We start from the raw sequence: 251,048 nt of genomic DNA on the forward strand, positions 1-251,048 counted from the left end.
TTATAGCTATGGGATAGTTGAGATAATTGACGATTGATTCCCTCTATACTACGCATCTTCAATACCCATTTTGGGTGAGTATTTTCATTATTGTCATTGAATATGATTTATAAGTGTTCGATTTATGTATGTTAATAATATTATTTATTTCCTCATAGGAAGCGGTGAATTGTATTTATTTGATGATCTACCTAGATCATCAATTGAATACAATCCTATTAGATATTGGTAATTATTATGTTTCTAATTCTGTTGTAAATTTGTCGTCAGGTTTCTGTATCGGGCTGAGAATTTCCATTGTAAAAGGGCCGGCGACTTCTTCCAACCATGGATGGAATCGTACGTCATTGAACGCTGATGAGGAGAGAACAAGACTAACTCCCTTTTGGATCTGTCGCCGCGACGCCTGAACATTCCTGGAGGACGACTAATCATCTTCACCCTTCATCCATCTCCGCCAGGGACTCCGGACATCGCGACGACAACTACAAGATGAGTACTTGATCTTTCCCCACCAGAATTCAATGTGTCCCTTAGATTTTGGTCTCTTAAAGACGTAAAAAATGATTAAATTTGGTCTCTTAAAGACAAAGATAATCTTTAATTGAAGAAAGTATTTATTGTAAAGTGTTGTTTGAATTTAAATATTTAATATAGAGGCAATCAATCGTCAAATGATTTTTATTTCGAATTCCTCACCACTAGAATAGTGCTAGAAATTTCACTAACCCCTCCACCATCGGGGTCTAGCATGATTTCCAAACCTAATTATAGTTGTCTGAGAATTTAGGTTCTCAAAAGACACTATATCTTCATAGTGAATGATTTAATAGAATCAACAGTTGCCAACAGTTTGCAATTAGATAATCAAATTTTCTCGAATTTCGAGCTTATTTTCAATTTTAGGTGAAAATGTTATTGAACATTAATTGTAGAGATTCTCATGCTCAATCTTTTCCACTCAAAAATTTTTGTTCAAATTGTAGGGTATCTGAAGCCTGATAATTGGGAATCTAAAATCAAACTTTGCATAGATGGGGCGGAGCTCCTGAAATTTTTACAGATATGGGACTTGTTGCAGTTGATGGAGCTTATCTACGACTATTTTGGGTATAAATTTGATCAGAATCGTTGAAGCCGTTTCCAAAAAAACCGCAAAAACCCTGTTTTTGACAACATTTTTGATATTTTAGCCGCCATCTTGAATTGCATTTGATAGAAATTGTTAGTGTCGGATCCTTATATTGTGAGGACTTTAAGTTCCGAATTTCAAGTCATTCCGTTAATTGGGAGATGAGATATCGTGTACACAGACACATATACACTCATAAGCTGCGTACAGATACACGCGCCTCCAACCCGCTCCGCGCAAGCTCCTCTATCGCTCCGCAGTCGCTCCGCCCCCGCTCTGCAGTCGCACCGACGTTACGGGAGATGTTAGCTCTTCTCGCGTTTCACTCTTGCTCCCCGGTCGATCATCAATCGCTCTGCTCGAGTGACGTTCGGTTGCGGAACGCAGACCCTGTTTTTGACAACATTTTCGCCGTTTTAGCCGCCATCTTGAATGGCATTTGATCGAAATTGTTCTTGTCTGATCCTTTTATTGTAAGGACCTTAGGTTCCAAATTCCAAGTCATTCCGTTGATTGGGAAATGAGATATCGTGTAGGCCTACACAGACGCACATACACTCATACACTCACTCACACACACACACAGACCAATACCCAAAAACCACTTTTTTGGACTCAGGGGACCTTGAAACGTATAGAAATTTAGAAATTGAGGTACCTTAGGGCAAGGAAAGTAAAAATCAGACTATAGAATTATTCATCATAAATCAGCTGTCGAGTTGATTATAAATCGCATGCCATGACGCATGCAATTCAATAATTATCTCAGTGTAACTTGGTAAAAAATCAGCAGCTGTGTAGAATATAAATTGCATGTTTCATTGAATACAATAGTTTTTATGCACTATTGAATAGGATGCAAAGAACTTATAACAGCTTGTCTGGGCGCCTAGATGTCTTCTGGTTTACTCGCGCTAAATTCCCGAAAGCGTTATTTGATAATTACATCTTGTGTAAGCATGATCTAATCAAACAAATAGTTAGTGTATCAGTGTGGATGTGCTTATGGTTTGGGACGTCGTTGTAACTGCGCGAGGTCTACTTTTCACAGAACTTCTAGTCAATTTATGATTCAACGATTACGCAACAATAGAAGCCCAACAGAGCTTTCTCCAAGTGAAGTCGTGGCGTAATTGGTAACACGTGCGATTCTTGAATGAAAGGTTGCGGGTTCAACACCAATCAAACTCTTTTTTCTGCTGAGAATTTTCATCTTTGATGAAGAAGAAGATCATCCACGTGATTTTGACAAAATAATGAATAATTTTTGAATTCTTTGATATTTCCTGGACATAAAACGATATTGCATTTAGCAGCAAAAAATTTTCCCTGGTGCAAAGCACGGTTGACCTTAGTATATTATAAAAAAACACTTCATGGTATTGATTATTTAGAAAAAAGGTGAAATTTTATTAAAACCTGTTCGACGGTGCACAATCTTAAAGGATTAATTCTGTTACTGTATACAGAATCTGTATATTTAGATAAAATTTATACATATATATTAATTGTTGTCTATTCTGTATCTGTATATTCAGTTGTTCAAATTGGTTAACTTGCAGGGGAAAAAGATGGCTGACAGATCACTGCTCGTTAGAGTTAAAAATATGGATAAATTGCAGACAGAATGTGAGACAAAAAACAAAGCGAACAAATCGCTTGAAAAGATAGAGCTGGAATGTTTCTTGGTAGCCATGCCGAGAACATGGTCATAACCAAGTAAAGCGAGGACTGATGCCGCTGCGTGCAAAATATGAATGAAAAACTTTCGTTAAGAGCATGAACAATTGCGTGCCAGCCATAAATTCATTAAGTGTATGATGCACGACTTGCTACGAAATTATGTTCGCGAAAATATAATATCTCTCTCGTTCTTTGCACCGAGAATGTCTGCAAGTATGTTATCCACGCACAAACTGAATAATCACAACATGTAAATTCTTCAGTGCCCCATAAATTCCAATTAGAATTCAATTTATTTCAATTTTATTGCTCGGACATTCCACTGTTTATAAAGCTTTCACAATGAGTTTCGTTGTTTTGGCCCAAAAATATTTCTCTTGTCGAGCTACATTTGTTCACGAAATAATCAAATAATATTCCCGGCTAATGGTCTTGATATTCAAGGTAAATTTTTGAGAAGCAATCTATTGTGGAATTTTCCTATATTACCTGAAATTCTAATTAAAGCTACATCACACCCTCATATTCTTTAAACAACATGCAGTGTGGATTCTCCTCTAGGAAAGGTTTATTATTATTTTGTCATCGAAGTGATAGGAATAGTTAATTGAATGCGATTTTTATAGCAAGAGCACTATATCACAATAAACAATTAATAAACATCAATGCGAAATAAACATTATATGGTAAAATTCGTTCTTACATGCTTACGTGCTGAGTTATACAATAAATTGCATGCCGATTTGAAGTCCAAGTCAATGAGCGTCAGCTTATTCAAAAAGTTTATACAGCTTTCTTGCTGCAAAGGCTTACTGTAAACGATTTCTGTAATCCCAAGTACATATTGGCACTTACAAGATGTATAAACACAGGTATAGGCACATTGTTTCAATTATCTCGGTTTAATTTTGTTCTCTAATTATTTTATATTTCATTGATGTGAGGTTTCTTTTAATAACTTATTCTAAATTATATTTTCTGACGACGTTCAACTGTTTATTGTATTGTACTGTATGATATACTGTGTTGAATAGATGGATATCTTATCTATTCATACTTCTACTTTTGAACTCTGTGAATGTATTGAATATATAATAGAAATCATGAAAAAATATATACTTGGAATAGGATACATGAATAACAATAATGCATAGATTGTTTACAAAAATATTTTATTATAAAATGAATCAAAACAGAAATATGTTTTGATTTCAATGTATGACAAAATAATGAAACGAGTAACAAGTGATATTATAGCACATTAGTTTGTTATTCATAAATTACTAATAATAATAGATTCATCGATACATTGTTCAAATTTATATAATTGAATTTATTCCATGCCAGACAGCTCATGCTAGATGAGAAACAATATCGGATAATAGCTCATTTAACAGCATACAAGATCATCAGCTTCCACGAGCAGTCAGATAATACTTCAAGCCAGCAATGATTTCGTGGCATTTCCCTTCTATTGTCACATCCATTGCTCAATGCCATCTATTTTTCATTTTTTGTGGGCGATTTTTCGAAAGTGTCAACAATAGAAAATTGATGAAAAAAGAATTATATCTGATTTGGATGAAGATATTTGGGCTCAAAGATATTTTACTGTCGGTTTTCTGTGTATTTTGAAAATATTCTCACTGTACCAGACCATATAACTGATTCATAAGTGGGAATCCTAATCCAGCTTGATCGTTGAGAAAAATTATTAAATACTTGGAATTATTTGATTATGATATTTTAAAAGCCCTGGTGAATATCGGATGCTTCTCCATAAAAATTATCTGAATATGTGACAATCGATTTCAACCTAGTAAAAAAGGTGGAACATAGTTTTAACTTCATTAATTTTAAAGTTGGATGGATTAATTCAAGTATAGTATATCATTATTCTTTGTGAAACGAACTATAATTTGGCACATTGATTGACAATACCAATGGAAAATTGAATCGAGGAAATAAAATGTCTAATTTCGTACACTTGGAGAGTAATAGAGAACTGTTATTTGTAATAGTCAATCTGATATAATTATTTCGCATTCTATGAACAATACAGCTCATTGAACACCTATTACTTTATTTTATATATTTTTTTAAAATAATTGAAGAATCTTAATTAGAAGTGAACTGAATATCAATGTCATGAAGCTCAAAAATCATGATCATCCCTGAATCATAATGGAATTGATGCGTTGTTAAATGTTAAACAATGTATCCCACAAAACAAGCCTTTGTGGGAATGTTTTCACTGTTAAAAAACAAGCTTTACATTCAGAGAGAAAAATTCTGTTTGAATGGGGAATCAATGCTGCTTGCTTCGTGATGTATTCCCATGCTGTTAAGCGAAATCTGAAATCCGTTTTAAAAAGTCTGTTCGTGACATTCAACATTGAAGCAACATTGATACAGACAAAATGATTCAGTAATTTTTAGCAAACTCTACCTGTCACAATGGAAATAGGCCTACAACTAACTTTTCGTGTAACCAACAACATCCGATTCCTAGAACATTCATAATTTTTACGTCTCATTCGAATGACAAGTTGTCTATATGAAAATACATTATAAAGAGAAAGCTAAGGCCCCAAAGATGTACACAGTCAATAGGAGAGAAGAATTACAAAGGTATATTTTACATGACACAAAAAGCTACATAACCAGAAGCGCATTTTTCATAAATCACTGAAAGCTAATGTCGAGATAGCAGGATAAGTAGAAAGCTACAATATTTATATCAACTACCTAACTAGTGTTAACAGTCTAAACTTACAAAAATATTGACAAGGTTTCAATGGGAATTATATTTTTATTAAATAATTAACAACATTCTTACACACAGTTTCTTCATCGTTAAAAACAAAATACAAAGCTTCAATATTTTTAGAAACTGAAAATTAATATAAAACTAAAACGGAGTTCAACACGATTTTTTCTAGTCTGACAGGATACTCCTTGAATAAAGTGACATTCGATGTTTAAAATGTTCCATTAAACATACCTGATGAGAAAATAATTTGAAATGAGTCTTCAAGAAAGTTGTTAGGCCATTAAATATTCATTCATCTATGATGTAAATCATGAACATGGTTATGAGAAATGACTTGTGACTGAAATTTCAAGAGGAATGAATATGCAGAAGAGTGAAATATGTTAAGAAGAGTCGACACATGATAACATCATGATCTATTACAAACTGCAATGTCGGTACACTATTTTGATTTTTCAATTTCATTACCTACGACATGCAGTAATCGTTTTTTGAATGAATAACGAAAGGTTTGTTAAAAACTGGAGTGATTTCGATTTCCATAGAACCCATCTTCAACATAATATAAAAATCGTTCCTAAGATTGAAACAAATGACTACATGACGTCATTGATGTAGTGATAAATCGTAAATGTCATTATTGATGACATTCAATTTCACATTAAAAATTGAAAGAGGGCCTATTTCATGAAGAAAAATGGAAATTCGTTAACTGAAGGAGGAGGAAATATCAGAACGACACATTTCATAATGTGGTCAAATTCATAACCTAAGCTTCACGAGATGAAGCATTGGTTAAGCTGTGTGTTGAGTTGTAATTTAGGTTGTTGCAAATTGAGACTCGACGAGACGCGATTCAGCTAGATAATTGAACACCATATATCATCATAATATGATGATATATGGTGTTCAATTATCTAGCTGATAATATTATTATAATGTTTACATCTAGCTTCATCTCAATGTGAACATTATAATATCAACTCGTGTATCAGGCTAGCGTCGCGTCTCAATATGCGGCTAGCCTTACAGCAAAATACATAATACTAGTCTCGAAAAGAAGATCAAAAAGCGATTCCGGGAATTCAAGCAATGATATCAGTGACAAAAAAGTGTTCAAATTAATTCAAATAATATTCATAACATGAATACCGTCAACATGCAATTTTATATGAATAAATGAATGGGATTCTGTGATGCGGCTGGAGAGAGACTCACTTTGAAATGGGAAGCAATGATTATATTCATAAGAAGTGCTGACAGATCCAAGTGAATCTCACTATGGAAGGAGAGGAGAGAAGAAGGAGAAGTTGGATGAGCAAGACGTGTCGCAGCGAAAAAATGTAAAATCCAAATCAATTCGGTGATAAAATTTCATTAAAAAATAAAATTCTATTAGAATTCTTTAATAGGTGACTGATGATTGGGCCATTCAAAAATGAAAGAATGATCCGGTTAGTTTTCATGAACGTGTGTTGAATAATAAGGGATGGGAAGATTTTGGTTTCTATTCAATCAGTTTATGTCTACGAACTTGAATCCATCACAAGAATACATACTAGATAGTAATGAATAGCATTCAGTCCTTGACAATTCTATCTTCCCCATTTTCAAAGGAAAATTTGTATCCAAAAAAAGAGTTAGACAGTTTGAGTGAATAGGTATGAGTGAAACTAAGCGTCTCCTAATTATGACAACAAATAACATTTTAAGTTATTGAATTAATAATTAAACTTTCATAGAAATAAATTTCCACGATATTTTAGAATATCTAATAGTTGGAATCACAGTGGGAACACTGTAAACTATAAATCAATTATTATAACATAGTTTTAAACATTCATCATCTTACAAATTCAAATATAAAAATCATGCACTCTCTTTTCAAAATTAACTTAGATTGTTCTTATGCTAAATTGGATTCATATGGTTACGTATCAATATCTTACATCATATAAGTAAGTTTTAGATTGGACACAAAATAAGAGGTAAATTTCCAATATTATCTTGAAATAGAGTGATAATATTGATATTGTTCGATATTTTCTGAAAACGTATTTATTTTAAAATCACATTGTTCGTTTTCTTTGTTCTATCTCGAGATATTATTGTGAATTTTCAAAATAATAACTGAATATGGCAAGAGTATGTCACAGCATAATTTATAGATCATTGATATTTATTGGAAGAAATTCAATTCATCATGTTTCAAATAGTTAACTGTATCAGAAACATTATTATGAATGTAACAAAATGGTGGTAATATAATTTAATTACTGGAGCGTCAGCTCTTCTCTTACCCGAAGTGATCAATCCATTTAATCCCTTACGTGCATCAATTTGTAAGGAGCACATAATTTTCTAGAATATGAACTAAGAAATATGATAATTGTAACACAATAATAGGATTCTTGTCATGGAGCGTATTTAGAATAATAATAATTGATCCAGATAATCCTAAATAATTTGGAGTGTGAACTTTTAGGATTCACGAACCAAAAATTGAACCAAAGTCGAATCTCTAACAAATATAGTGATTATTTGTTCCATGAGAGAGACTGAAAGATAAAAATAATAAACTTGTATATTACAGGATAGAGATGTGGTCGCATTGGTAAAAGTATTTACAAAGGGATGCGGGCGGGCGGTTGGAGATGTCAGGTGATGGAGGTGACTATCATCGGCGTGAGAGTGTGAGGGCGGGGGCGAGAGGTCATTCGTCCCAGAGACAGAGTTGTCGCTGACGCACGTAGTAGGAGAAGTGACTGCACTTGCGACACGTCCTGATGCCACACCGGTAGCTCGCTGACGTGTCTCCCGCCTTCTGACTCTTGCAGTATTTCAGGCTGCACGGGTACCAACCTGGCAACAAACACAGTACAATCAACTCTAATTATCAGAAACGAATTGCCACGATTAGGAAGTGTTAAGGTGTGTGAAGACTTGAGCGCATTTCGACATTCATCATGATGTTATACTTATTATTAATTTGGAGTAAAAACTTCAAGAATTCACAAATTTGATATCAACTAGAACGTAAAATTGAACCAAAGTCGAATTTCTGTATCTTACTGTTCTGTATAAAGTGCATCCGTATCTTACTGTTTCTCTTTCAAATACAAATATAATAAGCATAGCTACAGCTGATGAGAAGCGAAATGCGCGTGTTTGTGGCGCATAAGTCTGTACGCACCTTTAACTCACACAGTCTGCGTAATTGCGGGCTGTTGTTTGAACAGTTCAACTGTATCTCTGATTTTTATACGTTTTGCCAATTTTTTCCCGTGATACATTTTTTATTTCAGCCTATACATTCAGATAGAAATGGAACACATGTACACTGGCACTTGAAAGGAGCAGGAAGTTTATACAGATTTAGCCTGATAGAGCTAACTCATACTTTACTAATTGAAATCTAAACGTATGGGTGATAGGTTTTCAAGTTCGTTGCCATTACAGTTGAAGTGAGTGAAACTACCATTTCGGAAGAAGAGCTAGAAAACTGGTTGATTGATGAATGTTGCCTTATATTGGTGAACTAACATCAATAATTGAATGGAGTTGAGATTGACGAATATTACACTCGAGAGGGGAGGGGAGGAAAGAGAACCAATAGTTCCATTCGCGGAGTTCCCTGGGAAGGAGTGCTAAAAAGTCTCTAAAAAATGTAGGAATCTGTCTGCAATAAAAGAGACATAAAAGGAGTGAGACATATATTTGTTTTCTCAACAGATAGAGTGTTGTGATGCAAAGTGGAGGCAAAGTTAGTAGACACTCTCTCTACTAACGTTGAAGTGGAGGGGTATCCGTAATATGTTCAGCAACATAAGCTTTAACATCCATGTACATGCTCAGAAACTATATTTTCTTTTATTTAAAGAATAAGTGTAGCATTGCACACTTAGTGCCGTTGGCACAGATTCTCCGTTTAAACTGGATTGGATCCATATTCTATCTATTCAATTATTTTTGTAACAAACGACACTGTTGTAGATGTTCATTGGTGGTAAATACTAAGGCAATCCCTGTATTAATAAGTCTCGTTTGTTAGAATGTGGTCAATTTTGAGTCAATTCAGCTTTTACTGTGCAAACGGCAATCACCCATTTTTCTCTGAATCTCCATATTATAACTGTGGCATCTGGCATGAAACTGACCTATGCACATTTCGAGATGGCAGGTGCAGTCAGACCATAGACTGGGAGTCTCGCGGCACCTGGTGGGAGCCCCATCCACGGAGTTGCCCCTCGTGGCCAGCGATGACCCCGCGGGTGGTGACGTCACTGGGTACTCTCTCACAGCCGCCAGCAGCGCTGACAATGATGGTCCTCCTGAAATGAGAGAAAACACAACACATTGATTTTCTTGCTGAATGAGACTGAATAGAAAGTCCACAACAGATTTTAAGTGCAACTATGCAAGCAAGTCATGATAGAAAATTATGATCAAATTAGGCATGAACTTACACATTAAAAAAAAACTGGATGAAGAATATCACGTCGTGAATATCCGGCAAACATTATACATATTTATTCTCTGTTTTGAATACGTTAATTTTTTCATTTGTTTGAATAGAAATGTAGTGTTATTAAGCAATGGATCATACATTGTCATTTGTGATAAAGAATAATCAATCAAATAGAATAATAATCAATCAAATGCCTAATCAATCAATAGAGAATCAATGTTAACATGAATCCAAGTTGCTAAGAAACAATATTTCTAATATTTCATTGGGATTAGGATTGATTATGACTACTCTATTGGAATGGATGAAGCTTTTGTATTCGAACAGCTACTTGTCTGGTACCCACTGGACGTTGCGATGAAGCAGAGGAAGGCCCTCCTACAGATGGGACGAAGTGCTTAAGAGAGTATGCAGTGGAACGACATGTCAGAGAGGAGCAGGATAGAAGGAGCAATGGAAAAGAATGGAAGACGTATACAAAGTATGTCTGTACAAGCACTAAAATCCAAACGCACACATAAACTTTATCCTTCTATGATAAAGGATAATATACCAAGCATCTACTGTTTTCACATTTTATTGTATGGATTCTTACTTCAACATTTTGTGGAAATGTTTTAAAGGATGAATAAACGGGTTATTTATTTATTATTCGTATAGCGTCAGACATTACACGATCTTCATCTTCTCTAATGTTCAACAACAAATGTTTTATTAATTTGAATATGGAATAACATAGATTGAATAATAAGTATGAATGAGTTTGAGTACCTATTGTATTGATTCCTTCTACGCAATGTTTCACTCTTTTTAACGTTACAGAATGATCTGACAAACGACAATCACAGGATCAGAGTAATTTCCATGTCATTCTATTTCGAGCACTAAACGAACATTATTTCAACTCGGAACATTTCAAGGGTGATTGTCTGGCACGAGAAGCTGTCACACTTGCAACGTATACGTTGGAACCAACGTGGACACATGAAGCAATTTTTCCAGCTGAGAAATTTGATTTGCAGTTGTATTCGAGTCCAACAGGACTGGTGCCTGTTTGCTCGTGATGCGTTATCTTGGCTACGGCCAAAGATTAATTGCCGGGCTTTTCAAAATACAGGCTCAATAACAGCAGCGTGTGAGGTCTGAAGAAAGCTTGCAGCGCCACGGATGACAGGTGAAAGGGGTCACTGGCGCTGTATTGCATCATGTCACGTGTCACGCTGTCACGTGTCATGCTGTCACATGCTGGCTGCTGGCCCCAACACACAACGAAAAACGGCAAATAGTGGTAGGAGAGAGGAAAAAGGAGCAAGGTAGCCTACACACTATCACAGTATCGAGACGAATGTGAGCAAAAGGAGTTGGAGATGTAGAGATAGAAGATTTCACGGAGAAAAGGGCAGCGGTACAGGATGACCAGAAGTAAGAGGAGAATGATAAAGAGATTGATTGATTGATTGATTGAGTACTTTATTTATGTAGATTACAATATATACTGGCTTATACACTTATATACAATAGCTTACAATACAGCAAAATTATAGATGAATTTACATAATATAGACTAAGAAAATAATTATTGAACTGTATATGATATGAAAAAGTAATTTGTAATATAATAACTATAGATAATTATATTGTTATGCATCTACATAAATTGGCGGAGCTATGGACATATCAATGTCCATTCTTCGGAAAGAATATTAAAAATATCCTCCCCACTAACTCTCTACCAAAGAGAGAAAGAGGAGATATCAGGAGAAAAAGAAGAATAATAAAGAGAGAGAGAGAGGAGATAGCCTGAGGGAGAGAATCATTATTAAGATCATTATAAAGGGAGGTTTGAAGGGAAGAATAACAAGAAGAAAAAGAGAATGGAGACAAAAAAGATGATGCTGAGAAGTAGGAAAGAAAAGAAGAGCTGGAAAAGGAGGAGAATGTGGAATAAATAATGCAGTGGTAGAAGGAGAAAAAGGAGGAGGAGGAGAAGGAGTATTGGGAATACTGGAACGTGAGTGGAGGAGTAGAAAAAAGAGGAGGTAGGGAAGGAAGGAAGAAAAAGGTGCGTCGGGAGGAAGAAAAGATGGGGAATAAAGTATATAGATAGGCTGAACAAAGAAGATTATTATGAGAGAGCAATGGACGAAAAGAGATTCCAATTGATTTGGTGATGAGATAAAAAGACTGAATTTTATGTGTATGTAGAAGAGAATTGTGATGGTTGAGAGAGAAGGATTAAACCTGAGAGGATATTGGAATAAGGGGATACGGCGTTACATTATGTAGCAGAGTTACATGACAGAAATTTTGCAATAACAGTCTAAACTTCCTGACAGTTTCAGACAATGCTTTTATTACCGTGCTATATATATATATATATATATATATATATATATATAATATATATATATATAATATATATATATATAATTCAAAGATTGCTTCTTATTGAAAGACTGTATGAGACAATGATAGGATTTTGGAAAGGTTGTTATGTCATATAAAGGTGGAACTATTATTGGATTCAAGATTTATTGTTTCATAATTTAATATTTTTCATCATTATTGAAAAAGAATAACAGAAAATGTATTCATTATTTTTCAAAATTTTCACAACTGATACATGTTTATGATAAACTTTGATAGAAATTCTGTGAATACGAAAATTACGAATGGCTGCTTCTCTAATACTTTCATCCTTAGATATTAGAGCAAAAGTATCAGAAAACTGATATTGATACTAAAATCTTCTTGAAACGAAGAATATAACATAAGGATAATACTAGATATTGTAAGTATTCTATAAGTAACTGATCAACTCTTGATGCTTCTCTAAAGCTGCGTACACATATACGCGCTTCCAACCCGCACCGAGCAAGCTCCGCCCTCGTTCCTCCATCGAACCACAGTCGCTCCGCCCACGCACCCATCATGAACGTTACGGAAGATGTTAGATCTTCTCGCGTTCTCCGGTCGAACCACTCTTGCTCCCCGGTCGATCCAACCCGCACCGAGCAGGCTCCGCCCTCGTTCCTCCATCGAACCACAGTCGCTCCGCCCACGCACCCATCATGAACGTTACGGAAGATGTTAGATCTTCTCGCGTTCTCCGGTCGAACCACTCTTGCTCCCCGGTCGATCATCAATCGATCTGCTGGAGTGACGTTCGGTTGCGGAGCAGAGCGAAAGTCTGTACGCACCTTTATACTCTCATCCTTAGGTATTAGAGCAAAAGTATCAGAAAACTGATATTGACACTGAAATCTTCTTGAAACGAAGAATATAACATGGAAAATACTAGATATTGTAAGTATTCTATAAGTAACTAACTTATCAACCCTTGATATTACTAGTAGTATTGCATGATTCACATGATAAACTTCAAGCTTTTGCAGCTACGATGCACAATTCGAAAAAGAGAAAGAGTTTCTGCTTGGATACGTTTAGAACGGCTAACTAGTTTACAAGAGGCGAAGTAAGATTCATGGAAGCAGTACATACTGATAGGAAATGACAAGACACGTATTCAGAATGCCCTTAACGAATGACGGGGTAAACATAATACAAATCCACTATGAACAGTGTTGCCGCTATCTTAGGGTGCATTTTGCTTGTAGTCGTTGCACTGCTAGTCTACACCATTTTGAACTTCCCTCTTTCCTAACCTACATCCCGATCCTTACCCTCTTCTTTTCCTTGCTTTTCCTCTTCTCCCATCCTCCTCTTCTTCATCATTTCAGCTCCCACTTCCCAGTCGAGCGAAATGGCAAAACTACGAAGCAAGAACATCATCAATGCCACTGGTAATGGCTGAGTATTGCTCCTTCAATACAGGTTCTCATCTCATTTCCCTAACATATCTCTCTTCCCTTCACGTGCACTCACCATTATCCTCAACCTAAATCGTCTACGGCTTCGCTCCTTCTTCCTACACCATAATCCTTTCATATGCATCCTTATCTTTCCTCACTCTTGCTGTTCTCCTTATCTATATTCGTACACTAACCATCGCTACGAAACAAATTTTGCTGAATAAGCAATACAAGGCATATCTAAAAAATCTGAATGTGTAGATCAGATTTTTGAATGTGTCAGTGAATGTTTCAATCATAAATCATTCCATCCAGAGCTGAATTTGTTTAGTTTGTGGCGCTGAAGCCCCTGCGATCCTGGAGAAAACACCCTTGAACCCCTCTTGTATGGGTGATAAAAGAGTTGATTCTCTTATGACATGGTATTTAAATTTAACTGAATGATGTTTCAATTTAACGTGATACTGAATGCTCATTCAGACTAAAAATTCACATTGATTGAAAAAATATGGATGAGGAATCTATTTGACATCAAACGTCTTATTTAGATATTTGATTTTATATCAAGAGAACATGATCTATTTACTCTCTGTAGGAGAGATATTTATGTAATGAGGAGCATCCACAAGCTAGCTATCCTTGGCACACAATACTGTTTGTTCTCTAACAAAGAAGATTCTATAGTTACAAGAACTGAATAATTTTTGCCAATCAATTATCAAATTGAATAGATTGTATAGGAACTGCACATATTCGTGGATAAAGTTCCAAAAAATAACAACTCTTCAGCTCTCAAGAAAAGAACGTATTCCACGGATTAGACTATTTTTCATAAATTACAACATTTTTCAAACTTGGTCATGTCATAATATCCAATAAGTTACAAAACATAAGCAACAAACAATGAATTAATTCATTGATAGTATCGTGACACCAACTGGAATTACTTTATTATACATTGAAGAGAGAGGTACAAACACATTCGAGAACACGGTTGTCTATTACAGTTAGCACATCTTTAATTGGATAAATTTGAATAACGGTCGTCTAGTCATATAACGTCGTTACAGACACAACCGCATAGCACATTGCACCGAATACAAACTAGTAGGTTACACATAGCTTACTAGAGTTTGTGAGGGGGAGGAATTCAGCAGCAATTTTCAAGTAACGTCGTTAGCCAGGCAAGTAACGTATTATGAGTAGCAGCTGAATTATTGTAGTTGGACGCGTGTTTGTCTCACGTACGCGACAGCACACGCAAGCGCTAATACTGATGTATCTGGCTCGAGGGAATACGGGACAACAGCAGTACTCCAGCTAGCACATAGCACACCAGGGCCGGCCGGCCGGCCAGGTTACTGTTGATAAATAAGCTAGGAGCAATGGATAGGCAACCCGCGATGCCGAGAATAGCGCGGCTAGCCATACCGGTTACTGACCGCCTCCCGGGATGTTCACTTCTCTGTCCTCCTGCGGGACTGTCGATTACAGTGCACTGCCACCACCACTTCCTCTTCTATTCACACATCCTCTACCTCTCCGCTCTTCCTCTCACTCCTCCTTCTTCACCATCATCCTCCTCCACCACCTCCCCCTCTTCTTTTTTCTCCCCATCCTTTTTGCTTCCATCCTACTCTGAAACACGTCCCTATAAAGCCTGACGTACCTCCAACACTGGCATCGTTTTATGGACGGCACGCCATAAAATCTCACTCCTCAACCCTCCCTCCATCATGCTTTCGACACGTGACGTCGAACCCAAAAAGTGTAGCAGTTTCTGATAATGCGATTCATCGCAATTGAAATATTGTGTCATGAACTCTACATGGATCAGATCTACAGTGAGATTCACGTTACAAAGTCAGAGTAAATGATAGAAGCAGATTGTTGCCACTCATTTGTTTCCAAACCAATTCTAATCAGGAGTCTTTTGACTTCGAAAGAATATAAAATTATAATGATTCTAGGAACTTTTCAATTGATTAGTTATATATTCATATATTTGTGCATTGTTGCATTCTGTCTATTTATATTGAAACTTCTTTCTGAAATAATTTGATGTGGTAGCATGAATTCAGTATAGTTGGGTTTATCTATAGAAAGAATTGGCTTATACACGTACAATATAGGAATTTCACGAATGACGCATCATCATGCCTGAACTACTGGTCTGCTTAACTTGAAATTTCGTAAATAGATTCTCAATTCAACAAGAATGGTTATAGGCCTATTTCAAATTCTTCAACATTTCAGTAGGTCAAGTTCTCAGTTTGTCAATTTTTTAATTAGAACCTTGCGGAGCACGGGTTACCTGCTAGTATTGAATACTTTAGATATGAAACTCTTGAAATATTTTCTTTGCAATGTCTCAATAAAAATGATTGAATACGGTAGAAGGACGTTGAATCTCGATTGAGAATGATGACCATTCTCCGCCTGGAATTGAGCAAAAGATTAAAGCAAATGAGATAAACTATAAACATAAACTATTCTTGCGGTTCTATTATTATACTAGCTAATGGTCCTATTGAATGCTCTCAACACCTACTGTTGATATTGTCAAGCATGGTATTAAATGAGGAAAATTTTATGAACGCTACTAGAGCACAATACAGGGTATAGCATATGTGAGCGAGCGGGGATTGAATCCAGAATCACCAAATTACTGGCACCACTAACGCAATACACCAGACACGTTCATACACAAGCATTGACTTTGGAATACTGTATGATTAAAAACTGAATCGGCAAAATATTAAACTCAACCATAATTGTACCAACCCATACCTAACATACATACTTTCGAAAGGAATATAAAATGGAATCACACTTACTTGAAAAGAGTATAGCACTCGATATTTCTAAGTCAGTGATGAACGGCTTTTAACAATGAAACATAGCTATAAAGTTATGTAGAATCTATCAGGTGAGAGAACCGGGCAAAATTTCTAGAGGGAGACAAGATGACGTCATTGGTTAATGGTTGTGACAGGTGGGTGGCATGCCGTCTCAGGCAGGCCATTGTCGCCATACAAACGTCAAGAAAACATCTCAACTCCCTCATTTCCACTTCTTTCTATGCTGCACTTTTGTGAGAAAGCATTTCTCCACCCACAACTAAAATGACAGATAGGAATTTGAGGGTGAGTCGTGGGCGGGTCCTTTACACTGGATTAGAATACGCTGTTCTCTGTTAATTATCGTCTCTTTGTGCACAGATCCCTCCTCATTCTCTTCTCCTCTCCTTCACCTTCTCTTCACTACCTTCTTCATCCTCTTCTCATTCTTCTAAACCTCCTACCAGAGTTGCTAATGGGTGTTCACGCCAAGCCGCTCTAATTGAAAGTCCACGTCTATTGTTGACGTCAGCTTCGTGCTCTGGAATTCGACCTTCAAAAGTTTGACGTGCTCATCTCAGTCGCCCACAAAGCGATTAATGCTGCTGCGAAATAGGGTTTAAGACATGCCTATCATGATCAACACCACTATTGATTGGAGAATATCAAAAGAGTTCAACACAGCCCACTAAGATTGTATACAGAAAAAAGTGCATCTTGCAGGAATGAGTACCTCCTTGGACTTGCTCAATCAATTTATGATATATTCAGATTTCACATCCCATTATTTGTGGAATGGAAGATAACGATAATATACTTTCGCACTCACAATAGATTTACAAAAAATCTCTTCAAACAAACCTTTTTGATAAACATGTGATGTTATTGTTATCATTAGAGGAGACGAGAAGGGGAAAGATCATTTGGATTTAAACCAAGAGCAGCTTGGAAGTTTGCACTTCATCAATCAGTGCAAACATTGATAGAAGGTGATGAACTGGAAAGTGAACGGTTGATGAGAAGTTAATTTCTGATTGACAAATATTTGTTTCAGTTCAAACTGTGATTCAAAGTCGTGCATAGAAACAGGAGAGATAGCAGAGAAGCTCTCATCTGAGATATAGGAGGAAAATGGAGGGAAGTATGTGTACGCACGCATTCCTTACAGTCGGAAAGAGAGGTCAACATTATGAACCAAGAACAAACTGCTCGCACTCAATTCTCAAGGGGGAAATGAGGCAGGAAAAAGGGTCCGACCAGTCAGACAATTTTCTTGTTGGAGGAAATTCGACAGTGGACTGAACAAACGTCTGTCCAGCCATTATTCCGAATACGATAAGATGAAATGCATGTTCACTAGCTCCAACAGAGGGATATATTCAACATTTGTCAGTTATAATATCTTTACTTAAGCCACACTCTTTTCAGTGATTCAATAATGAGGGAAAATCACAAACAAGGTTACTAGATATCACTTAATAAACTCAATTCCATGTTTTATAACATATTTTCGATTAAATAAAACTTGACAAAGCTTGTATGAGAAGCTTCGACGAGGGAAGGAGGCTGAGAGAGTTGAGGGCGATAGATAATTGAAATTAAAACAGAATATTTATCCCGCTTTTAATATTCACGTATAACATTACAAAAGCTTCCGGTTATAGCATGTGAGGAATAATAACTGTGGACAGCTTTTCATTCCTCATTGGATTGAATTTTTTGTAAAAAATTAATTGAGAATAAAAATGTATTGAAAACTGCGTGGGCAGCACGTGTTTTTAAGGATGAAAAGACAAAAGAGGTTTTTTACTTGTCACGTTATTGAAAATTAATAACGTTTTCCCTGATCAAGTTTCACGGGTTTTGACGGTGGAAAGTCACTAGCCTATTCATATTGTAACGCAGATAATATCCTATGAAAGCTTTATGAATTTTCAAAATACACAGAGCCATGAATGAAAGATAGCTGGAATTGCTATAGCTATGGCTTATGCTATGTTTTCTCTATGATGTAACTCAATTAATTAAGGTATGCATGTTCAGCTTTATGCAAATTCATCGTCTAATGATGAACCTTGTCACTATTGTAACATCATAAAGTTATTTTAATAACCATAAAGAACATAATTATTTTCATAAGAAAAATGTCAATGCTAATCAGTTGAGATGATACATTTTCTGCAAGAGATTACATCGTTTGAACAATATGGTAGATTTAATAAAATTAGTAGAATTGATGGTGATGTTGTGAAATCTCTCCATAATAAGAAAACAAATAACCTCATTTGTTTTCTCATTATGGTAGATTTAGTTTTAAAATCCGTAGAATTGTAGAATAACGAGAGTTATGGAGAGATTTTGAATGACATTACAATTCAAATTCAGTTCTATTGAATTACATATCATTTTGATGAAATATAGATTGAGATTTGATATCAATAAAATTATTTCATTAAATCGTTTTTGAGAGATTGAAATATGAAATCTGGAATGTGAATATGAAAACTGTCTAACCTTCTGAATATACTTGATAATATCTTTCTCCAATTCTTCAATCCAATCTCACATAGCCTCAATTAGTATATTGAGTTCGCAACTCTTGAATGTTATGTCGATTCTGTATCAGTGAACACAGAGTCCCGACAATAAATTATTAGGCTTTGAAGGAAACCGTAATTCAATCAAATCTATTCAATGAGCATTATTGTTTGCATACAGCGACAGCAGCACACAGCCTAATTCCAGTTAGAGTGAGGTTTGTTTGATACAAAACCATATCAAATCATATCATGAGTGAAAATTCAACTCTATCGAACAAAGGCGGAAGTAGGTGTGTTGCCTATATTGTTCTAGTTCCGGTTGGGAAGTGCCATAGGCGCCAATATTATTGTTTGTAGTATGCATCACGCGTTGGAACTAAAGCGACTCTGCAGTTGGAAACCTCAACAACGACAAAGTAGAGTACAATAGTGTGAGGTGCGGTGTTGCCAAGTCGTTGCTCCATTTGCGGTTGCTTGAGACAGAGGCGTGAGATGGGGCGCCTGCCTTCTGGGATAGATTGCAAGATCAACTAGGCGGGTAACTTGTATAACTAATCGTGTCTTGGCTTAGTCGATTGCCTCACTTTCGCCACACACCATACAGCCTCTCACTATAGCCCACTGCTATTGAATTATGCAAATTTGCAGCCAACTCGACATCAATAGCTTATGGCGTTCTCTCACAATCGCTATCTCCTTCACCTCACTATAACCCAATATAACCACAATATATTCCGTTTATATCAGTTAGCCCATATAATTCACATCATACCATTAACAACAGCCTGAATTTTGCTGCAAGCCGTATTCAATCCGTATGAGATAACAAGGGAACACCCTTCTTGCTCATAGTAATGGATCGTCATTCATGCACACCTGAAAACTTTCCGTGTTTACTTATAATTTATTATTTAAGGCTTATGAGAACGCTAAGCCAGATTTTCCTTGGCTAAAGCAGTATTCCGTTGAATAATAATGATTGATGGTAATTGAGATAGTTTTCTCATCGTGATTGAGTGGAAACAGAGAAAAAAGACGAGGTCAGAGAATGAGTGGAAAAGTTAAAACAAACTCCATTATATCGGCTGGGTGCTCGTTCTCACATTCCATTTCATCTCTTTTATTCATTCATCATCACAAATCATCACAAATGGAGGCGTTTGTGCGGCATTGTCATTCATCCCCTCATTACCACCTGGGCTTCAAATACTCGTGAAGAGTTGTCTTTGAAAAATAAATAAATGGATAGAACTATTTGAATGAATCGCCTTTTGAATTTCTGAATCTGAATTCAATCCAAGCGCTTTGTTCCTCATTGAATGGTGAATTTACATAATGAAATGTATAGTTAATGAAATTTTACTAAAAATCTGATTTTGCTGTAAAGTTACTAATGAAGAGCATATTGGAGAATATGTTTTTGAGTATGCAACTATTCATTGAATGATTATTCAGATTTGCTTACTATGTTACATTGGACGTCTAGTTGCTAATGAGATCACACCTCTCAAAGGTAAACCGATAGGAAGTTTTGGAAGATATCGTTATTATTCTTTATTTAATTATACAATAATTACATCATTAAAATGATAGGAAGAGAACATTACTAGTTTATGAAGGGCTTCTTCATAATAATAACACTATCATAAACATGGAATAAAATGCTCTAGAATGAGATAAATATGCTTCGGTTTATATAAACTTTTCAATTTATCTGTCTCGAGTGAATGATGTTACTTAATTGATTCTTTCTGATATTTGAGGAATAAGTGCAGCTACTGTTCAAATGTGTTTGGACAGGAGTAAAAAGTGCGGAATTACCTGTCTCTGGAGAGATTTTGAGATGCCAACATGATTGCCGTGATCCCAAGTCACCAGTTTGTTGCGTCGAGGAGGCATAACTTTGCACACAGCATTCGCACTTTGAAAGATTGTATGAAACGTGACACTTGTATAGGAGCATGGCTGCCGGCTATGAACGTGTTCCATTGCAAAGTCTCCCCAAAGGAATAATTTGGCAGCGAGCAGCGGATTGTCTCTCTCTGCTTCGGAATTCGTCATTCATTTCTCTTCTATTTGCCACTTTTTTCAGTAGCGCAGTGACGGGCGAGCGCCAACTTCGACTCTGAGGCAGACAGCTCCAATCCCTCTGCTGTGTCAAACTGTCACATTCTCCATTTTGCAGCATCCTTCATTCCATTTGTTTCAGTTAAGGACTGATCCCTCAATTTGAATACTGACTTACATTTCTTTTTTCTCCTTCCTCCATTCCACGTCAAACAAAAGAAGATTTCAGGAGAAATTCCAAGTTCTCTCTTTATAAACCGTGAGCTCTTTCAGGGAACCTCAGTCGATCTTGACTAAGTTTTCTACCAACCTACACTTCATTTTTCCTTCTACAAGTGACAATTGAGGCTGAGTTGAATACATGAATAATGATAGCAGCCTACTAGTCTGGAGTCTTTAGATTCCTATAGTCAATAGTGTATCGCCTCCCAAGAACGTTCAAGAGGAAATAATACTATACTCCTAATGCAAGTCGAGTCTTCAGTGGGAAAAATACTTTTCTAAATTCAAATTCAGCAACCAGCGAGGAACGAAGTATTCCCACGATGATTGAGCTCCGACGCTGCTGCTAAATCAACTAACTTGAAAAGATTCCATCCAAGCATGGATGTATGAAACAGAGTCTGTATCAATTATTCTATTCTTTCCATACACGAAACGTTAAGAATAGATTATTCTATTTATCCCTTTCAAGTAGAATATTTCATAAAAAGATATTGTAAGGAAACTAACATCCCGTTCCACTATCTATCAATTAAGAGTTCAGCGTCGAAAACTCTAGTTTCCGAGGATATGGTGGAAGATCTCAAATGGGAATAATGTAGCATTGGAGTATAGGTATAGGTAGTATTGATAGGATGATTAAAAACGGAAACGGAATATGTATAAACCCGTTGTTATCTACCAAATGTATGCTTGAGGTTCAAGGCTAGGCGCACACCAGTTAGTCAAGACAAGACAAGACATGATCAGACACGTTCAGTCACAATACTTCACAGTGTTGCTTATGACGCAACTCACACTGATTAGTCATTGCAATTAGACATGTCTTCATAAGCAACTATGTGAAGTATTGTGACTAAACGTGACTATAGTGATGTCCACGTTATAATGACAGTATTTGATCAACTATGGTTTTGCTATCCTTGTCTATCATCCGGTGGTACCATCCATTTCTAGGTCCACAACGATGACAATTATGTTTTTGACACTGTAGAAATATAATTGATTAATGCAGAGAATCGGCATCACTATTCTTCTATCTTTATCCACTGCCACTATAACGTGGACCACACTATAGTCTTATCTTGACTAACTGGTGTACTCCCAGCCTTAGACTGGAATACTATCATTTTCTTATCAAATGTAACATGTAATTGAATCAGAGAATCTTGAATAAGTTTGAGTTACATTTCATTCTGAAAAATGCAATGATTTGCCAGTGCTTTCGTAAATTATGTTATTTTTGGAACTACACCGAGATTGGCTAGTTGTTTTCACAGCAACCTTTTTGAATGATATTCCAAGAATTATTTCCATGAAATATTAAAAATTTCGCCAAACTTACAAGTGTTTCTGTAAGTAAGTTTTCTCTATTGATTTGCACTTGAATGCGTTCGCTGACAGAAAATGGTTGTTTACCCAACAGAGAAAGCATTCTCGTAGTCTCGAGTCTAGAGCTAATTGCGTTAGGGGCCAAGTCGCGAAGTTTGACACGATTCGAAGTGCTTAGTAAATAGTTGACTATCGTCACGGGAGAGCCTAGTCGAGTAGTATCGAGCCGTCCCTTCTCAAAACAACTATCATTATTTTGGATCCTTCCTCTCAACAGTGACGTCACGACTCGAGGGACTCCTTGAAGCTTTCTGAATACACACGGGCTCAGCAGTTGCTTCCATCCGATTCAACGCAAACTTACACCAACACTCTACATGGGCGTCAGCACTCAATGACTGTTGTTTCTGCTGTGAAACATTGGGTACCAAACTGGAAGCAAGGCTTGCAAGCAGTAGGACAGGCGTATCAACTCTACTGAAGGCGTCAAACACCATTGTTCAATAACAGTAGTCTGCCTCTAGCTTCCCCACACTATTTCAAGGCTTATGTCAAAGCAGAGCATTAGTGTGCCGTTGTTAACTGTCAATCCAAGTTCGCATAATGTTATCCAAACATCGATACGTTATGTCAAACGCAAGATTTCAATTCCAATTGTAAACCATACATGAGTTTTGAAAATTCAGTTTGTTGACAGTGGTATTTTTCAAATTTAAATTATGATCATATAAGAATAGTCAATTTTCTTTACATTCATATCTCTCTTTTTGAACAGTTTTCAAATCATTCCTCAATGACTGTTAATGTTGATTGTTAATTCCAAATAATTGAATGCATGCATTTTATTTCATATGATCTTTTATTATGGACTTTCTATCTTTAAAACTAAAAAAAAAAACAAGCTGTGAATGAAATATTGAAAGATTTTTGTGTTTGGAAGCCCTATTAATATTAAAGTTCGAATGGCCGGCTCGGCTTGACGGGATGGTAGAAATCCGAAAAGTCGATTTCTCCATTAATCTGACACACAAATCGGGCTGAATCTCATTGATGGCGTTGCTAATCTAGACGTTTTGAGCATCGATGGTCGAATTCTAATTGGCATAGACCTGTGACTTAGCATAGCCCCACAAGAGAAAGTTCAGCCGGTCAAATACGATTTTACTGGTGAGATGTCTTCGCCTCTGCACCAAATAAACATGACTGGAAATCGACATTCCAGAATGCCAATAATGCGCTGAAGATAAAAGAGGTCACAATGGTGTATAGGATCGAATTTAAATTAAGTGATAGTTTAACTTCATGCCTTTATCCAGCTGGAAGTATCGTTCAGTGCAGGACGAGTGCAGACTTCAAGAGAAGGAAGACGAGAACTCACACAAAGGTACGGTGGATATTGAAATGGGTCTACACAAGACAAAAACAAATGAAAATAGACCATCCAGAAATTTGAAAAAGGAAATAGTTTGGCTTTCAAAGATAACTGTTTGAACTTCATTTTTAGATTGAGAGCAATATCAAATGAGAATGAATACACTCGTACACGAATCTCAGAATATGACAACGATCTAGAACATATCCATTGATAGATGAATATATAGATAACAACGACAGTAAATTATTTTAAAATCAAAGTTTTAATTCAAGGTAAATTAATTATGTTTTTTTTAAATATCACCGATGTGTGGAGAAAATTGGATTTATACTGAATGAGGGTGATAGCAATATTACTCTTTGATTATGTTGGCAATGGAAAAATTAGAAAGTGAGTTCCCCGATTAAGTTGTAAGCAAACCACTCTGGCTGCCTTGTAGTCCTATGCATTAAAGCCTCATCCATCAGCTGGAAAACTTGTAAACTTGCATCCCGTTTCTAGCGCCATGTTCTTTTGTCGACAACAATAAGAAGCGCCGGACAGAAACATCCTGTGGATGATGTATCGCGCGATAACTCCATTACACCACTTCCCTTCCCTGTGCTTCTTCCGGCAACGCGGCGCGGCGCGTCGAGGCGCGCACTTCCTGTCAAACGAGACATTCGCCTCCAAACTACTCACAAATAATATTAAGGATTGCAAAATCTTGTTCAAGGAAGTGTAAATCGACAATTCCAGACAGGGGCTTGAAACATCTATTGCACATCTTACTTTTTACATATATTGTATATTAATTATTTTACCAATCTTTTAGATATTGCTCTGTGAATCAGTTATAATTATTTACTAAGATTCAATGAACAACGAATGGAATGGAACATGTTTTATTGGGAGGGAGAATTGAGATTCTATTAAGATTCCATTGAGACTTCAATGAGAATTGTAACTTTCCTCCAAACAATGTTTTCTAAGAAATGCACGAATCAAACAAATAAAGACCTTATGCCACCATAAGCTTCCATATTTATTTTTTACTGAAGAAACAAGATATTGTTTGGATATTTGAAAATACAGAATAAGAGAAGACAACGAAGATGATCACAGAAAGTGAGACAAACCCAGTGTAGTGGTGAATTGTTGCAAGTCGAAGGACAATCGCTTGAGTGATGAAGGGGGATGGGGGAGGGGTTGTCAGTATTTTAGAGGATCACCGAGAAACCCATTTATTTGTGGGCTGGGCGCACTCAACCAGCAAACAACAAGGTGCTCTGACAACAGCGAAACGCTGTTCAGAGCTTAGCTTCAGTTTGTCACAAGAATAAGACGGGGATCACGAGGAAATAACTGCTGTTACATGAGCTACAATACTGATCATTTCGCTGAACTCACAGCACCAGCCTTGAAAGAGCATTTCTGTAAAATGATTCTTGAAAAGCTTGAAACAGTTTACAGAGAGATTACAATATTGATTCATAAGCGAATGATTATTGAGGATGAGTTGTAGAGAGGACTTGAAAGTCCTAACTCCGCCTAATAAATAATTTTCACATTCCATTCAATTTTCATCATCGATTACTAACTATCGATAACTATCAATTATTACTGATACTGATACTGGGTGTGGACTGAGTTTGGATGTGGGAAGAGTGATCATGATACGAAATTCATATAGCACCTACAAGTTTCATCTCTGACCCCTGCAGTATGATGTCATTTGGCCTCGACTAAAATCAAGATCCACATCCCTGAAACAGAGTGGATTCAAAAGTGTAACTTTTATGAAACACCTACATTCTATTTAGCTGAAGTGTGAAGTTGAGGAAAAAAGTATTCACCAATACCAAGAAGAAGTTGATATTTGGTAATACCCTGAGTTCAAATTCAAATTATACTTTCGAATTTGAGATGGAATGACCGACGAAGCTGCTTATAATGGAAAAGTGTTACAAGCCTAATTCATTATTCCACAAAATCCAAGCTGATATGAAATCTTAATTTTGACTAAGCTTGAGTTAATACTGGAGTCTATGCTGGAGCTGAGCTTGAATTAAATAAGAGCTGCAAAGATTAAGCTTGCTTCAATTCAATGTCCGTGCTAGGTTTGCAGGTTGGTTTCAATTTTCAATTTCAATTAAGCGCGAGGTAGAGAAGGCACTGTGTTTGGAGAATTTAATATCACACCGAAATGGAAGCACTTCGTTTTCGAGGCTTGTCACGAATAGAAGAAACCGGAACGAGATGACGCTCAATGATGATAATCTCTGAACTGAAAAGAGTGAGAAAGAAAACGCCAACTCGGATGGCATTGGAGAGAGACGACGCTAGCAGACAACTTGTTAAATATTCAGACGCTCTTACCTCGAACAGCAACGTCCCGCCGCCAGTGCCACGCTCTATTCCGACGCCAAGTCAAAAGTGGAGGTGACGTCAAATTTAACATGGAGCACAGTCAAATCAAGCTAGCAACTCGTCTTGCGGCCGCTAATGTGGTGAACTTCTAAATGCATCACAACCACTGTAATAGTCTGATGGAGTCGAGATGGAGATGGTATGAGGTTATTCAGCTAAAATTTTCCTCTTCTATCACGAATAAAATAATATGTCCTCGAAAATGAGGATTTTCTATTTTCAATCATGCTCATCAGAATTGTGCAATAATAATGCTATCATCAACCAAGCTAGAGAATTTGATCTACGCACTAGAATAAAACTAGTTTGAAAGAGTTTCCAAGTTTATTACAATAAGTAATTTTTATCAAAAATATTATTAACCATCTTCCAACTTCCAAAACAATATTGAAATAATGAAAAATTGCAATTTTGGTGGACACACACCAAATGCGGCGCGGCGTCTGTTTATTTCCTATTGATTTAAATCTTGTCATTATATAAATGTGGAATAATGAATTAACATTTCTTGATGAAAATTCTCATGGATGGAGGCACTCACAACAAACAAAAGGAAAAATTATAGTGTAATTCAGTTTGTCTGTTTAGTTTGTCTCAGATGCTGAAATCTAACTAAACAGTGCGGAAAAGTTTGTTTCAAAGTAGGCGTCGTCCTAATTGAAATCTTTTGTAAAGCTGAATTTCTTCTTCTGAACTCATTTAGGACCTTTGCTCCTTCTCAGAAACAAGAGTAGCTGAGCGGCGTCGCCCTAGTTGAGGTCTTGACCCCTTTTCAACGACCCTCGAACCAGATAAATGGTCGGGATGGGTGAGGAAGCCGCGTATACTTTCTTGGGCCATGTCACCACCATTTTGATCTTAAAGTTTAGTGCTCTTTGTTCGCACTCTTGTCGTGCTCTAATCTCTCCTAACTTCCAGCCAACCCTCTCGTCCAACTATCCAACTCTAAACTTTCAACTCTTCCAACTCCTGAATAAACTAGCCATGCCTGCTTGCTATCTGTACTGTACAGGTGACCAAGACTCATTGCAAAAACCCTGTGAATCATCTCTTGTGACGTTGAGACTATTCAAATTTATCATTTGCACTGTCATCTTTCAAAAAAATATTCAAAACTGTGGTTATGTTTTTATTGACAAAATTAATTCACAAACAAGAATGAATATTAAACCTGTTGAAAGCTAAGAAGAAAACTATTTATCCAAATAATGTTTAGATAGACCTTTCATCAACTTTCTGTGTCAGGATAACTCAAAAGTTATAATTTTCAAAACTCAAGAAAACTGATTAACATTGATTCAAACAAAGATGCAACGATTTATTGAAGTTCTGGATGAACTGATTATTACGATGGGTAGGATAATAGATACAAATGATATTAAAAATTTACAGAGGGTAGTTTTGTTGCATCTTCATCCAACTTCACCCAACCGACAGCAGATACTTGGTTAAATATTGATACATTTAATCATTGAGTACTTGCAAAAATGAGTAAGTATCGATAGACAGCGAGAAAGGATCTATAACATCACAAAAAATGAAGATGATTTGAAAACTATTGAGAGTGTAAAATGCTTTTATGAAGATTGATCTGATCAATTTTCGAATTATGTTTGAACTTATGTATTAATTACGAGGTAGAAAATGATAATTGATAGATGTCTGACCTGGTTGAGCTGCCCATAAGTCGAGATCTTTGCGCCGGGTGTAGGTGGCATCCCTGGCCTCCGAGCAGAGACTGACCACGTGACGGGAGATGACAGCCGACCGGGCCACGTCAACGAACAAGTCCATCTGGTAGTTCTCCCTGCCTCGATCCTCTTCTGCCGTTCGCACTGTGCCCGGATTTTTCTGCAGAAAAAAAACATGAATCAAAACAATGAAAAAACTAGTATAAAAAACAATGATAAGCACTGTTTGCTTTGTTTACATTATTTGCCTTCACTCAATCAAATATTGAAAGAAACAGATTATGCACATCGTGTGTTGCATTCTTCTGGAGCCTTTGAAAAGCGTGGGAGAATGTAAAAGATTTATTCTTTGATGAGTTGGAACCTAATCTACCAATCTGCTTATTGATCTATCTACACATGGAACAATCAAATCCAAACAGAAAATCCACATCATCATCATCATTCATTTTTACTTATTTTACATTTTTGTTGGAATTAATGATTTAAAAGAATACAAATGAAAACCGCAAAAAGGATCGCTAAGCATTGTTTTAGCGTGAACCTTTTGTGAACTAACCCAATATTACTGCTCAAGTGGCTATTACGAGTTTTTCCAAGGACTTCCATTATATATCTTCTCATAGGATAGTTTTCTTGCTAATTTTGATAGTATATTGTTAAACGAGAATAAGTGTAGAAATCAGTTAATTGATTGTGGAAGAGCTATAATGAGACAGTGTTGTCCATTTACAAAAGTATGTTTTTCACAGAATTCTTCAAAAAATGCATTATGGTGAGGTACCACCACAGATGCCAGTGTGGGAAGAATGGCAAATGACCAACGGAGTTGACCCAACGACACACGTTTCTTTCGAAACCAGTGATTAAGGCGACCAATTTAATATGCATGGCACATGCTATTTTTAAATGCCTCTTGTCCACGAATTGCTTCCATAGTTGAGGAAATTTAATTATAATTTGAATTCTGCTGGAGTCTGGTCTGGTATTTCAGTTGGGAGGAGTTGGGAGGAGCACCTGTTGCCTGCTGTTGTCGCATACAAAACAGATGACACCGACAACATAACACCGGATACTCATTAACAGGCTTACTTAAATTAGTTAATTTGTACAGCAGATATGAAGCACAATGAGTAATAACTGCTTATTAGATGATACGAACTAATTTAGTGGTTGATATTCTGATTAATAAACGAATGAATGAACACATAACATACTAGTATAAATTGGCGTACAGTGTGATAAGACAAATCTGATCTGGAATATACAAAGCTGTGTACGCTATTAGTCTATGAATTGGCTATGTGTCTAGTATGTGATGTCATATTGATATACAAACCTCAACATCTTCAACGTATTCAAGACGCAACTTCTACTTGTTTCAGCAGTTAATTAAATTTGCTTAAAGATTGGAGTGAAATTTTTTCCCAACATTTGTGTATCCATGCAACTAACCATTTGTGTAACCATTCAACCACCATCAATTTGTCTCCATTCTAGTGTATCTTCTTCTTGATCCATACACAAAGCAAATAACATCAATATCGTACAAGTCCAACAATGCAGGGATTAACATGCTAAGCGATAACATGAGCTGAAAAAAGTGACCTAATAAACTTTCTTATTTGATTGAGCAAGGATTTTGTCTTTTGTCTCATACCGTTCACTTGAAAACGGTGATCTATCAGACAACGTTGTACTCAATTGCCATAAACCTCTAATTATGGTGAGCAACCCACGCTAATGCGTCCACAGCTCAGTTGTGCTCTTGTTATCGTATTTTCTCAGTCGTATGGTAATTGAAGCAATCAGCAAGCTTTTCTGGAGAAGCTTTTCTTTGCCTGAAGTTTACGTCCCACTTTCGTAAAAAGGACTAGTTAGAAAGGCCTATTTGTATATCTGGATAAATTACAGCGATAAAACTTCGTTAATCTCAGAGGAAATGTTATTCAAATTTCCAAGTTGCCTGAAACTTGATGCTACTAGCTTTCAGTGACTTCGGATTAGTTGATGGTCAAAGTAAATATTTCAGTTTTTGCTCGGAGTTCAACAGAGTCAGAAGAAAAGGATGCTCAAAAGATTGATAAGGAGAGAGTTAATGAGCTCAATGCTTGCTGAAAAAATCTTCAAGCGATAGAGTAAGACAGTCAGATTGCAACTTAACAAGGCAGAATTCTTCATGAACTGATCATGAATTTTGTACGAGGTGTCAATTAATTATTTACAGTATTACTTTCCTTATAAAGCTGCAAATGATCCAATTCACTTACTCATTTATCATATCTTTGATTGAACTTTAATTGAATTAGAGCTCATTTACTTCATCAAAGGAAATCCTGCTCTATTCAGCGAATAATGTAGTACGTTTCTCATGAATTAATGAATGATTAATTCAATGATTCAATTAATTTACAGAAGCACTTTTATATCAAAAACGATATAAGATAAGGAGAAGTCAAATTATTTTAAAGACAGAATGGAAAATCGCAAATTGAAGTAAAGCATGAAGAGCGGCTAGTTGAAAGTTTTTGGGAATAAAGATAACTGTATCTAACTAAAAATCAAACAGAAGTTGGCTATAAAAGCAAGAAGAGGGGCTGTAATGAATACTAATGTAATCAATTATCAGTATCATAACAGTGGGATACGAGTATTATTTGAGTTTAATAACTCAACAGGATAAAAATTGCTATATTCTATCATTTATTAATCTCAATCGACAGCGAACTAAATGTTCAATTTCCCTCCAGATTTTTTTAGTTATTGTAGAAAGCTGATTAGTTCAGAATTTTATTATTCCTACCCTTTCATTCATTTATTCATTCATCAATGGCATTCACACATCATAATCAAATAATAATTGAAAATAAAAAAAAAAACAGGCTTTCGTGGAACTCATTTTGTTGTTAGGGGGTTGGGTTTTGAATGATATTCTAAATGATGTATTCATTGGAATGTCAGCATATAAATAAGTGATGAAACATCGGAATTGAACTGTGGGCGGATGCGACCACTCAGAGACCTTTCAACCACTAGAATTGAAGGTGGGAATTGCAATCACTTGTACAATGGCTCATCAATCTCACCGCAGCGAGATGATCCGCAAAATCACTCAACCAACGATTCTCATTTAAATGCAACAGAAAACCGGGAATTCGCTCCGGTATGCCGTTAAAAATAAGAGACAAGGTAGGCTACTGTCACCATTGCCCCACTGCCATTAGGGCAGCAAAAAAAGCAGAACAGGACAGTCGTCCGTGGCTGTGGTTTGGCAACTAAACCAAATCGAAGCGCTACGTGGACGGAATCGCTTCCACAGTAATTTGGCTGAAATCGGAAAATGGCAACTGGACCGACCACACCACAGCCATTCCAAAACGTGTCGCAACATCCTGTTGAATTTTTTCTCAGACCCCTCGTAAACGAGTGCACTCACACCTGCACACACTTGTTAACACTTCCATGAAATTTCCATGACTCTTGAGGAATGTTTTATTGTGTAAAATTCCATCTTTCTAGGTTAGAATTGATTCAATCCTTATCCCACTTCATCAAAATCCCATAAAAATTTCAATAATATAAACGTGCTAAGCGTTTTACACAGAATACACTTTAAATCCATCAGAGGGGAGTCTGGAAAAATTGGAAAGTATCGTGAAATTATCAAAAATACTTCAAATATTCGTAATGCTATTATGATTATACTATTGATCATTGTGTTTCGAGAGTTTTCAAACCAAAGGAGCTGTAAGTTTGAAAGTGAGTGATAACATAATAATAGTTTCAGCAATCTTGAAATCATGAGGTGAGAGAAGATCAAAGAAAACCTCTAGAGAAATTGAGTACCATTTTATGTTCACTAGGCAGTTAAATAGATCGTAACGATGTTTACTCATGCGCCTATTTTTAAAACGGTTGTCAACCAAATAAATTTGGATTTGGAAAAGTTGTCAAATTTGAAGCAGCAATAAATCAATTAGTTGAGCTGAAAGTGCTGCATTGCTCCGATGGAGTTGAGAGCTGTGAATGAGAGTGCCAGCATAGGCTACTACAGACTACAGCATCTAATCCAAAGCAACAGAAACAGACATGCATGCCTGAGTTGGAGCGAGGTGGTGGAGCCATGGCCAATCTCAGTAATGTGTGTACATTGGACAGATGATCGGGGGTGTGAGGGAGTGGGAGAACAGCTTCCACCACTCAATTAGTGTTTCGATCGTCGATGCGATGCGATGCGATCGCTCCAAATCCAATTCGGCTCCTAATCCCTGTAAACAGCTGTAGGAAGCCACGTCGCCTCGCTGCCAGTGACAGCAGTGAATAGAAGCAAGTCTCCAGTGGTCGAGAGAGGGAGCAGTCACTATCCTACTTCATCATCACAGGTCCAACAGCAACCAAATTCAAGTTTTGCTGACGCCGTTCTTACTTAGTAGCCGATTTGGGATCAAGTCGAAAGGCTCTGATTGCACCAAATACCTCTGTCACTCACACTCCCTGTTTCTTTAAAACTAATACAAATGCGTTCTAATACAAATTAGTTTTCTTTAAAACTAATACTAGTCAATGATTGGGTAAAATTGACTAGCATCCATCGTTGTGAGAGAAATTTCAAAGAAATTCAGGAGAATCAAGAACACACAAAGACGCGTGATAGCATGTAAATAGTCATTACTTGTATTCTACAATTTCTAGAGATCTGAACATAGAACAATAGTTAGATAATAAATAGGAAAATGACCAGGCTAGCTCAGGTCTGCTGATGCAGGAGTACTTCGAATCGACTTGATAAATTTTAGGTTCTCTGACATGACTCAAGCTGTTTCAACTGATTGGAAATCATTTCCCGGTGGTCTTGAACACACTTAAATCTGAAGTACACTTATCTCTCTTTATTATTTCTCTCATGACACACGCTCAAGCATGAGGCTCATGTAGACATCATCCTAAGGAAAAACCTTTGATGGTTTATATATTTATACATTGATAGATACAATATCATTTTCAACTATGAATGTGAAACGGTTCGAAACTTACGTTTTTAAAAAATGTTATACGTTTTTCTATTTTAAACTCAAAATTCACAATTCTAGCTTCAAAAAAGGAGTTATCTTTATTATGATTGGTATTCAAAATAAGTTCAAAACTTTTCTAAGCACGAAACTCAGCACCAAATCACTATGAAGTGAAGTTTGCTTTTTCGATTGAATTAACGGTAACAATGATGGATACAACGGACAATGACCATGTTCTAATCAACGAAATCATTGAAACGTGAATTTGTATTCTTTTAATATTTCTTGCATAAACCAATTTTTGAAAATATCTACTAGATGAAAAAGCTGATAAATGTCTGTTCAGGAGCAAAGTTTATTGTTTTGCTGAAAATGAATTAGCTGATATTCCTGTATAGGAACACCGGAAACAGTGTTTTGTGATTCAACAACTATTGTATGAAAACTGTTCATCAACCGCAAATTATTAACAGCGAGAGGATGAAAACGAAGCCTTTCATTCACTTTGCCGTACTGTGTTTTGTGCCTATAGCTGCTGTTGTCGAGAACCTATCAAAAGACAAACGAGATCCAAATGAAGGGCTGATGAAAAGGGCTCGATCGTGCATCCGTCCTACAATGAGTAGATACAAACTGCCTCACAAAACCCACCTCATTCGCTCTCACTCATTCACACTCCTCTTTCTCACTCTTGTTGCGACTTTCGGCCTGATTTTCCACTCGATCACGCTTGACTCTTCCGCTTGAAGGTCTCAAATCAGTCGCACTTCCAAACATTCTCCTCGTCGAAACTCAATTCGATTCAGTAAACTGCATACATTTCACAGCCTACTCTCCTAATTCAAGTGCTCTTTCACATGAAGCGCTTTGTTTCCATGGAATAGTCGCTCTTCCTCTCAAAGAGTTAGATTGCACAATGTCTATGAGATATTTTACACAATATAATTTTAGTTTTAAATCTATTATTCTGGTTCGATTCATTGTTTCATTGAACATTATATTTTTCTAAACAAATTCCCAATTCAATTGAAGTAGGCTATGTGTTGGAAACTTCGAATTTCCTCAATAACCATGGTAGAATTAGAATTTCATGAATCAATATCAATCTTGGATAAACTCTTGGTTATTATAAAAGAATCAGTTCCAAAATGTATTACATTAAAGTAATATTTATTGGTGTGATCAAATAATAATTTTTTCATGGATCATTAATTCATGAAATGTTCACATTGTTGGACCGATTCTGATAGATTTACAAAGTTGTAAGAATAAGACGTTGATGTTGTCAATACCACATGTCCTCCCATACAGATTAAAATAAAATTATTCACAAACTTCATTAGCAAACATGAACCTTGAGTGATCAAACTGTGATTAAGCTATGGAGCCTGGGCATTTCAATTCATGCTCATTCTTTCATTGCGCTATCAATTAAGAAAATCGTCAACTGTTATACATGTTCATGCTCATCCTGGAATAACAGTGTAGTGGTTGTAATCAGGTTTTTCCACTTGAAAACATTCCCAATCATATGTTGAGATTGTAACCGGATTTGTAATTTCGGATATCAAAGGCCTGAGTTGCAGTGGAGTGCATTGGACAGTGCATTGGTCAGAGTGAATGGTCTGCATCAGGTGAGTGTTGAGCAAACATTGCTGCTACGTGTATTGAATCGGCAACAATGCTTGCAACGCTCACACTACACATGTACTGCACACACCCTTACACGGTTCTGTGTTTACTGACAAACACCAAGGCCTCGCAGTGACCATATTCAGTGGTACAAGTGAAATTGTTCTGTGTTGATCTAACAAAGAAGACTACCCTGTTAGCAGTGAACTGTAAATTTATTGGTGAACATTGAAACTCGAGAGGCCTTGCTTGCTCAAATCAGGACCGTAAATATCTTTGATTGGTACGTTGATTTTGATAAAAAACATATCAGTTCCTCCCACTGTCATCCTACGACGTATTTAAAAGTTTTCAAACAAATTTGTTATGTGCCTCTATTTAAGGCATGGAGTTTACATCACACACCGCCAAGTTTGGGAACTGCTGCGACATGAGGTATAATAAGTGAATGGATACAATACAATACTTAAATTATTATTTCTACCTCGAATTTCATTCATTGTACTCAAGCATGTCTTATTTCAAGCTGGTTTACACGTTTGAATTTCACAATAATTATATCGAGTGATTTGTGCAAATTTTGATCGAGTGATTGATTGCTAATTAAGTACGTGAGGAGGCAAAACTCATTCATCAATTTATAAGTACAACGTATGTGTAGTTCACTTCTATCGCTTTTCTCAATCAAAGTACTCTACTTTCAGTGTCCTAAGTATTGTTACAAATGGGATATGCCGGATGTGCCGAGCACTATTTTTAATTCAGGCCTTTTCCCAAGTTATAATGGTGAATTTAATACGCAATAAACTAGAGCCATTTTTGTAAGTGAGTTAGCGAAATAAATTATTTTCTCTCTCTATTATGAACGGCCATGACTTCGAGTTTCCCAGGATAGATATTTAAAAATTGTGGCTCCGAGTCGTCGAGGAATGTAGATAATGGAATTATCTCTAAAACTTAGCCTTCCTGTCGCGACATAGAGTGCGATAAGTTGGAAAGCAGCAAATATTACAATTATAAGAAACTAATGATTTTGCAGTTACTATTTGGTCCTAAGGCTCTAGAAGCCACGCGACGATCAATCGAATTGATTCCATTCACCCAATAGGAGACCTGTTTCTAAATACAGTAGTGGGGCGATTCCCCAGCCGAGAGACCAGATTACGTTTCGGAGGACACTTTGCTAGGAGCACCACGAGAGTGAATATGTAGTCGATTTGTTTCGCCCTTTTTGGGCAAGTTTATAATATTAGACTATTAATTAATGTAGGAGATAATTATATTTTTTTCTTTTTCTAAAGAAGTACAGAAAGTAGAGAAGAAAGTTTTCAGTTATGTTACATTTGAGTTATTGTTTCTGAAGATATATTATTGTAGAGTTTTGCTGAAAGTCAGGAAGATAGTCTTTAAATTGGAATGAAATTTTTAAGATTATGTTCATATTGAGTTTAAGACTTGCTAAAGTTTTATATTCTCCGACTGTGTTTTTTCATGGCGTTAAGGCTTTCAACTGAACGCTAATTTATTTAATTATAACAGAACTTTTGAATTATTTGTGAAGAAAGATCCATTAATTCTGATACAAAGAATCAGTAGTTTAAAGATAAAAATCTATATAAAATGAGGATTCGAATAGAATGAGAGAATTTAATTAACTGTAATCAATAGATAACTCCTTTTTTAGCTTTTGATGGATTGTAGGAAGTAGAAATTAATGCTGTAATACATTTATTTACAGCGGTTCATGTGTGACCCCAGACCAACTTCATGTACCACAACTTTAGGTTCCGCAACTTTACGTAACACTGCTTCAAGACACTCGTTCAGATGACAGGTCTAGGGACGTAAGATGACGTCGCCATCAAGCCAAATTCAACCGGTAAAGGTTCACCGCCAAAAACAAGGTACCGTAACCTCGACGATAAAGCAACGTACAGACCAATGAAAGTGCAGTGTAGTGGAAGAAAAGGTTCATTCAAGAATGTCAATCAAAAGTGGGGATTCCAAATTATTTTATGAAATGGGTTATATGGGTTACTATCGACGAAATTTGGGTTCAACGGGCTTTTCTTTCTTGAGTAATTTCATGTTGAAATTAATTTGTTATTTTATGACTGATATTGTTTGGTTTTGTGACATATTGCTATCTAAACGAGGGATAGTAATGCGCCCCCAAATCAGATGAAGAATGACAACAAAGTAACATGAAATTGTTGTTTCCTTTTTCTGATTTTAGTTGCCAATGTTTATTGAAGTTGTTTGCGCATAGTAATGCGCCCCCAAATCAGATGAAGAATGACAACAAAGTAACATGAAATTTTTGTTTCCTTTGTCTGATTTTAGTTGCCAATGTTTATTGAAGTTGTTTGTATTTTTCAATTTTTTCAAATTGTAGTGTTATTCTATAGTAGAAACCTATTAAATCAGGCATGGCAAGATTAATTGAAGTTTTCTTGACTCTAGCTCGTTCACCTGAATGAATTAAGTATAGACTCAGGTATTTTCTAGATGTGTCGGCCTATTTCCAAATTCTAAATTTTATTCCAAATTATCTTTTTATTATCTTTTAAAAGGTGAGGCACACGGACAACATTAACAAATTTCGAAAAGTACAATATTTGAGATAGGCTTGAGATTGAATTCACAACTATTTCTTATAACGTTTTCATTGTGTATCTTATTAATGAAATTAATAATTCAGTTCCACAACGATCCTTATCAGGGAGCTCAATTGTAGAACATTTGGTTCTACAGACTAAATATGTATTATAAAATCTATAAATATAGATTTAATATACATATAATAGATTTCTATATTTTAGTAGTCAGAAAACCAAAAGCGCGTGTTGTATCTTTTTATTTAAATGATGTAGCAGAATGTTCGTCAACTGAAAAAAGCAATCAAAGCTGAGCTGAGGCGGCTAATGTGCCTCGAGGGAGCTGCTCGTCCGATGTGAATGCAAAGTGATTGAAGTCGGAGGGAAGACGACATCGTTGGAAAAAAGAACTTGGTGCAGTAAATCCGCCTCTTTCGATTTGTGGCAAAACCTGGGCAAACTCGTTTTTCAGATTGATTACACGCAACATGCAAACAGCACTCAGCTAGATTTGTTACAGACCGCATCTCCTAGGTAACCAACTACTGACCCTCCTTATTTATTTTTCAAGACTAGTCTGTGAAACCTTTTTTCGTTACAGCATGACTTTTTTAATGGTCATATGCTATCCATATCGTTGATCACTTATTCCAGCTACATTTACTTACACAGAATGGGTGAAAAGTACTATAAATACTAAATATAAAAAGTACTTTTCACCCATCCTGTATATTCAGTTTTAAGTTTATCAAATTTAATTGTTAGTACAAGTAAGATGAAGGATTACGTTTGATAAGTGAAAAACAAATTACATTTGATTTATTTTAATTACTTATGCAGTTGGAAATGTATTTAGAAGGTCGTTCTCTATTGTTCTCAGCAATCCATGGAAGGAATTCCTTAAGAATTTAATAATGATGTATTCTTAATGACAAATTCATGAAGCTCATTTCACAACTTCAAGATTAATTTTATGTTCAGCCTACGAAATTAGGAGACTATAACTCATTGGAAAAATGACTATAATATTATTATAACATACGAAAGTGCAGTGGACTATCTATAATTAATCATCATAAACTTGAAATCAATGATGGAGATGAGGTTGTAGTCCATAGAGCAAGCCAGAATGTATCCACTCTACTATAAACGTTGACGGAAAACCAATAAACATTCAGCAAGCATTTCTTATGAGTTCTCACCAGATATTTTTTTCCCGCAGTCAAAGAATCCTTTCAATGGGGTGACAATTATTCTAGTTCTGAAGGTTTGGCATTGCGCTGACATATATGCCTTTATGCTTTGTGACAGGTTATACGTGATTACTTCTGAAATCATGAATATTCTCGTACAGGCTGGCAACGTGTTAAGCGATGAATTATCGCGTGTCCGTAGAATCCAAATTGATTTAAGAGACTTTTACTTTTTCCCACCAGTCATATTTTTCATGATTCTCTCTACCATGCTGAGAGCTTGAGTTATGGATAGCGTTGGGAAAAGAGCAGAGAGGTTTGAATGAGAGAGAAGAGGAGACTTTAGGACTAGTCTACACCGTTTCAGGTTGTTTATTCAATTCGAAAGTTTCTGCGTGGGTTTTCTTAAGTGGATCGAATTGAATTTTTGCTTACTAGTGTAATAGTATTTTGTGAATCGATTGATCTAGTTACTTTGTTGTTTTTTCTATTATCAAACACGGTAAATCGTAAAACGTTATGTCTCCATCACCAGCAGTTACACGAGCAAACACAGGGCTGAAATCCGAAAACGATAAGGCCACCTCTGTTGCGCAGTCGCCGGCAGCAAAGCAGCCTAAACAGAAAAAGATTCTACAACAACAACAACAGAGAGGGAATGCTGCCCGGCCTCATAGCTCTCCGTCTTGCTCAACAGCTGACTGCTCTGCTGTCTCCTTAGCAACCGAACAACAACTTGCGGCGGCTCTCGAAAAACTGTTGACGAGCGACGCCTTCGTTGATCGACTAGCTGCACGCCTCTCGGAGACTGTCAGCGCTCGAGTCTTGGAGGATCTTGGGGGCCGTCTGCAGGTGGCTGAGAACAGGCTGGTCGATCTTAATGGCGAGATGGACGCCCTTCGCGCCGAGCTTGCTCAACTCAAGGAGAGCTCAGACATGCGACTGGACGGTTTGGCTCAATATTCCCGGCGAAATAATATCCGCATCACTGGTGTTCCTGAGGCGAGTGACGAGGATGTGACAGCGACCACGGTGCAACTACTCAGCGACAAGCTGGGCGTTCCGATCCAGCCGGCTGACATCGACAGATGCCACCGCGTCGGTCGCCTCGCTCAACCGCGTGACAACCAAGAGCCGAGACCTCGGCAGATTCTCGTCAAGTTTATCAGTTATCAAAAGCGAAGTTCTATAATATCGAATAGGCGTCAGTTGAGTGGTACCGGTTTCTCAGTGCAAGAAGATCTCACGCGTAAGCGTCACTTGTTTTTCCGGGAAATGTGTGGAAGAGTGGGTTTCAAGAACGTCTGGAGTCGTGATGGGCGTGTTTTTTGGAGAGACAACAACAGAGTCTTCTCTGAGTTCTCTAATGGCCCTAATAATAATGCGAATTCGGATCAGCTCGGTGATAGTCATATGTAAAGTACCGTACGTAGTTTCATTGCCTACCAAGCACTGATAATTATTACTTGGTGAGTTTATCATTGAAATGATTTTTCTTCTTCTTATTATTATTTATTTATTTTTTCTCACTATTGTTTATTTTCCTTTCGATATTTATTTATTTCCATGAAGCTAATTTTCGACGAGTAATTAATAGAAGCCATATATTTTCCATACTTATGAACTTGATTTCACTGTTCTTTAATCTAACTCTGACAGTACTTTTGAATATGATTATTGCAATGTTAATTTTTATTTTTTCCGCTTCTCTGTGAACATGTATCCTTGTAATCTCAATATTCATTGAATTATGATCTCAATTAGAAGAATGATTGTAGTTTGATCATTATGATGATTATTATGATTGGTCATTATAGAATTTTTTTTTCATGATTACTTGGTGAGTTCATCATGGAAATGATTTATTCTTAATATTTTATTGAGATTAATATTTTATACGATTATTTTATTTTATAAGAATATTTTTTTATTGGATTACTTGATTGATTTCACGCATTCTGTAATATTTAATAAATTTGCTCTGTTTAAGATTACTTAAGCCCACTGTTGTTCAGTAGTTATCTCACATCAAAGGGGGCTCAATTACGACGTCGCCTACGATTAAATTGAGATTATCGTTTAAATTTTTAATTTACCTTCCCAACTATTTGAAATAAATATTGATCTTTACTTGATTGATTTCACGCATTCTGTAATTTTTAATAAATTTGCTCTGTTTAAGATTACTTAGGACCATTGTCAGGGTACACTGTGATTTCATATATCTTCCTATAATAATATATTAATACATTACTAGTACATTACATTTCATACTAATGGATGTGAGCGTATCTGAGTTAGCACGACTGCTAGATGGTCACTCGTCTTCTCTCAGGTTCTGTCATATCAATGCTGAATCTTTACCTGGTCATTTCGATGATTTCAGCGAGACATTTTCCACTATTTTGAATTTTGATATAATAGGTGTTAGTGAATCCTGGCTTAAACCATCACTGGATTCCTGTTCTTTCAGCATTCCGGAGTATTGCGTTTTTCGTAATGATAGAGTCGGGAGGGACAGAGGTGGGGTTGCCGTGTATGTTCGCTCCTCTTTGTCACCCAAACATGTGTTATCTTCTCCTCAACCCTACTCCAACTCTCCGGAGTTTATCTTCATAGAGATCACAGCTTGTGAAGACAAAATTCTTGTAGGGATTGTATACCGGCCACCCAAAGCAGGTCGACTGTCACTCCTTGAGCACTCTCTGTTGCAGATAATGCATAGCTATCAACATATTGTCTTACTTGGTGATTTCAACTCTAATCTATTGAGAGATAGCTTCGAAAGGAGGCAACTCGTGACACTCTTTGATTCTATCAACTTCCACATTGTAAATAATGTTGACCCGACTTACCACTTACCCAATTCACATACTTTACTAGATCTAGCGGTGGTGAGTGATAAAGATTATGTTTCTTCTTTTGGACAGATACCTATGCCTTGCTTCTCCATGCATGATATGATTTATTTAGTCTACAACTTGAAATGTGATGAGTTGTCTGCAGTGAGCTATTTATATAGAGACTTCAAACATTTCAATGATGATAGATGTCTTGAGGATGCTATCAACATGCCATGGCACACTATAGGTTTCATTGATGACATCAATGATAAGGTTGCAGTATTCAATAATATGATTCACAGCATTTTTGATAGGCATGCCCCTGTGCGTACTGCGCATCCTAAGCGGAAACCAGTGCCCTGGATGAATGAAGAGATACTGATTGCCAGACGTGAGCGTGATAAAGCCAGAAGAGTATTTAAAAGGACCAGCAGCCAGATAGACTTTGAGGTCTTTAAAACTTGGAGAAATCGTGTGAAATCTATGAGTCGCAATGCAAAACTTCGCTTCTATCACAGGCAGTTTAATCAAAATAATTCAACATCTACTCTGTGGGATAATGTCAGAAGACTAGGAGCGCATAAAGCCAGATCTAATACTAGAATCAATATACCTCTTAATGAACTGAACGATTTCTTCACTCTCAGTTCAAATCAGCCAGATGCATCCAACGCACCACTGGCTTCAGACCATCTTATCATGCAGTTCAATCATAACTTGCCGGCAGAGAAATTCTATTTCTCACATGTTACTCCATCTATGGTGTCAAAGATAATATGTTCTTGCTCAAAAAACTCTAAAGGAATTGACAATATCCCAAGCTTATTTTATAAAAAATTGTTACCAGTTATTTTACCTTCTATCACTCACATATTCAATGTCTCTCTTCAGACAGGAAAATTTCCTGATCTCTGGAAATGCTCCATGGTGAAACCCATTCCTAAATCGACTAATCCAATCGCTCCTGCAGACTGCAGGCCCATCCATATTCTGTGTTCCATATCTAAGGCACTGGAGAGAATTGTGCATGCTCAGGTAAGTCAATATCTTTCAAGTTTTGACTTCTTTTCGAATTTCCAGTCTGGCTTCCGCCCAAATCATAGCACATGTACTGCTCTCTTGCGCATAACAGATGACATACGTGCAGCTATGGATAAAAGATTACTCACGTTACTTATTCAGTTCGACTTGAGCAAGGCATTTGATAATGTTTCTCATGCCTTGCTAATTCATAAGCTGAAGTATCATTGCCACTTCTCCGATTCTGCAGTAGCATGGTTCTCCTCATATTTGTCCAACAGATTTCAGGCAGTATTTGGTAGCTGTGGTGATTCCTCTAATTGGAGACCAGTTTTGAGAGGTGTTCCTCAGGGCTCTGTGTTGGGACCCCTTCTCTTCTCTGTTTTCATCAATAATGTTTCCTCTGTTTTCTCAAACTGTTCTTATCACCTATTTGCTGATGATCTTATGATCTACGCTCACTGTTCAAAAGAAAGAATTTCAGAAGCAGTTCAGTCCATGAACCAGAATATTGAGTCACTCCTGCAGTGGACTGATGCCCATCAGCTGATCCTCAATGCACAAAAGACGAAAAGCATCATTCTTGGCTTCCCAACTCTTCTGAGCAGATTTGATCAGGAAAGACTCCCGGCTATCACTGTTGCAGGAAATGTTGTTCCCTACCTGAAGAGTGTGCGAACTCTTGGACTGTATCTAGACCAGAGTCTTAGCTGGAAGGAGCAGACCACTCATGTATGTAACAGAGTGTTTGCAGGCATGCACCAGCTCAAACGTCTGAAACATTTCCTGCCTCAAAGCACACGTATCCTATTGGTCAGATCATTAATAATACCCTTTCTTGATTATTGCTCAACCGTATACGTTGACCTGACAGATGAATTGAATGGTAGGATGCAGAGATCCCTCAATTATGCAATAAGATACATCTACGATGCCAGGCGGGATGAGCATATAACGCCTTACTTTATGCAACTGGAATGGCTGAAACTCAAGAATCGAAGGAAATATTTCCTCCTGATTCTGGTATATAAAATAATTGTGAAAAATGAAGGACCATGCTATCTGCGTAACTCATTCACTTTGTTATCATCCGTTCATACTGCTCGTCAAACCAGGTCACATCAGTTCACTCTTCAAATTCCTCATCACCGTACATCCATATTCAATTCGTCTTTCATCACAACAGCAAGCAGAGAGTGGAACGCCCTTCCAACTCACATTGTGTTTTCCACGTCTCTCTCCCTGTTTAAGAAAAGATTGCACGCTCATTTGCTTATGATTGATGAGTGACTAGTCCTTTAACGATTATCTGTTTTACATTGATCCATACCATATGAATATTAAAAATTTGTCTTCTACATCCATTTATAAATAGTTTATATTATTTAACACACTTCATTATAACATGTATTACTTTGATTATTTTTGGTTTGATAGTATAGCCTATAATTATATAGATACATTTTTTTTTCTCCACTGTTTAATAACAGTTCAATTTTTTTTCAAGGAAATATCAATGCAAGTTTTCTTCTTCTTCTTCTTCTTCTTCTTCTTCTTCTTCTTCTTCTTCTTCTTCTTCTTCTTCTTCTTCTTCTTCTTCTTCTTCTTCTTCTTCTTCTTCTTCTTCTTCTTCTTCTTCTTCTTCTTCTTCTTCTTCTTCTTCTTCTTCTTCTTCTTCTTCTTCTTCTTCTTCTTCTTCTTCTTCTTCTTCTTCTTCTTCTTCTTCTTCTTCTTCTTCTTCTTCTTCTTCTTCTTCTTCTTCTTCTTCTTCTTCTTCTTCTTCTTCTTCTTCTTCTTCTTCTTCTTCTTCTTCTTCTTCTTCTTCTTCTTCTTCTTCTTCTTCTTCTTCTTCTTCTTCTTCTTCTTCTTCTTCTTCTTCTTCTTCTTCTTCTTCTTCTTCTTCTTCTTCTTCTTCTTCTTCTTCTTCTTCTTCTTCTTCTTCTTCTTCTTCTTCTTCTTCTTCTTCTTCTTCTTCTTCTTCTTCTTCTTCTTCTTCTTCTTCTTCTTCTTCTTCTTCTTCTTCTTCTTCTTCTTCTTCTTCTTCTTCTTCTTCTTCTTCTTCTTCTTCTTCTTCTTCTTCTTCTTCTTCTTCTTCTTCTTCTTCTTCTTCTTCTTCTTCTTCTTCTTCTTCTTCTTCTTCTTCTTCTTCTTCTTCTTCTTCTTCTTCTTCTTCTTCTTCTTCTTCTTCTTCTTCTTCTTCTTCTTCTTCTTCTTCTTCTTCTTCTTCTTCTTCTTCTTCTTCTTCTTCTTCTTCTTCTTCTTCTTCTTCTTCTTCTTCTTCTTCTTCTTCTTCTTCTTCTTCTTCTTCTTCTTCTTCTTCTTCTTCTTCTTCTTCTTCTTCTTCTTCTTCTTCTTCTTCTCCTCCGTTTATTCTTCTACTTATTTCTTGGAATTTTTCGTTATCGACGATCCTCGCTTCAAACTGAGGTTTAGCTCATTAAAGTTCAGTAACACTGTCTCGATAATCTCATGTTCCATTACTAAACTATCTATAAATATAGTAACAGTCTAGTGGACATTGGAAAGAATGAGTTGGAAAACTTTATACATTTAAATCTACAGACCAGTATTAAATTTACATTGTTGTTGAAAATATTGAGTAGCTTCTCTTTATTTTTTGAGTTCAAAGTAACTGAAATTGACTGCGATAGCAGCTACAGTACTACAATAAGCGTTTTTATAGAAAACCAGTGATTTCAATAATATGATCAAATCATCAATATCTGTTAGATAACATTTGAAACCTCACAAATCAGCAAACAAAACTTTAAATTGATAGAATTAATTCAAAGTATTGGAAAAAGTATAGTTTTCAACTTAAATCCATAAATAATGTCATGAGTCAACAACAAATTATTGGGAGAAGTGCAAGTTACAAATAACACTTCCAACCAATTTTGAAGGGATAATTCGTGATTACAGATTTCTATAGATGAACTTGGCGCAAAATGAAAAAGAGAATCACTGTTTCAAACGAGCAAATCAGCCTTGGGTAAACCATGCTGTGATTGAGTGGAGCGCACATTTAGGAGCCATAATTCAACAGCCAATCAGGATACAGAGTTGTGCTGGGTATGACAAGTGGAATGCGGTACTACTGACCCTCAAAGCATTGACTGCACACAGGGTGACATGAAACACCGTCACAGCAAATGCAAAACGCGTGGGTCTATTAGCATCTATAGCATCAATCTCTGTTATATCTACAGCGCCAATATCTATCATATCTATAGAACTAATATACTGCCATCTACTTCCATCACAAGTTGCCTGAAGTTGACAGGCCATTCCACCGTTGCCCCAGGCAAAAGCAATCCGTATCATAATAATATACTCTAGTTCCATTACAAATATCCGAGTTTACAGGCCATTTCCAATACAGAATTCAACCCCATTTCCCCAGCTATTAATTTTCGCTCAGAAAAGTACTGAGCATTCTATACTGATAGGTACATTATTCTAGAATATCGAGTAATATATTACAAGAGATACCTTGAAATACGGGAAGTTACTGACCATGAGAAAACTTTATTCAATAAACTTCTGTAATAATGTATCAGAATTGAAGAAAGTTTAGAGGAGATTGCAAAGAAGATTATGGAAATACAGTTATTTTGAATATTAAGCCATGGAAAACATGCAAATCCCACAAAAACTGCCTATTGAGACTGTTCAGAATGATATTAATGTTTTATTGAAGGAGAATGTGATTGTGGTTGAAACTTGAAAATTAAATTCAGATTGCATGCAGAAATCACTACAATGTTTGACCTTTTACCGTAGCGGTAGATTACTATTATAGGTGTATATAATATGACCATCCTAGATAATATACTATGAAGTACAAACAATAGATAGATAACTAAGTAGTTCACCACGAATAGTAAGCTCGCATATGCACAATTTATATCAAGTAACGTTTACTTCTACTCCTGGCGGACACTCTAAACAATCTTCTGGTTGAAAACTTCGCCAGATGCAGCAATAATTTACAGTTAAATATAAAGCCTCTCAATTCATATCGATTTATTATCAGAATGCAGATAAAGTTTCTCTCTAAATCTGGTCCCACACTAATTCCGGAAGATGAATGGTTTGACTGGGAGGAAATCGGGGAATAAGAGAGCAACTTTATAACGGTGAGGTCTTCTGATAACAGAGCTGCCTGAAATGTAGTGATTTGACCTGCTACTACGTACACCTTTCTTCCTTGAGGTCAAACCTTTCTGAATGTTCTAGGGAAGGGCATGAAGAATGCGATTGGAATTGAGAGAGAAACCCAAGTGACCAAACGAATGAGTGGGTATTAAATACATTGGGAACACATTTAGTTATCAAGACAGCCTTTTAAACTTTGAAAAATGAGTTAATGATAATAGAATAAGATAACATAGTGATATTGAATGGCTTAGACAGCTCCATCTTTGAAAAGATTTGTGATGTGCTATTTTATGTAACTTGAGTTTACTCGAGTAACTTATGGAGATACTCCTAAGTATGACATTTCATTCAAAATCCACTTGGGGATATTTTTGGGGAAATTTCAACATTTAATGGCCCAATTTGGATTGTGATCCATAAATGCCATGCAAGAGATAATATATGAATGTGATGAAGGTGATATTGTTAGTATATAATAAAGTAGGTCAATGTGTGTGTTACCTTCCGCTATATATTTTACAGAGGCAATATAACGCCAAATGGAAAGATGGGAATGGAGATGGCGAGTTAAGTACAGTATTGTCACTGGTACTTTAAAATAACAAGCCTTCTCACAAGATTTTCTCAAACAGTTTTACGAGCTGCTGTTTAATATCGACACAGTGCTTCCTGGAGAAGGACAAGTCTAACGGACAGCTGACATATTTTATTCATTTCTAGATGACCCGTGATCCTTTTTCTACGACCGTTCCAGCTATAAACACACGTCCATTTTCCCAGGGGCTCTATCATTCCAGAGTAACAGCTGTTTTGACAACAGGTCGCGTCTTTACTGAGCACAGCTCTCCTGTAGTCACTAGGGAAGAAACGTACTCGATAAAAATTGTTCCACTTATTCCATAAAAATTTGTTGCCATTACTCTCGCAGTAGAGGTGCATAGATAGTGTAGAACATGAACCAGAAGCACTACATGAATAATAACAGGCTACATGATCTAGATATCAATATGATGTGGTCTACTAAAAGGGACTATGAGATAATACAGCCTACGGGATTCATTCTCTCAATTGGTTTGACAAATAAATGTTTTCAAGATTATTTTTATAAATTGGAATTCAACTATTCAATCATTCGATTAACAATTGTTGATTACTATCATTTGTGATACATACACGTGATAATTAATTAATTTGTTTACATAATCATGTAATCAAATCAATAATTAGTAGAGAGTCAACAGGATAAAGTCAGAACTCCTTCAAGAATTGAGAGAATTTGAAACGGACTAGTTTTACTCCTATGAAATTACAATTTTCATAGTTACGAGTAGTTATTACAAGTGAAATGTGAGATAAAAATGATTTTTCAGCATATGAGAAAAAAGTTTGAATCGAGAATAAATTACCAAACAGAAACACAAAAATTCATATTAAAGAAATAGAAACTTGGCAATTTACTTAACGGCGTGGTTCAACTACAAAATCCAAAAGTAGATCATTCACATTCTCAAAAAAATAACTAAATGACCAATAATCAGACCCAACCAATTTGAGAGAGTGCTCCTCCTTGAGAGTTTTCAACCCCAAATACATTGGGTGGAGCACTTGCCAACGAATGCAAGAATTTGTCTTACCTTGAAGATAAGCACCGTTCCGTCGGTTCCTCTAGTGGAAAGATGTCCGTTTTAGATAAGTTTTGTTGATAGAAAACACATTTCTGGCATGTCGGATCCCATCTGAAGCGTTAAGTGCACTCTCACCACTACATCCAAACATACAAACCAATGGCACATGAAAGCTAGTTTCACAGCAAAAACACAAATAACTAGCTTCAGAAGGGCATGACCAGATCTTTCCACATGAAGGGCACTGACATTAGTATGAGGTTTCTGTGTGATAAAGAGAAGTTAAAGTTGGGAGAATTAAATAATGTAGGGACAATGCATCAAAGACAGAGCTAGAACTCACATAATAGTTTTGTATGATTGCCCTTTGTGATTATGTGAGCTCGCGCCAGAGTTGATGAAACTCGCTGAAGCGGCAGAACAGTGAGAGAGAGAAAGAGAGCAACGCGGTTGGCCCGGCGGCCATTCATCCTATTTGCGCCAGGAAACAAAGCTCGAGAAAAGGATGAGACAGGAAGTGTCGTCGCCCGACCTGTCGCTCACAGGAGTACTGCTGCGGCTCTTGGTGGCTTGTTGGTGCTACGCATTTGCCTCAGCCTCCTCTGCATCTGGATCCTGATATGGTCGGCATGGGTCGCGCTGTGCTAATAGTGGAACGGAGAGAAAACTACTTCAACGCCGTTTCTCTTTCAACTGCGGTTATCATATTATTCAATTCTAGCTTCCTTATCTTTCTCCTCCTCCTACTCATTCTATCCTCACACATCCTATACTCATTCTCCAACACGAATATACACCGATTCCGCCAAGCAGTCAAATGGGAGTGATACATGGCTCCTGTACACACGTACACTGTTTACGTCGTGATGTCATCACTGCTAGTCACATTATTTGTCCCGATCTTTCTCTGTCGAAGTAATATTGGTATATTATACTTTCCGATAACCATCTGCTTTATAACGACCATTCCTTCCTATTCGACTCTAGAAGAATTCGGATCCGAATCTAGACATATGTTCTAGAGATCTTCATTGTTTAGGGGGGGGGGGGGGGAATTTGTAGATAGCATGCGGCAGTGATACTGGAGGATACTGGAATGAATTTGAATTTTTCTCCTCCAGTAGGGGAGCGAAATGTCGACTGCTAGTGAGAGCAAAATGATTCCACTGACGTCAACTTTGCTACGTTCAATATGTGAGTGGCCAAACACATTCTGGCCGCTGGGCGGAATCGGTAGATTTCTCATTAACACTACCACTACTCCTCTTCTTCCCAAGCACCCTTCACTTCTTCTTTTCTTCTTCTTCTTCTTCTTCTTCTTCTTCTTCTTCTTCTTTTCTTCTTCTTCTTCTCTTCTTCTTCTTCTTCTTCTCTTCTTCTTCTTCTTCTTCTTCTCTTCTTCTTCTTCTTCTTCTTCTTCTTCTTCTTCTTCTTCTTCTCTTCTTCTTCTTCTTCTTCTTCTTCTTCTTCTTCTTCTTTTCATTTTCACAACCTTTTGCTCATCCTACGCCTTCTCTAATATTCATATCTTCTCTCATGTTATACTCTTTCTACTTCTACTCATAAGTATCAATATTTTTCCTCTGATATTCTTGATACTGACTTTGTTCGTTTTTTTCGTTCGTTTTTCTTACCAGCTCTGTTCGAGCTCTCCTTTCATACTGTACTTCATTTTTTCACTTCCTATTCTCAAACTTTTGTTCTACTTCTTTTGTTTTTCTATTACATCCTCTACTTCCTATAGTTCCGTATTAAGTTATCTCTCAATCATTCAACATTTTAAAGCTTTCATGATGACAAGTGAAAATATCATATTCTCTATTTTTCTCTTTTAGCTCATCTTATTCCACTTATCTCTGTTCTTCTCTTACTACTTCTCAATCTTCATTATTTTCTTTCTCATTATTCATAGCTCTTTCTAGTCTTCTAGCTGTCTCTAGCTTTCTAGCTCTTTCACTTTGATCTGTCGGAGTTCATAAAGCAAGCCTCAGGCTACACATGATGTTCCAAGCAAACAAGTACGTCGTCTACTTTTGTGCAAACGACATCTCAATAAACAACAAACTCCACACATGTCATTGCGAGTTATGTATTCAGCTAACCGCAGACGCTGCTAAACTACATTCAAAAGGAAGCTGACCTTTTGTAGCGGTTATCCAATTAGGTACATAATACATTCTAGGCTCAAGGTTCTTCTAATTGTAAGGCTTAATGTAATTGTCGTCCGAATTTATCGATAAATTTGAAACAATATATGAGATTTATCAGAGTTGTTATGAATATGGCAACCCAGATACAAAGTTTTCAAAATTTGGACTGTCAAATTTTGTGTTTTTTATAAAAGTGATCACATAACCATATTTGGACTATTATTATCAAAATTAGGGAGAGAAAAATATTTGGGTTTATATTATTGAAACCAGATTAATTGGAAATTTATTATTTATTATTGAATAGAATTGGATTGGAACAGATTAACAATGGAAAAACTTAGACCGTTACTATTACCGAATTTTTTGATGGAAAAGATGAAGAATTTGACATTGATGATTTTTTCAACTATTTTGAAAAGGTTGCCTTAGCGAACGGTTGGGATGAAAAAGATAATTTATTATACTTGCGGTTTTGTTTGAAAGGAAGTGCTGAGAAATATTGACGTTATTGAGAATGATTTGACTCGACAGGACAAATTTGAATATATGCCAGTGAAAGAAAAATTGGTTAATTTCTATCGATCTCCTCTCAAATTGTGGAAACTAGAAAAGGAATTAATACTTGTAGCATGGAATTTGACGAAGATGGTAGAGATTTTGTAGCACGAGTCTTATCCCTATGTAGAAATAGATTCGAATATGCATGAATCTCGGATTATCAGGATATTTTTAAGAGTTTGTCTTCAAATTATTTGAAAGAATTATAATGTTATCAATAGTACTATTGTAGAATTGTATAAAAATATTGAAATATGAATTATCATGTCAGTATTTGAATGAGTGGAAATTTGGACAGGTGCAAGTAATTAATGATAATATGGAACCAGAATTTGAAGAACTATTGGAAATCGAAATGAGTTTGAAAATGAGAATTGTTTTAATGATGTCTATTGTGATTTCTGATGATTTTGATCTTAATTATGGGTTCAAAATGAGAGTGTATTGTGTTGTCATTTAGTAACTTCGAGATTGAAAATGGGTTGGATGAAGTTCTTAGTTTTTGTGTATGATGTGATTTGAATGAGGAAGAGATAATTACAAGGGATATAGAAAGGAGTAGGGACATTATCAGATTTATCGGAAAGTGATTGGATTTCTCTTTTACGATTGATAACAGGCCGTCTTGAACATTGTTTGAACTCTGGTATGCGTAATGATTGTGAATCTAGAGGAGTCAAGATGCATCAGAATGTTAGTCTCGTGAATAATAGGACTAATAGAAAAAGAAGACGTAAGAATGTAAAGTTTGTGGTAAACATAATCATTTTACGCGGAATTGTTTTTACAACGTTAATTATGCTTATCGGGTTTATAAAAGGATGCATAGATTTGTGAAAAAGAAGGCTATGATATTAGAGTGTGTTCTTTTGATGGCAGAAATAAGTTTTCGGAAAATGCTAGACGTAAGAAAGCATATTTTACTGATAGGACACAGGAGTTTAGTACTAGGCATATTGATGAAAATGTTTTAGACGGCGGTCCATCAAATATTGATAATTCAAGGAATGAATTAGGAGGTTGTATAGTCACTGAATCAGGTTCTACTTTGGAAGGTGTTAGGCACAATGGGATATATGTCAGAAGAAACTATTCTAATACTGATGATAAGAAATATTCAATCTCCCATAAACACGAGATTGATCTTGTAGATATTAAAATTAATTATAGCCAGAAATGTGGATCAGCAAATAATGGTGTTGAACGAAATATTACTGACTCATGCTACTTGGAGCTGAAAAGTATTACTGACGATAATAAACATTTTGTTAACAAGATGAATGAATCAATAATCATCGATAAACAAGAACCAGGCCATGGAAATAGTATATTGAGGTTACAGAAAAAATGTGAATCAGCGATTTGTGTAAACAGTGAAGGTAAAAATACAGAGTCAGATTTGAATTATTGTAATTTTCTAATAGATATGAAGAATAATAAAATTGAAACTGATGGAATTTTTTAATGGGAGTTCGGCAGAGAAATATGATGACATAATTTTGAATAGTTTGGAAAACGTGCCCCAGTTAAGCGTTAATAGCGATGAAATATTTATTGAAACAATAATTTTGGAGAGGTTTGAAAAACGAACTCTGACTCAGCAGACTCAGCGAAAGTATTACATGAGACAATATTGCTAGTAGAACGAGCATTTTAGCTGATTTGCAGTTGTCATTCAATGAAGGACGCTAACTGTTTATGACTAATACATTATTCGATGTCAGATAAATTTAAAATGATCATTGACCGATATGAAGAATGATTAGAGTAGAATAAGATAATTAGAATATAATTTTTATTAGATCTGATATTTAACTATTGCAGTGTAAATATTATTATTTGTTGAGGAAGAAGAAAGTTTGTTGAATATCTTTTAATTTGATTGTTTCAAATAATTAAGATATTTTTATGATCTCTATCGAGAAAGTATCGAAAAAGTTGTTGGAGATGAGAAGTTTGGACATTATAATTGTTATTTGAAATAATTGAGATGTTAAGTGGGAATCGTGTAATATATTTGATTGAAATATAGTTTTCTATGGTTACGGATGGAAGAAGTTTTGGGTTTTCTTGATATTTGTTAGTAATAGTCCTAGTTATATAATATTTTCATACATTAGTTTTTGATCATTTTGATATTGTACTAATAATGAACTTTTCAATTTTTGAGATTTAGGATTTGAGGTTTGATATAGGATTTTTGGATATGATACATTATATTTCGTTATTGATTTAATTTTACTATAAATAATTATTAAGTGTACATACTTGAGATTTGAAGTACGAGTTTTATTGATTACTTTTCCAACATTTTTTTTATTGGTAATGTTATTAATATACCTATCATGGTTGAAAAGGCTGCAATTAGGTTTTGGAGATGGAAGAAAATTAATGATATAAATCTTCATATTTTACTACGTTTGGTTTTAGGATATTTTGTTATTGCAATTTGAAGCCTAAAAGGTTGTTAACCAGTTTTGATTAATAGTTGAAAGTTTTTTTTAACATCATACATGTTCCTATTGAAGGTCAGGCGTGTTGAATTATTGCGAGTTGAGGTCAATGTCAGCAATTAGATTATTTGTCACGTTTACTACTGTAATTTGACTTGTTAACTAACGTTTTGTTTTGATTTCAGACATGACTCCAGAGTTTATGAATTTTGTTTATTAATTAATATGTGGTCTTTTATTATAGGTTTATTTATTCAAAGTAAATAACATGAAACTTATCACGTCCAGTCAATCAATTATTTATTTTGTTATGATTTCAATCAGAAATTAATTACCTTTTATTCAATTATTGTTTCAAATATTTTTTTAATGTTAATAATGGTCGAATTTTATAGTATGTACAGAAACTTGTCAAATAGTTTTCTACTTAATTCATGTATTATTGAACTTGATCTTATTGATTTTTTTCAAGTCATTTTATCGAATTCGAAATTTGTTAAATATTATGGTCGTTATTTGGCTTATTTTATCATTTTTGAGCTGAAATACTTATTTATCATAATATTTTATTGATTTTTTTGTTTAATGATACTGTGGTGTATTTTTTCACATTTTTTTATTTAAATTGAATTTGATTTTTCACCTTTGAAGTTATTTTATTGATTTTGAGATTTTGTTTAAAGTTAGCTGTAGAGTTTTATGATTGCATAATGGAAAGTTTAGTAGTTTGATTTTGAAAGTTGTTTTTTTTATACAGTAGAATTCATTATAATTGTAAAGGGGTTATCCTTTCCTAAAAATTTTCCTTGAATTAGATTTGAAATTTCTTATACTCATTCATATTCCTATAAGTAGTAGTTCTCATATTACATCTTCTCGACTTCGGACTTTGCGGGAGTATGTGGACTTCACCTCGAGGACTTCGGGACATCGCGGGATTTCATGGACTCAATGACTCAAGCACTCAAGGACTTCACGGGCTTGTTCGAGATGACTTCAGCTTCAGCGCAAGGCGACTTGTGAATTGTCACTACACATCTTCCGTGGAAATCATAACAGATGAATTTCGATGCTGGGAGATTTCATTATTATGGCGGCTCGATTGGATGGCAGTTGGATGAATTACTATCCAGTGACTACTTAACTACCGTAGCCTATTACTGGTTGGACACACACATGCTACTACTTGCGAGCTCAGCTGCGAGAGATTTCTTCGACAGTTGAGAGACGGCTCGACTTCAACCTTGGATACCTTACGATCGTCATCTTATCTTTGGTACATGGTTCAATTTGTATCTGTGTCTGGAGGTCTGAAGGAGTTGAAGCAACTACAATGATCATCGACGAACAGCAGACATTCAAAAATCGGACGAATACAGGAGGACATCTAACATCAGACAAATACGGGAGGACTTCACATACAAGGACGACTGCTAGTTCATCGCTCAGGACATCTAAATATCATCTACATCTTTGAGAACTACTTTAACCTATCTTCATTCCAGAACCCCTAAAATTTGTTTGAAAATTTATTCATTTAGAGAACTATTGTTTGTACAGCATAGTTTCAATTTGAATTTGAATTGAATGTTTGTAATTTAGTTTGAGTAACCTACCTTTCTATGTAAAAGTTTGATTTCAATGTATAGTAGCATTATCAAGTCAATCAGGCACACGTTTGTTTCCCGAGTATATTATTTTGTTTAATCATTATTTATTTTTTTGTTCCCCTCTTGACTACAGACTCAGGGACGAGTCTTTCAGCGGGATGGGTGATGTGTCACCTGGTCATATGGGACATATATATGAATCATATATTTATCTCATATTGATCAGGATTTTAGAGTTTTAATTACGAAAAGTTTAATGAACGGTGTTTCTGCCTTTGAACAGTTTTGTCATCGACAGAAAGATTGTTTATTTCACTTGTTATCAAAATTATTGTAGCTTCTCTTTTGTTTTTCATAACAAACGTGCTCGCTTGTGCGACGGATAAAAATATGTATTTGAAATGGCTTCATGTTTGGCATTGACTGAGTTATATATTAATACCCAAAATTTTACTTGTGTGGTGTGAGCTCGTTCGTTAGGACTGTGAGTAAAGTCCGGCTGTTCTGGTGAAGGGGATAGATTTTGTTCTTGTTTTATAATACAGTTTTCCTGTCACAGTTCGGGCAGTTTAAAGAGAATTGTATTATTGAATAGAAGGGATCTGAACCCACTTCATTAGATCAGTTTTTTATTTTTCATTAATAATTAACGTCGCGTTCACCAGTGGATGCCAAATTGGGGGCCATTATCATAAAGGTAGGTGACTACTGAGTCATTGTTTTAATTTTTCCATAACCACAACAAATTTAATCTTCACTAGCAGCCAAGCGAGTAGCCTTGAAATATTCATATTTTTATTGTTATTTCATAATTTATAATTCTAATTTTTTTGTACAAATAATTTATTGTTTTGTTTTAATTATCAAAACCAGTACGATCATTTCTTGTTTTTCATTTTCCCACCCTTACATAATTGGTGGAGGCGCGGGTATTTCCCCACCTTTACATACTCGGTGTAGGCACATATTGCTTACATAATTGGTGGAGGTTTATCCTGCCGTCCAGATCTTGTTTACATAATTGGTGGAGGGTATTTCCCCACCTTTACAACACGTACACTGTTCACGTCGTGATATCACTGCTAGTCACTTTATTTGTCCCGATCTTTCTCTGTCGAAGTAATATTGGTATATTATACTTTCCGATAACCATCTGCTTTATAACGACCATTCCTTCCTATTCGACTCTAGAAGAATTCGGATCCGAATCTAGACATATGTTCTAGAGATCTTCATTGTTTAGGGGGGGGGGGGAATATGTAGATAGCATGCGGCAGTGATACTGGAGGATACTGGAATGAATTTGAATTTTTCTCCTCCAGGACAAGAGCGAAATGTCGACTGCTAGTGAGAGCAAAATGATTCCACTGACGTCAACTTTGCTACGTTCAATATGTGAGTGGCCAAACACATTCTGGCCGCTGGGCGGAATCGGTAGATTTCTCATTAACACTACCACTACTCCTCTTCTTCCCAAGCACCCTTCACTTCTTCTTTTTCTTTTTTTCTTCTTCTTCTTCTCCTTCTCATTCTTCTTCTTCTCCTCATTCTCCTCCTTCTTCTTCTTCTTCTTCTTCTTCTTCTTCTTCTTCTTCTTCTTCTTCTTCTTCTCCTTCTCATTCTTCTCTTCTTCTTCTTCTTCTTCTTCTTCTTCTTTTCATTTTCACAACCATTTGCTCATCCTACGCCTTCTCTAATATTCATATCTTCTCTCATGTTATACTCTTTCTACTTCTACTCATAAGTATCAATATTTTTCCTCTGATATTCTTGATACTGACTTTGTTCGTTTTTTTCGTTCGTTTTTCTTACCAGCTCTGTTCGAGCTCTCCTTTCATACTGTACTTCATTTTTTCACTTCCTATTCTCAAACTTTTGTTCTACTTCTTTTGTTTTTCTATTACATCCTATAGTTCCGTATTAAGTTATCTCTCAATCATTCAACATTTTAAAGCTTTCATGATGACAAGTGAAAATATCATATTCTCTATTTTTCTCTTTTAGCTCATCTTATTCCACTTATCTCTGTTCTTCTCTTACTACTTCTCAATCTTCATTATTTTCTTTCTCATTATTCATAGCTCTTTCTAGTCTTCTAGCTGTCTCTAGCTTTCTAGCTCTTTCACTTTGATCTGTCGGAGTTCATAAAGCAAGCCTCAGGCTACACATGATGTTCCAAGCAAACAAGTACGTCGTCTACTTTTGTGCAAACGACATCTCAATAAACAACAAACTCCACACATGTCATTGCGAGTTATGTATTCAGCTAACCGCAGACGCTGCTAAACTACATTCAAAAGGAAGCTGACCTTTTGTAGCGGTTATCCAATTAGGTACATAATACATTCTAGGCTCAAGGTTCTTCTAATTGTAAGGCTTAATGTAATTGTCGTCCGAATTTATCGATAAATTTGAAACAATATATGAGATTTATCAGAGTTGTTATGAATATGGCAACCCAGATACAAAGTTTTCAGAATTTGGACTGTAAAATTTTGTGTTTTTTATAAAAGTTATCACATAACCATATTTGGACTATTATTATTATCAAAATTAGGGAGAGAAACATATTTGGGTTTATCCTGTTGATTCTCTCGCAATCATCAATTTGATAGAGTATTTGTGAAATGAATTGAATGAATGATAAATGGCAATAAATGTATTAACAGTCTATGTATTAAGAGACAAATGACAAAGAAGTAAATGAAAATGTTAAATTTTATCTTCAACGAGCAGATGCTACCCGTCCTCCGCAAGTGACTGGTCCGCGTGGAATTCCACTTTATAACGAGAGGATCAATAAATATTCCACAGAAAAAGACAGCATATTTCCAATTATCCCTATTAATTAAGAAGGAAGAAAACTCGAAATGAAGTAGATAAATTTCAAAACGAAATTATAAGACAATTTCGAACATGAATTTTTGTCAAGTTTTATATTCTCATTTCTGGATCGTCGCCATGCAACACTCAAGCCGCGTCTCTATTCAAGCTAAGCTCCATGACAGACGGAAATATTCAATCCAGTTCAGCTCAAGTTACCTATTGAATAGTTGATTCAAGAGTTTTAATATTTTCCAAGTCGATTAGAGAAATATCACAGTCTTCAATAATTATGGACGTATGATTATATCTTCCCATTACCCACACACATGCAAAAAGCTCATGTCGGCATCATCCCCAATAATAAAAAATGTAGCAGAATTTTCACAACGAATCAGACAGATGTGACGTAAAAGGTGACAAAGATGAAGCCGTAATAAAGTGGAAAAGCTGAAACAAAATGATCTTGTGGTATTATACTATCGGAGCTTATTGTGATGGAGAGTCAGAAGCCATTCATTCTGATTTGAGTAGAATGCAATTAGGTAGCATTAGGTATTACGCAGAATGCTTCGGTGAATCTGTGTAGATTACAGCCGAAATCCATTGGACAAGAGTGGAATAGCACTAACAATGTGGACAGTGCACGACTACAAGTTATGAACTTACAAACGGATTGAAATTAATTGGCACGATCTGCTCAAAAGGAATGTCACGCACCCTCTCATACGCGTGCATAACCCGTATCACCCCTTCCAGGCCCTAAATCTCCCCTGAAACCCCCAAGTGATATTTCGCAGATTCGCAAAACGCATACTCGAATACACAAATTGCTTTGCAACGGTGGTTATACCGCTAACGGGGGACCAGTCGCACCGTGGATTAACCCTCCTTCTCACAATCATTCAATCAAAACTCATGGTTGAGCAATAATTAGTTGGATACCACGAGCTCCATCAACTGTTTGTTTATTCTGTCCTCATTGTGGAACAATATTCAATTCTCATTGGTATCACTATTATCTAGAATAATCCCCAAAATTAAGAGCAGCTACACTGTGAAAAGTTGTTGAGACTTCCGTTTATTTTGATATAAAACAGATTTTTATACAATATTTCTATTAATTAATTATAATAATAAATTTAGAACAAGAGGAAAACTTTTTGGAATATGATTATGATTATTTTAGAATCGCGAATGAAATAATTTCATTACGAGGAAGAGATAAAATAGGATCACAGATTATTCTTCTACAACGCCAATAAGTGATGTTTTTAACGATATGCTTCTATATAATATGATATGTACTCTAAAATCAAATGTACAGAAAAAATTATTGAAGAGGAGCAAGCGCCTTGTATGGTTGGGACATACACAGCGCATGAGAGATAAGAGGTGGCCCAAGAAAAAGAAAAAGAAGAATGGGAAGACCGCCAGAACTATGAAGCATACAGGTGGATACTAGAATGATTAATAGGGATCTTGTGGAGAGGGTCTGCAATATCGAAATAAATTGCAAAAAATCCCTCCTTAGTGAGTCAATACTCTCCTGAAACTCCAAGTTTGACCATCATCATGCCTTCAATCACGCTACAATGAAATCGATTAACCATTATTAAAAGGACCGCCACTACACTATCAGCAGAAGAGAACATAAATAAACAGATATTCTACGCAGATGAAGGAGAAAAAACTACGATAAAAGTGTAATAAGTGTCTAGATGCAATAATAGAATTATACGAATGAGTATAAAACAATATTTGTAGAATTTGTGTGTGGTAAGTACTTGAAAAAACAAATTATTATAATAAAGCTTTGCACATAAATTATAAAATAACAAATTCATCACCTCTATACTCTGATCATCAACTGCTATGCATTTGAAGTATTCTGAATTCAGATTTGATGAATCATTAAAAACTTTGACTAAGTGCTTGAATGAAAGTGGTTTATAGTGTCTATGGCGTCACGAAAATCGCGGCGAAGGAATGAAGTTTTCCAGTTTAACACCTTTTACTCAAGCTATCACGACGGGCTATTGATGAAGTAATAAAAGTGATGGCAATGGAGATTTGGCGAAGGACTTACAGCGAAATTTCATAACATCGCTAAGCATTTACGATACTGACAACAAAGAAACTTTCATGGAACTCAAAATTGAAAATTCTTCTAATCAACCTACAAGTGGAGTAAATTAGAATTTGAATCTTCCTAAATTGAAACATCATAATGGATTAATCAGTTGCTATAACATGAAGTTATTATAAACGTGAAGTCATATACAGTTATATATAATTACTTGCAGACAAACTTATTGAAATATAATTTTAAATGAATATTATTGAAATGATTAATACATAGTGATACTACAATTTGAATACAACAGTTAAATGATTTTTTTGAAATATGCATCAAATAGGCCTAATTAAAATAAAATCTAATAATTTCAGTCAGTGATTTAAAGAATAAGTCAGTATGTCTCATCAAAAATTAAGATATTGTCTTATACCATATGTCACAAAAGCAGTAGAAACAAAGATGGAAGAACAAGTACAAATGGAAAGAAATTGAAACAGAAGTGTGAATTGAAATTTCTTCCTATCTAAATTTCTCGAGTCTGAATCAAAGAACAAAAGTTGGTGGAAAAACTGAATAATAGGAATTTTAAGATTACGGCACACTTAGAGAGTAAGCTTCATTCAAGTGCAAACAAGTTAGAGGAGGATCGTTGATTGAGAGAAAGATGAAGAGAATAGAGAAAGAAAGATTGAGGATAAAGGTTAATTGGTTGGTAGAGCAGATGTGCAGTTGAAATAGAATGGAATATAGCGTTTCAGATTGGGACAAGGGCAGTGCCGGATTAACCTATCAAGAGCAGTTGGATGGAAGCTTTCTTGTTCTCAGACATGATGGCGGGAGGGCGGAGGGGGGGGGCGGTGTGCCTCCGGCACGCAAACGTTTCATTAGCGAGCCAACCATATCGGCTGGTCGCTTTGCTAGCACAGAACACCAGCAAAGCACCAGTTACTGATTTAAAATTCATTTGCGCAAAGCTTCATCCGACGTCCGACGTTCATTCAGATTTGACAGCTGCTTATTTTACATTACGCTAATTCAACCACAGAGCCAGTAAATATGCCCACTATCATACACAGACCGGGAAACAACAGATCGCACAGCGCTCAGCGAGAGATAAGAGCAAAAATTTATTTTCTCATCAGCGGAATCATCAAGCAAACATAAATTCCCAGTTGTTTGTAGAGCGAGTTCAGAATTTACACGGATCACGCAATCTGATGAATTTCAGTTTTGTATTTCCATCCAGAACGTGTATATCTCCAGACCATTTCAATCCTCGTTTTGTGTTTCCTCACAGTTATGTGAAAACGTGCCTATCATGTGAACGCGATCTGATGAATTCTGTTTCATATTATCATTCAGACGGTACCTTCAGACCATATTTATCCTTTCACAGTTCCAATCTGGAAATTGAAAAGCGTATCAGTTACTCAAAGACCCCACATATTTTATCATGATATAATAAAGCAGAACTAATCACTACAGTGATTAGAAAAAGCAAGAGTTGTCTTCAATAAATTGAGTAAGGTGTACAAGAGTCACGACCTTACTCTATTAACTAAATTGAGACTATTGCGTTGCTATGTGTTCTCCGTTCTGTTGTATGGGGTAGAAGCATGGACCCTCACAAAAGAAACAATGGTAAAGATTGAAGCTTTTGAACTCTGGCTGTACAGAAGAATGCTGAAAATATCCTGGACGCAAAAAGTTACTAATCAAGAGGTTCTCAGGAGAATGAATAAAGAACCGGAGCTCCTGAATACCATTAAAAGTAGAAAACTCCAATACCTCGGCCACATTATGAGGAATAGCTTAGCTCAAGATACAGACTTCTGCAAGAGATCCTTCAAGGAAAAATCAACGGTAAAAGGGGACCTGGCAGAAGGAGAATTTCATGGCTGGCAAATCTGAGGCTATGGTTTCACTAGTCATCTGCAGAGCTGTTCCGTAGCGCCGTCGACAAAATCAGGATAGCCATTATGATCGCCAACATCCGAAACGGAGCAGGCACGTGAAGGAGAAGAAGAATCACTACAGTAACTGGGAGAAGAGTCATTCTTTACGTTCTACGTTTCATCGATAAAACTTTTGTAGAAGCTTTTGTATTACATGGAAATGGATAAAACCTTATTTTGAAAAAACTACTTTATCAATGCGTGAGAAGAATAAACTCCAGTTTTCCTTGAGAATATTATCAAATCAATGTATCTATCACTCACAATCAAACAATGCATTCAAATAAATTCATTTGGGGTCGAACCCGGGACATCTATACGTCCCACTAGCCTTCGGTCGGTCACTCCCGTAGTATTTTCTCTCACTCATGATACTTTATGTACAAATAATATATTCTCACTTGTATTATAATAATATGTATGTACTCAATATCATAATAAATACAATTTGTTTAGCTCTCTAATTGCAAGTTTCTCTAAGAAGCAAACTATGTCTGGAAAAAACTCACACGAATCAAGAAGCTACAAAGCAATGTACAACCAAGCATAGCGAATAATGGCTTGTATAGAACAATCTCCTACAAATCTCACTGAATAATGAGCACTCAAGCATAGAGGATACCAATGAGTTCAGTGGATTCTGGAGAGAGAATAAATATCAATTGTGTAGGATTGTTGTTTATATCCGTGAAAGCAGTTGGAGTAAATTCAGTTAAGAAAGAAGAGCAAAGCCCTTAACGGGACTTAACGACCGACTGAGTCCGATAAGGAATTACGATGTAATGGACGAGTGTTGAGGTTGGGTACTTCTTGGGCCTCAAAACAAGATGAACGACACCTGAGGGATGCGATGCGAGTGTGCAGTTTGCAGCGTTGTTCCACTCCATCTTTTGGAGCGCAAAACAACAACAACAGCAACAGTTGCTTTTGCTTTCAACACACAAAGCTCAAAAAGCGTTCGATGAGACATTACTGTACATTTGGGAGCGGCAAATTGGCAATAGTATCATCCTCCAATTCCAGCCACATAAATCACAGTAAGACCATGAATTATTCGGTATGGAACAGTACTAATTAGGCTACTTGCAGACAAACTTATTGAAATATAATTTTAAATGAATATATTGAAATGATTAATACATAGTGATACTACAATTTGAATACAACAGTTGAATGATTTTTTTGAATATGCATCAAATAGGCCTAATTAAAATAAAATCTAATAATTTCAGTCAGTGATTTAAAGAATAAGTCAGTATGTCTCATCAAAAATTAAGTTATTGTCTTCTCCATATGACACAAAAGCAGTAAAAACAAAGATGGAAGAAAAAGTACAAATGGAAAGAAAATGAAACAGAAGTGTGAATTGAAATTTCTTCCTATCTAAATTTTTCGAGTCTGAATCAAAGAACAAAAGTTGGTGGAAAAACTGAATAATAGGAATTTTAAGATTACGGCACACTTAGAGAGTAAGCTTCATTCAAGTGCAAACAAGTTAGAGGAGGATCGTTGATTGAGAGAAAGATGAAGAGAATAGAGAAAGAAAGATTGAGGATAAAGGTTAATTGGTTGGTAGAGCAGATGTGCAGTTGAAATAGAATGGAATATAGCGTTTCAGATTGGGACAAGGGCAGTGCCGGATTAACCTATCAAGAGCAGTTGGATGGAAGCTTTCTTGTTCTCAGACATGATGGTGGGAGGGCGGAGGGGGGGGGGTGCCTCCGGCACGCAAACGTTTCATTAGCGAGCCAACCATATCGGCTGGTCGCTTTGCTAGCACAGAACACCAGCAAAGCACCATTTACTGATTTAAAATTCATTTGCGCAAAGCTTCATCCGACGTTCATTCAGATTTGACAGCTGCTTATTTTACATTACGCTAATTCAACCACAGAGCCAGTAAATATGCCCACTATCATACACAGACCGGGAAACAACAGATCGCACAGCGCTCAGCGAGAGATAAGAGCAAAAATTTATTTTCTCATCAGCGGAATCATCAAGCAAACATAAATTCCCAGTTGTTTGTAGAGCGAGTTCAGAATTTACACGGATCACGCAATCTGATGAATTTCAGTTTTGTATTTCCATCCAGAACGTGTATATCTCCAGACCATTCAATCCTCGTTTTGTGTTCCTCACAGTTATGTGAAAACGTGCCTATCATGTGAACGGCATCTGATGAATTCTGTTTCATATTATCATTCAGACGGTAACCTCAGACCATATTTATCCTTTCACAGTTCCAATCTGGAAATTGAAAAGCGTATCAGTTACTCAAAGACCCTACATATTTTATCATGATATAATAAAGCAGCACTAATCACTACAGTAACTGGGAGAAGAGTGATTCTTTACGTTCCACGTTCAATCGATAAAACTTTTGTAGAAGCTTTTGTATTACATGGAAATTGATAAAACCTTATTTTGAAAAAACTACTTTATCAATGCGTGAGAAGAATAAACTCGAGTTTTCCTTGAGAATATTATCAAATCAATGTATCTATAACTCACAATCAAACAATGCATTCAAAAAAATTAATTTGGCGTCGAACCCGGGACATCTATACGTCCCACTAGCCTTCGGTCGGTCACTCCCGTAGTATTTCTCTCACTCATGATACTTTATGTACAAATAATATATTCTCACTTGTATTATAATAATATGTATGTACTCAATATCATAATAAATACAATATGTTTAGCTGTCTAATTGCAAGTATCTCTAAGAAGCAAACCATGTCTGGAAAAAACTCACATGAATCAAGAAGCTACAAAGCAATGTACAACCAAGCATAGCGAATAATGGCTTGTATAGAACAATCTCCTACAAATCTCACTGAATAATGAGCACTCAAGCATAGAGGATACCAATGAGTTCAGTGGATTCTGTAGAGAGAATAAATATCAATTGTGTAGGATTGTTGTTTATATCCGTGAAAGCAGTTGGAGTAAATTCAGTTAAGAAAGAAGAGCAAAGCCCTTAACGGGACTTAACGACCGACTGAGTCCGATAAGGAATTACGATGTAATGGACGAGTGTTGAGGTTGGGTACTTCTTGGGCCTCAAAACAAGATGAACGACACCTGAGGGATGCGATGCGAGTGTGCAGTTTGCAGCGTTGTTCCACTCCATCTTTTGGAGCGCAAAACAACAACAACAGCAACAGTTGCTTTTGCTTTCAACACACAAAGCTCAAAAAGCGTTCGATGAGACATTACTGTACATTTGGGAGCGGCAAATTGGCAATAGTATCATCCTCCAATTCCAGCCACATAAATCACAGTAAGACCATGAATTATTCGGTATGGAACAGTACTAATTAGGCTACTTGCACACACACCGATTTTTGTACGGCCGATTTTTTACCGCCTGATTAAGACAATATTCTAGTAATGGTATATTCTTACTAAGTGCAGATTACGGGATCTTTATTTGATAATAAATTATTGGTAATTAGAATGAATTATGGCGTCTATGTTTTGAAAAGATGCTTAAAAGGGAAATGGGTCTATAGTTATTTTTTTAGATTCGTCGCCATTTTTATAGAGTGGAAAGACTCTGAACGATATAAGGATATCATTATCTATGTCACCCAATTCAAACGTAATTACCTCGCACTATCAAAAGAGCAGAGCAGTCGACTGGAATGAAGGATGATGGTGTAGCGAGAACGCTTCAGAATGAACTGGCAAGGACGGTCGTTAAAAAATCGGTGTGTGTGCAAGCCTGCATTTACTCACGGGCGCCATTGAATCGCCGGCACATCGCCGGCACCGGTGGTACGCAGTGGCAGTGGCCGGCTGCTCGTCGGCATTTTACCGGCGCCGATCAGCGGTCGGCGTGTGTGCCAGGTCCCGTTCTCGCCTTCGCGCCACTATTGGAATTTGGTCCAAAATCGGTATGTGTGCAAGTACCCTAAGAGCAGCGAGTGAGTCGGTATGACTTATCATGATGAACAAAATTTGAGTATGCTGAAATATATATAATAAAACAAATTTATCTATAAAAAAAGGATGTAATTGAGCTTGAATTACATTTGTCACTAATCTATATCAGAAGGATATGACATGGTATGGATTACGCTCTTTGCACAGTCTTTTGCTTGCATTAAGACCTCTATCAGAAACTAAATAGCTCTATTGGCCAACTTAATTTGAATACAGCAAACATGATGACAAACGCAGAGAGGAGGAATCAATTTCAATTACTCGGCTCTTAAAATACACAAAATATTCTAATAAAGATTGGAACAGTTAGTTTAAGGTACAGGCAACATATTTATTCGCGTGTTGCGGGAGATATTCAGGATTATTGGAATGTCGAAGAGTGGCCGAACAGTTGTCGATAAATAAAATAAATAGTGATCAAGTCGACAGCAGCCGCAGATTGCGGGAAACGAGCAGCATTGTGACGGAAAGTGCGATTCCAGATATAAGTGAAATATTGGTGTCGGTGAAAAATATACAGGAGAGTATCGTAATAAAAAGCGACGAGCCAGAAAACGACTGGAGCCAAAAAAATGGTTTCGCTGGAAGAAGGGGTTGACATGCGATGGGCCACCGGTTTGAAAACGATAGGCAGTGAAGAATAAATTGTGGGGGGGAGGAGGAGGAGAGGGCTAGTGACTGTGGATGAGACACGATTTCAAAACGAAGCGGATAGCAGATAGGGGAAGATGTCGCTTGAAAAACGGCATCGTTTACAGGATTTATGTGGCCGAGGGAACAGGTGGATGAAAGCCGTCCACCCCCCTCACCACACACTATGATAATTTCCCCCACTTTCACCACCTCACCACCACTTCATAACCCTCCACAAGTAATATATTTGTAAGTGTGTGAGGGTGTGTTTTATGTAGGTGGCAAGATCAACTGTGTCTTTAAACCCGCCCACGATTTAGAGCCCAATCCCACAAAAAGAAGGGCTCCATCGGATGTAATATGGAACAAGTAATAAAAGAAGCTGTAACACTGTTTTATCCGAATATTATACTGAATAAAAGAATATGCGCTACACCACATGCATACGCCGAGCTATATTGCCCCGCCCCACACAATATGAAGCAGTTCATCGAGAAGTCATTTTCGAGAATGAAATATTTCTGAGAAGAAACATCAAACTACAGTTCTCACGATCAACGCTTTGTTGCTGAGAGTTGATGTTATCGCTTCTAGATTACCTGAACGTGGATGAAGTTTCTTACAGATAATCCAGTAAACAGGTAATGAACGTGGAAATATCAAAATTTTTAGTTCATGGTCTACGAGAAAATGAGGATAATACTTGAGGAAATAACAAAAAAAGATGCGCTCTTTGAATACAAAACGAATCGAACACAAGAAATTCTTCAATGTAATTTTTCATTTTCCAAAGAAAGGAGCGTCATCATAAACCGTTTTAGATTGTGTACTTTGGATTGATTGGATTATGAGATGTTCAATGACTGAACAGAGGTTGCCGCTGTTTACTTCACTTTTGCCAACGCTGTTGCAACTTTGTGATTCTTCTGTTCCAAATAGGTAATCCAGCAACAACATTGCAATACTCCACTACTTAGAGAGATGGAAGGTTATAAGCGAAGAATGTCAAGCACGTGGATCTGAGTTTACATACAAGAGAGTTTACCAACTTCCTACCAATATTCTAGGGTAGAGCATTGTTCCTGGCTAAAAAATCATATCCAAATATCATATTTCAACAGTCCGCAACACTATGCAGCGTTCATAGTCCAATACAATTATTAACTCCTTATGCCGATTCTGTACTGTAACTATATTTGATACGTTTATGGGGGATTCGAATTCAATCATGGAGAGCAAAAATGATAGAGAAAATGATATATCACCTCCTTAGTACTCCTTGAACAGTATCTTTACTCTATGGTTATATTCTCTGAAATATTTACTAGCTGTTACTGTTAACATATCCGATTGATTAAAGATTCGCGTAAACTTTGCGTTTAATGAAAATATACAGTCGGAATGAGAATAGCATTCATTTTTCAATAATTTATTACCAATAATTCAATGATATAACATAATCAGAAAAATCTCATAATATGCATCTAATCTTGAAAACCTATCATAGTTACACAACCTAATCAACAGCAAACAGCAAAACTATTATTCTTAATAGTCTCTCCAATGTTTGTGACAATTATTTGGAAGTTCTTGTACACTACTCTCAATGAAAAATTTATAGAATAATTATTGAGAAAATGAAATGAGAGGGACTGTATTCACGATATAATTTGAGGTTTCCATAGAACTGAATATATACAGAAAAAAAGATATGATTGGGATATAGGCATTTGGGAGTAGAATGATAATTAAAAACTTTTCAATGAATTTAACAACTTCAAATGACCAGAGAACGTCCAGCTTTGATGGAATTATTATTTGTCATGTGTGGATTTGTCTCGAATAAAAACAGCAATGTTTCTTTAGCAGCAGCAGTGGCAATTACTTCTGAGCTATAAAGTCCCCAACGACCTGCGCTTTATTAGAGAACATAAAAAGCTTCCAGTAAATGTCAATTATACTGTAACGGGCCTCTTACGAATTCCCTGCACCATAAAGCCAAAGCATACAACTACTAGCCCAACAATCTCGGCACAAATCTCTGGAGACTCGCTTAAATGTATCTTTATAGTTGACACTAAACAGAAATATAGTGATACAGTATATTCCGATGGAAATTGTTGTCATAGAACGATATCCACGACGCTGAAGAGGAACGACGAAGATCGAGTTATGAAGGAGCGGTATAGGTAACCTGTGAAACACAGAACCAATAGTTGTACACTCTATACTGGGTCGAGTAGCACTATTCCTATATCCTAGCTAGGGCCTTGTTGACATCTACCAACACGACAGTCCTGTAACGTGCCAGACAAAGCACTCAACCGAAATCTTCTCTACATCTCCAACTTCTCTATTAACACCACAACCGGTTTCAATTCAACAAAATTTTCAATATTCAACTACATAAAATAAATATTTAAATAGAAAATGCTTCCTCAATCTAGATATTATTCTTCAATAATTTCCCGATTTTCCTTCAACAATCAATTTTTCACTTTATTCATCATTCGTGCTTGGAACTGATTGGAAAAAAATTAAACTCGAAAGATGAAATTCACCAACATTTGTTATAGTCCAGTCAATGTGTAATTGGTGCTTGCAATTTATATTGTAGTTCTGATTCTTCAATATATTGTTTGGATAAATATAAAAATTGTTGATTTCTTTAGAGGATCGAATCTTACTTCACGAACATATTTTTCATGAATCGTTTACAGCAAATAAAAGAAAAGATTCTATTCTACAATTCAAGATCAAGTAACTTTTTATAATAAAGGGTTACCGAGTTACACCGGATCGCGACTTACACTGAAAGCTAAATATCGACCTGACCATCCTGTTCGTACCTAAGGCTTCTAGTTATGTATGGAACAAGACTCGGATATTTGATACATAACTGAAAATTGAAAACACAAGGAGATTTAGAAAATGAAATTCTACACACACATTTTCAAAATAAACTAAATGAATGATTGTAAGGTAGAGTACCTGTCTGAGTTTAGCCATGGCATCTGAAGAGATGAACTCATCTTTGTTGATGTGGCACACGAAGCACATCACCTGGTATTGGCTTTGGCCTCGCTCTTCTTCGCCAAGAACAAGAGCTTTGAGGATCTGCACCTCCTGCAACAAGGAACAGACATTACAAATTTATATGAAATTGGAATTGAGAGGATGAATAGAATAATTTTCAATTCAACTAGAAATGAACTTGACTTGATCAATTGTTTTCATGAATGTCACTTTGTGTTATTTCTTTGAACAAAATACAGAACGGGACATGGAAAATGAAATAGAAATAAGTGTTCACTACCCTTAACATGTTCACAATGATGCAGCTTCAAAGTGAGCTTATGGATAACTGGTGGTTATTAAAGCTCGAAATAATTCATTGAGGATTTGTTCATGATGGAACATTATTGATTGGAATGATATAGATACGAATGAGATCAAATAATACTAAAATGTTTAGAACAAAATGAATAGATGCGTGACTCCATTTGATTTTAGACAGAATATAAAAATTGAAAACTATTCTAATCCTGAATCACAATTGTTTCTGCAATATAATGATCAATTGAATATTGGAGCAGTCATACTGGAGCGAATACAGCAAAATTAGAATTAAACAGTCAGCACTGAGAATCATTAAAATCTACAATTATTTATGGACTTTGTCCAAATTTAATTAAAATGAGGATTGAATTTTTTTAATTTATCCATAGTAGGAACTAAAAAATTCAAGATGAATAGAACATTGCAGTGATGAACGTATAACACTTATAACGTATAAACGTATAAACGTTTATAACGTATAAACACAATTGATTCGAAATCAATCACTCGATGCTATCGACTCATAATCGAATCAAGCAGCGAACGGAATTCAACGGATGACTTTGGGAATTTCCAACTAGCTAGAGAATCTCCACAATTTCACTGTACATTTCAGAGTATTGTAGGTTACTTGAATGGATGGGATGTATATGAAGTTAGTGACGAATGTACAAATCCAAATGTCACAACGGGGATCTGGAAACGACTGATGCTTTGCATTCAGAACAAAACACAGAAAATGGAAAGCCAGAGGAATGAAACGCAAACTGGATTCAATCGAAACTGTCCAATGCAACAAAAGAAGCACGCTCTATCAGACAGATAACAGTCTGCTGAAATAATTGCATCAAATCATTCATGTTGCTCTGCTTTGTGAATCCATTGCACAGAAACAAACGGGGAGATCGGTGGACTGAGAGACCAATAGAGAGGGAGATACAGATAGATTGATAGCTTCATTCATAGAAAAATAAACATGAATTGAAAGCTTTTCTAAAAAAGTAAACATTTAAATTTTATATGAATTAGAATTGAGGAAAGAGCATGATAGCAGATGACTGAAATGTGATTTGTATGTCACATACATTCAACCTGTATGTAATTTGATGTATTTTGCTGATAAAACTGGTTTATTAGCTTGATACCAAAGCGATAACACAAACATGACTCTATAAATGTGGATTTTGTTCATGAGAGTACTGAAAATTGATTTTTCAATTGTTAACCATCACTTCTATCTCCAAATATAATATTAGGTATCCTTATGTTTCCATGGAATATTGTTAGAAGATCGATGGAAAGGAATAAGACGTATCAACGATGCAAACGTGAAGGCTCGAGAGAGATTGGTAGGAAGAAGACGTTGAAGATGAAATATGTCTGAAAGGAATTCGTATTAGTCGCTGCCGAAACGACGTGTGTGTCATATGAAGGGAGGCATCTCAATAACTTGCCACGGAATGCTCTACCAGATGCACAGCAAAGTCAGTTTGATAATCGGCAAGTCCCTGATAAACGCCCACTAGGCTACACTTCTTCCCAGATTGCGCGGTGAGCATCGAAACAAACACATCAGTTTTCACACTTTTTCAGTTTTCAAAATTACAGTACAAACCGTCATCGATGAATATTAAAATGAAGAATTCGATAGAAGTACTCTGTAACAATGATATTCATTTTAATTTCCTTTCAGGGAATATATCATTCAAACTTTATTATTGAAAAAAATATTATCGAAAAAAAGTTTTTAACACCAGAGAACCCGGAAGAACAAAATATCCAAAAACATCAAATCTTTACACTTAAGAACTTTCCAGAACACAAGTCTCAGCAACTGAAGCAAGAGAATTTCTATTTAGAATTTTACTGCTAAGTATTTCTGAAATCTTGAAGTGAGATAGAAGTTTGTAATCAGATTCCTAGAAATCTTAACAAGATTTGCTGGGAATTTCGCAACAACATTGTATTGAATGTTGAAACAAGTACACTTGAATCCTCTTCTTGTATCTTATAAACGAACTCACAGCCAATGATGAATGAAAGTGCCAGAGTGAAAGTTACCAGCTACGAATAATTTGATAGAATTGAAAAGAAAGAAGCTGAATGTGGGGCTCTGGCAAATCGGAGTAATCGAGTAATTCGATATCGCACCTTAATCGAATTGTTCGTAATTGACGTCGAACTTGGTCTTGTCAAAATTCACTGAGATAGGAAGCAGAGGAGAAAGAGATAGTGAGAGGAGAGAGAAATGGAATTTCCAAGGGTCCTCGAGTGAAGAGGGAGGAAGACAGAGTGATGAACAATGGAGTAGAGTGATTGCATGAATGGAGTCGGCCCAATGACTTTAATCTGACAGATGCAGGGAGGTGCCAAGTTTAACAGCTTCAGCCTAACTATTTGAAGCGACTCAATGTGTGCATCAACTTGTGAGTGGGGATATAATGTATCATCAGACGTATTCACTCTTCAATTTGTTACCTATTTATATCACTTATTTTTCTAACACTCTTACAAAAATTATATGAGCATTCCTAAAAATGAGACGTCATATCATATGACGTCTCATTTTTCGATGACTCGCACATAAAAATCAACAAAATATATTTGAAGAAAAATCCGTTATATATTTTCAAAGTTATTTTATAGATCTTCAAGCATCTAGCTAAGTTATAGCTTTGAATTTTTTTGAAATACAAGAAAGTATTCAAGACTTGAAATCAAACACATGATGTTCAGAAATGACATGGTCTGTTATTATGAATAAGATTACAAGGGAGTTCTAGATAAATTATGTAACATATTTAATTTGGATTGATTAATAAGAATCCCTAGCTAAAATATTTATAGGTCTAAGTAAAGTAACTGGCTAATATCGCCAAAGAGATAACATAAAGATTAGATAATATCAGATTGTCCTGGCTAATCTGTACAACAGCCTAAGAGGAATTGAAATAATTTTTTGCTAATATATAATATATTATAAAATATTGAAGGTTGAGGTTAGGCATAAACATTTAGTGATCGGCGTCCTAACGATCGACCGAGCCATGCAACGTAGAATCTGACCAAACACCTTGGCAGAAATTTATTGTGGCAAAACGGTATGCAATTTGAGGAACAAAAGGTCTCACGTGGCTAATTATTATGATGCATGAAACAAATAATAACACATAGAAAATTAACTAGCATGTAGAGAGCATATTTTAAAAACCCAATAAAAAAAATTAAATGTATCCAGGAAATAGGAGGTTACCAGGTGCATGAATACTGAAATAATTTGCATGCACCAATCACATAATGGCAATTGATAGGCGGCAATAGTATGCCGATTCAAAAATATTTGTATATATTTCTACAAATAAATAGAATTTGTATAAAATTGTTGTATAGTCTATGTTTGGATATGGCCCGAAGGCAAAGAAATTATTAAACATACAACATAAGTAATAATTTAATATTTTAGTACGGTCTATTTGAACCTTGAATGGCGGAGGACTAGGATATTCAAATTTTATGTAAATTTAGAAATCGGAAATGAGAATTGTAAAATTGAGAAAGGAGAACCAACACTCGCCTGCCAAATGCCACCATGAGAGGTCCCTAAATATTATAGAGCGTAATACCTTGCTATAACTTGTAAAAATTTAAAGTTAGATTGAATTACTAAATTTCTTATAAGACTTTGTGATGCTCTTATAAAGCAAAAGTCATTTTCATTTTAAATAATTTTGTAACCCCTTGGAAGAGACGACTCCGGCTACAATAGTCCAGGACCACCAGGAATTGGATCGACATCAGCAGCTCATAAGAAAATTTCGACACGTGAGTGAGAAATATTGAAATAGTGATAGGGCGTCCTCAGTGCTTCGAAATTACATGAGAATCAAAGCTAGCTCGTCGAAAGGGTTTTCTCATAAATTAAGAATTTAGTAAAAAATACTTGCGCAAGTAAATATAGTATTAAAGGTATTTTATTAGAAGAGTAACGAGTCAATACATATCAGAAGTTCTATAAATCAAAGAAGTATAAAATCTAGGCTAGTAATACATATTCATATGATCTTTAATTTCTGCAATATAATTTGCGATAGTTTGTTGTAGCTCTGATTCACTAGATGAATTGCTCTATTTATTCCGTCAGGTGCCGAATCTTGCACCCTGAGATAAAATATATATTCATTACAAAGAAATCTATTAGGTACCATAGAATTTAATATATATATATATATTTGGATTATTGGTTGTCAATTTATCAAGCTGATTTTAAGGAATCTATTTTTAATGGAATTGTCCAAGTCGACAAGTATTAGCAAGCTAATATCGCAGCTACATGCAAAAGGATGCATATGATTATAAAATAAAAGCACATGGTAACGTTTCGTGCTATAAAATTTAGAGAATAGTATTTAGCCTGTGATATTTTATTGATTTAAATTATTGTTCTATTTTTATATTATATATTTTTTATCGCTCTATATATTTTTTGCTCTGATTTATTTTTTGCAATATTTGTCAATATATATATCAAATTGTTTATGGTGTGCAATTTATTTTAATTCCTCAATACTATAGGATAAGTACCATATATATATATTTATTATTTAATGAATTATCAGAATTATTGTGGAAGCTCATATCTAGGCCTATCTAGGCCTATCTTTATGAGACTGTATCCTATTAAAAACCACGACCTAATTTTTATAATTATATTAAAACATTTCATGCTCTACCGACTGATGCCAAGCAGGAGGCTAATCGTTATTTAAATATAAAAAATAACGTGACAATTATTGTTCAAATATTGAGTCGTTCCTTAGAAAAATAATGTAGGTTGATAAGAAAATTATGTAATTTCATTACAACATTTCAATTTGTTGATTATATCATAGTTCATCACTTATCAACAAGAACATTTTTGCCAAATTGACGAAACTTTCTTTGTTTTAGGAATAAAATGCATGGAAAAATAGCAAGTTTGAAATTTTTTTTTAAATCAGGAAGAATATCATTTTCGCCCCATTTTATGTGATCAAGATTCATCATATGGATGAATAAGAATGAAAACGAATAAGAGCATATTCATTTTTATAAGGCATGCATTTATTCAGATGATATATTAGAATCAAAATATATCCATGACAACACTATGAAACATTCAGTAAGGTTAATTAATTATTGTACTTGGTGAGTAGGATTGTGGAAGAGGCACATCAATTCATCAAATAATAATTAAAGTGGACAATAATCGACGCTGCAAATCTGAACCAGTGAGCATAGATGATGGATAGTAAGTGGAGCACAGACCGCAGACTATGCAATGGCTTCAAATCGCTAATGTGCCGCCGTAAATAATAAACTCAACGAACGTTGGCGAGACACTACAAACCACAAGGGTAATGGGCCGACGAGCGCGGAAATGCACCATGCATAAACACCACATCAGAAAGACACCATCACTGCAGCTGCAATATTCACACTATCAGCACTACATCGCTGCCACACACACACACACACACACACACACACACACACACAAACCCACTGACAGCGGGCTGATAAATTTGGCGCATCTCCGCTGTGTGTGCAGCAAATGCAAAACGAACCGGTCCATATTTCATGCGACACAAACTAGCTGAGGCTTCGTGAACAGACTTGCCGCCAAATACATTAATATTTCAGACAGCTAATAACTGAGAGACATGACTCTATTCGTCACTACCAATAAAATATTCTGAATCGCAAGTCGACAACAGTTGTGTGCTTTGTGAGAAGCGTGTTGGCAGCACAGGTTGAGTGATGTGTTCTACGAATTCGGCTGCTGTTTGGATGCTTTGGTGCTGGGCAGATCACACATTGGAAACTATTGTGTCCTGATTCCGGGTCATGTCTGGAATGTTGGTTGTTGTTTAATCGCATTGTCATTCACCATTTCAAAATCACCGTTTCCAAGGAATTTTTCGTTTTAAACTATCAGGCTTCACAATTCAGAGTATTCAAATCGCAATTAATACAATACGATGAAATTAATAACTTGTTATTTGATTGGATGACTTCAAAATCATTTCATTATGATAATATAGGATTTTTGGAACGTGATTTTTTTTCTCCACTAACCTGACCTAATCTAACCAGTTTGAACATTGTAATTTGAAATGAGAGTTATACAATCGTGTGAGAAGCTTCAACCAGTGTCATGCATAAAATTTACCTGCCTCGGGGACACAGTTACAGTATTACGTTATAACAGGACAAGGACAGACGAGCAGCATTTACCCGGAATAGATATCCGATTAATGTTGTGGAAAGGTTAACGTTAAAGGTCGTCGAACACAGTAAATACAGCATTTAGCTCATCACGCAGTACACTGATTGTGTGGGAGTGGGTGTGTATGATGCGCATATAGTGATGGTATTTCCGGATTGTTAGTGGAGAAAATTTGCAAGATCGATGGCAAATTAGCTATTCAAACGACGCGTGCCAATCGAGGCAGGAGGAGCAGAATGATGATCATGTGGAAGAGTGGGTGGTAGTGGAGGTGGAGGAGGAGGGTTGATACAGGGGGAAGAGATGGGGGAATGTCGAGACCAATCCACCGTGAATGACAGATGCCAATGACTGATTTTCCGTCTCCATTAGCGACGTCAGAGTCCAACTGGGAACGGCAAGTCGTTACCGATGTCGCGTTTGAGCGTTGTTCAACTGAGAGAAACTTGCTACTTCTCAGCAATTAGCATACGACTTATCCACTGCTTATCCTGCAGCACGGAGTAATCTTCCAGACATGCACCATTCGTCATTGATAATGGGCTGCATTAGAATAATTCATGTGTTATCAATGAATAAGTTCAAAACTGCTTCAGCAATTACAAAACTATTTCCAGGAAGTTTTTCTTCTTCTTCAATCGAACTGAAAAAATTCAAGACATTGAAGTTCTCTCTACTCAAATCTTATGACAACAATGCATTATCTAAAATGCACATTATTCCTGAGGATAAATCTTTATAGAACAGTATGTATTTTTTGTCTTAGAACAGTATCAGTTGATTGTATTTCTACCTTTTCTACTTTATTCTTCCAATAATAAACTTACCTATTGCGTCTTGTGGGTTTACTTTCCTATCTACTCATTTTTCACCCTTGAACGTAACCAAAACAACATATCTGGTGAAGGGCTATCATTTTTTCCAACTGTCCAGTTAAGTTTTATAACCTAACTTATTTCCCCATATTCTTATTTCTTTTTCGAGGGTTTCTCTATTTTAAAATATCTAGATTCTACTTTCTACTCTCTCTTCAGATAGTTTTCCAGGCTTCATGAAGAATATCGGGGCACCGAGCTTCGCTCGTTATTTATTTATTGACTTTTGATGATCCGAACACAATTCTTTAAAATGATTGGGGAAGGACTAACAGGTACAGTCCAAAACTGTTTCTTCCCCAAATTTTGATTTACAAACTATAAACAGTCCAGAAAGTAGGTTATGTTCCATACACTTGAAATTCAAGTTCAATTTTCTGTTCAAACATTTGAAAACAAATTTTTTTTTAGATCATTTACAAACCAAATTGTATAACAAAATAACACTCACTAATTACTTAAAATTGTCAAATAATGATCAACTTTGAAGATTATGATATACTCTAGTTTTGGGAGGATTATAATGTCATGTCAACAAATCAATCATGATCAAGTCGATTAAATTGTCTAGCTAGATGAAATTTCTCGCTGATTGATTATGATTACACAGCTGGAAATAATTCTGTATCTTTCCCACACCCACACAGGCCACTCGCATCTTCTTTTATCGAGAGACGACAAAATTATCATCTGTTTTCCAAGGATGAATTATCCTTTTCATGTCCTTCAGCGAGTTTTCCCAGGGATGAGACCAAGTGCAATCGAATTTTTATATGATAAACCTACTATGTTCCAAATTTCGTGAAAATCGTTAGAGCCGTTGAACATAAATATCCAGATAACCAGATAAAAAAATAGCAAGATATATACAGAAATTGCTCGCTTAATATAATAGGATACATTAAAGCATTTTTGTTATATCTATGAATAGAGACAATAACACAGAAGATGATTATACAGATGAGAAAATCATCAATTACTAGCTTTCGAACCTGTTTGGCAATGTTTCGTCTTTTAGAAACGTTACCAAGATAGATTTAGCATATTTTGGAATTCAGGTATCATTCAGGTATGCAGAATTTGCCGATATTCGACAGTCGCTTTTTGTCATATACTGTGAAAAGTTCAAAATAATGTGTGAGAGGAAAACTCATTGCTACTCACCTCACCATTCTGAACGTGTTAAAACTTGTGCGTCCCTTTTTGCCGTCCTGTCACTCCTCATTATAGTCTTCACCTGACCCGTAATTGATAGCATCCCAAACTCAGTCGTTGTTTTCCCGCCCAGACTATAATCATGCAATTTGAACTGCAACGGAACAACGTACAATTTCGGCGTAAGCAGTGGAGCGTAAACACACTTTATAATGTGGCGGGGCAAAAAAGGGTCATCGAGATTTGTATCCTGTGAGAAATGAGTGTAACTGCTATCGGGAGCAACACAATGGTGTGTGTTGCTTGGAGTCATAGATGTTGATGGTGGTTCAGGGGAGGGAAAAGGGTTTCTAGACCCCGATATTTAGGCGAATTTCTTGCTGGCTGAAAAGCAACAGGTGCTTCCCTCTCAAACCCTCGAACACGACCCCCAAAAACCCCCTCTGACCCCTCTGTCCGCTTCAGACGACATTTATTCTCCTTTAATTCTGTCTGGCTGCTGATCCTGATGTGCAGTTGCTCTACCCTTTGGCACCCATCACTTTTAAATTATTCAACCTCCAGCAACTCAATGCTTTTCGCATTTCTCACCTGGCTCCTCCTTTCAACGTTCTACTTCTATTCATTCAACTTGGAACATTCAACATAAACGCAATAATTCATTCACAGCTTCAAGTTTCTGTGTAGCAGTGAAAGTAATCATTGTGGTAGAGATCCACATCAAAAAGAAAAGTTAAGAGTAGAAGTTATTCCCCACTTACTCAGAATAGGCTTACGTAGAGAAAACTTATTCACGTTGTTATAAAATTATGTAATAAATTATTCATTCTATATAATCAGTTCACTGAAGATTGATGATAAAATATTATAGGGTAAGGAACGAGTACGAAGCGACACTACTAAAAGTGAGTACTAAGCGTAATCTACAGTACTAGGTTTGAATTAAAATCGATATAGGAGATTCAATGATAAGCCTAATCACAGTCAAGTTTAAAAGCACTGGTAATTTTCAAGTTTTTTTGTAATTTTCCGTACAGATGTGTTTAAACATTCTATTATATTTATATTCATGATATTCAACAAGATTTTATAGTCCACTATTGATTGAATAGAAGGACTATTTTTTATACTTTCATGCAAATACATTGAAGAAGAGAGTGATGAAATATGAGTTACCCCATGTTTTTCTTCAGATACCATGAAGTAATGTGACATCACGGTCATAAAAACAGACAATGTGTTCTTAACAGTGATTGAGTCGATTGTTTTTAAGTGATCCAAGAATCTCTCTACATTCAACCTGGGCAAGCGAAGTCACGAAGTCGTGTGATTATATTCAGCATTATTAATGTTTACTTGATGACAAAAATACCGTTTGTCAACTGAACTATAATGGAATTCAATCAGGTTCGAACGATATGAATATGTATAATTCGTTCATTTCCATACACGGAACTCATCAAGTGCAGCCAACGCGAACACTGATCAGAAGATCCATCTTGCTGCCTTGATATGGGTTAATCCACATGAAATATCGCTGTAATAAATCGCGAATGGTAATGAAAAAACTGGGTCATTTTCATGCAGCATCAGGACTCATTTGAATTGATGTTTTGTTTTGTATCTTTTGATTAGATGCGCTCGACTTTTTCTGTTTTTGTATTCAATTTACACGAAGCAACAATAATAGCGAATAAAACAAAGCCGGCACAAAACAAGTCCCTGATGATAGCGGAGAGTCACCGCTTATGTTTGTTTTGTATTTTGCGAATAAAGACAATACAGGCTGATGTCCAGCGTCCTCCCCTGACCCTGACTCAGCCAGCTTAGTTCCAAAGTCAGTAACTACCCCCAGCCACCATCAACAGCAATTCTGTTTGTTGTTTTTGCGCTCTAATTACAACCACTAAAAACATTGAACCGCTGATCCTACCTAATGACAAGTAAATAGTACTGCGAGCTGTCTGTTATTACTGAGATACATTATACCTGTAACCAGCCGTTGAGTTCTTGACTTTTCATTTAAACAGGTTATCATTAATGGATTGAATTTGATTATCACTGAGTTTATCAGGACAAAGTTACACGAGGACTATCTATATAAATGGAAATCGAGCCTCAGATTTTGACATTTGATAACCTTTTTATGAGTGCACCGAATTTGATAATTTTTTTTGTAGTTGTGTTCGTTATGTTCAGTACCAAGTTTATGGCCTATCAAATTTATAATCCGACTTCAGAACTCTTCCCTACGATCCTTCAAAGTTTACATGTAATCCTTCTCCAAAAATTGGAGAGGTTGTGAGCTGGCCACACACAGAAAGAAAAATCAGCTGTTATAATCATTGCGTCATCCAACAGCCGTCGGTAGATAGTAGACTAGAGTGTGTTCTGCTCCATAACCGCCCATGTATTTTATTCTAAACGCCCCGACTAAAAACAAAAAGACTGTTCTGTGTGTAACCATCCGGCAGTGCGGCTCAGGTTGAAGACTTACATGCTCTTAAGACATTGCTTTGTTTCGAATAATTGGGCTGTCTCTTCCGGTGTTCAGAATTGATTGATTTTTAGTGAATCATTTATTTTGCAGTTGGAAAATTATCTATATAAATAAAATGCCGCATCGCGCCTCCTCAGGTGAGCATCCAGCTAAAATTTGTCATGAGATGCATTAAACTATTTGGCGATACGAAGTTTGCCGGGCCAGCTAGTTACGAATAATTTTATAGATAATGTTTTGGATAATATTCAATTGTCTATAGTGTGATAATATAGAATTCATGATGCGGTCGGATTTCATCTCCAAGAACTGTGAGCGCGGAATAAAAAAGTTAAAAAACAATTTTGGCATGAAAAATTGCTATTCATTGGTGAGTGGACTTTCAGAAACAGAATATATTACGCTTAATAATAAGAGATATTGTGGCCTAATATGTTGAGTAGCGAATAGATGCATTGCTCTCCATTCAAAAATGAAGTATCACAGTGAGGTCCACGTTATAATGGCAATAATTATGAACATTGGAGTTGTGATCCTTGTCTATCATTCGACAAAATAGATCCTTCTCTATCTACGCAACGTTGCAGATAGTATCTTCATAATATAGAAATATAATTTATTAATCAACAAATTATTCAATCTTAATCATGAAAATTTATGAATCATTGAAAAAAATATCGATACCGATATCTGATGTGAAAGGTAGACAGTGATGATGTGACAAGGCAGAGAATCGGCAACGCTGTTCCCCTATCTTTCTTCACTGCCATTATAATGTGGACCTCACTTTATGTAAAATCGAAGGTATCAAGTATCAGAGAATCAGACAATGATAAGAATTTTTTTTCAAACAACGAATTGGCAAGAATTCTATTGAGAGATTTTAAAGTCTTAAAATAATCGATTTTAATTTATAAGCCTGATATTGATTGATTTCGAAAGTCTGATCATTTCCAAGTAGTTTTAGAATAGATTCATTTTCGATGTCTAGAACAAGTACAATGTGTTCTTGCTGAAAAAAGCATTTGTATTTCCGTTGGTTACGGCAGAGTTTTCCATTTATTTTGGTTTCACTTCAGGGGGAAGTCACTTCAGGGGCGGTTTTCCAGTGCCGTTCTCAATTCCCCAATGCTCGGTGGTTTTTCGTCGGACTACAAGTAACCGCAAATCGATGGCAACCTAGAAGCCTGCGATTCGCATTTTTGCCAGCAAACTGACGACGCTCGATGCGAGCAGGAAAGGAAGGCATCAGCACTGTCCGAGCCTTAATTACTCCCCAGACGGTGGAGAAAAAGCCCCGCGGTCAGCAGTAGGCTTACAAACATACAAACTCACACTCACAAAATGTGCTTTTTGCAAGCTCGCCACTAATAGGAAGGACACAGCTGTCGATGACTGTTATTTTTGCCAATTCATTTTTTCGATTGACGAACATACCGCGTGATTCCATTCCCCTATAAAAATATTGAAAAAGTCCAGCTTCCATTGGCTTTGAATAATAAAAAATGTAGGAACGAACGTCTCGTTGCCAGCGACATCGGTCACTGCTGTTCTAATTCTAATTACAATTTCATGACCCTGACAGCCAATTATTCTTTTTCCTCTGCATGACAGAGATTTTAACAATGTGATATGATTTCAATACGCAATCCAACGAATTTGAATCTACATTTCATTTAGCTTGTGGAATAAAAGAGAAGTAACATCCTTTCCTATACCATTTTTTATATTCACTTTTAATTTTAAGGCAACTGAGATTGTGTGTATTGTGTTTCACTTTCAATATTTTTACCCTGTGGAGCATGGATATCTTCTTGCATATAGCTGATTATTTCCAAACCAGATATTGCAATGTGGTATTACTAGTAGTTCTGTGAACAGTAGACCTCGCGCAGTTATAAACCGAAGCCTCTTCTTATACTGTCAATCAGAGTAAAACCTGTCTTTATGTCGTGTCGGCGAGATATCGGTGTGAAAACGGCTAATGGCTGTTGGCTGTTGGGGTTGGTGTATCAAAAATGCTAACATCAAAAGCTAATCTCCTTCAAGACATACATACTGGCAACAGGACAGCCCAAGTTCAAAGCAGAGAAAGTTCGAGAGACAATACTAAGTTATTTTAGTTATTAATTGCATGCGTTATTGCACGCAATCAATAGTTCATTTATCTCTTTATTTATTCACCATGGAGACAACGGGTTTCCCCAAATATATCTCCTTGACAATAAAAATTGCACAGATACAAATGAAAAAAGAAAAATAATACGAACTTATGCAATAATAAATAATACAAACAACAAAAATACAACCTAATTCAAAAATAAAAATTACAAAAATTTTAAATACTTATGAAAAAAGTAAAAATAAAACAAATTGAGAATTCAAAATTCCAAAACTTATAAAAATTGAAGAATGCAATAACAAATAATGAACAAAAATTTTATCAATAGAATAAATAATATTTATAATTGAACGACGTCCCAAACCTAATATCAGCACATCCACACTGATACACTAACTATTTATTCGATCAGATCATGCTTACACAAGATTTAATTATCAAATAACGCTTTCGGGAATTTAGCGCGAGGAAACCAGAAGACATCTAGGCGCCCAGACAAGCTGTTATGTACGTTCTTTGCATCCTATTTAATAGTGCATAAAAATTGCATTCAATGAGGCATGCAATTTATAGTCTACACAGCTGCTGATTTTTTACCAAGTTACATTGCGATATTGAATTGCATGCGTCATGGCATGCGATTTATAATCCACTCGACAGCTGATTTATGATGAATAATTCTATAGTCTGATTTTTACTCTAATTTTGGCGTATGAAGGAGGCTCCTTTTTCCTTTTATATTATCCTTGAAATGCAAAATTTCCAAAAACCTTGTATATATGTCGATGCAGAATTTAAAAAAGAACATACCTGTCAAATTTCATGAAAATCTATTACCGCGTTTCGCCGTTAATGCGCAACATATAAACATTTAAACATTAAGGGAAATGCCAAACCGTCGACTTGAATCTTAGACCTCACTTCGCTCGGTCAATTGCATGATTATTTATTTATTTATCACATTGTGAACAACTATGAATTAGTTTATTATATCCAATATTTTAAATAAGAACTCCATAGTTAATATTTTGAAAGAGAATTCGATGATTAAGAGTTCCATGAGTTGCATATAGGTGATTATTTCCAAACCAGATATTGAAGTTAATGTGTTATTAATAATTGAATTTTCCAGTAGTCATCGTTCCTGCATAATTATATTCAATATTTCAAAAAATAATTCCATAATTAATATTTTGAAAGAGAATTCCATGATTATCACAAAGAGACGATATCGTTGTTGCATTATGTTTGCATGAGTTTTTTTTCAAATTTTTCACATTGAGATTTAAATTGAGGTCTGATTTCCTTTCAATGATCAAGAAGTAAATACAATACTAATCAACCGTTTTTGCATGATACAATAACTGTTTCATGGTTAATAAATAATCATTTCAAATTTAAATCCATAGAATTCTAGTTTAATAATTTAAAGACGGTTGTTATCATATGATTAATACCAGAAATGTAGTTAATTATCATGAACTTCAAAGAGGATTCAATACTTTTCTATTTCAGGTATTCTGGGAGAGAAGGACTGATCATGAAAGATTTCATATGAGGTGAGATATGAAAAGGCCACATTGTCTGTAAGTGTCGCAAACGATGGAGGCGTTTTCAACATGTTTCCGGTCACGTCACGTTGTATCGCATTCTGCGAGCGAACTTCCGACAACTGCCATCTCTTTCCTCTTTTTTGCCTCCATCAATTCACCCTCTCCTTCTGAACTCATCACATCACACTGGAGGCAGCTGCAGGTACATTTATATGCAGCAGCGTTACTATTCTAGATGCAGTCATACGGCTCCCACACTGCATACAATAGATTTCGTACATGACAAGAAAACTACAGTATTGCACACAACTAAACCTGCCTCGAATTTCAATGACCGATACCGTTTTTCCTCAAGTCACCTTTACCGATTCAAAATTGTTTGAATAGTTGCACTGTGACAAGGACAATTGTTGCCATTCATAAATTGGAAACCCCCTACTAACTTCTTATGTGAATATTAAAATATACGTTCTTTTTCCAAACACATATTATAGAGATTTTAAGAGCCTTATTACACAAAGCTTCAGTTGTCGGTAATCATTATATTATAGTGATTTCCGATGAAGGACGATGATGCTTTCGCTGTAGCTTATGACTCCATTCAAGCCGATGACTCATGCTAGCCACACCAACATCTTGTTACATTGGTTGGAGCGGAAGAGATGCAGAAGAGGAAGAAAAGAGGACTTTATGAATGAGTAGAAGGAGAATAATGATAGAGTAGCAGAAACCAACACCATGAACAGCAGTCTGTGAGCAAATGAGCAAAGCGTTAATAAGAACTCTTTCTTCATTTGAAACATTCTCGTCTTCATGTCTGAGGGTTTTCTTCCTATGTAACGACAACCCTTCACATCGTCGGTGCTCATTCTGTTTGCTAGCGTTTTCCGACTTAGCTCACTTAAGCAAGTATCGAGGGGATTTTTGACAGAGACGCAAGAGCGGCAATATAACTATACTACACATTGAATACAGAGTGTGGTTGAGAGCGAGTGAGATTATGATTTCTTGACAGAGATAGCGACCTTATCAGTGAGGATTGCTTCGAATGTGAGCTTTGCCGGAGCAGGCTATATGGGACGGAAGTGCAGCCTCTCAGTAAGCTTCTTAGTTTGCACTCTTCGGCTTGAATTTTCTTCATTTCTTCGTGATCTTCTTTTCTTCCCGTTGGTCTACTTCCCCTGTCATTCGCTTTTCACTCAACTGTGATCAAGACGTCATTTCCAACGTCATGCTTCCTGTTCTGTCTCACACAACATCCTGAATAACTGGCAGGAAAAGACACAAATTATTAATGCAGCTTCCCGCGATAATAGTGAACATTAAGGGACGTACACATGAAAATACTCAATAGATATTCCATTTCCTTTCGAAATATTTCCCAGAAATAAATACTTTGTATGAAACAATGTGCAATACACAGTGATTGCCAATGTTTTTGGATGAAAATAAACTGAAACCTGAAGCGTACTTAATCTCTAAAGAATCTAAGGAGCATCCAAAAAAACATTTCATACAATTCCGAGAGCGAGGAATAACAAGAGAATGTGTGGAAACATAGCAGTGTCACAGCTCTGTCAGCAATGCATCAACGTCCTCAGCAATCTACGTCCAGCACAAGCTCGCAGCACAACGCAATTCCACTGCGAGCAACAACTAAGCACCAAAGCCCCACACCACGCAACCAAATCGGGCAAACTCCACAAATCTAAAAACCCGAATCCATGCATCCACCGTAATTGTGTTTGTATAGGCAGCGACCACTGACTACACGCATAGATTACAAATGACAGACGAATGGCCTGAAATAAATCTCACGGTTCGCTGCTTCGCACCACACAAACACACATCTAAATTTAGATGAAATTGTGTTGTGATTTCATAAACTGATCCCAAGATTACAACCACACGTCATTGTTTCCTAATTAACGCTAATTACATTGCAATCAGACAGATTATTCAAATGAGTCCACTAGCGCTCAATAAGTTGATGATTAAAATGGGTCATAAATGGAGGACTGACATTTGGCTTAACCGGTATTACATTTATTCAGATCTTTCCCGTTTTTCCAATTATTAATTCTGATATTCATTTATCAAAGGAAGAGAAAATATATAGACTAATGGTTCACCACAGCAACGAATTTCAAGTACCAATTAATTTATCTACTTGTATTCTTCGAATGGTTATTAATCAGTACAAACTATTTATTAGATTAATAATCATTCATTATCGTGATTCATCTGTCAAAAATCTATCAGCCTCGATAAAGGTGGGAACAGAACGCGTGGGTCGCAGTTTAGCTTTCAGTTTCGATCTGTGCCACTGATCAGCTGCTGGCAATGATGAAGACATTTTTCGATGTCTTCATGGTGGATCGCGATCGAAACCGTTGTTCACTGCAATGCAATTGGATTGAAAGGGTGCAAAACTAAAATGCAGCTAGCGATCGATCTTCATGAAACACATGCTCTACAGCAACTCCCATGCTGTAAAGTGCGTTTGTGTTGTATGAAGATCGATCGCTAGCTGCATTTTAGTTTTGCACCCTTTCAATCCAATTGCATTTTCAAAAAATAATATTATGATTGTATCTATCTTTTCAGTCAATTTCTAGAGAGGTTTGATGAGACTAGACTTGACTTTTGATTCCACAGAGTACATCGCACCTAACGCATGTTCAAGGGTGGCATTTCGAAGGCTACATTCTACAATACACTAGTATTCAAAAAGTGTCTCTTTGAACTGCACAATGCAACCGAATATGTCTGATCTTTCAGCACAGAGCATCCACCATCCATGAAATTCGAAACGTGGAGCTTGCGTTACAACTATTAAACCATCCTTTGGTGCAGCCTTTTGAGGTGAAAAATCGTCCTTTTCGTGTAGCCCGTTGCCAACTTCTAATAGACGAGCAATTTTTTTCCTTGTGCCCACTTTTTTCAGAGTTGTCACACACTCTCGGGTGGATCAAAGAGCTGTTCATTCTCTCTCTTCTTCTCAGCCTTTTTCCATTCTACTCTCACTTCTTTTGACAATGTGTAAGGCGCACTTTATTCTATTTTGATGAAATGACTCGTGCTGTCATTTCTTTCGCTTGGAAACCCGACAGGACCAATATTGTGCAACCATGTCCCTTTGCTTCTTTGTGAATATCATTGTTCATAACAAATCTGCTCTCTTCTCTCAACATTCCAGCTTCGGAGGCGACTACAATAGCTGTCTATGAGACCTGCACAATAACGTTTTGTATGGCATCCAATTACGTCAAGAATTTCGTCAATAAGGAGAATTAACAAAAAAGCGTTTTTGTCATTGGAGGAATTATTACAATGGAAATATAGCGTCGCCTCACACAGTAATATGTCAGATAATAAGATTTTTTCGACAAATCATGCTTGGTGGAGGATGTGTACGATACGAGTAATGAATAGTACTGTAATGTAATTCTCTCCTCCATAAATAACAAAACGTTATATCTGATAATCAATATTGAAAATATATAGAATACTGTAGAATTTGAAAGCAACTTCCTCTATTTGAACGAGAGTTAGCGAGTTCTCACTTTTAACTTGATGAAGGCCAAAGTCGTTGTTCGTCTGTTTGTATGTTCTACAATATCTGAAAGAATTGATCAATAAGCTTCAAATTTTAAACACCTATTCTTCAAACCCTTTTACAGGTCAAGTTCGTTGGACAACAGAATTGACACATTCCTTAGTTCATTCTCAGGATATAAAAATAACATTGAAAGTGCATGAGAATTTTTTTTGTGATTTATCATTTTGTCAGCTGAAGAATTCATTGTATGCAATTACAACAACTTTACCATTAATTTTTAATAACATCAGCTGAGGCTATTTGGAAGCTATCACACAGATGGTATCTGAGCAGCAACATTCATAATGTGAGAATTACTGTGCAATCGTTACAAGGGGTTGTTTTGAAATTAAAGTACTGTACCATACTATTGGAATGTTGAGTTTTATGAGTAGCTGATGTTTTTGATATTCGTCAACAATATTGAATTCCATTCAATCTTGGAGTTTTGCAATTCAATCAATTTCATTCATATGAGAGAGAACGATATACAAGTGAGAAATGAAGTTTTTTTTGAAATTTTGATACTTTAAATTGTATAGTGCAAAACTGGTACTGAGAATAAGCCACAAGTAAACTCTGTTGGAGAGGCCTGCTAAGCCTTTTTTGCATTAAAGTACCCTGCATGTCATATAAATTATAGGCTACCTACGTGTCTCTGCCACTAATGGAAATTTCGTTTGAAAACGTGAGCCGATTAATTAACTTTATCCAGATGAAGTTGGCGGATCGCCTAGAAGGAGTAGAAGATAGAAAGAGAGAGAGGGAGCGATAGAGTGAGACGCCCTGATTCGAAGTGCTTCCCCACACATATTAGCGTCTTCTATAATTCAGGTGCGAAGTTTGACAGCCTCCCGAAGGATGTGTGGCAAGTCAAGATGGCGACGGTGACTTAAATTATTCGCAAACGCCCCCTCCAAAAATCTAATCAGAAATTTTCATCAACCCTTCCAATCTGACATTAATTGAATTTTTAGTGATATCGACGTGAATAGAATTGTTCATGAAAAGTGAGGTTTGGAGCAGAATCTTTAGACAGTGGAAGGTAAAATTCTATCAACATACTGATAGCTAGGATAACTCGTGCATTCCTTCTTCAGATTCAACTTGATTTCCACAAACAAAAACAGAAAACAATATGCACTGTAACTAGAACTAATATAAATATTCACTCATCATACAAAAAAAGAGTAACTGGAATGAGAGTATCGAATGATTTCTCAACTCAATACTCATAAAACTTGGTACTTGTGGATATGTTTTATATTTGATGTGCCACGTCGAAAACAACATTTGTAATTTTATAAAAAAGGTTGACTGATAAGTATGAATATTTCAATGAATCAGCTCGTTTATTGGAAACTGAGGATCACTGATTGGATATGATGCTTTTGACGCAGTTAAAGGCAGCCCCATTGTCCTGGCAACACGAGAAAGGAATGGACGTCGGTCGAAATTGACATTCCCACCCATTCAAGATTGGATTATAGAAATTGCGTGTATAGTCATATTCATAGTCATTGAACCAGTTTAACTGGAAACGTTTTCATTCATAATTAGTAAATTGACATTTGAAAAATCTGGTGTGGCGCACTCACACAACTTTCCTTGCCGTTATGAAAATTTATCACCTGACGCTAGTGTTCCCGCGCATCTCAAGTCTACTATTCAAAGATCCAAGCCAGCTGGTGACAGGACAATAAGGCTGGAGACACACGAAGTTTGCTATCTCTTCATAGTGAATGATTTAATAGTTGCCAATTGAAATAATAACATTTTCTCGAATTTCGAGCTTATTTTCAATTTTAGGTGAAAATGTTACTGAACATTAATTGAAGAGATTTTCATGCTCAATCTTTTCCACTTGGAATTTTTTGTTTAAATTGTATCTAAATCCTGATAATTGGGAATCTAAAACCAAACTTTGCATAGATGAGGGGGGCTCCTGAAATTTTTACAGATATTGGACTTGTGGCAGTTGATAGAGCTTATCAATGACTATTTTAGGTATAAATTTGATCAAAATCGTTGTAGCCGCTTACGAGAAAATCGCGAAAAACCCTGTTTTTTACAACATTTTCATCATTTTATCCGCAATCTTGAATTGCATCAGATCAAAATTGTTCGAGTCGGATCCTTATATTGTGAGGACCTTAAGTTCCAAATTTCAAGTCATTCCGTTAATTGGGAGAGGAGATGAGATATCGTGTACACAGACGCACATACACTCATACACACACACATACAGACCAATACCCAAAAACCACTTTTTTGGACTCAGGGGACCTTGAAACGTATAGAAATTTGGGAATTGGGGTACCTTAATTTTTTTCGGAAAGTAATGAGTATATCTCAATAAACAGAGATTTAATAGATAAGAATTACATTCTTACTGGGGATAAATTTCAGTTTTCCAACAGGAACTTCATGATTTAATCTTTTTGAATTGTGCTTTTGGGATGTGTGATGAATATTAGTGAGAGAGACAATGTTAATAAGATTAAACTCATTTATCAAGCAGAAGTAAATAACGTAGAAGAGTGAACTGATATTGAACTTTGATAAGGCATACCAAAAACAGAGAGTTTGAAAAGAGTGGGAATGGAATTGATGAGTGAGTCACGAAGTGAGCAAGGATACGAGGCAATACACAAGTATCGAATTGCTTTTGCCGGAGCTGAATGCAAGAGTCCAGCTACCAAATAGTGCTTGGGCAGTGGAAAATTGCGAAGAAAACCAACTGGCAAGCGTTTCCGGACGTTTGGTTTGTTGTATTATCGGCAATTTCAACGCATTGTGTTCAGCTGCAGGTTGGCAACAACCAGTTCGCGCTGACCATTGGCCGTTTTTTCGTATATTGGCAACACTGTGCCATTTACTTACAATGTGCTGGCACCCTTCACAACAGTTGGTGGTGATTTTAATCGCTGGGCGGAAGCAATCAACATGAAAAGCTCTAGTAAGCCCTTGTGAAAGTTATAGCACCGAAGTGTGAATTGAGGAAAGCTATAATGGAATAAATACAGAGGCTCTAGTCACGAAAATGTCTTTTGGCCAGTCATAAGGAGAGGTCAAACACATTAATAGCGCTATCTTCATCAAGGCTAACGTGCTTATCTTAACCAGCCATTGTATCAAAGTTTTCAAATATGTTTTCAAGTTTTCAATGATAGAAACGATACAGCAGGGTTCAGTAACAGTCAACATTCTAAGCCCTTCACTTAACGAATCATTTAATCACAATCTGGAAACTACAGGGTTTTCTCCTCAAATGATATTAAATTGCAAATTGAGGAAATACCCTGGAACTCACAAATATCATGACAGAGAATTCTCAATGCACACTTCCAAAGAGTCGATGAAAATGAGTCATAAGTTGGCTAAAGAGAGGAGTTCGTCAAGACTTGTTTCTCTTCAGAGTTCTAAAAGTATTACCGTTTAGGATTTTGAACGAATTGGTGAAGCATGGAAGTGAGCGAAGCCAAATGATATTTTGATGACAGCAAGGCTGTCATAACTGCAACTCAAAATTAAAGATCCCATAAACGATGATTTAGAATCTTCATTGTGGAGGGAGGTGCAAAATACAAACTCGCCAGAGTAATCGTATCAAAGTTTCCGGACAAGTTTTTGAATTGAAATTACTTCAAAATAGAACGAGCGGGCGCAGCATCAGCACTTCTCAAATAAATAGAGATTGAGACGGAAAGAGACAGTGTGGGTATAAGAAAGATAGAGAATGCTCTTCAACTACAATGTAGTCGAACTCAATTTCGCTGAATAATGTACGTAGATTACGTCTAGCGAACTTGGTAACGTGATGTGCTAGTTCCTTCGCCGAGCTATGGAGCTGAATCTTTTGTGAGCAAATCGAATGCTGAAAAAAGAAGTCGCTTTTGTGAGCCCCATTATCTGAAATAGTTGGCTCGGAAAGTTAGTCTCCTCATAATCAATGAGATGAAGTATGCTCTACTAAAAGTTTCTAGATTGCCTGAAGCGAATTGAAATAGATGCTGGATTGCCGAAATTGATCAGCTGCTGATCAAAGTGCATGAAAACTGAGATTCATCATAATTCATTCAGACTACTGTATAATAGGCTAATGGATTGGAGACACGGCCAATGAGAATACTACGAGGGTTGCGTTAGTAGAAACCCATGTGATGTGAATGATGTGCATCATGAATGTATGATGTGCATCTTTATGTCACGAAATAAAAGGTTATTGCTATCAAATCTTCTGCTCAAAAATAAAACATATACTGTGAATCAATAAAAAAATTATTTTTATAATTATATGAACCTTCATAGAGATAATAAATCTTACTTACTTACTTATCTGTATCAAGATTATAAAGTCATTTGAAACTGAGAATAAGAATGGGGTGATATTACATTGTTATAATATTGTAAGTAAATATTAAATAAGTGTCAATAGTTCTTTTGGGAAATGAATGTGAGGAGCCTCCATTTTTCTTTGGCCTTCACGAATTGGAAGTAAGATAGAACAGTTTTGAGTATGTTGAAGTGCGTACAGACTTATGCGCCACGAACACGCGCATTTCGCTTTCCATCGTCTGATGCAGAATGTATCTGTCTCTATCGTATGTATCTATATTTGTTCAGAAGCAGTTGGAGCAGCATGACATCAGCTATTCGCTAATAGATTGAAAATTCATATAATAGACAATTAAATACACAGATATAATAATAGATGGAATCTATTGGCAGTTTGGTGTAAGGGTAAGCATTCCTGACTAGCAATTGGGAGGTACCGGGTTCGATTCCCGGGCTGGCAACTAATTTTTGGATAGTAGTTCTCATCGAATTTCCATCTAGCTGTTAACCCTGTTGTCAATGTCTGCAGTAGCAGAAGTCTTCGGGGTGATGTACAGCATTTATTTAGGATTTTCGTTGAATAATAGTTAGATATAATAATAAGCATAACATCAGCTGATGAAATAAAAGAGAAAATTGAAAGCGAAATGCGCATGTTGTGGTGCATAATTCTGTACGCACTTATATGTCTTTCTCAGACTTCAGAAATTATCCATGATTAAATAAATAAAATGAGATGATAAATTGTGGACAGATATCAATATTCTGCTGAAACAATGACACACCATGGTGAAAAACGATTTTTCGTTATTTCTCATCAACGAGACCAGACTTCTGACTTATTTTAGATCAGCAAGTATATTTGATATTTTCTAAACATTATAGTCATGAAATATATTCCTTCTTGAAAAAATTGAAAAGCTTTTATAAAAATTCTGTTAAACAAATTAGGATGCATCAAAATTAGCTTAATACATCGAGAATTTTTTCAATGAATGGAATGGATTGAAAGATAGAAATTGAGTAATAGCGACCAAGCTACAAGAGAGGATTATATGTGAAGTACACACGAGAGAAAACAGGAGAAACGCTGAACATGGATTCTGGGAATTTCAGTAGCAGCAAGAGAAAAGTGGATGACTGCTTATAAGAGGTAGAGACAGCCTATCCTTAGCGTCTAAGATGTCTGCAAAACCCAATATCTTGTCAACCAGGACGCTTTCTATATACCAACCTCAAAGAGAAAGCACAACCACGCACGCGCATGTGCACTCACACACAACATCAACAACCACAAACTCGCAGAAATCCCTGCTTTACTTGCTAACAGCCAACATCCTTACAGGCAATCTAACCAGGCTTTCAGCTTCAATTTTTTTCAAGCATCTCCTTGCCGCTTGATTCACCTTCCAGCTGCGGGGACTGCACCACTCAACAAGCTAAAGAAACAGACTGGCATTTGCTCTGAACAACCAAGATGCTGCTATCTAAATCCAAGAAGACCACCAATTTGAGAGCTTCAAAGTAAGATCAAGCTTTGAAGGTGAAATGGGTTAGAGCAGTATTCAAGGAGTGTGATGTGTGTGAAGTAATCAACGAACAAGCAGAAAATGCATTTCAATGAATTGTGTATATTCATCTTGATACAATAAAAACGAAGAATGAATTCGGAAAAAAAATTCAAAAGAGTAATCAAAGCCAAATTCGTAATCTCAACAATCCAATAGGAACACTGAATCATAGCGATTTGCAATAAGGAGCAGAGAAGGATTGGGGTATTTGAGGAAATACTATATCGAGAGAAACTGAGTACTAGAATTAAGGGTTGAACAATATTGTAAATGAATCCAAAAAGACTATGACAGTAATAACTCATATCATCATTGTATCATGCGAACCGTTAAAGGGAAACCAGAAGATTGGAGTATTGGATTGTACAGTGACGAAAAAATAAAATATTCTTATTTATAAAAACATACAAGGAAATAATCTCTCCAGTTATAGAGAATAATAAAATCACTCATCTTGAGTGAGGAGGGAAATAATCCAGAATAATTGAATAAATGAATAAATGAATTTATTTCCTCCTCAAATTACAAATTACAAAAGTAGAAATTAAAAAGTATCTTGGAAATTATACTGATCACGTATCCAGTTGTGTGATCAGATAATCAAGGTATAATTAACAAGGTAAAAACATTATCAACTTAAATAATAAATAATAAAAATAAACTTGTATGAAAAAAATAAAAATAAAAGCTGTGAGTCTAGTCTAGGTGATTAAGATTGCTAAAACAATACTGAAACTACTGCCTGTAGCGCATGAGATAAAAAACAAATAAATTGAAACAGCCCAGAAAACCAAAAACTGGAATAAATGAAATGCATTTAAATGTAATAATTAATATAATACCGTACATGCCTTAGTGGAATAGTGATTCAATTGAATAATAATATTTTTATGAGAATGGTGCCGTTGAACAATGCTAGCTCAACCTGCACCATTATCTAACAACATTTCTAACCATCCATACGTCGTTCACTGTAAATAACCAGCTCTTTGCTCTCTCACAAAAGATAATATAGGAATCACACCTTCTCAATTCAATTGGCAATTTATTGTAAATATAAGGTCCTAAGTACATAAACGAGTGCCTAAAAATTTCCCTGCTCACCTTTGGTGTCCTACACAGTAGCTGGTTAACGCTTCTCATATTGTAATAAAGATTTCCCGTACCACAGTTTCCGCTTTTCAAATATTCATACAATATGGTAGACAGTGAGTATTAAACAGTAAGGATTAAAGACAACAAAAAAACAGCATACATGAGGTTGAGTGGTAGAGAGGACTTGAAAGCCCTAACTCGCCAAATATTTGTTTCATTTCATTTCACATTCTACAACCTTTATACGAGAGTATTCTATTGGAGCGATGTGATATTCAATCACAAAAGCAAGAAACGGTTGATTTGAAATTATTCTATAAAACTAACTTATGAAAGGGTATTCAGCGAAAAAGTTAGAGAATGCGAACTGATGAATACATCTTAATTAAATTAATATTGTGATAAAACTTATTTGATGCTGAAACTTGATTCAGTGGAAGCAAAATTTCCGATCGGGAAAATTCACAATTACTTGATTCACGGGGAAAAGATCACAAAAATAAACTAGTTATTTGTGCAACTAGTGCGCAAAGTGACAGTTTGCTGCACCGAAAGAAACGTTTACGCCCGAGCTGTAGGGGAGGGCGGAATGGTTGCTGCCATATAAATAAAATTGCCTGAAATTCATCAAATGTAAATCTGTGTAATTTTATTATTAATAAATAAAATAGAATGTAGTATGTGTGTTTGAATGGCGGCTGTGTGGTATGTGCTGTGGCTGTCATCCACTGTTGTCCACCCCATTAAGATTCTTATAACGTGCACCAGTCACAGTTACCAACTTAATTTTGATTATGCTGCACTGGTGCTCCATATAACCTACTAACTATTTTGCGTTGCCATGTTGCAAATCTGGAGTGCAGGAAAAATTTTTCCTGCACTAGAGCGGAAAAGTGATTCTTTGCGTTCTGTAATCAGTGCAGCAATGGCCACTTTTCAACGTAGCTATAGGAAAAATTTATTTTCTCATGATATAACAAAATACGGTGGTGACAGCAACCTTTTTGCACACCGCCAGTTTAAAGAAAATTTCATTTTAAACTGGTTTATATCCATGTCAAGTCTAGTTTGTTGACCGAGCGAAGTGAGGTCTAAGATTCAAGTCGACGGTTTGGCATTTCTCTGTTTAAATGTTTAAATGTTTAAATGTTTAAATGTTTAAATGTTTAAATGTTTAAATGTTTAAATGTTTAAATGTTTAAATGTTTAAATGTTTAAATGTTAAATGTTTAAATGTTTAAATGTTTAAATCTTTAAATGTTTATATGTTGCGCATTTACAGCGAAACGCGGTAATAGATTTTCATGAAATTTGACAGGTATGTTCCTTTTTAAATTCCGCGTCGACGTATTTGTATATATACAAGGTTTTTGGAAATTTTGCATTTTAAGGATAATATAAAAGGAAAAAGGAGCCTCCTTCATACGCCAATATTAGAGTAAAAATCAGACTATAGAATTATTCATCATAAATCAGCTGACAAGTGATTACACAGATGTGTGGAGAAGCCAGTCTATTTCTGTATTTCCATAAGGTCTATAGCACAGTATACATACAGTATGGAAACTTGGCTAGTACCCTGATGCAAAAATCCGCCATCTTGTTAGGAAGCTCCGCATTGTAATAGTATTGATGGTAGGTTCGGATCACTTTAATGATTTGGATAAATTGATCTGGTTCACTGCCACGAGCCAATCAGAAGACCAGGATTGGAACTTCCTAAGGTCACGTGTCGTGTCTACTATTTGCGCCATGTAAAAAGCATTGGTAAGATAGGCGTATTATTGACAGTTTCCATTCTGTACCTATTCTGTGTCTATAGTTTCAATCAGGTACTTGTGGATGAGAATACTGCGTGAGGTCTACTGTTCACAGAACTATTAGTTATTATGTGGTTAATTTGAATTGAAGCCTCCAGCTGATTGAATTTAGATTACGCTTTTAGGCCCAAATTCACCGAGAACGGAGACTAAGTTTTAACGGCAGATTGTTCTAAGTCAGATGATTTTGACTTGGTTTTGTAATATGATTTTTTGAAAATCAAATGGTGTTCAAACCAAGTTCTCGTTTCGGTGTATTCGGTCCTCACTGTGCAAACGGCCCTAAATGTATTCCACCGTCCTCTACTAATTTCTGAAGATGAAAGTCCTAGTTTGAAGTCCAGAGATCAATTCAGCGGGCTATTTCAATAGAGTTTATTGAATTCATGAATCCAACTCCAGTGAGATGATCTCGGTGCTTGTTGTGCAGAAAGGGGCGCGGTTGAGGGTTGGGGGTTGAGGGTTGAGGGCGGGCCAACTGCCAGATTGCCAGAGACGTTTGCCAGTGGCTGAGCCCTTGTACTGCGAATTGCAGATGTAGGAAGCGGAAGGCGCTGGCGGCTAGCCAACGTACGGAGCTCTGAATTATTTGCTTCCAGTGTACGCAATGTGGGGAGGATCACATCGGAAGGCAGATGAATGAGACACTTAATCCACTTCTTCAGCAGGAGAAACGTGTTTACAAATTGGATTTGAGACTTAATAAAACAGTTACGTGGTCTGATTCTAGAGAATTTACAACTTATATTCACTATATACTGCCATCATTGTAAACGAAAAATGAATAATGCATTTTATTTCCACAACGAAAAACAATATCTATTACATCCATCTCAATATTTAAAAAAATTCCTTTGTCTACTACAATAATCACTGCGAACTCCATTCCGAGCATAATCCATTGTTTTCTGACTACCATCTCACTACTATTCCAGAATTACAGTTGATTGTATGTGTAACAAAGTTGATTATAACCTGAAACAGTTTTCACTGTAGAGAGATATTAGACATTAAGGGAAGAATTCCAGTAGAAATTCCAGAATACGATGTGACATTTATGTTGAAGTGAGTGAAGGGTTCCGTAATTTAGAGATTCGACTGTATTTTAGCAGTAGTAATCGAAATCGCTAGAAAAACGAGGTTCCAGTGTTTAATTTGTTGAAGAATTCATAACGGTCTCACGATATGAGTCTGATATGAGAATATCGAAAATACTTTTTCATGAAAGCATCAAGTAGATACTCATTGGCCACGTCGTTTTCGCTGGCAGTGAGTAGAAAACACACAAGATACTTGGATTTCAAATTCAAAAATCAATTAAGCTTTTACCTAGATAAAAATTATTCCACTGAGAATAGTTGGAGGATTGCATGATCCCAATTCCTACACAACGAGGAGGAAAATAGTAGAGTGAAACATTAATGAACATTGAATCATTAATAGATTGAATTGAAGTGACAGTAAGCGATTAGATGAAGCCGGCAAATCAAAGTGCGACCTTCTACGCTGTTTGCCGATTTGCCGCAGGCTTTGCTTGCCATTTGACCGCAATAATAGATTTAAGAGACAGTGAGACATTGATCGATCGCTCACTGACCGACATAAAAGAGTAAAGACTATCATAACTCTTTTCCAGAATCGGCCCTTTCAAAGTCACGTCGACGTATCTAAAATAAACATAATTCTCACAATAGCTCAGCCAATGACGCTTTTATAGCAGGTGACGGGTGTGAAGTCCTTGGGGAATCCATTTTCTTATAGACACATGCGATACAGAACCCTCAATGATAAATATGATTACAATTTTCCCACATTTCATCCCATGCTTGATGAAATTCACTCTGTATTGCTCAAACTTCAGATCTCTTCAGCTCAATAATACATCAGAAATAGAACAATTCAAGGTCAATGTGTCTTGACAACAATTTTTTTCAATTTTACAACTTGACAATTAATAATACAACTTAACAAGAGAGTTGAAGAGTTCCTTAATAGTAGTTGAGAGATTATATAGGAAACAGAGAATTAGAATAATTAATTGATGGTGGATATAAAAGCAGAGTCCCTCTAGAAACATATCTAATAATTATTTCAGGATCATTTTGATTCTGAGAGGGAGTCTCTCTAGAAGCATATCCAACAATTATTCGAGGATCTTTTAGATTTATCAAGTGAGTTTAACATGAGGGTGATGTGGTATTTCAAGTTTATTATTTATGCAGAACATTGCAGAGTTTTGGATTTCCCTAGCTCAGAATAGAAATAGGAGAGTGAAATTGAATAAAAACCGTAATGTGAAACTCAGAGCATAGGAAGAAGAGTAATATTAATTGAAAATCCGCTAGAAAATGCGAATTATTTATTATCCTAACTGAATTGGGTTTAATTGAAAGTTTTATTATTGATGAATGGAATTAATATTGAGGATTATTTCCACTAGGCAATGGAATGAATATATAATGAGTTATCCAATAATAATCAAGAGCCAACAATAACAAGCATATTAATTAGGTAATTAGTAAGAGAAGGATGTTGCATTCCCCATCTTGATATTGTGGCAAAGTAACTCACGTGCGTGAAATCGACGAGCTGCGTGATGAGTGTGCCATCTGACCTCTGGAACTCAAGCGTGACTGAATCCTCGCTCACGTTCGAGGATATTGTCTCCTGTACAACATCGCCACCCTGCAATCACAACAGAATAATCAATCAATTCTATTTTCTAGCGATCAGATTGACTTTATGTTGGATGAGAATGAAAACCGATTAGCTTGAAAATAGCAAAAATTGATGTTATTAGGCGAAGAATCGAATTAACATAGCGTTTTTTCTACAGAAATTTTGTGAACTTCAAGTATTAATAATAATGCAGAGTGACCCGGCTGGCTCAGGACTGGTGTCAGAGTTTTCAGGTCACACCTGATTCATTTCAGGGCCTCTAACATGACTCATGGTTTCAGGCAGTCGGGAGCGACGATTAACATGTCCATTTTAACATGTCGATTAACAGGTCACATTTTCACCATGGTTTCGTGACCACACAGGTCAGCTTGAAAATGTGACCTCTGTTATTACGAAACCATGGACCTGTACCAAATTCAAATTCAAGTTACAAGTGAACAAGATAATACTCACAAAAAGTACAGTATGTTACTGGACTTTGTCCGCGAATAGGAGTCAGATACAAAGTGTTATAAGTAAGATTATTTATTTTATAAATTGATATAGTTTAAGATTTAGTAGGTCTAGGAAAAGGAGTTGGGAAGAAGAGAGATTTAGAATTTAAGTATGATGTAATGAAGATGAAATGAAGATGATTGAGTGCAAGCTCGCACATACATACAAAACAAACATTTTTAGTATCATTTACCAATATAAATTACACCCATTTGTAGAGGAAGAGCGATAATACCTATCAATCTACAGAGAAATAATATAATTAAAATAACAATCAATTCCATAGTGTAGTATAAATTCAACACAAAGACAGTTATTAGTGACATCATCGAGACAAAAACGTATCACACAGAATAAATTGATGGACTATGTAGTAGTCAATACAAGGTTGACTTGATTTGTGGATATATATTGAAACTTATTAACTTAAAACCTTAAAGAAGCCTTCCACCTCGACTGGCGAATGAAGCCATAGCCAAAGCTTAGTTTTATTCATGAAGTGTTTATGGGTATTTATTCTTCTCAAATCAGGTGGTAGTAAGTTATAAAATTTCGGAGCAAGAAAAAGAAAACACCTCTGGAACGTGGTACAGTTCGATTTTGGAAGCCTAGCAATCATTTGAGTAGTTTGCCGTGTTACAACAGAAATTTCATCATCGTTGTTATATACTGAAACAGATCTGTTACCACTTAATTGATAAAATAAAGACAGAACCTTCAGCACATAAGTGTGTCTCAGTGGTAGAATATTCAATGCTTTGAAAATTGGAAATGTATGTGACCTCCTATTAGCTCCCTGTATAATCCTTATTACAGACTTCTGTAGCACTACAAGCCTTCTATAATGAGAAACAAAAGTGGATGCCCAACAGGAAATTCCGTAAACAAGCTTAGAATGAAAAAATGCATAGTACATAATCCGTAGAAAATGTTTAGGGAAAAACTGCTTCAACTGATAAAATCGTCTTATCAAGAACATGAAATACATCTTTATTTTCTTTATGTGGGAGTCCCAAGTTAATTTATAATCAAGAATCAAACCTAAGTATTTTATTGTATCAGATTTATTTATCTCATCACAGCTACATGACACACTATTACAACCAACTTTATGATATTTTAGAGAAACTGGAAAACTGAAAGGAGCTGATAAATAAAACTGTAGACTTTGATGATATATATATGTGTGTTTTTATTTCATTATGTCTATGAGAAACAAGAGAGTGGCCCGAGAAAAGTACCAATATATCACTGATATCACCATGAGTATACCACTCACTATATACTCACGGATACGCATAGCGATTGATATAATACAAATATTTTACATTGTACTAATTTTGGAGAAGCAAATATACAGTAATTCTCTCACCCTAATAAATTCGAAATCATTAAGACATTCAACACTAATCCAGTAAGGAGGGTCAACCCACGTCAGCTTATTCCACGAACTGCAAATAATTCATCCGGTAGTTAATTATGAAGGTTCTGAGAAATCGTAGTCATAGAATGATTTATTCTTATTAAATGAAAAAGACTAAGAAATTGTCAAAAAATCACTGATTTATTAATAATTAGAAAGACCGGTTTCGGTTATTACACCATTGTCAATCTCTGATGAACTAAAACTTAATACAAGAGCAGCAGAATTTATACTTGTAGGCGAGTACTGCTATTGGTCGAGGGCATGAACGCCTGCCATTGGCCTAGCTAGACAGTCTCCTCCCACTCAACGGTGTGACAAAATGGCGGCTTAAGCAACAGAATCGCCATGATAATAAAATTTTCTTTCACACTTGTTTTCTTGGTTCTTATTTTGTACTGAAAGAAAATTTTATTATCATGGCGATTCTGTTGCTTAAGCCGCCATTTTGTCACACCGTTGAGTGGGAGGAGACTGTCTAGCTAGGCCAATGGCAGGCGTTTCACACTTGTTTTCTTGATTCTTATTTTGTACTAAAGTAAATTTTATTATCATGGCGATTCTGTTGCTTAAGCCGCCATTTTGTCACACCGTTGAGTGGGAGGAGACTGTCTAGCTAGGCCAATGGCAGGCGTTCATGCCCTCGACCAATAGCAGTACTCGCCTACTAGTATAAATTCTGCTGCTCTTGTATTAAGTTTTAGTTTATCAGAGATTGACAATGGTGTAATAACCGAAACCGGTCTTTCTAATTATCAATAAATCAGTGGTTTTTTGACAATTTCTCAGTCTTTTTCATTCAATATGAATAATTACCACAATATCAACTTCTCAACTACACAAAAAATGATTTATTCCATGGAAACAGCTATTTTAAGAATAATTTGTTGTCTTGTTACCTTGTTAACTAATGATTTTATTAAATTCAATTAAATTATGTGAAAGATCTTAAGTAGGTACCAGTTGCCGGTCATTGATCTAACTTGGAGGGATTGTTCTATTTGAATGGGAGAAATATCGTGACTTTCCTCCAATAGACGATTAATATAAGAAAGGTGGAATGAGCAAGTAGTGTTTCACATTCCACATTGAAAAAATTTAGTAATTGAAAAGCCTCAGCTCCACGATTCTAAATTAATTGAAACTCTACAACAGAGAAGTGAATATTGTCGAATAACTCCAGATAAACTCCTTACTTGTTTCCGATACTCGAGATTCGGTATTGAGAAAATATTTCTGTTGGATGAAGATGTTTGAAGAAGTCTGGGAGGATGGGGAAAAGCATCGGTGTTCGAGTAACCACGGCACAGAATGGAAGCTTTTATTGTAAACTTGTAACAACGAAAGCGTTTTAATTTCGTTGAAATTTATTAGAAAGTTTCGCCCGCAGTCCCTGACAGAAGTATTCTCTTATTGTTGGCTTTTCAGTTGAAAGTCGACTGGCGCTTCAAGAAAGCTTTAGCTTGAGATGGAAGAGAAGAAAAAATTTAATGAAAAGGAAAGAATGAGAGAGAGAAATGAGAAAGGATGAGGTAGAAGATTGAATGAGATGAAATTGTCGAGAGTTGCTTTGTTTACATACAGATTCCAAACCCAATTCGACTTTGTTTCTTAGGCACTGGGAATTCCAGGCACGAACCGCCCTCTCGTTTTGGATTTCCGTTGAGCACACTCCCGCAAAGCTTTAGCTGGAGATCTCCTTGAGCGCAACAAACATTATTGTAACCAATAAACTTGGATCGGTCAAATTCTTCCTCTATAATTCACCTTCGCGTTACCTTATATCTACATCCGTTTATTCTTGAACACTGAATACACCATGATACTCGACCCGGACCCGGACAACATGCTTGGTACGAGATGCTTCTCAGAAAGCTTCCCTACTTGGCTTAAACGGAGCTGGAATTCAATGGAAATAGAATACACTGACTTTCTAATAGGACCTACAAGGGAAATACTTAATTTACATAAAAAATGTTCAATTGATGGTAATTCGAGTGTGATATTATTGTTTTTTATCAAGTTTCTCAACCGTGAGAATTTAAAATTCTCAGTTTTTGTGTGAAAATGAACTAAATTTCAGTAAAGTTTAATCATAACCCTATTTTAGACTTTTAAAATATTATGTAATGTTAATATTGATATGTGATTGTTTGTAGACGGATTAACATTTTTCGTAGAATATCACGACAATTTTTAAGCTGATCACGAGAAACTTTGCAATAAGTGATCGGAACGCATATAGTTGTACAAAAGTCATTATCATAATTCACATTCAAACCTTATTATCAGAAGAGAAACTCATTTTGACCTAATACATGATCAGTTTAGAGTATCATGCGAAATTTGAACCCATCATCAACCAAAAATCACACCGTACATGGAAAACAAGAGTTACAAATAAACACTTCTAAATCTCAAGTAATCGACAGTACCAAGTTTAGTATTTGAATGTAAGTATTGAAACGATATCACATTGTTTAAAACATCAACAAAATAGCTAACTACTGTTGGTTTTTCAAATTTCACCAAAGATTATTCTGATGAACAGCTTTCATCAGTTTTCTAAGATCTGAAGGAATTGAGCCAGAACTGGTAGGAAGACAGCAGACGTAATCTATGCTTCATCGGCGAAGATGCACGTCACAGACGCTCATTAGAAGCATCTTGTTGTTGCTATGATTTATGAGCGAGCGAGCTGTGCTGTGCCTCCTCCTCCTATTCATTACGCCTCATTCCAATTCCAAAAGCGACTCCACTCTACTGTCACAAATTTAACATATCATTCAGGATGAATATGTATATTATCTTCAGATATGCTTCAACTTTGAATTTTCATAAGCACAGATCCAACACACAAAACTCAAATGTCAGGTAAGCATCAGATAAGTCTTTTGTATAAAATATACAAATACCAAACATATTCAATGAGTTTTAATTCTTACAGCAATTCGATCACCAATCTAGCAATTTTACTCTTCGAAGACAAATGATATCACTCTCACTAGTTATGCGATGTGTCGAACTCTCAAAGTGGGAAAATATACTCATCCAAATACAACTTGAGCTTTGACTGACACAGTTGATTACAGAGCAAATCTATGTGATAAGGCCAGTAGTGATTAAGAAGGAGTTCTCTGGGTTTCTGCTCTTTCTCTCAAGAATTCTCTTCATAAGTCATTAGTGATAGCAATGAAATTCAACAAAGGTTTGCTAGAGTGTCTTAGCGTGGTTGATAAACATTTATGAGATCTAGAACGATTTATTTTTTATTTTTACAAGAGGTTTTACTATTGTGAATAATCGGTGAGCAAAAATGTTTACTCCCAACAATTTATTCTGTACCTGCATGTTTTTGAGAGAGAATTGAAATGGAACACTCTTTCAGCTAGCTGAATTCAACTACTGAGAGAGCCGACGTGAGCCGAATGACGTCGATACTGACGGGCTAGCAGTATGAAAGATGAGAATGAAACGGAGAGCAGGATGGTTAGATGAACGAAAATCGAGCGAATAAATAGAACGGTCCAAATTGGACAGAAGTAAATAAAACTGTCGGGTAAACAAGATTGATGGCGGAAGCTTGCCGGCTGGTCCGTCTACCCGTCGCCGCGGCTCATTCCCTTCATTTCGCTGCTTCTCTTTCTCAGATATCATTTCCCACGCACTTACCCCACCACTCCCCGCCCACAAATGAGAAAATCCTCCATCGCTTTCCATCTGCTGTGCCACTTAAAAATTCACTCACGATTTCTGATTGCAAATGAACATCAATCAGCGGGAGTTCTGGCGGTTATCAAGTGGAATTAGTTAGTATGCAAATGAATAAATAGGATACCTCAAAATAATATGAAACATTCGTATTAAGGCATGCTATTTACGGAAATAGTCAATTTTTTATGATTAATACATGATTTTCACTGGAATTTCCACCAAATTCATACAGTAATTGAATATGAGTTACCAATAATAGTTATAATGAATACGAAGTTATTCATTGATTCTAAAATCCAACTTTGATGAGGCCTATGTGTACAGGTACACTGAAGGTGTGTTACCTATAATAATGTATGTTAACTACAGGTGTGTTGTCCTTAATGCTCGGATAATTCACAACACCTATGAACCAAAATTTAAATTATGTTCTCGTACATTAAAATGGTAGAACCTCGAGTGCCAGAATTTATCTACGTCAAAAAATTCAACAAATCATTCCCGTAAAAACAATTTGAAAATGTAGTACCAAAAAGAAAGCAGAGACATGTAATCAGCAAATCAATCCGTAAGGTCCAAATGCTGTTTTAGATTGAGAAAACAAAGTTTGAACATTTTCAATAACATTGAGAAGGAAACGTACTCGAAGTGATGGTAATAGCAGGACAACTCAATAATAATACTATTTTATTTCAAATTTCAAAGGATTTTAGATGTTTGTTCTCAATATAATAAATATACCACAAGTCTATACATAAATAGACTGGTGTCAACAGCGGGACAACTTTGAATTTTACTTAGTGAAACGTTTACTACGATGAAGAATTGAACCGGGATAAAATTTTGAAGAGAATTATTCTGCTATACTTGGATTTTTCATTCATATCGGAATTGAAAACCGGTTTAACACAGTTGAATACCTAAATTAGCTCGTTCGAAAACGTAATATTAAAGTACCTAGAGTTTTAGAGGTAACAATTCTCGACGAAAAGGTACGTATGATGCAAATTTCTTTAATGCTGATTTAAACCAAACTCAAATAACAATCTACAATCTTCCCAAGAATATCGTATCACTGATACCAGATAATTATTTTTCGCCTTGATGCAACCACTGAGCGAATATACACGAGTTTTGTCTATTGTGTTTTATCTATGATGCGACTTAGTAAAACTGAATTACGTATATGCACCGTAAAACGTTTTTATAGAAAGATTTGATCAATATTGTACATCCGGTGTTCCCGATCATTTGTTGTTAATTATTTGTTTAAACACCGTCGATTTATGAAGTTACATCACAATATTATATTATCTCATACTGTATTCAATCTTTATTCTCATTGATCAATTTTTCATACTTTGTAGAATTTGTTGAATAATTAGCAATACTGTCATTTCATATAAATTAATGTAGCCTATAAGCCAGTGGAAATTGTAACATACATAAATAAAGAACTCTTATCTTATCTTATCTAACATCAACTGTTATCTTATCTAACAAAAATTGAGGGATTTCCATCAGTTTCATGCCCATGTGGGAAGTTATACATCACCTCTTGAAAGATGTATCACAATAGGCAACCGTTTGACCAATAGAATCGACTTCTTTGAACATTCCAATTTATTCAAAAATAAAATAAAATCTTTGCAAGAAGCCAGATAAGAGATTCTTGACACTTTTAACATGATTGATACATTAATTGATCTTCATTGACAGCTCCAAAATACAAAGGCTTAAGCCGTTCTATCGCACATAAAATTGCCTTCTATTATTATTACAATCAAGTAATAGAGAATCCTCGCTTGATTGAGTAATCTAAGAGAAAAAGAGTAGGAGAAAGTACAGGTGAACATCGGTTGCCAAATTAGACAGCGGGACGCAGCTATGAACATGCCAAAAAAGGACGGAGTGAGTAGATCCAATTCGAGATAGGAACAAGTAGTAGTGTAACAAGAGCCAAAGCACAATTCGTTCTATTTTTGCCCCTATGTCGATCAGCGCTTCCTGAAGCCTTAATTGGGGAAGACTAGTTCAATCAGCACTGTCGATGAAGGGAGGGGGAGCGAGTGTTGGGGGTGAGAAACTCTACACGAGCAATCGTTTCCAAAGAACGGCTCCACTTGACGGAGTGTCCCCTCCAAGCTGAAAAATATTGATGGAAAGGAGAAGTTGGATGAGGTCGATGACTTAGTCAACATTTTCAAGATATACGATTATGTTTGTTTTCTGGTTTTAAGTCTATGTGACTAAATATACGATACTTCAGACCAAGAGGCTATGCGGATTTGACGAATGTTTGAAGATATTAACTGATTGAGAAGATCTGACACGTATAGAATTGATACATTAAAAAATGTATATAAGAATTACTTCAAATCAGAGTTAATTACACCTCAGTATATTATAGTTGAAAGTCAGGTGATGTTCTAGTGAACATGAGAGCTTATATTTGAGAGAGATTTTGGAAAAGTTGAAAAGACTATAGAATATATTTAGGAATTGAAGAAGGAGATTGAAATTCGATAAAGAGATTTAATCATGGATGAATAAAAATGAGGAATTGGACTAGATCCAAACAAATTTATTCAATAGATGAAAATGGAAAAGGAAAATATGGTAGGTCTCATTACTTGGAATTCTAACAAATAATTTTTCTTCTTTCAAATATTAGAAGCTCCTTGAGTTCTGGAGACATTGAGTGGGAGTTATTTATTATTTATGTATCCAAATATCTACTGTTTTTCATGATATTGAATAACACAATAATCAAGGTACCCTCAATTGGTCGTGCAGATTTATCAATTACACACGCTCTTTAAATTCCCAGTGATCATGTTCTTCTTTGTTCTGATTGAATGAGGCTCGAGAAGGTTACAACAAATAAGAATGTTCCAGTTCGACAAAAGCGTTCTCCATTTAGGATGACGGCCTCTGCTAATCACTGCCAAACTACCCAAAAGGGTGGATTATTCTTGAGGTACCGTGATAAAGAAAATACTAAAAGGTTCTGAATAGAAATAGATGACTGCAACTGAAACATTGTGATGATCTGTGTTAATGTAGAGCAGCTCAGGAAGGGAACTCTCACAAAGTTGAGATTCATTTCCTTCGTTAAAAAAGAAAAGCTACTGCTCATCAGCTCTCTTTCTTCATCATTTATTTCACTTCGTACGGCTATTAAAAGTTTTTCTTCCACTTGATCGATTTAGAGAGAGCAAGTCAAAGGCCAATAAGGAATGCGAAAAAAGCAGATTAATTAGAACGAAAAAACGATTGACTAAAGAGCAAGAGCCGATGATTTCGCCTTTCATTGCAAGTTCTTCGCTTCGGGGCGGAAAATTTCGTTTTAGAGTTTTTCTTTCTGTCCTCCTACACACGCTTAGAGCAGAGATCAATTAGCGCCTAATGAGGGAGGATTGGGAAATTCCAAACAGAAAAGTCTACTCTGCTTCAGAAAACGCGATCCAATAGCCTACCGATAGCCAAAAGCGCTTTTATTGATGACACTGGATAATTGGCGATTTATTTTCCTCATTAGAGAAAACTTGAGAACTTTGTAATTAAAAGTTTGCTTTCATGGTAGATTTGCTATAATATTATCTGTTTAGGAAAAATTCTGTTTTATCGATGAAGAAGGAGGTACACATACCTGTGGAGGAAGGACTAAGTTTCTCCGACGGAACTCGAAAACGGCTCTATCGATTTTGATTCAATTAATTTAAAATTAAGAAGGTTATCCATACAAGGATTATTTCAAACAGATCTCCTTTCTGCGAAAACTCACAGAAGAATTACTCCAAAAATTATTTTTTGCATCCTTCCAGTTGCAGCATCAACACATTCATTTCTTTATGACGAAGTTGATGTATCCAACATAGAGTCCTTTGGTATTCATATATCACATGATGTATGTGTGGGGAGAATACTTCCTAAATCTATCAATAGCATATTTGAAAAATCACTGTTATCAGAATAAGTAAATCCTCAACCTTACTCCAACATATTTGTAGCTTATCCTGAAGCAAAATACCGTAACCTATTTATTATTTCAAAATATTATTCAACAAATGGTTAGGTTAGGCGAACTTGTTCACTGGAGTGCGAATTTAGACACGTACATGTGCAGGGTAACCGACACGCAGACGCACGATAAAGCACTCCAACGGTATGGAAACAAAAGCGCGAAAAGATACCAACCTAATGGTTCAGAAGAGGTTGAATACAAGGAGGATGCTCGTCATGAGGAGGCCGCAGGTGACAGGATGAGAAGAGCAAGGAGAGGCAATGGTGCGGAAGGAGTAGGTGAAGGGTGAGACAAGATAAAGATGGGGTAAGAGGAAAAAGCCGCGCAAGTGTTTGATCTAGGACAGGAAGAGAATGCCAGTTTACGAGTACGTGATGCAGTTTGTTTGTGGATCATTCTTCCAACAAGCTTCCATCCAACACATGCACACACTTGCAAACAGCAATGTGGAGCGTGTCTTAGTAACTACTGCATAGGAGGTAGGAGAAAGAGCAAAGGGAATAGATAAGAAGGATACATTTGAAGAGCAGTGGAACAAGAGAAAAAAAAGGTGAGGAGGAGTGGATTAGTAATAGAAATGAAGGTGAGAAGGGAGTGAAGCAGATAAATAGAGTGGAAAGGAAGAAGAGGAGAGAGTAGGGGAGAAAGAAAGTTCGAGTATCATGCAGAGAGTCATGTAAGCCGGAGGAGGAAGGAAATGGAGAAATCGTGGAAAAAAGGGGATGAAATGCAGGTGGAATTCAAAAAAGGAAACAGAATCTAGTCTAAGAAAAACCAAAGGTGTCGGGTGATACATGTGAAGTATAGAAAGCGAGGTGAAGAAGTGAAAGAGGCGAAAGAGGTGAAGAGGAAGAGGATAAACAACAGGAAGCATTCAAGAAAAATAAGTGGAAGATTCAGAGAAGGTACAAAGAGGAGAAAACAGAGGGAGAACGGGGGGAGGATAAATGAAGAAGAAAGTAAACAACAGAAAATATTCAAGGAAGATGAAGTGGAAGATTTAGAACTGGAAACTATCTGAATGGAGAATAAAAATAAGGGGAGAAATTTGAAAGTGTATAATATTGTGAAGAAGTTACAAGAGTGTGGGAAATTATAATTGAGAGGGACAAAGAAAAAAAAGATGAGATTGCATAATTTTAATAAGAAGAAGCTGAAGAAAATTAAATAACTGAAATAGGCGAGAGAGTGCGTGAATTGAGAGAAATTTAACGAGAAGAATAAGAGAAAGATTGTAACAAAGAGCGGATGAGAGAGTGAGACTATAGAAGAGAGAACGTGTACGAGAGATCCATCCTAGACAATAGCCTGGCCTGGCTGTGTAATCGAGATTAGTGTGGCAGTCAAGACCTCCCTTATCACTCCCTGCTTCTGCTACTTATTTAATCCTTTTAAACCACCGCCTGGAGAGTTAAATCCTATTAGGGCGAAGGCAGAGACGTTAAGGATAGGCGCAAAGAATGCGAAAGAAGCAAAGCTAGCTGGATAGCACGAGATTGTCTGAGTAGTCGCACCAATTCAACCAAGAAGCAGGTCAGCTGCTACATACAGCTTCACTACAACTTACAACTGGTAGTGTATCTAACATTGTGTCCTGGTTTAAGTTGATATAATCTCATTGTGTACAACTCGATTCTAACGACTACAAACGATTCTTAACTATCAAGGACAAATCAATTATTGGACATTTCAGTAATTATTCATTAACTATAGAAGAAAGATTTGTGATATTTAATCAAAATGAAATGACCAGACGAATACTATGGAATAATTACAATGAGTGTTCAACATGAACAAGATAATTAATTCATTCATAAAAGTGTGTCCAATATCACAAGAAAAAAAATCTTTACTAACTTATAAAACCCTTCAATTGATTAACAATCCGGCAAAATTATGATATGACATTGATTAGGGGAATGAAAAGGCTTGACTAGCTTGGGGACCAATTCGTTCTCACAAATGATGCTGAGCTGGGTTCACATTCGTTCGTAAAGAATACTTGATGAATTGAACGCAGTTTGATCAAGATAATCATGATGTATTACCGAGTAATGCTCTGAAATACTTAACAAAAATAAGGTTTTTGTATGAGGCAGCTGGAAATAAAGCTTACAGATCTATCAATATCCCAAGGCGCTAATTAGAAGGGAATGCTAAGTGAGATATATATAGGTGCTGATTATTATAACGTGTTTCGAATAATGAATGAGCCATGACGGGAGACAGGCCAGCATTCGCATTGACATTGCCTCAGATATACAGAGTACACCTCATTAAAGGTGGCTTTGCTTTGCACCTCGCGGGGCAATGCAAGTCCCTAATTAGGACTGCTGCTCTGCTGCTGTTGCCATTGCATCGATACTCACAGCGTCAACAACCCGGATCTCTTTTCCAGCCAGCCTCCAGCTAGTTACAGCCCTCACAAATCCACTACAGCAATACTGAAAAGGATTATCGAGAGCCGAGCAAACAAGTCGTCTGGAAATTTCAATTCAAATAGCAGAATCGACACCAATTAGATTCGAGTATTTTCCAGCTTCCCCTCTTATTAGGCATCATTCAGTATCGATAGCGTTCCTTTGTGTTTCATCGAATTCGCTCGACTGTTTTCAACACACCTTTCTCCAGAAATTCGATAAAATTAGTCTCCAACATCAGTATACAGTGAGGCGATTTTGAATATCATATCACAAAAAACACATGGATTAATATGGAGTTTCGCCTTGAGGTTCACTGAACTGATCTCAGAACAAACAAGGATAATTACTCCTAATTCAAAAACTGTTCGATATCCTTCTTTCCTCCCTTGATTTATTTCTTCTTCTTTCACAAAATACAATTAAAAAAAATATAATATGTGTGGAGAAGGCTCGTAATATGGGCAAGAGCCTGTGAGTGAGGAGCGGTGCCTTCCTTCCTTCAATATCAATACTTGTTTATAAAAACAGTTATACAAAGGGTGAGTAAAAGTATACTAGCTTCAGAATATTTCAAATACTGGGGTTATTTGACAGAAGGTGTGATCCTACTCAAATTCAAAATACCACTATGCTGTGACTTCAAATATTTGTTTCGTCACGTTGACTCCGATTTGTTATTTGAATGTAAGTTGATAGGAGAGGAGGATCCTGCAATTCATGATTCTAAAATGGAATTTACAGACAAAATGAGTGGTGGAAGCACACATCAAAATATTTTCAAAAAAGAAAGGATAATCTCATTGAATAAAATATTTTAATGGAATTAGTTTTTATTCTGAGCATTGAAAAAACTGCGATTCAATGTGAAAAAATTGTATATTTTTGTTTAAAAAATCTTGTAAATTGAAACCGGAACAGGTTTGTAAGCTTAATGCTGGAAAAAATTGTTTTACTTTTAAAATCATCTAAGTTATCATCTTAGTTATATCTGAGTATATATCTAAGTTATATCATCTTAGTTATAATCCAAGATTTATTTTCAAAATCTTTTAAGAATATTATTTAATCTAGAACATTATGTTACTAATACTCGGTTCTTACAGCTTCAAATTGGCATTCTTTGATGTAGATGAATGAATGCTTCCAGGTCCAAAATGATGATTACACAAATTTGAATGATTAAATTTGATGATTCCATTATCAAAAGATGTGAGATGACCTGAATATAACAACGCAACATCTGAATCTCGATTTCAGAGCTTAGCCTCTTGAGTTTGAGTATACATTGCACTCGCACTCACCTCCCCACACCATTACTGTCCTACTCTCTCACATTGTCGCTATGTGCTACTCATTTTATCAATTAAACAAGACAGTCCAAGCCAGCTCCTGTTGCCCAAGGGTGGACAAGACGGTGGCCACCGTTGGTTCCATTAAGGGAAACAAGAGAAAATAATTGTGTGCAAATAAGGGCAGTATTCGCCCAGTACCCCCATGCCACCGTACCTGGAAATTGCCGGGGATATGTTTGTCCACTGGAAGTTTGTGGCCTTGGGGGAGACCACAGCTTGCGTAGTAGGTGGGATATCCACGGGAGGAACTAAAGCCAAGGGCCACTCTTGAATAAACGCTTCTGCCGAGACTCTCATCCTCTTGCTCCCTTACTCATTCCCTCTCACTTCTCCACCCATCGCACGTTCTCTCTGCCACTTCACTACTGGCTCTCACTCATTCTTCCCTTGTCGTTCCATTATTTCCCTCTGCATTCTACATATTATTTCCCATCATCCATTCTTCACTATTCGTCTATCCCTCGTTGAATTTTCTTTCCCTTTACTCTTTCTGTCATGCATTCTCTCTCTCCATCTCTTCACCCAGGTATCACAAGCTCTTCGTTCCCCTTTTGTACAATTCCTCTTATCACCAGACATAATCTGGTCCCATAATATTTTAATGCTGCAAGATATGTGCTTAATTAAAACAAATGGGAGACATTTCTGGGACAAAATAGCTTTCTCTGTGAATTGTATGTGCTCATAATTGAAACGATTGAAATAAAATGCTGTCGTTATAGCTCACGTGATAAGACTTTCATGATATTATTCTATAGTGAGCTCCACGTTATAATGGCAGTGAAGAAAAATAGGAGAACAACGTTGCCGATCCTCTGTCTTCTAGATAGTATCTGGCTAGACGGTAGCTTATAGACGGTAGCTGACAGGTTTGATGATGTAATATTGACTGTTCATTCTCGTTTAAAAAGATCAATTATATTCTTTCAGGCAAGAAATTATATTTTTCAATAATTTAATAATGATTTTTAATTGAGATGAAATATTCTGTAAATTAATTAATTAATTCTACATTGTTAAAAGACAAGTCTGGCAACAGAGCAAAGCAAGAAAGAAATAGCGCTATCCGCTTGTTGAATGATAGACAAGGATAGCAATACCATTGCAAATCAAACACTACCATTATAATGTGGACTTCACTATAGTGAAGCTGTTCAGTGAGTTTCATTTAGGAGTGAGTTCTGTTAGAAAGTAGTCAAAAATGGAGACAAATATAAATATTTTCCAATTTTACGATTTATATCCCTGTTTTATTCTTCCAATGATCTTTAGAGTAATTCTCAAAACATTAAAATTTTTAATATCGAACTGTAATCAGTCCAAGCAGCATCCCATTCTCAGTGAAAATTTATTCAGTAAAAAATGTAAGCTTCTCGAATCTGTTCAATTATAGTCGTATGAATTCGTGTGAAATGGAATATATTCTCCTTGTATCCTTTGAGTTAGAGTTGGGCTAGTGGATTGGAAATAAAGATATAATATAATATTCCTACATGAGGAAATATGATAGTAGCAAATGCCCTGAGTTAAAAGAATGTAGTTTAATTATATTTTACAGAAATCAACTAAGGAATTTACAGGTATTAAAATAATTTAGATATATTAACGGAAAATTAATGGTTATAGTGACTAGTTGTAATGTGATTAACAAAATGGGAAATCTTGTGAGTGTTGATTCAATTGTGGTCCATGTTTTTTCTGAGTATGGATATCTCTTCATATACTTATACTCATTAATTCCAACCTGCATGTTCAAAGAGATACTGATAAATTTCAATTATGGATTGAATCCATACTATATTATCGATGGAGTGAAGTAGATCGACTCAAGTAGCTGCTATCTGTTGACTATATCTAATAATAATAGAATATTCAATGGATGGATAGCTCCTCGCCATTTATATGAGGGCGTAAATCTCTCTTAAATTCAATAAGAATCCATCTCTTTGCATCTTTATCAGTGAAACTAATTACGCTATTTTTTATTGAAGACTGTCTCTCTATATTCATTTACTATGGAGAACAAGAACTACTCAAATTAAAACTATTTCAGAACTTTGAAGTTCTTCTGCAATTCGTGGGGTGAGGACAAAAGGATGTTAGCGCGGAGTTAGGGTATTTCTCCTTTAAGGAAGGGGTTATCGAGCGAATGTAGTCATTTATAGAGGGATTTACAGAGTAGAATTGAGTCGATGGAAAACTTACGATTGTGCAAAAGGCTGAACTCGTCGTCTCACGTTTCCTCCTTCCCCTACTCTTCTCCCTCCAGCTGTTCGCCTCTTTACATTCTGATCCTCCGTCCTTTTCTTTTCCTCAGTGTCGACCCATTGCGACTGGAAGCCTGTGTCGATCTGCGTCCCACTAATGAACTTCCAATAAACTTCGTATTAAACTTAGTCTGTACAACTCTTTAATCCCCACTCTCTTGTGAAGACTCTCTTCTTCTTACTTGCCTATCCTTCGCTCTTCCACTCTCCCCCTTGAAAACAAATCCGTTAACTTATGTTGAACATGAGTTGTATTGTTTTAACCGAAACCTGGTTGGATGATGATGATGTTGTGATGCAGCTCCCTGGATATAATTATTTTCGAACAACAAATAAATTAAATCAGAATGACGGTGTTGTGGTCTACATTGATGATTCGTTGGCCGTTACCTCCTGTGATCAGCTGTGCCTGGGGGGAGTCGCCAACTGCCTAGCCCTGACCTTTAATCTGAACGGCGTGCCTTGCCACCTGTTGTCCGCCTATCGTAGCCCTAACTCTTGTCTCGATTCGTTTGTTTTGGCGCTTCAGAGCTATTTTCTTAACATAGACGGTAAGGATCATTTACAATTATTCTGTGGTGATGTCAATATTAACATTCTGAATGTTCCTCCGAATTCCCCACAGGACTGTTACCTTGATATGATGCATGAGTTGGGATTTATAAGTTTAATCAACAGGGTAACACGTCCCGCGGGAAACTCCTGTTTAGACCATTTCTTCCTGAAAAATGACAAAAAACTTCAAATAAAATCTGCTATTATAGAATCATCAATTACCGATCACTATCCCATATTAGTTCAACTTAGCTCTGGCGGAGCGCCCAACGATCTTGGGCATAGTCACGGGAGAGATCCACCAACTTACAGGGTTACTGATTGGAATGCCGTTGGCGCTGCCTTGTTGTCAACTGATTGGGGCTGTGTAACTGATGTAAGGGATGATGTTGATTATTCAACTGATACTTTTATTAGCGTTGTCCAGTCAGCGATAGAAGGCAATACACGGATCAAATCAGTAACAGCTAAAAACAGGAAAATAAAACCTTGGATAACTCAGAGCCTTGTTAATTCTATTAGATTCCGAGACAAATTAAGCAAAAGGGTATTAAGGCAACCTTTCAATATTCAATTGCGTCAGCAATACCGCACTTATAGGAACATTTTACATTCAACAATCAGAAATGCAAAAACAAACTACTTTAAGGAAAAAATTAATAGTGCAGGAGGGAATCCTAAAAAGTTTTGGTCAGTGGTAAATGAGTTGGCATGCAGGCCGGGTGTGGCTGGGGGATTCCCCTTGGCACAGTTTCACGGGGATGGGGTGCCATCAGAGTCGGACATCAAGCGAATTAGTAATTCATTCAATAATTTCTTTTCAAATGTTGGAGCTCGCTTGGCGGGTGCAATTCCGGAGCGTGGTCCACTATTGGTGAGTGATGTAGATCATTCTACCGATGTGACTTTTGAGTTGCAACCTGTGACACGACTTGATATTTTTAAAATAGTCAAGAATATGCGGGGAGGCTCTGCTCCGGGTCAGGATGGCATCCATACTAAATTTATTAAAGAACACATAAATGCTGTGATCGAGCCTCTCTCCCACATTATTAATGAAAGTATCCGAACAGGCAAATTCCCAAATGCATTCAAAATTGCCAAGGTCATTCCCATTTTTAAATCCGGCTCTAAATCTTCAATCAATAATTTTCGGCCCATTTCCATGTTAAGTGTATTTTCCAAAATTCTTGAAAAAATTGTTAAAATTCAATTACAGTCTTATTTAGAATCAAATAATTGTTAGTTTCCAATCAGTATGGCTTCAGATTAAACAAGAATACATCAAATGCTCTGTTCGATATCACCAGCGAAATAGTGCAAAAGGTGGGCGAAGGTAATAATGTACTTATTACCTTCCTTGATATTGCCAAGGCATTCGATGCTGTGTACCGACCAAAACTATTGCAGAAATTGGAATGCTGTGGGATCAGAGGTGTGACACTGCAATGGTTTCAAAGCTATCTACATGAACGGAAACAGACCACCTGTATTAATAATATTTCCAGTGATATGTATAATGTAGATTACGGTGTGATTCAGGGAAGCACACTAGGCCCTTTGCTTTTTCTGGTCTACATCAATAACCTCAGTAAAGTTCCCCTAGATAGCAAGATATTTCTCTTTGCAGACGACACTGCAGTTGTATCATTTGGGACTACCTGGGAGGATGCTTTCAGTAAGGCTACCAAGGATCTCTTTGGTGTCAGGAAGTGGCTCGACCAGAACAAACTTACTCTGAATGTTGACAAAACTAAGTATTTGCCTATTTATTTCAAATCAAACAGTTGCCCAGTTCAGGAGATCCTCAGGCTCCACTCATGTGATGACTATCAGTCCACTACGTGTGACTGTGGGGTATTGCAGCGAGTGGAGCAGTACAGGTACCTTGGCATTCTGATTGACCACAAATTAAGCTGGGCTCCACAAGCTATTTCACTGAAGCAGCGAGTGCGCAAAATGATATATGCCTTCAGACAGCTAAGAGAGGTCCTCCCTTTACATCAACTGCGGGTGGCATACTACGCATATATCCAGTCAGTTCTTATGTATGGTGTCATAGCTTGGGTGGAGCCTCCTCGTTTGCCTTGGAGCCGGTGGCGGTGGCACAGCGAGCAGTCATCAAGACATGTCTCAGGCGAGACAATCGCTACCCATCTTATCTTGTTTACCAAGAGTTTCAAGTTTTTAATATTAGACAGCTTTACATACGTGTTTTAATGAATTACATATACTACAACAAACACTTCATTTTCAATAATTTAGCTCATAATCATAATACAAGAAATCTAATTAACTTTGGTATTGCTCATCCCCGACTCCTACATAACTGCTTTAAAAATAATAGTAAATACATATGTCATATATTATATAGAAACGTTCCCAATCATTTAAAACAGTCTGAAAATTACAGTATTAACACCTACAAGCAACATTTGAGTAGATGGTTATTAGAAATTGGCAGGGATGCTGCAGAGCAACTGATTCAATCCGCCTTCTTACTCAGAACTTAGTGAATTTGCCATTTATAATGATTAATTATAGCCTTTAAGCTACTATTTATATATTTGTCTATATATACTTATTACCAGTATGGAATTTCATTGTGTGCAATTCATATTGTCGATTTGCTGATGAATGTTAGTTGATTCAATTGAAATAGTTTTAATTATATGTACAACATGAGAACATAATGTCAATCAACTTGAAAGAACTCACTCTCCACTCACAGACTCAAGTCTTTGTGAATTCACTGTTAAATGTGTTAATGAATTTCATGAATTTGTATTATGTTTTGTGAATAAAAAGTTATTTGATTTGATTTGATTTGAGTACTAGGTCGTCGGCGTACAGCAGGGCCTTCATATTAAGCTCGTCTAACCACACTCCCTCCACCATATTATCACATAAATCGTTTATAAACAAAGAAAACAGAAGTGGGGATAAAACGCATCCTTGCTTTAAACCGCTAAGTGTCTCAAAATAACTAGTCATTTTCGTACCGGTACTACACCATATACTAGCTTTTGTAGACTTGTACAATTGCTGAATTATTCTTATAAACTGATTGGACACACCCAAATCATACAGTTTATGGATAAGGGCATTTCGATCCACCTTATCAAACGCGGCCCTTAAATCCACGAAGAAAAATATACCTTCCCCCCTCCTCATCAATTTTAAACTAATTATGCTAGAGAGATTGAAAACATTATCGACTGTAGAATAACCCCTTCTAAAACCAGCCTGGTATTCACACAAAATATCATTTAACTGAACCCATTTTTCTAGTCTAGTCAGTAAAATTGTAGCAAACCACTTCGCAAAAGCATTAACAAATGATATCCCCCTATAATTTTGAACCTCTGAAGTGTCACCTTTTTTATGAATGGGGAATATTACAGCCTCTCTGAAGTTTGCCGGTACATCCGCATTCTGCAATATGTGATCAAATAAACGACAAACTTTCTCCGTTAATTCATCCGGCATATTTTTGAAAAACTCTATTGGGATACCATCTGTTCCTGGCGCCTTGTTATCTTTCAATCTCTTAAATGCTCCTTTAATTTCCGACATGTCTATCAAACCATCCAGAATCTCATCTCTTCTAAACGGAACTACATAATCTATAGACATTGCGGTTTTATTTGGAGTGAAAAGATTCTCGAAATGTTCAATCCAGTTCTGTGCACTTATTGTCTTATTCATTACTCTCTTATCGCTTTTAAAGATTTTTACTGTGTCCCAAAACGTTTTAGAGTCCCTAATGTTCGCCAGCTTATTGCACATATCCTGATAATACATCTTCTTCTTATTGCGACACAGGTTCTTATAATCATTCTTAGCATTTAAATACGCATCTTTCACACAAATAGCATTGGTTCTTCTAAATAAATTAAGATTTTTAAAACTACGTATTCTTGCTCTTTCACACTCCCAATCATACCAAACTTGTTTAAATTTTCCATTCATACTACTCCCATGATTCATTCCATTCATACATTCCTTTATCACGTTCATAACTTGTACAGTACCTACTTCAGAATTATTAACATCGATGACTGAATTCTCTAATTTGCTTCTTATTCGCCTTTCATAAGCTTTCTTTTCACTCTCTACCCACCTATATCTAGGTAGAGGCGCCAGGAGGGTTTCATCTTTACGTAGCTCACAACTAACAATTTGTAACTCAATAGGGAAATGGTCTGAAAATATAACTGAATCTACTTTGAAATCATTTATTAAATTTAAAAGTTTCCCAGATACACAACAAAGATCAATTACAGATGCCCCCATGCCACTAACAAAAGTAAATTCCCCTTCCAAGTCACTCTTTGATCTACCGTTTACTATTATAAGATCATGTCGTTCACAAAGCTCTAACACTGTCCTACCTCTTCTATTCACTGTAAAATCTTTTGATTCCCTACTGCTGTTAACTCTAACTCCAGGGCCTGTTAATTCATCAGGAATAATTTGACTATTGCCTATTCTACAATTAAAATCACCTAGGAGAATGACATTTTTATCCCCTGCATGATCCTCCAACAATCCCCACAATTTCAACAAATCCCCATCCCATCTATCCTGATTACAATTTAAATATACTGGCACCACACATGCTTGCACTTCATCAAAGTTGACAGAGAGACAGCTCGTATCCCCTAATACCTCAAACCTCGCCCTGTTGTGCAATCTTTTTCTATTGTACCCCAGCAATGTTCCCCCACTAGCTCTACCTCTAACACTCGCTCTTACGGCCGGCACAAAACGCATATCGTATTCCGAAAGTACATTCCTAATAGCTTCAATATCAGATTGTTCTACAAAAGTTTCACACAAACATAAAATATCATAGCTCTTGAGAAAATTAATAAAATCATAATCATGTATCTTACCTTTTAACCCTGCTACATTGTAGCCTAACAACTTAATAGTAGAGTTTTCATTACTATGACTTGTTTAGAAAAACCATTCTTATATCCCTGGCAGACAACACTTTCCTATTTACTAGATACAATATTATCATTTTCAGTTCCTTCCCTATGAACTCCTGCCGCTCGTCCTCTATCCACAATTCTCTTGAAACTCTCCGCAAATTCCAGTTGAAACATCTCCTTAATTTTAGCTAGTCCATCCTGATTTCCTGCTCTCAGTCCGTCTTCCTCAGAATAAGTGAAAATCCGTCCATCTATGGACAGCCTATCCACGTTGACATACACACTTATTCCATCTACCAATCGAGTCAGTTCCTTTTTACAGTCGAACAATATTGCACGCGTTCTACGAGTCTCGACACTGAAGTCTCTATGAACAACAAAACTGGATCCCTTAAGTCGGTATGTATTTTTTAAGATGCAATCCAAGTCCTTGTCCGCAGGTATGTGAGCTATGATAGGAGCACCATCCCTCTTAGCACCTAGGACGTGTGCTCGATTCACTCCTATATCTTTATCACATTTCAAAACTTCTTTACAAAAATCCTTAATCACAGCATCACAACACACATCATTTTTACTGTACTTGATACCCTTAAAAATTAGGTTATTTCGTCTAGAACGGTCCTCTAAATTAGTTACTCTTTTCATCAGTTTGTGGTTAACTTCTTTTAGCGCTTGCATCTCATCCTTAATCTTCTTATTCTCTACTTTGAGCTCGTCGAAGCACTCTTTTAGCTCCGCAATATCCTTTTTCGAGGCTAGTAAAGAAAGTTTTTTATCAAGGAGATTGCTGAGTACTTTCTCGATATTCGCAGATTGTTCTCCCATGTCTGACGCAATACCCATGCCGATACAAACTTGACAATGAAACTGTTACTCTCTTTCTATCCTGCTCCTTACTGTCTGGCGAACTAAGTGCCCGTTTCTCCCTTTACTGCCCGCTGCGGTAAAATATTTATCCACCGTATTTTGCATTCGATTTAGAGCTCAAAACATAGTGAAGTAATTATACTTTTACAAACCGTCACCCAGAATAATAGTCCTTATTTGATAACTTAATTATTATAGGGATAGGAAACCAAGGGAAAAAGGAAGCACCAAGAGAGCTATCAAGGCTTTGGAAAGAATAGGAAGCTCCTGAGACACAGGTTATGAAAAAAAAGGATTAAGAGATGGGTAGGAAAAAAGCAGTAAGCAGCAAGATAACAGTACGTTTTGTAATACTAGCAAACCATTATCAAACAGTAAAAACGTGTCAAGCAGAAAGCAATTTAAACCAAACCCGCCTGTATACCTTTAACCGTCTCAATCGTTGATTGGTCGACAAACAAGCGTTGCTTGGAAACGCTGGTAAACAAAATTATTCAAAGACAGCTGATCGCTGCATCGAAAGTGAACCACAAGCCACAAGATTCGGCGTAAAGTTCAAAACACCTTAATCTTATCTCAACTCGTTTGCTGTGTTTCACGATGATAATACTTATAAACGTTCTCTTAGCAGAACTGACCCTGCCATTCAGCCTTGAATACGCTTGGGAAAATTTCGTTCGCAAAGTTCTTTGCAGGGGAGCCAAAGTTCAAATCGAGCATCAAGGCAGACCGAGAACGGTATTTTCAGCTATTTATTTGTAGGTTAGGAAGGATTAAATACTGAATACATTAAATATTTCAGTCTTTCTCACAAAACTAACTAATCACTCGGACGATCACTCACAAACTTGAAGGATTACTCAAGTTGCACCAGAAAATCAAACAAAACTTTCCAATATCACATTAATGAACAGACGTATTTTCAAACCAATTTCTTGTAGCATCCAGTGCTACCAACCTGCTGTCGTTATAGCTCACGTGATAAGACTTCATGATATTATTCTATAGTGAGGTCCACGTTATAATGGCAGTGAAGAAAGATAGGAGAAACAAGTTGCCGATCCTCTGTCTTCTGGATGTATCTGGCTAGACGGTAGCTTACAGACGGTAGCTGATACAGGTTTGATGATGTAATATTAACTGTTCATTCTCGTTTGAAAAGATCAATTATATTCTTTCAGGCAAGAAATTATATTTTTCAATATTTAATAATGATTTTTAATTAAGATGAAATATTCTGTTAATTAATTATTATTCTACATTGTTAAAAGACAGTCTGGCAACAGAGCAAAGCAGAAAGAAATAGCGCTATCCGCTTTGTTGAATGATAGACAAGGATAGCAATACCATTGCAAATCAAACACTACCATTATAATGTGGACTTCACTATAGTGAAGCTGTTCAGTGAGTTTCATTTAAGAGTGAGTTCTGTTGGAAAGTAGTCAAAAATGGAGACAAATATAAATATTTTCTAATTTTATGATTCATATCCCTGTTTTATTCTTCCAATGAACTTAGAGTAATTCTCAAAACATTAAATTTTATATCGAACTGTAATCAGTCCAAGCAGCATCCCCTTCTCAGTAAAAATTTATTCAGTAAAAAATATAAGCTTCTCGAATCTGTTCAATATAGTCGTATGAATTCGTGTGAATTGATATATTCTCCTTGTATCCTTTGAGTTAGAGTAGGCTAGTGGATTGAAAATAAAGATAAATATAATATAATATTCCTACATGAGGAATATGATAGTAGCAAATGCCCTGAGTTAAAAGAATGTAGTTTAATTATATTTTACAGAAATCAACTAAGGAATTTACAGGTATTAAAATAATTTAGATATATTAACGGAAAATTCATGGTTATAGTGACTAGTTTCAATATGATTAACAAGGGAAAATCTTGTGAGTGTGGATTGAATTGTGGTCCATGTTTTTTTCTGAGTATGGATATCTCTTCATATACGCATACTCTTAATTCAATCCAACTGCATGTTCAAAGAGATACTGATAAATTCCATTATGGATTGAATCCATACTATATTATCTATGGAGTGAAATAGATCAACTCAAGTAGCTGCTATCTGTTGACTATACTATAATAATAATAGAATATTCAATGAATGGATAGCTCCTCGCCATTTATATGAGGGCGTAAATCTCTCTTAAATCAATAAGAATCCATCTCTTGCATTTTGTAAAGTATTAAATCTGGGTAGATAAAAGCCCTAACAGAAACAGTAATAGGTCTGAAAATAAAGTAACTGGCTAATATCGCCAAATAGATAATAACTAAGATTAGATAGCATCAGCTTGTTCTGGCTAAATGGTACAAAACCTAAAAGGATTTGAAGGAATTTTATTGCTCATAAATAGATTATTATATAAAATATTTGAAGATTGAGGTTATGTACATGTATTCACGGATCGGTGACCTAGAGATCGATCAAACCGAGAAACGTAGAATCTGACCAAAACCCCTTGGCAGAGCTTTATTGCAATCAGATGGTGTGCAATGTGAAAAAACACCTGATCACGTGGCTAATTATTAGGTAGCATGGAATTAATATTAATGTATAGAATATTAGCTAGCATGTAAAGAGCATAAATAAAAACCAAATAAAATAATTTAATGTATTCAGGAAATAAGAGGTACCAGGCGCATGAATACCGAATAAAATTTGCATGCACCAATAGTAAAACGGCAGTTAATAGGCGGCAATTGTAGGCCAATTCAAAAATATTTATATATATTTCTATAAATGTCGGAATCTATGTTGAATTGTTGTATAGTCTATGTTATCGATATGGCTCGAAAGCAAAGAAATTATTAATCATACAATCTAAGCAATATTTTGGTATTTTTTGTAAGATCTATTTGAACCTAAATGGCGGAGGACTAAGATATTTAAATTTTATGCTAATTTGAAAGTCGGAAATAGGATCTGTAAAATTGAGAAAGGAGAACCAGCACTCGCCAGCCAAATGCCACCATAAGAGGACCCCAAATATTTTAGAGCGTAGTACCTTACTAATGATTTTGTAAAAGTTAAAGTTAAAGTAAATTATTAAATTTCTTAAAAGACTTCGTGATGCTATTGTGAAGCAGAAGTCATTTTCATTTTTAATTAAATTTATAACCCCTTGGAGGAGACGATTCCGGCTACCATATTCCCGGACCACATGGAGTTGGATCGACATCGGCGGCTTACAAGAAGATTTTCGACACGTGAGTGATAATTTGAATTAGTGATGGGCGCCCTAGTGCTTCGAATTAATCTGATGATCAAAGCTAGCTCGCCGAAAGGGTTTTATTATAAATTAAGAAATTAATAAGAGTAATACTTGCGCAAGTAAAATTAGTATTAAAGGTATTTATTGAAAGAAAAATATAGATCAATATTTCAGAAATTTCTATTAAATCAAAGAAGTACAAAATCTAGGCTATTAAAACATATGCATATGATATTTAATTTTTGCAATACAATTTGCGATAATTTATTATAGCTCTAATTCACTAGATGAATGGCTCTACCTATTCCGTCAGGTGCCGAATCTTGCACCCTGAGATAAAAATATATATTCGATACAAAGAAATCTACTAAGTACTAGAGATTTTAATATATATATATTTGGATTATTAGTGGCTAATTTATCAAGCTGATCTTAAAGCACCATTTTTAATTGAATTGTCCAAGTCGACAAGTATTAGCAAGCGCATATCGCAGCTACATGCAAAGAATGCATATGATTTTAAGATAAAGGCACATGGTAATGATTCGTGCCATAAATCTAGAATATAAAGTTTAGCCTGTGATATTTTATTGATTTCAATTATTGTTCTATTTTTATATTATATTTTTTATCGCTCTATATATATTTTTTGCCTCGATTTATTTTTTGCATTATTTGTGTAATATATGTATGAAACGTTTATGGTGTGCAATTTATTTATTATTCCTCAACACTATTGTATAAGTATCATATTTATATATATTTATTATTTATTGAATTACAAGAGTTATAGGAGAAGCCCATATCTAGGCCTATCAAGATTTTTTAAGACTGAATACTATTAGAAAACCACGACCTAATTATATCAAATCTCATGCTTTACCGACTGATGCCAAGCAGGAGGCTAATCGTTATTTAATATAAAGAATAACGTGACATAAAGACATGCCGTACCAACGTGGGACTGATGATGAGAGCCAAGCTCATTGAATAATTATTTGAAATTAAGTCAATAACCATATTGAAAATTATAGATAACTTATACGAGTTTTGAGGAAAACTGGCGAAGTGAAATTTGTATTACTTTTTGGGGAATCAATAGCTTTAAATAAAGAGAAATTATATGTTTTAAAGAAAATTTTATATTATTAGTACTGTAAAAAATACATGTTTATAGAGAGAGATTATATTTTATAAGCCTAAACTGCTATTACTTTCTAGTCAAAAATATATTATGTGTTTAAGCCGGTTGGAAAATAAGTCACAGCCTGTAAACTAGCCAAGAATAAATTAAAACAAAACATTGGGGGCGCTAGAGCATTATAAAAAACTTAAGTATAAATACCTTGTTGTATGAGTATCCAAACACTTTACACATCACTGTTTCACTGTAAGTCCCGGTTTGTGTCTCTTTTTTAAGCATTTTCGCTTATCATTTTTATCACTTTTTAATTAGCATTTATCATATTTGACATAATGAATCACACTCCCGCAAACTCTGAAGTTTCATATATGTACGGCGGTTGCACAGATCCCACTTTGTCGACTCCAAGCACATCAAACCCCACCACGGTAGATGCCAATACGCCACGAGAAAGGGAACCAGGAAGCGTCGGGTCGATAGTCTTCGATCCACCAGGTCTGCAACCTCTATCATCCACTCGAATCGACGCCGCTGACACACCATTGAATCAACGGATAGTAGAGATCAACTTTGAAGGGGGCGAGGAGCAGCCTGCAGAACCCGCATCGCCGGAGGCCGAGTCACACCTGAGCAAACAAAGTATATTTTCAATCACAGAGTTAGATCCGCTTCAAAAGGTAATAATGGAACAAACTAGCAGTACTTTCAATATTATGTTACAAAAAACAATGGATAATATGATGCAGGAGATTAAAAAAGAGATTGCTACAGTAAAAGAGGAAAATAAACAAACAGTGGAACAGGGCATGAAAGAGACCGCAGGCGCTATAAAATCAGTAGAACAACGGTTGGATAATATTGAAACTAAAGTAGAGAATCATAGGGAAGAATTAAAAGCAATGATAACCTACAAAAAGAAAGTCAGGATAAAGTTACGGCAGGATTATCGGAAAGGTTGGATACGGTTACATGTGAACTCAATGAAAGGATAGATAACCTAACCACACAAATCACTACACCCATTCAGGATATAACAATAACATTAAGGCCGATTGCCACCAAGAAATCCACAAACAAATTACCGTTGCCAATCAAACCTTAACAACTACAGTTGACAAAAATATTAACAGTATTAAAGAAATACAAAATAAACAGATTAATATGTCCACAAAAATGAACCAACTGCAAGGTAGCATAAATCAAAACACAGAAACCTGTAAAGCTTTAAACGGAACTCTACTAATTCAAAAATCCACTCTGACTCAATTAAATCAAGAAATAAACGCAAATAAAATTACACATAATAGTCAATGGCAGATAACACAGGAAAAATAACAGCATTAGAAAATCATATTCAACAACGACCTCAAGGGATTCAAACAGACAACCTCAACGTACATAGTATATTACAAGGACTAGGAAAATTTGATAATACTGATCGCCATTTGCAACCTCAACCATTCATTGATCAGATAAAATTAGTACAAACTCTTGCACCTACCTCTTGGAATTTTTGGCGTCTTCGTTTGACTAATTTATTGATTGGCGAACCCCTGATGTTCTTTCGGAGTAGAGCCCATGAATTTACATCATTGGATGAGTTTGTAGCTGTCTTCCTGGAACAGTATTGGAGCAGAAGTAAACAGTTGGACGTGCTAGCGGACATTATATCATGCGATTTCAACCCTAACTTAGACGGTGCATGTACCACTTTCGTCACTGCCCTACAGTTTAAAAATTCTCAATTGAGCGAGCCCATTAATGAATCGGCATTAGCAAGTATTATTTTAAAGAAGCTACCGTATCAAGTTAGAATGGCACTCGCCACACAACCATTACTGATTGCAAGCAGCTGATAAATCATTTATATGGCATACAGTCTGTGATGGCAATATCAAACCACCGTTCAGACCAGAGATACGCACCAAATCAACATAACTCAAAATTTAATCAGTATAACAGCCAAAATTATGAACCGTATCATATGATCGCTACCGATCTGCTCCTCAATTTGAACGCCGCTATGAGCACAGGCAAAATGGTAACTGGAATAATGAAAAATTTCAAAATCGTACAACCAACCACTATGCCCCAGAGCAATCGTAAGAATCACTATGATGGCCGTGATCGATTAAACTCAAATAATAATCACACACAAAACAATTACAACAGAAATTATAAACCGCCACCTCAACAAGTAAGTACAAATATACATTAGCACATGCAATAGGATTGAATCAACAAAAAACCCGGAACCCAACACCCAACGACCCGCCACCAGATATACAGAAACCTACAGCTAAACAACTATGTCTACATGATAACCCCACTATAACAATAAAAGACAGCCTACCATCAAAAAACCCCGCCAACAATGCAATTAAAACCAGCCGCAAACATCACCCTATTATATCCTGTTCCCCCCCCACGCGCAAGAGCAACCCGCCGACGATCCCACCGCAGGTAAGGCAGCCCGCACCTCAAGAGACCGCCACCATACTACCTGTTTCGACCACCACAGGCTCCGCACACAGAGCCTACACCCGCGCCATCATATCACCACACGGCAAACCAAGGACCCCATGAAGAACGAGAGGACGGCATCCAGGACAAGAGGAGCGCCCACCGCAAGGCCCGAGACGGAGGCGCCCGAGGACCACGGCCGACATCAGGACGGAGAGGACGGCATTCAGAGAAGAGCATGCACCGCAAGGCCCGAGGCGAAGAAACGGAGGAACCGCGCGCGCCGATGGAGGCCGCATGCACGGTTCAAACGCCCGAGGAGGCACCGGACCGGACCAGTTTGGAGGCAGCCACCGACGTCATGCATCCGCGGCACATACGTTTTAAGAGAGCCAATCAGCGATGTGACCGGATAATGGGCCAACGAAATGGGATAAAACAGAGCTAAAAAGAATATACGAATCATGCATGGGCAACAGGAATAGAAGATGGACTAATGAAGAATGGAAAGTGGTTAATAGAGTGGAAGAATAAGGATTATATTATAAATGGGAGTACCGGGCTATCATTGTGGAGAGATTATATTATTAAAGAACTAATTAGTGTTGATTTATTGTATTGTGTGGTTACCATGGCTGTGATAATATTGAAAAGTGATGCTATAATTAAGACAGTTTTGGAAAGAATTTATTATGTTGATTGGAAGTGTTTATTTATTGAATTGTTTTTATATGATGAAGCCTAATAACGAATTTAAGTGGAAAGTATCGGATGAAGATGATTGAAGCTTTATATTATAGTCGTTTATTGGTGAACTAAATTATAAACAATGCCACTAAAGTGAAAAACTCGAGACTCAATGAATGAATAGAAATAATAAGGGAGAAACAGAACCAGATCAAGGAATTGTTTTAAAAGATACACCAGATACAAGGGCTTTAAATTTATGAAGGATAATTATCAATAGGACAGCCTCACAAATCAACAGCAGATAACCTCACCAGCCTACAACATCTACAAACAGAATGCAAGAAGATGCAAGTAATCACAACTTTCTACATGCAATATCGTGATTTGAAATAAATATGATATAAATCAAGGAAAATTATTATCAACCGATTACTAACCTTCCTATAAATTTAATCTTGGCATAGGACCGCATGGCAACAATCCAGTATTTTAATTCCTTCCAGCCGTTAGAAGCCTGCAATAAGAAAAGAATAATTTTTAAATGTGTAATTAAATTAGCTACATCCACTAAAAAAGGACACAAGCGGGGATAGTATATTTAAAATTTGTAAATTACCTTTAAAGAGAAAAAATGCAGCAGTTAGGTTAATTATGAAATTCGACAGCAAAAACGTAGAACCAGTGACCAGCTGGCAAGGCCACCTGAATCAATATGTATGCCTGCAAACATATGATTATGAAAAGTATGTTACCCCAAAATTGTTATTTATCATTGTTATTTATATTGTTATTTATCATATTTATTAATGTCATATATTTATTTATATGTTTTAAATTTATTACTTTTAATTATGCCACGTTTGTTACCTGAAAAGACCTAAAGTGAATACAAGCTACCAAAAAACCAAGAGCCATTAGCAAAAGAAAAGTATTGTACCTGATGTATAAAAAATTATTTATATTAAGACCTAAGAAATACTATAAGATATAAGCCCAGAAGTTTGTGAATCGAAATTATTGTCTAAAAGGAATCATTTATGAGATTATGAAATGTGTGTAGTTAGGTTGGCGCCCCTGCAAGCGGCGAATTTAAAAATTACTATGTTTTAAGTGTTGTCAGGAGGAGTGCGTTTAGAAGTTTATATTTAGATATTTTATGTGTGTTGAGGAGAAATTTGTTATTGTATTTGATAAGGTATAAAGAGATGCAGCAAATATGTCTGCGAACTGTGATAGAAGTATGAGAGTATAATTTATAATTAAAGTATAGTGTATATCGATGTATTGAAGGGTGGTTTTCATTAAAAACATTGTGATTCTCAAATATTTTGAATTCAAACCCAGGGGCGCGTGTAAAGTATTAAATCTGGGTAGATAAAAAGCCTAACAGAAACAGTAATAGGTCTGAAAATAAAGTAACTGGCTAATATCGCCAAATAGATAATAACTAAGATTAGATAGCATCAGCTTGTTCTGGCTAAATGGTACAAAAACCTAAAAAGGATTTGAAGGAATTTTATTGCTCATAAATAGATTATTATATAAAATATTTGAAGATTGAGGTTAGGTACATGTATTCACGGATCGGTGACCTAGAGATCGATCAAACCGAGAACGTAGAATCTGACCAAAACCCCTTGGCAGAGCTTTATTGCAATCAGATGGTGTGCAATGTGAAAAAACATCTGATCACGTGGCTATTATTAGGTAGCATGGAATTAATATTAATGTATAGAATATTAGCTAGCATGTAAAGAGCATAAATAAAAACCAAATAAAAATAATTTAATGTATTCAGGAAATAAGAGGTACCAGGCGCATGAATACCGAATAAAATTTGCATGCACCAATAGTAAAACGGCAGTTAATAGGCGGCAATTGTAGGCAATTCAAAAATATTTATATATTTTCTATAAATGTTCGGAATCTTGTTGAATTGTTATATAGTCTATGTTATCGATATGGCTCGAAAGCAAAGAAATTATTAATCATACAATCTAAGTAATATTTTGGTATTTTTTGTAAGATCTATTTGAACCTAAATGGCGGAGGACTAAGATATTTAAATTTATGCTAATTTGAAAGTCGGAAATAGGATCTGTAAAATTGAGAAAGGAGAACCAGCACTCGCCAGCCAAATGCCACCATAAGAGGACCCCAATATTTAGAGCGTAGTACCTTACTAATGATTTTGTAAAAGTTAAAGTTAAAGTAAATTATTAAATTTCTTAAAAGACTTCGTGATGCTATTGTGAAGCAGAAGTCATTTTCATTTTTAATTAAATTTATAACCCCTTGGAGAGACGATTCCGGCTACCATATTCCCGGACCACATGGAGTTGGATCGACATCGGCGGCTTACAAGAAGATTTTCGACACGTGAGTGATAAATTTGAATTAGTGATGGGCGCCCTAGTGCTTCGAATTAATCTAATGATCAAAGCTAGCTCGCCGAAAGGGTTTTATTATAAATTAAGAAATTAATAAGAGTAATACTTGCGCCAGTAAAATTAGTATTAAAGGTATTTCATTGAAAGAAAAATATAGATCAATATTTCAGAAATTTCTATTAAATCAAAGAAGTACAAAATCTAGGCTATTAAAACATATGCATATGATATTTAATTTTTGCAATACAATTTGCGATATTTATTATAGCTCTAATTCACTAGATGAATGGCTCTACCTATTCCGTCAGGTGCCGAATCTTGCACCCTGAGATAAAATATATATTCGATACAAAGAAATCTACTAAGTACTAGAGATTTTAATATATATATATATATATTTGGATTATTAGTGGCTAATTTATCAAGCTGATCTTAAAGCACCCATTTTAATTGAATTGTCCAAGTCGACAAGTATTAGCAAGCGCATATCGCAGCTACATGCAAAAGAATGCATATGATTTAAGATAAAGGCACATGGTAATGATTCGTGCCATAAATCTAGAATATAAAGTTTAGCCTGTGATATTTTATTGATTTCAATTATTGTTCTATTTTTATATTATATTTTTTATCGCTCTATATATATTTTTTGCCTCGATTTATTTTTGCATTATTTGTGTAATATATGTATGAAACGTTTATGGTGTGCAATTTATTTATTATTCCTCAACACTATTGTATAAGTATCATATTTATATATATTTATTATTTATTGAATTACAAGAGTTATAGGAGAAGCCCATATCTAGGCCTATCAAGATTTTTTAAGACTGAATACTATTAGAAAACCACGACCTAATTATATCAAATCTCATGCTTTACCGACTGATGCCAAGCAGGAGGCTAATCGTTATTTAAATTTACAGAGTAGAATTGAGTCGATGGAAGGAAAACTTACGATTGTGCAAAAGGCTGAACTCGTCGTCTCACGTTTCCTCCTTCCCCTACTTTTCTCCCTCCAGCTGTTCGCCTCTTTACATTCTGATCCTCCGTCCTTTTCTTTTCCTCAGTGTCGACCCATTGCGACTGGAAGCCTGTGTCGATCTGCGTCCCACTAATGAACTTCCAATAAACTTCGTATTAAACTTAGTCTGTACAACTCTTTAATCCCCACTCTCTTGTGAAGACTCTCTTCTTCTTACTTGCCTATCCTTCGCTCTTCCACTCTCCCCCTTGAAAACAATCATTCAGACCACACTCCCCCTCTACCACGTTCAGGGAAAGCTATCGGAAAATACAGCTGGCACGCGCTTTCCTCTTTTCTTGATTTCCCTCTCTCTACCTCTTACTTAGTCACTGGTGGTTGCCATGTAAGCCTTTTTATTCACCACTCAACCATTATCCATCCTCCATCTTGTATCTCTTTCAGGAGTATTTTTACTTTGCCCCTCTTCCACTTTATTAGTTCCTGAAAGTTATTGAAATTTTCCATTCTAGACAAAGTCGAATATATCTATACCTTGTCGGTTACCTCTAGAATACCTTGTAGGTTATGTCTCCTTTTGAAAGAATACAAATTGCAATACACTAGAGGACGTAGATGACACGATCAAAACGTGGGTACCGTTCCTCTCCTTTTCTTTCCTTTTTTCCTTCAAGTTTCGTAATTTCGTGTAAAATGCCCTCATCCCTTTTCAAGAGATATTTTTCTCAATTTCTTTATGAGATCTTTATGAGTTCAGTACTTTGAATGATATCCTGCCTCTGATTCAATGAGCTTAGTGAATCTATTTGAAGTATAGATACTACATTGAGTTTTTAACCCTTGTACTTTTCAGATTTGAAACTACTTGAATCATATTATCCCCCAACAATTCATTTTTTACAGTTGAAGATCGCTGTCGAAGCAAACTGAGAAGTTTTCATGTAAATTTGAATGCTATTTCAGAAGTCGCCGTTGAAATGTCATATCCAACTAAGAATGAGGGAGTATCTTGTTCAAGAGATTTCTGTCAAAAATGTCAAGTGCAGATTTCAAGGCACTGACAGACTCGTCTACAGCCGTTTCAATGTTGTAAACACAGTTTTTGTAGCAGTCATAAAAATCTCTTCTCGTCTTTTTTGATGCACCAATTTTCTTTTTCGACCATTTCGGAAGCAGAAGTATTATTATCGTATTCGAGGCGGCGAAACTGCAATAAATTTTGAAGCTGTTGAAAAGGTTTGTAGGAGAGGGGGTGAAAGGCGTTGATATAGGTCACGTTGCTTATTGGCTTGTTCGTATTCTATCGAATTTATTATTCGAGAAGAAGTCATTGCATGCTCAATAAACCCTTTACGTTATTGTCTATTTCCTGACAGGGTTGGTTGAATACATTGTCACAAAGTGAATTTTTGTGACGAATGGAGAGCCGTCGTCCAGCGTAATTTAGCGAATTTATTTTATTTTAGAATAGGAATAGGATCGACTGCCTGATATATTTTGTTAGATTCGTAGTAGTGCATTATCACCATCGCCGTCAACCCCTTTAAATCATCAGCAGCAGATTCATCTAACCAGATATTTCCAGATCTTGTTTACCACTCGGCTACCGAGTTGAGTCGGTATCGCTCTTCATGAAATTTCTGGAATAGAAATATTGTTACCGGCCTAATCTACTATATGAATCAGCAGTATTGTCATCATTTGCTGCACCCTTAGCATCAGGAGCAGCTGAGTCAAAACCCCGTCACATGACCAGTGGCGTGATCGTCTTTTCAGACTCTCATTGGTCAGGAAGCTCTTTTCCCCGGCCTCCTAATTTTCAGCGACCCGGTGCAGCTCCAAGAAGACCTGAGAGAAAGCAGTAGTTCGGTGAACGGGTTCGTGTACGGCTGCGTTCCGAGCGGCGCTCCTAATAGTGGTGTATTAGTGGGTTAATATTCTATTCTGCGTTTTAGTGAATGGGATATTGTATGTCGAATTGCCGACTGTATTTGAAGATAGAACTTCCTGGGGGATTTTCTTTCTTGTTGGTTATTTTTCCTAAATTCGTATCACTGGGGGTGAACGAGTTATCCTTGGTTTTGAAACCTGTAAGGGATCTCAAGTTTGGGCTACAAATAGTTGAGTGGGGAAATTTAACTGGGCTCTTATAGCGGGTTATTTTTGAGTGCTTAATTTATAAGTCTCGACTCTGTCGCTTCACGACGTTTTTAATTATAATACGGGAAGAGGGAATCGGTTCGCTATTCTCCGTATCAGTATCCACGTCATTTCAGGTAATTGTATGTCAGGACTGGTAGTCCGTATATTTTTCCTTCTCTGTAGTAAGGTGGCCTTTAGTTTAAAGAGTAATTTGTCTCCATTGAGTTTTTATTCTTGTAGGGAAATCCCTGTCCTTTTTAAGAATAGTTTTACTCAATTAATTTTTATTCTTGTGGGAAAATCCCTGTTCCTTTTGAGAATAGTTTTCTCGATTAATTTTTATCCTTGTAGAGAGATTATTATCATTTATGGTAAATTTTCCTTGCTTAGTTTTCATACTATAGAGTGGCCCTGTATTTTAAATTCGCTTAGCAGTTTCTGACTTGCTGTAATACCTAGTAGGAAATTCCAATCATTTCCTTGAGAACTCAGGTACAGCTTGAGTTCGTCCTTGTCGAAGTTGGTAGACTGCGACGTCCTTTCTCTTTCTTTCTCTCCACTTTCCCTATTCTAAAATCCTTCTAGCTCTCAGGTACAGCTTGAGGACTTCCTCGCCGAAGTTTATAGACTGCGGCATCCTTTCTCTTAATTCTTCCTGTGTTAAAATCCTTCCTGATCTCAGTTCCAGATTCGAGATCGTCCTAGTCGCGGGTTTTCAGACCCGCGAATCCTTTCTAAAATTCTTAGAAACCTGTCTTCTTTAATAGCAAATATTATTTGCTGGCTTTACCTGTGGAAAATTCACGAATTTTCCCGTGATCTCAGTTGCAAATTAGAGATCGATCTTGCGGTAGTCCTTAGACTGGCAATTACTTGGAAAAGTCTGTTGAAATCTTTTCCTGAATTAGGAGTCTCTGACTCGATATTTTCCTTGTGGAAAATCCTGGAAAAATCCTTTCCTATCCTGACAACGACAGACTGTTGTCTTCCCGATATTATTCTACAGACTGTGTCTGTGAAAAATCTTTTCTATCCTCTCATAATAGTCGACATACTGACTATTAATTTAAAAGCGTTTCGGACGATTGAGAGTGATTCCCATACCCTTAAGGGCAGTTACAGACTGGCCCTTAATAACCGGCGCGCAGTCATCAGACTAGTGCGGAAATCCTGTTTAGCAGTTCCAGAATTGCTGAAAATCCTTTCGCAGCTGCAGGCTCGCGATTCAGAAATCCTACACCTGAAACCTTATCCTCTAAATTTTAATTGCCACTTAATTGAAATTGATATACTGTATTTAGCTAGCAGGTCCAGCTTGCTGAGAGCTAGAGCGCAATTCTCAGATTGCGGATTATTGAGCAGGTATTTATTTGCTGTAGAGAATAATAATCTTATTATTGATTCTCTGTTCCCTATACCCTATACCGTATACCTCATACCCTGTACCCTATTCTCTAAACCACATCCGGGCTTGCAGGTACAGCTTGCTCGCCGTCAATTCGCAGTTGGTTCAGATTGCGTACTACCTTTATAAATAGAATTATTGGTAGGGATCTGATAGTCAGATCCGTCTCCTTGTATAGGGTTATCTTAATCTCCCTTAACACCCACCCTGTATTCCAAGGGCCGAGGGCCGAATCGGCCAGCAACGGCACGGGCAAACACTCTTCCCCTGAAAGTAAAAATCTCGCGAAAGAAGCAGAGGGTAAAGAATCAGGATAGAGGGAGAAGTGTAGGTCCGGTATCTCCACCTGTCAGTACGGCTTCTGACCCCGACCCATATCCGACTGTAGCTAGTCCGCGTTGTAGCAATACTTCGCAATTATTAGGAAACCTAGAGGGTGGAATAGGTCATGCTAATAAAACTGACGTCTCCCATCGTGGGGCTAAGACGTCTGGCGCCCAAGAAAATCGCGAAGAGGGTTTAGGTGAATCCCAATCTGCGATGAGTGTACATGGAGAAGAGACTACTCATCAGGATGATGAAGTCGTACAGGCGGTCCGCCGGGAGGACCTCGCGGAACGCGAAGCCGACCCCAGAGTGTCGTGGGTGTATCGGCTGAATAAGGAGGAAGCGGTCGGCTACCTAGAGAGTCTCGGCCTGTCGGCAGCGGGGACTGTGAAGGAGCTGAGGAGGAGGATGGTCGAGCACCTTCGATCCCGGACCGCTGCTGCCTCTCAACCAGGTACAGAGCCGGCACTGTCCCGCTCTTCAGGCACGTATAGTCAGGGAGAAGTCTGCGACAAGGTAAGAAGTTGGAATTTACATTTTGATGGTGTATCGGATGCTCCCAGTTTCATCGAGAGGCTCGCGGAACTCCAGGGCGCATATGGGATCTCTGGGGAGCAATCTCTTATAGCCCTGCCGGAGCTGATGGAGGGAGGGGCCCTACTTTGGATGCGGAATCGTCGCTCCCAGTGGAGGACGTGGGCTGATTTTGTAGAGGCATTTAAACTCCGTTATTATCCTCATTCTTATAGTAACGACCTTGAGAGTCAGATCATTGCAAGGAAGCAGAGGGAGGGCGAACCGGCTGATGAGTATGCCGAAGCCTTGCTTACCTTAATGAGACGGTTAGGTAGTTATGAGGGGGATAGGATGCTTCAAAGATTGTATTTGAATTTATTACCGAGGTATAAATTATATGTTCGTAGTGTAGGGGTTAAAAATGTAGATGAGTTGTTAGATGTAACCAGAGAGTATGAGGCGATTCGTGCTGAAGAGAGAAACGGGAGGTTATCTCTGAAAAGCACGAAAAGTGAAGAACAAAAACGGAGTGATTTTCAGTCTAAAGCCGCACCGAAAACGCGAGAAAATAGGGTAGGAGAAATACAAGAGCCTAAGTGTTGGAATTGTAATAAAGTAGGGCATTGGAAGTCGAATTGTCCCGGAATTTCTAGTTGTCAAAAGTGTAGAGAATTTTTTGATTATTGTAAATGTGTCTCACAAACCAATAAGGTATCAGGAATCGCTGTAGTGAAGTCATCACGTGTTTTAAGTACGAGGTCAAAGTTGGGGGATGAGCGCATTTTTATTGATGTAGAAATTGCAGGGCAAAAATTTATTGCACTATTAGATATGGGAGTAGAGGTATCCTGTATTAGTGGAGAAGCTCTTAAAGTGTTAGAGAACGTAGGGTGTGTTAGAAAAGAAAAGTGTAGTCACCATGAAGTATTAACTAATGGGAAGTATAATAATTTTTCCACAAAAATTATAACTAATTTAAAAGTAGAAAATATTTTAGTTTCATTTCAACCGGTAGTTGTAGAGGGGCTTTCCCACGATGTGTCATTGGGTATGTCATTTATGAAGCATCATAATATGAATATTCAAATGCGTAATAGAATTGTAGAGTGGGAACCTAGAATAGTAGATAATGGAGTAACAGGTAGCTTAAAGCGTGAAGGGATGTCTAAGTCTTGTATCTCAAAAGTCGCTACAGTAGCTAGCGAGAGACGGGAGAGTGAGAGTGATGGAGATGGGATTTATGTCCACGTAGGAGTAGGTGGAATGGATCTCAATGCTTTAATTGATACGACGACAGATAAAACATTTATCTCTTCTGAAGTAGCTAACCGGCTTGGAGTAGAAGGGGAGCCCATATTACCGGTTATTGTTTGTGGGAAAAATTATAAATGGAAAGTAGCTATCACACCCGATATAAAATCGCGAATGGTTTTAGGATTGGAAAATCTCCGTGATATGAGAGCTGTAATGGAGTTACAGCCTCATAGTATTCGCTTGAGGAGTAGGGATGATGAGGGTAAATTATCAGTTGTCTCCGGGATGGAGAAGGTAGATAAATCACCTGTAAGAAAACTTGAAAAGTTTTCACCTATCTCTGAACAAGCTCCTGTAAGCGGGAAAAAAGTAAAACTCCATAAAAGAGTTGAATCTATTAAACTTTATACCTGTCCTAAAAATATAGAGAAGCAGGGGAATGCTTTAAATATTGAGAATAGGCAGGATAAAGTTGTGGTACGGGATGTACTGTCACGTTTTCCTCATAGAGAGGGGGGCGAGTCGAATAGAGCTAACTCAGGTTGTAGTGTAACTCATTCAATTGAAAATCGCCGTAGTGATAGCGAATTTAGTGGGAAAAGAGAATTGAAAACCCGATCCGAGATAAGGAGATCGGGGGTGAATGACTTTGATAATAATTTATCGTATTACAGTTTTCAACGGTATAGGGGCCGACGGAGAAGAGCGAAAGAAACAGGTAGTATTGCTGATGGGTTGCCGAATGTGCGTTTCAAGGCGCTCGAGTGTAGAAACAGTACTGTATTGATTAGGTAGATCTGTAATATGTTCCATATGAGGGGTGAATGGTACTCTTTTCATCTTTCATCTTTTTCTTTTTTTTCTTTTCATTTTTCACAGGTTCTGCGCCGCCGTTTTACTTTTCCTTTCCTTTCAGATTATTATACAGCTGCTTTCAGCCAGGGGCTGTCGTTATCGGGTTATCGGGAGATAACAAGCGATGAAGTCTATTGCTAACTGCTGTTACAATAGTTGGAGCAACAGGTTGTTTCTTTTTCAGCGTTAGGTCATGCTTATCTTGTGGCTTGGGAAGCCTGACCTACTGCACTAATTATTCTTCTTTTCAGCTTCGAGGAGTCAACCGGTACCTCGGATGCTGTATTTTCTTCTCATCGCCAACCCCCCCCCCTCCTTAGTAGGAGTGGGGTGTCACAAAGTGAATTTTTGTGACGAATGGAGAGCCGTCGTCCAGCGTAATTAGCGAATTTATTTTATTTTAGAATAGGAATAGGATCGACTGCCTGATATATTTTGTTAGATTCGTAGTAGTGCATTATCACCATCGCCGTCAACCCCTTTAAATCATCAGCAGCAGATTCATCTAACCAGATATTTCCAGATCTTGTTTACCACTCGGCTACCGAGTTGAGTCGGTATCGCTCTTCATGAAATTTCTGGAATAGAAATATTGTTACCGGCCTAATCTACTATATGAATCAGCAGTATTGTCATCATTTGCTGCACCCTTAGCATCAGGAGCAGCTGAGTCAAAACCCCGTCACATGACCAGTGGCGTGATCGTCTTTTCAGACTCTCATTGGTCAGGAAGCTCTTTTCCCCCGGCCTCCTAATTTTCAGCGACCCGGTGCAGCTCCAAGAAGACCTGAGAGAAAGCAGTAGTTCGGTGAACGGGTTCGTGTACGGCTGCGTTCCGAGCGGCGCTCCTAATAGTGGTGTATTAGTGGGTTAATATTCTATTCTGTATTTTAGTGAATGGAATATTGTATGTCGAATTGCCGACTGTATTTGAAGATAGAACTTCCTGGGGGATTTTCTTTCTTGTTGGTTATTTTTCCTAAATTCGTATCACTGGGGGTGAACGAGTTATCCTTGGTTTTGAAACCTGTAAGGGATCTCAAGTTTGGGCTACAAATAGTTGAGTGGGGAAATTTAGCTAGGCTCTTATAGCGGATTATTTTTGAGTGCTTAATTTATAAGTCTCGACTCTGTCGCTTCACGACGTTTTTAATTATAATACGGGAAGAGGGAATCGGTTCGCTATTCTCCGTATCAGTATCCACGTCATTTCAGGTAATTGTATGTCAGGACTGGTAGTCCGTATATTTTTCCTTCTCTGTAGTAAGGTGGCCTTTAGTTTAAAGAGTAATTTGTCTCCATTGAGTTTTTATTCTTGTAGGGAAATCCCTGTCCTTTTTAAGAATAGTTTTACTCAATTAATTTTTATTCTTGTGGGAAAATCCCTGTTCCTTTTGAGAATAGTTTTCTCGATTAATTTTTATCCTTGTAGAGAGATTATTATCATTTATGGTAAATTTTCCTTGCTTAGTTTTCATACTATAGAGTGGCCCTGTATTTTAAATTCGCTTAGCAGTTTCTGACTTGCTGTAATACCTAGTAGGAAATTCCAATCATTTCCTTGAGAACTCAGGTACAGCTTGAGTTCGTCCTTGTCGAAGTTGGTAGACTGCGACGTCCTTTCTCTTTCTTTCTCTCCACTTTCCCTATTCTAAAATCCTTCTAGCTCTCAGGTACAGCTTGAGGACTTCCTCGCCGAAGTTTATAGACTGCGGCATCCTTTCTCTTAATTCTTCCTGTGTTAAAATCCTTCCTGATCTCAGTTCCAGATTCGAGATCGTCCTAGTCGCGGGTTTTCAGACCCGCGAATCCTTTCTAAAATTCTTAGAAACCTGTCTTCTTTAATAGCAAATATTATTTGCTGGCTTTACCTGTGGAAAATTCACGAATTTTCCCGTGATCTCAGTTGCAAATTAGAGATCGATCTTTGGGTAGTCCTTAGACTGGCAATTACTTGGAAAAGTCTGTTGAAATCTTTTCCTGAATTAGGAGTCTCTGACTCGATATTTTCCTTGTGGAAAATCCTGGAAAAATCCTTTCCTATCCTGACAACGACAGACTGTTGTCTTCCCGATATTATTCTACAGACTGTGTCTGTGAAAAATCTTTTCTATCCTCTCATAATAGTCGACATACTGACTATTAATTTAAAAGCGTTTCGGACGATTGAGAGTGATTCCCATACCCTTAAGGGCAGTTACAGACTGGCCCTTAATAACCGGCGCGCAGTCATCAGACTAGTGCGGAAATCCTGTTTAGCAGTTCCAGAATTGCTGAAAATCCTTTCGCAGCTGCAGGCTCGCGATTCAGAAATCCTACACCTGAAACCTTATCCTCTAAATTTTAATTGCCACTTAATTGAAATTGATATACTGTATTTAGCTAGCAGGTCCAGCTTGCTGAGAGCTAGAGCGCAATTCTCAGATTGCGGATTATTGAGCAGGTATTTATTTGCTGTAGAGAATAATAATCTTATTATTGATTCTCTGTTCCCTATACCCTATACCGTATACCTCATACCTGTACCCTATTCTCTAAACCACATTCCGGGCTTGCAGGTACAGCTTGCTCGCCGTCAATTCGCAGTTGGTTCAGATTGCGTACTACCTTTATAAATAGAATTATTGGTAGGGATCTGATAGTCAGATCCGTCTCCTTGTATAGGGTTATCTTAATCTCCCTTAACACCCACCCTGTATTCCAAGGGCCGAGGGCCGAATCGGCCAGCAACGGCACGGGCAAACACTCTTCCCCTGAAAGTAAAAATCTCGCGAAAGAAGCAGAGGGTAAAGAATCAGGATAGAGGGAGAAGTGTAGGTCCGGTATCTCCACCTGTCAGTACGGCTTCTGACCCCGACCCATATCCGACTGTAGCTAGTCCGCGTTGTAGCAATACTTCGCAATTATTAGGAAACCTAGAGGGTGGAATAGGTCATTCTAATAACATTCAACAGAAATGCTTGCCCGGAAATGCATAATGCAGTTGATATACAGAGGAGACGTGCCACACTGCAGATTATTGAGCTAAACCGTACTTCTTATTCTATTATTGAGAATTATTTTGCATCCCTTGAAACCATAGAGCTGAAATTGTAATATTCTCCACCAATATGATTTGAATACCGTATATTTCGAAATAAAAGTTGCTGCAGCTCATACGATATTGTGCTTTGTTCACTTGTAAATAAACACAATAATCACCAGAAAAAAAATTAGGGTTAGAGCAAATGATCGATAATGAAGCCGTGAAATGGAAGTGGTAACATAAATTCAAAATCCAAGAATATTATAACCACAATTTCATCTTGAAATAAGAGTATTATGACCACTAAAGGGTGTGAGCATCATTATGAACACCATTCGGTAAACCCCTCCACTGAGCGCAATAATGAGCTCAAGGGAATTTTCCAGAATGCATATTAGGATGCAGGTTCTGTTCTAGTTACCTGAGCAAAGCAAAAATACTGCTTCACAAGTATGGTGGTTTCCAGCGGCACTGAGAGGTGCTGCTATGCAAAATGCGAAAATAACCTGCCCGAGTAAAAAGCAGGCGAAATAAGGAGCCGAATTTATAGACTGCCAGTATTCGTTATTTGAAAATTTTCAAGGATGTTGCTGAGAAAGAACTGGTTGGAGTTGGGGTAGGAAGGAGAACATTGCACAGCTAACTTGTGCTTAAATACTAAAAAGTCTTAACAGGGTTTAAAGGTACTTACAAGCCTGGCCGCCTTGCAGTCTTCGACCAATGAGGGAGGAACAAAGAGAGAATCAAGGACAGATAGTGTGTGAGAGAAAGAGAGGAAAAGAGCGCGTAGGAAGAGTTACCGTCATGGAAACCTGAGCCTCTTAGTAGCTTCGGCCCAAGACAGGGGGCCGTTTGGCCCATAATAATGGCAAGCCGTGTTTCAAGTAATATCGAGAGTACTCGTTACTGTTCCCGCAAGGCTTTTATGAGCCTGTACAGCCGCGTAATTCTCATATACTTACACTCACACTAAGCTCCAATAATACCGCGGCTCTTGAACGATGCTTCAGAAGAAATTGGAAGCGATTTTCTGCGCTTCAAATCACCGATAACGATGAGGCGCGTGTTCAAGCTTATAGAAACAACCACTTACTGGTAATGAGACCGGATAGAATACCATGTAAATTCATCACTTTTGTTGTGAATAAAGAATAAATAGATAAGAGGATGGTTACTGTTTTGGGCTTAATGCCTGTAGTCTTTCTTGTTCTAGTAATAAATAAATATGAGCCAACATTACCCTGATGTAATTTCAAAATTGTTTTTCATTTAAAATCTTATTTTCAAGACTGAAAGCTTGCAGAGAAGGGCCCTGGTTGCTTAACAGAAGAAGTTATGATGAAACTTTACATAGGATCTCATTACTTCTTATAAAGTGATGAATTTTGCAATTATCATCCACTGTATAGCTATACTGTTTCTTATTTACTTGCTCAATTTGATTGTCTATTCTAGTGGAGACTGGTTTGGGCGTAATGCCTGTAGTCTTCCTTGTTCATGGAGTAAAAAATAAAGAATAAGCTATTTCAATTATTTTAGTTGATCAGTTAATTTTTATTTTATAATTATAATTATCAATAATTATTGTGAGTGCTCTAGATTTTCCATTGTCATAGCAGACTGTATGTTGTTGATGTCATGGAGAGCATGCAATGAGAATCTCATCCACATCTAACACTGAAATAGAAATAACACAGATAGAGGAGACAGAAGAATTGGGAATGAGGGTTGAACGTTCGTGTCAAAATATCAGACAGCTGACATGCAACAAATAGCAAAGTTTGAGGTAGTGGCGCATTGTTCGAGTAAATCTTAAATTATTGTTTAAACTATACAATCGACATGGACCAACATGTCCTTGTCAAATTGATCCCCCTAGGCATTTTTTCGAATGAAACCTTCAAATAATTATCGAGAATGGTGATATTGATGAATCTATTCTAGTGATGCAGTTTATGAACATTGAACGGTATTGACGTTATCAATTCATACAATGATAGATGAACATCCCAAGGGGTACGCAACGCATGACAGGAACACAAGTCACGAGCACTGATCTTGATGATTGGATGCTTCCAGTTGCACCCCACCCAATAGACATGGCCACTTAATCATCAGAGATTAACATGTGAGCAATCTCCTCCAACCCCACTACGACCGTCGACCGCTTGGAGACCTACAAACCAAGACGCTCCCCAAGAACCACTCCAACTCCTGCTAAAATTACTCAGGAATTGTTCTGAACAACTGTCACGGGCCAGAAATTCATTAGGAAGCTGTCAGCAAGCTAAGAGAGTAGGAACCAAGTTCACGAAAAGAAACTTATTTGCATCTGGTTTCCAACGTTTTGAGTAGAATAAGATAGATAAATAACTGAATTCATTTATTTTGGTTGAATTCATTTATTTAAGTTGTTAGTGTTCGTTAGAATGAGAAAACTGGGTAACGAAGCATTGTAACGCATACTGGGCAGAGAACATTTATCAGTATCAGCATCATCACAAAGCATAACTAGATGTACCTTTCCCAATGTATGTGTACTTCATAACGTAAGTAGTACTTCAAAGAAATAAGAGAAAATTATAATGCTATCTATGAACATTTACACAAATATATACAATCTAGGAGGAGTGGCAATACGATTGTGCAAGGTACCATACATTCATACAATAGATTTTCATGGTGTTTCAAAAAACACAGTTTTGTAGGGTATTCGATCCATGTTTATAATGCTATCCATGTATCTTACACACATATATGGAATGGAACCATGAATTCTCTATTTTAAATATAATAAATCATTGTGGTTCGATAAATACATTCATTGGAATAACCTTCATGAGAGAATAGTTACACGAAACACTGTTTAGAGAATCTATGTTTTTGAATTATCAATCAGTTGTTATTAAAACCAAATTTTCGCATGTATGTCTCGTATTGGTATTAATCGAGATCATAATTAACTGGATAACAATGGAACGCTAATCAGTGTTTGTAGCCGAGAATTGAGTTCTAATGAGAGCTTGATGCTTGACAGACCGAGCCCTGGGCAGTTGACGATTATCGCTCAACGCACTAACAAGCGAGTGACGCGTTATTGAAAAACGCAATCACATCGGACATTAGTGAGGGTGGTTGTCAGCAGATCCATCTGATTTGACAAACTCATCCGATAAGCTCATAAACACCCTAAACTCATTTAGTGGAACTCTGATTTTTCATTATGTCTATTAAACAGAAAATTTTACACATTGTCAAGCATTTCAATATTTATTTCTGTACATTCCCTCACATACAAGCAAGCACTCGCACTTAGATAGTCAATTCACATCTAGTATAGTCAATTTATACATTCGAATTACATACATCAAATTTATGTTGACGCATTTGATAATATTCTGAATGTAACTCAATAAGGTACAGTGTATAATACTGGTTGATAACTAGAATACTGGATTAGTGGCAGCAAGACACTATTTCTATGATGGATTTGATGACGAAGAAGAGTCGATGGTTAGGGTGGAAAATAGGTTCATGAGTGGGATTTGCTGTCAATGATATACATCTGCGCATTGTATAAATTAATGAAGGAATCATATAACATATAATATTCAGATGTGTTGAGAGTAGATTGTAATAAGTTACATTGCCACTGCCCATACATTTTAAATTTAATTATTATGAGTGGTGGATCAGTTTTCAATGTCGTTGGATATTATATCTATTATTTACAAAAATAGACTCGTCACTAGCATGAAACATTACTTTCACTGGTATCCTTTGACTTATTTAATAAATACTGTAGAATGATATTCGATTAGAAGGTTTTTTTAGAAACTACTAGGTTACTCTATTGAGAAAGTTAGTTTGACTGCAAACAACAAAGTGCATGCTGATCAATCACTCCTTGTACTCCTGTTAGTATATCGAATAAGTTTGTGAATGTGGAACGAATGAAATTTCTGTGAGGATATAAAGTAATGTGAATTATGCAAAACTAATAGCACCACGACAGACGTTTGTCAATGAACTTAACATGATATGCATTTCAGTAATAGGATTTCTCGTGTTTTCTGGATCTGACATCCAAAATTAGAGATTTTTCAACACAGTGGAAAACTATGCGAATAGAAATAATAGTTGGTTGCATAGGTTTCATGTAGCATGTAGTAGAGGTTGATTAAATTAGAACTGTACTGAACTACCATGAAGTTGGAAATGTCAGTTGTCAGCCGTAATATTGCATTTGACAAGTTGGTAGCTCTGTCATCCATGAGAAACGCGTATTTCAATCAAAAATTGGATTATTTGAGTGAGGCATTTTTCTTCTGAGTATTCCATTGATTTTTCATAGTGATCTAAATACTTCGTAGATATTCTCAAGTGCGTTTTCATCATTACATCAGGAATATAAAGCTGCGTACACATATTCGCGCTTCCAACCCGCACCGAGCACGCTCCGCCCTCGTACCGCCCTCGTACCACCATCGAACCACTGTCGCTCCGCCCACGCACCCATCATGAACGTTACGGAAGATGTTAGATCTTCTCGCGTTCCCCGGTCGAACCACTCTTGCTCGCCGGTCGATCATCAATCGCTCTGCTGGAGTGACGTTCGGTTGCGGAGCAGAGCGAAAGTCTGTACGCACCTTAAGACTATAATGTTCAGATCATGAAAAATCGAAGGACACAATTCAAGATATCGAAATACAGCATTCACATTGCTTCGAACGATCTGCATGCCTCTGAGGTAAGATTTACTCAAACAATTAACAATTGAACAATGTTTTCAATTCTTCAAACTGAATGCAAGTGTTCACGCAATCACTATCCATTTGATGTCTTAAACCTCTGTTGCCAAAACACTTCTTATTTTCTTTTTTCGAACCAAAATATATTTATCTTTTTCATATCATAATACGATTTATCTAGTCTAATAGATTACATTGAATCCATCTTCAAACTAGCGATAAATTGCATTGATTATACGTCTCTGAATTCACATCATTCACTGTGCATACAGGTAACACAGTGTACATAATGCACCCAGACAGGTAAGCGAGGAAAGCTTGCATATTACCACAATCTGTGAATAAGCCACAAAATCACGATCCGACTGAAATGATGATCTAGCCAACTATACCTGCAGGACTAAATGCTTAGCAACTCAATCCAGTGCCATCTAAATTCTAATTAGCTGATCTGTGGGGCGTTAGCGGCAGACCATGCTGAGCCCTGCAAGACTGGCGGCGTTCGCCAGTGTATTGTGCTCTCGGATTACTCAATTAATATTCAAATCGGTGCGGAATTAATCTAGTGAATAGCTATTTGCTCTCTCACATTGCACCTCTCTCTCAGCGCTCACCTTATAGCCGCAGCTCGTCAATATTCACCACTCACTGTTATTCAGACAGCCGATAACTGAAATAATCAATCACCACGGTAGTAATTCCAGTTTGCATTCCAATTAAGTTCATATGCCACTCAGAGACTCATTTCATCTGCCACTACTGTTGTGCGTCGTTCCAACCAATGTAGTATCTATCGTCTGTATATTATTGTACGTATGTGGATTTTTCATACTGCAATTAATGCAGCTAAAACCTCATACGTAAATTTCTCATTGTCAGCAACTTTCAATTTCTCATATCCTATTAAATACCATCAATTTGGATGTGATTCGCTGGGTTGTGACTGTGTGAAGTTCTAAAACAATCTGAATCCGTCAAATATTTAGGATTGATTTTGGACCAGGGTGTTGGGAGTCTTGGGACTTTCACATAAGAGAAACAAAAAGGTACCTTCTATATTATTTTAGTGGAGACATTTTATCGATTAAGACAGTTACTCCCTGTATCTATTCTTCGCATGATGTATTTTGCTTTTTTCAATATTGCATGTTGAAGTGCTATACTTGCATTGCTATGCTTCCACTTTCATGTCACATTTCAAAGATCTCATAGTTTTCAAAATCGGTCATTAGGGTAATTTATGGTGCTAGTAGACGGGCTTATACTTTCCCTATATTTAAATCATTGGGGATTCTTCCTCTTAGATATATGTGTTGAAGGTTCTATCCCTGTTTTATAAAATGAGTGGGGATAAATATTTGATGAGAAATATTGAACAAGACATCATTTTGGTTACACGACAAACTACATGAATGTTGTTGAGACTTCCCAAACCCAAATGCACCACCTTTAAAGATATTTCATTTTTCTGGGGCCAACATTTCATAATATCCTTCCTGAGGAAATACGGAAGCTAAACATTTGCAAACAATTCATCCGTAAAACTAAGTGTCGGCTATGGCTTCATTCACCCTTGGAAATTGAAAACATCTTCAGAGTAGTAAGCTAAGTAAATAAATTGTCATAAAACCTAAACATTTTTCTTCTTCTATCTTCTGTCTCATATTCTCTTCTGTGACTTAAAATACCTAATGGTCGATGATTTATAGGTGATGGCTTCCTCCCTATTGTTCACATAAAGTTTATGTCACTAAATATATGTAATGAAGGGAATGCTCTGATGTGTCAATTATTGTCAAATATTGATGACTGTGCGAGTTCATATGTCCCGTTATTCAAACTCCTATTCACGGACAAGGGCTTTGCGGAAGGTCTTTTGTGAATAGTATTTTTGTTTGCATCAAAAAAGAGGCCCGAAAATCTATCATCCAAAATTCACCATATAAAAATGCCCTCAAATAATTTTTATTTTAACCACAGTATTGGTTTCTGATCGTTGAAAACTATAAACTCATTCAAATGATTTGCAATTGGCTACCAGCAGTAATAATAATCTCATTGGTAATATATTGAAAGGAACCGTCTCGCCTTAATGTGTAATACAAAAGTTCATAAAACACAACGAAAAGAAGTTACAAAAAAAACAAGCAAAAACAATTGCCTACAATAGGCAATTATAGGGTATACTAAAGAGAAGATTTTTCTATCGCCAAACCCCCTCCCCCCGCTCATCACACCATCCACCCTATCAAGTTAATGTTTGTAAGGTGACTAGTTAAGTTCTATAGGGGCCCAATAGTTTTAGACAACCCAACCTTTTTAAAATCCAGCTATGCTACTGCAGGATGAAGTCCCTACAAATTTTCAAATTCGCACATGGAAAATTTCATCACACTCATTGATGTGCTGTTTGATGAAAGAAAATTATCAGCAGAACATAATGATCTCTGCTAGTTATTCTGTAGAACTGTCCGCCCATATTGAGGTCGATGCTCGGTGGGCTGGCTCAAAATGAAACTGGCAAGTATAGTATGCTGCCCACGGGACAGTGGAGTTGTCCCAGAATAAGGTTGTGCTGGTTATAAATTGGGGTAATGGCAGATTGTGTTTGGCCTTCGGGTCGCTGTGCACTCCCTCGGGCGGTCTTTTATGACCGGACACTTCTCTGTGGACAACGTAAATCCCGGCGATCTCTATCAGCAGTTGTCTCTCTTTCACTCCTCCAACCACCCACTACATCCATCTCTCTCTCCCTCGTGATCGACACCCTTTTTTCCATCCTCGCCTCGTAGATTGGACACGCTGTCGTCGTTGAACGTAGATTGCAAGCCGTTCGATGTCGTTCATCTCTCTCCGTAAAATCGCTCTTCATTTTTCGTCCACTCAGTTTTTGTGGCCATCTTGTCAGCCACCTAGCTGACTCTGCTTTTGGCCAAATTCATTTTTTATCTGCTGTCACTTATGTGGAAAGCTGAATTTTCTCACAAAGCTCAATCCTGTCCAGTGATAAAGTGTTAACTGATTCAATAGAACCAAAATGGTATGAGACAGAAAAAGAATTGTTCGATGAGAAAAAAACGTATTTGGGAATTCACACTTGAATGACTTGTTTCGAAATATAAACTGAGAAACCAATTTTGTACACAACATGAAGATAATATTAAATTTTTAATAATAAGCAATTCTAATGATGGAAAAACATGAAAAATGCTCCCCAAATCTGTTTCTTCCCCAATTACAATAAGACTATCATCGTGAAGTTATTGATTCTTATAACACAATCACTAATTGAAAAATCATAATCAAAGATACATTATGGAAGAAAAGTTTCTTCAAAACGTTTTTATTGAATTAATCATGAGGATGTATCAGTGACTATAGTTTTGAGGGAGTTGTTGGAGAAACTCCATATACATACATAAGCTATCAAACTATTATTTTAGAATCTGTTATGAATTTAAATTGGATTGGATAGTTTATTTCACAGTGAACTACAATCATTAATTCAATGGGAAAAGTTATATTTGTTGTATGCGGTTAGTTAATGTTAAAATTCAGTTTGCAACGCGTTAAAGAAAGATTTTACAACATCGGAATACACTAGATTAAAAATATGTCAAAACGAACTGACAGAATAAACAAGCAATTGATCACATCTTATGGTCAATCGCTATCCAATACACACTACACAAACTCCCTACCAATACTCTAGGCCATTGCTCCTCAGTAACAAACATATCTAAGTATCATATTTAAATTGTCCGGAAGTCTCCAGTTACTCACACAGCGGCCATTTTACTTTTTCACTTTTTTTCTTAATAGTGGTTGAACATACGAAATTGAAACTTTGCACAATCATTAATAACAACTAGACAACTCTTCCAAAAAATAATAATAATTTATGAAATTCATAAAAAATGGCGGCCATTCAAAATTTTGTTTCTTGAATAACCCAACTGCCGGTTTTACAAAACATTCACAAGAATAACTTTTTTAGTTAATTTTATTACCTATCGATCGGTACCTGATTTGTTAAGATTGGACCAATATCAACTCGGATATGGCAGCTTTAGTGATAGGACACTAAGGTTTTCCAGGGTTATGTAACATTAATTATGGTTTTAAACAATCTAAAATAGCTTACAAATGACTTGCAAAGCAGACGGAGACTGTTGCATTGTTGTTGCAGAATTTAGTCGAATGCCTTGGCATGCACTGCAACTAACCTCCAGCGGTGTCCTATCACTAAAGCTGCCATATCTCAGTCAATATTGGTCCAACCTTAACAAATCAGGTATCAATCGATAGGTAATTAAATTTACTAGAAAAGGGTATTCTTGTATTTTTTTGTAAAACCAGCAGTTTTTGAGTTAAGAAAGAAACAACATTTTGAATGGCCGCCTTTTTTTATGAATTTCAAAAATTATCGTAATTTTTTGGAAATTTTGTCTAGTTGTTATTGATGATTGTGCAAAGATTCAATTGCGTATGTTCAACCATTATTTGGGAAAAAAGTAATAAGTGAAAAAAGCAAAATGGCCGCTGTGTGAGTATCTGAAAACTTCCGGACAATTTAAATTTGATATTTAGATTATGTTTTTCACTCAGGAATAATGCCCTAGAGTATTGGTTGGGAGTTCGTGAACACTCTGTAGATAAAATGATTTTTCCAGCAAATTTCAAAAGAGATAGGTATGTAGGTAGTATGTAATTAACTCGGGAATGAACTAATTGAACATTATAATGGACTCAGCTGACGAGCAGCTTCAGCAAGACTGGATATTAGATGCAATCAGCAATTTAGGCCACACCAACCGCCCAATGCAAATGGCTGAGCTGACGCGTATTCCAGCACTCTCATCCGATTGAGGGATAGAGACCTCGCGGCCATCAATCGCCTCTGCCTATTCATGAGCACTTGCTCACACCCCCATCCACAATCATCCCCTAAAACACCATCCCATTAACCCATCCCTGCAAATACTCGCTGCGGTACCTCTCCATTAATATTCAAATCGCACACAAATCAATTACCTAAACAGATCGTTGCAGACCTTCAATAAGGCGTATTACTCGAATTGCGGTCACTGACCATATTGCTGGTGCAACACACATCAGCTTTCACCAATAATATACATCCATTCAATTCGTTTACAACGGATAGCTGAATGCATTTCTGAGAACCGAATCCAATTACAGTATTTTTCTGACAAAATGTGATTTTGTATCAGTGCAAATATTAAATACCACGCTATTATATCTCGCCAAATACTCGTACAGCGTAGTTGAACTGTTCACATTATACTGAGCGATATAATGAATTACATTATCTAATAAAATACTTCATTTTAACAGATTAATTTTTATAGAGATATCTATTACCCTTTTTAAACTTTTTCAGATGAACACTGATGTAAAGGAGTCAGAAAATGGTACTAGTTATAACTAAAGTAATAAATGAACTATGGTTTGGCAGCAAAACATAGAAGAAGCCATGGAGAGCAGGGGCATCCAACAAGACGTATGGAGAGATAGAGGCAGATGGCGTGATGAGTGCGGGAAACGGCCGGGAAGGCTGTAAAAACCCGCGAATAAGGTGTATAAGGTAAGGTATAAATGAATAGCATTTGTATTTTTGTAGACTACATAACTGCTCCATTTTATAGATCATTGACGTGGAATCACTGTACAAATGTATTATTTTATTTCCATCAAAGTTTGCAAATTTTTTTAACACTATCTGGAAACTTCCTAGGAAACAGCGACTGGAAGAGAAAAATTATTCAAAGTATTTTCGAAGACTGCGTGATTGGAGTACTCAAAACACAATACGCCGGAAACAACACAGCTCATTGTCGAGTATGGTGTTGCTATTTGATTAATTATTCAATAACAATACAGTTGATTCTATAATTGAAAAACTCGAGAGGCAGTTTCTCTGAATATTCATTTAGGCACAATTTGATTAGTAAATTTCGATCAATGATCAAGTTGAATTTTTATTATTTCAGTTCATAAATTTCAAAGGATTGCAAGATTCAAGTTTCTCTGGAGGAAAATATCATATGCGGCCTTCTTACAACAATATTGAAATAAGACTATTTGAATGAGGACAATAATTATCAATTTAATAACAATTATTAATTTGATGCGGATGGAAACATTTAACAGCCAAATTGAATGATGAGAAAAATTTGGCATAGGAGTAGCTATTTTTGTCAAGGCTACTGACCTCTAAGCTCTCCTATTCTGAAAAAGGATTATTGATAAATTAACGAGAAAACAACAGCACGATCAATGATCGCGAACGTGATAAGAACGTTTAATTAGAGCTTTAGCGGCGTAGCATGAGACAAAGTTTGTTGGCGGTAATGATACAAGACGGCGGGCGATATTTCATAACAGTCGGGTTGGGAAACAAATCATCCATCTTCTTTCTTCAACGCCAATGAAACAAGAGCAGAAAAAAACCACGCCGCAAGGAAAATATTATTATGAGCGGATGGCAGGGGATATTATGATTAAAGCTGGGCCCTTTATTTTCATTTTACCAAATAATAAATTGCCCTTTCACTTCGAACTCAATCCCTCGTTGGCCCAACCCTTCTACCACTCTCCTCGTCAACTCTCACTCAGCTACTTGCCAAATTACTAGGCTTTCATCTGTCTCACTCACTCAATACTCTCTCACTCTTCATTCAATCTCTTTTATTAAAAAAAAGTTGGACTCCTGAAAATTTCAATGAGACTCTCTGCTAGAAATAACTATTTGAGAAAAATGGAATGAATAAGAGTATTCAGAACGGCGTGAGACTTTTCTCCATTTCTTCAATATCCATCATTATTCAAAACTCTATCCACATCAACAGCATATTTAAAAAGGCTTGATTATTACTCGCTGCTACTTTGAGAAATGATACGTGATACAAGAGTACAATATTCTAGCATAATCGATCAACAACATGATACACATAGGAAGTGAAAGTTGTAATTCATATAATGTAAATTGTAATAGTTCAACAGTTTTTTCATAACTCTTGTACATCTCGGATATTCATTATGATTATAATTGAGAACCAAAAAAATAAAAATCTGAGAATAAATATATTGAATACCATAGAGTTTATGAGTGCTGAGATGACTTCATTTAATCTTATGCAGTGGAGTAAAAATATCTAGGAAAAGGCTTGAAACATAAGAAAATTCCACTCCCACTTTCAAAATTGAAACTTTTTTTCTGTAGCACATTACTTCAGAAACATTTGTCATGATGGAGGAAAAGCTCAAACAGCTTGTTCTGATGGAAGACTAATCGAAATTAACAAAGCACTCGTTCAACTGGAGCTAACAAACAATCAGGGTAAGCACCGTTTTGCTTGAGCTCGTAAGATGGATGATGGAGACCAGACGATCTGGTGGGAGTGCAAAGAAATGAACGGAAGAAATCGAACATCGAGATAATGAAAAGAAAGCAAAGCTTTTCTAGCGAACTTGATAAACGGGCCGCGAGGTCATGTTCTCGTTCTGGAGGCTTCTGAGCACTTCATTTCGTCAGATGCCAACTAATGGCCCGCCTGGCCTAGCGTAGCTTTTCTGCGATCTGATCTCGATGCGAATGCCAACGAGAATGCCGAATCGAAGAAACTGGAGATCCCAAGAAACAGATCGACACCAAGAAAAGGAGGAGGCGCTGATAGACAAGGAGAGCTGGACCATTCAATGGGGAGGGGAAATCTAAGAAATGTTGGAAGTTTTTCTTTGCTTTCAAGAACCAGCCTCTTGTGTACAGACTATTGCAGGGGCGGTTGTGGCTCAAAATAGAGATGGTTGAACATGTCAGGAGAGGGTTGGGTGGAGGGGTAGTGAGAATGAGGGCTTCCAAGCTGCATTGCCATTAATCAGGCGGGGTCTTGGGTCTTCGCAGACTACACAGTACAGCTGAGGCCCGCATCGGCTCTTCTCTTCAAAGCATTCTTATCTTTATTCAGCATGAGAATCGGCGCCTAGTATTTCACTTCTTCTCTTTCTTTCTCTTCTTTTACTTCTCTATTAACTTTTCTTCTCTATCATCTCATACAAAGTACTCCTTCACATTTTCAACATCTACTTCTTCTTTCTATACCTTCTTATCTTCATCATTCTCTACTTCTCCACCTTTTTCTTTCACTTCCATTTCCCTATCTTCACCATCACTCTATCTTCTTTCTCGTCTTCTTCTTCATCATCACTCCCTTCATTCCCTCCTTCTTCTTCAGGCGGCAAACTTTGAATAAAAACCAAACTACGCATTTCTTGAAAGTTGTTCTCACCCGCCACTCACCACTCACCACTCACCAGCGAACATTCTCTTCCCAAATCATAACGTACAACAAACAACCAAGTCCCGCATTCAGTGGATACAAGTTTACAATGGTATCTCGTTGAAAGCTGTTCGAATTCTGATATAAGAATAGATTTTGTAGGAAATTTTAAACATGAATAAGATCTATTTTTACATGTTTCTGTACTCGTATACAATATAATGATATTTCATGATATTGGGTTTGTTGGTTGGACAAACTTTCGATACAAAAAACTTTCTCTATATACCACGGATGATTTTTATAAGAAAAACTTACTTCATCAAATTAGAATTCTGAATTTGAGAAGTCGATAATCCAGTGAAATCAGATATTCATAAACATGAACAGCTCACTAACCTGAATAGTAACATCTACCTTTTAAAAATGGCTGTTCACACTTCGTGTACCAAATATAGTGTTGGTACAGCTTGGCCATGAAATAAAGTATGGCTTCATTATTAATATCAAGATTGAACTTATGTTACGGAAGAAATACCAATAAAAAAATGCATTAAACTCACGGGCGTCCACTTTTGCAACCATCCATTTAACTAGTATTTGAGTTCTTCATGTAGAAGTAGTAGTAGGAGTATGATTTCGTACCTGGAAAATAGCAAAATACCATCATTAGAGATTTACCCACAATTCATTTGATAAACAAAATAGCCAAACAAGTTTCGTGCATGCGTTTATCGGTAGAAGGTTAAAAATGACAATATCTCCTTGAACTACGACTTCTTCTCATGAACGGTTCAGTGTGATTCATAGCGTTCAATAAATTCACGAATCCTTCACTTTCAGTCATATTACCAATATGGGATCCATTTAAAAGATTAAATCAGTGCCTATGGTTGATTGAAAAATCCATTTGAATTATTATTTCATGGAATAGAGTCGATATGACTGAAAGCTCAGTGTCCATGAATTCGAAATGATTATGATTGTAGTCATGTGCAAACAATAGGATGAATTACGCTCAGTTGGCGAGTTTGCACAAGTGGATGAATGAATGAGTGAAATGACGACCGATGTCGAACTAGAACGAATGAATTGAAATTGGAGTCGAGTGCTGTCGAGGGGGGGGGTGGAAGAGGCCGATTGATGGCCTTGTCGGTTTTGTGATGCGACAAAGCGCTTTCAATCTTGACAAACTGACAACCTCTCATACCGCCGGCTGCTCGTCGATTACGGATGGCGGAGGCGGCGGCGGAAGACCCGCGTACCAGGATGATGGATCTCGGTGCTCTCAAGTCGAGTAGAAGACAAACAGCAATTTGGAAAGCGGCCAGGGAAGCCGGGAGAGCGGGCGCCATGACTCTCCCACCACAACTTGACTCTCGATCGCGAGGATCGGCATCCTACAGCATCTGCCCCTTCTCGCTTTTCTTATACTTCTTTTCTTCGCCTTCTGCTGGAAAGAGCATTTGCCTACACCTCTTTACTCTCTTTATCACTGTTTCGAGCATTCTCATACTATTTCTTACTCATTATCTCCTTATTCTTCTACTATTATACTCATTCTCAATCTCCTTAATTTCTTCTACTTTCTCGTCTCCTTCATTCTACCTCCCTATTTATAATCATTGTCTTCTTCTTCCCTAGCAGGTCTTGTTTCCCGCCACTTTCAACGTCTTCTTCACACATCTTAATCCTTCCCATACATTTTATAATTTCCTTTTTCCTTTCAAGTTCGTCTATTTCTTCTGTTTATCCTTCCCCTCCTCCTCTTACCACTTCATCTCCTTCTTTTTCACGTTTTACGCCTCCTCCTCCTCCTCCTTCTCCTCCTTCTTCTTCTTCAACTTTTACTCCTCCACCGCATTCTCTTCTTTCTTCTTCTTCTTCTTTTTCTTCTTCTTCGTGTTCTTCTTCTTTCTCGAACTCCTTTGTTCAAGTGGTAGCTGCTGTCTTCTTCTGATCATTTTTCTCGTCAGTTCATTTGGAAGAGTGAAGTGTGTGGAGCCTGCATTGGCATTCATAGCGGGTGGCCGTGCGGAGTCACGTGTTCAGCCATCCCTCTCCCTCTTGTCACGTGTCCGATCGACTCTATTAGATGGCCGTCTGCTTGCTAACTTGAAAGTTGTTGATGTCAAATTCAAGTAGATGTACTCCAACTTCTTCAGCTGACGTAATATTGCACAACGTACTTCTTAAACCACTTGCAATCTACTTCAGACCTTCCTTGAATCTGGCAAAAAAACAGTTAGATAGCATACATTGTGAAAAAGTGATTATACTGTCAAAAAAGTCATCAGATAAGAAAGTAATTCTATTCTGTTTTATAATTCATTAATTTCTATAGGGATGTTTTTATAATATTAGTTTCTATCAATTTACAATAATTCATACTTTTTACCCATACAATTTTCTCAGACTTATATGGTTACCTTACATTACCTATAAGTTACATACGTTCAAGCCTGATCTAGCCTAAAAAGTACAACCACTATAGTTCCACTATAGTATATACTGTATTCCATCCTTGCTATAGTTCAACTATAGTTCAACCCATAACCATTCCCACAGTTTAAAATACAACAGGAGAATCAAGTCCTCGAATGAAAAAGAGAGAACTGTCATAGTTAGTTGTCGTATATGGAAATTCGGCCTTTCCAGTCATCTCAATCTACTGTATTACACAGTCTCAATGGATAATTGAGCTACAGGGATATAGCAAATAAAAGCAAATAAGATTATTTGTGAGGTGAATGGAATGGGGTGAATAAATGCGTTAATCAAAGGGAATGTAGATAGGCATAGGCGTTGACGGCACGCTTCGCATCGACGAGTGAGGAGCTGGCGGAAGGCAAGAGGACGCAAAGCAATTAACCGACGCCGGGCCAAAACTCACGCTGTCAGGGGAAAAGGGGAAACGGCTGTGCCCCCAAATTAATTACGTTTTGGGAGAATGGGAATTTTAGGTGATGGCACTAGTGGAGAGGGGGCGTAACGTGTTCGATTAAAATCCGGTGACTTATTCTCTGGGGTTTCTACTACTGCTGGCCATGGTCATTCCACAACACATGCTCTTCACCAACTCACTTCCTTTACTGTACCAATGGACCTCGTGCAAACATCCCTTCTTCCTGGATGAGGGAGCCACAATAGAAACACAGCTTCTGCCGTTGATATGAATCACCTCCTTTATTGTACCAATAAGCCTTTTGCAAAGCAAACACGATCTATATCTTCTCTCATGAGTAAGATTATATGCTTGTTTATATATTGAAAATTGGGAAGAGAGATATAATTTCCACTGCTATGAGTTTTATACACTAAAAAATGAGAAATTAAGATATCTTATTACCCTGATGAACTAAAAATAATATAATCAATTGGAAATCTTGAAATGTAATGAATAAAATTGTGGTGCAATATTTGCTAAAAACGTATGTTTCACTCCTCAAGTCGTCAAAAATAAACGGTAAGAACAATGAAAAGTAATGAGAATCAATAGGATCGACGAAGATGCAAATGAACTTGAGAGAAAAAAATCCAAAAATTGAATGTAAATTTGGATGAGAAAATAAATAAGGCAGCAGAGTTGGATGAGAAGATAAATGAGACAGCAGAGTTTATAGTTTCAAAAAGACGGAGAGTGAGAAAAAAATATTTATTTATCATTTGTTTACAATGAAACAGAGATCGGGGGAAAAATCCCCCGAATTTAGATAACATTGGACAGTCCTGAATACGGTTATGTCTTCTAGGTTTTCACTTCAACACATTGTCAGTGCAAAAATATTCATACAAACATTTTCGAATTAAGATGATTCTATTAATAATAATTTATACCACACGGTTATTTTGAAAATAGAAAATATTCACTTATTGGAGAAAATTTCAAACATGAACCGAAAAACAGACTTACTCGAATAATTTGGAGTCAATAATGGAGGTTATACTGAAGAGAGGAATTGTAAAGTGATGAGTTAACTATGGAAAGGGAATCGAATCGAAATGACAGAGAAGAGAAAAACGAGAGAATGAGCAAAATAATGGAAACCTTGTTGAGGAAAGAGAAAGAGGTTTGAAGAGGAGACTTTGAATGAATTCTGTAACATAGTGTATGAGTAGAGTCAGCTTTACCCTTGAGTCAATGCAGTGGAGGGGGAAAATGCAATACCCCGTCTTTACATGAACAATACACTCGGAAAAATTCTCCAGTTCATGACATTCACTGCACAAGGCACAACACTTGCCAGAATGCAATCATCGTGAAATCTTATTATTTCACTTGTTTCTTTTTCCTATTGTTCAGCATCTGTTTCTCTCCTGCACATAATTTTTCCCAGTTGGTTGACCTGCACAACGAACAAGTCACTCTGAAGGAGACAAGTCAACGCTGGAGGAAACTGAATGCATGAGGCAGACTGGAGCAGACTTCAACTACATTTCCACAGTTCATATTGGATGGAGTGGAGGAAGTGAGAAGAGAAAAACATGGCGTGGAAGAGAATCAGTACAGAAGAGAGAAAGAATAACACAATGTATTGTACTGGGGAAAAAGGTAATATATGAATGTCTCCTCAGCCAGCGTGTACTTCAATAACCCTGTATTACATCAACGTAGAATTTTTCTGCAAAACATACACAGCTAGAATCGACTGAGAATAAATTTATTAAATTTCATCGTCAATCCGGGACAGCTCTGAACTGAACAACTATGTAATTTTACGAGAGTACATTTTTCGCATTGAATACGTTCTACAAAGATTAATCGTATGGGTAGAATTACTATACTATAGTTCAAGCTTTTGAAAATATAGTGGCTAAGAATAATATTTTCCAAGAACTTGATGGATGGAGAGTGAAAATTCTGATTTGAAATGCAATCTCGTGATTTGTATCAAGATAAAATGAATATTTTTAACTAATGCCTTTTTCTAATTCATGGTAGTTTACCTTGTCGTGAACAACCTGTAGAGCGTTTGTTCAGGTTTGAAAAAACAGTATTAATAAAATCAAAAACGACAGTTGATACAGAACCTCTAACTTGAATTATTACAGTTGTATGTTGTTTTTAAAGCTTCAATGAAAGAACTGGGAAAATACTATACATGAATAGAATTAATCTATATTTTTGATATTACATTTCTCCCATAAATTGGATTCAACCTATTAAAATTTCAGAAGTAATTAAGAATGTTTTTTCAAACTCATTTCAATCCAAGTATTGCCTTAAATTTCACGAATCAACGTTTGATTGCCTCCGGGTAGACTTCCCAATTAAAATTTCGAATGCATTTGCTATTCTTTCAAATGAGTTTGCGTTATTGGGGTGTTTTTTAAACTCCAACAACTTGTGATACTCAATTACGTCGAAATTACTACCTCAGCTTTTACAATAATAATTTAATTTTTCAAATGAGTTTCATGGAGCATAATTGCAGAGTGAGAGATCCAAATATTTTTAGGAATCAAATTCCAGTTAAGTTTTTACATTATAAAAAATGGTTTCCTCGATATGATAAATTCACCATTCACGTGGATATTTATCGATAAATTTTTGAGAAAAATAGATTGCAAACAGAATTTGATTTGCAACGTAAACCTAATTGGCTCTTCATTCTATAGGATGGGATTCCCTATCGAAAAAAGGGCTCACATAGAACTTGAAGATAAAATATTCCCATCTGACTAAACAAGTGAGTGAGAGGTTCTCATAACAGTCAAGTAGAACAAGACAAGACTATAGTCTTAGTCCAAGCAACGAATGCTCAAAAAAAGGTATAGAGGGAAAAGTTTGGAATAATTTTTAGCCCCGCAGCCTTTTTAAGGATAGTAACATGGTAAACATATCAAAAGTCCTCACTCCTACCGCCTGTGCTAAGGAGGTGGGGGTGGTTTGAAAGTATCATATTTTGTTTTTTTGCACATATCTCCAACAATATGCGTCTTTCGGGAATTTTGGTCGAATACAAAATTGAAGCTTACACATTAGCCTACAAGTTTCGTTTGTAACATTTTCCCATATCTCTTCTAGTTTTCTAGGTATGAGCTCTCCAAGGTGTCACATTTTGAAGAAAAACGCTTCCGGCTTCGATTTTTCATCTTTTTGGCCTTATAACTTTTTAACGATTGATTGAAAAAATCCATGCCAATCATGAGCTCATAGAGCACCATATTCTCTTCAATGTCATGTATTATTTCATTATTTCACGCATCTCCCTACGATTGTTGCAGCCGTTATAGTGTTGAGTGTAAAATCTTCAGTTTAACAACAATAGATCAATTGACTGGGAAATTTGGAGGGAACGTTCGGAATACAAAATTTAACTTCACAGCTTTGTTTGGACTAGTTGGAAGGTGAAAATATCAAAAGTCCTCATCTCCCTTGTGCTAAAGGGATGAGTGTGATTTGAAAGTTGCGCTTTTTCATTTCTGGCTTACACGCATGTATCTTGGAAACAATGCATTTCGGCAACATGACTAACTGGACAAAAATGAAGCGAAATAAATTTCCTACAAGTTACGTTCAGTAGATTTTTGTGATATCTCCTTTAGTTTACGAGATATTCAATTTTAAAAGCATAAAATCTTTGAAAAGACAGTTTCTTTTTCTTCCAACTACTCGCACTTTCAGGGCTTAGTACTCAACAACAATTCATCGGGAAAATAAGTACTGAATGTTGGGTTATAGAAAATTCAATTCTCTTCAATTTGATGTATTATTTCACCATTTTATGCTTTCCATCAATTGTTACAGCAACTTTAGTGTTGAGTGTGAAATTCTAAATACAGCAACAATAGATCATTTAACAATGTAATTTGGACACAATATTAGGAACAAAATTTTTGATTATGCAGCTTTATTAAGACTGGTTAGTCCCCTGTGGATTGGAGGAGCTTTGAGTCGAACATCGTACTCAAGAATGTGTTGAAACCCAGAATTCACCCACAGTATCCCTGCTTGTCGTAGGAGGCGAATCAAATGGACCCCAAGGCAACTCCAGACGTTACCTTGCCTTCAAACCCACGGGATCTGACCCATTAGGGCAGTATCGGATGGGCAAAAAGAAAAACCCAAGAGACCAGAGATGGGTGAAACTCCAGGCACAAATGCGGGTCAAGAGGCTGAGTCGAGGGTGACCAGGTGCCCTCGAGGCGATTTGGCGTCCCCTCTCTCAGTGGAAGGACCTACGAAAAGGCTAGGAGTGGAACTCACGTAGATCACGAGTGTGTGGGTGGAGAGGCCAAAACTCACCACTGCTCAAAGGAGGGCGGCCATTCAGGCAAAACTTCTTGGGAGAGGTGAGGATTTTGACCCTGCAGAGTTTCGGAGGGGCAAAAAGAAAACCCCAAGAGACCAGAGATGGGTGAAACTCCAGGCACAAATGTGGGTCAAGAGGCTGAGTCGAGGGTGGCCGGGCGCCCTAGAAGCAACTTGGCCGCCCCTTCCTCAGTGGAAGGACCTTCAAAGAGGGCCAGGAGTGAAACTCACGTAGGTCACGAGGACTAATCAGTCTGAAGAGCCTGCCAAGCATATCACACTGGATTGCGACAAGCAACCAGGTGATGAATGAGATGTTAGTATAGAGAAAACTCGTGGTTCTTGTAAAGGACACAGGTATTGGTTTGCCTTACTAACATACTACTTGGGAACACAATAAGCTTCAGTTGTCGTGTGGGGTTCTTGAACCTTTGGATCCTTGAATCCGTCCCTTCAGAAACAATAAACAATAAGGCTGGTTAGGAGCTGAACATATTCAAAATCCTCATCCCTAACCCCTGTGCTGAAGGTGGATTACTGTCAAGTTGACACTTGTTGCTCTATCGAGAATTTCACATTGAAATTCTTTCATAATAAAGTGATTAGAAAACTATCTGTTCCACATAGAAGTAAGTATTGAAATAGAAAAAAAATTGAGAGCACATAAGGGATTTGTGTGAATGTTTTCTTCTCTGCTATTTCAAGCGATAATTATGTGGTACACCTTGGCCTACAATTTTGAAAACAATTTTTGGTCTCAATGAGTACGCTACATTTTTTCAAATCTAACTGATGTATTGCAGGCCCGGCCCCAGGGGTGGGCGGACCGGGCGGCCGCACAGGGCGGCAGGTTTTGGGGGCGGCAAATTTAAAGGAACGGAAAATTTTAAAATACAAAAAAAAATAATAAATTCATAATTTCAAATGTGAATGGTAAAATTATATAAGAAGTTTTTCAACCTCGAGCTAATGAAGACTTTTCTAAGATCAACAAAGTCCCAGGAACGTCTGAGTGGTCTAGCGAACATAAAATAGTTCAGTCCCCAGATCTTGAAGAATTGTTGAAGGAATTGCAAAAATCAGACGAGTTCTACTTAATTAAACAGGTGTGTTAAACAAACTTTTAGAAATTGTAGTTCTAATTACTTAGCAAGTTAAGTAGGCCTAATACTATGTTGCAGTGTACGTCTTAAGGCTGTGCAAAGGCTAAAAATAAACTTTCTTGTACTGGTGATATTTTTCAAAGTTTTTCGATTTGTACCGGTATATATCAAAATGAAAAAGTTTTCTTAGGAAAACATTCTCTTCCAATCATTACTTTTTGAGATATGAACGCCTAAAGTTTAAATTTTTGGGACAGGACATTTCAAATTCGGTAAGAGATAAATTCTTCATGGTATTGTTGATTGAATAAAACAAGAAAATTTTGAAACATTTTCTGAAAATATCAATTTTTGAAAAAGTTATTCAATTTACAAAAAAAAACTCAACACTATTTTTGGTCATTTTTAGTAAATTGAAAAACTTTCTCAAAAATTGATATTTTCAGAAAATTTTGTTTTATTAAATCAAAAATACCATGAAGAATTTATCCTTTGAATTTTATGGATTCATCTCGTACCGAGTTTGAAATGTTCTGTCCCAAAATTTTAAACTTTAGGCGCTCATGTCTCAGAAAGGAATGATTGAAGAAAGAAAACTTTTTCATTTTGATAGCTTGATCCTTAAGCGATCCTTGATCGTGTCCTCGCGCGCCTCTCCACTAGGAAATACTGAAATGAAGTGCAACTAACGGTTGATTCTCATAGAACATGATCTCATGAGCTTATATCATTGTGCGAAATATCACTGTGAGGACAATATAGATGGTGATGATGGTTGAAGCTTACACATTAGCCTACAAGTTTCGTTTGTAACATTTTCCCATATCTCTTCTAGTTTTCTAGGTATGAGCTCTCCAAGGTGTCACATTTTGAAGAAAAACGCTTCCGGCTTCGATTTTTCATCTTTTGGCCTTATAACTTTTTAACGATTGATTGAAAAAATCCATGCCAATCATGAGCTCATAGAGCACCATATTCTCTTCAATGTCATGTATTATTTCATTATTTCACGCATCTCCCTACGATTGTTGCAGCCGTTATAGTGTTGAGTGTAAAATCTTCAGTTTAACAACAATAGATCAATTGACTGGGAAATTTGGAGGGAACGTTCGGAATACAAAATTTAACTTCACAGTTTTGTTTGGACTAGTTGGAAGGTGAAAATATCAAAAGTCCTCATCTCCCTTGTGCTAAAGGGATGAGTGTGATTTGAAAGTTGCGCTTTTTCATTTCTGGCTTACACGCATGTATCTTGGAAACAATGCATTTCAGCAACATGACTAACTGGACAAAAATGAAGCGAAATAAATTTCCTACAAGTTTCGTTCAGTAGATTTTTGTGATATTCCTTTAGTTTACGAGATATTCAATTTTAAAAGCATAAAATCTTTGAAAAGACAGTTTCTTTTTCTTCCAACTACTCGCACTTTCAGGGCTTAGTACTCAACAACAATTCATCGGGAAAATAAGTACTGAATGTTGGGTTATAGAAAATTCAATTCTCTTCAATTTGATGTATTATTTCACCATTTTATGCTTTCCATCAATTGTTACAGCAACTTTAGTGTTGAGTGTGAAATTCTAAATACAGCAACAATAGATCATTTAACAATGTAATTTGGACACAATATTAGGAACAAAATTTTTGATTATGCAGCTTTATTAAGACTGGTTAGTCCCCTGTGGATTGGAGGAGCTTTGAGTCGAACATCGTACTCAAGAATGTGTTGAAACCCAGAATTCACCCACAGTATCCCTGCTTGTCGTAGGAGGCGAATCAAATGGACCCCAAGGCAACTCCAGACGTTACCTTGCCTTCAAACCCACGGGATCTGACCCATTAGGGCAGTATCGGATGGGCAAAAAGAAAAACCCAAGAGACCAGAGATGGGTGAAACTCCAGGCACAAATGCGGGTCAAGAGGCTGAGTCGAGGGTGACCAGGTGCCCTCGAGGCGATTTGGCGTGCCCTCTCTCAGTGGAAGGACCTACGAAAAGGCTAGGAGTGGAACTCACGTAGATCACGAGTGTGTGGGTGGAGAGGCCAAAACTCACCACTGCTCAAAGGAGGGCGGCCATTCAGGCAAAACTTCTTGGGAGAGGTGAGGATTTTGACCCTGCAGAGTTTCGGAGGGGCAAAAAGAAAACCCCAAGAGACCAGAGATGGGTGAAACTCCAGGCACAAATGTGGGTCAAGAGGCTGAGTCGAGGGTGGCCGGGCGCCCTAGAAGCAACTTGGCCGCCCCTTCCTCAGTGGAAGGACCTTCAAAGAGGGCCAGGAGTGAAACTCACGTAGGTCACGAGGACTAATCAGTCTGAAGAGACTGCCAAGCATATCACACTGGATTGCGACAAGCAACCAGGTGATGAATGAGATGTTAGTATAGAGAAAACTCGTGGTTCTTGTAAAGGACACAGGTATTGGTTTGCCTTACTAACATACTACTTGGGAACACAATAAGCTTCAGTTGTCGTGTGGGGTTCTTGAACCTTTGGATCCTTGAATCCGTCCCTTCAAAAACAATAAACAATAAGACTGATTAGGAGCTGAACATATTCAAAATCCTCATCCCTAACCCCTGTGCTGATGGTGGATTACTGTCAAGTTGACACTTGTTGCTCTATCGAGAATTTCACATTGAAATTCTTTCATAATAAAGTGATTAGAAAACTATCTGTTCCACATAGAAGTAAGTATTGAAATAGAAAAAAAAATTGAGAGCACATAAGGGATTTGTGTGAATGTTTTCTTCTCTGCTATTTCAAGCGATAATTATGTGGTACACCTTGGCCTACAATTTTGAGATTGCAGTTACTCAATTTAATGGTCACTAAATAATCCTTGGTGACATTAATGCTAGACCAATGATTTAAAAATCTTTCAACGATGTGTACAAAAGTTCATGAACTCACTTTATCTACTATGAGCTCTCTTAGAACGAGAGTAGTAACATAAACTTTGAATGGTTGCTACTAGACACTAAAATAAGAGGGGTGATATTTTACAATTTGAACTTTAATATCTATTTCAAAGTTTATAGATCACGTTTGAATATGAATTTTATTAGTGGAGCTCTATACTATATTTCGTGAGCGTATTCAATTGAGAAGTTGATAATCATGTTCCGATGAATTGGATAGTTCATTTCCTAAACGAGTCATTACAAATTACTTCATTAATTTTCAAACATGACATCCTTTGAAAACAGTCAGTGTTTTTGTGGCGAAAGTTGTATGGAGTTTGCTTTTATAATAGTTGGTTTTCAGAGAAAGTAGCAGCTGAACAACGAAAATTCTGAATGAAAACTCACCGACTGGTGAAGAGTGAGAGACTGAGAGAGGTTGAAGGAAGCCTTCAAAGAATGTAAGAAGGAGTGAGGAGGGGAGTGAAGGAGTTGGTTGATTGGCTTCAGTCGCTAGTGAAAACCAACAATTTTTCACCTTATAAAAACATGGCGTCGCTCTTCCACTCTTTACTGAAGTTCACTTCAGTAAACAGTTTTCGAAAATAATGTTGAATGCTTGTATCGATTCTACCCTTTAGTGGTCTTTAACACTTAATAGATCCGCCAATTATAATAAACCGAAACGAAGGTGATTCGAGAAGGGGGGGAAGCGCTTCACCTTCAATTAGCGATTCCTCTTGTTCCCTTCTTTCCCCCTTTTAAGTCCCTCCTCACTTCAAATCGATCATCAATTGACGTAATTGACGAGAGCTTAGAATAGCTGCTCACTTTCCTACCCGTGAAAAATGGATGATCATCCATCACTTTCATCAGGGATATCTATCAAACAATTATTGAGTTTTGAAATTAATCCTATTGGGCCTAATGTAATCTATAGCCACACGTCGCATTACTTACTTCGAAGCACATGAGAATAAAGCCAGAATGTGCTGGAATATTCTAAAGAAGGCTTTACCTGAGCAAAACTACCTAATTAGTAGCCCAGTCAAGGGCTACTATCCATCTTCACCATCCATGACTGTTCTGTACGAGATTGAAGGTTACCTACATTACTACAATATTCAATGTTTCTTATTATTACTTATTTCTTATCTTACTGTTATTTCTTAAATATCGATGGAAAAATCCGTGCTGATAATGAGCGTATTGAGCATCAAATTCTCTTCAATTTGATGTATAATTTCACACTTTACGCATTTCCCTAAGACTGTTGCAGCAGCTTGAGTGTTGAGTGTGAAATCTTCAGTTTTGCAACAATAGACCAATTGACAAAGGAATTTGGAGGGAGTGTTTTCAGCACAATTTTTGACTTTGCAGTTTGTTGGGACTAGTTAGGGGGTGAACATATCAAAAGTCCCCATCCCTACCCCATGTGCTGAAGGGATGAGGGTGGTTTAAATGTTTCCTTTTTCAATTAACGGTCTATTGTTGCAAAACTGAATATTTCACACTCAACACTAAAGCTGCTGCAATAGTCGTAGGGGAATGCGTAAAGTGAGAAATTATACATCAAATTGAAGAGAATTTGATGCTACGCTCATAATTAGCACGGATTTTTCCATCGATATTCAAGAAGTTATAAGAGCAAAAATGACAAAAAATTGGAAGCAAACGTGTTTTTTTAAATGCCATATCTTCATGAGCGGATATCTCGAGAACTATAGGAGATACAGAAAAAGTTGTATGATGAATATTGTAGAAATTAATTTATGTTACCTCCAATTTCGTATAGATCAGTCATATCCATAAGATTGATAGTTTTCGAGTTAAATGCGAGAAACCAAAAAATGGTACCTTTGAACCACCCCCACCCCCTTAGCACAGGTGGTATGGGTGAGGACTTTTGATATATTTACCTCCTTACTACCCTAAACAGAACTGCGGGGTCAAAAAATGTCTTCCAAACTTTTCCTTCTATACCCTTTGTCGAGCATTCATTGCCTGGACTATAGAGAAATTTTATTTTTGTACTGATACTTTTATATCACTTAATAAAAGTATCACTACAAAAATGGATATGTGGAGGGATTTTGGGCAAAAAATTCATCACAAAGAATACCTGAACTGATGGGTGCCTCTGACCTTCATATATTTATTTATTTAGCGTATGGCAGATAATCATAAAATATATAGCTCATGAGTCTCAAATGCCTAGATACACTGTATATTTTCAATATTCTTTGAGATGTTGTGTAGTTTTCGGTCAGGGGAACATACGTTTGTCTGACCGCCATTATTTGCTAGTCTATTTCGCGTTACGCTTCATATAAGTACATAACAAAGAATAAGAGTAGCATAATAAATTCATAAAAAACCAACATTTATAAAAAACTCTTGAAAATGAAATCGATATTTCAGAATCTGAAAAAAGTGGTAGTATCTGATACTACCACTTTTTTTATTTCATTTTACAATTAGCTGTGTAAATCCTGAACACCACTGAATCGATACAATATTGTCAAAATTGTATTTCTTGATCATCAATCATGAATATCAAAATGAAAAACACTCTCTTCTTGAGAGATACCCAACATTATGTGAATAACCACCATAATCACTCCCCATTTAAATTATCATCACCGAAGATTCAAGTCATGACCATTTACCAATTTTCCAATTTTATTGGGCCACAACTCACCCAACTATTGCATAAATATTCCCTCACTCATTATATTCAACCAATTTCAAATGTTCCTACCAATTTACAATATTATTTTATTCTATCATGATATCTATTGCAGTCGCACCACAGCAATACTAAACTAACAAGAAACTTTCCGGCCCGAGATGTGAATGATTTTCCTGTTTTTCTTGAACGTCGCCTGCGAAGAGCAAAGTTGGCTAGAATATGGTAAGGGGGTGAAGGGGGTGGTGGAGAAACGGATGATGAAGAAGGGTAGGAGGAAAAACAAGGTGGGTGAGACAAGTCGTTTATTATCGGGAGCCGTTACATAACCGCAAAGCTTTCACGTCGACCAATGTTATTAGAACGTGGCGGTCGACCGACAAAGTCACGCTGTAGAGTGGTGTTGTCAGGGGACGAGGAGGGCAGGGTGGAGGAGGAGGAGTACGACAGGTAACAAGAGCTCGTGACGTAGAGACCTAATAAATGACGGCAAACGTCAAAAGCAACGTTCGTTGAACGACGACAATGCTCGCGACTAGCGGCAACTGTCAACTAACCAGATAGACGACAGATACCCATACCGTCCGTCCCCAAGGGGTGGACTGGGAGGAAGAGAAAGAGGGTGGAGGAGTGAAGCATTATGGATGATAATTGCAATACACCAATTTGTACGAACTCTTAATTCATGCAATGAAACTATAAATATAATTATTGTCTTTCTGAATTAGAGTATTACAGTATCAATCTTAACTTTGATTGGATATTACTTCTTAATACTAAAATAATAATGAAGTTAGTACTACTCGTAAGTTAATAATAAATATTCTACAATGAGACAACACTTTTGTCAGTAAGTTGTGATAGTGGAACTCAATTTTAATGGATGGGTCAGAATGCATGGTGTGTTCACCCAGCACTAACAAAAATCCCTAGGGTACTGTTCTTATGAATCTTTGAAATCTCTGTGACCAGATAAATTAGCCTACCTTCAGGTTGCAGAAACTTCTCAGTTTTCTGGAACATATCCCAGTAAGTGGAACAAAGCAAAAAATGTATTCTACAGTGAAATTAAGATTACAGAAGTGTACTCCAGATTTGTTCGTGTTTGCCTTCCAAGATTAAATGGAGATTTATTTTTAATGATACTCACGATGATAATTATCACAACATTACTTGAATAACTTGTTATAATTTATAAACATTATCATAGACTATTATTCAGACTAAGGTGATAGACGCTACATTATTTGTTGTTCACTTTATCCTCGAGAGAAATATTATTCTGACAATGAAGGAAATGATAAAATACATTAACGGGACAATGGCCAATGTGCGAGTGAAATGGGAGAAATGTCTTCTAAAATAGAGTGAGAGGATAATAAAAATGGAAATCGCACAGATTGTGTCATAATGAGGAAGGAGCGAGTCACAAGAGAAACCGACAGAATTTCTCAAGGAAGGAAAATGAGAAAATGGAGGTTTCCACCTGAATAGAGGAAAGATTCTGTTAAACATTATCAACAATGAATAAGACGAGAACCAGTTATTGCATTTTGAAATAAGGAACATGAGGATTGTATTGGAACAGTTTTGTGAAAACCACTATGATTATCAATGATTAGGTTAAATTTTATTCCTGTAATCTGATATATCATTACATTTACATGAATATAGATGAACGTATTAACCTCTCGTCGTTCTTCTAATTTATTTATTCGAGTCTTCATTAATGGGTGAATCAATATAATGATAAAGATATAACAAAATAATACTCGATCGTTACAATGTGAAGAGGAACTTAATTTCAACATTGACTGAACTGATGATAGCTCAGTTTTGTTTTGAGTTGCCATTACAAATAGAATGTATCAACGAATTAATTGATTCCATTTCTATATTCATAATAATTTATGTAGAAGTAGTTAAATTTCAGGTTGGAAATACGAACATCATATATATTCAAATCTATTCATCATAAATGGGAGAGTGTAGTAGAGATTGAATCAGGACACTTTACTTGTTACATTGAACAGATTTACAACCCAAAAGTAATTATCAGGGATGAAAATGTAATTTACTGAGAGACGTTACAATAAAAACAACAAAGCAATTTCAAAATACGATTTTCCACAGAGATGAGCAAAGAGATTTGAAAACCGCTTTCAGAGGAACAAAGCATATAAGTAATAAGGGAGAATCCGCTTTAGAAAAAGTGTGAAATATAATCAAGAACGGTCTATGTTGGTTACGTGTTTGTAACACAGAAGCACAAAAGATGTGAATGGTGATATTTTTCAAAATAATGTGGATATGAGCTATGACAGAGGGAGCAGGAGATATACCAGAGAGTGAAAATGGAAGAAAAATCTAAATCTAAATCTTTTTTTTATTCATTTTAGTGTAAGTTAAGGGTCTGCGAAAAATTTCAGGACGTGACGACCAAGGTCTATAAATACCTTTTATAGACCTTGGTGACGACCAGTCATAGCAGTCGTCAAGTTTTTCTCGTGGTTTCGATGAGACACTACAATTTTTCACTCAATAATTAAACTTCTATAAAGGATTATCGAAACGTTTATCTAGTAAATCGGTTATATTTTTGCAACACCACTTTCTGCCCTGGAATTCCAACCTCAAATCTTTTCATTTCACTGCTGTTCCTTTAGATTCGTCATTATCTTAATTTCTTTGAATTTTCTCCAGTTTGATTCAAAATTGCAAAGAATGATCCCAATACTGAATGTTAGTTATACTCTTTTGTCAATATCCTTCTTACATTACTAAAATGATTCGATATACGGTTATCGTATAGGTAGTACGTTAAAATCAAAATACTTATGAGGAACGTGAACATCATCTCACTCATGAAGACAATATAATTTTTCATCGGAGTAATTTGTAATTTGTATATGGATGAAATAGTTCTGAAAAAGAAGCATGGTGAACATCAAACGTAACGACGAGAGAGAAATATTGAGGTGGCTTGCCAAGGGTAGTTAGGTTAACCATGAGCATCCACCGCAGGTGCCTTTGCAGCGGCAGTAATTAGAAAAATGCGGTTGCCATGACAAAGTGCATATATGCGATGCTGGTTGCTAGGTTATAATAATTTGAACAGCTTTTCATAGAAGGCTGGCTAGCAACGTCACACGTGCGACACTAGCGGCCATAAATGCAATTAAAACGAAGCTGTTACCATGGGCCGAATCTTGGCAACAGGCAAGAGCAACAGCTTATTCCGGTAACTGTAACAATAATCGGATCAAAACGGCCACTTCCACATTCTGCTTTTCTCTCAAATTCTCTCATTCCTCCCAGTACTTTTATATCTCTCTCTAACTGCTCTGCCAACTAATATTTTCCTCTTTTACTATAGCTTCCTAGAGCCCAGTTTCTCTCTTGTTCCCTCATTGAATCGCCTCACAGCTATCACTCAACTGTACTGTAGCACATATTCAATTCGTTTCCTTTATGCTCACATTTTGGCTCGCTTGCTTATTTCTCTTTGTATACCTTTATTTCTTTTTATTCATTTCTCAGCTTTCCATCGCTCATGTTTTCCGTTATTTCAAAGGAAGTTCATTATTTATAACAGGATCATTCAACTCTTACAATAAGAATCTTGAGGTACTATCGGTACAAGCTTCGCAATTCCTTGGAAAATTTTAAATTCCTTCTCTTATGACCTTCTAACTCAATCCATAAGATAAATCTTATTTTTCTCTTATCATTCTCTATCTTTCCCTTACATCATTCCTTTTCCATCACGGTGTATCTCATATATCATTTTTCTCTTCCCGTAGAGCTCTTCACTCTCCTTTAGATTTCTCTCTCAGTTATCGACGCCCAAACGGTACAGAGCAGCGCGGCATAACGACCGGTTTGTTGTCTTTTGTCATTTCCAACTCAACAATAAAGGATTTTATATGCGATCTGGAAACGGCGGCAAGCGAATGGCCTGGACATCAATCACAACCTTCACACTAGTGTATTTCATGCAGTAAAGAAGGAATTATCAGTGCTAGGGGTCTCAGATCTTTCAACACAGGAATTCGAGATATTATCACTTTAGAAAATCTCAGGAGGAACTTTAACATCAATTATTATAATAAAGATATTTGATCATCTGTATGTAATTATGTACTGTACCTACAATTATCAAGATTAAGGTACAGGTCGGAGAGATTCTCCATCAATATCATCTTAGCCTATCTCTCGACTCTTCAGTTGCATCTACGTTATTTCACGTCTATATTAACAAATTGTGATTGATTTAGTTCTAAGATTAACTTGATTTTATCAACATTATAGATTGAGTCATATTGTTTGATTGTGGGATTGAAGTAATGTTGAAAAGCAGGCTTTCTACGCAAAAATTCTATCTCTCAGTATTCAAGCATTCAGTTGAATTGAGGTTGACAATTTTGAGTTTAGTTTATAACGCAAAGATGTTTATTATGTAATTCTTGATTATGTAATTCCACATCATTCAACTTTCAGAATGATGACAATGAAAAGTACTATGAGCTGATACATGCTCATACATAATACAGATGAATTAAATATTGGTCAGATTCATTCATTTCATATTATTATACATTTTACTGCAGCAGGTCAATGATTCACAAATTGAATTTATCACTCCTATATCAATTTGAATCCACCAATTAAACCTTAATTGAAATCTAATGGAATATTAACGCATGCTGTTGGATCTTCGTACACAGTTTGACAAACCTTGGAGTGAATTTAACATTTGTTAATCGATAATCATGAGACAAATTATAGAGAAGCTGATAATAATTATACTACATGGATTAATGCATCAGGTATAACATCATTCGAAAGTTTTATATGGATGATTCAATTCACAGATTGTTGATTTATTTTACTAGTTTGTTATTGAATTCAAGCTATCCATCCATCAAATATGAAACAGTTTGGATGACTGATAGTGCTAAACGCCACACCATATTTTAAAAATAATTATTAAATGATTTTTCAAAGAATTCTTCATAAATTAATCTTCAGTTCATATTAAAATTGGAATGACATCGACTGAAACCGGATACAGCGAGATTGCTACTGGTACCACCTCACAAAACCAATTTCCTTTATTTGATCGAACGGCACCAATATTATAGGGGATATCCAATTGGCCAACCAATTTCCACTTAATAATGCAACTGCGAGTGGGTGACACAGTTTTGGGTGAACCTGGAGTGTCAGCTGAGGAAAAGGACACTGGTAAAAAGGTCAGATCCAGGTCGTTCCAGAGTGAAAGGTCACAGCTCAGCATCCCTCTCCTCTCTCAGTCAGCAGACAATTCGGTTTGGGCAGAGAGAGCCCAGGCGACAGACACAAAGTGAAAAATACTTGTGAGCAGGGAAAAGGGTGCAAGGTAAATTGTTTGCTCAAAGTGATCGTGCATGTGAGTGAGTGAGAATGTTTTACATTAAGCTTTCTGCAACCTCTGTGACATCAATACATAAGATGGAAAAATACCGTATTATTTTAGTTGAGATACATGAAGCTTGCGATTATACCTTTGTAAATTTTCTCTTTGGTACCTTGCATGATAGCATAAAAACTGGAAGGGTAATTTGAATACTAATTCACTCCTGGAACGCGAAAAGCATTATTTGAGCAGTATTTCGTACATGGGAAAGTTACTTAACTGAAACTACTCAGCCGTTTTACTATTCATGTATAATTCTCGACTATCTAGACTGACCTCGAGCAGCGAAAAGCGCTACTTGCTTTGTAAAAAGTGTGTTTTTAAACAAAGCTCGGCCAACATGATTTTTTAGGTTTACTTGTTTTTGATATATTTTGATCAGCAATGGAGGAACAGAAAATTTCTGAATTTCTGAATTTATTTGAATAAGTTGATGAGATGGATTTCTCACTTTTTTGGAGACACGTGAATATTATCCGACAGATTTTAAAATAATTATGAAGAAAGATTTCTCCTAATCCAAGTTATAACCACTAACCTTTTGGAATGAAAAGTGGAAGTTTGCTTGTTCACATGTTTTAAACAAAACACATTACAGTGAAATTTGGAGGGAATATGCGTAGAAGCAGAAAGCAATTGAATTAATTGATTACCTATTCAAGGAGGAGTTAAATCATTATTGAATGTTCAACTGCCTTCTTTGAGGATTGGTATTGACGGTTCTTTGTATAGAAAGTCTAATCAATCATCCAACATAGCTCTTAGAACTAACAGATAGAAAGTTGGATCAGAAGATTCAACTGATGGCGCCTAGTGAATTTTTATTTGTTTGTCATTTTTTAAGCTTTTATAATATTTTTTTCAAGGTCTAAATCGAAACATATATGAATGCTAACTTTTTTGTGTAACCTTGGTCAAATTTGTCCTTTCAAACATTCACACCAGCTATCTTCATTTTAAGGCAAGTATTCTCGAATATTTTAGTATTATTTTTGTGAACAATATGAGCCTTACTCTACCTTCAAGCTTAAAGTGAGGCTTGCATTCTGCCTATCTGCTTGTGTTATCATAAGAGACTGCCCCGCAGGCAGAAGGAAAGCACCACAATGTAATGTAAACTATTTACAGCTGAAATAGCACAATCTTCCTCAGACCACCTCAGGCTACAAATCGTCACAAAGCAACGAATTAAGAGAACTGAGAGACATCCTTCATCCTAGTGAACATTCTCACAGATGATAAAGCAAATTAAATTCAAGTTACAAGCAATTTAGTTGATAGCGGCAACCGGAGAATTTATATGGCTACAAATTCAATTAAATTATGTTGATTAGGTTTCGGAGGGTAACCAAATATTTCAGAGAGGATAGAATGAATTTCTAAATTCATTTTGGTGATTACTATTTAATTTAATATTATTATGTTAATGGAAACGCTCTGATCCTCTGGGCCAGTAATGAAACTCTATCAAATGATAATTAATCAAAACGAAAGCACTCGTGGGAACGCAGAATGCACTCTCCAATGTGACCTGAAATAAAAATCATTCCTAAATTAATTACCAGAGAACATATCCTTTTTTGTCTAAATGGAACTTTTTTATCTTCAGAAGCATTCTTTTATCATCAGAACTCATTCATTCTTGCCAGCACTTCAACACGAGATTATCGATCTCAAAAAATGTCCAAGAGATTTTGAATTGAGAATATTAATTTAGGAAGTTGGTAATTTTCCAGCATATTATGGTCAAAATATAATATCTCTAACTACATGGTGATGGACAAAGATGAATCTGTGGAAGGAATATAATGAGGATATTTTAACTTGACCGTAGCTTTCTTCAGGGATTCTTGATACTTGGAGTAATACAGAGTGGGTGAAAAGTCCGAGAACGGCTTAATATCTCATATACAATGGTATCCCCAATCACACCCTCCTTTAAATCACATTTTTTATGAGATACTAAGCCGTTCTCATACTTTTTTCTTTCCTTTCTGCTTTGAATATTACTGATTTATAATGTGAATATCTTCGAAACGGTTTGAGATATCGATATGCGGTTTTCGCTATTCATTTTTTTTCTTGAAATTCCGTATCGAAATCATGCATCACATGACCACCTTCCTATTTAAAAAAACAAAGTTGCATTCAATATGGCGGATCCAAGATGGCGGACGAGATTTTTGAAGTCCTAGTAAAGTAGTATTTTCAATGTTAGTAGGATCTCCAATCACACCCACCGTCAAATTACCTTTGTGTATGAGATATTAAGCCGTTCTCGGACTTTTCACCCATCCTGTATGTACACTACTTGGCTTCATCGCGCTTGCACCACCACACCTTCAAAGGCACTCACACATCATGTCCAATATCGTGTGAAATTTTATAAGCACTGGGAAGCAAGAAACAAGTTCAAATATAAGGAGGAAAGCTGAAAGTAACTACAGCTTTTCATATATGGGACGAATGTAGCAAGAAATGTAGCTTGTAAACTTTGTTGTATACGCGATAAGCCAGAGCTCAGAGTCTCGGAGACGACTCTGAGTATATTACCTGTGTGAGAGAGAAAAAAGAGGAGTCGATAGAGGAAATGAATGGGGGAGTGGAAGAGAAGAGTAGGCAGGGAAAGACATAGTTCCTTTGTGTGGGGTACATTTCGTATGGAGACAATTTCATTAGGGAAGGTCCAGCACAAGGCAGCAACACAAACAATCTTTTTTCAAGACAAAGAAAATGCCAAGCGGAGAGACTGCCTGCATCCCTTCTACGACTATAATTTGGTGCAGAGTCCTAAACTAAACACAGTATAGACAGATAGCTGACGTCAACTACCTTGGATTCGCCATTCAATAAATTTCTCACCGTACAATTCCATTTATGCTATAAACTGGTACTGTTAGGCTAGTCTCTTGACTCAAAATACAGTGAACTTTTTTGAAGTTTCAACTGGTTGATTTACTTTAAAATAGATATCTTGAGAAACCGAAAACCAAATACAAACCTCTCTAGAAGTCTGGATCACTTGAGACGAAGTACAACTGTCAAAGCTTTTTTCAACTAAGTAGGTTCACTGCTAATCATATTAATTTCTCGCACCTTAAATGACCATTGTATATAGGCTATATTATATAGAAATAATAATATTAGAAATATGTGGAACTTGTATTAGCCGATGGATTGTATCCGAAATATATATGATGTTGGATAACCTATGAAGATATAAATTAAACCTAGAAAGTCATAGAAACATTGATTAAAGATCTGTCTGATCTAAGATTAAGGATAGTATTCTTTTAATTTCAACAATAAATTTTAATTTCAATTTAAATTCAATTTTCTTTGCCATGCAAACTTTCGTTGCCTAGCAGCTAGCTACTATGATAGTTCTCATAGATGCCTGTTATTGGTAGCTGGGGGATCAAAGTATGGTTGGCTGAGGATGTTTATAAACGTGGTTCAAAAATAGACTGGTTTTAAAGCTAATTGTAATCATTTTTGGAAGCACGATGACTGGTAATCTGGTAAGTCACGAACAGTACCTAGAGAAACAAATTTGGCCCCGAAACTCTACTCTAGCAAAGAATCTGACTGCAGGAAAAGCAAATCCAGTTGTTGCCGTTATTGTTGTCAGAAGCGGAAAGTGAGGAAAATCGATTCGTCCATCAAGAGACCCACTCGACGATGACACGCGACGATCCCAATTTCTGAACTGAATAGAACCGACATCACCACCATCCGATTTCTAGTCTGCACCCCTTCACCCCTCAAACCCCTTTCTACCAGAAAACACTATCGCACGCACAAACCCCCGTGCGAACCAACCACTTGATGATGCTACTCAGTCGAAGCAATAACAACACCATCACACGGAGACTTCTCACACTTACCGCCTAACAAGATTACCGTCATAGTGGAGGATTCGGTAAGGACTACTACTAGCAGTGTACAGTGTAGAGTGTAGAGTGTAGAGTGTAGAGTGGAGTAGACCACTTTGTACAATTGGAGTGCAGGGGTCTGCCTCCCACATGTCTGCGCACCCACTCTAATTCAATCACACTCACGCCAGTGTGATGCTTATCGTAGATTATACAGGTGATTTGAATGTAAGGTGATTTTTCGACGTGAGTCACAATAAATGTGACTACATTGTGATAGAATAGTCTTTTTTCTGGGGTTGATGCCTGCTTGAACCCTGGACTTATACAAGGGTGATAAGATTTTGACAGACGAATTATAATGTTTTGTGCTGGCTTCGAACCAGGTTTGATCTTTAAGCTAATCACAGTCTCTTGCTGGACTTGATAGGTTACCCGTACAGCGGGAGAACCGTGATCACGACGCTTATCTAATCTGTGCGGTTAGAAACGGTTTCGACTGCAAGCCGATTACAAGTTCCGACTACAAGAATCTGGATTATACTTCCATTAGAATTCAAGAAGTCTCCTTTAATATGTATGAATTGAAAAGCCTTTGATAACCGAAAATCTTTATAGTGTTTTTACGTTTGGTGTCTTGTTAACTTCCCTCCTCTGATATTGTGGGCAGCGTGCAAACACAAATTCTTCAATTTGGGTTAAACCTTCTGATCAACAATAATACATTTATGAAGTGATTCTGACTTTTGTGCAACTTCTTTAAGAAATATTTTCAATATGAAATTATAAGAATGAAATCTAAGACCCAAGTTTTAGTGATGTGCATGCAATTTCAATTTTTAACAATTGAAATTTAACATGAATTTTCATCCCAAGGTAACAGAGAAACCATTACAGTTATCTTCTCACTTATCTATAGGATCAACAATACTTTCAATGACACTTGGTGAGAGACAGAGAATGACTTTAGAACTTTTATAATATTAAAGAAAACCTGATAGAATTTATTAGTAAAACCACAGTAGTTTTAGAAAACGTACTATAGTATCGTATCCACAGATTTAAAATTCCATGTCAAGAGATATTTGAAGAGAAATTCATCAATTTCTGATCACACTTATAATCCTGAATCATTCTCGGAGACGTAAGTTTTCACTTACGGCACCCCCCTGAGGTTGAGTGGTAGAGAGGACTTAAAAGTCCTAACTCCGCCTAATAAAGAATTATTTCATTTCATTTTCATTTCAAATCACACAAATGAATTGTATTTTTATTCTTGACTATAAGAGTTAGAAATTTCCGGGGAAAATGGGTTTCATTATGTCTGGAACCCACAACCTTCGATTCATAAACCACCCGCGCTACCAACTAAGCTATGGAATCACTTGGAGAACATGTATCTAGTATCCCGTGCATGATTCTTTCCTTTATTTTATTATAGATGATGAACATAACAAAAATAGAAATACATAAGAAAGATACAAGATAAAAGAAAGATAAATCTCAACTATATGATGTAATTTCAATTCAACTTGTTTGATACAATATCTTTAAACCAAAATAACAATCAGGTTATCACGAAATTGAGGAATTAAAGAGAATAAGTTGAAACATTTTTGAGTCTAGAACGTCAATAGGATTAAGTAGTATGATAGCAATTCACAATGTCAGTTGTAGTCGATTCTGAACTTCCCTTGATATGAAATGATTTATTACATTTACTTTGGAAAGAGGGACAGGTGATGTCCTGAGAGAAACAGTGACATATTTGAATCGTCAGTGGCGTGACAGTCGACGACATTCTACATGAGACATCTCACAGCAATTGACACTGACTCAACACATATACTAGCACCAAATTTCATCACATCTCAGGTGACCCACTTCGGAAGGTTTTCATGGAACAAAGGCTCTGACAAAACATAATCCGAATTGAATGGTAATAAGGTTATGAGCGAAATTTCATGAACTCAATATTCTGTCTTGTATTCATAGCGAATAATATATACAATATATTCTTTTTTATTCTCCTGTAACATAAATATAAAAACTGTAGAAGCTTTGAAAAGCTGAAACTTGAAACCCTTCTAATAAAATAGACGGCGGTTGTAATCTACTGACGCTTAATATTATCAATAATACAGCATTACCGAAATATTATTTTTATTCCATACTACCTAGACGAATTGGAGTGATAAATCTAGAGTATAGGGTTGTCTGAAAAAAAAGGTTTATTTGAAGATGCTCGCTCAATACGCAATAATTTATGAGAGTGAATGAATATTAAAAGCAAGAAATCACATCATAGATCGGTTTCCGAATAGTAAAATTAAATGAAAGCGAGGGATATTTTTATTACTTAATGATATTATTATTAAAAAGAATAATATTCTATTTGTTTCAATCACTCTCAACCTGCAGAACAATAAAGTTCATTATGAGAGCGACCTATGAACTAGCCCAGAAACTCATGCACACTAAATGCCTATTGATCATGCACTACCCGAAATGTTTATCGACACGACATGAATCAATATCAATATCAATTTATTGATATTTGAATGCTTCAATACAATGAGGGAACCTTTAAATAATGTCAAGAATTATTCAACAAATGGCATACTTGATAAAAATTAATATAAAACCGAAAACGAAAAAGTCGAAAAACAACGAATTCGCCTAGAACAAAGAGTCTTCTGAACAAACATTAAAAATTTTCTTTTTTCAATGAAAAAAATTGTCGTTGAATATGCATTGTTGATGACAATTGATTAGCATCTGAAAATTCAGCCAACATTCCAACACCACCGCATTCAGAAAGAGTCATATGCGGCCAACAAGTTTGTCATTTATTGGTGTTGTAAATTCATGTCGATTTCGGTTGGGTCGTAATTTTTCATTGGTCTCCAACACCTGCAGCGGTGTCAGCCATAGTTCTGTCAACATCCGCCAGGCGGCGACACGTCCATAAATTGCGGTGCTTTTTGAGCAGGTTGTTCATCGATGGTCGCAGCGCAGTGCAAATCACCGCCCTGTGGTCAAACCGTATAATGGACTGCATGCACCCTCTCTCTTGGCCCGGATTAATTTTTTCCTCATATTTATTTGTTTCCCTAACCCTCACTCTCTTTTCTTTCTATGGCCGTCCTCTCTCTCGGTGCAACAAATAACAGTTGTTTTTCAGCTTTGGGATAAAACGAGTACGGGAAAAGCCCCATGCACGCATGAACACACACCTAAGCAATTAATCATGATAGAACGAGCAGTATTGGCTATAATCGTAAGTCGGCATACTTTGTATCGATTAATTTGCAAAACATGTGTGTGTGGGCATGAGCATGTATTATGCGGGGTACGTGAGCGTGCATAGGACGCTAATAAAGCGTGAACTTGCCTAAACAGTGGGGGTAAATTACCGGCACAGGGCACAGGCACAGGTACTGCTGTGTATATATACGGCGACACTACTTATTAAACCGATTTGATTAATATTGTGACCGCGTTGGCGTCGGTATTCTCCTCCCCCCCTCAACCACCCCACAGCTTATTGCTGTAACAAGCGAAGGTGGGAGGTATGGGGAGGGATGAAGGCTTGAAATCCCCAACAACATATTTTCAATTTCATTACGCGAGAACAAAGAGCGCTCTATTGAAACCGTGCGCTATTAGGGAACAATGGCTTGATATTTTATGAATAGAATGCATATTGGACAGTAGGCCGTCCCTATGGAGAAGCCAACGTGCATGTAATATTGCACTGCAATAACTGCTAATATTAACCGGCGATTTCTTAATATCGCTGACAGGTAGGTAGAAAATTGACAATAAGTAATTTCACACTTTTTCGAAGTAAATTGATTTTTTTTATGTTGATTTAGTAATATTGTTTGTTCTATTCATGAGCAAGCCAACTTCTTGTAATATGATGAAGGATGAGAGAAGGTATACAGAATGATTACCAGTTTCATAACGGTTTATCAGAGCAATGCTTGATGATGGTTATGGAAAGTGACGACATTCATGATCATCAATACAACACCAAACAGGATATTCTTGATGTAAAGTATCACGGAATTGGAGTAAGCAGTCACCACTTTAGTGTCTATTGAACTGAATTGGAATGTGGAGGAAGATATAAAGGAAAAAATATATTATACGAAAGAGCTTTTTCAATTAAAATTAATTAGCATTATAGAGTTGAACAAGACCTAGCCTATAGAGTAAAGGTAAATAGACAAATTTATATAATTTTATCTATCTTCCTTGCTACAGAGTGATTCATTTGAATCACTAAACTTGAACGTAATTTACTGGGGTAAGTATTGTTAAGTGCCACTGTCACATGATAATATTTTTCATTTCAAGCTAAACTCTATTATTAATTATAACTATAGGTTTTTGATTTTTTTAATAAGTGCAATATTTTTCGGGTTTTAATTTATTGTGATACATTCTGTGATTCATTCACAGTCTAAAATCATCCTTAAAAATTAAAAATCTTTAAATCATCATTCCTGGACCAAAAATCAGGTGACGAAGCAGTGTATGATTGAATAAAATTGCAGCTTCAATGCTATAATGAAATGGAATTATAAGTTTTCCGAGAACCACGGTTCCAAGAGCAAATTTGATCAGGCAGAAATAGAGACAGTTTCTCTAGTTCCATTTCATCCTTTGTTGATTGCACATGGAACATGCACAGTTTGCAGACTCCAGTTTATTGAATTTGGATCCACTCATAATTTACAATCGAACACATCAAAAGAATGGCATTTGAAGAGAACGAGGTCACGTCAATGATTCCATACAGTACGGATCTAGCCGAATTACACATTCTAATCACCCGGCCTTTGATCATGACCCACCCAGCCAGCACTTTCCAACAAGTTAATCCACGGCTTTGTTCATCAGCCCGCTTCTAGTTTCCCAATGCCCAGCGTATCACTCTTGAAAGCCTACAATGTTCGAAAATTCACAAGCATTTAGAAATTCCTCTTTCCCTCGCTCCACAGAATGTCAAAATGATTTCGAGTCTTCTTGTTCTGCTTTTCCTCAGCTTCACAAAATCTTCATCCTTTTAGAACCTCAGATGGAGAAGCTTCCTTTGATCTCTTACTTCTGCAATCCGATTTGTATGGCTCACTTCTGTACAGTCTATCAATTTTTGTGATTGGAATTGAGAACGAGAGGAATTTAATTAAGTCACAAATTCAGCACTAAATTCAGCTATACCATATTTTACAAGAAACGATGATTGCAGTAAAATTTACCATTACATTCTTCTGGAGATGTGGGTTGAGGTTTAGCTTTCAATAATTCACCTGAGTGTGCCTGACAAAAACCTCATAATGCGCAGCATTAAAAACCAGGTTTATCCTCATTTTACAAACAACAAATAATAAATCTCAGTATTATGTATATTAATGAAACACGGGTTTATAGATGAAAAGTTAAAAGGTAAGTTATCTAAGTAAAAAGCTAGCAGTTGTCTAGTAATACTGTATTGCCTAGCAGCAGTATAGTAATACTGTACCCATAAATCGGCTTTGATTCTCAAACTGATGCAATCATTCTCGTATTTGTGACACAGAGCAAGAATGGGCTTTGATTCTCAAACTGATGCAATAATTCTCGTGTAGCTCTAGCCTATTAGCTTAGCCTAGTTCAGACTCGTTCAAACTAGTATGATGATTCCAACTATTTTTTCTATTCGTTCGTTTATATATTTTTCTGGTACCTTCTGGTACCTTCTGGTTCGAACTGTTGAATGCCAAATATACATAACATTGTAACTAGTTTATTCCTTGTTCTGGCACCTTCAGCTCACATTTTTATACTTATTACAATCCATCATGAACTTTTATAAATAGCTTTCACACATTTGAAGTTCCAGTCTATTTTGAAACGCTCCATTTTGTAACTGTTATTCACCTACTATATTTTAAGGCATATTCAAGACTAGCCGTCAGGCTCCACCCCCCGGACCCCCGACTGGATCGTCCAAGAATGAGATCAGCGGGCTCGCTTCGCTCGCCTGCATGTAGACCCCAGCGGAACCTCTGTACCGAATTCTGGACCCCCGACTGGATTGTCCAAGAATGAGATCAGCGGGCTCGCTTCGCTCGTCTGCATGTAGACCTCAGCGAAACCTCTGTACCGAATTTGAACGTATTATGTCAATTTGATCTCGAAAAACACCTGATACTATATCGGCGTATCTTTGGCGAACAAAATTCTTCCACCTCAGCTAAACCTGTGTACTGAATTTCTTTTAAATATATTTCCATCAATTATTGAAAAAGGTGAGGAAACGCAGAAAAGCTGAGAAAACGCTAATTTTGGGCGTATCTTTGGCGTTATTTCAAATTCCTTCTAACACAACATTATTGCTCCCCAGCTCAGCTTCTGTAGTAAATTTGGACATTTTCTGTTCAATTTGAACGTTTTTGGTCCGGCAGATTTTTAGTTCTGCGAGTGAGTGAGTCAGTCAGTCAGTGAGTGAGTGCCATTTCGCTTTTCTATATATATAAAAGCGAAATGGCACTCACTCACTGACTGACTGACTGACTCACTCACTCACTCACTCGCAGAACTAAAAATCTACCGGACCAAAAACGTTCAAATTTGGTAGGTATGTTCAGTTGACCCTTTAGAGGCGCACTAAGAAATTTTTTGGCAATATTTTAGCTCTAAGGGTGGTTTTTAAGGGTTTAAAGTTCGTCTTTTAGCATGTATATTCTTCTTATTCTCTTAATTATAATTGAAAAAAGGCCATACCATATGTTAATATAGAACTATGATCTAGAGAGAGTACCTCTTCGAAACAGTTGTTAACAGGTAACTAAATTAATAATTTTGTCAGGTTGGCATTAAGTTGAGTTGACTTTGTTAGGTTGGCAACAAGTTGAAGATTGAAATGCACTTATCGCGGAAAAGTTGATTGAGCACTGCTACTTCAATCGGAGCTATTCCTGGGAATATTATATTACTAGCCGTCAGGCTCGCTTCGCTCGCCATATCCGTTTAGCCAGACGTTTAGTCTGGACCCCCGACTGGATCGTAACATATGATAAAAATGGAAAATGCAGGCGAGCGAAGCGAGCCTGCTGATCTCATTCTTGGAGGATCCAGTCGGGGGTCCAGACGGCTAGACGGATATGGCGAGCGAAGCGAGCCTGACGGCTAGTATATATATAGATACTTGCTGGGATATAAAACTGAGGATAATCATCAACTTGATTACATCATAACGCGTTTAATTGAATAACAAACTGATCGCATCTAAAATATCAGGGAAACAGTGCAATATAATGAAGCGTTTCTTTATTACTAAAACAAAAGTGATAACAAAAACTTAGCAGAGACACGCTCTGCTTGGTCGTCTCCCCCCCCCCACCACCTTAAATTCTCATCGCCAGTTTCCCGAATATAAACATTATGGAAATGGGAGTTGGTGCACCCCGCCTGTACTAAACTGGGCAATAATAAACGCGAATAGGCAATGAAATCGCTCTCAGCCCCTCCCACAAACCACCCTAAGAGTCGACACTCTAGGAGGCAGGGCAGAACGTTTTACGATCACCGACAGTAAAACTTACGGCGGTAGACAATAAAACAGCCGAGTTTTATTACTATATTTGCAAATTTCAGTTGGACTTACATCATCGGGGCTCATGTCCACAGATGTATTATTGCCGGTAGCTCCCCCCCCCCCATCGTTTGCTTCCCATAGCAACTTGCCAATGAATAAGTTTCGAAAACGCTTGCATGTGCTCGTTCTGCCGTTATTCCAGCATTTTCCATTGCTCATACAAAAACAACCATCAAGTCGGAATCAAGACATTCCCACGAAGACAAACAAGACAAAAACAACATTTATTATAATATTGACTGTTGTATTTTTATATTCTTTGAATTTTTGTGATAAAGCAATAACAATTATTCCACTTTTATCTAATATAATCTTTCTTCATCTTTGTTCAAGATTAAGTATGTAAGAATCTAAAAACTGAGTGAAAATTGAAACCGAAACCGAAGCTAGAATCAGTGATCATGATCACAGCTGTGAAAGCGGAAATTTGATTAAACTGCACTTCACGGATATTTTGCGTCACTCACGAGACTATAGATTGAAGATATTTCAGTCATTTTAATTAGAAAATGATCAACTCATCAACTGCAGGATAAATTTTTCGATTAATGCATCAAACATAATAAAGCTCATAACCAATCCACCATAAATGTAACACTGTTTCTGGAAAAAAAACATTGTGAAATCACTTTTATAAATAATAATTTGTTAAATTCTTCCACTCAGATTAATACTATTTTAATATGATATATTATTGATGAAAGGATTTTTATTACTCTTTGAATTTCAGCTGATAAAGGCTGTATAATACAGTACGACTAAGCTATTGCGATATATACAAACTGAATTTGAGGAAAGACAATAGGGGAGAAAGGAAAGGAAGTTTATGTTGGTGGGTGAGAGTAAGATATTTGAAGATAAGTGGAGTGACTTGAAGATTTGAACCGAAGAGAGATAAGGATGACAGGGTGAATGTAAGAAGGAGAGGTGTATAAGTGAGTGGGAGTCTGATGAGAAGGGTTTAGGATTGGAAGTGTAGGCAAGTTTTGAAGCTCGAACAAGAATCAGAGGAGAAAGTTGGGCTTGATGTCGGGCGTTATCCTCGCCCTTTCAACTTACTCAGAATGCCAACTTCAATTTGAGACGCTTAACAATTTAAGTAACTCCGCCGCAGCAATAAAACAACCTGACCACCGCACCCGCACTCCATCCACCCGCACACCTCCCACCAAGTTCTTTCTCGTTTTCGCCACTGTCTTCTCAATGCGCTTCCAAATTCTTTTATTTACAGTCGTCACGTTCAATCACGACACCAACATCCTATCACGCTGCTTTTCGCTCTCAGTCGCCCTCTTTCAACTATTCTACTATTTCATCATTTATGTATGTAGAGTAATACTGGCTGTTGAGCAGTGAGTGAGTCCTGTTTGCAGTTGATTATAATTTATGAGTTTAAGCGACTATACCTAATATAATAGCGTCCGACTTGACTATTTAACGTTAGAAATGAAAGAAAACTAAGCTATTATAATTATTATAAGAGAATCTGAAAAGATAGTACTGCATTATGAAAGTAATTTAGAGTGGTTGATTTTATTTTGTCAAATAAGATATGATCAATAGTGACAGCTTATCCTATTTTTTCATACAGAGAATTTTCTCAAAGTTCAAATCTTGAAATAGAACATTAAATAGATTGAATTACTGAACTACGATAGATTTACTTTTCCAAACATCTACGTTAGGACATTATACACTTCAAATGATCACTTCACAAGCATTTCGAAATTAAAATTTTTCCGGAGGAGGCCCCCCGGACCACCCTACTCATGGAGAGTCCATACCGGTCACATCTCACCTTTTAATCTCCGCCACAGGACCATTCCGCCACTACAAAAGTTGCCATGACACCAATTTAAACTGTTTTCATTATATTTGAGTTGACTTTCCATACATCACTAGAACTTTGCATATAATAAATAAATAAACTGTAGCATTGAATTCGGCTTTTACAATGAAGATTACTTTAATTCTCTAGAGATTATGAACTTGAATGGAATAAGTAACTAATTGATAGAATAAGTCAAGGAACTGAATCTGAATAAAATAATATATAATGCTCAGTTCTTATTTCACCATAAAAACATACATTCAAATTCCTTAAACATCCATAACAACACAATTTCCTATGCTTATTCTATGGTATCACCAACTATAGATAACATTGAGGAATCTATTATTTATATAATAATGTTAAAAATTTGAAATAATTTGAATGAATTTGAGTAAATTTGAATGTTAATTGCTTGGAATAATTTTTGAATGCATTGTTCAAAATCGAATGATACATAGAAAAAGGCAAGTTCAAATTGAGAAGGATTGGTGAGAATCAAGTTGAATAGAGCGAAAACGTCTCTTCCTGCACACGAAACAGGAGCGAAACTTGAATGCGTCGAGATGAAAAAAAGTTTGTAATACTCAAAAAGTGAGGACAGTCTCTTTTGAACCGTGATTATAATTCGCCAAGAGCACAAAGGCTCTGTGAGGCGGCTTAATGATACCATCCATGTCAGCACTTGAAGATTGTGAAAATGGATGAGGACAATGTGGGAAACGAAGACCGCATAAAAAGCGACAATGAAACGAGATGTAGAGAGAGAAGGGAGAGGGAATGTAAAAAGAGGATATAATATCTTCGGAGTGCTCCAAGTTATTTAAATCTTCGAAAGCTTTGCAGAATTGTTTGGGCGGAGGTTTTTCTTATCATTTTTCTTCTTTTCTCGCCTAGTAATTTCGGCAGCTTCACCTCCCAGCCCATTAACTGCTAATAAATTCTAATGAATTCACTTTTCTGCATGCAAAACGCGGAGTTCATAGTTTGGAGGGTTCGTTTTCAGCACCCGATTCACGACCTTTCTATCACTAACTGAGACTATGTAATTATAAAGAAGTAGAGGAAGAAGACCCATTTTATGGAATTTTTGCAAGGAAAATTATAATGATGAATGGATGCAAACTAAAGAAAAACTTTTTGAACTATAATCAACCACTGGTCTTATCAGCTAATTAGAATCGAAAAATGAATATTCAATGGAAACACTATTATCAAGGTACTCAAAGGGCATGACTAAGAGGTTTTCAGATAATTCCGATTCAAAGATTTTACTAAAAGAATGCAGCAAAACATGTTTGATGATCATAAGTCAAGACTTCAGACGTTTCTAAGTCTAGACATCAACAATACAAACTAGAGCAGATCGGGCTGTCTTCAAATAAAAAGGGACATTTGCATTTCCATCTCGTATAGTATTATACTACTCAGTATAGCAAATATATATATATATATATATATATATATATATATATATATATTATATATATATATATAATATATATATATATATATAGTTAGTTTTCGCAAACTTTCAAAAAGTTGACTGACTTTGTACTTGTTAAGTTTACCCAAACCTCTAAAATGTTGACTGACTTGGTACTTGTTAAGTTTACCCAAACTTCTAATATATGAGAATACCTCAATAACGTCTAGCAACTGACAGTTTCAATATTCAATGATATATTAAAAATAGTGAGAATATATCTACATCTACTCTGGCAACGTAAATCATCCATGGAAATTATTTGCAAACGAATCGTTCAATGCGTTGAGTAGAGCTACGAAACTGAATTAGGTTAAATTGTGGATTGAAAAAAATACAGTTCCTATTTCGTAGGCAGGATTTCGGTCTACTTTTAGAGAATGGTATAGACATAGATGATCCGTAAAATTTCAAACATGCTAAACAATGATTTTGTAGGGATGGTTGACACTCATGTCATCCCTTATCTAACCAAAAGTGACGTAACAGATGAGAAAAATGAAAAAGTTACAAAATTATCATTTAGATGTAAGACAATTGAAGAGAAGGACTCAAGTAAAATAATGGATTCGATAAAACCAAAGTGGTCAGCCGGCTATGATGACATACCAATAAAAATAATCAAGGATGCTAAGTCATCACTCATCAAACCTCTTTTGCACGTAATCAATGCCTCAATTATAACTGGAGTGTACCCAAACGAATTAAAAATATCAAAAGTAATACCAGCATATAAGAAAGGAGATCCATCTGATCCTCTCAACTACAGACCTTTGGCCATCCAACCTGACCTATCTAAATTATTTGAAAAGTGTGTACTAGTTCAGTTAATTGATTATTTTGATACTAATGGTATACTTGATAAAGAACAACATGGCTATAGAAAAAACAGGTCAACCATTACTGCTTTGATAGAGTTCATAGAAAATATTTTAAGGTGCGTACAGACTTTCGCTCTGCTCCGCAACCGAACGTCACTCCAGCAGAGCGATTGATGATCGACCGGGGTCCAAGAGTGGTTCGACCGGGGAACGCGAGAAGATCTAACATCTTCCGTAACGTTCATGATGGGTGCGTGGGAGGAGCGACTGTTGTTCGATGGTGGTACGAGGGCGGTACGAGAGCGGCACGAGGGAGGAGTGTGCTCGGTGCGGGTCGGAAGCGCGAATATGTGTACGCAGCTTTAGAAAACTTAGATGAGGGATTAAATAATGTAGAAGCATTCCTGGATTTAACCAAAGCATTTGACAGTGTGAATCTTAAATTATTATCAAATAAACTTCAAAATTGCGGAATTGAAGGTAAAGAGCTTAGCTGGATCAAGTCATATCTAGAAGGACGGCAAAAGTATGTAAATATAAAATATACAAGCAATAAAAATCAGTACAATATTGGATCAAACTTGAAATGTAATAACTATTCTGTACCACAACGATCGGTGTTAGGTCCATTTTTGTTTCTGTGCTACTTAGGGGGGTTGCCTAGATATATGTGCAATTTAATTGAAAATAGTAAATTATGCTTATACGCTGACGATACAAGTTTGTGCATTGCTGATAATGACTGGAACACAACAGAAATTAAATGTAACAATTCTATATCATTAACTAAAAAATCTGGTGTGGCACACTCACTCAACTTTCCTTGCCGTTATGAAAATTGATCACCTGACGCTAGTGTTCCCGCGCATCTCAAGTCTACTATTCAAAGACTTGGGCCAGCGCCCAGCTGGTGACAGGGCAATAACGCTGGAGACACACGAGGTCTGCTATCTCATCATAGTGAATCATTTAATCTTAGAATCAACAGTTGCCAACAGTTTGCAATTGGATAATCACATTTTCTCGAATTTCGAGCTTATTTTTAATTTTAGGTGAAAATGTTACAAAACATTAATCGTAGAGATTCTCATGCTCAATCTATTCCACTCGATTTTTCTTGTTTAAATTGTATCTGAGGCCTGATGATTGGGAATCTAAAATCAAACTTTGCATAGATGGGGTGGAGCTCCTGAAATTTTTACAGATACGCACACACACGCACACACACACACACACACACACACACACACACACACACACACACACACACACACACACACACACAAATACCCGAAAACCACTTTTTTGGACTCAGGGGACCTTGAAACGTATAGAAATTTAGAAATTGGGGTACCTTATTTTTTTCGGAAAGCAATAATTTCCTTACCTATGGTAATAGGGCAAGGAAAGTCAAAGTACCTAAATCATAGACATCTGCTACTTAATAATAACAAAACAAAGTTTCTCCATTTTACTTGTAGAAATTCAGAGGTAAAACAACTTAATTCCGTAAATAATAAGGAAGAAATTAAATTTTTAGGTCTATATCTTGCAAACACACTTAGTTGGTCCGTTCACATTCAAAAAATTAAGCTCAGGAATTTTCGCGCTTAGACGACTAGCAAAAATTTCCAACTTAGAAACGTTAAAAGCAGTGTACTTTGCAATGATCCACTCCCACATTTCATATGGAATTGAAATATATGGAGGAACAAGCATCTCAAACTTAAATAAAATACTCCTATTACAAAAAGAAGCAATAAGAATAATTCTAAATCTTGATAGAGAGCAATCATGCAAGCCATTCACGCCAATCACGGCCATTCTTCAGTAAGTTAAAGTTCATGACGGTGTACAGCCTGTACATTTATAGGACAATATTATATAAAAATATAACGAATCTAGATTCACACGGCAAGTAGATATACATAATTACAACACAAGAAATAAAAATAATTTTACAATAAAGAAACACAATAAGGAAAAATATAAACAAAGTCCAACGTACATGGGAATAAAATTTATTGGTTGTCTCCCAGGTTGAATAACATGAACCTGATGAATCAAAATTCAAGGAATTGCTGAGAGCATATTTGATAGATTTAGCATGCCACAGTATAAACGAGTTTACTGTAAAAAAATGAATTTTATACAGTCACTATTTCTCTTTAGCTTCAAGTTAGTTTTTTGTATTTGACTTTTTCATGTACATTTTCATGTATGTTTTGGAAAGAAATGAATGATTGATTGAGAGTATGGAGTCTGAGTTTAATGCATTTGTTCAATACAGTTACAATCAAACAGAAGGTGGTTAGTTACATTCATTAACTTCATTAGGAGAAATGACAAAAGAATAGATGGAAAAAATCGTACAATATCAAGACTTGTAAAACTTTTATGAAAATTTTGTTGTTCGTATAATCCCGTCTACTGAACTGAAAAGAGCGGATAGATCGCTACTGGATAGAAAATGCAAATGAATACCAAGTTCAAAAGTTTCTGTAACCGAAGTTTTGTCGAGGAAATCCAGACTACTTAGCAAAGCAGAGCAAATAGATTGCAAACAGGGTAAAGTTTGTCCAGCCAAGTGGAAGGCACGAGGATTTGAAAAGGAATTTGTGAGGATAGCATTACCAGCGACAGACAAACCGAGATTGAACCAAAAAGCAACACAGTGGGAGAGGGAATGGATGGTGGGAAAAGACAACGGCCACGAAAGAAAGAGATACGAGGTCGGTCAGTGAGATGAAAAGGAGGAAAAAGGAAACGAATAGGGGAATACGAACGAATAGAATGAATAGACGAGATTATGGCGAAGAATAGACCCGGAGTGGGATTCGGAAATATCTGAAAGGTAGGCCACATTCACGTGGTGAGCAGGGGCCAACGACCAAATCCCTTAAACCCTGCTTTGCCCAATAATGGTGGCACAAATTAGATTTTACAGAACGGGGTTTCGGCGCCGGTTCAAATGAAACGGCCAGCTGTACTGGAAAAAAAGCATTCAATTGCTACATGGAATTTGTTCGACTGTTTACAACAGTTGCCTAATCCCCGTTATCATGCCACTAGAACAAGCTGCGGACAGGTTTGTAAAAACTTCGATAAATCTGAAACTCTTTTTTTGAAAAATCAACAGTTTAAATTAAATAAAATTATAAGGTATAACAGGTAAATGTAACAGTATTTGAATATGATTGAATGCTTTTCTAATTGATGGAGAATCACCTTCATTGCTTGGATATAATTATACTTAAAAGTCAAGGACGTCAATGTATTTACAATTTTGATAGATAACAGTAGATTTTGTAATAAGCAAATAATCAAATAATTATGAGAGTAATTCCAGATAGTTTTCAGAGATCATAAATGAATCTAGTGGTGTAAATAATATTCAAGCGTATGTATTGAACAATGCTAAGAATATAATTGTATAGTAGAGTAGACTAAGCCCCCTACAACCTTGTCAGTCGAAGGTTATATAAATAATACTATTTGATTAGCAAATAACAAAAAATTGGACGATTTCCTCATAGATATGGCAATTCTAGAAGTCAAATGGGGAGGATTTTGAAATTCATTTGGGAAGAGGGAAATTGACAATCGCATTAATTTCTATATTTTTTATAGATTCATTCAACTCATTCTGATTGAGTTCTCTTAAAATGTCAATGTTATTCAACAAAAGGTGGATTAACCATTACCAAGTCTTATCAGGCAGAGAATTGAAATGAATTACATTCCTGTAGAAGGCTAGCATTAATATCAAGCTACATAAAGTATCCATTGCAACATTTGGTTATAGTAATGTACATATGCAAAAAGATGAAAAATGAACTAATGTCGAACGAATGCAAATAGATGGTGTAGAACAACAATGGCAGATGATGGAATAGTTTGCAGATGGAGCATCTCGAAGAAGCGAATGGAACTTTCAATTGAGAAGAGGAGTGGGACAAGTTTTGATTTGACAAGGGATGCGATGGGATGGGAAGAGGAAGGGCAGGACATGTGGCGTGGACCTTACGCCTGTTTTCAGTTGGTTCTTGACGAACAACCAAGTAGAAGAAGTGAAGGAGAGAAGGGACGAGGAGGGAGGATGACAGGTGAGCGAATGCAATTTATTTGCAAAGTCTCGGGGCAACGCGTTGCTGTTTTCAAAACACAAGCGAAAATCAGACAAAGTTTGTGGGCAAACATTGGACTGCGCGTGATTTATTTTATTTATGAGTAATCTCTTTTCTCTCCGCCCTTTTCCTCGCTCGTCTCATCACACATCCTTCATCATTATTCCACTTTGCAGCCATCTTCTTTCTGCACCTACAACTACGAACGATACGAGCACAACGAACAAGTTAAATTGGATCCAGCTGCCAGATTTGTATCGAATTCGTGGGCGCTACAAATTGTAGTTTAAGTTCGGGGCGAGATAACGCATCCATAATACAAGAACGTTTTTGCCAAGCAGAGCCACCAGCTACCGAACAACACAATGATCGATGGCCAAATCACGTATAAACATCCAAAGGAGCTATCTATTGAACTACAAATCAACAATATTGAATATGGAGACGACATTTTAATGTGGAGATAATAACAGTGTCAAAATTAATAGCCTCAAAAGAGTTAGTAAACTCCTTTATCAATTGAGCTTGTAATATGGAAGAGAGAAAAGAATGATTGAGGTACGAGAATGAGCTATCTTCAAACTTGTTGAAAAATCAATACTTAATTTTGCAAATAAGTGCGAAAATTCTCTCGGGAGAATTTAGGATTCTTACAAATCATTGATTGTGAGAGAATTCATTATAAGTAGTCTAATAAAGTATACAATTTCTATACTGAATTAAATTAGTGGAAATGAAGATGATATAAGTGCAAACTATCGGATGAAAAGAAATCCTATTCTGTAAACTAATTGATTCATTGATTGATGAATTGATATACTTCATCCATAAATGTATCGGACAAAATTGAGCAATGTTAATCAATCCAAATTAATTTCGACAAAGGAAAAATGCAAGAGTATAAAAAAATGTGTATGATGACAGGAAAATGCCTGTGCCTAGATCATAAGTGAAAATATTCTATTCTGACAACATGAACATAGAAGTAGTGTTTTTTAGTATTTTTGTAAGCTAGAATCATTGGCGTATGAATAATAAACTATTATCATAGCCATCGATGACAGAACAGAAAAAGTGTGTTGATTGTGAAATATAGACTACTTCTACCAAGTTGAACCAACACCTACATTCGACAAAGCCAAGTGAACGTATTTCTTTGGAACTTATATCGTCACCTAAGGAACCAAACGAGAGTTTGCATTGAAAAGCGTTGAGATCCAACACGGTAGATAGAAAGCTTCACAACTACAAGTTTTGCAAGATAAAGGACTCACAGCCCGGCAAGCTGTGGCGCTTTATCAGGCTGTGAGCTCGTCATAGCAAAAGCTCGCCCCAGCCACAATCCTCAACCCTGTTCCGCCACGAAATTCTGCCAAAATCTCACTTCCGGTTCAGCAGTTACCCCCTCCCCTCACACGCCTTCAAGGAACGGGCAACCCGAAAATATCTCGCAAAACCCGACGGATGTTGCACTAGCTTGATAACAGACCTCAGGCCGCGGTCATTCAAAACTGGATTGGTAGGGGGTGGGGTGGGGAGGATAGTGATTATCATCAACATCATTATTGATAATGGTTATGGGAAAGGCCAAAGGACAAGGACTGACCCTTCCCAGATAGTGACTATGCGGTTCAAAGGCCCTACTCTGGTTATTCACCACTCGGCTCCAATGGAAACTGCTGTAGACATTATTAGACATGAACCATGCCATCACAAAACAAACAGACGCAGCCTCATTCTGACAAGATAATGATATTGCTTCGCATACAGACTGACTATGAGTATACACCTCTATTTTCTCAGCCCGAAACCAACCGTATTTGATTTTCTTCAACTCTTCATTACAGCCAGAGATTCTTGTTATCATCAACTCTCTAGCCAACAAAAAATGAAACTACAAAACTTTTTGGACTATAAATTGAAAAATCAGATAGGCCTAATTGAGAGTGAGCCATTGAACACATACATTACGGTATTGGCACTAGTCCATTTTTAATGTATAATGCAACTAATGTAAAATTAATAACATTTATACACTAATAGTCATGAGGAACCCCGCAAATAAATGATGAATTTGAGGAAAAAATAATTTTAACAAATTATTAGGTGAGCTCAACTGAGCAACATAAGGAGAAAATGAACATGCCTTGTGAGAAAAAATTAGATAGCTATTGAAAAGATTGAAGATCAAAGTATTCTATTGTAGTTCATGAAGTTGCTGAACTAATTTTCGATATCAGAATAGTTTTTAATTAATCAGACAAAAAACAGGAATAAAGACGATTCATCTATTTATAGCTCATAATTTGTCAATATTGAACTATCGAATAAACTTATGATACTCATCGATGTATAATAAATTGTATTTTAAACTACAATCCTCTTTGATGGGATGTGGTCAAATTTTCTAACTTCTTCAAGACCCAATGGGCATTTTGAATAAAAAAGCATTGGAATTCACATTTATCAAACTAAATTCATAATTCAAGCATTGAATATGAGAATACATTAATGTCACTTTTTGTGTAGTTGAGAAGTTGATATTGTGGTAATTATTCATACTGTGAGTTTATCAGAGATTGACAATGATGTAATAACCGAAACCGGTCTTTCTAAGTATCAATAAATCTGTGGTTTTTTGACAATTTCTTGGTCTTTTTCATTCAATACATTAATGTGTTTGATTGTGAGATCTCGAATTCTGTTTCAATTGAATGGAAAGGCAGCTCAATTTTTATTCTCTGTCTGGAAAGTGAAAAAGATACAATTTAATATTTGTTTCCAATTTATCTTCCTATAAAATACAGAAGTAACAATAGCGAACGAGAGCAAGTTTATGGGAAAATATAAAACGAAGATGGCGGAATGAGAGTGGAGTTTGGACGGCGACAAAGTTCATTTTTCGACGGGCTTATCTCGGCCACAAACCTCTTCCTCTTTTCAGCCCTCTTCCTCTCCTCGACTTATCGTGTACTCCAATCACAGCCTTCCCCATCACCCTGCGAACCCTTTCAGCCGCCAGGGGTCACAATGATGAAGAAGGTTCGACCCGTCGCTAGTTTATGTTCTGCTGATCACAATTTTGGGACTTGGCGTTCTAAACGTGCGTATAGGAGATGCGCCCAAAAGATTGGCATCGTAAAAGCGCCAACTTGGAAGAAGTAACCGAAAACAGCGACATGAATGTCATCAGTATATTATGCTCATGTCAGCTCTACCGTAACAATAGTTGTGGAAAAACTGTATCATATCTAACAGTTTCATATCTGCTCTGATGAAGCTCATCTAGGAATTTGATTTTGAAATTTTTTCATCAGAATGTTTCAAAATAAAAACAACTTAATTATGTTGAGTTGTTCATTGTTTGGGATCTGAGTCAGCACGTACTGTGATAATATAACAGTATTTTTTCAGTTAACTGGAATTCGTTATTTCAAACTGGAATTCTCGATCATATAGAACCTAGAGCTTGCAAGTTGCTTAACTCACCTATCCTCTGCAATCGGCTTATGTATGAAAACATACTTCACTTTTATTCTTCTAACGTCCATCTTCATATGGGATGTAAAGTAGTATACATGGGAAATTACCTGAAACAAACAGAACAATAATTCAATTACATTTCAAAGTCAAACTTATGTCAATGAATGAAAAAAATATTTTGGACGCCTCTGTATACTCATCTTTTCGGCCTTATAATTTTTGAACAATTGATGAAAAAAATCCGTGCTGATCATGAGCTGATAGAGCATCAAAGTATCTTCAATTTTATGTATATTTTCACTATTTTACGCATTTAACTACGACTGCTGCAGCAGTTTTAATGTTGAAATTTTCTGTTCAGCAACAATAGATCAGTTGACAATGAAATTTGGAGGGAATGTTTGGAACACAATTTTCGACTTTGCGTCTTTGTTGAGACTAGTTTGGAGGTGAGCGTATCAAAAATCCCAACCCCTATGCTGAGGGTATGAGGGTCGTTTGAAAGTTGCATTTTCCACTTATTACTTACATGTTTATATATTGGAAACAATGTGTCATATTGACATAATCAACTACATCAAAATGAAGCTTAATAAATTTCCTACAAGTTTTGTTGAGTAGAGGTTTTTGATGAATCCGATACTTTTCGAGATATTCATGTTCTAAAGTGATGCATTTTCGAAAAACAAGTTTTTCTTCCATTTTTTCGCTCTTTCAAGTCCTATAAACAATTCTAAACAATTGATAAAACAAGAATGTGTTAATTACGAGATTGTAGAGCATTAAATTATCTTCCATTTCATGTATAATTTGACTATTTCACGCATCACCATACGACTGTTGGAGAAATTTCTGTTTTGAGTGTCTTTTGTTTGGTAGGAAGTTTATTAACACCCCCTGTGTTTAGTTCCGAATAAGTTCCAATAGGTAATCAATCTGAATGTTCATACTGAAGCACACTGATAATTTATGATGACAGCATAGTGTGATATCCCAAGAAAGTCTCTTGTTGCGAATCTTGAAATTTGACACTCAAAACTAAAACTTCTCCAACAGTCATATGGGAATTATAGAATTACGTATGGGAAGTCGCGTGGATTAGTCGAATTATACATGAAATGAAAGATAATTTAATGCTCTACAATCTCGTAATTAACACATTCTTGTTTTATCAATTGTTTAGAATTGTTTATAGGACTTGAAAGAGCGAAAAAATGGAAGAAAAACTTGTTTTTCGAAAATGCATCACTTTAGAACATAATAATATCTCGAAAAGTATCGGATTTATCAAAAACCTCTACCCAACAAAACTTGTAGGAAATCTATCAAGCTTCATTTTGATGCAGTTGATTATGTAAATAGAACACATTGTTTCCAAGATATAAGCATGTAAGTAATAAGTGAAAAATGCAACTTTCAAACCACCCTCATTCCTTCAGCACATGATTTAGGGGTTGGGATTTTTGATATGCTCACCTCCAAACTAGTCTCAACAAAGCTGCAAAGTCAAAAATTGTGTTCCAAACATTCCCTCCAAATTCATTGTCAACTGATCTATTGTTGCTGAACAGAAAATTTCACTCTCAAGACTTCTACTGCTGCAACAGTCGTAGGGAAATGCGTAAAGTGTGAAATTATACATCGAATTGAAAATAATTTGATGCTCAATACGCTCATAATCAGCACGGATTTTTTCCATCAATTGTTCAAAAATTATAAGGTCGAAAAGATGAGAAAATTGGAGGCAGAAGTGTTTTTTCAAAGAATGTCTCACCTTCAAGAGCGGATATTTCATAAACTATGAGAGATATGGGAAAAATGCAGAAGACAAAACTTGTTGGTAATTTTATAAGCTTCAATTTTGCACAGAATACAAATGTTAATAAGATGCATAGTTTCCTAGATATATGCGAATTTGCTCATGAGCAAAAGGTAGAAGCAAAAGCATTTGCTCATTTTTATATGAATAAGCTTTACCTTATACTCTTACTTTAAGCTCCTGAACTCTGGAGCAAATGATCATTTTTTTTTATAGATTTTTCATCAGCTGATTCGCTTTTGTAGCCTTACTTTGTATTTATAGCTCACGGAAGCGCTAAATATGCAAACAGGGGGCACCGCTTGTGTTTGCGTCGTCTGCTCTGTTTTCTATTTATGAATAGAGTTTTAGGTTAGTTGAGTTTAGAATTTTGAAATAAGTTAATAGCGTGAAAAAATGTCATCTCTATAATAATCTTTAGCATATTCTTATAATATCAATAGCCTTCTTATAATTGTCTACACTCTCATCTTCTTAAATGCCTATTTCCTATTTTGTGATCGCTATCTTTATATCAGGTAGCTATCTTTTGTATTTATTATTTTGTAGGGATTATGGTGATATATATCATGGTTGAATCTAAAAAGAGTTTTATAGTTCTCAACTATTGGTTGTGATCGTATCTGGTATAGTTTCCTCTTCCTCATACGAATTAGTTGAGCCATTTCACTATGAGAAAAAGGTGATAAGCTGCTCTAGACTAGACTCACCTTTTTTGAAGCATTTGCTTCAAAAGTTGAGCAAATGCTCTAGTTTATTCATACAGTTTTGAGTATAAGCTTTTACTCTTGAGCAAATGCTCAAACTATTTTTTTGATGAGCATGAGCAAAAGGTTTTGCTCACGTTTATTCATATAAAATGAAGCAAATGCTCCATATTTTAGAAGTATAAGTAAATGCTCAACTTTATTCATATGGCCCAATGTCTCTTCCAACGTTTACTATGTTACTGGGGACTGCATTTAGAACATTCATAACGAAGGAAACGTTATTCTTATGTTGTGGCACGTTCAGCAATTTCTCTTCACAGTCCTCAATTACTTGCGAAGTAATCGAACATTAACTGTATATGAAATGTATCTTCGTGAGTCACAAACTACACTTATTATTAAGTTCTCGGTAGATTCCCATTCTAGGACGAGAAAATTGAACATGCTTTACAACATTCGTCCTCAACAATAGGTCGAGAACTGTCTCGACTGATTACAATGAGGTTTGCTCGGACGAGCACTTTGTGTATGTGGCAGGGGCTATTCTTGGTTAGCCTCAGTTTTACTATGCCTACCCATTCTCCTAGTCTACATATTCTTGGAACGCTGTACCAAATCATGTCATGAATAGTACTGGTGATTTATATTCTCACTGTGTGACTTGGCAAAGCACTGGCAGCTGTTTCGGTTTGCACGCGGACAGCACATGCCAAACTACCTGTTGTCGAGAAATTGTATTTCAATACCAAAAGTAAGACTAAATTCAACAGAACGGACGCCGGGCAGAGACGTGACACGGGCCTGGCGTAGCGTATGCGATGCGGACGAAAATGGCATTTCAAGTCTATTCAACAGTTTTTTGACGGTATTCATTTTTAGCAAGTGTAGAGGAAGTGGCGTGTCAGTTCTTGTACGCCACGAGATACGGTAAAGACATGGCACGGGAGAAAAAGTGACCGCTCGCGCCTCGTCTGACGTCCTCACTTGTGGTATTGTAGTTCGATATTCAGTCAACAGGTAGTGTAGCAGGAGTAGTCCACATGAAAACTGAACGGATGTCTATGCGTTACCAAGATATCACTGTCAAAGACTGTAAACATTTTTTGGACCCCTCTATAGTAGTGGTATTCCCAGACAAATTCTAATTAAAATCATATTCATCAACGAAGATTTATCTCCACATAACAAGAAACTGTTATATGAGGCAAAACAATTCATAGGGAAGAATGGATATAAATTCGCATGGACAAGAAATGGGAAAATCTACATACGAAAGGAAGAAAACTCCAGAGCAATTAGGGTTACTACTTTAAAGGAACTGCAACAAATGTCCAGTACAGATGATACGACGATGAAATGAACTGTGAAATCCAGGTACCCGGTTGAGTTTTCTTTTTGATATGAACGATTTCAACGACCTATGTGACAGTTTAGGAAATGATGTATTTAAAACGGAAGAAATAGATGATTACTTGAACTATGATTTGCATTTGAATAGGGAAAATTCGAACATAATTGATTGCTTCAATCTTCTTAGTATGAACATTCGAAGTATCTATAAAAATTTTAATGATTTTGTGGTAGTACTAAACAACTTTAAACTGAAGTTTGATATTATAGTTCTCACAGAGACATGGTATTCTGGTAATAAACCGATTGAGTTTAATATAGATGGTTATAGTTTGGTTAATAAGCCTACAAAATTGAACAAGTGTGACAGCCTATGTATTTATCTAAAAAAATGTTTTGAATTTAGGGTGTTGGGTAGTGAATTGTTGGATGCTAATATGATTAGTATTTTGGTTGAGTTGGGAAGGAATTTAATCTTACAGATTGTTGCGATATATAGGTCACCAAATAGTAACACAGATAACTTTATCAGTAACTTGAACGACTATCTGAATTCTCTTCCAAAAGATAGAAATGTTGTTCTCGTTGGAGATATTAATATAGATATTTTGAGAACTGACCGACATACACTAAGTTACTTAAATGTAATGAGTAGTAACGGCTTCAAGTCTTTTATTAATGGACCAACTAGGAGTATTGATGATAGTCACTCGTGCATTGATCATATATTTTTTAAAAATATATTAAATAATTCAATTCACAGAAACTGCTAGTATTCTTAAAGTAAATGTTAGTGATCATTTTGCAACTGCGCTGCATTTAATTTGTAAAGATTCCATAAAAAATAGCTTATTCGAAAGAACTTATAAAAATCTGGATCGCGCGTTAGCCCAGCAGTGACGAAAAGAGCCTACCTAATTAATTATTGAAATAATTAATTTAATCACGAGACCATCTAGAACTTCAATTCAGTGAGTGATATTTCAAACGAGCTCGTTTTTCTACGTTCAGTGGGGTAATTAATAAAAAAGCGCTATCCAATTAATTTGAATTAAAATAAAAGGTCACCACGTGTTGAATAATATCACATAGTCCATAAGAACATTTATAAATTTATTTAATTTAGTAGGAAGCTTACTTCCCGCACGGCCCGAATTCATACAAACCTGAGATCTCATGTTTGAATATTAATTATTAATTATAAATTTGTTAATTGAACCAAGTATAGTATATCAAACCTATAGACCGAACAGGTTTTTATTTGCAGAATTTTGTATTGATTGGAAGTCTAAGTACCAGTATTAAATATAATATATTTATGAATTTGAAACTCACTATTGTGAATTAGCAAAGCCTGTGATAATTATTCAGTTTTTGAAATAGATTATTTAAGTGAATTATAGATATATCGAATATTTTTATGCACATCTTTTTTTATGGGAATATATGTTGGTTTTATGTCAGCATACAACTTATAGATTTTTTATTATATCCTAACTCATCTTGTGTTATATAGTTGAGCTGTTTAATATCAACAAATATTTAGCAGCACTCAAAATTATTGAATCGAGTAATATTAACTTTATTCAGAGCACTCAATGTTTATCATCCTTTGATGATATTCATTTTAACTGCCAGAACAAGTATATTGAAAAATTATATTAATAAGGTTCCAGTTATATCATATAAGGATCCAGAGAGCTTCAAGAACTGGCGTTGTAAGTTCTAAGGAATTTTGAAAGGGTATATTGGTGAATACTTGTACAGGCCGTCAGGAATAGCATGAGCTCTGAGTTCTAGGTGCGCAGTAGCCCGAGAGAGAATTTTAGTGGTGGGGGAAGCATTTGACTCAGTCACAACTTAACCACCGTACGGTGCACATCGCTCCGGTTAAAATTTCGCGTGCCGTTCCATAAACATTTTCTGAGTTTTATATTGTATTAGGTCAGTATTTTATTGTATAGTTTTATATTTATCGCTCCGGTTAAAATTTCGCGTGCCGTTCCATAAACATTTTCCGAGTTTTATATTGTATTAGGTCAGTATTTTATTGTATAGTTTTATATTTTCATCAATTTTTATTTTAAACTGTAAATTAATTTTAATTTCATTAATTTTTAAACTGTTAGATAAGATAAAATATGCATGATGGATGATGGTGTTAAGAAGAAAATAGGAGGCAGAAAAGTTATTCACAGCCAAAAACACGAGAAGTTTTGCTAATGTTTATCGTTTTATGAAAAAAAAGCTGAAACAAAAGTGCCATAAATTTGAAGAAAGTCCATGAGCGAGTTGCAGAGGCAACTGGAATATCTCAAAGTTCCTTGAAACGAATATTACAGGAAGAGAAACAGTGCAATGATGTAGGGACTTCTTTCAGTACCCCCAACAAAGTGAGACAACGAAAGACTACAAATGCAGCTTAGACAGTTTCGACCTGGGCATAGTTAGGAGGACTGTAAATGAGTCCACAAGCAGCATGAAGAAAGACCGACCTTGAAAAACTTATTACCGGTTTTAAGGGAAAAAATCGATTTTAATGGGAGTAGGTGGGCACTTGCCAAGATTTTAAAAAGTTAGGGTTTCGGTGGAGGAAGACATCAAATAATAGGAATATATGGTAGAGAGATATGATATTCGAGAGTTGAGATTGAATATTTGAGGAAGCTAGTGGAATATCAAGAAGCAGAGCGGCCCATAATTATATGGACGAAATTATGTACATTCGACTCACTCAAAACCTCTTGCATGGATTGACACAACGAATAATGAAGGTTGAAAACTCCCATCAGTAAGGGTCAACGTCTTATTATAGTGCACGCTGGTGGAGAAGATGGGTTTGTGAATAATGCCTTATAACTTTCAGGTCAGGAATGAAAACAGGAGATTATCATGATGACATGAATTTTGAGAATTATGAAAAATGGGTCACACACAACTGATCCCAAATCTAAAGCCAAATTCTGTCGTTGTAATAGATAATGCACCCTATCACAACAAACAAAAGATCCAGCACCTACTACATCTAGTAAAAAGGCAGAGATGATAAAGTGGCTATCCGAACGGAACATTGCTCATTCAAGCTGCATGTTCAAACCAGAGCTTTACTCGATCATACTTACTCACAAGCCTGCATTCAAAATCTACAAAATTGACGAGCTTTTTGCGAAAAATGGCCATGATGTCTTGCGACTACCACCCTATCACCCGGACCTGAACCCCATTGAGTTAATTTGGAGTCTGCTCAAAGAAAGGGTAGGGAGAAAAAATGTAAATTTTAATATGGATACAGTGGAGAGATTAGTAAAGGAAACGTGTGAATCGATTACAAAAGATGACTGGAAGACGAGATGTGATCATGCCAAGAAAATTCAGGAAACGTACTTGGAATTGGAACCTTATATCGATGACGTGACTGAAGACATAATTGTGAGATTAGGCCAGGACTCCGATGACAGTGACGAGTCAGATGACTCGGGCGACAGTGATGGGGATAGGAACACAGGTGTAGCAGACATCGATGAAGATAGTGATTTAACGGGAATTGTTCCGTTCGAAAGTTACTAAAACGGTAAGTCATTCATAGATGTTTAGGTTCATCACATTTTAAAATAATATTTCACCATTTTTTTTATTTATTTATATGCATGATGAATAAGAATAAAAATATTATCAATTGTAATTGATACTGCTTCAGTGAGAGGTTAAATTTTTCGAATTATGTTTTATCTTTATTTTATAATAGGAATGATTATATAGAAACCACAGGTCGTTGAATTCTCACCAGTGAAGGAAAACTTGAATAATGATAATAAATATACTGGCTATGAATATTAAGTTCATTATATAGTTGTTTATCTATATTTCGTATTTGTCGTAGACTATATTATGTTCAAAGATGCAGATGACTTATACATAGAACAAAATTAATAACTTCTTGGAAAATTTTGCAATTATTGATGACTCATATTTAGTGATAACAATCCAAGCCCATAGACGCCAGCAAAGCAAGTAATAATAAACAGTGAAATAAAGAGAATGATCGTCTAATTTTATGCTTGGTCAACATTGTACAAGTCTTTCAAAATAACACAGTATTATATGAAATAGAAATAGCTAGACAGTCCATTGTTTCTTATAATTCGTTGAATTTAGGGTGTTGGGTAGTGAATTGTTGGATGCTAATATGATTAGTATTTTGGTTGAGTTGGGAAGGAATTTAATCTTACAGATTGTTGCGATATATAGGTCACCAAATAGTAACACAGATAACTTTATCAGTAACTTGAACGACTATCTGAATTCTCTTCCAAAAGATAGAAATGTTGTTCTCGTTGGAGATATTAATATAGATATTTTGAGAACTGACCGACATACACTAAGTTACTTAAATGTAATGAGTAGTAACGGCTTCAAGTCTTTTATTAATGGACCAACTAGGAGTATTGATGATAGTCACTCGTGCATTGATCATATATTTTTTAAAAATACATTAAATAATTCAATTCACAGAAACTGCTAGTATTCTTAAAGTAAATGTTAGTGATCATTTTGCAACTGCGCTGCATTTAAGTTCTAATCACATAACGAAAGAAAAATCTCTTGCTCAAAGAAATATAATTACTAAAATAGATTTAACTAAACTGGAAACTTACTTAAAAAATGAAAAATGGTTGTTTCTGTATGATCAAAATAGAAATAATAATGATAACAATAATGAAAGTAACAATGATAATCACAAGGAGGTGGACACGTTGGTTGAAAACCTTACTCATAAAATAAAAAATTATATAGAGCTTTCTTCTATAGAGATTAAGCTTAATCACAAAAAGAAACCACTTAAGCCACTTGGATCACTCAGGGGCTAATCAACTCGATTAATAAGAGGGATAAAATGGCTAAAAAAGTAAAACAAGAACCTTTCAATACAAGTTTGAAAAATGAATTCAAATCCTATAGAAACTTATTGAATAATCTTATTACCAGCACTAAAGATAATTATTATAGGAATAAAATTGATGAATGTGGCAAAGATGCAAAAAAAATATGGACTTACATTAACTAGCTGCTAAATAAGGGAGGAAATGAGTGTAGTAGAATAAAACTGAATGCACAAGAATTAAATGAATATTTTGTAAATGTGGGTAAGATTTATGCAGATAAAATAGCGAAATATGAGAACCAAACTGATTATAAATTTAATTATAAAAAAGATAATTCAAGTCTAGGAAACTCGTTTTTTTTTAAACCTGTCATAGAAGATGAAGTAAAAAATGTAATATATAGTCTAAAAAGCAATACTAGTCCAGGCATAGATGGCATTAATAGTAAGATTTTGAAAAAAATAGCGCCTTTTATAGCTTGGCCGTTAACTTTTATAATAAATAAATGCTTTGAAAGAGGATTTTTTCCAACTTCATTCAAGATTGTTAAGATTAAACCACTGTTCAAATCAGGGGATAGGAAACTTGCAGAAAATTATAGACCAATTAGTTTATTAAGTTCATTGACTAAAATAATTGAGAAATTGATAAAAAAACAGATTATTAAGTTTTTAAACAAACAAAATAATAGAAGAGAATCAGTTTGGTTTTCAGAGTAAAAAGAGTACAAATGATGCCCTGATCAAATTCTCAAACGCGGTTTCAGATCGTTTGAACAAAGGAAAGAAAACCCAAGCTATCTTCCTGGACCTAGCAAAAGCTTATGACACTGTGTCTCACAATAAGTTATTGGACAAATTAGAGTGGGTTGGCATAAGAGGATTACCTTTGTTCAAGAGCTACTTGTCAAATAGAGCACAAATTTTATCACTCGATGACTCAGTAAGTGAAATACCTCTTTCATGCTATGTTCTCCCTCAAGGCACTGTCTTATCACCTATCCTCTTCCTGTTATATGTGAATGAAGTACTTAGATTAGAGTTGAATGGAGGGGAAGTATATTCATTCGCAGATGACACAGTGTTGTTGTATGGGGGTGGAATGAGACCTATGAGACAGCCTCTAAAGGCGTCTCTACACTAAAAAGATGGCTGGATTTCAACTCCCTTAGTTTAAATATTAAAAAAACAAAGTATATTGCTTTTTCGAGGAGTATTGCTGGAAGAGAAGAAACGAACTGTGTACTTAAACTGCACATTAATTGTGAGAATTTATACAATAATTTAGCTGCATGTAACTGCCCTGAAATAGAAAAAACCAGCCACATCAAATACCTAGGTATAATTATTGATGAAGGATTTGAATGGAAAAGACACATTGATTATTTGTGTGAGCGATTAAAGTTTGTATCCTATAACTTCTATAAATTGCGGTCCATACTCCAGATACCAATGTTAAAAATAGTTTACTTTGCAATTGTACAGTCCCTACTGCAATATGGATTAGTGGTTTGGGGGGGAGCATTCAACTCTCATCTATTAGCTCTATTTGTAGTACAAGAAATGATTATAAAAACAATACTAAATAGACCCATGATATACTCTTCTATTCAAGCCTTCAATGAAATTAAAGTGATGACAATCCGCCAGCTGTATGTATTGAACGTCTTTAAATACTTTCAGAGTAACAAAAAAATATTTTTTAAAATAAATAATGAACATCAACGAACCAGATACAATATAAATAAATATAAATGTTATGACTCAGATCTGACAATCATACGTAAGCAGCTTATTTATATAGCACCAAAAATAATCAATAAATTACCTTCAGATCTCATTGAATTTCCATGTATCAAAACTGTCCCTAATAACATAAGAGATTGGATTTGCCAGAATTTTTATTTTGATTTGAATATTTTGTGATTTTTTTCGTATAGGGATTGCGATTTGCCAAGATTGTTTTTTAATTTGAATATTTTCTGTTTTTTTTTTTTTTTCGTATAAGTATTACGATTTGCCAGAATTTTTATTCCAATTTGAATTTTTTGTTATTTTTTTCGTATGGGAATTACGATTTGCCAGAACTTTTTATTTTCAATTTAAATATTTTGTGAATTTTTTTGTTTTTTATAAGAATATTATGATTTTCCCTCTTCCCATTTACCATGAAATGCGTTCTATATACCCTGTTTACACTGTATTTATGAATCACTATTTTATGAATAAGTGAGTACCATAGTTATATAGTATATTAAGATACTCGAGAGAATTTTTAAATTTTTTTGTTGTGAATTTTGTTTCGATTCTTCGTTTCATAATTTACTATTCTGTAAAAATATTTGCTTCTGTGCTAAATCAATTTAAATCAGGTTAAGCGTATTATAATTTCATCTCCTACTCCCACTGGCGAACAAGAGTCATCTTATGCCAGTGGTTTTTTCACTTACCGTTTATTATTATTACACTTTGGTTGGATTGTATTGTCATGTTGAGCTTTGTTTGATTCATGTACCTATATGTAGTTATGAGTGTGGAATAAATAAATTTGAAATTTGAAAAAATACTAATATTAATATGGTTTTGTCAAGCCACTATTCTTTGCCCAACCCATTCCATTACCGAATAATAGCTTATTACTTTCAATTTGAATTTCTCTAACAAAATAATTACTTGTTTGTTTTTATCAACATGTTTACGTTCTTCTCAAAAATCTTGCTTGCTACTTTTCCTTTGAATAAAAAAATCATCATTTTCTTCATGACGAAGAAACCACTATGGCTTTAGGGCTTTGCTGTGGCCCTAAACTTTAAAAAAAAACATCATTCCAATTGAATAGCTTGAACAAAACCAGTTTTCCTTATATGCCTCTTCTTAGGCTATCCATACTCCGTGCAAATCTTCTTCAGACTTAGAGCTATTTTTGCGGCGCAGAGAAATGGAGGGAGATCAGCCAATTGCAGTGATGGATAGAGTCATAGGTGGAAGCGCAGTTGTCAATTTGTCGAATAGATTCAGTCGAGTCTGTGATTACAGAGAGGAAACTTCCTAAGTTTAACATGAGCGCTTGAATACTCACTGGAAATTAGAGAACGCTGGCCGATACACAATGGCAACATAGCCGCCGCTATATGCCTTCTCTGCTGCGCATGTCTATCCCAAGTCTGAAGTTAATTTGAACGGAGTATAAGTAATTTACGACTGTAAATGGAAAATACTGGAAGTGCCAAAAACAACATTTCTTAGGAACTAGCAAAAGCTTAATCATTGTAGCCTACTATTTCTATAGTAGCTCTATAAAATATCTATAAATTTTCTGTCTTGTTACGTGTTCAATATTAGATAAAATTTATTTAATTGGAAACCATTGTTCGATAAAATATATTGAACAATTTAAAAAATACAGTTCTTTTTTTATCCAGATTTATTAGATTTGTATACAGGACTGCAGTTTCGTGTTGAAACCAAAACCGTCAACCAGCAGGTGTACTGCAGTCCTGTGTACAAATCTAATAACAGTGGGAAAAAATAAAACTATGTCTATTCAATTGTTCAATATTTTGTAATATAAAAAATGAAAAAGTGTTGCAGTATAATAATTGCAACCAATTTATCTCTCGTTACTGAACCGTCTATACCTACCTATAATGTTGTAAGAGTAGTGTGGTATAACCATGGAGTAAAGATAGATTGATTATTGTATGGTATAGCCCATACCTGTACTGGTGGCACCTCATTGTTTGCACAGGGAGGACGTCAGACGTGGCGCGAGCGGTCACTTTTTCTCCCGTGCCATGTCTTTACCGTATCTCGTGGCGTACAAGAACTGACACGCCACTTCCTCTACACTTGCTAAAAATGAATACCGTCAAAAAACTATTGAATAGACTTGAAATGCCATTTTCGTCCGCATCGCATACGCTACGCCAGGCCCGTGTCACATCTCTGCCCGGCGACCGTTCTGTTGAATTTAGTCTTACTTTTGGTATTGAAATACAATTTCTCGACAACAGGTAGTTTGGCATGAGATGTCCGCGTGCAAACCGCAACAGCTGCCAGTGCTTTGCCAAGATATCGACTGTCAAAAAATTATTTTGGACTCCTCTGTATAGTATATGTTGTCTAAGAACTTCTAGAAAGTCTAGAACTTAGCTAAATCCCGAGCTCGGAAACCGGCCCTAAACAATCTAAAAGTAACTAAACAGTTCAACACATTTGAATAAATGAATGAGATAATAGAATTATTCACTTTAAAGAGAAAGCTGATTGGAAAAGTGAGTAGCAAGTAGGTTGTGCGGTCAGCTACAAAGCGTTTTGAAGTAATTGCAAGGCGACCGCATTGAAGGACTTAGCCGGCAATATTGTCGCAGTTTGTAATGCGTTTGAAGTGCAATCAGCCATAAGACGACTGTGTGCGAAAGTTGTCAGGTAGCCTGATCGATAAGCGCCGATAATTCCGCACTCAATATGATCAAGAGTACGCATGTGTGTTTGTGTGTGTGGGCGGACGGCTTTGTCACCGTGAAACTTTGCAAATTTAGCTGAGTGCCAAGTTGCCTGCGTCGATTGACGCGCCCGTTGGCCAATCATTGGCAGCTGGCACCCCCTCCTCCCACCCTCACCCAATCACCCTTGTCACGTCTTCAAATTGCCACTGTCAAACTTTTGCTTTGTTCTTCATCATGGAAACTCACACCACCCTGTTCAGGGAACAAGTGCATCAAATCGAATCTCCAATTCCAGCTTCATTTGAGTGACTGGGAATCTGTTTTTCTCTTTTCCCGTACTTCTTTATTTCTCCATTTTCAACGAATTCTGTTGCCATTTCTTGTCAGCAATATAACTGTTTGATGAATATGGCTTTCTGCTAGTTTTAGAGTTTTCTATAGGCCTACAGCTTCTGAATAAGTCAGTGTCGTAGATTATTAAACTGCGTGTAGGTGAGTGCTTCATTGTGCTGTATTGCATTCTTCTGTGACTATTGAACTCTCCAAGGATTTATTGAATTCGGCTTAAATATGTTTTATGAATTTTGATTCATATATTGACAATGAATTTCCACCCAACTTGTGCTATGTATTATTTATTTGGGGAGAATTTTATTCGTAAACTAGCAGGTAACCCGTGCTCCGCGAGGGTATTATTAAAAACTTGACAAACTGAAATTTTGACTTACTGAAATCTTGAAGAATTTAAAATAGGTCTTTAACCATCCTCGGTAAATTAAGTGAAATTTCAAGTTGATCAGTCCAGTATCTCAGACGTGATGATGTGTCATTCGTGAATTTCCTATTCCGTACGTATATAAGCCAACTCTTTCCTTTATCTTCCTCTATACTTATAAATTGGCTTTCCAAAACGGGGTGTAGTCGTGGTCCACGTTTAGATTAAATTTCAATAAACTAGAGAATTGAACACAAAATAAAATATAGAGAAAATAGTGTAAAGATTCAGCTGTTTTGAATTATTTGAAATGTATCATTTCGTCAAGGAAAAAGGTTTCCAATTTTATAGAAATGAGAAAATAAAGATTATCATAAAAATCTGGTGTGACGCACTCACACAACTTTCCTTGCCGTTACGGAAATCGATCACCTGACGCTAGTGTTCACGCGCATCGCAAGTCTACTATTCAAAGATCTGAGCCAGCTGGTGACAGGACAACAACGCTGGATACACACGAGATCTGTAATCTCTTCATAGTGAATGATTTAATAGAATCAACAGTTGCCGACAGTTTGCAATTGAATAATCTCATTTTCTCAAATTTCAAGCTCATTTTCAATTTTAGGTGAAAATGTTACTGGACATTAATTGTAGAGTTTTTCATGCTCGATCTTTTCCACTTGATTTTTTTCTCTTGAATTATATCTGAGACCTGATAATTGGGAATCTAAAATCAAAATTTGCATAGATGGGGCGGAGCTCCTGAAATTTTCACAGATATGGGACTTGTGGCAGTTGATATAGCTTATCAATGACTATTTTAGGTATAAATTTGATCAAAATCGTTGGAGCCATTTTCTAGAAAATCGCGAAAACCCCTGTTTTTGACAAAATTTTCACCATTTTAGCCGCCATTTTGAATTGCATTTGATCGAAATTGTTCGTGTAGGATCCTAATAGTGTAAGGACCTTAAGTTCAATATTTCAAATGATTCCGTTAATTGGGCGATGAGATATCGTTTACACAGAAGCATATAGACTCATACACACACTCACACCTACAGAACAAAAACCACTTTTTTGGACTCAGGAAACCTTGACACGTATAGAAATTTAGAAATTGGGGTACCTTATTTTTTTCGGAAAGCAATACTTTCCTTACCTATGGTAATAGGGCAATGAAAGTAAAAACTGCGACTACGCCCCGTTTTGGAAAGCCAATTTTCTGACTCCAGCTGTTTAAAGTCTAGAACTTAGCTAAATCCCAAGCTCGAAAACCGGCCCATAATGGAAAAGCTGCTAACAATCAAACCTGATTGCCATTGATGATCAATTAGGAATGGATGTTTATAGTAATAATATTGAAATTCCATTCCATGAAATGCTCAACTATAGTTTACTCAATTATTATCTATCGAGTGAGTACATTATTACGGTATTTCGCTAAACTGCTATACTATTCACCAATCCTAGGTGTTGCACCTAGGCTCCTGATAACAGCGGGGAAGTGGTGGGAGGGGGTTCGGAATGTTCGAATGTGGGCCAAATGGATTCTTGAGAATTAATATCAAATATCAATATAGTACACCGTACTTCATTTATCAACCCCGTATTTCGAAGAGTATGCAACCCGCACAGCTTGGCATTGCAGGTGATGCTGAGTTGGCTACATGGAAACTGACGGTATTCTACAAAAAGTATAGTGTAGCAAGTATAAATTTGAAAATGTTCTGAATGGATTTTTGGAATTATGGTTTGAATATCGTTGCTTTGAATTATTAACAAATGCGATGAAAAATGTATTGTCATGAACCAGTAGTAAGAAAGTATAGGTTTGTATTTAATTTAAATAAAAGGATTAGAGACTAGTGTTTTGTCGACTACTTTCTATTATTACTGTTTTGGCAGGGTAGGAGTTTAAGAACGGTACAGTATTATGAGAAAAAGAAATACTAGGACTATGGGCTTGAGTCAAGATTGAAAATTAGAACATAAACGCCCTATACTCAGGGATATCTTCTTGTGCTATCTTTTCTCTATGGTATGACACAGAGTACATTTATAATAATAATAATCTTCGTATGGCTTTTATTGGTGGGGAGTTTCTGACGAAACTTCCACCTCACCTGAATATATCATTCGAGCCGTCAATGGGCCTTACGACTGTCATACTTCAGCCGGGACCGACAGTTTAACGTGCCCATCCGATAACACGTACATTTCATAGACTATTTGAAGGTTCAATATTTAAACTGTGCCGTTGTCCGTTTTCACATTCACCGATTTCTTGCCGACACTACACCCAGAATGTCTCCAAATTGGCTACGAATCAGCTGTTGGAGAGAATTAACCAACAATCGTAGGACATTCTGGGTATCGTGTCGTGTCTGATACCTAATGAGAAATGGGTGTGTGAAAACGACCACTTACATAAAAATGATACCTAGTGTTCCGGGCGCAAATTTCATTCTTGACAATGTCATCCAATATAACTTCAAACTCTTGAAATCAGATTGTTTTGTGGACTAAATTTCATTCTCACCCTGTAAATGTATTCCAAGTAGACAAACATAAATATTATTGGCACAGTATTGTAGAATATTTCGAAAACTTCAGAATAACATCTATTTCAAGGCTGTAAGTCCACCTTCTACGGCTGGAGCGTCATTGGAAAAAGAGAAAAAACTACTGTCTGCAGCGGAAAACACTTCTTTTTCACCATAAGCCAAACCTGATTAATTAGAAAACCATGTAACTCATGACTCCTTGGAGGAACACACTAGAAAATGGTATAAATCTCTTCGTAAAGATGTGTGGAAATAGATTATTCATGATGACAATCTCAAAAATGTTTGTCATCATAGAAAAATCCAAGATGGCGGCAGAAAATCTGATTTGAAGAGTTTGAAGTTATATTGACCATGGTAAAAGTTGTTGGAATTGGATAAATCTTTCGGAAATTGTAGTATGATTATTTTGGAGCTCCCAGGTGGCTGAATTAATCCGATATCCTCGATATTTTTAGAATTACAGACGATTTGTCGAAAATCGACATATTTTAGCCGCCATCATGTTTCTTTATGACAAATATTTTTGATATTAATAATAATCTCTTTCTACACATCATTACAAAGAGATTGATACCATTCCCAAGTCTGTACCTTCAAGGAGTCATGAGTTACACGGTTTTCTAATTGTTGGGATTTACATTTGGTGGAAAAAGCGTGTTTTCCGCTGCAAACAGTACTTTTCTCTCCTTCTCCGATGACGCTCCAGCCTCCAACTAGATGTCAATTTAAAGCTTTGGAAATATTCTAAAACACTGTACCAATAACATCAGTGTATGTCTACTGCGAATACATTTACAGGGTGGAAAGTGAAATATTGTCCCCGAAAAATGTATGTTTCAAGTTTTTGAAGTTGAATAGATCATGAAAAGAGCAGTCGAAATAAGACGTTTCTCTCGATCATCATAGTTTGGTTAATTCTAAACACTTTGGTGATAAAACCAATCCGATAAGTTATCTCTCACAATAACTGAATAGCAAGCGATATGAAAATCTCTGTCAATAATAACCGTCATCTTGAATTTTTCAGTGATGTCGAATATTTTTCGTTGTTTCCATAATCAATATTATTATTCGGCTTACTGTAACGGAGAGATTGAGACCTTTTGCAAGTCTCTATCTTGAAGTAGTCATGAAAAAATCGATTTTATAGTTCCTGCTTGTTACCTCATGCGTATGGAAAAACGCACCAAAAATCATACAGGGTTTTCTTTGGAGGGCGCTGGAGAACTCATTTTTTGACGTACAGAGCATGAAGATATATCGTTTCAAAGTTGAAGAAACGCTCTAAATTTCATAGATTTAAAATTACTCTGCATCTTTCGCAAAAAAAAGTTATAATAAAATGAAATTTGAGAAAAATGGAAAAAACGTTTTATGGGGCTTTTGAAGGATATAACTAGAAAAATATGCGTTTTAGAGGAGAATTTTATAAAACATAAATTGTAGAGGAGGATTTTAAAAATATTTTCGTCTGAAAAACAGTAGAATATCTTAAACGGATATTGAAATACAAGCGATATAGCAAAACTCTGAAAATCTTGGCGGCCATCTTGTTTGCACCCGGACTATAGGAATAAAGACTGAAATTGGAATTGTATAATAGCAATGAAAAATTTCATGTTTGAACGTGCAATATGTATATTTACATTATGCCAATCCTGAGTGGGGAGTGAAGGAAACAACATGAATCAAATTGATAAAAACAAAACTGAATCGAGGTTGCAGTGCTCCAACCGTTCAGCCCTGATTATTTCAATTTTACAATCCCCTATTATTCCTTTCTCGTTCTATTGAGGGAAATAAATTATTGTCGACCCCACCACGTCCTTTGCAATTTGGTATTTTTTAATGCATAATATTACCAGCCCTGATACCTATTTTTGATCCTGATTCGGTCGACTTGGAGACCTGAACAGGAGACCGCTTTTATCTTCTGTAGAGTACAGACATGTTTTCTGAGCTTAATTATTTATTGACCTGATTCAATAATGTCTTTTCCAGACAGTTTTTTATCCTCTCTCGGAGACTAAAATTATATTATTGGGAATCATTTATCCCATCAGTTTTGAAATCGCTAATCCGTTTATTAAATTATTAATGGCATAGTTAATTTCCATTCAGAGCGGTTGACTGCTGCACTTTATTATTATTGTAGGTTATGAATTAGTGACAGTCGAAAACCCATTTAAGGGTGAGTAATGAATATTTTATAGTATTGTTGTATTGTCTTAATTTTGATATTACAGGTAACAACCCCTGATTTAACAATTCTTCGTTTTCAAATATTTTACTAAATTTTGTAGTCTTACATCTGAGATGTATGACGATATACTAATGTAAAAGGAAGTGATACTAAATGGAGTATCTTCCTATTCTTTATTTTATTGATACAGTCATTTATATCTCTGGAATTTTGTAATTGTGAGTAAAGTTTGGAATACTCACTGGTTGTACATCAACTGTAACTCTGTAACTGTTCATCATTCTTTTAACTAGTAATTTCTTTTCATAATCCCATTCATTAGAGATTTCAAAATCTACAATTAAAACCTTTAATATTCCTCTAATTTTATATTTAATGTAAATTGTATGTATTGTATTCATTAGATGATTTCTTGATGAAATCAAATTTCATTAGATGAATGCAATATTTAGTATGTTATTTATTCTAGCATTACTAAGTAGTTGTGACTTGTGTTGCAGGTTTTTTTTGTGTGTGTGTGTGTGTATTCTTGAATACTCATTCGAGGATCGTGCTGTAAATATGCCTTGCTGTCGAACGAGAGCTTACGAATTCGCCGACCGAGATGGCCGGTGATATCGGACATCTGACCTTGCCGTGCGGGGCTGAAAGACGATCTTCGATCTGACGCCACTAGCCCGATGCCTGGAGGCCATAACCCTTCATCCTCATCCATCACCCTTTGGACACCGGACTCGAGGACGACAGATCTTAGATAAGTACTTGATACCCCCACTACAATATCAGATACGGTGCCCCGTAAATTTGGTCTCTTAAAGACATATTGTATTTGGTCTCTTAAAAACATGTGTATTCGGTCTCTTAAAGACATATTGTATTTGGTCTCTTAAAGACATGTGTATTCGGTCTCTTAAAGACAGATTGATTATTAGATTATCCATGTAAAGATGTATTTTGTAATATTCTCTATATTATTCTCATTATTATAAGAGCAGTCAGTCAACCGCATATCTATGTTTTTAATTCCAAGACCCTCAAACCACTAGAATTAGGATCACATTATTGATCAGATAAAAATCCGCAGATCTCAGGGTCTAGCACAATTTCAACAACTAAGCCTTCTCCGACAAAATCATTTGTCACCAGGAGATCGGTTTAACTGTGCAATGTCGAACAAATGCAATAAATAATTAAAAATTCTCCTAGAAATTGTCAAAAAATGTGTCCCGTTCAAGTAAATTTGTTTAATCCAGCATTTGAACTACCTGTACAATGTGATAAGATACTTGTTTAAGCATCATATATTTGTTTCTATTGATTAAGACTAGGATCTCTGATTTCTATGAAATACAGATAAAATGATTTTTCTATTCGAACCTATACAAAATTTTTTCCTAATAATCATAAGTAAGTAAACCATTAATTGCCACACAGCTATCACAAATGAAAACAACCAAAATTATGAGTCAATACATGATGAGATTAACAGAATTATGATGGTTAGCCAGAGTATAATGCTTTTTTTTAAAGAAACAAATAACTTGAAACTAATCAAAAAATTAATAAGAACAATTAAATTATGGGACATAAGATTACAAATGGTAGACATATAATTTATAATTTTTTGAAGGTCTGTAAGTGATAATGACCTGAGAAACTGCATTTTACACAAACTCATTCATGGATTTTGAGTCCTTCTAGTTGGGAATTTGGGTCACACGCATTAAGTTAGTCCATAATATATATCAGTAAAATTTATTGTATTTGTTATTGTAATTATTGTTTTATTGTATATTATTTTTTCTCATTGTATTTCTCTGTAAAAGTTATGCAAAGTTTCTTAGCAAAATTGATAAATAATAGAATATATTGCTGGTATATTACTTGAAAGTGAATAAATGAATTTAAAAAAAGGCAATTAACACACAACTACTGCAAAAAAGAAGATCAGTTCAAGAATTAAAAATATGTGTAATGATGTTCATTTGGACTGTAAATTTCCGTGATAATCATAAAAACTGGAAACATATCCTCAATGGGACTATATGAACTAGCAAAATGTGTAATAGGGAAAGTTTTGGAGTAATCCTGTTGATTCTCGTTCAATTATTAATTTTATTATGTCGAGTAACTCACAATGAATGAATATTACAATATTTTTATATTATTTTTAATTGAATGTCTTGAGACTTGCAATTCTGAAGGTGGATTGATTTATTTCTTATTTGAAAGATTCAATTAATTAAAAAAAAATGTATTTTCTCACACAAAACTATTATTGGGTACTCAATATTGCTTTCTCTGGGAAGTGGGAGATAATGAAGTAAAAATGTGTTTTTTTTTGAACATAAGTAACCTAAATTATAAATATAAGTTGTAATTATACTAGCAGGATTACATATATCAAAACGACCAGGTACCAGCTATTGGTGGAATGATGATTGTGTATCTAAGTATTTTCATAACAACTGCAGTGACTGAAGTCAAGATGAACTACTTTATAGTAAGCTCAACATTCTGACTTCAGAAAGCATTTTTACGTAACGTGTATCTGTATATTATTTATGATAGAGTTATAATTGTTAATGAAACATTATTATTTATTGGCCTCCTTTTCTAACCTAACCTTACATGATTGTTTACATGTGAAATGCTTGAAACTATCTCGTGTTTTTCTTTAATACTTGCATCATTTTGATAATATTCGGCAGTAAATTCAATCGTTCTTTATAGTTTGAAAGCACATTGTGATAAATTATTGCTTAAAGTAGTATTGATAGAGTTATAAATGTTACATTACCTGATTTTTAACGTTGATAAGCAGTTGTGTATTTCCGATGTCTGTGAACTGGAGAAGTAATACAGCAACAGTCAACAGATTCAGCAACCGACAATCAGTCTTTCCAATCATTTCAGTCCAATTTCACGGTAAATATGATGGATCGCGATGAAAATAACACTATTCAGAGACACTTCTCTCTACATTTGAGACTGAAACTGAACAGCTCAGATCACGAACTGCGAGAACACGGTTAGGTTAGCCCCATGATGACAGTAGAAAGCAGCTGACTACTGAGCAAGTCCGTAGAGCAGCGCTTTCAAGCGGAGACCAACTTGTACTACACCATTGAATCCCGCCACAATAGCTTGAATTTGAATTTGGTAAAATTTGTATCGTTAAATAATAATTATTGATACTTGTTTTAAATGATTGATGATTGTTTTCACTCATGCTATACTTTATTTATAATCATACTTAGTTGCTTCTAAATATAAGATAGGATTTTTATTTATTCAACAAAGCGATGGTCGCGCTAAAAAGGTATTGATAAGATAAGTTAAGCTCCATTCGCCTGCTACACTCATTGTAAGGGTGAACAATCCTGCCGTTAGTGGCCGAAATCCACTTAAAACCAATTATCAGTTTAAAAATCGCTTCCCGGTGGCTCGGAACCTAACTAAAGCTGTTGGTCCATTCCATCATCCGTCTCATTAGCCACCCCAGCCCACCCTAGACCTCTTGTAGGCCTCAGCTCAGCGGCAAAGAAATATATAATATACATCATACAGTTGAATCAGCTGAAATACGTCAATTGAAAAGCATAGATTTTCAATTAATACATATCATGTTGAAATATATTAGGCTATGTGAAGAAAATTTGACCATTACCGTATACCAAAGTTAATAGACAGTTATTCTACTAACGTTGACCGTATACTACATTTTCATTGAATAAAGATAAGAATTACTATCAAGAGCATAAAATGACATAGTAGGATCCAAATATAAAATAGTAAAATTAGATCTTAAATATAGTACTTGGAACTATATTCGATCTACCTATCTTTCAAAGGTCTCCAATATAGGCTGTTCCTGCTCAATACATATTTGTCAATTAGACATTTATAGAGGTCCGTTTTTAATTTTTTTAGTAGGTTGCTGGTGGAATAGAGTTTCAATTATTGCACTGTCAGCCTATTATAAAATTTGCAGCCTGAATAACTTACCTTACTCTCAATCAGCTTCCTCCCATGTGGCTGAAGATAAAAATTCTCTCAACCTTGTATTGTAGTAGTGCGTATCGGTGATATATAAGGATCATTTTCAAAAAAGGGGTATTTTTCAAGGCTTTTTGAAATTTCTGGAAACTCACTAATTACACTCTATACAACTCATACGACTTGTAGAGTAATGATGAAAAATTTAATATCATATGAAAGAACAATATTAATTATGAACAAGATTCCTTAGAAATTTTGGAATTTGGTATTGGTGGGAGAAGGAGCTCTAGCGAAATAGAAAAAATCATGTCCCACAGCCAAAAAACAAATGTTCCATTGTAATAACTTTCGAGGCCTTCCTAACCGATTAAAATAATCAGTATTTTAGATCTTATTGTTTATACAAGGGTTATGTTCCATTAGAATCACCCGTTAGAGGAGACTTTTCTACTATTGGTGTGTATGCTCCTGAGGACAGCACAGACCCAAGGTAAAAAGAAGAAACAGATTTGTACTATTCTCAGCTACAACAGGTTGTTGATGGTATAAAAGAACAAGATGATCTTCTTGAACTGAGTGATATGAATGGGAGAGTAGGAAATCATCCATTACCCAAGTGTGTTGGCACTTTTGGAGAAGCAAATTTGAACAGAAATGGTGAGAAGCTTCATGATTTTGACTCGTACAATCAGTTGAAAATCACCAACATATTTTCCAGGAAACGAGATATCCATAAGTATACATGGTCAGCTAGAGAAAGTAGATCAATAATCGACTATATCATGGTGAATCAGCGACTGGCAAAGCAAGTAAGAGATGTAAGAGTTTTCAGAGGTGCGGATATCCACTCTGATCATTATTTGCTGTTAGGGAAAATCGATTTGTTTGCTAAATGGTACCATTCATTATCTCCAAGAAAAACAGCCGAAGAAAAGGTTTTCAAGGTTGGTCTTTTGCAAGAAGAGAGTGTTAAACAATTGTACCAAAATCGATTGAACACCTACCTATCTAGAATGCCAACAAAGTACACCATAGATAAGGAATGGGAAAATCTACAGAAAGCCATCAAAAATGCAGGCAGCCATAGAAGCACTTGACACACGAGTAAAGCGTCAAAACCAGAAAGGAATGAATATTTGGAATAGTTAAATCAGAAATAGTCCAGTCAATATAGACATAAAAAAGGGGGTGTGCTTGCAATTTATATTGTAGTTCTGATTTTTTAATATATTATTTGGGTACATAAGAGGAGTTCAGAACCAATTTCTTCATGCAAAATTTCCTTGTGCTAAATACAGAGTGGCCCAAAAACCTTGTATTTTCGGCTCATTTACGAGTATTCAGCTATTTCTGCCAAATCTCGTAATCCGACAGAAAAATTTGCTTCCCCCTTCTTTTTGAACCATAGAATTCTGAACAAAATAAGATGAAATCATTCGGAGCTCTATCTCCAATGAGTAATGAGTTATGATTTTTAAAAAATGAGTGAAATTTTGAAGGAAAAATCAATTTTGATGAATTTTAATTTTTGATCAACAATATCTTCCGATTGTCAACATTGAAATGTATAATTCAAAATCCCTCTGGGCGTATTTTTGTTCTCTACAATTTGAGATCAAGGAGAGCGCTCTATCTCGAATAGATTTCCAGGTACACCTGACAACAATGCTCCTTGTATTGTGAAAAACACCTAATTTATAGCTTCAACCATTATCACCAACTACATTGTCCTCACAATGATATTTCGCACAATGACATAAGTTCATGAGATCATGTTCTATGAGAATCACTCGCTAGATGCACTTCATTTCAGTATTTCCTAGTGGAGAGGCGCGCTTAAGGACACTTCAAGGATATTAAGTTGCATCATGAGAACCGAAAATAAAATTACTAAATTTAGAAAGTTTTCTCTGATATAGATAATTCGGTAATAACCTACTTTGTCTGCTTTACATTGGAAACGTTTTAGGTTGAATCATTTGAAGCTTAAAGGACACTAATTTCAGAAAGAAGAATTGAAAGTTATCATAAATATTTCTCAGAAGTTAATCATAAATAACAATACATCTTTAAAAAGAAATATCAACATAAAATTCTTAGAACACTTGGAACACACTTGGAAACTTTTAAAACACTATCAAAACATTATCAAATATTAATAATCCCCAATAATATCGATTCTGTATCTTTATATCAAGAAAGCTGCAAAGACAAATACTCCTCAAGTATCACATCACGGAATTCTACCTTGGAAAACTATTCAAAAAATATATGTCATCAAAACAAATTTAGAAAAGCTAGGGTCCTTGAAACTTCTATTCGATCCTTTACAACTTTAAGACCAAAATTATTTTAAAAACAATAATTTATCAATAAGGGACCTTTAAACATTTCATATACTAATTCAACTTTAGTAGATTGAAATATAAATTTAAAGAAAACTGAAATTCCCAGCTGGATCCTTACAGAGAAAATATGGCCTCACATTTCAATGTAAAGATACAACCGAAAATCTATTACTCAAACCAAATTAATAAAATTAGTAATCTATCTATCTCCAATAATATCTCAAAATTACGATTTAACAAAAGTCTAATTCCGCACGTTTTACACCCCTCCCTTTTTGAAAGTCTATAATTATTAAAACCCATTCTGTCACATCCGGAGTTCCTGGGACGTTCGTTTAATTTGGAAAAAAGTTGTTACCTCATAGCTGTTTCTTCAATTTGAATCTAGGCTCGGTGATCGAGCTCTACACGTCCAGATGGACAGGAGACAGCATACCCCAAGCTTCTAGGACTGCCATCGATTCAGAGGCGTCTCAGCGGCTTAAAGACACACGTTCATGAACCCGTAAATTGATGGATTCGTACGTTGATCCCATACTTTGACCGCTGTTAGAATAAAAAAATAAACTAGGATAATACAAATTAACTTAATTTCAGTTATATAATAAAGTCAACCTACTTTAGGTTATATAAAACTCAAATCAATACTTATTACTTTAAAACACAAATAGACATTACCTACTTCAATATCTTGATTTAATAGAAAAGAATTTATTTGTAATTAGGGGCATGCCCTTTATACAAAGAAGTGAGTACATAGTATTCCTTAATAGGCCTACATAAATCACAAGTTGATTGAACAACTTTTCATAACAAGGTCTTTCGAGTATTGTTGTTAGTTTAGTCAGTTCTCTTACATAAATTACATATATAGTGTAATTTAAAAGAATAAATTACATGATAGGTGTTTCCTTGAGAATCAAGAAAGCTTTTCATTAGAATCAACAAACAAATAAAATCTATAACACAAAATCCTGATAGAACTCATAATAATATACTATAAACATCAGTCAATTTGGATTTAAACAACAGTAATTGAAATTTAGGTTAATAGCTTCCTCTTCAAAAATAATTTAAATCGAAAAAATATCTTAATTCCTACTAATAGGTATTCTAAATTTCTACAAAACATATATCGTTCATTTTCTTCCAACATTTATCAGTTTGAATTACCATTACCATCTTCCATTCAAATCAAAAGGACTATTCTCAATTATTACACTTTAATTACGGTACATTACAATAAATACTTTGATGGAAGCTTTCATCGATAATAATTTCCTTAATTACATTATAAATCTATGTCATACCTTTAGTAGTGGTTATAGGAGGAAAATCTCCATTGTGAGGTGACAATTTTTGATACTCTCTCTTTTCTTAATTAAAGCAACTACTGAGGCGGAAAAACCTAAAAATGCTACTGGAACAAAAGGTTCCAGAGCCAAATACAAAAAAGCCTAAAGCTGGCATGAGAGCCATGATTAACACAAAGTTCTGATCAGACTACATTTTGTACTGCTTATGACAGAGGACAGACGCTGAGTGAATGCACTTCGCTTTTCTCGTCTTGCCGTGGACAGCTGTAAACGGCCTTACCAGATGGGAACCTAACTAATGTTAACTGTGATTGGGAGTTACTATTTTCCAGAAAAATTTCCATCAATAGAGAGGAACGTAACAACTACAATTTAAGATACATTCTCCCACCAAGTGACAGCTATTTTCTCTTGACAGCTATAAATTCCTTACCTTATAAGGTCCTGAACTCGACTGATACTCCAAGAAAATCGTTGATTTTCTTAGTATCATAACTTCTACACACACACAGAGTCGACACTACACAACGCAGAAAAGCAGAGGTCATGAACTAAGCTGATGCTCCAGGAAAATTGTTGTTTTTCTTAGTATCATAACTTCTACGCACACACTTGCAGAGTCAACACAACACAACGCAGAAAACCAAAACAGTGAAATCCATTTTCATAACATCATCCTCATCACTCACGATTGGAACAATGAATTGTTACAATTCATATAAATAAAAACATAACAATACTACAATAAATATTCTTTGTTGTCTATGTTATTTTTATAAATATTTTTCAGTTTACTTTGAGCATTTTTCTCGTTAATTTGAGCAAAAGTCTAGATTTCTGAATCGTGTTTCAGTAATTTTTGGCTGGATGAAACAAACTTAGGTACGATTCTTTATGCTAGATCGCGCGCTTGTCGGTTCAGCCATCTTGTTGTGTTCAGCCATCTTGCATCTCGGTTCAGCCAACAAGCTGTTGGCGTGTATTTTGAATGTGAAGTTTTTGTTCCATCTGTATTTTTTCTGATTCTTGAATGAATAAAAATGAGAACTTTGGCTGAGAATTTTCAACTTCAATTGGATTATTAATTTTTAAATGAATAAAGTTGCTATTAATAACAGCATCACACACACACACAAACATTTGATGGATTTCAGCCATCATTTTACCCATAATCATTCAATCAACCACTTCTCATATTCAATGGTAACTGTAGGAAAAATTAAATGTGAAATACATGCGCAAAGTTCCTCTGCTGCACAAACAGAGATAGAAAAGACGTTTCTTTCGGTGCAGCAAACTGTCACTTTACGCACTAGTTGCACAAATAACTACTTGAGTGTACTTAATCCCATATTCCAATACACAAAAATAGCCGATTTCAATATTCAAAGCTATGTATCTCTGTAACCCCTTATTCTTGATGTAAAAAAATCATTACATCATCTTGAAATGTGCAATAGCATTTTTCCTTTCATAATATGCTTTAAACGATTATGAAAAAATATGTTCGTAAAGTGACACTTGATTGTTGAAAAAAATGCGGAAATTGTGGATATTTTTCTCATATCAACAGTTTTGGCAGTTCTATGATATGCCAGAGGGGACCAAGATAGATTTTAGGCAGCTGAGCTCGCTGAGCTCGTAGAGGATGAATTTATCTACAATTTGGAATCGATCGTGAGTTTCTATGATATATTAGACTCGTTTTAGAAACTCTTGATCAACAGCAAAATCACGAAAAAATGTAAAAATTGAAATCGTCATTTTTAAAATCTTCTGTAACTTTCGAATTGTATTGGAATCGAAAGTATTATTTATTGGAGTGGATAGAAGGGGTAAATTTTCACATTCTCACTTGATTTGGAAATTTTATCAGAAGTATTTCACAAGACATGCAGCTTTGAATATAGAAATTGGCAATTTTTTGTGTATTGGAATATGGGCTTAAGTACACTCAACAATAATTATTTCTTTTTTCGACAAAATTTGACTTATGATGCACGATTTTGGACCGCCTTGACGAGCCGAGGAGAATGAAGTGTAATACGATGAAATTCGAGCATTGTGTCAAAAGTTATAAGTGTTTGAAATTTTTATCCTTGAGGTGTCCTTAAGCGTGCCTCTCCACTAGGAAATACTGAAATGAAGTGCATCTAGCGGGTGATTCTAATAGAACATGATCTCATGAACTTATGAAATTGTGCGAAATATCATTGTGAAGACAATGTAGTTGGTGATGATGGTTGAAGCTGAAAATTAGGTGTTTTTCACAATACAAGGAGCATTGTTGTCAGGTGTACCTGGAAATCTATTTGAGATAGAGCGCTCTTCCTGATCTCAGATTGTACAGCACAAAAATACGTCTAGAGGGATTTTGAATTACACATCTAAATGTTAACAATCGGAAGATAGTGTTGATCAAAAACTGAAATTCATCAAAATAGATTTTTCCTTCAAATTCCACTCATTTTTGAAAAATCATAACTCATTACTCATTGGAGATAGAGTTCCGAATGGTTTCATCTTATTCAGAATTCTATGATCTAAAAAAAGGCAGGAGCAAATTTTTCTGTCGGATTACGAGATTTGGCAGAAATAGCTGAAAACTCGAAAATGAGCCGAAGATACAAGGTTTTCCGGCCACCCTGTATTCAGCAAAAGGAAATTTTGTATGAAGAAATTGGTTCTGAACTTCTCTTATGTACCCAAATAATATATTAAAAAATCAGAACCACAATATAAATTGCATGCACAAATGTATATAGTGACTGGACTAAGATGCAATAAATGAAAAGCAAAAATCTTACAAGAATTGGCTTGATAACCAAACAGATATGAATAAGGAGATCTATAAGAAGGCAAGAAATAATGCAAAAAGGAATACAAGACAGGCAACCCAACAAGCTTGTGATGTCTTCATATCAAATGTTGAGACTGATATACATGGGAGACAAGAATTTGCTTATAAATTTCTTGAATCAATGGGAAAATCAAGAAAAGAGAATGTGAAAATTGATTGTATTTCTCAAGCGGAATGGATAAGACATTATAAGGATTTATGGTTTGATGAAACAGTGCTCAACAGTGTAACATTACAGTCAAGATGAAGGTGATGATGGTTGAAGCTGAAGATGAGGTGTTTTTCACAATACAAGGAGCATTGTTGTGAGGTGTACATGGAAATCTATATGAGATAGAGTGCTCTACCTGATCTCAGATTTTAGAGCACAAAAATACGCCCAGCAGGATTTTGAATTATACATTTGAATGGTAACAGTTGGAAGATATTGTTGATCAAATACTAAAATCCATCAAAATTGATTTTTTCTTTCAATTTCACTCATTTTTGAAAAATCATAACTCAGTACTCATTTGAGATAGAGAGTTCCGAATGATCTCATTTTATTTAGAATTTTACAATCTAATTTTTGCTAATTTTTTTATAAGCAATTTTTTCTGTCTGATTACGAGATTTGACAGAAATAGCTAAAAACTGTAAAATGAGCCGAAAATACGAGGTTTTTGGGCCATTCTGTATCTAGCACAAGGAAATTTTGCATGAAGAAATTGGTTCTGGACTTCTTTTATGTACCCAAATAGTATATTGAGAAATCAGAACTAACTACAATATAAATTGCATGCACCAATGTATATAGTGACTGGACTATTGCCTTCTTTAGTAGTATAAAGACTCTGCATGTTTTCCTCCAAGGTATCATCCTAAAGCTCTAGTGAGGTCCACGTTATAATGGCGATTTAGGAAGATAAGAGAATTGCGTTGCCGATTCTCTGCCTTGACACTACCTTCTATAGAGGATACCTGATACTGAAATATCTGATTGTCTATTCATTATTGTTCGAAATAAGAAATTATATTCTATTTTAAATGGAATATATTTTTAATTATTTATTAAATAATACATTTTCATAATAATTGAGATAGAATATTCATCTAATCAATTATAATTCAATCAATCAATCAATCAATTATTCAGCCTGGCGATACAGTAAGGCTACGTCACAAAATATTTTATAAAATTACGATACATAATAGAATCATAATTAGGTCAAAATACATAATAAAATCAATAATAAAAAATTCTTAAAATGAGTAAAGACAACAATATCAATTAATAGCATTCAATAGTTCACCCATAATAGGGCTACGTTATAATTAACTATTTCATATAATAGTTGACATTAATAATTTATTCTACCTACCACTGTCTTGCATTCCTCTAAAGAGTAGAATGGATTTTCTATGAGCCATTTTCTTAAATGTCTGAGGAATACAGGCAGGGGAAGGGTACGGAAGGAGGCTGGTAAAAGGTTGAAAAAATTTTTCCCCACTATTGGAAAACTCAAAAGAGATTTGCTGAGTCTGCACCTAGGTACGTGAAGATCTCCACTGGCCCTAGTCGGATAATTGTGAATATCACTGGCAACCGTCAATACATTTTCCTTCAATTTTATCTCTTTCAAACCCTGATACAAAAATTCATTGAAGACTGTTAATATTGAATTTTCCTTGAATAGAGGTTTACAATGATCTAGGTAATCTGCATTGCTTATTATTCTGACTGCTTTCTTCTGTAAAACTAATATTTTTTTTACACCTGAGGAATGGCCCCATAACCTGATACCATAAGACAGGGTTGAATGGAAAAAAGCATAAGAAGCTTGTTTAACATAATTATCAGGCAACTCACATTTTAGTCTCCTCAATAGAAATATATTTCTGCTAAGCTTAGAGCAAATCATTTCAACATGATGTTCCCATAATACATAGTTTAGAATCCAGCATGAAACCCAGTAGTTCAACTGGGTTGTCTGTCCCGCTAGCATTGTTTAATGAAAATGTGATTTCCTGTGTTTTAGTTTCATTTAGAGCAAGTTTGTTAATAGAGAACCATTTTTTAGCTTTATTGTAATGATCAAGAACTGAGTTTCTTGCAAGTTCTACGGTGGAACTGGACGCATAAATAGTGGTATCGTCGGCAAACATCAAAGCCCTACCAGATAAACAATAAAACAGATCGTTTATTCAAACAATGAAAAGCAAAGGCCCCAAAACTGAACCCTGTGGAACTCCCCTTCTAACAGGCAGTGGAAGAGAGTCAACACCATTCCAGCTCACTATCTGTTGTCTATCTGCCAAATAGGATTCAGTCAACCTAAGCGCATCATCTTTAAGACCATAATACCTTAACTTCAAGAGGAGAATATCATGTGGAATGCACTCAAATGCACGCGATAAGTCACATAGTAAGGCGCAGGTAGATTCCCTGGTTTCAAAACAATTTAAAATATGCTGGACAAGGGATTCAACAGCCAACACCGTTGACTTATTTCTCCTGAAACCAAACTGAGCTGATACCAAATGATGATGCTTCATCATTTTCTACATTGTTAAAATTTACTCGAATTCTACATTGTTAAAAACAACAAGCACTACAGAAATAGAACGCATAGCTTTGGTAAAAAGTTATAACAAATAGGACAACAATATAAATTTACCATTCAATATTATCGAATGCATTTTGTTGTATAACTCAGAAACCTTGGAAATGACAAAAAAAATTATCAACAGAGGAATAATGGAATTGAAATGGATTTCTTGCGGAGGAGTTTTGGTGTGTTAAGAATGGATATGATAAAAACAAGGAAGTCAGAAACAGGATTGGTAAATTGGATACAACAGTACATCTGATGAAAAAAAAACGTCTTGCACGTTAGAGCATAATATGCAAGGAATGACCAACGATCTATATACTAACAGTATATACAGAGTGGGTAAAAAATGCGAGAACGGCTTAATATCTCATACACAAAGGTAATTTGACAGTGGGTGTGATTGGGGATCCTACTCAAATTGAAAAAACTACGTTAGTATGACTTAAAAAATCTGGTCCGCCAACTTGGATCCACCATATTGAATGCAACTTCATTTTTTCAAATAGGAAGGTGGTCATGCGATACATGATTTCGATAAGGAATTTCAAAAAAAGAGAATGGCGGAAACCGCATATCGATATCTTGTACCGTTTCGAAGATATTCACATTATTAATCAATTTTATTCAAAGCAGAAAGGAGAGCAAAAAGTCTGAGAACGGCATAGTATCTCATAAAAAAATGTGATTCCAAGGTGGGAGTGATTGAGAATCCTACTCAGATTGAAAATACTACTCTACTATGACTTTACAAATCTGGTCCGCCATCTTGGATCCGCCATTTTGAATGTAACTTTACTTTTTCAAATGGAAAGGTGTTCATGCGATACATGATTTCGATATGGAATTTTAAGAAAAAATGAGAAACCGCACATTGATATCTCAAACCGTTTAGAAGATATTCATATTATTAATCAATACCACTTATGTATTTCATTTCTGATTTGCATGGTAATAATGTGGATATCTTCTAAACGGTTTGAGATATCGATGTGCGGTTTTCGCCAGTAAGTTTTTCTTGAAATTCTGCATCGAAATCATGCATCATATGACCACCTTTGTATTTGAAAAAATATAGTTGCATTCAATATGGCGGACCAGATTTTTGAAGTCGTGGTAAAGTAGTATTTCCAATTTCAGTAGGATCCCCAATCACACCCACTGTCAAATTACATTTGCGTATGAGATATTAAGCCGTTCTCGGATTTTTCACCCACTCTGTATAGTAACAGTTAGTATACTAACAGTTAGTATATATAGATCGTTGGGGATGACAAATGAGAGATGGCCGAAGATAGTACAGTAATGGGGCCCACCAGGCTGGAGGAAAAGAGGTAGACCACCCAAATTATGGACCAAACAGGTATATTCTGATTTCATAGTCAGAAATCTGATTGAAGGTGATTGGACATCTTGGAGAAAATGGCATGTGGGATACAAGAGACGGCTAAAGCTGTAATGAAAACTCGCTTTTATAAAAAATATAGATGTTATTGAAGTATTGTACAACAGCGTTGATGGAAATGTTCATGTCTATTTCAAGATTATTCACTACTTATTCACCAGAAAAAATAAGTTGTGTTGCTTATAGTAAGTGTTGAATGACCTTGTTTGACACCACTGAAGACTGGAATATACAACAGAAGAAAAAGTTATGGATCCTAGATTGTGCCCTCAGAAACGCCCAAACTCAAATTCCAGTTTGGAAGAGGAATAATTAGCTCCAGTTTGAAAGAGAATATAATACTAACAATGTCTACGACTGACAATACTCTTCAACAAATAAAGAATTATTCGTTCAATTGAACTTGGTCTACTTGAAATGTCGGTGATTATAGATCAGGATACCCTCCCCCACTTCAACAAGCTCAATGACTCATCCCTCCAGTTTCAGCATATTTCAACTCCATCCCCCCATAAATGAAGGTCCCCCGGCCGTCATGTGTGTACGTCATGATGACCCCCGTCATCTAGTTAAACACTTCCGACCTTTTTGCGACCAACCCATAATTGCTTTTGGGACACTCTCCAAGAATTCCAATGACGCAGAATGCGTCAACCCCCCCCCTCACTCACACACACCACCAGTGAGCACCTCCGTCTTGGATTGCTTTCGTTTAGGCACATTGATTTTGCTTTTGTTCAGCCACAGAGATTAGATTAAGGTTCTTCACCTTCAACCCAGTATGAGACAATCGAATTCAATAATATTGATTGGATGATAATCAAAAAGGTTACGTTAGAAATGTTTATCTTAGAAAATCTCAAATACTTATTGCGGCTTGCGGCAGTGTGTGAAGTTTCAAGATAAATGAACAAGTACAATACATTTTCTAATGCCTTCTTGTCTTGCAAGGTACAATAAGTTTATAATATCACGTAATTAAAATTATAAAGGAGTGTTGAGAAAAATATTTTTCTTCCAAATAGACATAATTTTCATAATATTTCAATTGAGAGATTAATTCATGGGAATAGACTAACTGATTGTAGGGTCTTGAGGAGGAACAAGGGAGGAACGATCAACACCTCAGTTTCTTCTTCTCTGATGAATGATGCTACAATGTGCACATACGTAACAGCTCAAAATACTAAACCTTCATTAGGAATCCATTATTTTAGCCCACAAATATGTCATTTGTTCGAATTTTATTCAAGTAATGATCACATACACAACTTTTAGTTGTCAATGAGATGAAATAAAAATTATGGATTGGAAAAATATATTAAAAAAGTGGCTTGATCCTAGTAACATAATATAATAATTCTCAAAATGCTAAATCTAATGAATTGGATTAATTGAAGTTGGGAAAAAGTAAAGCTAAATATTAACAGAAGTACCATGAGTTCTTGTTAACTGCTGGTTGTTTAAAAACGAAAATAGCTAAGGAAATTAAATGAAAATAATACGATTTTTGTAGGATACATCTTTTACTTCTTTTAGGAAAAACAATAATTTTTTGGAATTTTTGCTTCTGAAGATGGGATTAGTCCCGGAATGCATATTCTCAATTAATTAATTATTTCTCAATTAATCTCAATCAATATTTAATGGTATTTCATTTTAAAAAGTTAAATGTTTTTTTTCAAGTAAAAGGTGTTTTTTATTTTCCTTTTTATTTCTATTACTGAAGGTACCCCTTGTTATTCATAATTCTGAAAATATTTTATTTAATTACTCTTTTCATATGATTGCTTATACATTCTCAGAAATCACAAATTTTATAGACAAATTATAATATAGGCTATAATTTTGTATAATGCTGAACAAATAAAAATTCGTCGATTTGAGCAGAAGTAATATATACGGTATAAATGCGAAGATCCTTATTGATGTTTTGTTAGTGTTTGTGTGTGGTGTCATTCGCATGTTATCATTGTGTTTGCAGAAATGCGTGCGTCTTTGGATTATTGGAAAGGGACTCTGTCAATCGGATGGTAATCCTTCAATTCGTATGAATATTTGATGGGCTTTGTGCAGTGCAATTGCATTGGGCCAGCCAGGCCAGTGGGCTTGGACCGAGCCAATAAATATTCCATGTTGACAGAGCGTTAAAGCTTGATGATACTATCCTACTCCAAATTAATGCGATCGATATACACTGCGCGGCTCGCATACACACTCACTCACACAAACACTGCAGCCAACGAACGAAATACAAAGAGCGCCGCCGTCCATGAATATTCAACAGGGATGTTCTCTTTTCCCTTTCCGCGTTTGTTGGGTGTTTGGACCCTGAAGGAGGGAGAGGGGGGAGTGGTTTAAGGAAGAAAGGGGTAACTCAACTAGGTGTACGTGGGGGGAGGGAGGGGTAGCAGAGTTGGTGAAGTGCAGCGTTTGGAAAGAAAGCGCAGAAACAACCGTTGAAACCAATATTAAAATGCTAATGGAATTTCCTGCTCTTTGTAAATTCTGAATCGATATTTGTCCGCCTTTAGTCTCTTCGAACGGGATTTTTCAGAATCCTATCCCGTTTCTCAGAAGAGAATTAGAAAGAGAGACAAGATTGAATGCAGATGGAGTTGGATTGGTACAGCGATGAAGAGAGTTGGAGCTTAATAACGTTTTTGAAGTCTCTTTGTAAATTACCTCGTGAAAAGACACAGCTTTCAATTTGAGAGAATGCTCTGTTGAAATCTTTAATATTCACTCCAGAAAGTGAAATTTTCTACTTAGTAACAAAACCACTTTCTTTCAATCTGTCTTCCACCTAACAGAGAACAGAGGAGTGAAATAAAGGTCGCCACGCTCTGACTACTAATCTCATTTCTGTGACTGAATTCATCTCATGATGGAAAACAGTAAAAATTATGGATTGGAAAAATATATTAAAAAAGTGGCTTGATCCCAGTAACATAATATAATAATTCTCAAAATGCTAAATCTAATGAATTGGATTAATTGAAGTTGGGAAAAAGTGAAGCTAAATATTAACAGAAGTACCATGAGTTCTTGTTAACTGCTGGTTGTTTAAAAACGAAAATAGCTAAGGAAATTAAATGAAAATAATACGATTTTTGTAGGATACATCTTTTACTTCTTTTACGAAAAACAATAATTTTTTGGAATTTTTGCTTCTGAAGATGGGATTAGTCCCGGAATGCATATTCTCAATTAATTAATTATTTCTCAATTAATCTCAATCAATCTTTAATGGTATTTCATTTTAAAAAGTTAAATGTTTTTTTTCAAGTAAAAGGTGTTTTTTATTTTCCTTTTTATTTCTATTACTGAAGGTACCCCTTGTTATTCATAATTCTGAAAATATTTTATTTAATTACACTTTTCATATGATTGCTTATACATTCTCAGAAATCACAAATTTTATAGACAAATTATAATATATAATTTTGTATAATGCTGAACAAATAAAAATTCGTCGATTTGAGCAGAAGTAATATATACGGTATAAATGCGAAGATCCTTATTGATGTTTTGTTAGTGTTTGTGTGTGGTGTCATTCGCATGTTATCATTGTGTTTGCAGAAATGCGTGCGTCTTTGGATTATTGGAAAGGGACTCTGTCAATCGGATGGTAATCCTTCAATTCGTATGAATATTTGATGGGCTTTGTGCAGTGCAATTGCATTGGGCCAGCCAGGCCAGTGGGCTTGGACCGAGCCAATAAATATTCCATGTTGACAGAGCGTTAAAGCTTGATGATACTATCCTACTCCAAATTAATGCGATCGATATACACTGCGCGGCTCGCATACACACTCACTCACACAAACACTGCAGCCAACGAACGAAATACAAAGAGCGCCGCCGTCCATGAATATTCAACAGGGATGTTCTCTTTTCCCTTTCCGCGTTTGTTGGGTGTTTGGACCCTGAAGGAGGGAGAGGGGGGAGTGGTTTAAGGAAGAAAGGGGTAACTCAACTAGGTGTAGGTGGGGGGAGGGAGGGGTAGCAGAGTTGGTGAAGTGCAGCGTTTGGAAAGAAAGCGCAGAAACAACCGTTGAAACCAATATTAAAATGCTAATGGAATTTCCTGCTCTTTGTAAATTCTGAATCGATATTTGTCCGCCTTTAGTCTCTTCGAACGGGATTTTTCAGAATCCTATCCCGTTTCTCAGAAGAGAATTAGAAAGAGAGACAAGATTGAATGCAGATGGAGTTGGATTGGTACAGCGATGAAGAGAGTTGGAGCTTAATAACGTTTTTGAAGTCTCTTTGTAAATTACCTCGTGAAAAGACACAGCTTTCAATTTGAGAGATTGCTCTGTTGAAATCTTTAATATTCACTCCAGAAAGTGAAATTTTCTACTTAGTAACAAAACCACTTTCTTTCAATCTGTCTTCCACCTAACAGAGAACAGAGGAGTGAAATAAAGGTCGCCACGCTCTGACTACTAATCTCATTTCTGTGACTGAATTCATCTCATGATGGAAAACAGTAGAAATTGTAGATGGGAAACAATAATATTAGAATGTAATGAAATTATGGAAATAAACGCAACCACAATGAATTGTTCAATAGTGATAAATTTGAAGAATATTACTAGACTCTACATTTTTTCATAATTGAATTTACAGAGAAAACATTCAATTTTAATGTTATATAAATAATATAATATTATATGAATCAATTTTGTTTATTTTGCAGAGAATAATTTAAATAATCCGTTGCTATTGCAATTATTATCCAACTACATGATACTTGAAAGCAGCTGACAACCAAATCAGGAGAAAGCGTGCGATTACTTCTTCATTAAGTATCCCACAAATCCTGAGAGAGCGGTCGGTATTCATTGCATTGAAGCCTTCACGAGTCCTCTTTAATTGCACTAAGGATCACCATCACTGTGCTACAGCTCAGACTGAAATACTCGTTGCTACAAAGTCGAGCTGTGGATTTGTAGCAGGAAGAAGCTGGAGCGCGTTCTTTCGCAGCTGAGCGATTTTATTTGTGGACGTGTAATTTGAGTCCATTAGACAACCCCATCCCTCGCCAACGAATAAAGCAAGTGATGTGTCCAGCTAGCTACCAGCTTGCACGCCGGCGGCGCCGCTAATGGCGGCAACTTCTTCAGCATTCATCAGCGATCAGAGCCCGACTGTAATTGCAGAGCTTGGAGATTGCCAAGACCCGTTTCTTGTAGTTAATGCGTTTTGCAGAGAGCATCGTTGGAGAGCAATTAAGCGACCCAATAGAATTTAGATTCCGGCAAGAGATTAATGCTCTGTTGTTTTGCCGCGTAATTTATTGCCGCCTTCTATTTATTAGAATTAGTTAAGTCTGACCTACAACCCCTATTTCTCGATTCTGAACCCCATTCGATACACGTAGAGCGCCTTCGTTCAAGAAGGGCAGCATACTCGATCTCACAATAATTATATTGTTCCCATATATCTCCCACAATATTGAGTGTTATTTTCAATCTATATTCAGAGCAATACTGATTGTTCACTTTCCGATCTACAGTATATCAAATACACTATTCTAAACTCGATGATTTTTAGGTCACAAAGATAATCGACATTTTAAGAAAAATTAAAGCAGGGTTGAAATTTGTGGCGAAACAGACCAGAGGTGCCCATAATCATTCCAGAATTATAGACAGAGTACATTATCATTAATTAGTGTAATTAAAATTAAAAATCAAATAAACAAAATAACATAATAAGTGTCACCAAAAGATTTTATTAATAGGCTATAGGTACTTTTGTAATATATTTAAGCACAAAACATTCTCAAAATAGGACAGAGTTTCTAATTGATTTTGGTATCGATCTTGGAAAAAATTTGTTATTATAAATCAATAACGTATGAATTTCATTTTTATTCACTATAATGAAACCCTTTTATAATTCTGTGATAAATGGGGTAGGAGTTCTTTTTCACCCCAAACATTGATAATGGAAGAGCAAATTGTGATTTTGTGAGGAAGATCGATCAAAGATCTTGTTTGAACCTCATGAGAAAGATCAAGAGTTGAGTGGATTTGTGGAGATCAATTTCTGCAACATAGTGTAAAATAGTGTCTGTGTAGAGGAGAACTAATAAGAGATTTTAAATTGAATATGAAGGAAATGTGGATTGATACTTTCTTATGACATACGAGTTTATACTCTTGGTGAGGCACACCAGACTTTTCCCAAATCTGGTCCACTTCCAGTTTATATTCAATATTTTTTTAATAGCGTTGTTTGACTTGACATATACGTGTCTCATTATCATTAAAATATTCTTCTCATGCTTGTCTAGCATGAAAAGTAATTTTCGAAAAGCCTGGCTCAAATACAGGCAATTATAAAGTTCAAAACTTTTGATGAATAACCAGAACTAGGATTCCGTCACTACTTCATCTCAAAGTTCACTCGCTGCGTCATCAGCTTAGCAATGGTTGAATGACTGAATTTTTGCAGGCGATTTGACAGAGAGCATGATGGCGTGGTAGGGCATGAAGGATATTTTGCGGTGAAGTCGCTAAGGAAAAGTCACGTATAGGAGAAAGAGTCACGTTCGACGTCGACGGTTGCCTTAATGGCCAGTAAAAGAGCGTGCCCAAAGACGTGTGTCTGCATGCATAATCCTGCCTAACAACGACCTACTACTGCTTACTGCTTACACTACCACCTCCGCACCCAGGTGCCCCAACATGCTGCAAACTGTCCTGTTTCATCAGAAAAGCACAAGCACACGTGCAAAGTTTGCCAGTTTCGATGGAAATTTAACCAATAAGACTCGTTGAGCAAGCTTATCTGGCGACATTTTCCATTCAGCCAGCGATGAAAAGCCGCTTGACAGCTTCACTCCATGCTCCTTCCGCTCAGCTCCCACCCACTCCACCAACACCTCTTGTTCAACCTCAAAGCTCTTGATATCGAGCTGAAAGCTGTGCTGTATAGGTCTGCTTGAATCTTCAAAAATCGAAATTATCTACCTGCGTTCACATGTTTTCCTGCAAGAATTTTTGATTATTGCACTTCCTTCTCCACCTATTTTTGGAATGATATCAATCATCAGAATAGTAATTATACGTGACATCATGATTCATTATTTTTGAAGGATCACGACGAGCACAAATTGAACAAAATTATTGAGTAATAAGAATTTGTTTTCTGAGTCTCGTTTCAGTTGCAACTGCCGTGAGAGCAGTGACATTATTATTCTCTATAATGAGATAATATGAAATCATGGCATCCATGAAATAAATATAACTTATTGCAATCATTTTTCTGACAACAAGATGCATAATGATCACAGAGAATAATTATTGGAACATATTTGAATAACAACCTATTAATACTATTCAAAGTTTTTTTCTATTTTAGTAATTGAATTTATGATTCAATTTTATCTATTTATTGATTTCATCATCATCATCATCCATCATGGACTAGGATTGTAAAGCCTGTTCCGGTGTCCACCGCTTCCTCTGTCGTCCGATGTCTCTTTTCCCATCCAACTGCAACTTCCAAGCTTGTAGTGGAAGACGAGTTGGTGGCATACGGCGCAGGTGACTTGTCCACTTCAATCTGTATTTTTTATGATTTCTGTTAGTATGATTTCTATTGCACTCACTTGGGGTTGTTTAATTTATTATGTGATCTCGTCTTGAGTATCCTTGAATGCTGCACAGAAACATCTATGATGCCTGAATTCGTGAGTCATCATTCTTGGTCTTTGTCCATACCTATATCATTTATTGATTTCACAGTCGTTATTCTCTCCAATGATAGAGGAAATATTTTCGGATGAACCCAAAAATCTACAAATCTTCTCCTCAAAGTAGAAATGTAAATTCAATTTATTCAAACACAGACATATTATCAGCAAAAGTAAAACACAAAATCTTCAAAACAATAAAAACAACAAGGATCATGGTAGAGTGTGCTGGAAAAAGAGAATGAGAATAATCGAATAGTACCTCGCTAACAATTGGATATTGTGTCGTGAACAGCCTCTCCTAACTCTTACAGTCAGAAAAAGTGGAAAAAATTGTGTAAGAAAAGGGTATGAAACAAGGAGATAGGACACAGAAGATCATGTAAGAGAGTCTATCACAAATATGCAGAGTACAATGTTAAAGCAGAGCAAACATTTTTTACCGTGTTTCAAGTGAAATTTCAAATATTTTCACAATTGTTGTGATATGTGATGGAAGTTTCTTGTTTGATTTTGTGTTTGTAAGTTGATTAATTGATCAGATAAACTCAAAATTCTAGTTCATAAAATTTCATTTGGAGTTTGAATGGTTGTTTGATTGTGTAAAATGATAATGAAATCCACATAACTTCTACACCTAGACTGTTTATTCGAAATAAGTAAGGTGTGCCCCCTTTTAAAGCAGTTTTGGGCAGATGCCTGTTGTTTTTACCTGGACTGTATCTATAGTATATGAATTCTTCATTCAAATATTTATGCATACCTATGAATAAATAAATATTTTCAAGAACAATAGTCACCCAGATAATGAGTAGCCTAATTTTCAATAGTGTCTACCACTATCATCAGCTACCCCAATGCCACGTTTTCTTCCACTGTCGCCAATGCTACCAATGTCACCACAGCTACCCCAATGAGTAATTTTCGATACCTCTTCCACAACTACCCTGATGTTTCTATGAAACTACAACTCAATAGTATCAATCTTGTTCAGACATGAAAGCGTTGTTGGCAGATAAGGATGAATTCGCTCTCATTTATCGGCTATGCTTTGTTGTGGGTGGGTGCGATTACTCGTGCTTGTTCCAGCTAGCAGCACTCTAGCAGCGTCCGCGGCGCAATTGATAGGCCAGCGAAATATGGGCGCCTGGCATGCAATACAAGGCAAGCAGCGCCATCCAGTTCACTCGTTTCCTTTTTCAAGTCCTATTGCCTGTTTCCACGCTACCCACCGCTCGCATCTTCCCGCGTTTCCGTTGCTTTTCAATTATTGCCATTCTCTTTCATTCAAATTGATAGCCGCGCTTCGTTCAGGTCTCTTCTCAGCTGTACTTAGCACGAATCGAATGGGCGACCTTACACTGACCTACAACCACACAGTATTGTAGAAAACGTTTTCCAGTACAACGGATATCCCATGGTATATTGTCAGTGCTACAGGTCACAGGTTGGAGGTCAGTGTCTTTTGTTTATGGACTACAGCACACTTATAATTCTGATGGTATCATCTTGTCATCTACTTCTCTATCAATCACAGACTACTATACTAGATAGGGTACTGGAGTATTATAAAGAATTGTTACTTGAAAAATTGGAGCTCAACGATTGACTACGGTATCTTTAATAGGGGTGGCAATAAGGTATGTGGGGGCTACTGAGCACCAACCACCCCCTCAACCGGCTCAGAGATAGCCCTCACAATCAACCTACGCTCCGAAACTGAGATTTCAGCTGCTAGGTACTAGCCTGGTTATATGTATTGCTGCTGTAGTAAATACATCCGAATAGGATGACTGATCTGCCTTTGCTATATAATTTTATAAAGCTTTATCCGAATCTCATATTTTATCCAACATTTTTGTTCCAATTATTCCACATGCAAATCATTTATCATTTTCTTCTATTCCTAGGACACAGGAATGTCCTAGGGGACATTTTCATTCAATCTTGGAATTTTGACTCCATTTGACGCCTTTTTTTCCTTGATGGCAGATTTGAGTACAAATGTGTTGTAACTCCACGGTAGTGGAATTCATAAATTGCTTGATATATAAAATAATATCTCATCCTCAGTGTTGTTGGTAGTCTGTCTCTCAAAGCCTCAACCACCTGTGCGGTGTTATTTGAGCAGTGCTTTAAAGCTTTGCAGTGTACGAGCTGGTAGGTAGGCCTACACAACTGGCGCCATGTTACATCATTTAAGATGCAAGCTGTTGAACAGCAATTTGCTATTCAGAAAAATGAGGTGTACTTTAATGAGGAAAGGGGTGGAGTGTGGTGTGGTGTGATGGAGGCAGGCTCATCATAGCAGCAGATAAGACAGATAGGGATAATCAGGAGGCTGGATGATCACACGTTTGGCACCCATATACAACCCCCACCTACCCTGGCAGTTGAGCCTCACATCACTCTACCAGTGTAGGTAGAGCTCGTAAACTGGTGTTGTAAAATTTACAGCCGGTAGTAGAGGAAGAAGTAAGAGCCTTTTAACGTGGCCGCCGCTTCCCCTGGCAACATGACGCTCATTTCCCTTTTCCGAGGCTCGATTTTATGAAGTAAGCTGATGCTTCACCTTCCCCCTCCATCCATGCCATCCCCTCGGCTCATCGTCACCATCAAGAATTTCATCTCAGCAGGTGATTGGTGGCGCTAATCTATCCGTGAAGCTCGCTGCAGCTAATGATCAAACTTTCAGTCATATGAGTTCAGTAACTCAATAAAATCTACTTGATAAAAATCTGAGGATGGACACACATAACTTCTCATATGAGACAAATTAGGAGTTTTCGGAATCAAATACCAATCATATTGAATTCTCCAATCATGATAATAAAATTATTCAGGCACGTGATTACTTTGTCCTAGATTTTTTAATTTCCTTGCCCTATTACCATAGGTAAGGAAAGTATTGCTTTCCGAAAAAAATTAAGGTACCCCAATTTCTAAATTTCTATACGTTTCAAGGTCCCCTGGTTTTTGGGTATTGGTCTGTATGTGTATGTATGAGTGTATGTGCGTCTGTGTACACGATATCTCATCTCCCAATTAACGGAATGACTTGAAATTTGGAACCTGAGGTCCTTACAATATAAGGATCCGACACGAACAATTTCGATCAAATGCGATTCAAGATGGCGGCTAAAATATCGAAAATGTTGTCAAAAACAGGGTTTTTCGCGATTTTCTCGAAAACGGCTCCAACGAATTTGATTAAAGTTATACCTGAAATAGTCATCGATAAGCTCTATCAACTGCCACAAGTCCCATATCTTTAAAAATTTCAGGAGCTCCGCCCCATCCATGCAAAGTTTGATTTTAGATTCTCAATTATCAGGCTTCAGATACAATTCGAACAAAAAAATTCGAGTGGAAAAGATTGAGCATCAGAATCTCTACAATTAATGTTCAGTAACATTTTCACCTAAAATTAAAAATAAGCTCGACATTCGAGAAAATGTGATTATCAAATTGCAAACTGTTAATTCTATTAAATGATTCACTATGAAGAGATAGCAGACCTCGTGTGTCTCCAGCGTTATTGCCCTGTCACCAGCTGGCTCAAATCTTTGAAAAGTAGACTTGAGATGCGCGGGAACACTAGCGTCACGTGATCAATTTTCATAACGGCAAGGAAAGTTGTGTGAGTGCGCCACACCAGATTTTCTGTAATGCATTTGAAGTTGAGATAGAAATTCCATTTCTAGAACTTGGGAAGTACCATAGAAAATGAAAATGGAATAGAATATATGGAAAATGAAAATTTACAAATGATACATGACATTTGTTTAATGCATGGAGTAATGAAAGCATTCCTCTATGGTTCAATGACGCGAAATGATTCACATGTGTTCAAAAATGATAAAGGGCGCGGTATTTGTGGATAAATGTGGAGAAAAGTAAAAATGCTATAATGAAAATATTATGATCAATAGATTTCGGAATAATATTGAGAAAACAGTGAAATAGACGTTCTACAGTATTTAGATTCAGCTTCCAGAATCTTTAGTTCAGGTTCCGTACCTGATCAGGTGTGAAAGGATATGTATCAAATTTAGAAAGAAATAACTGAAAATTTCAATTTAAAACATGTAAATTTAACTTCGAGAAGCTTCAAAGTTGAACATTTAGTTGATATTCATTCAAGATTCGAATTTGTATAAATATATCATACTGTATTTATTGATGTTAACAAACTAAAGGAAACTACTCTAATTATTACAATAATAGTGAAAAATTATCTTTGAAATAATAATAGTATTGCAATGAAATTCTTCCTTGTAGACTCAGAAAGTAGATTAATGTTTGAAAGAGTTTAGAGGATAAAAAAGTTGGGAACGAAGAAAAGTCAACAGCTCTAACAAATTAAAACAGTTTAATTTGTTTCAAACTGGAGCGGGATTTGCTGCCTGTCATTATCTATTGCAGCAAGTCTCTTATTCTTTTTTCAACTGCCCTCTGCCTCAGCTACTGATAAATTAGTTGGTTTTCAATCTGCGCCAGTCATTCATTATTTAACAAACTCCATTCAACATTCCATTAGTTCTCATTCCCTTTTCTCTCTTTCAAACCAACTCTCTCTCTCAACCATCCAACAATTTGATACTCATTTTCCAGCATTCTAGCTTTCATTACAATTTCTTTCTACTTTCTTTGTTCAGTTCTTTCTTGCGTTAAAAAAAACTCAAATTTCAGTGTCAATTCTAGCAATTTTATTCTTAAGACGGAAGAAGAATATCATTAAACCACCCCGAAATATCATACTTCTGGAAATAATATAATAATTGAAACGCAAATGTTAAGTACTACAGCCACACGAGCCATTTAAATAAATGCACCAACTTCAAGAGCCTAACTCTAATTCCAAGCTTTCTTTTCTCATCTTCTAAGCGACATTAATGAACAATAAATTAAGCAATATTGCAGCTCTCAATCAGAGAAAATGAGATAACTTGATGCTCAATTGATAGAAATTCCTTTCTAAGGGTATGAATAGAACGGTCAGGTTGATTCAGCTTTCGTTGTGAGTCGCTATCGCGATCGACATTCATGTAAAGGTGCGAATAGACTTATGCGCCACGAATACACACATTTCACTTTTCATCAGCTGATGCAATGCTAATTACATCTTTATTTGTACAGAAATAGTGAGATACAGATAAAATAAGCGTAGCATTAGCTGATAAAAAGCGAAATGCACGTGTTCGTGGCGCTTAGTATGTACTCACCTTCATACAAACACATTGTAAAGCGGATATGAACAGTACAGTTACGACTCGATTTCCGTTCACCAGGATGACATTCGAATAATTTTTTCATCATTAACAGCTTATTAGTGATATCGATTAATAGCAAAATCTACACCGCGATTCAAGTTCTCGTTCTGTTCGCATCTTTAGATTTGAATGAGAAAACAGGAGTACCAGTTGCAATTATGAGAACCATGGATGCTCATATAGAATCATACTTACTTACATTCATTCATTCATAGACTATTGTTATAACATTATCTTTCATTTTTGTAATATCATTCCACCATCATAATTCATATCCATTCTATTTTACTCTGTATGAAAAAGTTGAATATTTGAAAATATTAAATCATCTTATTTCAATCAATGTATTGTTACCTCCAACAGAGAATCATCCAAGAGAGGATTTCCCAAGAACAGAGACTTCGAGTAAATTTTAAGTTATTGACAAGACTCCTTGAACTTTTCCTATAATCATACACCGGAAATTGAAGAAATAAATACGATAAATGATATTAGCCTTCGTTTCAAAACGCAAATAACCTACTATTGAATTCCCCACAAATCTCTTGGTGATCCTGGTTCTTCTAGAAGCTGTGAGGAGCAGTATTATAAATTATGACAAATATTAAGGGAATAGAAATTATTGCTTACAGAATGAGAACTAGTGAGCACCAACACGGCTGAGAGGAATTAAAATAAATTTGTTGTGAGCTGGCATGAAGCTTTTTTGCTTGGCTTCAGTTGGCAGTGAATTTGCAGTAATTAAACAGGGATTATAATCAGCGCTGGACTTAATAACTGGCGTTTTACCTCGTTTTCAAGATGCTTTAACTCAGCTTTGCACTTGAGAGCGTCTTGCTCACCCTCTCTAATCTTTGAGAGCGACCCTTCCATAACGAGCGACCACAAAAAGGGAAGCAGCATCTCACTCACTCACTCACTTCTCGAATTTGCCTCTCTTTCTCGTTCATTCTAATGAGAGAAAACCAACCACATTAATGAATCTTCAAAAAAGGGAGAAGAAAATAATGCTCTGAACAAAAGTCATCAAATCACCTACAAATTCTCAATTTCTAAACTTGAAACTTTCAAAGAAATAAATTCCGTTAGAATTATTGGGATTGTTTCAAATAAAATGAAAAATCAATATCTTTTGTGGAATGTTTGTTATATATTCGATAGTTCCCCATGGGTTACACAATTTAGATTAGGAAAACATGATAAGTTAAAATGAGCTCCAATAGCTCATTGGACCTAGTGAATCTTCTCCTTCTCGCAACTATTCACAGATATTTAAATTTTATCATAAACACAAATGTGAATTTCTCCCAGAAATATATTTAGAATGAAGAATGAACTCAGATATATGAAGATGACGACCTGATTAAAGACCCTATAAGGAGTTCAGTATTTCAGTTTATCAGTACATCTATTGTTTACGATAATTCTTTATAATTTTCAAGGGAATTACGAAGAAGTAATGAATTGTCCCAAAGGTAGGTCAAGTAAAGTGACCAAAATTTATTATAAGTTAATGCATAAATGAGTTGAGAGAGTGTGATAATGTTGTTCTTCAAAAATATAACATCAGCAATAAACTGCATTCCTCAATTATTATTATGATATTTACATACCGTACTCTTAAATACACTACACGCGAATATCATAGCTTTATGAAAGGTTTTACTGTATTTCTATGCTTTTGAAGGAAAATGCAGAATAGTCAATACTGTAGCCGACCATTTGCAGTTATTGAAGCAATGTGAATACAGCAATGTGACATATTTTTGTTCTCCACTTGGGAGTGAAGATAATCGCCATGAACGGGGTTATTTTTGCAATTGAATGGCCAGCCAGCATGCAGGTGAGACTGTTTAGCACGTTTTTCTCGAGCAGAGCAGAGCAGAGGATCCAGCGGCAGAGATGGACATCCATGTGCTGGTCACGTTCCTTGTTGACGATGCCCGGGAGTCTGTTGGCCCTTCAGGGCTAATAGCATGCAAGGAGCTGCTTCTCCACACTCATTCATTCCTTTTCTTCTCCCTCCCTGACAACCACTCTCCTCGTATTTTTCCTGGAAACGCAACGACGTCTTCCACGTGATGAGGTGAATACATAATATGGCTCACCACAGCCTTGTGTCCCATTTATTAAGAATATAACCACACTACCGGCGCTATCCCCACTGAATAATCCATCGCCGCCTTTCAACCGCTCCTCTATTAAGCCAAAATTCCGGCAGATCATTCTAATCATCCTTTACACTTCGTAGCTACAACGATATTGCATTAAAAATTATGACGAGGAGACCTCCAAGCTTTCTTTTTCAAATATACTTCGTCAAAATAAGAGATAGCTTCGAAAATTTCATTTTGAAACTGAAAAAAGTGTTCTATTAATGTGAAAAAAGATATTTTTTATCCTATGCTTATATTCCTTACGTAATTCAATTTTTTTATTATTCTATGAAACTGATTATGATTTCCAGGATTGAAATAGATTGATGATAACAATGGTGGAATAGTGGACACAATAAGAAATCCTCTCTCCTATACGAGTAATATGTGTAAGACCCGGTTTCTAGAACACATATTGAATATTAAATGTAATGGAACATTGAACACAAGGTATCTAGAATACATTGATTGAACCTATTGATGCAATGATCCATAAGATTTGATAAGTGTCCTACAAACCGAACCCCAGTCAGAAAAAGAAATTAATTCATGTGATGGACGCCGAACTACAGTAAGTTCAAGAGATAATAATAATCTTTCAAAGATAATCTATAATCTAATAATTAATAATCTCTATAATGAAATATGATAATCTTTCGAACATATGCTGGTAGTTCTGCTCTGTAGTTCATAACTTCCATATTATGGAAGTTGATGAGTGATTTGAATCTAGCACCATATCTCCTATTTTTCACATTAGCCCACTTGTACGACTTATATCTCATAAAATATGATTCATACAAGTTATCTATCTCTCTCCCAACATGTTTCAATAACATAATAACAGATCATAGAATCATGGAATGAGCATATTATTTTCAATTTAATGAGTTTTTTGAATGATCCATATGACAAAGCATTTGATGAGGGCTGCTAACATTGCAGACTGAGCTGCGAGCAATCTGACGGCGCAAATGGAAATGGAAATCTTGGCAATTAACAGTTAATATCCGAGAGCAGGCCTGTTAGAATTGCCTATTAGTGTGGTTGCAGAGGGCTGGAATCGAAAGCTAGGCACCCGCACTTGGCTCATAACACTCTTGTCAGAGGTCCTAGATCCACTGACGACTGAACAGAAACAATTTCCAGTGTTGCAACAAAGCCTAATTAGACTAAAACAATCGCTGTTTGAAATGAGATTTTGCAACTTTATAATAAAATTCCAGTTTTGGAATTGAGAGAAACAAAAATCTCCCAGTAACTCGTTTACAGGAGAACCTACCTTACAATATTATATACTATCCTATTATAACTAGCTAGAAGGTTGAATTAGTTATAAAAATGTTCTTAGCAGAATTTCCGTAGTTGAAAAATGTTTAACACTTAGAATATTTAGTATGGTATCCAGAAAAAAGTACCAACTAATTTTCAAATAAAAGAAGTCGACATCTTCCAACACATCTCATGTGGAGAGATACTGTATATTTAAGGCTGTGCAAAGGCTAAAAATAAACTTTTTACTGGTGATATTTTTTAAAGTTTTTCCATTTGTATACTATCAAGCTATCAAAATGAAAAAGTTTTCCCAGGAAAACATTTTTTTCCGATCATTACTTTTTGAGATATGAGCGCCTAAAGTTTAAATTTTCGGGACAGAACAATTCAAATTCGGTAAGAGATAAATCCATGAGATTTAGAAGGATAGATTCTTCATGGTATTGTTGATATAGTAAAATAAAAATTTCCTGAAAATATCAATTTTTGAGGAAGTTATTCAATTTACTAAAAATGACCAGAAATAACTTTTAGTTGAGTTGATGCCGAAGTCATCCAGTTACTAGCCTTATTGGTTCAAATGTTAAACTGTATTTTTGTTCAATGACTAAAAATAATAATATTGATAAAGCTTCCTATGACTTTTGATTTTGTTATAAAAGCAATAATGTTGAGAATTAACGAACAAATATTTGATCCAGTGCTCAGATAATTTAATACACCTTGTCTGGAATTTAAATTCACTGCATTGTTACGTGATAGATTTCATAGTTTCAATAAATGAATGTACAGTATTGTAAAATGCAATCAAATGCATAGTTGTTTCACAAATGAACAACTGTCATACTAGTTGACTTTTCCATCGCATAGCATACCGGTAACCTTTATTCGGAATAAAATGTGATATTGAAATCCCTTGCGCAAGTTGCATTTGAGAGTCTCTCAACTTTTATTCAGACAACCAGTATTGATTTTTACGTTCAGATATTCCAATTTTTGGCGCTTGGAGAGGAATGAAGTGGTCTTGTTTTAGAACGGAAAAGAACTCTGCTCTTCAGAAACTTTTAATGGTATAAGTTCAAGCAAAAATGATCTGCCTCCGAGGTGGCTTCCTTTCTGAGGACTGGAGACACTTGAATCCTGTGAATGAAATAAGAGATTATCGTGAGGAAATATTTCCTAGTGGGAATGAATTTGAAGGCTACCTATTATGTGATGATATAATACTATACCGGAATTTCAAGAAAAGTATTCATCGTAATAGATAAGAATATTTGATAGTTTCATCCTGGTTGGTGATGTTCAATAAACTGCAGAAAACTGAATAAACTACAGAATACTATAAACTATACTATACCTGTTGAATTCTCAGGGTAGTAGAGTATAAAAATAAACTGCCAATAATATATTAGGTACATGGGCGTAGCATGGGTCTATTCTCATAGATAGCTTTGGGAACCCAATGACAATAAGTCGAAATCACAGACAAACACCTCAAAAACAAGATGGCCGCCAAAATTTTCAGGGTTTTGTCATATTGTTTGTATTTCGATAACCGTTCATGATATTCCACTGTTCTCTGTACCAAAATATTCGGAAAATCTCAAATTTGAAATGGCCTCAATCTCCTCATTAGAACAAACTGTATGATTACATGGACGATGGAAACAACGAAAATAGTCATCAGCATTGAAAATCTCAAGATAATGACCAAAATTGACAGAATAGTTATATATCGTTTTTATAGTTGTATATAGTTTATATAGTTTTATATAGGGGTAGTACAGAGTTAAGAGAAATCAATGTTATTTTACTCGTGGTGATGATATTCATTTTCATAATACCAGGAATAAACACTTGTTGAGAGATGAGATGCATCGCTCCACTCTCTATAAGACAGGCGTCAGAAGCTCTGGCATCCAATATTATACAGAGTGAGTCATATGTATGGGAACACTTCAATAAGTTGGAGACTGCTGTAGATATAATACTGTAACTCTCAGGATAAGTTATTGGTCAAATACTCTTTTGACGTACAACTGAATTTCAACCCCTCATAAGGGGGTGACTTAGGGGTTGTAACTCAAATATTTAAAATGTAAACACCCATTATGTAGTACATCATTTTAAAGGCCTTCTTAAAACAAGAAAGATGGCATCGATAAAAATGTTCAATGATACTTGTATCCAAAATTGCGGCTGATTGATGTACTTTGATATATAAATTGACTCATTCCTATTCAATAAAATATTTCTTATACCCTTTTAAGACTTGCACAAGTTTTTTGTATTAATTTCTTAATATTTAAAACCTTTCCGACAAGCTAGCTTTTATTTTATTTCATTCGAAGCACTGAGGGCGCCCTATTTTTATTTCAACTATTTTTCACTCACATGCTGAATTTTTATAAGTTGTCGGCGATGATCCGAAATTCCTGGGGTTCCTGGATTGTTGGTAGCCGAAGTCATCTCTTCCAAGGGATTAAATAAATATTTGCATGACTTTTGCTTCAAAACAGCATCACAAAGTCTTATAGAAATTGATAATTAGGTTAAACCTTTAAGTCTTTAAAATGTACATTGAAGGGTATAGTGCTCTACAAATTGTTGGTGACATTCCATGATAGTGGTTGGCAGGCAAGTGGCCAGTTCTACTTTTCTTTTCACAATTTTCATTTATGACTTGCAAATTTACATAAAATTTGAATAATCTGCTACTATGCCATTTAAAGGTTCAAATAGTTCATGCCAATCTATTAAATTATTACTTATGATACACATCTGATATTTTATCTGCCTTCGGGCCATATCCAATACATAAACTGAACAGTAAACATTTACAAAATCTTATCATTTTAGAAATATATATAAATACATTTGAATCGGCTCACTATTGCCGCCCATCGATTACTACCATTTGATTGGTTCATGCAAATTGGTTACAGTATACATGCGCCTACGAACCTCCTACTTCCTTAATACATTAATTTATTTTTATTTTGGGTTTTTGGTACATTTTTTACATGTAATACAATTTTCTAATGTTTATAGGTTGTTTCTCACTTTATAACAATTAGCCATGTGCTTTTTTAGTTCCTCTAGTTGCATACCATTTAGTTACAATAAATTTCTGCCAAGGTGTCTGGCTAGATTTTACGTTATGCGACTCAATCAATCATTATGTCGCTGATCAATAGATATTTCACACCTCACCTCAAATTTTCAATACTTTATATAATATTATATAAGTAGCAAATTATTTCTATTTCTATTCGGCTGTTCTAAATTTAGCCATGATACCTGATATTATCTAATCTTTTAAAAACGTTATTGCATTTGGTGATACTAGACTATTATTCCACTTTAGACCTATAAATTTCTTTCAAATAGGGATTTTATTTACCCATCAGATTTTGATTCGTTACAACGTATAACTGAATGTCAACCCCTCATAAGGGGGTGACTTAGGGGTTGTAACTCGAATATTTAAAATGTAAACACCCATTATGTAGTACATCATTTTAAAGGCCTTCTTAAAACAAGAAAGATGGCATCGATAAAAATGTTCAATGATACTTGTATCCAAAATTGCGGCTGATTGAAGTTTTAGTTTTTAAAGAAATAA

General features: G+C 36.1%; 1 protein-coding gene across 1 annotated transcript; it reads right to left on the reverse strand.

The window, feature by feature from the left end:
- Positions 1 to 3,970: 3,970 nt before the first annotated feature.
- On the reverse strand, positions 3,971 to 219,544 carry LOC111046674 (out at first protein). The gene is made up of 6 exons (XM_022332278.2): positions 219,287 to 219,544; positions 99,449 to 99,562; positions 69,635 to 69,769; positions 28,321 to 28,504; positions 9,746 to 9,919; positions 3,971 to 8,450 (listed from the first exon to the last, which is right to left on the reverse strand). Exons 1-6 carry the CDS (start codon positions 219,395 to 219,397, stop codon positions 8,302 to 8,304), a joined length of 867 nt encoding a protein of 288 aa, XP_022187970.2. The 5' UTR covers positions 219,398 to 219,544; the 3' UTR covers positions 3,971 to 8,301.
- Between the last annotated feature and the right edge of the window lie 31,504 nt (positions 219,545 to 251,048).

Source organism: Nilaparvata lugens, chromosome 5 (genome assembly GCF_014356525.2).
Source record: "Nilaparvata lugens isolate BPH chromosome 5, ASM1435652v1, whole genome shotgun sequence".
In the NCBI taxonomy this organism is placed as follows: domain Eukaryota; kingdom Metazoa; phylum Arthropoda; class Insecta; order Hemiptera; family Delphacidae; genus Nilaparvata; species Nilaparvata lugens.

Bases quoted from the DNA above. Each gene is read 5' to 3' on its own strand.
- LOC111046674 (XM_022332278.2), bottom strand. From the start codon at position 219,397: ATGATTGGAAAGACTGATTGTCGGTTGCTGAATCTGTTGACTGTTGCT. The intron at 28,505-69,634 runs GTACTCTACCTT...TTTTTTCTGCAG, and splicing joins CCATGGCTAAACTCAGACAG to AAAAATCCGGGCACAGTGCG. The intron at 9,920-28,320 runs GTCAGACATCTA...CTCTCATTTCAG, and splicing joins CTTATGGGCAGCTCAACCAG to GAGGACCATCATTGTCAGCG.